This window comes from Mustela erminea, chromosome 3, assembly GCF_009829155.1.
Source record: "Mustela erminea isolate mMusErm1 chromosome 3, mMusErm1.Pri, whole genome shotgun sequence".
NCBI lineage: Eukaryota > Metazoa > Chordata > Mammalia > Carnivora > Mustelidae > Mustela > Mustela erminea.
Genome location: NC_045616.1, coordinates 33,426,984 through 33,670,776, shown reverse-complemented (window position 1 = coordinate 33,670,776; position 243,793 = coordinate 33,426,984). Strand labels below are relative to the sequence as shown.

Genomic DNA, 243,793 nt, shown 5'->3' with positions numbered 1-243,793 from the left:
GATCTGATGGTCCATCACTGGTACTACTGCTGTGATCTGTGCAAAGTCCTTCCTGAAGGAGACTCTCCTTCAGTCAAAGGGCTCTTGGTCTGCGAACTGGTTTAGGTCTGAATACTGCATGAGAGGCTGTGATTGTCCACTCTGCTGACTAAAGTTAGATTTTACCTACCTGGGCTAGAGCTTTTGCTATTATAAATATCAAGCAGTAAAAATTAGGTTGGCTATCTACTTTGTTCCTAGGGCATCTCTGTGGGGTAAGGCATCTGACTGTACATACCTGGTGCCCTTTAAGGCAAATGCACCCACATCGTATTTAGTGCCCAAGTACTGCTTGTCCTCTGCTATTCTCAGGTCCTGTCGCCTCCAGTGAAATACAAAAGTCCATCTTAGTGGTGGCATGCTCTGTAGTCATACATGGCCTACAGAGGGGAACATCCATAGTGATTTTCAAAGACACATGTCTTCCTCTAATTTAGTTCTCAATTTTTCAGTGAAAGGAGTGTCTCTGGGCCTTTGATGGAATGCAGTTGAGGAAGGGTATGCAGGTCGTATATGGTAAATCCAGAATAACATTTCCCTAAATCTTTGGATTCCCCTTTCCACGTGTCTGGGAAACTTGGGCACCTTAAACTAAAAAAATGGGTCCAGGTTTCCATCAATCAACCAAGCGAGCTGTTAGAACCACCTCTAGCTGTGTACGTTGAAACATCTAATTAACACTATAGTAATAAATTTGGCTCAATACTCCATTCTCCATAGTCTAACACCTTTAGAAGCCATTCCCACACATGTTCTCCAGTTCTCTACCTATGCATCAACATAGGTAGAGTATCAACAAGGTAAATTACTTCTTCTGCCTATGTATCAATTTTGGTGTTTATTTCTTCCTTCACCACAGTGTGCACCTATCCCCCAGAAGCATGCTGAGATTTGACCCTAGTTAAGAGTGTAGTGGCAACAGAGGATGATTGTGGTGGGTTGTGAGGAGAATGTGAATTCCCTCTCAAGGCATTATCCCAAGGTGGGGTTGTCAAAAAGTTTTCAAGAAGAGGAAGCCCACCTCCTCAGACACTGGAAGGCAACCTACTGTCATTGGTAAGAGAGGCACAGAATAACTTAATGGTTCAAGATTGCCAGTTTCATCTGGGTCCAACCTATTCTGAGTTTTGAAGCCCTATTATTTAATTATCAATACCAGAACTTTTACTTGAGAAACTTGGCACATCTGTGAATTCAAAGCAAGTTGTAATTCAGTAACCCCAAAATTAAAATTTTGTGTTCAATTTTCAGAAACACCTTTTTTGTTGCTACAATAAGAACCTCTTTTAGAATTGTTATAGAAGCTCTTTGGTTCTCATGCCATAACTTTGATCTGTGCTTGTCATTCCTCTTTGTAGGTATTCAAAGGAACTCAAAAGAATCCATCTCACATCACAGTCCTTATAGTCACCTTACAGCCATAACAGTTAAGTTCCACTGTCACTTGGGCACCGCCCCCCACTCCGGGCACATGCTTCAGCTGGTTCTTCAATCACAATCAGCCACAGGCAACTGATTAATTGGAAGGCCCTGTGTGCCATCAATCACTTGCATCTCATTTCCGTTTGGCAAAGAGTTCAGCACTGAGCTCAGGCCAAAAGCCCAATCAAACCAAATTCCTAACCCCATTTTCCCAAGGCTAGCTCTTGGGGTTACAGGTAAAGCTTAATGAAAATAAAAAGGCTTAAGCAAAAACCATTTTAAACTTTTAAACTATAACAGAGAATTAATGAGAGATTCACTAGTGGGAAGACAACCCTCGAGAATAGACAAATAGCAGTTATAAGGAGCTAACCTTATAACTAGCCCCTGGGCTGGTAACTAGAGTTCCCCAAGAAAGGTCCCCACCTCCTCCAGACTTTATTGGAGAGGGGAAGAGTCCTCTCACAGAATGGCAGAGAAGTAACACCTGCAGAAATATGCCCCGTGGATCTTACTACAAAGCTTGTCTCTAGAGAGCCTGGAAAGATGTTCAGGGGGTAGTGGCTCACCTTAGCGCCTCCACCACAGAAGCACTAGAGTTAGGGATGAAGGGGTAAACTTCTGACCTCCAAGCATTATTGGAGCTTGGCAGTGGAGAAAGCCAGGTACGCTGTAAGGGCCTGCCTACATGGACACCAAAACCAGCAAGAAAATCCCTTTTCTTCCTGTAATGTCTCTTCAGCGCCCTCTACTGACAAAGCTTCAGCGGCTGCGGGCAAAGGAAAACTTAAAAGGGCTCAGATCCATTTTCACCCAGCAGTCAAAAAGGGCAGATTTGGAATAGCGCAGCAATAGAAAATAACCCGCACAAGCACCACTTCTTAGGCTCCACTCAGAGACTCTGTAGCCAGCTGTCGTTTGGCAGTCTCCTTACTCTCAGGTTTCACCAAGAGGTCACCAAAAGCTCCCTGGTTCTCGTGCCATAAAAAGAGGAGTCTGGGCAGAACGCAAAGCCCCGTTCTCCTCTATCTCTACAGCTCCTCACCGAGTTGCCGTCCCAGGCACGCCAGGCCCGGGTCCTCAAGGACAGGAAACCTGGGCAGTGAAAAGGCAGTGGGGAGAAAGCTCAGCCCCTATAGAACCGGGGCTGCTGGCGCCTGAAGGCCTCTGAGAGCCTCACCTCCACCCAGGTTGCCTGCCAGTTCACAAAAGCCGCCTGAGGTCTTCTCTCCGCCTGGGCGCAGGAAGGCGGGCGCGGGGCGGGCCCGATGGACGGCGCACTGCGATTGGGCGCCGGAGGCCCCGCCCCCATCCCGGCGCGTCGAGAGGGGGCGGGGCCAGCCGCCAGTACGGCTTCGGGGCTGCGGGCGCCTATTGACCCAGCAGCCGCCTCGCCGCGGCTGTTTCCTCTTGCTCGTGGCGGGCGGTGTAGAAGCGCCGAGTGGCGCTGGAGAACCGGCGCTTCCTTTCGCAGCTGCCGCCGCCATCTCCGCATTTACGGGGCGGGAAGGAGGGAGGGGACTCGCGGCTGCAGCTGGAGCGGGCTTCTCTCCGGGGACGCTCCTCTCCTTGCTCTCCTTTTCCTCCTCCGCGCGCCGCCGCCGCCCGCCCCCTGCGCCCTCCTCGCGCAGCCCGGGTCCGGGAGGAGAGAGGAAGGGGCGCCAGGGGGCGGGAGAGGACGGCGGGCGGGCGCGCGCTCGGAGGAAACTCCTGCCGTATCCGTTCGTCCCCTCGCCCAGGGTGCACCCCGGCCTGGCCTCGGCGGCGGCGGCAGCGCTGCCGGCTGTAGCAGGAAGGCGTTCTGGCGGGGGCGGTGCCGCGGGGGCGGGTCCGGCCGTCCCGGCGCTAAGTTGTGGGGCCCGGCTCCTCCCGACCCTGTTCCTTTCCCCTAGTCTGTTCGGACCTAGCTCCGTGCTGTCGACCCCAGAGCCGCTGATCCCGCACCTCCTGGGTGAGGGGGACACGCCTGCCCTCGTCGAGAAAACTTTTCCTGCTGACTCGGTCGGGGCGGCGGTGGCAGGAAGTCCGGACAGCGACCTCTTCTCTGCCTGCCTTGCGCACCCTGCCGGGTGCGGGCGCTGAGCTCGAGATCAAGTTTGCGGGGGCCCCTTCCGGGCTGCAGGCGGGTCCCGCCTTAGGAGGGACGCCTGACCCCAGGGAGGGCGGTGGGCCCGGGCGAAGGCTGGGGGCGTGTGGTGGCAGGGGAGGCAAGGTGCGGAGCGCGGTCGGGATCCGCACCCGCAGCCAGAAGCGCAGAGAGCAGGAGCCCGGGAGCAGGGAGCCTCCGGCGGCCGCTTGCAGGAGTCCACAGTCCGCTTCCTTCTTCAGTGAGGACAGTGTCTTGGCCCCGAGTCTATCGAGGAAAAATGAAGTTAAGCCGCCAGTTCACCGTGTTCGGCAGCGCGATCTTCTGTGTGGTGATCTTCTCGCTCTACCTGATGCTGGACCGGGGTCACTTAGACTACCCCAAGAGCCCGCGCCGCGAGGGCTCTTTCCCCCAGGTAAGCACCGGCGTGGGGCTCTGCGAGGGTAGGCGTGGGGGCCCGTAGTTCCTCGCTGCTTCGCGACCTCTCCCTCCTGCCGAGCCTCCGCGCCGGGGCAGGGCGAGGACGAACCGGAGGAGGATCCAAACCTTCTCCAGCCGGGGCTCTGCAGCGTTCGGACGGCGGTGGCCGCGACCCGGGAAGCCTCCTCCTCCCGGGCGGCCGAGTTAACAAAGTGCCGGGCAGCATGCGGAGGCGGGATCGCGCTCAGGGGCAGTGGCCATGTTCCCGCACTCGCATTCGGGCCTGTTGGGATGGTCTCGGGCACCTGCCGGTTGGAAAGCAGCGCCGGGTTACCGCTGTTAGGCAGCCCCTCGGCCCACACTGGGTTAAGCTGCACAGACCCCCCCGAGCGCCCCCAGTCGCGGAAATTGATCAGGCAGACCCTGTCTGGTCTGTTTTTTTCACCCCACTGTCTCTCGAGAAAGAAGCAAAAGTTTATTACGTGTTGCAGACCTCTTAGATGTGAATCTGTAGGGTTGATTTTAGTGTCGTCATTCTTCAGCTATTACATAGGGTTTGTTTGGAGCAGACGTGGGAGCCCAGTAGGGAAGCGCGTGTTATACTCCAGCCGGAAGCTGTGGGGCGCTCAGTCCTGCGCCCAGTGGTCAAATTCTCCAACGAGTTGGGAAACCACCCGTCTTAAGTCTTTATATAAAGTTACTAAAAATAAGCAAACAGACAGTCGGCTGTTTAGAAAGATGCTGTGCCGCGTGTGCGATTCGTTTCAAGTTCTTTGCCCATGACCTGTGCACTTCAGAAATTTTAGTAAAACTGGGTGTTGTATAGTATTCTCTAATGAATGAACCGGCAGAACTCAAAACCGTGACAAGCTGATCTAACAACTACTTGACTCAGACATATTGAACAACTGACGGGGTTTTTCTTTTCTTTTGTGACAATGTACGTGACCAGAGAGTATCCTTGCCATTTGTTCTTGTGATGTATTAAGGCAAAACGCTTGAATTTAATTGAAATTAAAACCACTAACTTCACCAGAATTCTGAAAGTGGGGGAAAAAAAACAAAAAACACCTCTTCGTGGATCCTGTCATCAGTACAGAGCCCTCGAAATATTTTGCAATTGAAAAGTATTAAAAATATTTTAAACGCGTGTCAAAATTAGAAAATACAGTGAGATAAGCACTATGGGATGTCTTTTTAAATCTTGACTTTAGAGTTTGTCCAGTGCGTTCCTGAGATTGAGTAAAAGTTTAAAAATGGGGCTCATGGTTAGGCAGCTGCCTTCGGCTCAGGTCATGATCCCGGCGTCCCGGGATCGAGTCCCACATCGGGCTCCTTGCTCCGCAGGGAGCCTGCTTCTTCCTCTGACTCTGCCTTCCACTCTGTCTGCCTGTGCTCGCTCTCGCTCGCTCTCTCTCTGACAAATAAATAAATAAAATCTTTAAAAAAAAAAAATGGGGCAAACCCTCTGAAGCCATAGGAAAAGGAGTTCTAAGCCCTGCCTAACTTGTATAATTTGGCGGCTAAACTTGCTGTGATTCCCTCCCCCTCCCCATATCACATTTTCAGAATTTTCTTCATTACAAGTAAAAGCATAAAAGCCGATATATTTTACTTAAGCTGTTATCTTGAATAATGTCCTTTGGCTTTGACTTGATGATCACTTGGAAATGATTTATGCAAACATCTGGGGCTGGGGTTCTCTGGCAACCTTGACATTTTACTGTTTCTAAAGAAGTGAGTGACTCATTCAGTTACTGGGAAATCTTAAGCAAAGTTAATTCCAATACTTTAATATCCAGCCTTAGTCCTCCTAAGGGGGCTTAAGTTCTGGATAGAGCAGAATGTGTTTGATGAAAAATGACAGTGGCTGCTGGAAGAGAAGGCTCTTGTCTGTTTTCTGTTTTGTGTGCAAGGGGAGAGGATTTGGAAGGTGGATTTTTTTATGCTCAAAGTTGACATTCTCAGATTTTTAGGACTGGATTTTCGGTTCAGGAAGAAAGCACTTTTTTGCTGATTTAGTTTTGGAAGAAGCACTGAATCCCCAAACAGGTAGATAGAATAAGCACTCTGTAAACCTTTTACATGCCTGACATCAACCTATGTGTCTTACAGGACAAACTCGATCCCCACCACCCAACAGATGAGGAAACTGAGGCACAGAGAGATTAACTTGCCCATGGTCACACAGCTAAAAGCTGAGATTTGAACAGATGGCCCTTGGAGTCTAGGCTTCTAGCCAGTATACTACACTCTTAGTAGTTCTTCACCTACTTTTTAGGTCCCAGTCTGCCTGCAGAAAAGATCTGTTGTGGAAGATAGAGCATGTTGCTCTCTGGTTCCTTAGCTTATGACTTTTTTTTTTTTTTTTTTTTTTTTTTTTAAAGAAGTTTCATTATGAAGCTCTAACGAATGTGCTCCTTTTTCTGAAACATTTAACACTTGAGATTTATACCTCTCCCAGAATGTCTTGTCGCTCACTCTAGAGCTAAACATTGTAATGAAAACCATTATGCTGCACAGCATCCAGCCTTTGAGTCAGTTTTAATTTTTTTCATTACTTCTAAATCCCATGTAAACCTTAATTTGATGAGAACACATAACAAAACTAGCTTGCAATATATTACATTTCTTTGGTCAATCTGAAGCAAGCTAGTTTATCACTATATATTGTTTTTGGTGTCTAGTAGAATGATTTATCTAGAAAGGGATTGATTTTCACTGAATTTTAGTTTAGGATTTAGGATTTTAGTTTCTTTAAGTCAATGTGGAACCTTCAGTAATGTATATGGTCTATCTGGTAAGCAAGATATGTTTTAAAGCCATCCTAGATGGAGAGCAATCTATTTGCTGTTACTCTGGCTTTCGTTCTTTTCCCTTCCTCCTCCAATTCTGTGTCATTCACCAGTTGGCCAGACTCTGGAGTGGCAGTAGGCCCAACTCAAGGTGCTTCCATTTTTCCCACCCTGGAGGAACAGCCTACCTCTGACATGGTCTTTGCAAGTCTTTTCCTTTTGCTCTTTGGGGAATTTCTTTGAGGCTTGGAGGCAACAGGCAGCCTTGTCTGTGTATATTTCTGTGTCTATTTCAGGGTTAATAAATCTCAGCTAGAAAAATTAACAAAAATTACTCTGTAGTTAAGAGGCTGACCAGGGCCTAATTCCCAGAAGATGCTTTGAGGCAATATAAAAATTCGAATAGATGGAAAAGAAAGACATTGTTAAGGTCCTGAAATTCTTCATCATTTCTTATAAGCAGATTTCACAATTTGCTTACTGTCTATATTGTGTGTAATAGATCGCTTATTAATGTCTTCAGTTTGGATCTGGAGAATTAAATTAATAAATCAGATCTTGTATAACAGACAGTTTTTGAATAATTAGTGTAGACTATGACCATAAGGATTAATATTAACTCTTGGAAGTGCCTTCAGAGATTAGAACTCTGATAGAAAATGTATAAGTGAAGTTTAGACTTCCTTGCCCAGATAACAGTTATCAAACAAAAAAGTGAGACTGTCTTTAAGATATTTGATTAAAAGACTTTGGAATGTGGAGACTTTTATGCCTTTTGGATTTTTTTTTTTTTAGAGGCGGGGAGGGGTAGAAGAAGGAGAGACTCTTAAGCAGGCTGTATGCCCAGTGTGGACCCTGATGCTGGGCTTGATCTCACAGCCCCTGAGATCATGACCCAAGCCAAAATCAAGAGATGGTTGCTTAAGGGACTGTGCCACTCAGGCCTTTTGGATTTTAATTTTCATTGTGAATAAACACATACAAAAATATACTTAAATGTTTTACATCTCTAGTACTTTTTAAAGAGTCCATAGTAGATGTTTGATAAAAGTTGATTTTGGTCTTCCAGTTGTTTTTTCTTGCTTTCAGAAATCTGAGAATCCTAAAGATGATATATAGAAAAACATGATCTTCCTTGCTTCTGCATACTCTAGTGCACTCCATAAACTTTTGTCGCTGAGATTTGTGCAGGTATGTGTAAGGGAGTTAGTTTCATTGTAGAGGGTATAATGTTTGAGATCTGCGACTTTGGCAAGTGATGGAACTTTAACAGCGGTGGCAAGTAGGCACTGAAGGAAGAATGCGAGAACATAGAAGCATCTGGAGAGGCTGGTCTACACCACCACCTCTTTTGGTCAGTCAGCAATTCTGCTGGACCTCCTTGCCCAGCATAAGCTCACTTCCTGTACAATAGCTGTGACAAGAGTACATCCATGCATTTAGTCTGAAGGCTTAAGTTTATTATTTTTTTAATTGAATTGAATTTGTTGTTCCCAGATCAGCACCGCTCTCAGGGACTAAACAAAATACTTTTGTTTGGGAGATGTTGCAATCCTAATTATCTGAAGGGCATTTTCTCTCTGACTCATTAATTAGCATTAAAGGGTATCTGCACTGTGGACACATTGACTAAAATCACCACTTTTTTGGTGGTTTTTACTTTAAGTCAGCTTTTGTATTTTGTGATAGCTGTTAAAACTTTGGCCTTTTTTGACAGACTGGAGTTAAGTGTTGAGATTTTTCCTAGTAGTAGTAGTTCAGTAGCAGCTACTTATCCCTTGCTTCAGTTTTCATTTTTTTAGCTCAGTGGTCTTAGTTTTTCCTTGTTGTTCCCTCTCTTCCAGAGAGATCTTTAAGAAAATGTGAGGATATTCAAAAGCTTGGGATAGGATCACTGGTTGCTGGATTGTAAAGGCCTTACCTATGCTTTTGTCCTGTTCTGTCTTGGTGGTCAAGTTCCAGGTCGCATCAGCTTTTACAGTACACACAGCACTGAAGAGAGGAGGAAGAACTCCTAAAGAGTGGATTTTGTTTCTTTTTACAGTTGTGATTAGCGCGTTGATCAGGAACATGAAGTTAGACCATTTTGACTAAAATGGGTTTCTGTTTCAGTTGTAAACATCAAGCCAAGCCGCTAATTTTGAGGTTGAAACCATGAGGAGGCTCAAACAAATTTGAGGGTTGATTGTACTGAATGGTGTTTACACTTAGTGTTTGAGAATTGCCAGATTTGCTTTATGATAGTCAGGAAATCATTTGATTTGGATGGACTAAGTCTCCTGAGGTTGAACTGTAACTCTGTCGTGTATATAAAATGTATATATATGTATATATACATATATAAAATGTAATGTTATTTGTGCTTTTATGCAGAAAAACTCATAATTGCTATCTAGGAAATACTTTGTTGAATTTGTAGATCTAACACACCGTTTTCTAAGTAAAAGATCAACTTTGAAGCACTTTAGCTTAAAACTTTAATACTCTACCTTTGCCTCACAAACTCATAGCTATTGATATTTGGGGCTGGATAATTCTTTGGTGTAGGGGCTGTCCTGTGAATTGTGGAATGCTTAGCAGCATCCCAGTATACTACCAAGTATAAACCAGAAACACCTTTCTTCCTTCTCCTGGTTGTAGCAACCAAACAGGTGTACAGACATTGCTAAATCTTTTCTGGCGGGGTGGAAAATAAACCTGCAGTCTAGCCAAAGGCCTATTCTTTATATCCCTGGCTCTGTGTTATATCATTTTGCATTTTAGGAAGGAATGATCAGAAGGCTTAGTTCTAATACTCAAAAGGATAACTAGCATTTTTTGGTGTATCCTTTCTCTGAATGCCTAAAAATGCACTTATGTTTTCAGGATCCTAAATTGCAGTATGTTGGAGAAAATACAAGGGTAGATATTATGTTCATATGTAAATTAAAGAAAAAATAGAGGATTATTATAATGAAATTTCCTTTTTTAAAATTGAATATACTTATTCTGAGAAAAACTTCATGGCTAGGTGATAGTAAATAGATCATCTTTTACTTTTTGCTGGTTGAATTAGAGGTTGAAAGTAGTCCAGGTTTAGTCCCCTTATCTTTTTTTTTTTTTTAAGATTTTATTTATTTATTTGACAGAGATCACAAGTAGGCAGAGAGGCAGGCGGGGCGGCGGGGGAGGAGGCTCTCTGCTGAGCAGGGAGCCTGATGTGGGGCTTGATCCCAGGACCCTGGGATCATGACCTGAGCCAAAGGCAGAGGCTTAACCCACTCAGCCACCCAGGTGCCCCTCAGCCTTAGTATTCTTTTTTTTTTTTTTTTTTTTAATTTTTTATTTTTTATAAACATATATTTTTATCCCCAGGGGTACAGGTCTGTGAATCACCAGGTTTACACACACTGAAGGAAAGAAAGACACACTGATCACTAATACGGTAGTATAAAAGTCATACACAAACATAATTTGAGATGTCTGAAGGTTTCTTAAGTAAGCTTTATTTCTGTTAATGCTGATGATTCGAGTTCCTGCATTTTGTATTCCTTCTTGAGAAAAAGCAGGAGCAGAAACTGAAAAATAAAGTGGATGGAGATTTCCTTCTTGTTTAATTCATTTTGTTTTAAATAGCCTTTTTTAAAGAAAGGATGGTGGAAGTGGCGTAGGAAAAGAATGAAGTTCTTGGCAGATGTTCTCCTTCCTTTTTTTGTCCCCAAGTTCTCTGGTCTTGAACTCTGCCTAAGTCAGCTAACTGTGAGCCAAATCTGGCCCACCACCTGTTCTTTTGGGGCCACATGCTAAGAATGGTTCTTGTTTTCAAATAGTTAAATATTTCATGACTTGGCCACACTCGTTTCTCTACAAATCGTCTCTGGCTGCTTCTATACCATAAGAGTTGAGCAGAACTGAGTAGTTGCCACAGAAACTCTCTGGCCCACAAAGCCTAAAATATTTGCTGTCTGGCCCTTGACTGAAAAAGTTTGTCAGTCCCAGATTTAAACTGTATTTCTCTATTATTAACATTAGAGGCAAATAGTGTGGTTAGATCCGTTGAAGCAGAGGTGTGTATTGAAAACAAAATTCTTGTCACCTGGTTATTAGATAAGCATTAGTGAAACTTAGTTTGTGTTTGGAGACTGTGGTTTAAAACTGGTGTTATATCCGTGTTTCATAGATTTCCCAGGTACCCTTGGGGAACCTCTGTGCTGGAGCATGGACATGCTTGACATGTTTAATTTGTTTCCCTTCTATCACCTGCAGGCTTCTCACTACAAGACTGCTGTGGGATGGAGGGTTCTGGGGCATGAACAGTGCAAAATTGATCCATAGTCTCAAGATCAAAAACCATAGCTTTATTGTATTTGGGATTGGCTGTAATTCACAGATGGGCTGAATTCTGAGCCTAATTGGACAGCTTGGGTTAGGATTGCGGAGGGAGAGCCCGTGTCCATCAGAATGGAAGGTGGCAGTCCTCTCTGGGACCCTGAAGGCTACTCAGCTTGGAGGCGGAGAACCACCAGGATGTCTGCAGGGGCACTGGACTGCTAGTCTTCAAAGAGTAATACATTCTTGCTAATTTTGATACTTCTTCATGCTTCTTGAAGGTTATGTGCGACTTTCTTCTCTCCTTTTGGCACAGGCCACCACCCCCATTTATGTTCTCAGAGATTTCACTATCATCATTCAATTGCAGTACACTTAGTCCCAACAAAAATGAGTTTAATGAGTCTCATTGAGTAGTATTGCAATTTTTAAGCATTGTCTTTCCATTTTTAAATGTATGCATTTCAGCATTTTTCACATGCACGTGGATTTCTCACTGGCTTCATTTGCAGAAGGAAAAAGTCTCTTGCCTCTATGAGTCAAGAGAAACTAAATGTTTTTTCCAAGGGCAGAACAAGCCCCAGATGTAACCTAGTCCCACCGGTGAACCTTATTGTCCTGAATTAGGAGCCTTGAGAGCTGAGGAATTTGCCAGTGATTTTTTTTCTTTTAAATTCATGTTTTCTTCCAGGATTGATTGTGTTTTGTGATGGGGAAAGCTCTCCTTCTGGAGGGTGAGGCTGTACTTTGGGGCTGAAGACAGACTTCGCAGCAATTCACTCCTGTTCTTTCGTATCACAAGTATGAAAAAATGTGGGGATTTGTGGGTCCTGGCCTTTGTGGTGACATTTTTACCGGTGGATCATTAGAAGATGGAAGCCAGAGAATGTGAATTATTCTCAGAATTACTTTCTCCCTAAAAGAGTCCTGATTTTGCATTTTGAGAGTCTATGGAGCTAGTCATTCTCTTAATGATTAGCAGTACCCCTAGAAAAGTCATAATATAAAAAGTCAGATAGAGAATTTTAGAGTAGGGAAGGTCCTTCCAGATCAGATAATTTAGTCTTTGATTTTTCAGAGAAGGACACTGAGACACATAAACCAGGCTTCATCTATTTGCCCTGGGTCCCATAACCAGTCATCGCATACCTGGGGTATGCATCCTGGCCTATAATTCAGTGCTTTCTGTTGTACTTTACTCAGCACATATTTGCGAATTACTTTGCGTTAGGTACTATGGAAATTATGATAGATGTACTAGATAATGTTTCTTGCTTTGCAAGAGCATCTTAGTTATTTGAGGCGGTCATTTGTGAAACTGTCATTTGTGAAACAATTAGAGACAGCTAAGTGTTACTTAATTACTCATTAAAAGAGTTAGAACAGTGCCTGGCACATAGTATGTGTTCAGGAAATGCTAGTTATTGCCAATGAACAGAGATTTATGGAGTAGCCGTCATGTATCAGGAACTGTTGTATGTTCTGGGCATATAAGAGCTAAGAATAAAATAAGAGTCCATGACCTTAATTCTTGGTGTAAGGGCAGAGGCCTTAAGGGAAATTCAATACTAAGTTCTGGTAATGGCCTGGCTTAAGTTGACCAAAGGACCTGGAACCACAACTCGGCTTTTCTGATTGGGTAGGACTTTGTAGGGGGAAAGAACATCTCAGTGTGGAGTTATGAGCTTAAGGCTTGGGTCTTGAAGGAGCCTGGAATCATGAGAAGAGGTGAGGGGATTGGTTTGATTTGGAGTCGTTGGTGCTTGTAGGAAGTGGTTGGGAAGACATTGTAGGTAGTTTGGGATCAGATTGTGAATTGTCCCGCGAGCCAGTCTGGGAAGTTACATGAGTCAGATGATAGTGAACCACTGAAAGTTATTGAGTATGTTAGGAAGCTGCTTAGGAAAAGCCGTGTTGGAGAATTAATTTCATAGAAAATTTTAGACCTGGAAGGGAGCTAAGAGTATTCAATCTAGATTATTCTGGTAGCAGTGTGTAGGAAGACTCAGAAGCAGGAAGGCAGCTGAGAATCTGTTTAAGGTAATACAGACATAAGGCACTAAATCCCTATACCAGTATCGAAATGGCTAGAAACAAGAGGAAGAGGAAAATGTGCAGACATTTTGTGAAAAAGAAGCATCAGGGCTTTCTCACAGATTTTTATAAAGGGTGTGTGGCTTGAATGAAACAATTTTTCCCACCTTTTTCCTTTGGGGCATTTGGAGAATGAGCTAATACCCCTTGCAGAAAGGGATAGTTTGGAAGATAACCTGGTTTGGGGAGCCAACCTCAGGTTCATGTATGATGAGGTGGATGTTAGTAGAATAGCCAAGGGGGCTGCAGTGCCCGAGTGAGAGGTGAGGGAAGGGAGATGCTGATCTTGTAGTCAGCAGCATAGAGTGGATGAGCTCACTCGGGACTGTGCTTTGTGAGAAGAGAGCAGACAGCCAAGGAACATTTCTTATAGCCAAAAGCTATGCTTCTCGTATTAAGATGATTGTGTAGCAGATGCTAATAAAATGAAGCAGCTTGTATTCAAATTGTCAGAAACCAGCTCATTGATCAGCATACCTAAGAAAAGATAAGACCATCATAAAGAAAGATTTCAAAGAAGCATTTCAATAGGAAACTAAAAAAGACCCTTCTCATTTTTGGCCCAAATTATGGAGTGAAATAATTTTTTTCCCCTAGATTATAAGAACAGAAAATAGATTACTCTGTGTGTGTGTGTGTGTGTGTGTGTGTGTGTGAGAGAGAGAGAGAGAGAGATGAAGAGAGATGGATTTATTAAAGATCAAAAGGCAACACTTGAAATAGGGGATTCATAGCTTAAGGTTGTTTTGAAGATCAGACAGATTTCCAAGTACCCCCAAACTACCTCTTGTTGATAGTAAAGAAGAGCCATTCCTTTTTCATTAGGGGCTGACCACACCCTCCTCCCCCCTCAAACTGAAGAGATAAGAACTGTATGGCCCAAGGCCAACTTTTGAAAACTTGTAGGGCCCAATGACAAGAACACTTGAAATGCAGGATATTTCTTAAAACTTTAAGGGAAAAGATTTAACAAATAATTGTTTAAAATAAAGAAAAAAGACTTAAAAAGAACCTGAGAAATTTTGTATTCTTAACTTATCTTGATAGCTGATTGTATGATACTTAGAAATCTGTTTTTATTATATTTTAACATATCCTACTGTTCCTTACTGTTACATTTGTTGCTTCTGTGGTGTTTTACCATGCCCCACCTTGCCCTTGTAGATTGAATGGTTCAGATGGACTTTTAGGAAGTCTGTAGGAAGGCTTTGTAAAACTATAGAATATTTGCTGCTTGAAATGAGACGTTAGGAAATTCAGAATTTATAATAATTCAGATGAGGCTTGCCTAGACACTTTTCTCATGTCTGCAGGGAACAGAATGGGCTTATTCAGAAAATGATTAGTATAAATAAGATTGGAGGCAGGCTGTTTATATATTTAAAACAACACTGTCTTCAGAGGGCTCCCCAAAACTTTTCTGTATGAAAAACTGTCTTACACATGTCAGTTGCATTTATTTTAATAGACTAACACTGTTCAGGTTGATTTGCTTTTTCCACTACCAACAGTTGTACTCTTTTTACATTAACGTATTTCTGAAAGTTACTTGGGTAAACTTATGTAGATGGAACTTTTATCATCAGATCCTAAAATACAATGTATGTCATTCATCCGTGCAGAATAAAATTAGGTGGCATAAATAGTACATAATAACAACCCTTGTGCCTAAAGGTAGGCATATCTTAAAAAATGTAAGACAGATTAACAACATAGATCAGCAGTCATTGACCAGATGACATAAGACAGCATGACCCTAGTTCTCTGGGAATTGTTGCCCTCTGAAAGCATATCCTAAGAACATTCATGCATGTTCTTGGGTGGGATACACTGTTGACATAGGTGTTGACATATGTTGACATAACTTTTGGCTATAAGAAATGTTCCTATGTATAAGTGCTATGTATAAGAATAGAAGTACATTAAAAATATGTTGTAGAAGTAAAATTAGTGTGGTTTTCAAAAAAATAATTGCCAAAAAAAAAAATCTAAAGAAAGGAATTGTTCCACAGAACAGTTTGGGAAGTGCTGAATTAAAGAATTTTATTAGTCAACACCTAATTTGCTTAGCACCACTTAATTGCAGTTATTAAATGTATTTGAAAGTTATAAAGCTGCACTGTATGAAAATATGTTATAATCGAAACATGTTGTACTTACAAGCCCTTGTTACAATAATCGTTTTAAAAAAGATAGCTGTTTTGTGGCATCTCACTTTATACACAGTAGTGTGGTATCTGAAATGTGGCCTTGGCTGGAGGTGGTTTCTGTACAACTGCATGGAGGTGGTGTGGGTGGGGGCCTTATGGTTCTAACCTCCATTTACATCTGGAAACCCTTGGGTGGAGACGGAGCTGCATCCTGGAGCCTGGACACAGCGCCAGCAACTGGAGTCCTGACCACATTTTTGGAGGGTGGCAAGAGGATGGGGTTCACAAAGGTGGGGGAAACTGAAGTGGCCTGTTACTCTAGGTCAGGGCTGGGAGGCACAGTGATTCAGGGGCAATGTCTGAGTCCTGGGGGTCCCCTCCTGGGGCAAGGCATGGTGAGCCTGAAGTCCTAGCTCTTCCCTTCACTGTCACTTGGCACTCTCGTATACCTGCGCCCGAGTAGGTTCTGCTAATGTCCTACGTAGGCAGGTGTGAGATTGATGAGTAACGATTTGCCAAGGCAAAGCCCACCGCTCCTGTGTTTTGGCAAGGTGTTACATAATTAAGTGCTCTTTGTGCTCATATGGTGAGTACATTTATTTCTTTGAATGGGCCAGTGGAAGCACAAAGGCAATAATACCTTGGAAGAGATTCAGGCATGATAAGCTTCAGGTCTGGAAAACACCATTAAAAGGTCATTTGTCACTGTGGTTTGTGGCTTGTTAAAACTGTAGTATTACATACACGACTGTGGCCACAGCCTCAGGTCACACTCTTTCTGGCCTCAGCACCGCACATCTTAAGAGGTGGGGTGGTCATTGAGGGGTTTCTTGTCATTTTATGAAACCAGAATGCCTTCCTGTTAGGTGCCTGCAATCTGACTGAATATAAATAGCAGGATTCTTCTGTGTAGTTGAATAGCGGCTGACTGACTTGGAGCTACTGCAGGAACGGTGACACCCCTGCTGGAAAAACAGACTCTCTTTTACCAAATCACTGTTTTTATATTTAGCTTTAATACTGTGGTTCTTAACCGAGGATGTGTGAGAATTGCCTGGTGAGCCTTTTACAATTATTAAAGGCAGATCTGGGCACTCTCTATAGGTGATCCCCATTTGTCACCACTGCTTTAAATTCCTATTTGTACTGACCACTCAAATATAGATTCTTCTGACTCGGAGACTTCGTGTCTACTTCACGCCGCCGTTGAGCTGTCTCATAGTTCCAGAATAGAACCTTTGCCCCTCCCTCTGCTCCTTTCCCGGGGCTCGCTCCTGATTACCCTAAAATACCCCCCATCTTCTTCCCACTTGCCTCAGTAAAACAAACAAACAAACAAAAAAACACAACAGCTATTTTTCTTCTTTCTCTGTACCTCCCTAGCTCATCTGTCTTGTCACAGCCTTTTGCTTTCCTCCACCGCCTAGATCCAAGCCACCGCGGCATTGACTCCCGATTGCCCCACCATATTGCCCCACCATAGCTCCAGAGTAACCTTAACACACTTTTTGCTCACTGACCCTAAAATGGTCCAAGATGAAGATGTTGATGTGTCTTTCTTGGAAAAATATTTTTAACTATTAAGTCTTTCTCTACCTCCTTTGGTCAAAGATAGGTGTAGAGCCTCGTGAGACCAAAACATGCCCCCCGGGAGATAGGCTGTAGAGTCACATGCACTCACCTCTCATTGCTCCATTGCAGGGGCTCTCAGCTGCGGAGGCTCACAGCTCTCCAACTCTCTGATGGGAATTTGGACGGACTTCCTCTAAGAGGACCAGCCAGGGGAAACTTTATTTATACAGGGTCAGCTCTTTACTGGCTATGTTAGTTTCCTGTTGTTGCTCTTGCAAAGCACACGGAGTGGCTTAAAACAGAAAAATCTATGTCTTCCAGTTTTGAGGATTTGAAGTTTGAAATGGGTCTTACTGGACTGAACTCAAGATGTTGGCATGGCTGCCTCTCTTCCAGAGACTTTAGGGGAGAATCTGTTGCCTCATCTTTTCCATCTTCTAGAAGCTACCTACATTCCTTGGTTCCAAGCCTCCTCCAGCATGGCATCACTCTGACTTCCTCTTCCTTCTTTGTATCTCCTCTGCTTCTAATTCCCATCTCCCATTTTTCCCCCATAAGGACCCACATGATTACATTGGCCTGTCAATATTTTAGGACAGTCTCCCCATCTCAGAATCCTTAAGTTAACCACATCAGCAAAGTCCCTTTTGCCATGTAAAGTCACAGAGTCACAGGTTTCAGGGATTAGAACCTGAACATCACTGGGATGGCTATCCTTCTGCCTATAACACCAGACACTCTTTAAACTCATTTGTATGTGCTCACTAATTGAACACTCATAACCACCCTGTGGGTGAGTTATTACTCATTATCCTCATTTTACAGATGAGGAAACAGGCACGGGAAAGTTATATAGTTTGCCCAGAGATTCACTGGGGTAGTGGAGCTGTAATTCATAATTGGCTTGGCTTCATTTTTTATCTTATTTTATTTTCCAGCTTTATTGAGATATAATTGATGTAGAACACTGTATTACGTTTAAGTTGTACAATGTGTTGATTTGATACAATCATATATTACAAAATGGTTATTACCATGGTGTTAGCTAATACCTCCATCATGTCACATAATTACCATTTCTTTGTTATGATGAGAACATTTAAGATTTACTCTCTTAGCAACTTTAAGTATGTAATACAGTATTGACTATAATCATCATGCTATACAGTGGATTCCCAGAACTGATTCATCTTATGATTGAAAGGGGTTTCTGTTTTTTTGTTTTTTTTAAATAACTGTAAGTTTATACCCTTTCATCAACAACTCTCTGTTTCCCCTTCCACGCTCTACCATTCTACTGTGTTTCTTTGACTTCAACTCTTTTGGATTCCTCATGTAAGTGATACCATACAGCATGTGACTTTTTCTGTCTGACTTATTTCACTTAGTGTATCCTCAAGGTCCATCTATGTTGTCATAAATGAAAGTTTTCTTTTTTATGGCTGAATAGTTTTCAAGTGTGTGTGTATACATATACTTTCATAGACTATCTCTTTCCATCCCTTCACTTTGGATTTATGTGTGTCCTCAAACCTGAAGTGAGTCTGTTATGGACAGCATACAGTTAGGTCTTGTTTGATTTTTTTTTTTTTTTGTTTTTTTTTAATAAATCTATGCAGCCACTCTTTGCCGTTTGGGTAGAGAATTCAGTCCATTTACATTTAAAGTAATTATTGATAGGTAGAAACTTTAGTCATTTTATTGATTGTCTTTTTTGTAGTTCCCATGTTCCTTTCTTCCTCTTGCTGCCTTCCTTTGTGACTTGGTGATTTTCCATAGTGGTATGCTTTGATTATTATCTCCTCATCTTGTGTGCATCTGCTATAGTTTTCTGCTTTGTGGTTACCATGACACTTACATAGACATTTTATAGATATATATTTTATGGTAACAAATTTGATCACATACAAGAACTTTACCCTTTTATTATTTTACCCTCCCTTTTATGTTTTTGATTTCACAGCTCATCTTTTTCTGTTGTGTATCCATTAACAAATATTGTAGCTGTAGTTATTTTTAATACTCTTGTCCTTTAACCATTTTATTGTACAATTAAATGGCTGACACTCCACCATATTGAAGTATTATTTTGGGTTTGACTGTATGCTTAACTTTTACCAGTAGGTTTTATATTTTCATAGGCTTTCATGTTACTAACTAGTGTGTTTTATTTTAGCTTGAACTATTTTTTGCATTCCTTATAAGGCAGGTGCTGTGGTGATGAATTCCACCTTAGCCTTTGTTTGGGGAAATCTGTACCTCTTTTTCATTTCTAAAGGTCAACTTTGTTAGATGGTATATTTTTGGTTGGCATTTCTCTTCTTTCAGTACTTTGAATGTATCATCTCACTATCTCCTGCCCTATAAAGTTTCTGCTAAGAAATCTACCAATAGTCTAATGGAGGTTCCTTTTTTCCCCTCTCACAGCTTTTAAGATTCTCTTTGACTTTTGACACTTTTATTATAATGTGTCTTGGAGAGGATCTCTTTAAGATGATTTGGTATGGTGACCTCTTGGTTCCATGAACCTGAATATCCATATCTCTTCATATTGGGGAAGTTCTCAGCCATTGTTTCTTTAATTAAGCTTTTCTGCCTCCTTTTTTTCTGTCCTTGAATTCTAATAATTTGCAGATTGCTTATTAGTCTTTTGTTGGTATCTCACAGATGATGTATGCTTTCTTCACTCTTTTTCATTCCTTTTTCATTTTTCTTCCTTTGATTGGATAATTTCAATTGATCTTTCTTAGAGCTCACTTACTCTTTCTTCTGCTTGGTCAAGTCTTAAAGCTTTTTGTTGACATCAGTTCAATCACTGTTTCCTTCAACTCCAAAATTTGTTTGGTTCTTATTTATGTTTTCCATCTCTTTGTTGAACTTCTCATTTTGTTCTTGTATTGTTTTCCTGATATTATTAAATTTTTATCTATATTCTCTTGTAACTCTGAACATCTTTAAGAACATTATTTTAAATTATTTGTTGGGAGATAGCTATATTTCCATTTTGGAAAGGTTTACTATATTCTTTTGGTAGTCACGTTTTCCTGAGTTTTAGTGATCCCTGTAACTTTGCACAGGTGTTTATGCTTTTGAAGAAGAAGTCACCTCTTCCAGACTTTATGGACTGACTTTGGCAAGAGAAGCCTTTTAGCTGTGTGGGAGAGGGGACATTGGAGCATGCTAGTGAACCCAGAATGCCCCCAGATCTAGCACCTGTGACTCCAGCTCTAGTGGTATAGGGCACCAAGTTCAGGGACATGTGGTAACATCCCTTTTAAGGTGGCATGATGTCTCTTTGGCTTAGATTGCTGGGGTCCACAGCTTTAACAACTGCGTGATCCTTGCCAAATGCTCCAGGGTGTCAGCGGTGTCTGCAAGGGCTGCTTGTGTCCTCACTGGCACCTCCAGACCTAGTGACAGGGGCTAGGGAAGATAGCAGTGGTGGCCAAAGCTGGTTGTGTGTACCTGCTGAGCTGTAGAGACCTGTGCAGTGGCAGAGGCTTGTTGCACACATGCATGTAGTGGTGGGATCCAAAGCAGGCAGCAAAGCTGGGGCCAACAGTGAGTGCCCTGGTAGTTGCAGGGGCCCAGGTGGTTGATGGGTACTACCATGACTGCTCAGTCTCACCACAGGCACACAGCAGTGGAGTCTGGCAGTGGAGGTCAAGCTAGGGATGGGCTGTGCACAGCTGGAGTGTCTGATGCCAGAAGAGGATGATGGTGCAGACTAGTGACCGAAGACGGGACCTCATCCATGTTCACAAGTAGCTGTGGAGGCTCTGGCTATCAGCTTGCTCTCCTATTTTTGCAGTCTCCTCCTGAATGTGTGCAGGCAGTGGAGGCTGGTGACAAGTGTCAGATTGGCAGCATGTATGTGCATAGCTGGAGGGGTTAACTCCATGGCAGTGGGGATCAGCCATGTGGGTCTGGGCTGGAGTCTTGCACTTTAGCAGCCACAGAGGCCCTAGCTGGCTGCTGGTGTGGTTCCTAAGTTCCAGAGGGGCTTGGTGGGGAGAGAGCAGGAGGGCGACAGGTGGGTGGCATTAGCAAATGCCAATACAAGGGTTGTGAAAACTGGTAAAATCTGCAGGGATTCCATGGCAGCTGTGCTGGCTTTTGGTTCCTTCGGTGGTGAAAGCTGGGTTTGTCTGTAGAGCAGGTCACTATGAACCATTCTTGTTCATGCTATGTGGCTCCTATTGGTATCCCCTGCTTTTCTTCCTTGTTCCTAGTTGTCTCTCTGTGTCTCTTTGGGTGGTTGGTGCTCCCAGTGGCTGGGGGACCTGTTTGATCCTGCTCTTCTTTCTTAGCAAGAGGAACTCTTTCTGGGGGGGAGCTCCCTCTTGTCATTGAGCATTGCTGCCCTGGGGGATAGGATGATGCGGGCAAAATGAAGCAGTCTTTTTTTTTTTTTTTTTTTCCTGTATGGTTATTTTCAGATTTTTTGTTCCACTCTGTTTTAAAGTTTTATAAGTAGACTCCAGAGCTGCTCCACAGCAGTTTTTGTTCATAGATAGCTGTTTCATTGTTCATCTTTGTGGGAGGATGGAGGCTGGGGTCTCCCATGCTGCCATTGATGACATTACTCTTGGCTTAACTTTAGAGTCTGTTCTTATCACAGTTGTTATGCCCTGAAAAGTTGTACCATTCAAAGTGATTTTAGGGGCTCTGGGGTGGCTCAGTTGGTTAAGTGTCTGCCTTCAGCCCAGGTCATGATCCTGGGGTCCTGGGATAGAACCCCACATCAGGCTCCCTGCTCAGTGGGGAGTCTGCTTCTCCATCTTCCTCTGCCCTTCCCCCTGCTTCTGTTCTCTCTCTCTCTCTCTCAAATAGGTAAATAAAATCTTAAAAAAAAAAAAAAACCCAAAACAAAGTGATTTTAGAAAGCCATAGTTTTGTTCCAACAACAGCAGAAGTAATGTCTTCTTGAATGCCTATTTGGTAGCAGGCTCTGTGCTAAGTTCTTTGCAGCCATTCCAAGCAATATGTGTTAGCACTGCATTTTTCTTATAAAGGAAACTGAGGTCCAGGAAAGTTAAGTAACTTCCCCAAGGTCACAGTGTTACTAAGTGCCAAACTGAAGATTAGAACCCACATCGTCTGACCCAGAGCTCTAGTGCTTAACCGTTCATCTAAACTGCCTTTATCTTTATCTGGTAAAAGGAGTTATTAAAACTAAAGATAATCATTATTTGCTTTTACTAAAAATAAAAATGTGGTGAGGTATAATATCCTAAAGCGTGAAATAGAGGAATCTGGTACAAGGATAATTAGGAGAATTAATATCCAGTTAAGCAGATTATCAAAGGGTGCAGGTTTGTGATTTATGTCACCCTCTAGGGTAGTTTAGGGGTGATTTGCCAAATGGCTTATCTAAAGTATTTCGCTGACATGCATGAGGTTGGAGGTGTAGGTCCCAAACCTGGCTGATCACCAGAGTCACCTGTGGAGCATAAACATTGCAGTTTCTGGGACCCTTCCCAAAGGATCCGGGGTGGATCCCCGGGATTTGTAATTCTTTTTCAAGATTTATTTATTGGAGAGAGAGAGAGAGAGAGAGAGAGAGAGCGCACATGCACACATGCAGGGAAAGGGGCAGAGGGAAAGAATCTTCAAGCAGACGCCCCTGCTGAGCATGGAGCTCTACTGCGGCCCAGCCCCATCTCACAACCCTGGGATAATGACCTGAGCTGAAACCAAGAATCTGATGCTTAACCTAATGGGCCACTTAGGGGTCCCTGGGATCTGTAGTTTTGAGCAGCCTTTCCGATGCTTCTGATGGTTACTCTTAGAGCCTTTTACCCATTTACATCGGTACACTGTGGGCACATTTTAGGACAGAATCCATGTCCAAAAAGATATTGATGTACGGCATGATTTACTGAATCTTACAAAATCTGACAAGCGGGAAAAGAAAGCATGAATGACAGGTGGTATGGAGCTGGAGTTTCAGACATACATATACACACATATGTATTGCAGTAAAATTTTGTTTCTTTCGAATCCCACCATTGGTGATTATATTATAAATAATATTTTCTCTATCATTCTCTTAACTAGAAACTTGATTTCATTGAGTGAAGATCTTTTACCACTACTGTGGTAGGAAGAATTCTTTCTTTTGGTTCTTTACCAAACCCTCTTCATCCCCCGTATTAGTTGAAATTAGAGCCCAGTGAGCTATGATCACTGATAGTAGTGAACGTTGAAACTTTTGGTTGGACTGTAGAGTCCATAATCTTTGCCTACCCTCAAAGAGGAGCCACATAGTCTACCCTACTCACAAGGTCATGATTGTCAATCTGTGGCCAAACATAGCTCAATTTCTATATCATTTCCCTCTCAGTCAGTGAAGATCACCCTATAATTTAGGACTTTCTTTCTCATTCTTATCTACTTTTTGGGTCACAGTGAAGATTTTTGTGAATTTTTTTTCTTAAAAAAAATTGTTAGACTGTTTTATTTTTATTCATATTATTTTTGGTGTAAGCTGTGTGCCAAAAAATGGCATTTAATACTGCCTTGTCTTAGGAAAAAATGTTACTTTTTTTTTCTTTCTTCACTCTGCTATAAATATTTGTAATTCTTTTGTGCATCAGGCATTGTGCTAGGCATCAGGGTACAGTGGTGAATAAAACAGCTGTGGTGACTGTTCTCAATTTAGAGATTTACTTAGTGATGAAAATGGGGGAACAATATATGAATAAATAGGTAAAAAATGTAATAAGGCTGGGGAAGAAGCAGGAAATAGAGAAAAACACAAGAAGGCCTATTTTAAATAGGACGGCTGGGGAAGCCTGTGCTGAGGGAACATTTCAGGTGAGATTTGAAGGACTGTGTAAAGGGAGAATGTGTATGGAGGTCCTGAGGTGGGTTGAGGAGGACCTGGCTGACAACTGAGCTGAGATCAGGGTGAAGCTACATTGGGGGAAGGATAGATAGATGCAGGTGTTTACTGATTGTAGTAGAAGTGCAGTTAGAAACTACCACTGGATTGTTAGAAGGGTAACGCAGCTGCTCAGGGCATGGTTGAAGGATATAAGCCTTGCACTGGGGAATTAGTTAAGAGGCTGCTGTGTACTAGGCAGGAGAGGTTGCTGGAGTCTTGAATTAGTGTGGTTGCAGCTGAGAGGGAGAGACAGAGAATGATTCCACAAGTATTTTAGAAGTAGTAAGGAAAGAGCTTGCAGATAAGTTAGATGTATGAACAGGGTGGGGAAGGAGGAAGAATCCGTTATTCCACCAAGATTTTGGGAGTGACCGACTAGATGGGGATTAGTGCTACTCCCTGAAAATTTGAGGATTGTAGAAGGCATTTTTGGGGAGCGTATCTTTTGGACACAAGTTTGAAACCCAAGTCGAGGAGTGGAATAGTTGTTTGGCTCGATGAGTTTGTTTTTCAGAGAAGAGGCTTCAGCTGGAGATAGAAATAGAGATGAGACACCAGTACAAAAAAATGGAATTAAAATCATGGAGTTGATGAGATAACTTAAGACGTATAGAGAAGGCAGAGAGCTCAGGTGTTAACCTTGAGGCAGGCACTCTGTCATTTAGATGCTAGGGGGAGAAGGAGACTGATAAACAGGAGGCAGGAGGAACCCCAAGAGCATGCTGGTCTGCGAGTTAGTGAAGAAAATGTTGCCAGGAGGAAGAAATGGTCTAGTGTGCTGATGCTTCTTGAGATGATGAGTAAGGGGAGGGGAGTGTATGCTTATCATGGCTGACAACATGGAAGCCTTTGGGGACTTTGCAGGGGCAGTTTTGGTAGAGCAGTGGGCAGATGCTGATTGGACTGGGCAGTTGAGGGAATAGGAGTTTAGAAGGAAGGGGAGGGGTGATTAGTATAGACTCTTCATACTCTATGTATGGAATCGTGGGGCTAAGGAAAACACTGGAGTTTGATTTGGTGTTTTGGATAGGATATCATGTTAAGTTGAACCATAGGAACTCGGTAAATTTTACTATGTTTGGCTTGAGAGAATGGCAGATTTCATATTGCTTGACCTGAGGTTACATGTTCCACAATTGAGAATGAGTTACATTTTTAAAAAGGGAGCTTGATGAAGCAGTGTTGAGAGAGTTTTAACCAAAAGAATACCAGCCTTTGAGCTATTGAGAGAGTTGGGTTTGGAGCTCACCAGTCAAGTGTTGGCCTTTGAAGTGGGGAAGGGGAAGGCACACATTTTTTTTCCACTGTAACAGGAAGGAAGATGCTGATGTGCAGATTCGGCCGAGCTTGAGTGATCACGGTGATGCCAATTCCGGCAGCTAGTGCTTACCTGGGGCAAATAATTATGTAATAAGCTTTCAGATTTAGCTGTAGGTGTACATTGATTGATTTTGCTCATAGGACTGAGTGGGTACTGATCCTGTTTTGCCTTGTACGAGGCTCTAAATTTTCTCTCTTAACAGTCATTCGGATTAGTGATTTTTTTGCTCAATTTTTCTCTTTCATCAAAAGCGAAGTAAATCAGATATCATGACCTTCTTCTCCACTCCTCAGCAGTGCAACATCATGGCCTCCCTATAGAACTGATTAGCAAATCAAAGAGTAAAACGGTTTTCTCACAAGTGATTTTCTTACCCTACAGTAAATTTTCTTTTTCAGTATTACTATCAGTATTCCTTGACTTGTCAGTGTAATTGAAACATTATCTATGATTTCTGTTCCTTTAATGCAGACTACAAGCACATCCTTTTAAGGCCATACTACTCTTCTCTGTTGTATATACAAAATTTGTTTATGAGGTGCATGTGTTTCAAGGATTTCAGCCATTTGGGGGGAGACTTTGTGGCACCACATAATATAGTTTATAAAAAATGATTTTCATTAGATTATTCTGCTGACATATCCCCAGGCCACAATTTTCTCCACGGTCTTACTAATTTGGTACAGAATTCCAGGTACTGATCATTAATTGTATCTCTAAAGCTACAATGAGATAAAAATTTGTCTTTGGTGCCTGCAGGGTTATTTTTCACGAAACATCTACCTCTTGTAATGTTTATTTTGAGTAATACTCTCATCCATGGGTTATGGGGCTAGGGCCATTGTAAGAATATTCCCAGATGGAGCCCTCTTCTTTCTCAGTGTGTGCTTATTGAACTACCTGTAGGCAGCTTTGCTGTATGCATGGCTCCAAAATGATCATTTCCTGAAAGTACAGAAAGGTCTGGAGAAGTGCAGGCACCCTATATTAATTTATACACTGCTAGTTTATTGGAGGATGAAATATGTAGTATTTAAAAGCTCTAGGGTGCTGATATTTTAGACTAAGTTTTATTGTGCGGAGGAAGGTAGCTTTACTAGAGGCAGGACAAGTCATCATGTTCTAATTCTGCTTGGAATCAGAGGAACTTGATTTACTGTTGTTACCTGCTGTGGTAGAAATTGCAAACATCGCTTGTATCTTCAGGATTGGAAATATTCAACAGAACACATCAGGTTTCAAAAAGCTGTAGTCTCCGTGTTTTGAAAATAAGCGAAGAAAAGTTTTTCCCCTTATTTCAGATGGTCTTTGATAGCACGTCTGTTTTGGAAGATCTGTATGGATTAGTTAGGAAAATCTGTATGGACTCTCACGTATTTTGAGCTTCTTTGGGTGAGCTTTGGGTTATGCCAAGGGGACTGTCTTTGGCCTTTCTGCTGAGAATTGCTCAACCAGCATCGATGTCTGCTGATAAAGAAGGGTTTGTACTATGATAGTGCTCACTAGCTTTGCTGACCCGAAGTCTCCATGGTTCACCCAGCTTCTCTTTGAGCCCTGAACTGGTGTTGCACTGATCCATCCTGTTTCCTTTGCTTTGCCATTTTTAGTCATGAACTGATACATTTTCTCCCTCTTGCTTTTCACTAGAGGAAATGGGGCTTATCTTACAGGATGAGTTCTGTGTTAAAACCTTGCACTTCCGGCTTCTATATAATAGACTGATGAACAGGCTTCAGAGTTCTACCTCTTGGAGACATAGCACGCTATCCCAGAGGAGACAGTTGGCTTATAGGACTACAGTTTTGACATATAGAGCTATTTCTGTCACATGTCTCTAAGTAGGGTAGGGGAGCATCTTTCAGGCATGTGAAGGCTATCTTAATGTTTCTTGTCTCAGGATTTGGATATTTGTCCCCATGGTCATCTTTTCTTCCACCTCCCTCCTCCCCACAAAGATAATGTGCTGTTGACTTGCTTCTAATTTTGGATATTTCTTTTCTCATTCCAAAATATTTTCTCTAGTCCCTTCAGACTTCTGTCATTTTCACACAGTTTGCTCCAGTGGCCTTCCCTTGGTAGACACCAGTCTGCTGACTTGTCCCCTCCCCTTGTTGAACTGGCCTCTAACCCGGAAGTAGAATCATTTTTTCTCCTGGCTTCCCTATCACAAAGTTAGCAGCTGTTCATAACAGGCTAAAGAAGAATATAAACACCCGTAACCAGTTTTTACCATCTTGATTATGGTCTTTCATATTTTTTTCAAAAAGGATGGTATCAAATTATAATTATTCTGTGCATGCTTTTTAAGCGTTTTCTCCATTGTACCTCCTGATATACCTTCCCATATATTTCTGTTTTTAAGGAATTTATATTTCTAAATTTTTGTGACTGAAAGCATTTCCATGATATAGATGTACCATTTGACCAGTTCTTTACCTTTGGACATTTAAATGTTTTCTCTTTTCCCTTCCTCTTTCTTACTGTCCTCCTGTTATTTCCTTCTTCCTTTTTTCTGACTTCCTGTTCTTTACTGGTGATAGAACTTTTGTTTTTGGGTGTCCAGAGTTATTTGCTCACTGTGTGTGTTGTTATTTTATTAAACCCCAGTGTGGACTTTTTGGGTAGGCTGTTTCTGGTGACAGTGTCACTTTCTTTGTTTAGGTACAGACCCATATCTTATGTATATCTGTCTTCCCAGCATGTAGCATTATGCCTGGTACAGTGGGTATTCACTAAAGATTTATTGTGGAGTTCCAGAAATATAAAGGCCATGGGACAAATATTTAAGTATCTACCATATATTTAAGGCCCAAGATATAGGCGTGAAGAAGACAAAGATTGTCCTTGCTCTCATAAGCTGAAATATTATTCTCTACAATAAGGTTTATGTTATAAAGATGACAAACCTCTTAAAGAAATGTGAGGATCAATGAAAAAACCTTAAATTCAGGGTGCTGGGTGACTCATTTGGCTAAGTGTCTGCCTTCGGCCCACGTTGTGATCCCGGGGTCCTGGGATCAAGACCCACATCAGGGCCCCTGCTCAGTGGGGAGCCTGCTTCTCCCTCTGCCCCTCCTCCTCCACTTGTGCTCTGTCTCTCATTTTTTTCTCTCAAATAAATAAAATATATATTTTTTAAAGATTTTATTTATTTATTTGACAGACAGAGATCACAAGTAGGCAGAGAGGCAGGCAGAGAGAGAGGAGGAAGCAGGCTCCCTGCTGAGCAGAGAGCCTGATGCGGGGCTCGATCCCAGGACCCTGGGATCATGACCTGAGCTGAAGGCAGAGGCTTTAACCCACTGAGCTACCCAGGTGCCCCTCAAATAAATAAAATCTTTAAAAAAGAAAAATAAAAACAATAAAAAACCTTAAGTCACACAATGTGGGAAAAGCAGTCTACATGACCTCTAGCGTGGTTACTTTTCATGCATATGGCTAATTTGAGTTGATTAATTGATCTTCCTGTAGATGATATTTCTTATTTAGGATTGTCCGCTAGGGTTACTACAATGGAATGATTTTTTTCGGGTTCATACTTTTTGACCCTTTCAAGTAGCAGAATCAGTTAACTGAAATTTAAAATTTCATACCTGAACATAATATGTTGTACTTAGCTATTATAGAGAACTCAACAGTCTTTTAGGACTGGGTTTGGGGCAATAGGAAATAAATCCCCAAATATTTTTGGTCTCTCTGTTGCACATTTTAAAACACGATTAAACAAAGATTGCAGCCATGGAGATTTTCTGCTGTAAATTGGTGTTTCAACACAGCCAGCTGTTCATGCTTTTTGTGATCCCACTTACAAAAGTGGAAAGTAAAGGGTGAGTAGCTGCCCTCTTGGGCAGGCACATAATTTAAAAAAAAAAATGTGTGTGCCTCAGCAGAGCTATATTAGAGTTTCATATAGCTGCCTTTTTCTTTTTTATTGTAGGGCCAGCTCTCAATGTTGCAAGAAAAAATAGACCATTTGGAACGTTTGCTAGCTGAGAATAATGAGATCATCTCAAATATTAGAGACTCGGTCATCAATTTGAGTGAGTCTGTGGAGGATGGTCCAAAAAGTTCACAAGGCAATTTCAGCCAAGGTGCTGGCTCACCTCTTCTGCCATCAAAACAATTGTCCCTTGTAGTGGACCCCGAAGACTGTTCATTCTCTTTGCAGAGTGGAAGTCAGAATTCAGATGTGCAGGTAATGTATGCATTTGTTAATTATCATTGGGTTTTTCTTGCTTTTATTTCTTTTTTGATCTGGTGTCTGTTTTAACTTAGTAAGTTACTTAAACTCTCTGGATTTCAGTTTCTGTTTTTGTAAAGTAAATTGATTAATCACATGATCATTAAAGTTCTTTTTAGTGATAAAATTCTATAATTCTGTGCTTCCCCCATTTTTTTTTATTATTTTATGCTTTATGATTATGACCTTCTTGTATGCTTCTTAGGTCTTATGTGATCTAGTAGATGAAGACCTTTAGAGGTTTAAATTTGTCTAAAGAGATTCTCTTATCTTCCTATAAAGAATATAGGAAAAGCTCTATTCTTAACTATATATCTTACACATTATAGGTTTCACACAGTGTAGGGTTAGATACCTTCTGGTGAATATCTCTTTGTGAGAGAGGGAAGGGAAATATTCTAGAGCTGTGCTGTTCAGTGTGAAAGTTATTATCCACATGTGGCTGCTGAGCACTTGAAATGTGGCTAGTTTGAATTGAGATGTGCTCTAATGTTAAAGACTTACTGTGAAAACAAATGCAAGATTCTTTGTTTCATTTTATATATATGTGGAGATAATATTATAAATATATTGGTTTAAGTAAATTTGTCTTAAAATAATTTCACTTATTTCATTTTACTAGGAAATTTAAAATTAAGGATTTTGGCTTGAATTCTGTTTTTCTTGGATAGCACCTTTCTAGACAGTAGAGGAGTTATAATCTAGGATAAAAAAGGACTTCTTCTTTTCTTAAATTTAAGGTCAAATGTGCTCTGTTCTGCCAGTTAGCACAGAGCTGTGTTTAACTTGTACCTTAGACCTGCAGCTGGAATTGGGTGACAGGTCCATAAGGAGCAAATATGTTACAGTTGGACAACATGGGTTGGCTCTGGCCTCCCTTCAGAGTAGATGTTTCCACTAACTTCTGGGGACAGAGAACGTGAGGATCTTGAAGTCATGACTCACAGGCCAACAGCTGGGACAGAGTTGGCCAGGCCTCATGCTTATAATCTTATCAACTAGTGTGTGACCAGGTTCACACACTATCAGGATTCTGTGTTGTGAAGGTATGTCTGTTTTTGTGAGTCTTGGCCTTGTATAGATTTTAAATAAGTACCTTTTAAAGGAAAACAACAAAAAAGGAGGGGGCTGTTAAATCTGGGCTGGACAGAAACACCTGTGCTGCTGAACAACCCCAGAATGTGGGCAAAGCGAGGCAGTGTGGGACAGGGCAAGCTGCAGGGCTAGGAAAAGAAGGAATAACAGAGACTGCTAACACATCCTCCTTTCCAGCTGGTTCCCAAAGAGTTATCGACTGTTCCTTGGGAGCATTTTATTTTATTTATTAAATAAATTCATACATTGTGAAGTGAGATGTTGTTGCCTTAAAATTCTTTGTATTCATTTCTTACATAATGGCTTGGTATCTTTAAATTTTTTTGTGGCCTGCTTAAATATTTTATAATATATAATAATTTTACATAATTTAAATGTTATCAAAGACATTTGCGTTCTTTGTCCCATTTAGTATTATAGAGGGGATGAAAAATCTAAGTTTTTAGGTTTCTTTTTTTTCCTTCAATATTTTTTCCTTTGTATCCAAAGAGGTTATTACCTAGGACTATTACATTGGAAATGTAGGCAACATTTGAACATTTAACAATTTCCATTTTCACATGATTATGCCTCATTGACTCAGTTGTAGTTTTATTTTTAGAATGAAGATAGTAAATAATATTTGCTAAGAGAAGGAATAGCTGTAGATGCATTTCCATTCAGATACAGATTTTAAAATATATGTGATTAATTGTAAAAAAAGGACAACTCGAAATAAAAAAAATAATTATCGATATTGTGTGTGAAAATCCTGAAATATTTGGTCATAATTGCATTTCATGAGAAATTTTTTCTTTGCTAAAATAAAAAAAGAGATTTTTTTTTCTTTGCTGTTTAGTTCCTATCAATTTCTATTAGATTGTATTAGAAGTCAAGCAGGGCAAGAAGTAATTGAATGAACTTATTTTTCATAAGAAGCAGATGGGGGAGGGGCTTATTTATCAGAATAGTTAAGTAACAGTAACATTTTAAGAATTTGAATGGTAATTAAATGTTTTCTGCCTTAAACTCTTCAGTTAATGTACATAGAAATAACTTTATCTGGTAAAATACATACAGGGTCAACACTGAAGAGCTCTGAGCAAATATTTTCCAACATTAAGTTCAAATTAAAAATGGTAATGCATGGTTAAACTTACTCTTTTTTTCCCCTTTATTTTGTCTTTTGTATTTTTAGATGTTGGATGTTTACAGTCTAATTCCTTTTGACAATCCAGATGGTGGAGTTTGGAAACAAGGATTTGACATTAGCTATTTATTTAATGAATGGGACTCTAAGCCCCTTCAAGTCTTTGTGGTGCCTCATTCCCATAATGACCCAGGTAAAATTTGCACTTCAAAAAAACTACAGGTTATTAAGCCGCTGTACACACAGAGTATTTTAATGAGAATCTGGTAGATCCAATTTCTCAAATGTTTGAGACATTATTTGTTGACTTATTACAGTAACAGATTTCTTTTATATATCATTGTATTTTGAGTTTTTATTTTTATCAATTTTTGTGCCATTCCTGGATAGTACTTGTACAGTGTAAAATGGTAATAAGCACAAGAAGATATTTGTTCTGGTAATGAAAAGTTGCACTCACTTAAAGTGCTGATGTTCATTATAGTTACGTCTTATAAAATACTGCATGGGAGAATTACTTCATGTTCATAAACTCTGCACTAAAAAAGGCAGAATTCTTGTGGGAAGGTTAGAATCTTTAAAATGGAAAAACAGTGTGAAGTGGTTAAGAGTCTTGGTCAGGTGGACCTGAGTGTGGAGTCCCAAGCCCCTGGTGTGAGACAACTTTAGGCAAGTTACTGAATATGAAAGTAAGTATTTTTTCCCCAGTAGAATCAGGATAAAGTACCTACTTCATTGGATGAGATGTAGAAGCATGACGCATGGCTCCAGGAACTGCTGTCATTATCATTTTTGTTATTATTTCATATGACAGCTTTTGTTATTTATTGGGGCTGGAGACTTTTTCCACCAACGTAAGGGAAAATCGCTAAAATTACAATGGGAAACATGATTCAGTGTAAGTAAATACGTCATGAATTTGGTTGCCGGACTTTTGGGGGCATATACTTCGAAAGACTTCCTTTGAGGACTGACTTAACGCTTCTGTTTGTTATTTTTCTCAATTTCTCCATTTCATCATTACTCATCTAGTATCATCTACTCACCATTATTCATCTAGTACTTTGAAGGCTTTTTCTTTACTCCCAACATTCATTTGTCCCTGACTTATATCCCTTCACATTGGTTTATTGGCATATGTTCCTTTTTGTTTCTAAGACAGTAGAATTTGTTACTTTAGGTCTGGACCCATGATTTGGTAAAGTTGTATGTGTATGTTTGTGCATACACATGTGTGCTGCTTTTGAATGTGAAAGGTACTTGGAGACAGTTTGGATGCTGAAATGTTTGAATTTCCATAAAACTTCAATATATAGCATGCACGGAGGTATAAAATATGTACAATCAGTATTTTTCTGGAATTTGTAGTGAGCACATGTCATACTTCTGACTTTGGTTTCTCTGTCCTTGGACTTAATATCTTTATCTTTTCTTAGAATTGCCTATCAGTCTTATTAACCATTCCTCTTAAATGTTTTGTGTCATATTCTTCCTTAGTATTAGCCATTCCCTTCAAATCCAAACTCCAATGGCTGGGCATCATGGAAAGACTGCAGGGATCTAGAACCAGGCAGAATGAGGCAGGCATCCTGGCTTTGCTGTATACTGGCCCCAAGTCCTTTGGGCCTGATTGTCTGTCAAATGTAGATCGTATGGGTAGAATAGTATCTTCAAGTGATAATTAGTTATCAAGTACATACAAATGGTGATCACATGTGGTTAAAATTCCTTTTGCTATTTACTTGTATGCCAGATTGAAGAGTATATCTGCATTTAGGGTATGTGTACTAAAAAATAGATCTTTGTTTATATCTAGACTTACAGTGAGGTGAGGTGCTCACATAGTACACATGGGATCTGAGTTTGCCTGTAGAACTACAGATGATTTTCTCTGTAAATCTCATTCACTCTGAAATACCCCTTATTGAGTGTAATAATGGAAGAGCCCCTCTAGTATTTAAACTGTTCTCTCCTTTCTTCTCTGCTGGCTATACACAGTTTAGTTCTTGTCACTTAATTAGGTGTGTGATGGGATTCCACTATGTCCAGTTTCTTATAAATACACTTGGCAGTATGTCTTGCAGGTTCTCGTGTGAACCCATTTCTCCTCCCTCTGAGATTTTCTAAAGACTTTTATTATCTCCTCCCTTTTTATGCCATCCTCAATTTCCACCAATCTCATTTTTTGTAATTCTATAACACGCACACTAAACTATAGTAATAAAAATTTGTAGTTTACCAGGCAGTGTGCCAAATGTTTTATGAACATGGAATGCTCACCATAACCCTTGAAGGTGAGTGCCATTATTCATGACTAAGCCGTCACCAGCTCGTCAAGCTTCCGGGACCAGTAAGTGGCACCAAGGAATTCCTCGTTAGTTTCCCTGGATCTCCCACCCGAGTACACTTGAAAGACAGAGAATATGTGCCTCCCGTCATTGCCTAGCACCACATTTGGCATATAATAATCACTAAATATAGACAAGGCCTTCTCGACCTGTCTCTGTGCCCTTCTGAAGCTACTTGAACTTCATACACTTTGCCCTGTTTGCACACAGTCTAAGATCATCAACACTTAGAGCATTTCTGCTTTGTCTCCTCACTCGAGTGTAAGCTCAGTGAGGGCTGAGACTTTGTCTTATAACCAGCATGTCGCTAACGCCCAGAAGAGTAAGCAGCACATGGTACTGACTTACTTGGTTAAATAAGCTAATGAACCAGGGAATGTGGCTCTGCAGTCTAAGATGAAACATTGGACCTTGACATACATTTTTCTTTAGTTTCCTTCCCTCCATCTCTTTTTCCTGTTATCCTATTTCTCTTCCTTAAAAAAAATATATATTTAAAATGTTCTTTGGAATTTTAAATACAAACGGCAGATGATATGAAGCTCTTCAAGGGCAGGGATTGCCTGTGCCTTTGAGATTTTGTGTCTTGGCATTCCAGCAGTAGTTTGTGTGTTGTTCCCTGGGGAGACTGTCCAGTCAGTGGTCCTCACTGCTATTGGTGACTCTGTCTGTTGGTATCTTAGCAACCACAGTTGAGTCTTTTTGTCTTAGTAAAAGATGTTAATGACCCTTACCCTGAGGCCCTTCACCACTTGAGGGATAAATAATGGCCAGACACAGACCTTTTAAAGCGAAAGCGATTTCTGCTATTAAGCAAAGTGCTAGAGAACAGAACCCGCTGGCTTTTCTTCATAATTTTCATTGCTCCTTCACCAAAGTAGAGTTGAGGTAAACTAAATTATTCTGTGAAGAACTAAATGAATGATTCGAATCATGAAGAAACCCCTCTTTCAGTGGAAGAAAAGAGATAAGTGTGTGCACAAACATTCCGAGTCAAAATGTGACTTCGTAATGGGAAATCTTCGTATAATACTCCTAAATGAATGTGCAGTTAGGCGGTTTACTTTCTAAATGAGATTTAGAGAGATTTGTTTGCATTTTCTGCAGCAACAGTTTAAAACAAACTTTAGCTCTGTGGCTTGTTTCGTCGATGGAGTTTTGTCTGTTGGGGATAGGAGTGTTTGAGACAGACTTTTAAAAGACTCCTCTATTGCGTTCCCTAACTTTAAGATTACGTTGCTGTGTTTTTATATATGTTGGTATTTTTCTTTTTGGATGAAGTTCTGATATCTCACAAGACAGATAAATTTCAAATTATGTTTGTATTTTAATTCCTGATCATGCCTTCTTCCAGTCCATGAGGACATGTAACAATTGTCATACAGTATTTTATGTGGCTTACATGAGTTAAAACAAAATTGGAAAGGAATTGTTAAGTAAATGCTGATAACTTTGTCCTGTTACGCTTTTGAAAAGTTTTGAATCATAGACCATGAAATTAAATGTTAGTTGATTGATACATGTTCATGTTATATTTAATAAGCTGATTAAAACACAATTACAGCCCCTTTGTATCTGCAATCTTAATTCTTTCCTTCCCACTACTTAAACTGCTGAAATATTTAGTTAATTTTCCTTCAAAGAAATCACAGTGTGTAGAGAGCAGATAAGGTATACTAAATGGAAAGTTGGACAGCATATTGTTAGTTAAGCAATTTGTAAAATGAACATTAGAAAATAATCCCCCATGTGGTATGACTCCAAATAGGAGAGAGACCTAGGCACAGGAGCCACAGTGGAAAATCATTTTATTTTGCACATTTACAATTCTTCTAGAGTTTTTGTTGATTCAAATGAGTGAGTAGGATTTTTCACTTTTGTTTTGAAAATTAAGAAAACAGTTTTGCTTTTAGCATTATATGATAATTTGAAATGTGTTTATGTGCCCTTCTTCTTCTTTTTTCTTTTTAAAGATTTATTTATTTATTTTAGAGAGAGAGAAAGCAGGGGAGAGTCTCCCTACTGAGCATTCTCCCTACTGAGTGCAGATCCAGACGTGGGGCTCAATCTCATGACCCCAAGATCACGACCTGAGCCAAAATCAAGAGTCACCTTTAACCGTCTGAGCTACTCAGGTGCCCCTATGTGCCCTTATTCTTAAAAAACGAGAAAGACCAAAAACGTGAGGCAGTCACAGAATTAAGTTATTGGAAAGGTTTTTCTGTTCATATATTGTTCAGCACAGTCAGAAGAAAAGAGTTCCGGGCAGCCCTAGTTAGGGATCGCACAGGTGGGTGAAAACAGGGGAGACTTGCAAGTCCTGCTGCCAAAGGAACCTGCAGAGTGGAAGGAGGAGGTGGTCAGGAGAGGGGAGGTTTGTTCGTGGGCACAGTTTGGGGGGCACTTTGTTCTGTTCAGTAATTGAGGGTTAAACTGAGTTCTTGGTTTTGACTACTGTGATGGGAAATTTGAGTTTCTGGAGCTAAAGATAGTATGGAGGAGAACCGAGTAAGGGCTGATAGTCATTGCCTGTCTTGTATTAGGGGAGTGTCAAGTGTGTGTTGCTTCATGTAATCCATTCTGCAACCCTCAAAACTAGTAAATTAAACCCTATTTACCAGGTGAGGACAGTGAGGCTAAAGTAGGTATACTAATGTCTTTGACATCCATCAGTTATAAATTGGCACAGGGTGGCCACTTAAAGCTCAGATTTGCCTGATTCTGAGATCTCTGTTCTTTCTCTTTACTAGGCTGCTTCTCCAGATACTTTCTTTAGTTGATTTTCTTGCTTTATGGGGATTAACTAATTTGGCACATTTATCTGAAACTTGGGTTGTTAATAGAGTTGCGAGATTTTTTTTTTATTTTTTTAGATTTTATTTATTTATTTTAGAGAGTGCTCAAGCAAGGGAGTGGCAGAAGGAGAGAGACTCCCCGCTGAGCATGGACCCTGACTCCGGGCTTGATCTCAGGAGACTGAGATGACCTGAGTTGAAACCAAGAGTCAGGTGCTCAACCGACTGAGCCACCCAGGAGCTCTTTGGGTTGCCAGATTTAACTTAAAAAAAAAAAAAAAGTAAGTTAAGCTTACATTTCCAATAAACAATAATTTTTTTAGTGTATTATGTGTTCCGAATATCATATGGAACACATAGTAAATATTTGTTCATTATTTATCTGAAATTCAAATTTAACTTGGCATCCTATATTTTATCTGGCAATCTTAATTAAGAAAATGTTGGCATTAAGAGTTAAATGTTTACACAGCTCTTTAGAATTATTTTTTTAAGCAATCTCTAGAATTGGTATATTGAGGTTCTTTTTCAGAGGGAAAAGGCTGATTGTTGTGGCTCTGACTGCATTCCCTAGGAGCACATAGATCAAGTAGTACCTAGAGATGTGGTAGTCATCAAACAGGTCCTCATTCTCCCAGTTTGGTTACTTTTGTCTGTCTTTCAAGTCTGGGTCTTCAGAGCTCACCAATGCGCCAGTTATACAAATAATTGCTAGTACTTACGGGAATTTTCTGTGTTTCAGGCCCTGTTCTATACACATATTAAATCCAGTTCTGCTCTCAGCAACTTTATGGCAAAAGTCCAGTTATTACCCTTATTTCACAGATGAGAAAACTGAGGCAGAAGAGTCCAAGTAATGTGTTGGTGGTAGGGCTGGGCTTGAACCCAAGCTGTCCAGCTCCGGACTCAGGACTTGGAAACATTTAATATTGACTCTTGAAGGTAATACTTATGAAACCACAGGCAGAGCTTCTAAGGAGAAGATCTTTTAAATGTTTCCACGTCAGATATCATCTACTGTAGTATGATTAATCATATAAAACATTTTATAACTAGCTCGCAGAAGTAGACCCCTCACTGCACTGTTTCCCATCCTTTTCCCTTCTGGTCTATCCTTATTAAAATGGATGTCCCTGTCCTCAAATAGTACTTAGTACATGAGATGGTGAGTGGTTTTCCTCATTGCTGCATATTTTACAATTAGCAAGTCATTTAGAAGTAGTATTTTCCAGCTTTTAAATGGTTTCTTTTAGAAACTGATAATTTGCCCTGTATTTGCCTGATTGTAAGGCTAACTAGCCTCATATACTCAGAGTAACTTCTTGAAGGAAGTCACTTTTACTTTTGCTTCTAAAGATGTCTCTCATATTATAGACACCTTTCATTTTTTTCAAACCACTAAGCTCTGTTTGGGGAGGACATATTAGGGCCTGGCGTGTCCTGTGAACTGATGCTCGTGGATGGAGTCCTTAACAAGGGAGGGAAGTGACTTTAGCCCAGATTTAGAAATTTTTGTGGTGGTTGATCTCATAATGCAGGAGTCAAATATTGAGGTACACAGGTCTTTTAAAGGGCATTTCGAAAAGCAATATAGTAAGGAGTCACAATTGGGCATTATACATACAGCTGTAGGATGAACAAAACCCCAGCTTTCCTAACAGTAATGCAAACGGCTCCCGTGGTGTGGGATAGAATTTCCAGTGAGGACATCTTACATGGGTTCAAAAAGTGCTGTATCTCAAACAACTTAGTGGAAGTGAAGCTGATATGCTTTGAAAACTATTAGATGACACTGAATCACCTGGAAAAAAGGTGAGGTGATTCTGGAAACCCGAGTTCAGAAGCATATACAGGATTCAGCAGGCCTCTAGGTTTTGAAAGACTCACAGGTCTCTGGAAAACCTCAATTTCATCCTCGAGTCTCTCTCTCCTCCCTCTCGGGAGCGTCTGTCAGCATATTCTCTTGATTTTGCTTCCTTGGCCTCATGAGTGTTTTCACGAGAATTTTTGCAGGGGCCTCGTTTCCTGTTTGTTTTTTACTTTACCACCTTCCTTCATGTATAGTCTATAGTATATGTAATATACTATATATGTATATAGAGTATATATAGTGTATATGAGTATACATCTTGTATATTCATTTTTGAAAGCACAGATCAAAACACCCTAACTTCCTTTCTCCTAAATTTTCAGCAAGATTCAAGAACGGTTTAGAGGATTTTCAGTGATCTGACCCCCACTTCTATTTTTATTTCTCTCCATACTCCCACTGTGTAAGCTTCCATATAGCCGTACCCGCCTGCCTTCTGCTCCCTGAAATTGACACAGACCTTTGTAGCTTAGTGTCTTTTCCATATGCTCTGCCTTCTATTTGGGAACTACCACCTTTTTCCTCTAGCCAGATGATGACTATTCTAAGAATCTCTTCTGTCCTTATGGTAGTAATTCACCACTTCTTTATTCCCATAGCATTTTGTTCATATTTTCACTGGAATCTCTTTTTACTGACTAACTTTATTGCTTTGCCTTCTGAGAGGTTTGAATGTGTTTGAATGAATAATCTGGAACAGGACATTGATTTAAGCTCTTTCACAGTCTGTTGGGTTGAGGGAGGGGGGAGACAGGCTTAACTTGTAATAGAAAGGTTGGAATTAAAATTAACCATTAGATTTGATTAAAACAGATACAATAATACCAACTAAGATGGTATGTGATGCCTTAAGTGTAAGACTGGCTATTGCAGTCAGCTGTGGAAGGGTTTAACAAGTGATGAAAGAAACCTGTTGATCGTATGTTGGTAGACAATAACATAATTCCTGAATTAAAGAAGCTTTCCTATTTTATGAATATTTGTACTTATTTTTAAATCTGCGAATATCCTGTTAAAACAGAAGTAATCTGAAGCTTCAGTTGTAGTTTTTGTGTGTTTATTATCTGGCTATAATTATTTTTGACTCAAAATTTCTCATGTGTTCTTAACAGTTGGTACCTATTTAACTTTGTGTAGAATAAATATAGTTATTAAAAAAATCATCAGGCAGTTAAAATCACAATAGTGTAGCACTGATTTGAGAGGCATGCCCTCTTTGGGTTGTGTGTTTTAAATCATCTTAGGGCTGACATAGCTTTTTCTAAATATAAAATACAGCCTCAAAAGACAATGGCCAGAGATTATTAGGTTAGCATCAGAACGGACAATGAATGCGTTAGAGCTAATTGTGTATGTGTGCTGTGTCTTTTCCTTTTGGTTTCATTTCTAGTTGGAGGAATAAACTTACATCTATACTTCATATACCTTCCCCTCGCCCCCATCCTTTCAGCCATACATTTCATTCATCTATCACATACTTACTGAATTCTTGACAGTGGAAGCTTCATACCAGGTGCCAGCTTCATGAGAATTGACTGCTTTGAAGTTCAGGTTATAGGTTCTTAAATTTGTAGGAATTGGGGCAGAAATACCTGGAGGCCCTCAGACCCTTTGTATAAACATTTAAAAGTCATAAATCACATTGATACGTTGCTAAATAAAAATAGGTCTTTTTTTTTTCTCCTGCCTTGAGAAACAGAACCGTTATCAGGAAGGCCGGGCGTGGGTTGAGATGCATCAGGCTCCAGTTCTCCACTGGAATGTGTTGGTGTGTGTGGAAAGAGCCAGCCTCTGGTAGCCCAGTTCCATCTCCCAGAAATGGCCCTGTCCTAAACCTGCCCTCCTTTGCTTGCACACACCCCAGGACTCTTCCCATACCTCTGCAAACTGCATCTGCCCTGCCCATTGCTCAGGCTAGGGAGGTTACCTCCTGTAGGCTTCTGTCCTATTGAAGGCCCTTGGTGGGCTCTAGAAACTGTCTTGGGGCCATTTGAGCACAGATTTCTGGGCCCTGGTACTAGAGAGGGCAGGCCAGGGCAGGCTCTGTGTGGGGAGGTTCTTTGCTTTGGGAATTTACTGTGTGAAAGGAGTGTGGTCAGAGGAAGAATGGAACGAGCCCTCAAGTGTCCAGGGCTCAGGAAGGGATCCCCTTGCCCAGGTCTTAAATGGGTGCTGTGTATGCCCTTGAACCAGATGAAACTGAGTGTTCCTTCTGAGGATGAGAGCCCCACAAAAAGTCTTTGGGCTTTGAAGCTAGATCAAGAGTCAAATTTTAAAAAATTGTGTTTTGTCAGTGAACAGCTACGAGATGTTTAATTGTCCATACGCATTAAAAATAAGCAGTAGAGTTGTCAACTTTACTAGGTTTTATATTTTAGAACTTTTTTTATGATAAAATAGTGATAGCGAATTTGGAGTTATGCCTGCCTTATAGAACTTCTAATTATGTATTCTTCGTTTCAGATATTTCCCCACTTACTAAAAAATGGTGATTAGCTGTTTTATGGGTTAGAGTGTTGTTAGAGGGGAAAAAGAGGAAATGGAAAGGTATTCTTCGTGCTATTCTAGCCCCGGTTCAATTTCCAAGTGTATTCAAGGGAAAGAAAAAGGCTGTGAATTGACCACTTAAGTAAATCAGTTTGCTACTGAATGTCCTAAGATTATTAAATCCAGAGGTAGGAATATAATTTTATGTCACAGAAAATCGTCCCATACAACTTTTCATAAAATACTATCTTTCTGATTGGTCTCATGTTAATATACAATTGTAGTTTTACAGTAATTGAGGAAAAGAAAGAGCCAATTCAGTATAGAGGGAATACTTGATTACTCTATTGTATAAGAGCAATAAAAGCTAATTTACTGTTATATTACTCAATATTGAAAGCTGCAAGAGGCTATCTTTTAGTTCATTCTTCATTAATTGTGCTGTATTGTAGTGATATTAGTATCTATTATAGATGAGTTTTATGGAAGGCTTTTAAGTTGACATCTCTGAGCATGTATTTTGGCTCACGTGAATATCTTTGACATATTTTCTGTGTGATTGTTGAAGGGCAAATGAAGTGTTGAAGGCAAAATGGATTAATCAGTCACTGTGATTTCTTTATGAAAACTGTGATAAACTATTCTTTGAAAGGGTCTTAGCTAATAACAAATTATAACCCATGAAAACACGTAATTGTGCTTAAAAAAGAAAAAAAAGCCTGTTACTTTTTCATCTTCATAAAGACGATTTCTTCTAAATTTCCTTTCTATGCTAGATTACCAGAGTTTTATTATTAAATTAATTTTGGAGTTCTTCTGTTGTTCATAGTTCTTTTCTTTTATTGAGTTAATAGCCAAATAATTAGGGCTTAGCTTTGACCCTTGTTGAAATTCAGGTCAAAGTTATGTGTGATGTCTTAAAGACAGTAATTTTCACAGAGACATTTCAAGAATTTACATGGTCCTTACTGCACCTGTATAGTAATACTGTGGTACAGAAGTAGATGTTACTTACATACATGTGATTTTAGCTGAGTCTTGCAATATGTAGGTAGATATGTGTTAAATTAAATATTACGATGGTACTTGGTAAAATAAATTCTCTCCACATCGTAATCTTTGTTTTTTGGATGGTAACAACACTGATTTGTCCTAGGGCTAAGTTAGTTTGCAGGGGCTGCCATCCCAAAGTACTACAGACTGGGTGGCTTAAGTGACAGAAAATGATTTCCTTACGGTTCTGGTAGCTGGAAGCTGGAAGTCCAAAATCAAGGTGTTGGCAATGTTGGTTTCTTCCGAAGGCCTTCTTGTATTGGTTTGCAGATAGCACTCTGTCTTTGTCTGGTCTTTCCTCTGTGTGTATCTGTGTCCTAATTGCTTTTTCTTATAAAGACACATTGAATTAGGACCCACCCTCATGACCTTATTATACATGAATCACCTCTTGAAAGACCCTTTCTCCAGACACAGTTGCATTCTGAGGTATGGAGGTTTAGGACTTCAACATAGGAATTTTGAGGGGACACAATTCATCCCATAACAGGGCCATAGAATGAATTCTTTGTAAACCAAAGTTTTGGGTCACCAATATGTTTAAGATGTAGAACAGCTGATTTAAATGTTTTAAATAAATGTGTACTCTTCAAAATTTAGATGTTAGAAATATCTTTTATTTCTTCTTTTACCCGTTTTGATTGTAGAGATGGGGAAGGGGCAATTAAAGACTGAATAAGATGAAAAAATAATAATAACTAGTATTTATCAAGTCCTGTGTTATATCCTGGGCTCAGGTCTGAGCACTTGATTTTTTTTTTTTTTTTTTTTTTTGCCTTAGATGTTGACATGGTGGGCTCAGCAGTGAGTTAGAGCATTCTAGGGGTAGGTTGGATATTCTTTCCTTGTCTTTGGGAATCCAGATGTGGATCTTGGCTTTGTGCTCTGGGGCAGGAATCCAGGTTTGTATCTCAGCCAAGCAAAATGGAATTCTTTGCAAACCACTATTTAGTGAGCTATCTTTGAATTTTCTCTATGTACAAGCTTTTTGTTTGAACATAGAAAAGTTGAATTATCCACGTAGTATTTCTTTGGTGACTTTAAAAGTACTTAAAAGTGTCCTAGATCAAGAAAGTCCTATAAAGAATATTTTACACTGCATTCAAACCTGCACTTTGTACATGCTCACTAAATAACTATGCATTGAATGAATAGATTTTAGTTAAAAGGGAGAAATATAGTCATAGTGGCAGTGCCCTTTTCAGAAGCTCATTGTCAAAATCGTTGTATTGTCTTACCTGTCCTAGCAGATTTTAATATTTTTCCAGCCAATATAGTATATTTTAGATAGTAATTATAGACAAAAAGAACTAACCCATTGACCCCTTAATATTTTAGTCATCCCACATGTTTGAGGTTTGGAAAAAATAAAGAAGTCATTTAGCCTGGATGTATAGAAACTCCTACCTCTGTAAGATTTGAGAGATAAGAGGTTGTTCTCTGAAGGGTCTCTTTGGCCAGTAGACAGCTAGGCATGATTTTGCCTCATCCGCTCATCATGTTGCTTTGATGCTCTGACAGGCAGGGCCATGCTTGGATGTATGGGTCTTGTTAAAAATGTTTCTTCATAGTAATGGGGCACCTGGGGGCTTAGCCAGTTAAGTGTCTGCCTTTGACTCAGGTCATGCTCCCAGGGTCCTGGGGTCAAGCCCCACATCGGGCTTCCTGTTCTGCAGGGAATCTGCTTCTCTCTCTGCCTGCCGCTTCCCCTGCTTGTGGTCTCTTCTCTCTCTCTCTGGCAAATAAATAAAATCTTATAAATTGATGTTTCTTTATAGTGAAATTGCAAATATCTTTAGATAAAATTTCCAGGATATTTGAGAAAAGTCCAAGAACTAAGTCCTCAATATCTGCAATTTTCTTTTGAAAAAGACCTGACGTACATGTATACACTTGTGGTGTTTGATTAGTGTCAGTTTGTGCTTCCAAAAAATGGAATAATTTACAGCCTTTGGAAACTAATGCCCGTTCTTGGCAGAATTCTACTTCTCTGTATTCATAATAGAGCTCTTAATTACCTTACTACTTTGCTTCTGGCTTTTAGATACAGTTTATTCTTGTGATTTTCTTTTTCTTGATTTAAAATGGGTAGGAAATTTCAGATGTCATATGAAAAGATACAGTTTTCATCCCATATTATGAGTAGTACCAGCTTGTTAATTAATGCTGTTCAGATTTTTAAAATTAAAGCAAATTCCTTAAATTAGAGATAGGTATAAGTAATTGAATTTGATACCATAATTATTAAGCATAAATAAATACTTTTTGTCCTCAGGTCGTTTTCTCATTTTTCCCTCATTTCTATCTGAATTTGCAGTTTTCAGAGTATTCTTGTCATCAGTGACTTTTTGAGTTTTGTGTCCGTTGAAATGGAATTTCACCACTTGAAACATTTCTGAAATTTTTAAATGTGTCTTCATATGAATGAAATATCTAAGGGCTTCCAAAGGTGATGCAATGGAATGTGACTCAGTTGAAATCAGACATATGAATCAGACCTTTGTTGTATATTTGTGTCTTGATTTAGGTTGGTTGAAGACTTTTGATGACTACTTTAGAGAGATGACTCAGTATATTTTTAATAACATGGTCATCAAGCTGAAAGAAGACTCACGGAGAAAATTTATGTGGTCTGAGATTTCTTACCTTTCAAAGTGGTGGGATACTATAGATAAGCCGAAGAAGGATGCTATTAAAAGGTTTGTTTTAAAACTGTTTTTTGGTTTTTGTTTTCTTTGTGTTTTTGTTTTTGTTTTTGCAATTTGGTAATATTAAACATTAATTATACACTGAAGTGTTGAATTTTTAGAAGGTAAAAATTCCTAGCCTTATTATCTGAAACTTAAAATATTTCTTCACATCCTTTTTTCCTTGTTTCTGGTTCATCTCTGAAAAAGTGACTTGAAACTTTGCTATTGAAATCCTGTGTTCCACCTTTGTCCCAGAAATTGAATTACTAGGTCAAAGGGGCTCAATATTTTAAACGGCTTTTGAAGCTTATAATCAAAGTGACCCCTGGGAAGATTGTTTCAGAGTATTCTTCTGTCTTCCATATAGAATTGTACCAATGTCTCTGCCTAGTTGGCTTCCAATATAATTTTTTTTTTAAACTTTGACCAATTTGGTGGTTGAAATATTTTAATTTCAATTTTTGATTACTGATAATGTTGCATATTTTCTCATATATACAGGCTAAGTGTTTTGTATACTTTTTCTTACCCATTTGTAAGTTTATATGCATGTACATCAACCCTTATTTTCCCTCAAGTTATTTTCTTACTTATTAGTAAGTTTGATATACAGACTTAAAAATTCTTATGTAATTGAACATATTAATCTGTTTTCTTAATGCTTTACGTTCCCAATCTAAAGATCAAATGAACAGTCCTTTCCCCTCACCCAGTTTAATTTATCATTCAGTTTTTAAAATGCTGAAATTTATCTTTTTAATGTGGTATGATGGGAGATTCTGTTCCCCATGTCTTCCTCCCCTCTGTTCCCACGAGGTTAAGGATTATCATGGCCTGAACTGCTTTCTTTTATTTATTTAATATCACATATATAGCACTTACTGTTTTAGTGGCTGTTCTGAGCACTTCACAAATGATAACTGATAATCCTCTCAGCAGTCTGTGAAGTAGGTACAATGACTGTCCTCGTTTCACAGATAAAGACACTGGTCGTCTGGGGTCACCCAGCTGGGACGCTCCTGGCTGGTGTGCCATCCAGGCAGCCTGTCCAGCCCCACAGGCCATTCCCTCCCATGCTGTGCTCTGCTGCTGCCCTAAGATGTAAATTGTCCATTTTTTCCCCTACTGATTTGAAGTGCCGGTCTTTATTGTATTTAAATATGCATTGATTTCTGGGTTTTCTGACCTTTCTCATGGACTTTTCTGCTTGATTCTAATTGTTGGGGCTTTAAGATCTGTTTTATTAACAGACAGTTTAAATCTCCCCTTGTCTTTCTTTACTGAAAAATTCCTTTAATGAATGACCTCTTAATTTTCCCAAAGAACTTTGAAATTAATTTGTTAAATTCTTCCTACCGTATCAGAAAAGAAAAGGATTTTGATGGAAGTTGACACAAACATTTAAAGATAATATGGGGAGAATTTGTTTTCCATCATTATCCATCCGATCTTTTTTTTTTTTCTTCTTGACAGGGCACAGCATTCATAAATTTTGCTAGTGACACACACACACACACACACACACACACACACACACACGAGATGTGAACATAATAAAGATGCTGGTAGAGTTTTACATATGTTAGGTGGTTAGAAATACGCAAATGCTACAATAAAAGACCTGAGATTTGCTTGTAGACCTGGGTGTCAAAAGGGGTACAGATTGTGAGTTAGTGCAAAGTAGTAGAAAGTGGGTTATCTGAAACTTGACACAAAGTTTTTTGGCATATGTGGATGGTCATGAACACAGGCAGTGAACTGAGGTAGCTGGTAGACCTTGGAGGCACATGTGTACGTGTGTGTGTGTGTATATGTGTGTCTTATGTGTCCCTTTGTGGCTGATTCAGCTGGGTGCAGTTTTCTGCCTTCTTTTATTTTTTCTCAGGGACAAAATTTCACTTAAGCAATACAAAATTTGCTCCCTGATATAGTCATTCACTTTGGAGTAAATTTTTGTTTTTGAAGCAAGCATTTATAGCAGAAGTGACTGTACGTATTTTTGTCCCTGTTCCCCTGTTGACTTCCTTTTATTTTTAGGGATTTTATTATTTTTTAAATTCAGTACATAAGGATTCATGCCCGGTCTTTGCTTATTAGCTCATTCTGTCGTTCATTCTGCATCTGTTTCTTGAACATCTACAATAGGGCTATAAGGTTTGGACCCTCTTGGGCTGAGTATTTCTTTTTTTGATCATAAATTTTAACTCTCACCATTAACAAATAATTATCTTTTCTCTTTTTAATAACTAAAATTACTATTACTACCACTCACTTGTAGTTTGTTGGGGTTTGCCTGATCTCTACTGTCCTTTTTACATTAAAGAGAATTCATTTAGAACAGCTGTTCAAATGGCTGAGCCCTGGAACCAGGCTACCTGGGTTCAAATTCTGACAACTCCCATCTACTATGTGAACTTTGGGCAAATTACCTAATCTCTCTGTGCCTCGTTTTTTTTTTTTTTTCGTTTGTGAAGTGGGGGTAATATTGGGATATATTTTATTTGGTTTTTATGAGGATTGAATGAATACAAATCTTAGCCCAATGCCTGGTGTATTTGAAGTCCTTAATAAATATTAAAAGCTCTTGTTATTTCAACTTTTGTCACTTTGAGCCTTACTCTTGGACACTCAATATAGATTTTAGTTCCGAAGTCATCAGGAGAGTCTTCATCTTTTATTTATTTTATTTTTTTAATGATTTTATTTATTTGACACAGAGAGAGAGAGAGAGATCATAAGTAGGCAGAGAGAGGGGGGGAAGCAGCTCCCTGCTGAGCAGAGAGCCTGATATGAGGCTAGATCCCAGGACCCTGGGATCATGACCTGAGCCAAACACAGAGGCTTAACCCACTGAGCCACCCAGGCTCCCTGCGTCTTCATCTTTTAATAAAAGAATTTAACTATAAAATATATGCTTTCTTTCTTAAAAAAAGCTTTTTAATGTATTGCTTCAGTGAAGATAACCTTCCCCTCCACCTCCCCGCTCAGACATTTTTAGGATTTTTAAAATTTTATCCATAAAGTTCTAAATTTTGACCACGTATCTAGGTATAACTTGTTATTAAATTTTCCGTCTGTCAGTTCAAGCATATCTTTGGCTAATGTGTTCTGCTTTTACTATGTACTGTTTTTATTTTCTTTGGAGATTGAATTTTCTAGTTATTGAGTCTCTCCTTTGCACATGCATTTTTTATTTCTTTGTTATATTTACTGTGTTTGGGAGATTCTTCTTAAGGGCTCTTTTTCTCCCCCACCTCAGATTCAGTTCTCTGGGATATGAAACATGTTCTTTTCTGCCTTTGAATGCGTGGTTTTAACTGTTTTTGTTTGCTTGTTTTTTAGCCCTCAGTTCTGCATTCTTTATGTAGCACCCTATAAGTCCAAGTATTTTTCCCCCTTTTTATTTATCCTTGAACAATAACAGATGGATATATACCTGGAATTTGTCCCAAAACAGAGAGTGAAACTGACCTCAATTCCTTCCTGTTCTAACTAAATACTCTGTTTCCTTGTTATGGGTGTTAGTTAATATGGACTGGCCAGAGGCCGTTCCCCCGATTTCCTTTTGGGAAATGGTCTCTCAGCCACCTCAGATCCTCCATCTTCCTGCCTCAGGTCAGACAGGCCAGCTATGGCCTGAGCTCAGCTAATCTGTATATTACTACCTAGCATTGTGAGTCATTAGTAAGCATCTGAGTGAAATGAGGGTGGACAGATGGAAGCAGGAGAGGCAGACGTAGAGGAAGGTTGTAGGTCATCCCTCACAGTCCTGGTACATTCACAAGACTCTTCCTGTCCTGGTCCCTGTGATTCCTGTAGCATACCCTCTCATTTTCTTCCAGCCCTTCATTAAGCCTGGACTTGCCATCCTCCGTTCTGTGTGCCCAGCAGAGTCTCCCAGTGCCTTTTCTCTCCAAAGTTGGCAGGTGTTGTTGGCAAACAAGAAAGCTAGCTGATGTATGTCCCCTCAGTTCCTTTGTTGGAGAGCTGGATTCTGAAAGACTGCATGATCATCAGAGACCCAGCAGCTGGAGAAGATGTCCCTGTCCTGAATAGGAGTGGCCGAGGGGAAGAGAGGAGCTGGACTATGGGAAGATGGAGAGATTTATGAAGTGTTTGCTCTCTGCTGGGTGAGGCTGCAGAGGCCAGGATTAGCTTTCTCCACTCAGTTCTTTGTTTTGTGACAAGTATGCCAAATAAGAGCTTTGGCCTGTCTGAAGGTCCTGCTTCACTAGAGTATAGGAAAGAGTCTAGCTACCTCTGTAGGAAACTGGGCTTGCTGCCTGCTGCTTTTTGTAAAGTGAGGCCATGCTTGATTCCTCCCAGCATGGCTGCGTTAGGAGCCGCCTTCTGTGGCAAGTAAGGACCTTGGGGTGGAGCAACTTCTCTGTAGGATGGGACTCGCCAAGAGCCCTCAGGTTGAAGTATGGAGATAGTGATTAGTGTCTCAAGATTCAGCTTTGCTTCAGTGAAGTATCCATATGAAGTATGGAGATAGTGATTAGTGTCTCAAGATACAGCTTTGCTTCAGTCCTTGGACCTCCAGATGAGGGGCTGTTGCCCAAATCTCTCCGAGTCCTTTCTTTTTATGATCTGTGACTCCATGTTGATTGTTCTTATAGGGCAATGGCAAGTCAGTACTTGAATAGTTTTAGTTTCATCTGTGCAGTATCTGCCAGAAATGCCACCAATTTATGGCATGAGGATAGTTTCCTCCTCCTTAGTCTAGCTTGTTGCATGTCTCTCTCTTTCTACACTGTTAGCCATTTTACTTAGGTTGAGTTGTATGAAATTGCCAGTATTTCACCATTTAGGGAGTCAACCTAGGATTAAGGATAGAAAATGGTAAGATGTTGGGAGTGGGAATGCAAATTAGAATGTAATGCTAATTCATTGTCTTAAACTTTTTTGACAGATGCTATTTTGGCAATAGGAAATATTCTGGAATATAGGCCTAAACTTGATGATACCATTTTGCTTGAAGAAAATACTGTTTTTGTTTATTTGTTCTTTTAGGTTTTTTTAAAGTTTTTATTTATTTGAGAGAGAGACAGAGACAACACAAGTGGAGGGAGGGGCAGAGGGAGAGGGACAAGCAGATCCCCCCTGCTGAGAGGAAACCTGACATGGGGCTCAATCCCAGGACCCCGAGATCATCTGAACCAAAGTCAGATAATTAACCAACTGAGCCACCCAGGTGCCCCGAAGAAAACATTGTTTTATGGCAACATTAGGGCAAATGAGTTTTGTTTCTGATCAAGCTTTGTCAAACTTTTCTCCCTTCTTGGTATAATCATTCACTTTTTTTCACTTATTACATTTATCTATGGAACTAGGGTGATAGCATATTTTCCCCTACTTAATTAAACATTACATTCTTAGCTTGCCTAAATACATGTTTTGGAGAAAAGTTAATAGATGTATAGGTGTGCTCTCAGGATTTAAAATTCTGAGCTTGTACTAAGTGGTGTTACTGATAGAATTTTTTTTTGACTGCTAGTATAATGCTCATGCAATGGCTTATTTTTTCCTTTTTGAAGATGAGTCTATGGATTATATGTCTGTACCTAAATTTGCAAGCTAGCTGTTGCAGAACAGAACCTGTTAATTCCAGCAGAGTTCCATGTAAGCTTTTATTGTCCCTGAAGAATACCAATTGATTGTGGGAACTTAACAGAAACATAACTCAAATGATCCCCATAATCTATTCTAGCAGTGACTTGTTTGATTCTCACCCCCTGTGGCAGCAGTATTCAGCTCTATACCTTTTTAAAAATGAGAACCTAGTTAACTAAAGGGAGATCCATGCAACATCTAGCTTTTTTATTTTTACTTTTTGTGATTCAAAGTAATTTAATCAATTATAGTCATGGTGCCTACTTGTAACACATATCCAGTAGATTTAAAAGAAACTGCCTCCCATTAAATAATCAGCACATTTTCTGTCTATGCTTGTTTTATTTTTGAAAATGACTAGGATGTTAACATACTTTTTAGGCTTCATATTTGAATATTTTCCGGCTAAATGCAGTTAAATACTGCATGATGTTTATAATACATCAAAATGTGAATCCTTATTCAGAACCAAACAGCTGAAACATTAGCCTTAGCATTTCCTTGACTAGCGCCCAGCATATTACATGCTTATTTTCCTCTAGGCTCTGAGACACTGAGACAGGTTTTTAACAGTGCATGTGCTCTTGCTGTTGAGACTGGTGTTCAGTGAAGAAGCCCAATGAGTTGTTGGAATCTAGAACAGTTTATGTGTTCACCGAAGTCTTGACCAGCTTCCATGTGGACATTTTGGTATGAAATAAGGCTTCACATGTGTGTGGGGAGGAAAGGTATCAAAGTGAATGGTTATTGACATTACAAGCTAATGAAAATATTTATCTTCACCACATTGCTGGGTTTCATTGCTTTGCCAAGAATGCAAAGTCTTTTTTTTTTTTTTTTAAAGATTATTTATTTGAGAGAGACTGTATGCATGAGAGAGAGCACTAGCTGGGGGGTGTGGGTAGGAGCAGGGAGGGAGGAGAAGCAGACTCCCCGCTGAGCAGGGAGCCCAATGCAGGAGTCAATCCCAGGACCCCCGGATCTGAACTGAACCGAAGGCAGACTCTTAACTAACTGAGCCACCCAGGCATCCCAAGAATGGAAAATTTTTTATCTTTCTACCAATCCCTTCTATCTTTTTTCCTAGGTTTATATTTAAGTGAACCTTGTACTATTTTCCTAACTATCTGTTTGCTTATTGAAATCAGACAAATGTTTGAGATCACCTTCTTAAATAATACAAATCCAAACTTATTGATGTACATTTCAAGTATGACTATAAAAATGTACCTTTAAAGTTCTCATACAGGTTAATTTATTATACATTTTATACAGGTCAAATTTTACGGTATTTGACCGAAGGCTGCTGTAAAATTTGCAGAGCAATGAGAAGTTACAGTGTGTCTTGTGATGTTCAGAGTAAACTGCAGATTTGGATTGATTTTAGAGCCTAAAGATACATAGCATTTCATCAAAGGAATCAAAGCAATTCACCGGTGTCTAAAATAATTTGGGTTCTAAGTTGAAGCAGCCCCGAATGAGTATTTGAAAAAGTATAAGGTCCTCCCCCAGCTCCTCCATTCCCAGTTCAGTTCCTGGGAGGCAGCTTTTGTAACTTCTGCCTAGCCCTCAGTCATTTCAGCTGCCTGCTTCTGTTTACATTGTGGATTCTGGCAAAAGCCCTGAGGGACTTCTCTGATGCTCTGCCCTCTGGATGTTTCCTTGCCCCCCCTAAAGGCTTTCTTTGCAGCGTCAACCCTGACCACTCTACTGTCCTTGAAATTCTTTCCTCTTTTGTCTTCTGTGACCCAGAGCTCTTTCTCTCCTGTGTCTCTCCCTGCACTGCTGAGCATTCCTTTTTCATCCCCTCAGTTTCCTCCTCTGCTCACTTCCTCCACATCCCTTTCTCGCCCGTGGGGTCATACCTTTTGCTTCTTCTCTTCATCCTGCAGGCACATCCACCCTGTTGTTGTAATTACTAGGTGTCTGGACTGTTTCCAGATCTAAAGCTCCAACCTCAACGTTTTTTTTCCCTGTTTAGTGGTAATAGTAACAGCTAACACTTCCTATGTGCTTAACGTATACCAGGCACGGTGTAAGCTCTTACGTGAATTTATTCAGTCCATCCTATAGCTTTCTTACGAGTTAAGATGAGAGTTAAGTTTCCTTATGAGGAAACTGAGGTAGGGGTGTAAAGAAACAACCCTAGGATCCTCCGGCTAATAAGTAGGACAGGAGAGCCAGGCAGCCTTGTCCCAGAACCAGTGTTGTTAAGCATTGTGTGTTCTGTCTTTCCATCTGCCCGTTCAGGCCACATCCAGTCAGTCCCCTCAGCCTTGTTAGTTACGCCTTTTTAAGTATTTTCTGTGCTCTGAACCCCAGCTCCATCCCCATTACTCTTTGTTTCCTGCTGTTATGAAAACCTCCAGCTGGTCTTCCTGTTTCTAGCTCTGTCTGTGAAATGGAGGTGTCCTCCATTTCTCCAGCAGAGTTAGGATTCTAATATATCATTCTGTCCATGTCATTTCTTGGCTTTAAAATGCTTCATTGACGCTTCAGTGTCAAAAGGTACAGACCCATCTCTTTTGTCTGGCACACACTGGCTCTTGCTCTGATACCTCCCTCCTTGTCCACCCTTACCTCTGATCACTTCCTGCCTCCCATTCTACTCTTAGCCCTGCTGAGCCACAGGCGGTGTCCTCAAACTCATGCTATTTCTTGTTTAGGACTTTGGCCATGAGTTGAAGCTTAGATTTTTTTTTTTTTTTCCCTTTTGTGCACTGGATAATCTCAGTCTTACTCATTTTTCAAGACTCAGCTGAAAGATTATCTGATTTCCAAAGACTTCCCTTATTTACTCCACATCATTTATTCAACAACATTTACTGTGGTAGGTTCCAGGGATATAGGAGGTGAGTAAGACAGGCCTGATTCCTGTCTTCAAGGCAGAACAGGGAAGACATGTAATTAAACATAGTATCACAATGAAGTGTTTCCTTCTATGGAAGTAAGAAGGGTGTCTTCGAAGGCTTCCTAAAGCAGGTGGTATTCAGGCTGAAACCTGAAGGGGGTTTAGAGTTATCCAGCGAGGTAGGGGTGGAGAAGGAATTCCAGGTTATGAGAGGAGAATTGTGATTATGGGCCAGGGATTAGCAAGAGCTTGGCATGTTCAGACACCTGGAAGAAGTTTATGAGGCTGCAGCAGTGGAGGAATGTGTGTTTGCTCAGGCTTGTTAATGTCTGGTCATCAAGGAGATACAAATTAAAACTACTACAGGTTCTACCTCAGACCCTTTAGAATGGCTAAAATCACAGATCATGACAGCACCAAGAGTTGACAAGAATGTGCAGCAACTGGAACTCTCATGTTGCTAGTGGGAAAGAAAAATGGGACAGTTGCTTTTTGAAAAGCCCCCAGAGTTTTCCAAAGTAAAACATACATAATGAGACCTAGGAGCCACCTGCTAGGAATTTACCTAAGAGAAATGAAAACATGCTCACAGAAAGACTTGTTTAAACCTTTTCATAGCAGAGTCTTTCATGGTAATTTCAAACTGGAAACAGTTCAAATGTCCATCCACGAGATAATAGATGAACGAATGTAGCATATTCATGCAGTGGAATACTGCCGAAGTCTAAGAGTAGCTAAACTTATCTGTTATGGTAGAATGAAGAAGTAAGAATGTCTTTCTTTTTTGGACCAGTTGAAGCAGGAAATGATTAGAAGGGGGCATGAAGGAACTCTCTGAATTAATGGAAAAATTTCTTATCTTTTTTTTTGGTAGTGATTACAGGGATGTAAACACTTGTCAAAACTGATCAAACCAAACGTGTGTTGTGTGTTATCTCAATTAAAAGTCATTTTAAAAATACAATACAGCCAGGAACACGATGATAGTCTGTTTATTAACATGAAAAGGGAGCATTGGTATAGAAATAAGTAAAATAAGTTGGTTAAAAACTGTGCCTATCATAAACCCCTTATGCATTTATAGCAAGATGGTAGATTTTTAAATTTTATTCTTTAATCTCGTATATTTTCTGATTCATTATGAATGAGCATTTTATTAATTTGTTTTGGAAAATGAGAAAATGAAGTAATATTCATTTATACAGTGAAATTATTTAAAGACTATCTTTTTTTTGTTTATTTCTTTAGTTTTGTTTAAATTCCAGTTACTTAACATACACTGTTATATTAGCTTCAGCTGTACAATGTAGTGGTTCAAACACTTACATGCAATGCTCAGTGCTCATCACAAAGTGTCCTCCTTAGGGGCGCCTGGGTGGCTCAGTGGGTTTAGGCCTCTGCATTTCAGCTCGGGTCATGGTCTCAGGTCCTGGGATCGAGCCTTGCATTGGGCTCTCTGCTCAGCGGGGAGCCTGCTTCCTCCTCTCTCTCTGCCTGCTTCTCTGCTTACTTGTGATCTCTGTCTGTCAAGTAAATAAATAAATCTTCAAAAAAAAAAAAAAATTAAAAAAGAAGTGTCCTCCTTAATCCCCATCACTATTTTGCCCATCCCTCCACCAACACCCATCTGGTAGCCATAAGTTTTATGCTCTATAGTTAAGAGTCTCTTTCTTGGTTGTTCCTCTTTCTTTCCTCCATGATCATTTGGGTTTTTTTTTGTGTCTTAAATTCCACATATGAGTGAGATCATGTGGTATTTGTCTTTCTCTGAGTTACTTCGCTTAGGATAATACACTCTGGCTCCATTTACATCATTGCAGATGGCAAGATTTCATTCTTTTATATGGCTGGGTAATATTCCATTATTTATATGTGTATATATAAATATATATACATATACATATACGTGTGTGTGTGCCACACACACACACACATACTTATATAATATATGGCATCTTTAGCCATTCATCAGTCAATGGACATTTAGGGTCTTTACATAATTTGGCTGTTGTTGATAATACTGCTGTAAACTTTGGGGTACAGGTATCCCTTAAAATAAGTATTTTTGTAACCTTTTGTTAGGATAGTTCTATTTTAACTTTTTGAAGATACTCCATACTCTTTTTCAGAATGGCTACACCAGTTTGTATAAAGAATATCCTTCTATTAAAGGTTTATAGAAATGGGGGCATCTGTGTGGCTCAGGTAATTGTCTGCCTTTGGCTTGTTTATGATCCCCTGGATCATGAGCCCTGTGTCAGGCTTCCTACCCAGCGGGGAGTCTGCTTCTCCCTCTACCTCTGCTGCTTACCCTCTGCTTGTGTTCTCTCTCTCCTGTTAAAGAAATAAAATCTTGAAGAAGAAGAAAAAACTTTACAGAAATGATTAATCGGAGGGTACCTGAGTGGCTCATTGGTTTAAACGTCTGCCTTCAGCTCAGGTCATGATCCCAGGGTACTGGCGTGGAGCCCTGTGTCAGGCTCTCTGCTCAGAGCGGAGTCTGTTTCTCCTCTCCCTCTGCCCTTTTCCCTGCTCATGCTCTTTCCTGCTCTCTCTTTCTCTCTTTTGCTCTCTCTTTCACATAAATAAAATCTTAAAAAAAAACTGATTGAGTTATCTAATATGGGAATACTCTTAAATAACATTTTTATACTATAGCTATATTAGTTTCAATGCTATGAGACATTAGTGTATAATACTTATTGTTTGGAAAAAATTTTTTGTTTAATTAATGTTTTAATGTAAGTCCAAGTATGTAAAGATATAAAGGTACACAGTGAAGGGTAAGAGATGAACCACTCCTGTCTCCTTGTCATCTGTTTTCTTCCACAGGACACAGTTGCTGTGAACCTCTTCTATTATAGATACACAGGAAAACATACATACATAGACCTGTGTGCAAATACATGTGTATTATGAAAATGATAGCATGCCATGTTCATTGTTCTTAATTTTTTTTTAGTGACTCTACTTTTTTATTATAAAAATACTCATAACATAAAACTTAGCATCTTACTGATTTTATTTGTACCATTTGGTAACATTAAGTACATTCACGTTGCTGTGTAGTCATAACTGTCATCTGTCTCCAGAACTTTTTCATGATCTCAAACTGTGACTGTACCTGTTAAACAATAACTTGCCATTCACTTTCACTGCCCCTGGCATCCACCATTCTTTCTGTTTCTGTAAGTTGAACTACTCTAAGAACCTCATATAAATGGAATCATTCAGTATGTGTCTTACTGTGTCTGGCTTTGATTTGACTTAGCATAAAGTCTTCAGGGTTTATGCATGTTGAAGATGAATCCATGTGTCAGAATTCCCTTTTTAAGGCTGAATAATGATACTTTATTGCATGAATATACCACATTTTACTTATCCATTCATCCATCATTGGTCATTTGGGTTGTTTCTACCTTTTGGCTATTGTGACATAATATTGCTGTGAACATGGGTGTTTCATGTATCTGTTCAAGTCCCTGCTTTTAATTCTTTGTGTATATACCCAGAAGTGGAAATTGCTGGATCATGTAGTAATTCTATGTTTGAATTTTTGCAGAACCCCCATGTTTTCCACAGCAACTGTACCACTTTACATTGCCATCCACAGTGTGCAAGGTTTCCAATAGCTCCACATCCTCAACACCTATTTGCTGTTTTTTTTTTTTTTAAGTATAATTTCCATCCTAATGGGTATTGTACCATGCTTTTTAATCTTAGTGTATCTTGGAGAACCTTTCAGGAAAGAAGAGCCCTTCTTTTTAAAGACAGTATAAAAAGCTTTTTTTTGACTGTTCCCAGTGGGTGACCATGTAGTTTTATTTCTGATCTTTTGTGAATGCATGGAATGTGTCTTTATATTTAGTGTGTATAATGCTTCTGTTTATTTTTATACTTTATTTTCTGACTTAATTTGAATGAACATGTATAAAGTGCGTATATATTTTACAATTTGATAGTTACTGCCAGCAATATGTACCAATACCAATTTCCATACACCTTTGACCTCATAGTATATTACACAACTTTTTTGATCTTTCCAATATAGTTTAAGTGCAATTGACATCTCTTTGAAGTTTTAATTTTCATTTCCTTATGAGTAAGACTAAATATCTTTTCATTTTTGGGAGGCAGTCATTTCTGAAATATATGCTGCATATTCTTTGTTCACTTGTCTTTTGAGTTATTGGTACCCTTTTCTAATAGGAGCCCTGGAGTGTTAAATGGTGTGCAAACTAGGTGTGACTCTCGCCCTCATGGGGCTTCCAGTCCATGGAGGGAGAAAGACTGTAAACATACAGTGTGTAATTAAATTTTGTGATAAATGCTATGAGAGGAAAATTTTGGGTTATATGAAAGATAACAATTTAGGTGGCTGGGCTTTGGATGAGATGTGGTGGCTAGGAGAGGCTCCCGATGGATCCCTAAGAGCCAGTGAGGCAAGCGTTGGGGTGGGAGGGAAATATGCCAGGCAGAGAGGACAGCGAAATGAAGGGAGTATGGCTGGAATGAAGTAAGGAAGGAATGATAAGAGAGAACACATTTGCCATCTGTCCCTCATGTTCTAAATCTTTATACATAAATTTTTTTAAGATTTCATTTATTTATTTTAGAGAGAGAGAGAGAGAGAGAACGTGTGAGCAGGGGGAGGGACATATGGAGGGGGAGAGAGAGAATCTCTAGCAGATTCTGCAGTGAACCCAGAGCCTGACATGGGTCTCCATCTCAATAGCCTGACATGGGTCTCGATCTCATGACCCTGAGAGCATGACCTGAGCTGAAACCAAGTGTCAGATGCTCAGCCAACTGTGCCACCCAGGCGCCCCCTTGTGTACTATATCTTCTAAGACAGGTGTCAACAATATTCAAAAATACATGATGGATTTCCCCAATTAGTATTATATGAGAAGTCTTAAAGCGGATTTTATTGTTGTTCTCCTATATTAGTTCCCAAGAAAGGCATATGAATAGGCACATGATAAGCAAATGTTTTTAGGCTATTAATTGATTCGTTGGGAACCTCCATCTTTTTGAATTTTCCACTTAGCTAAATTTTTATTTAAGAATGAATCCCTGTACATCATCTTGTTTTATTTCATATTTCCCCAGATGTATGATTACAAATTCAACTCATTTTCTCATGTGAAATTAATTTGTGATTCTTTGAAGCTTGCTAAATGATGCATTTTTTACTATTGAGTTATCTGTAACAATTTCGCCATTAGGGAAAAAAGCTCTTTGAGTCTGTCTTTCTATGTGTGACCAAGTTCCAAATGTGTGATAAGTCTACATAGGGGAAAAAGTGACACTCACAGAAAATGATTTGCAGTTCCATGTGCTCGGCAAGTACATTCATAAGTGTAAAATCTGCATCTTAGGCAAATCGAGCTGTGACAGATATGCTCAGCCTAATTTTGATCAGTTATTTTGTTAAGCTTTTTATACCAAATTCCTCGGCAGTGAAATAGTAGAAACAGAAATGTGCCATGCTGTTACCAGTAGTTACAAGTCAACCATTTAAAAACGTGAAACAGGAGTGTTGTTAATTTTGAAAGTTCATGCCTGGTTTCCTATTTTCTGTATGTATATATTCTTTTCTTTCCCTCCGTTTCCTTGCTTTTTCACTTCTGCTTCTAGATCTCATGTTTGTTCGGAAATATGAAGGAAAATGTACACGCAAAAAGTTTGCCAGAAGCCAGTCTCTTTGGCAGAAACCAAGCAACACATTCTATGGAGTGGGCATGTCTTTTCTGATTTTGTATTCCTCTGGGCCAGAGAAAGAGCTCAGTTGTTTCTTGTTGAGCACTGAGTGCATGGAAATTGGAAGCACCTGTATTTGTTCTAAGTGACTTTTTCCATAGCTATAGGTACTTCCCATTGCTTGATTAAAAAGAATTAAAGTCTCAAATATAGAGTTGCAGTCTCTCTTAATTTTATTTTCATCATGTTGCTAACAGTGGCAATTTTAAATAATTGTACTTTTTTGTAGACTACCATAGCTTTTCTGTTATTACTTAGAAATATTTTTCTAAGTCTTTCCTGAGGTGGTGTTTCTCTAGACTGGCAGTCCTACTTTTTGTACAGTTGCTGTGTTTCTCAATCATCTGGTTAATGTTTTACTCGTATTTCTTTAGACCTTTTTGTTTTTCTGTCATTCACGAATACTTGCATAGAATACAGGCTTCTACGTGGGAATTCTGTAACTTTCTCTCTTCTGCCGTTGCTGTGTATGGGTTTTTTGTTGGGTTTTGGTTTTGGTGAGCATTTTTGCCTAACCCAGTGAATATTTCATATCTGACCAACCATCCTGCCTCTAAGAATCTTCCAGTTTATCATCTGGTTTTCACCATTCTTTTGTATAGACTAGGAAAACCAGACAGTCTAGTGGAATAGGAGCACTTACCAACCTGAGGGTTTGGCCAGATGTCTCAGTCACTGTTACATTGCTTCGTATTTCATTTCATGATGTCTACTTCTTCTTCTTCCTTTTTTTTTTTTTTCCCCTTTTGGTTTTTCTTCTGCTTGATTAGAGACACTGTCCTAAGAAAAGCTAAAACCTGTGTCTTTTCTGGCCTGCGACTGTGACATCATTGATGCTTGTTGTGACCTGTTCATGCAGTTTTCCTTAAAAAATGTATCCTTATTGGGGGTGCCTGGGTGGCTCAGAGGGTTAAGCTTCTGCTTTCAGCGCAGGTTATGATCTCAGGGTCCTGGGATCGAGCCCCGCATTGGGCTCTCTGCTCAGTGAGAGTCTGCTTCTTCCTCTTTCTCTCTCTGCCTACCTCTCTGCCTGCCTCTCTGCCTGCCTCTCTGCCTACTTGTGATCTCTGTCTATCAAATAAATAAATAAAATCTTTAAAAAAAAATGTATCCTTATTAAAGCTGATATTCTATTGGAGATGCTCTTTCAAAGTATCAGTCTTTTTGTATGACATAACTTGTATGACATAACTTGGCTTTCTTATGAGTTTGCTTTAAATCCCTCTGATTGAAGCTTTTATAATTAAAACTGTATCCTGTTCTTTTCCACTAACATAATTTGCTACTTTAATAGTATAAATACTTTAAAAATTTGTTTCTCTGCCTTATATTCTGACCCACTGATATGTCTTTTTCTGAGTAGGTCACAGTTACATGGTAGCTTTTTAACTATAAAAGTTCCTTTTTCCAAGGGGGAGTATAGGTTGCACCTCATTACTGTTTTCTAGAATGTACCAGGCTATTTTCTCAGATTTATTCTTTTTATCTTTAACATTTCTTATTGCCTCTGTTTCCTTCTATATTTTCTTCTGCTTTGTCCTCGACTCTGCTTTTGATTGTTTTCTCCTTATGCCCTAGCTTTTCTGTTTCCTCTGTGTTTTAGTCCCCTCAAGCTTAATTTTCATTTCGGCCTCTTTTCCTGAACTTTTCTTCTTCAGTTAGCTCCTTTGGGATGTCTCACCATCCTATCAAACAGCTTATCCAAATTTATATTTATGACCACAGAGTGACCTTCATTCTCACCTCCCCTGTTGTGTGTCACACTATGGTGCTGTTAGACACCAGGAATTAACACCCAAACCATATGTGCTTTAGTCCATTCTTTTATTGCCTGTCGTTGCCCAATTCCCATTGATGATTTTTCGTGAGACACATCTTCTCTCTCCCTCCTCTTCCATATTTCCTACATCTTTAATTTTCTTTTTTTTTTCTTAAGATTTTATTTATTTTTGTGTGTGTGAGAGAGAGAGAGAGAGAGCAAGCAAGAGTGGGGAGAGAGGGGCAGAGAGAGAAGCAGGCTTCCCCGTGATCAGGGAACCTGATTTGGGATTCAGTTCCAGGACCCCAAGATCATGACCAGAGCCAAAGGCAGATCCTTAACCAGTTGACTGAGCCACCCAAGCACCCCACCACTTTCATATTCTGGGTCATACCACCTCACACCTAGATCATTCACACTCCTTTACACCTGGCCGCTTGCTGTCCAGTTTATTTAGCATGTGTCTGTGAGATTCATGTAATCCCAAACTGCCTGTAGATACTGACTTTGAGCCGAGAGTCTTGTTCAGTCATTCCTCATTTATCTCACAACTATCAGAGTGCCCCTGACAGGCCACATACAATTCTCAGTGCCGGGTGTGTGTGAGTGAGCGAAACAGCAGGTGCTAGTCCGTGCTCTCTGGGAGCTTACATTATGCTCTCTTGGTGGCTGGGGTGGCGGGGAGGGCATGGAAACTAACAAGGTAATTCTGGTTGGTGATAAATGCTATTGTGTGAGATAAATGCTATTGCATGGTGGTATGGTGGGAGGATTGATTTAAGTTAGGTGCACGGGGAGACTTCTCTGGGTAGGTTTTATTTGAGCTGAGACATGAGGATACCTGGCACCAGTCAGTTTGGGAAAAATAGGAGAGAAGAGAGTAAGTAGGTAAAAATATTCTGGAAAACATTTTAATGCGTGGGAGGCTTGTCATGCCTTCCAAAATTAAGTGACAAGTTGATCTTTAAGATAACCATTGTGTTTGAATAAGAAGTCAGTACGGATTACAGTCATCTATGGCATAATGGGGAGGGGAGAAAGTCTAGGTATACAAATGGACCTGGGGACACTAGTTGCTGTATATAGTAGGTGTGATTCTTTTCTCAACTGTTTTTTGGAGCCCATTCATGCCGTGGAACAGGGATCATGTAGCAAAATAAAACTGAAATGAAAAATTCCATCATTGGCGTGATTTTTTTTTATTTTAATTTTTTGATTTCTTAATCTATAATTTCTATTTTCTGTTTAGAAGCAGCAAAGACTTTGTTTTGACCAATTTATTTCTGAATTTTTTCTGAAAGATCTATTTACTGGAATGCTAAGATAAGAAGCCAGGTTTCTATATTTGATGGCCAGAGTTTAAATCCCAAATTGGTCCTGACATCTCAGGCTTCTAGGTACTGGCCATAAGACATAAGTGCTGGGTCTGGGCCGAGGCCTCCACAGTGCAGCTAAATCTGGCAATCACCAGAAAGATGTGAGGGAAAATTGACTGGAAGTAGTTTGGCTGTAAGAATAGGACAAAATAACCTTGGATTTAGTTGTGTTCTTAAAGAATTGAATTTTTTTTGAGATTTCCAGCATGCATATCAGAAGTTCTTGATTTGGGTCTATGAGAATCTAAGGTTTGGCTGGACATTTGGGTTTTTGTAGACACTGTAATGATGTTAGCCATCATAATTCCATGTAAAATTATGTTAGTTGGTGATTCCCATGGCAATGCAGATTAAATTAACATTTAAAAATTTTATACAAGGCATTATTCATTTTTAAAGTTAGTGTCCATTATCCACTCTGTCATGGATTATATGATTATGCATATATTTGAATAAATGAGATGTCGTATTAATGTAGTGGATTCTGTTATAGGTTTTAGAGGAAAATGTTTATCTTTTATGCTTCTGGGCTACTTTGACTAAATGTGGCTTGGTACTTGGCTGTTGGGGGTAGGTATCCAGTGATGTGTACCCTTATTAGAGCTGCTTTTTTATCTGAAATTCTACACTATTTTTCAAACCATCTTACTGCAAACTGACAAATCTATGGCATTGAAGGTGTTTGCTTAAATTCTCAACTTCTATACTTCCTTGGACACTTCTTCACATTTTTAATAGTCTATGATTTTGTTTTTTTGGAGGAAAGGATCTTGTAACAATTCAGTTGTTCTAGGGCTTGAAATCTAGTTACCTTGATAGTATTATGGCAAAGGAGTACCCAATGGACAAGAAATGGTAATGTTAGAGTTTTTCAATCAATAATGTAAAATAAACTATATAGACGCATTTTTTTTTTAAAGATTTTATTTATTTGACAGACAGTGATCACAAGTAGGCAGAAAGGCAGGCACAGAGGGAGGGAAGCAGGCTCCCTGCTGAGCAGAGAGCCTGATGCAGGGCTCAATCCCAGGACCCTGGGACCATGACCTGAGCCGAAAACAGAGGCTTTAACCCACTGAGCCACCCAGGCGCCCCTATATAGACACATTTTAACTGAATCTGGAGCAAAGTGCTTTATAATGTTTTCTGTACTCCCGGAGGCATGTTATCTACTGGCTTTACCTTTATTATTATTACTTTTGTGTAGTTTTCATGATTAACTCACCATTGTCAGAAGGACTAAAATAAATATTGGTTTTTCAATATAGGTATATTGAAACAAGTATCATGCTTAAAATGACAGCCCTCCAATAAACATTCAGCATATACTGCAAGGAAAGCACTTTGCTAGGTGCTTTGTAAGATTCAGAAATAAATCAGATGTGTCTCCTAATCTCAGGATCTTTAGAGTTGTCTGGGAGATCAACCTTATGAAAAGGAATTTCCAAAGTCACCTGCAGTGACTTTGCCTAGGAAAGGATGGGGGGAGGGGTCACTGCACACACTTTCCTAAAGATGTTTTATCACTAGGGCCCCAACGTTGAAATTTATTCCCTGGTTTAAAAAAATTTTTTAAGTAACTCATATAAATACTGGTTATACTTGCTTGATGGCTGTCCCTAATGTTTGCACTATTTTGAATCTTTTATTTAAACTTTTCTTATATATGTTACTATTAAATATTATTTTCTCTCTAGTTTGCTACAGAATGGTCAATTTGAAATTGTGACAGGTGGCTGGGTTATGCCTGATGAAGCTGCTGCACATTATTTTGCCTTAATTGACCAACTAATTGAAGGACATCAGTGGCTGGAAAAAAATCTAGGTATGTATTGATGTCTTTCTCCTTCATTTGGACTACTTTGGGTAATTAATTTTGGGGAACGTGAGATTGAGGCTCTGTTTTATTTTTTTTAAAAACCAATTTTCCCTCTATTTTTTATCCTTCATTAATTTATGATGTCTCTTCAATCATAAGCTAACTTACATAAATATAATATGGTCACTTTCTGGGCCATCTACTTTGTAATCTATTATTTTATGTACTCTTCTTATTAATTTTAGAATAATTTTTTTCTAATGGTATCCCATTGGGATTTTAATTTTATATTAAAACTATTGGTTAGAAGAGGCAAAACCTAATTTACTTGCTAAGAAAAAGAAGAACTAAAGAAAGTTATTAGTTTTGTCATTGAGAATTCCAGAGGTATGGTAGGTTCAGGTAAGGTTGGATCCAGGGGACTCAAATTATGTTGTGTGGACACTGTCTCTTTTGGCTCTACCTGCTTATTTGCTTATTTATTTGTGAGAGGGAGGGTCGGGGAGGAGCAGAGGGAGAAGGAAAGAGAGAACCTGAAGCAGTCTCCATGCCCAGCACAGAGCCCTACATGGGTCTTGATCTCACTACCCTGAGATCATAACCTGAGCAGAAATCAAGAATCGGACGCTCACCCGACTGAGCCACCTGGGCACTGCTTGGCTCTGCTTATTCTGCATGGCTTTAGTCTTCTCCTGGTTCTCTTCACATGCTAAGATGGCCATAGACAACTAGGATTCTCATCTTCCCAGTCTAATCAGTAGAAGTTTTTCTTAATACCTTATCTAATTGCCTCACTTCGAATTAAGTGTATAACTCTGAGCCATGGGGGAGAGGGGTTTGTGGAATGCACGGTCAGCTCCACTGGAACCATGTGAATAGGTCCTCCCTGAGAAAGAAGGATCTTGTTACCCCAAGATGTGGGGAAGGGGCTACTGCACTGATAAAAATCAGGTGTTCGCTACAACTTGTAAGAGCATGGGGCTCATTTAAATCTTTGCAATGTCTAATATTTGCATCTTGCAGTGTGGTATGTAATTCTTTTCAAATATTTCATATCTTAGTATAGTTTTATAGCATTTAGGAAATCCAAGTCCCCAGACACTAACCAAGCGCAAAGCTTCCAAGCAAGACCTTTGTAAAGATAGTACTTTCAGACCTCCTGTGTTATCTCTTTTCTGTACAGATATGATACCTGCATCTTATTCTGATAATAACAACAATCATACCAATGATATGGCAAAAGAAAAAAATAAAGCAAATATATTAATAGTAAATCTGGTGGAGGAGTTTATGGGAGTTCTTCATATTATTCTTACACCTTTTCTTTTAAGTTGAATTATTCCAAAATATAAGGAATGAATAGGGGTGGCAGTGAGTTAATCTCTAACAAAAAATGGAAATGCCAAGAAATAAGTTCAATAAAAAACATGTATACTTACCACACTGATACTATGGAATTTGTTCACTATGTTTCAACTGTATAAAAACAATGTAGTTTATGCTAATCACAGATGCTACTGTGATTGTGTATTGAGTTCGTTTCCTTCTGGAAGTCCAGAATCTTAGTATGTACTGCTAGCCTGAGGGTGTCTCCATGACCAGCCCATAGTAAATACCCTGAACATGGAGTCTCTCGGGGCCTTCCTTGGTTGACAGCATTTCACTCTTGTCAGTTGTTTCGATTGTTGTCAAAACATGGAGGAATTGAACCCATCCCGTGTGACTCCATAGGGAAGGACTCTTAGAAGCTTGTGCTTGGTTTCCCAGGGACACTGTGCCCGCCTGCGCCCCGCCCCCGTGCCTTTTCCCTTTGTGGATTTTTGCATTGTATCCTTTCACTATAATAAATCACAGCTGTGAGCAGGACTGTATACTGAGTCTTAATAGGTCACTAGATGGGGGAGGCAGACTTAGGGACCCCCTACACAGTGCCACTTTTCTTAAATACTTAGCTATTTTCTAAACCACGAATGTTTTCTTTATAAACCTCAGTTTGGGGGATTTTTTTTTTTCCTTTACGTTTAGCTTTTATTGACATATAGTTAAATGCAGTGTAACATGTAAATCTTAACTATGGAGTTCAAGTTTTGGGGAAAATATACCCAATGAGCCACTTTTTCATCACCCCAGAAAGTTCCCTCATCCTCCTCAAGTCTCCTGCAGCCAGCTGCTCCCTGATTTCTATCACTGTAGATTATTTTTGCTTATTTCAGAACTTCATATATGTGAACTCTTGGGACCTGGCGGCCTTTGCTCAGCATAAATTTTCTTCTTACAATTTTATTGTCTCCTGTATCCTAAAATGTACGCACTTAAAGTGTATAGTTCAGTAGTTTTGAGTATGTTCACAGAGTTGTGCAACCATTACCACCACCTATTTTTAGAACATTTTCAACATTCCCCCAAAAGAAATCTCTTAACCATTAATAGTCACACTTCTAATTGCCTGCAACCTTTCCTGCCCTAAGCCCATGCCACTACTGCCTTTTTTTTAAAAGATGTGTTCATTTATTTTAGAGACCGGGAGAGTGTGGGGGGCAGGGAGGAAGAGCTGAGGGAGACAGAGAATCCAAGAGTCCGCACTGACTGCGGAGCTCAACAGGGCCTGAGCCGAAATTACGTTTGACCCTTAATGGACTGAGTCATCCAGGAGCCCTCTCATCTGCCTTTTGTATGTATGGATTTGACTTTTCTGGACATTGCAGATACACAGAATCCTATAGTAAGGCCTTTGTAACGGACTTCTTTTACTTGGCATGATGTTTTCAAGTTCATTCATATTGTAGCATGCATCAGTGCTCCATTCATTTTTATAGCTGAATAATATTATTTTGTTTGGAAAGACCACATTTGTTTCTCCTTTTTTCACTTGATGGACATTTAGAGTGTTCCCTTTTTGGCTACTGTGTATATGCTGCTATACACACTTCTGTAAGTTTTTTGTTTTTGTTCTTTCTTTTTTTTTTTTTTACCTAACAAATCCTTTTTTTTTTTTTAATTTAAATTCAGTTTAATTAACATACAGCAGATTAATAGTTTCTGGGGTAGAATTTAGTGATTCATGAGTTGCATATAACACTAAGTGCTCATCATTTCATCACCCAGTTCCTTAATGCCCATCACCCAGTTACCCCATCTCCACTTCCCACAGTTATGTACGTTTTTGTGAGGACGTAGGTTTACATTTCTTTTGGGTGTATACCTAGCTAGGAATGGGATTGCTGGGCCACATGGTAGCTCTGTGCTTAGCATTTCAAGGGGGCCTAGTTGTTTTCCAAAATGGCTGTACCATTCTACATCCCCTCCAGCAACGTATGAGGTTTCTAATTCCTTCACGTGTGCAACAACATTTGTTACTGTATTTTTCATTTTCACTATGCTACTGTGTATGAAATGGTCCCTCATGATGGCTTTGATCTGCATTTTCCTGAAGACTAATGATATTTAGCATTATTCTTGTGTGTATTGGCTGTTTGCATATCTTCTTTGGAGAAATGCCTGTGCAAATTATTTGCCTATTTTTATAATTGGATTCATTGTCCTTTTATTGTTGACTTATAAGAGTTCTTTATATATTCTTGATACAGGTTTCTTGTCAGACAAGGATTTGCAAATTATTTTTTTCCATTCTGTACGTTGTTTTTCAGTTTCATGAAGGTGTCCTCTGATGCATATGTTTTGATTTTCATGAAGTCCTGTTTAGTTTTTCTTTCATCACTTGTTTTTATGATGTCACAGCCAAGAAACAGTTATCTCACTTAAGGTCATAAGAATTTACTCTGTGGTTTATACCTAGGAATTTTATGGTTTTAGCTCTTACATTTAGATGATGAACACTTTTGAGACTATGAATTACCTTTTTTGTAGCTTTGGCTGCATTTTATAAATTCATGCTCTGTTTTGTTTTCTAAGCAGCTTAGAACAACATGTTATTTTGGATGCTTTATTTTTATATTTGGTCATGGAATCTTTTTAAAATTATTCAGTTTTTTGTTAATTTCTGCTTTTGCAAACTCTATTATGCAAATATCATTATAAATTTTTTAAAGTTTGAATTATTAAGGTTGTCTTTGGGCCCACATATCCATTTTTTTTAACTGTTACCTGACTTCTGTTATGCTTTCATAGTAACTGTACTTGGAATAATCCAGTTGTGCCAATTATATTATTCAGATAACTCATGTTGTAATTTTTAAGTCTATTAGGTTTGACAAAAATCAAGTGGTATATTTATTCTTTTTAATGACTATTTCTTATCATTTTTCCTAACAATTTTTAGTTTTACATATTTTGATAATCTTAATCTTGCTCAATGGCACAAAATTTTTTTCATGACCTTTCCTGGTATTGGCAGACATGCCCATTATAAAACTTTGGCCTTTTTTTTTTTTTTTTTTAATGCTGCGCTTTTCCCTAAATTTGCCCCATTCCCCCTTTTGAAACAATACTTGCCATACCAAGGAAAACCCTAGCAGGGTACCTTTCTAGGTCTCATCTCATTTCATGTCAGAGTTTTAAAAAATACGGTTTACATTCTTTCTTTTCTCTATTGTTGCCTCCCAGGGACTCTTTCAAGTCCACTGCAGCTAGGTTGCTGCTCCTAATGTGTCAAGTGAGTTTGATATGGAAAACATCCCTGACTATGCTAGAATCTGACATCACTGTAGAATTTGATGGTGATTCTTATTCTCACTTCTAAGCTAAATCCACCCCTTGTATTTGGGACTTTGCAATCCTTTATTATAACTTTTTTTTTTGAAGATTTTATTTATTTATTGTTCAGGGAGAGACAGAGAACGCACAAGTGGGGGGAGCAACAGGGAGAGGGAGAAGCAGACTCCCTGCTGGACAAAGAGATTGATGCAGGACTCAGTCCCAGAACCCCAGGGTCGTGACCTGAGCCGAAGGCAGACGCTTAACTGACTGAGTCATCCAAGTGTCTCTATAATTTAATTTGGATATAATTTCAATCTTATAAAAAGTTGCATGACAGCTGGGAAGGGCTCTTTCATATGTCTCTACTTGATTTATATCCTTTTTTTTTTTAGCCATTTGACAGTAAAGTTGGAGGCATCTTCCTTTATCTTCCAGTCTTTCCTGGTGTATTTTCTAAGAAATAAGGACATTTTCTATATAACCAGAAGAAAGTTACCAAATCCAGAATGGTGGTGGTGATATAATACTATAATATAATTCATAGGTTATATTCAAATTGTCTCAATAGCATTTTTTTTCTTTTTAATGAAAGGTGCTTCTTTTTTCAAGTCCAGGATCCAACCATGGTCATGTGTTGAATTTAGTTATCACATCTCTTCCATCTCCTTTAATTTGGAATAGCTCCTCGGCCTTTTTTTTTTTTTTTTTTTTTTTTTTAATTTCTTGATCTTGATATTTTGAGGAGTGCAAACATTTGTTGTAGAAAGTCTTTTATTTGAGTGTGTCCATTTCCATGTGATTAGCTTCAGGTTATTTTCCTTCCTCCTTTCTTTTGTAACCTAAACCTAAACTAGTCTACCACTTTTGCTGGAAGATCACTGCAGTGGATGTCCTGCTGGCCTCAGTGCACTCTGCTTTAATCCTGGTGCTGCTAGACTTGGTCAGTTGCTTAATTTGTGTCTGTTAAGTTTTCTTTGCTGTACTATCACATTTTCTTCTTTAATTCTTAACTTATTTGTGGGAGACACGTTGAGATTAGGTAAATATCCTTTTCCTCATCAGACTTGCATGTTGTAGTTTTAGGATCCATTGATGATTTTCTAACTTTGTCATTCTTCTATAATTATTAGTTGAATTCTGTTGAAAGGAATACCTTCCCTTTTTATTTCCTTTATTTCCTATTTCTTTTTTTTTTTTTATTTTCTTTTATTTGGGGCTCATGGATCTCATGGCTTCTTACTTTATTCAGTGGGTTATAATCCAATACTATCATTGTTTATTTTGATACCCCAGTTGTCACACATTTGGATAGTGAAGGTCCACAGGCTGTCTCCCGAGTTATTTTAATATGTTCCCATGATGCTTAGACCATTTCTTTACTTTATGCTCTAAGTATAATTTCCAGGCTTACTTGTATTTTCCTATCACCATCCTGGAATGAGCATTTCCTAAGGTTATTTTTAATAGAGCATAGTGTCATATCTAGAAGCTAAGGTGTACTCATTGGTCCTGGGGTGTTACTGCATCTAGGCCCTTCCTAGGACAGAGCTAGAAAATGGGTGTGGGTGTGTGTTTCTTAAAAAAACTTAAGTTAGTGCTGATGCCTCCTATTTCAATTCAGTGTTCTAAGTACATTCTGCTCTCCCACATTTACATATTTGATGGTTCCTTAACAGTGGGAAACCTGGCTCCCTTGTCTTAATTTGCCCAATCTTGGAATACAGGAGAAGTAGTTCCAGAATTGTTAAACATACCACCACAAAAACGCAAAAATACTAAATTGAGTTCAAGGTTTCTTTAGGTTTAGAGGTGAATTGCATATGTGAAATACAAAAATATGTGGTTGGTTCTTTGAGTTTTGACACATATTCTTGGTCCTACTGAGAGTTCTGACTTTTTCTCGCCGGTCTTCTCCGTGGGCTTCCCAGCCCTGTGTTCATCTTCAGATTGTTCCACAGAGTTCTGAGTATCCTGAATAAATAAAAGATCAGATTTGTATAATGCTGGATAACTAGTTTCTTTCCTCAATCCCAATCATTACATTTATTATGTTTATTTTTTATACTGTACCCTGTGTGAAATTGAGCTGTATCTTTAGTCTGTGGCTCTCATAATTGCTGTGAGTCAGTTGTGAAAAATTCCATTAATCCTTTCTGGGTAGAGAGAAAGTACCAGCATTATATTATGTTACAATTATATTTCATCAAGATTTAATGAAATGTGGTAATTATTTTGGCCAGTGCTGCTATTATATAAAAAGATGATTCAGAGCTGTTGTGAGGTATGAAAGACAGCCTGAAAATTCCTTAACGTTGTGATTGAGGGTACAGGTTGAAATATGTTAGCTTACTTTCTTTATTACATAGCAGCAGTTGCTGGGTTATCCAACTCAAAGGAAAACAAGACTGTGAGGTCTTAGAAGGCGGAAGGTTAGGTCCTGTTTGTTTCTCTAGCTCCATTAAATGGCAGTAGCTTTCTAATACCTACAAGATGGCAGAGTGCCTCTTTCAGCACCAACTGATTAACCTCTAGCGCCATTCCTCTGCTTGGGAAGACACGGTGGCAGGATCCTCCCAGCTGGGAGCCCTGCTGGGAGTATATGCTAAGAGGTAATGCTGGGGAGATGCTTCGTCCCCAAACCCAGAATACTGTAGAACTCTGAATGGTCTGAATGGATTGTTACTTCTTTTCATTTCATTAGCAATTAAAAAATAACACTTATTTTCTTTATCAACAGGAGTGAAACCTCGGTCCGGTTGGTCTATTGATCCTTTTGGACATTCACCAACGATGGCTTATCTCCTCAAACGTGCTGGATTTTCTCACATGCTTATTCAGAGAGTTCATTATGCAATTAAAAAACATTTTGCATTGCATAAAACGCTGGAATTTTTTTGGAGACAGAGTTGGGGTATGTGGGGTGTGATGAAAGTGGAAGATCTCACTTGACCTAGATGTTCCTTCATAAGGGTTATGAACTTCTGCTTTTACGGGTTTTATTCAGAGTGTCTGTCTTGAGAATGAGGTTGCTTCTGGATACACATTCTTACAATTTTTTCCCCAGTGTATTTGTGTTAAGATTCTCTTAATAAGTGCTGAGGCTATTTATCTATAGAACACTGTGGCTTCTTTTTCATGCCTTAAGGAGGTAAAGAAATGTAAACAATCGGTCTTTTGCAAATAATGCTTTTACTTATGTTTTGAAAAGGACGTGTTTTACAAGAAAGTTGAACGTGTGTTAGAACTTATGTCCAGTCATTTATTTCACATTCAGCCTATGTTTTCTCCTTTTGGCTTTCCTCTCTCTGCATCTAGTAAGAATTGCTTTTTAAAACCTTAATCCTGTCGTCCTGGAACAGCCCTCCCTCCTATTACCTGTCCTGCTTGTTTTCACGCTGTATTCTGTGGGTACACAGGTATTCCCAAGGTCATACTTCTACAGCTCTCAGCTGTGGGGTGGGGAGGAGACAAGATTTAGGCTTCTTGAGAGGTTTTTGCCTTTCCCAACCCACATTTAATTCAGAATACTCTATTACTTCTTTTTCTTTACTGAGTTCTTATGATGGGCCATGCATTGTATTGTATGCCTTACACCTGCTCTCATCACTAGATCGTTATCCTTTAACTTTGGTTCTCTTATTATCCCTTTCAAATGCGAAGAAATGGATGCTTAGAGCTGTGAAACCATTTGCCAAAAGTCATACAGGTAGTAGGTACAATCCAGCTTTGTGTAGTTCAGAAGCCCAGGCTTTAAGCCCCTGGCATTCACTGCCATCCTGGTACTGAGATCTCAGTAAGATTTCATCTGCAAAAAGGATTTCATTGCTAAAACAATGTTCAGAATGACTGCATTGCATCATACTTGCTTTCTTATGTAAGTTATGTTCCCCCTGTAAGTGTTTTCAAAAATCATTTGTAAATCTAGACGGTAACTTTGTTATACATACTGCTGTTTTTTCAGTAAGGAAAGAAATTAACTGTATAATTTTTATTCTGGGAATTAAAACCTGTAGGGAAAACAAGAACTCGTAGGAGGTTATATTCTGTATAGTTTTGATCAAATGCAAAAGAGCATATTAATTTCTTTAAAAAAAAAAAGGATTTTTAATGTGAAGAGGCCCTACTTACAGTATTGCCCACATTCAAATTGCCCATAAATATCAATCAGCAAGAAATTACTAAGTACTTTATGTACTGAACACCATGCTTGGAAGAAATAAAGAAACTTCTTTGCCCTATCAGGAAATTACAGTCTTAGTATGATAAAAGACAAGACCAACTGGCAGCAGATAAACTGAGATGTGCAAATGAGCTGCTAAATAGTACAGGTGCGGCAAAGGAGTGGGGCTGTCGAGTGTGTCTTTGATCTATAGGAGAAGGCAAGAAAAGTTGCCACCCAAGGCCTCTGTGCAGATAGCAAACACTAGTGACCAGCATCTATGATGTCACACTCGAGTGTGATTCAGTGAAGCAACTGACAGCACAGAAATATACAAATTAGAATAGCTTTAAAATTTGGAAAAGAGCTGGTAATTACTTTAACTAAATGGAGTATGAGATAGAACTGGAATATTTTAGCACTTACCAGATAGATTTTGAACATGTTGCTTCAAAATATGTTTTGGAACTCATTTGAGCTTCTTTTGTGTGTTCTGGTTCTTAATGAAGCAGTTATTTTCATTTTTTCAAACGTGCGTGTTGTCTTTTTTTTTTTCGTTGTTGTTGTTGTGTCTGTCTTTGTCATAAAAGCAGTACATAACCCACTGCTGAAAAGTAGAAATCCACACTTAAATAAGGGGAGAGTGGTATTTACAGATCAGGAGACGACAAAGGTAAACAATTGTTAACCCTTGTTTAGCTTTCCATCACTGGGTGGTAGGCTTCTGACCTCTCAAGGGCGGTGATAAGGATACTTGCTGGCATTGAGGATTTAATTAAAGACAGTTCTACATCAGGAACCAGTGCTCACTTTCTGTATATTTTTTGTTTGCCTTGTTTTTGTTCTTGTTTTTTTTTTTTGTTTGTTTGTTCTTTGGTTTAAGAAGTACTTTCCCTTGTCCTGTGTTGCTTTCTTGGTGACAAGTCCCAGTGGCTCTTCATTGGTGAACATCGGGGAGACTGTGAACTCCTCTAGTGGCCCTTTCTTCTTCTCACAGCAAGAAAGAGATAGGAATTTGCCCGGCATTTCATAAGCCTCCCTACCTCCCTCCTTTCTTCCCTTTATTCTCTTCCTCTGTTCTTCTCTCCTTTCCTCTGCAGCCAGTGTCATGGTCTTTCTCAGTGGGTCCCATAACTGCTATGGGGGCAGATGTGGCAAGGAGCTGGCAGCCCATATGGGATGGACACAGCCCATAATTTTGGATGAGCCAGTGATTAAGTTTTGCTTCTGTTCGGTTTGTATCTTTCCAGGCCAGCAGATGCTGGTCCGTGTTGGGTCTCTGCTCAGTTGAGATAGAGGAGGTAGAGACTGAGATGTGAGTCTCTTCCTTTAGGCTGGTGGTCGTTAAATGCGGCTGGGGCTTATGTACGAGTAGTAGTCAAGTAGGTTGTGGATTTAGGGTGGAGCTTGCATTATATATGTAGAAAGTACTGGCAGTTTGATCAGTTTTGGGAAAACACGGTTTATAAATCCAGGTTTTGTCTGTTGGCTCTTTATTTTAGATCTGGGATCTGGCACAGATATTTTTTGCCACATGATGCCCTTCTACAGCTATGACATCCCTCATACGTGCGGACCTGATCCTAAAATATGCTGCCAGTTTGATTTTAAACGGCTTCCCGGAGGCAGATTCGGTTGTCCCTGGGGAGTCCCCCCAGAAACAATACATCTTGGAAATGTCCAAAAGAGGTATGAGAATATGCATTTCGTAAAGACAGCCTCTCGAACAAAGCAGCAGCTCTGCTGCTCTTTGCTAAAGGGTTCAGTGGCCAACGTCATCCACGCTCAAGGTAGTTATTCAACCAGATCTAAAGCAACTTAAAAATGCCAGAGCTTTGACTGTGCCTTTTATGTGTTATAACTTAATGGAAAATGAACAACAGTTGATCAATATACAATGGAGAACCTATAACACTCTGTTATTACCCTTTCCTTTGCTCTCATTATAAAAGCCTTCTGCTGCGTTTCATTGATCTCACATACTTTCGTTGATAATAAAACTTCTGGTCTCTATTGTATACATTAGTAAGAAAAGCAACCCAACTGCAAAAACACGTTTATTGAAATGGAACACATAAAGAGTATAATTATCTGTTCTTTTAATACAATTTCAATATTAGTGGATGCTGCCCAGCTCTGATGAATACACTCTTTCGATCTTTCTCATATTTTTGACTCACAGACCATTTTTAATTAGGAATATTGATACTTAAAGATCTTTTCTTAAATAAAAAAAGAATGAATCACTTTTTAAAGAAGAAAATTCTGTTCATGATGGAGGCATCTCATTATACCAAGTTACCTATACTTCTCATTTGTGTGCTTTTAAAGTTTAATTTCTTCACTTAAAATTACTGGTGTATAATGCCTTTAAATAAAACATTGTGTTGCAATATAAACCACTCACCTCTGGCAGAAAGATGATACAGGCTTTTATTTTATTTTTATTTTTTAGATCGATTGTGTTATTTATTATCCACATGAGGAGATTTTTGAGAGTTAGAGGGGGAACGATAAACAATTAAGCTAGGATGACAGCTATAAATTCTGCAAACCACAAGTTTCATTAACTCTATTTTTAAGACCCTAGAATTTCTGGTTTCTGAAAACCTACTCTGCCTGGTTTCTTATACATGTTATCCTTAAAAAATTTTCAGTAACATGATGGTAACACAAATGTAGGCATATTTTTAAACTCCTCATATTGTGTACATTAATTGTATAACAATAATTATGTGGGTTTTGGTTGTTTGTGTTTTTTTTTGCCATTTGTAAGTTTGATGGTTTCTGGGAACTCCACGTTCATGTGAGTTGCTAAGAAGCAGCCAGGCATTCTACCTTCCACAGGAGGGTTAAAATGGGCAGGGGTGAGGTAGGTCAGTAGTTACCAAGCATGGCTGCCCAACTCACCCAGGGAGCTTTCGAAAAATCTCCAGCCCAACAAAATGAGAATATGGTACTCACATAACCACACCCCACGTGGTTGCGAAGCACAATGATAAAGCCTTTTAGATAGAGTAAAATCTTTGCAGTAAGCACTGTCAAGTCTATTTATTTTAAAATTTGCTTTTTAAAAACTGTGTGTGGAAGGAGAAGGTGAATTGAGTCTCTGCCTTGAGTCAGTCCTTGAGCCATAAAACACTCCATTGTGAGCCTCCCCCTGTAGCACACACAAAAGTATCTTAACATGGCAGACTTCTTGAAGCCATACAGCCCTTCTAGTAAAATCTGACTTTCATAGTTATTTTGAAAAACTGTCCAAGATTAGGGATCAGCCTGGTTTCATTTTATTGGTTCCTACTGCAATAAAGATGGATGAGGAAAGTGAGCAGCATGCTTTCTGGGGTTAGGTTAGTTAGAGAGAGGAGAATAATCCAGTGTATTATGTGGCAAAAGGTAGAAAGTTGGGCAGCATAAGCTGTTGTGTAGCTCAGGGGGTCAGAGATAGGGAAGTCCTTTGAAGGTAAACAGATGCTTCAGTTGGGAACTCCCAGTGCACCAAAGACCTTGTGAGGCTCCTCCTTTTCTTCCTTGGGTGCTGCTAAGAGTACCTGTTTAAAGTGCATTATTGGGGAAAAAAGCTATTTTGTGTAATCCTTTTGCTGTGTCCCATCTGACACTTCAAAGATTGCCCCCCAGGAACAGACCTTGTGCTCAGTCACTTCCAGTGAACCTGCAAGTGGTTTCCAGGCACCTGGAGGCATGGAGATGAAAGAGTCTATTTAATACTTATGTAGATTTTTTAAAAAACTTCTTATAAGTCTTGAAATCTTAACTCTACTGGTTACTTTACATTCCAGACATCACCTTCCTTTTTACTTTGTGATGAATGGAGATCAAAACCATGCATTCCAGCCTAGTGGCACTTGATTTTTAATACCCTAAAGAAAATGAAATTTAACTATAATTTACAGGTTCCTCTACTTCACAAATAAAGAATTACCATTCTTTATCAAGTTGAGTGTTTGTTCTCATACAGTATATTTTACATATAATGGTGATTTACATGTCACATGATATAGGATATTCTAGGGAATTTTTTTCTTTTTTCTTGGTTCTAGTTAAGTTGACTTTTGTAACCTGGTAGAAATAAAGAGCAGATTGCTGCTACACCTCTTCAAATGTGATATTGGTCAATTCATTTGGCATTAGTGTACCATAGATTTTGTGAATATCCACTCTCTACCAGGTAGTATAGATTGGTCTCTTGGCTTTGTCAGTGTTGACACCTTCTTGCAGGAGCTTGGGAATTAGGACAGATGCTGAATGGAAAAGTCACATTTAATGTTTGTGATTTCTTTCCTCTTATGTGTCTTATGCATATACACACAAGATATGATGTATCTAGTAGTAAACCTCGGCATTCACTTAAATGATCACTTATCCTTTTCTATGCTGGTTGCCTAGGGGGATCTGATTGAGTATACTTTTATCCATGATTTCTATGTTCAGTTTACTCTCTCATTTATTTTTCTCTTATTTATCTTTCTATTTGATTAGTTTCATTAGACATGTGTTTTTAAATTATAAATAATAATCCAAAGTTATTTTTGATAAGTGTGGAATATTAGTAAAATATTAGCAACAATTGAGTACTCTACCGAATGCTAATCTCAGAAAACTATGGTATATCAGAACAGTATGGTTATATTTTACTCACCAAGTTATTGAATTTTGCTAATAATTTAATATTGCAAGGCAGTTTCAGAGACCATCAGTATAAAAAGATCATGTGAGATTCTAAATTTAAATGTTTTTAATTCTATAAAATACTTCTTTCCATTATTGATGTTCTTTGAGTTTCTTTCATAAGTTTTTATATCGTGAATTGGAACTTCTCAATAGCCCTTGACATGAAAATTGGAATACTGGGTAAAAAGCACATTAGTCATCACTAATTTCTTAAGCGTGGCATTACATAGAGAACTACTGTGAGTTCATCTGCTTATTTAATTTCATTTTTGTAAGCCGTTCCTCTTAAATAGTTTGTATTCCTAGACTTGCTCAAATGGTGCCCCGATTCAGCACTCAGCAGTTCAACCCCAAAGGTTTTCTGCAGAATACAAGAATACGAAATATAAAAGCACATCAGCACAGTTAGTATTTAGCTGACCTTTAGACTTGTGGGTTAGATCTGTGGGAGGTAGAAATCAAAAAAGCTAATTCAACTTCAAAGCTTTATCTGTTGATCAGCACTGGGAAGGACACTGTGACAGATACCCAGTTTATTAATGGCAGTGTTAAGTGAGTTGCTTTTCTTCCTTTTGAAGAGGAAATCAGGTTCTGTAATCCGTTTCATTCAAACTATTACTTTTGTTATGTTTAATCAGGCAAGTTTAGATCAAATTAGAGAAAGGGGTCTTAAGTCAAAGCCAGCTTCAAAGTTTATATAGGTGAGAACTCCTTATTGTCTTCTTGGACTGACTTATTTTAAAACACGGACAGTCTGGGATCCAGTGTGTATGGCTGGGCTTCAGGAGGCTATTGATGTTCCCAATTATTATATGCCAAAGTTTGTACATGACTTTAGTTCTCTAAGGATAATCTATTGGAAACTGCAGGGTTTTCCCTCTGGTAAGAATTTATGAGTATATATTTTTTTAAAGATTTTATTTATTTATTTGACAGACAGTGATCACAAGTAGGCAGAGAGGCAGACAGAGAGAGAGGAGGAAGCAGGCTTCCTGCTGAGCAGAGAGCCTGATGCAGGGCTTAATCCCAGGACCCTGGGATCATGACCCGAGCTTAAGGCAGAGGCTTTAACCCACTGAGCCACCCAGGTGCCCCTATGAATATGTTTTTTAAAAGATTTATTTATCCGGGCGCCTGGGTGGCTCAGTGGGTTAAGCCGCTGCCTTCGGCTCAGGTCATGATCTCAGGGTCCTGGGATCGAGTCCTGCATCGGGCTCTCTGCTCAGCAGGGAGCCTGCTTCCTCCTCTCTCTCTCTCTCTCTCTCTCTCTGCCTTCCTCTCTGTCTACTTGTGATTTCTCTCTGTCAAATAAATAAATAAAAAATCTTTAAAAAAAAAAAAAAAGATTTATTTATCCATTTTAGAGAGAAAGAGAGAGAAAGCAGCGGGGAGAGGCAGAGGAAGAGAGAGTCCCAAGTTGACTCTGAGCTGAGTGCAGGACCCAATGCAGAGCTTGATTTCATGACCCTGAGATCACGACCCAAACTAAAACCAAGAGCGTGGATGCTCAACCAACTGTGCCACTCAGGCACCCCAGAATCTAGGAATATTTTAAAGATTTTATTTTTATTTATTTATTTGACAGAAAGTGATCACAAGTAGGCAGAGAGGCAGACAGGAAGAAAGGGGAAGCAGGCTCCCTGCTGAACAGAGAGCCCAATGCGGGGCTTGATCCCAGGACCCTGAGAACATGACCTGAGCTGAAGACAGAGACTTAACCCACTGAGCTGACCAGGTGCCCCAGGAATATTTTAAATGGATAATGAAAATTAGTTAGTAGTTTTTTAAAAATTTGCCTTATAAATCATACTAATCTAGAATATAGGAAGAATATATAACAATTTCTTTTAACATAATACACTTTTTAATGAGTTGCCCTGTTGTCCTTTTCGTAATATTACTCTTATTTTCCCTTTTTCTTTTGTAGGGCTGAGATGCTTCTAGATCAGTACCGAAAAAAGTCAAAACTCTTTCGTACTACAGTTGTCCTGGCCCCACTAGGAGATGATTTTCGCTACTCTGAACGTACAGAATGGGATCATCAGTATAAGAATTATCAGCTGCTTTTTGATTACATGAATTCTCATCCTGAGTATAATGTTAAGGTAATTTGAAAATATTTAATTATACTGTATTTGAAGTCGAGCCTTCATTATTAAATGAGGCTAAAACAGAATAGTCTTTGTTTCTTTGTCCCATCTCCCAATATTTCCTAGTATATGTAGTCCTTATGTAAGAGGGTAGTTCTTAAACAGGAAAATTATCTAGTACTATAGTTGCATTTCTGAAGTTGTCCCTTGCTCCCATTCCTACAGCATTAAAGAGATGTTACTTTTATGTAGTTGTCAATATGTACCTGCTAAGTTGTCGTCTTTATTTTTCAGTGATGTCCTGTTTTTCTACCAGCATTGAAAGTTTGTTTCTCTGTGACAGTTGCATCCTTGTGCTTTAGTAGTGTGACGGGCAGATACAGATGAACATGTCATAAATTTTGCAAATGAATATCTTGTGTCCAGAGAATACACTAGCATTTTTCTTGGTTGAGAAGACTTCCAAAATTAATAATTTGTCTGTAGCTCTTCTTCTTCCCCCACACCCAACCCCCGGGTTGGAAAATTTCGAATGTACTATAAAGTTATGAAAACAACTAAAGTACCCATCCTCTGAATCCTGCTTCCCCATATCCATAGTTCAGCTACCACATTGATCAATTCAAGGTCACTTTCTCTTCAGCTGTGACTCACTGTCCTCTCTCACGCTCTCCTGGGGATTATTTTGGAGGAAATAGTAGTCATTTAGTTTCATCTGTAACCATTTCACTACTTACAAATTATGAGGACTCTATTTAAAAATACAATAATAATGCCATTATTATATCTAAAAAATTAACAATAATTCAATATTATCACGTATCCAGATAGATTCAGGTTTTCCTGATCACATACAGGCAATTTTTTCTTAGCGTATGTCTCATGAGTCAGGATTCAAACTTTCTTAGACCCTATATGAGAAAATTACCCAATGTATTTATTATAGTCACAAACTAATCTATGAGACAGTAGAATATCTATGGAAATACTATAGAAAAGAAGAGATGTTACTGTTTAGGAAGTTAGAAAGCTGATGATAGGCCACATTTTATGTTGGGATAATTCAAGTTTATTAAGTAAATGTAAATAATATCAAATAGTTAAATAAACTTAAATAAAACGCCAAGTGTATTCAAGATACTTAACAACTGAATTTCTGCCAGATTATGAACTCAATGCATCAGGTCTATGTTTAAATTATCTGTTTAATCTCCTCAAAGGTGAAGCTGATACACAAACATTTGCTTAGGGGATGGCATATATAGATGGGGTATTTTATCCCTAAATACATCTTCCTAGTGAATGATTTTGAGATCCACAAAAGGAGCTACCACTGATTTTAAAAAATTAAAGTCCTGATTTTTGTATTTTACCTATTTCCTTCTTTGCCCAATAGGGCAGTTTTTACTCAGGGTTTAGAGGGGACAGGGGTGGGGGAATGGGTTGGCCCAGTGATGGGTATTAAGATGGGCATATATTGCATGGAGCATTGGATGTTATATGTGAACAATGAATCACGGAACAATACATCAAAAATTAATGACGTACTGTATGGTTACTAACGTAACATAATAAAAAATAAAGTTACTTTTTGATTATATGAATTATAAGCATCCCATACATAGGAGATATGCACAAACCAGAAGTGTACAGAGAATTTTTCAAGTTAAAAAACCCCCATGTAACCACCTCCAGCATTTATGGCATCCCAAAAGAGTCCCTTAGATGTCCTTCAAATCATTGCCAAATCTTGCAGAAGTAACCTTATTTTCTCTTTTCTCATCGTGAGTAGTAGTTTTCTTTTGAAATGATCTAAGAAGGGAATCTTAAGTGTGTTCCTTTGTGTCCGCCTTTCTCTGCTCTACTTAGTGTTCGTGAGATTCATCTGTGGTGCGTATAGCAGTATATTCATTTTTTAAAAAGATTTTACTTATTTATTTTAGTGGAGGGGGGAACACGAGCAGGGGGAGGGACAGACGGCGAGGAAAGAGATTCTCAAGCAGACTTTGCGCTGAGTACAGAGCCCAACGTGAAGCTCAGTCTCAGGACCCCATGATCATGACCTGAACCAAGATCGAGAGTCAGATGCTTAACCCACTGAGCCACCCAGGCACCCCATAATATATTCCTTTTTAATACTGTATATTATCTTTAGTTTCCATTTGATATGTCGCAATTTGTCCATTCTATTATTAATGGACATTTGGGTTGTTTCCAGTTTTTGTCTATTACAAATAAAGCCATTTTGAATATTGTGAATGTATTTATATATATGTATGTGAATTTATGTGGGTATAAAATGGGATGGGACTGTTTGATCATTGAGGATGCACGTGTTCAACTTCAGTAGATATTTCCAAATGGCATCCCAAAATAGATGTGCTAGTCCTTGTGCTGCATGACAATTTCAGTTGCTGCTCTTCCTTACTGACATTTTTTATTGTAAGGATTTTTTTTTTAATTTTTTTTTTTATGATTGATGTGATGGTTTTATTTTATATTTCCATGTTGGTTAATGACTTGAACATCTTTTCATAAGTTTATTGCTGTTTGTGAAGTGACTATTTAAAGTTTTTGATGACTTTTCCTTAAGTTGGGTTGTCTTTTTGTACCATTTATAGCTCTTTTATATATTTTGGTTTGAGTCTTTCTTCAGATAAAAGTTATGCAAATACTGTCTCCCACTATGTAAGCCTGTTTCTAAATTTCTTTCTTAAAGCTGTCTTTTAATAAACCTGAATTCTTTGTTTTAGTTAAATCTAAGTTAACAGTATTTTCCTTTATGGTTAATGCTTGTCATGTTCTGCTTAAGAATTTTTGTTTATACTGCATAGTCATGAAAATACACTTTTTATGAAGCTGTCTTCCAGAAGCTTTATTATTTTAACTTCAATATTTAGGTCTGCAATCTCTTTGGAATTGATTTTTTTGTGAATTGTATGAAGATAGGGATCAAGTTCCATTTTGCCCATATGGATATCTACCACCATTTATTGAAAAGACCAGTTTGCCTACTTTACCGCAGCACCATATTTGTCATTAATTATTAGTGAAACTATTTCTGTGGATCTTGTGTAGACTTTATTCAATTTGTCTGTTTGACTAATCTCATATTGTTTTAAATACTGTGGTTTTAGAATGGATATTAATGTCTGATAGCTTAAGTCTTTTAATTTGTTTCCTTCTCAAGATTGCATTCGTTTTCTTTATAGTTCTATATAGGTTTAAGATCAACTTTTAAATTTCTACCCCCCAAAAAGTTGGAATTTTAGTTGGGATTGCATTGAACCAATAGATCAATTTTAGTGCAGTTAACTTTTTTTACAAACATTAGGCCATCCATTATCATGGTATATTCCACATATAAAAATACAGTTGACTTTTGCCTTCTAGCCTTGTACCCAGTAACCTTCATGTAGTCCCTTCTTTTACGGAATTTTTGTCACATGTTTGCTGGTTTGATTACCCTTACATACCTTCAAACAAAAGCTTTTTTTCTTTCTGTGGTTTATATAGTTATATCTGTTCTCTGCAGGATGTTTGACGTTATTTCATCCAAGCCAGAAGCTTCAATTTATGATTATTTTCTTTTGATGAAAAGAAAAACAAAAGCAAGCAATTGAATTTAGATGGCTAAAAAATTGACATTGTACTAGTTAAAATGGTTAGTTTACCATTGGTCATCACTTATTTAACAATTTATGTACTTTTTTCCTCATATGTTATTCTGATAGAGAAATTTGATTATGTTTAAGAATAAGGTTATATTAAAAATATAATTTGTTGCCTTTTAATGTAAAAAAATTTACTTTTTCTGTTATTTGGAATATGTACTTTATTTGAGCTACCAAGAGACTAGAAATTATATATACAGGATATATGTGTGTGTGTGTGTGTGTGTGTGTGTGTATACACACACACACACATACATACAGGATTATATATCAATTCTTTGAGACTGAGTCAAGTTTGTGAGAAGACCAACCAGTCCACCACTTACATAAACTTTGCCCAGGAAATAGCTAAGAAGGAAATATTTTCATCTTGGCTAATACCAAAAATTAATTAAAATATTTTAAAAGGATATACTTTGTTGTTAATATTGACTCTGTGGCATGCCACAGTTCCCTAAAATCTGAAACTGAAGGGGATTTTTGTTATAGAAATTCCTTTTCTATATAGATGAGAAAATGAGGCCCAGGAATTTAGATTGCTGAATGTTTTGTTACTTTTATCAGTATACTTCCCTGAGCTTATCTGTACCCTCTGGGCCTGAAGTTAATGCTGTATTTCTTTGTATTTGTGACCCTCATGATTGTACATACACACTTAATTCTGCTTTTTAGAATGTGTTAGGCGAATAATAAATAACACTTAATTTTTGAGTTACTTACTATTTGCTATTAACTTTTTTTTTTTATTTAAGAGAGAAAGGAGAGCGTATGCTTGGCGGGGTGTGGGGGAATGGGCAGAAGGAGAGACTTTTAAGAAGGCTCCATGCCCAATTCAGAGCCCCATGTAGGGCTCAATCTTATGACCTTGAGATCATGACCTGAGCTGAAATCAAGAGTTAGATGCTTAACTCACTGAGCCATCCAGGCGCCCCTGCTATTAATTTTTCAAATTGCTTCACCTTAGTTAACTTTTTTAATTCTCTGAACATTTTCCGATAGGTACTATAATCATCCCCGTTATAGATGAGGAAACTGAGACCCAAATAGATTAACTTGCCCACGATACATAGTGTTTGGTGAAGCCCAGACAAGACTAGGTAATACTATTGAAAATTGCTTTTCTGTGATATAAACATAAGGATTTAGAAATAATCGTCTATTTTGCTGTTATAAAATGTATTGTGTCATAGGTGCGTGATGATAACTTAGATTTGTCATACTAATAATATCAGTTGTGTTTCCAGCTGAAATTTTGCCTTTGCAATAGAAAAGTGGTAACTAAAACTCAGACCGTTATTTCCCAGTTGTGTTTCAAAGCATTTTACTTAGAAACCTATTAGCTGTAACACAAACACAATATATATAACATGCTCAAAACCACATATTAAGTAAGGGGTAGAGATGGAATTCAAACCCATGCTTTCTGGATCCAGGTTCTGTGCTGTTCTTAGCGACTCTTTTAGAGAACTACTCACTGTTTTTTAATTACTCTTAACTATTTTTCTGCCACATTGAATAAAAATAGCTTTCTGTGTGTGTGTGTGTGTGTGTGTGTGTGGTAAGAAACAGCAAAAACAGCATCTTACCGTTCTTCAAAGAAAAATTCCCTTTTAAATTCTCTGTTTTTCTCTAAAAACACTGCCTTTCAATATCTGTTTACATGGTCTGGTATAATACTTCTTTTTTCCTTTGATTTATGGAATAGCTTGGGCTCATAAAAATGGATTTATGTTCTGGTAATTTAAATCATTGGTCAAAAGACCTTTTCATTTGAGCAGTCAACCGTGCAGTTCTTGTCACTCTTTGTGTTTTACTTCTATTCAATGTTACCTGCTGGTAGAGAAAGTCCATTTTTTTAATGACCTGCTGTTCTTAAAGTCTCCCTCATGAGACCTCAAACTAGGGGCACGGGGAGGCCAGGGGAGTATTTGTGCATATGACATAGGAAAATACTTAACAGTTTACCAAACTGTTATGTAAATGTTTTATTTTTGCTGCTTTCCATCTTTTATTCATCTCTGAGTTATTCTATTCCCTGACCCTTACACAGTTTGAAATTCTGGAGATTTGTAAGGCATTTTCAGACCCACAGATTTGTGTATCTAAGTAGTACTTCTAACCCCTTAAGTGTGTAAGTTTTATTTCATTTTAGTTTGGGACCTGATGCAAGTGAAAGAGTTACTGTGTATTTCTCTTCCTGCACTTGAGTTTTGTACAATCTGAGCTAGATTTTCATCCTAACTTGGAAACACATCTTAAATATTTATTATTAACTTTTCCTTTCAGAGCTAGAAGTAATTTTTGAGGTAGAGAATGAATAATTTAAGTGTCACCTTTTTTTAAAATTAGATACAGTTTGGGACTTTATCAGATTATTTTGATGCACTGGATAAAGAAGATGTAACCATTACGAAGAATAGCCAATCCATGTTCCCTGTTCTAAGTGGAGATTTTTTCACTTACGCTGACCGAGACGATCATTACTGGAGCGGCTACTTTACATCCAGACCCTTTTACAAACGAATGGATAGGATACTGGAATCCCATTTAAGGTACAAAATTTATGTTTATATAGCTACATCAATTATTCACCTCTTTTATGTGATCATAGCCTTTTCATAGAGTTTTGCATAATATACAACATTTATGCAGTATTAGAATGTTTAATGTAATTGTGAAATTTTAATGCAATCAAAGATATGTCTCCAATGCAGAATCAGATTATTACATGGGTTTTTGCTTTGAAAGGAAAAGTAGTTAATGTGATTAGACTTTCTCCTGTATCTTAGGTTTTACATGTTTCTAATTAATTACTGTATTGTTTGCACACTGTGATAATATCCAGTGGCATGGTCATGTGTGTCTGCAGGTCAGTAATCAGGCAAACTAAATTGTTGGAAATGAGCAAAGGTTACAAGGAACAAATAGGGTCTCTCCGTGGCCAAAATGTGGGCCTCAACGTACATAATATAAAACCAATGTATTTTATATGGGGGAAAACTCCAGAGGCTCCCCCTCAGTTCTTATTTATTTGAAACATATTTCTATAGGTGTGATTCTCTGTTTAGAAGAGCAAAACTTGAAAGAGATGAGAACTAATAGCGGCAGAGTGATTGGCTGAGAAAGAACAGCGACAGGGAGAAGGCAAAAAGTCAGCAGAAAACAACAGTGCTCTAAACCAGTGTTGTCCAGTAGAACTTTGAGTCACTGGCCCACAGAACTTTCTGCCGTGGTGGAAATCTTCTGTTTCTGCTTTCTGCACTGTTCAGTATGGTAGCCACTTGCCATGTGTAACTGTTGAGCACTTAATGTGACCAGTGTGGGCTCTTAATTCCCTTTAATTTTAATTGGCTTAAGTATAAATAACCACATGTGGCTAGTAGCTATTATAGTGGGTCTTGTTGCTTTGTAGTAAAGATGAACCACCCCAGGGACTTCGGGGGCTCTTTCTATATGTATGTAGCCTGGGAGGTTAATTCATTTTCGTAAGTTCACTTTCAGCTTAGTTCAGATCATGAATTCATGATGATTAATTTTCATGATGAATCCTAGTATTAAAAATAAAAAGTCAGTGTGATGTGGTGAGTGCTGTGAAGTGTGTAAGCCTGACGAGTCACAGACCTGTACCTCTGGGGCAAATAGTGTATTATATGTTAATAAAAATAATTAATAAAAAAGATAAAAAAATAAAAGGCATGTCATACCTACATTCTTCTAAGTACTGGTAGAAACAGTACATTTTGGAAAACCTTTTTATAAAGATCATGAATTTCTCCAAGAGTTGTACTTTGGTATAGTAGTGTGTTGTTGTTGTTTTAATTTTTATTATTTCTGTGCTATTATCTTTATTTCAAAAGTCTGATCTTTGCCTGTTTTTGGGATATTCACAAATGTGCTGGATGGATACATGTTACTGTATCTATAATAAAATAGTATTTCTATATTATAGAGATTTATGCATTCTTGGCCAGTAGAATATTATCTTTTACGTTATTCTAAATTACTTATGATTAAAAACAGAAAAAGTACTAAGTAATATAGAGATTCTTTTGGACCACTGCATTTTTTTAGTGTCAACTTTTTTTTAGTGACAAAGAGTTATAAATATTGATTCAATCTTACTTTATTGAACGTATTTAAGGTGAAGTACTTAGTGCAAGTAATAATATATTTTGAAAATTTTGCTTTAAAACAACAGAAAGCCATATAATAATTATGAATTTCAAAATGTAATCAACTGATTTGAAAATAAGTTTATCGTTTGATAAAGATATTTCATCTTAATGCTCATTTATAAAACATTTGGATAGGATTGAGGAGTATAAAGAAGAAAATATTTTTTAAATCCCATGTTTATATTTTGGGATATCTGTATGTATATGTACCCTTGCAAAGCCAGGAATATGTGTTTTGGATATAGATGAACATATATATGCAATTTCCTTAATTCACATTTAGTGTTTCTCCTGCCATGAATTTTAGAAGGATTAGAATTTAAAGGCAGAAATTATTTAGTATGCTTTAATTATTTCAAAATGTAAAGGAATTTTTTTTTAAATATTTTACTTATTTATTTGACAGACAGAGATCACAAGTAGGCAGAGAGAGGGGAGAAAGCAGGTTCCCTGTTGAGCAGAGGGCCTGATGTGAGGCTCGATCCCAGGACCCTGGGATCATACCCGAGCTGAAGGCAGGAGGCTTTTACCCTCTGAGCCACCCAGGCACTCCAAGCCATTATCTCTTTTTAAAGACTTCTTTTGAAACCTGCCTTGAACCATACCCTCTGATGAAAAAAATAAAGCATGAAAATGAGAAGTCCACATATTCTTGCTCACAAACTACTCTTAAGCCAAAGTATTTTCTTCTTTAAAATAAACAAGAAACAACAGCATATGTTTTTATCACCTTTCAGTTTATATTGTTCCATTCCCTCCAGTTGTTGAATGTTCTTATTCAGCGTGGAGACTAACCATTGTTACTGAGCTGTCAGGCCATCGCTTTCTGACTCTCCTTCATTGTTAGTCTCCCACTCGCATGACCATTTCTGCGCCATCTCTCCTTTAATGTACATACGTGAGAGTGAATGGCTTTCTGGTGATGAAGTTCCTGGTACGTGTCTGTGTCGATCTTGGAGAGAAGAAAGGACAGAAACCATTATCCACTTCTTACTGCTGGGTGGAGCTATTTTTTTTTTCACTATATTATACATAAGTAAACCTATCTTGCTGCCAGTGGCTACTGGCTTTTTTCCAGGACCATCTGGAACAAGGGCCCTTTTATCAATTTTATCAATTTAGACATGATGTTCTCTGATGATTGATAATTTATATATATATTATAATTGATAACTTATATATATATTAGATAATTTATATATATATATTAGATGGCTATCTTGATGGTTTTATAGGAAGGTTTATTATCAATATCTTTTTTTACAAATTGTGCTAGTCTTGGGTTTTCAAAAAACCGCATTTGAAAATGTATCAGTACCACATATTTAAATAGTAAATGTTTGTGTTGAAATAAGAATTAATGACTGTTTTATGCAATTAGGGCTGCTGAAATTCTTTACTATTTCGCCCTGAAACAAGCTCAGAAATACAAGATAAGTAAATTTCTTTCATCATCCCATTACATGACACTGACAGAAGCCAGAAGAAATTTGGGACTGTTTCAACATCATGATGCTATCACAGGAACTGCAAAAGATTGGGTAGTTGTGGATTATGGTACCAGGTAATATAATTATTAAAAAGTGACTATAAAACAATTTTTTTTAAATTTTGGGTCACAGGCTTATATCTTTGGTGAAGTTGTTAATGTACAACAGACCATATCAATAATGACATCCCTTGTAAGTATTGCTTTAGAAAAACAACATCAGTATTCAAAGCATTTTTCAATAAATATATTGACAATGTGCTTGCTCTCCTAACTTTAATATTATTGCAGTGCATTTCTGCAAATGGAGTAGTAAAACATTATTATAAAGCTGATTCTGTTTTCTCCCAAGTATAGTGTAGTACCAAGGATTTGGTATCAAATAAATCACAGCTATAATCCAAGGTGATGAAGAGCCACACTTAATTGTATAGCAGTTTAATTTCATCCTATTCCATATCCAGTTGTTCTCAGATACACCACCCCCCCCACCCCCCCGCCGCGAGAGACATTGACAAAAAAGAATCAGCCTGGAGGATAGCCAGGAAGTAGAAGAATCTACAAACCTTGACATATATGGATGATATAAGGAATTGGGGTGAGAAGGGTTGGCCTGGGTATTGATATCAAAGCCCTCTTCAACTCTTGGAAGGGCTGTGAGATGAGGGGAGGAGGGAGGGGAAGCTCCGTTATTTTCACATTGCAGAATTGGAAACAGTGAGTACAGGCTTTAGCTCAGAACAGCAGGAGACTTGTCAATAGTGCTTCTCAATAATCAAAAGGCTTACTACCTTTTGTGATAGTGAAATTTCCATCATTATGCCCTAGTTTGGGTAACCATTCATTAGGATCAGTGTAGAGGAGATTCCTATGTTGGGGAATGAGTTTTGACTATTAATTTCGTTACGGTTTAGTTATTATTTTTTCCAGATTTTTTTTTCCTATCAATAATGGTGTACTTTGATAATACTTTAAAATTGTTAAAATATGCTCTGATTTTCTTATAATAGAGATTTAAAAAGTGAATCTCTCTTTTTTTTGAAAGATTTTATTTGACAAAGAGAGATCACAAGTAGGCAGAGGGGGGAAGCAGGCTCCCTGCTGAGAAGAGAGCCTGATGTGGGGCTCGATCCCAAGACTCTGAGATCATGACCTGAGCCGAAGGCAGAGGCTTAACCCTCTGAGCCACCCAGGTGCCCCATAAAGTGAATCCCTTTTTTTTAAATGAATGCTCCCTCCCATATGTGTAAAGTGTATACAGTACATGAAGTCAGCATTACAGATTGATCCATAAAATCGATATCACTAATCATAAGTGTTAATTAAAATTTTAGTTACAGTATTTTGACTGCCTTTCTAGATATTTGAAAAATAAATTCTTGAGGTTTCATTAGCTGACTTGAGTCCTTGAAAATATATTTATGGTGGTATCTTGAATATCTTTTCAGTCTTCTTGTGGCAAATGTATTTGGCACCTGTTGAGGTTGAGCTGGGCTTAAAATGGAAAACACTCATTGGCTGATAATGATAATTGGTTTTTCTCCCAAAGAAGGCATTTTTTAAAGTAAGGTCAGCTCCTCCATTTTTTCCTTTTAACCTGCCTGTCTTCTTGGTTTATTGAGAGTTTAAAAATGAAGCTATACTCAAAAAAGAGTTCCTAAGAGGAAATGAAGAAGTCGTTCTCCTGCACTGTCCGCTTGCTCTCTCTCTGGCTGCCATATTGAAAGGGGCTTGGGTACAGGTCATTGAGTTTTTGCAACCGAACATTTTCTGTCTCATAACCTTTCCAGAAGGCCTGCCATTAGTTCCTCCATATGTTTGGTTTTGCTTTTAGCTTATAACAACATCACGTACAAAATTGCATCTTAGAGAAAAAAAGACAATAATTCTCAAATTGTACTTGACATTTGTAAATTTGCTTTGCGAGCACTTCACACTTCATTGAAAAGTCATACACAATTATCAAGTCATTAGCATAGACATTTTAAGTAGGAAATTTCAAAACACAAGTTAGAGAGTTATAAACAAAGAGGCAGCTAGCATTGTGTGTTCTCTTGTTCTTAGACTGTTGACTGTTTATTCAGATGTTGGCAGAAGTGTCCCTATGAACAAATGTATGAGTTAAGGATTGCATTTGGTTGCTAGTAATAGCAACTTGAAACTGAATAAATCCAGTCCTACTTATTTTTGTGCCATGTGGAAGAAGTCTGCATGTCCCAAGTTCAGGTATAGCAGCTCCACAGTGCCAACAGGAGTGCAGACTCTTCTAGCTTTCTCTTTGGCCATCTAAAGGTGATTCTTAGCGTACTGCTCTCAACGGTAGATTGAATGTTTATATAATTATCACCTATAGAGCAGGAATACATCATGGCTATTTGAAGGTTAATTCTAATCATGGCATGAAAAAATGAATTAGAGTGGGACAGTGTTTGTGATGGATATTCAGCATGGCATGAGATCAGTTACAGAAAGATTTAGAATTCTGCCAATTTCTATATTGTAATTAAGGTAGATAGGAGAAAAAAATGAACAAAGAGTAATTATGAGGGCCCATATGTATGGATTGAATGGTTCACTGACAAAAATGCTAATATCTGCTTTCAACAGTTGTAATGATAACCGAGTAGAAAACTACAATTTCTAAGTGATGGTCCTTGAATAGTTCAGTGATAAAAGAATACAGGCATGTTAGGGTATTAGAAGCTCTGCGGAAGCCCACAATGATGAAATGTTGAAACATTGAAATTTTACTTTCCCAAACTGTGGGAAATTTACTGTGTTTAGTCTTGTTTTGCTTTAAACAAAACGGCTTTATGCATCCTAAGAAAGCATTTGGAGAATACTGTGCCAGTACTTAGTGCTTATCTTGTTTGAAGACTATGCATGTGCCTTTAGGATACAATCATTGATGTGTGACATTCCCTCAGTTTAAGCAGGACTCTTCTGTGCACTGTAATACATATAAGGTTTTAGCTGGTGGAGAACATGACTTTTATTTTTCAGCTTCTGACAGACTAATAAAGTTAGCCATGTAGATAATAAAAATAAATTTAAATCGAAGGGCTTGTTTCTCTAACTGAATTGTATTCATTCATATTATCTTTTAGTCTGGTGAAAACACTTATCACCTAGGAAAATATTTGAATAGACTAAGAAACTTAGTTGGCTGATGGCCTGAATTTACATGCATAAGACTTTAATACTATGTATGTATAATATGTTTGCATAGTTAACTTACTGATTGTGATCACTTATCTTTGAAAGTAATCTCAATGCTCTGCAAAAAAAAAAAACGTTATTTCTCTCTTACACGTTTTCTTGTTGTTGCATGACAACAAAAATGTTCTTAACATGTAGATCCAAAATTGCTTCCTATATTGGGGAAAATAATATAATCACTCTATAAATATAATAGATTCAATGGCTGATTGAAAGCATTTTTAGCTAAGTTTCTCTACAGATTTCTCCAGTGGCTTTACTTGGGGTTACCTGTTCTATAAAGCTTTAAAGAAACAAAATGAAACTTGAAAAAAACTTCAAACGAATTCTTTTCCTATGTGTAGTGCTTCAGCAATAGCTGGTAATATACCAAGATTATGTTCCAGAACTGATCTTGAATAGGTTGATTTATATGTATCTCTTTGGTTCCTCAGACATAAAAATACTGTTAGAATACAGTTAACTGTTTTATTTTATTTATTTATTTTTTTTTACAGATTTATGTATTTATTTATTTATTTGTCAGAGAGAGAGAGAGCAAAAGCAGGGAGAGCAGCAGGCAGAGGGAGAAGCAGGCTTCTTGCTGAGCAGGGAACCAGACGTGGGGCTCAATCCCAGGACCCTGGGATCATGACCTGAGCTGAAGGCAGACGTTTAACCGAATGAGCTACCCCAGGCATCTCACAGTGAACAATTTTAATGACCAAGAAAAGTGAAAAGGATAAAGATAGTTTCATTATCCAGACCTGTGAAAACTTTCTCTTTTTTTGAATAAGTATATGAAACTAAAGTCAACAAAAATTTTTTTTGAATTTTTCAGGCATTTGAGGTTTTTTTGAAGTGTGGATACTGATTGAATTTTCTTGTGAATGACAGTTAATCTCATGCTTTCTTCTGCTGTTTCAGCATTTGTTGAAGAATTTTCTGATGTAAAGGACCAAATCACTTCTTTTATAACAATGCCTTAAAGCATGTGGAGTGATCATGTTGAATATTCTTAGTATTTGGCATGATATTCATAGAAAGTGTCAGTAGTTTGAATAAGTTTTTACATGTTTCAGGTGTGTACAGGAAGTTTTCTATTTTAAATGAATCTTTATTAGTGATATCTTTTGATTAACCTTTTTTCCTAAGGACTTAGTTCTGAGCAAAGAAGAGTCAGTTCGTTAGATGTTCATTATAGGTTTCACTTTGGGAATACAGGGTGAAAGTAATGGTGGCTTAGCCATTATTAAAGAAACTGAAAATATTGTATACAGATATTTGAATTCCTTCTCAGACCAGTAAAATTTTTGGTTCACAGACTCTTCCATTCGTTAACGAATCTGAAGAAGATAATTGGATATTCTGCACTGCTACTTATTTTGAAGGACAAAAACTCATACAACTCTTACTCTTTTGATAACCTCCTAGACATGGTTAGTTGTTGCCTTTTATGTTATCATAAAAATGTATGATTCTTTGAATCTTGGGTTGGAAAAGGGGGTGAGAAGCTGAATGAAAAGAGACGTTGCAAGATAGCAATTTCCTTGTATATGATTTGAAAGGATTTGTATCCTTTTATATTATATATTCGTGTGTTTGTCTTTCCTATAAGTGTATCTTTGTTTGATTTATGGTGTATATTTTGTTCTAACTCAATCTAAACATGAAAAATAATGAGCTTGCTTTGTTACATGGAACATACAGCTTTCAGAACATTATTAAGAGGACATTGTAAGGTAACTGGATGTTATAATTAGTTATTTTTTCTTAGCTTCAATTAGAAGCCCCTTGGTATTGGAAGGAACTTCTGTAAATCCTTCATCTGTTCTTGCCGAACTTCAACTTGAATAATCCTAAAGTCTTCTGGTTTCAGGATGAGTCCATGGAGGGCTGTGGGCAGTGCTCGGATATGTGTAACCGTAGAGGAGCTGTTAAGGAATCAGGAGATTAGCTATTAGCCTCAATCCTCTGTACCTGACTGAAATCCTCTTTACCTGTACTTGAAAAAGTTTCCTGACATCTGTGAGCCCTCATTCATTTTTCTGTAAGGTGGGATGATACCTGCCTTGGTTTGTATCATTGTTAGGATCAGAGGGGCCAATAAAACAGAGCATACTCTGAAAGGAAGAATATACTCTTCAGCAGCAAGGAACATCAGTTGAAAAAACAATTGATTGCAAACCTCTTTAGACTTCCACGTGGCAACACAGATGTTTCAAAATTGTAACGTTTTATCATTAGAGTCTGTTGTGAACTATACATGTTGAAATTTTACAGTCATTAGAACTCACACATCTGGAATCAGAGATGATAATTCAGTATTTTCATATACTGATGCTTGCAATCGAATTATGGTTACACATTTTCATATTAAAGTGAAAAATCCTATAAATGAACATACATTGCTTAAGGATATAAAACCTGTAATACAAAGGTAAAATAAGAAACTTTTTGCATTAACTTTAGTACTTTGATTTGCTTGGTTCCTAACTGGACTCTAGTAGTCCCTGGAACATACGCCATACTGAAGTCTAAAGACACACCCATAAAAATGCACACATGCAAGAATTACTTATTTTGAACTTTGATGGAACTGATGTAGCTAGAAGGAGGATTTTTTTCCATCCTTTTTAGGATTTTTCTAAGTACTATACATAACGGATTTTGAAACTTAAATTTTAAAAGTAAAATAAAAATTTTTGTTTATTTTTATAGGATTTGAAACAAAACTCACAAAGTTCTCTACCACAGAAAACTATAATAACGCTGAGTGCAGAGCCAAGGTAAATAATAATTTCTCATAAACTTTTGCAACTGTTCTGATGACTTTTTTGCTTTCCATGATTCTTTTCTTTAGCCAGGATGTACTTTGAGGAGGTGTTTTATTTAATGAATTTGTTAATTAAAATTTTTTTGAAGATACGGATTTTTCTCCCATGAGTGTCATGCTCAGTGTTAATAGCTAACACAGTGTTTGGTACATTGATTGTTGAATGAACCATTATAATAATATTTTTTTTACAGATACTTGGTATGAAATGGTAAATGATTTATGAATATGTCCTTTCTTAAATCCTTGTTTACTTACCTTCTTTTCATTAATCCCTTGATCCCATTTTTAAAATGAAGGAAGGAACTTAATTATCAAAGTTTCCTGATACAAATTATATACTAAGTGACTGTCATGGTGATGGTCAGACTGTATCGCTTTAGCATGTGGATTTATGTTAAAGTAAATGGGAAAGATGTTCAGTTAACTTGAAAATGGGGTGACTAATTGGTGGCTGCCTCTGATTATTATAAAGAAATGTTGCATGTTTTTATTGGTAATTATTTAACCAAGTATTCTGTTTTTAATGATGAAATATCACTAGGTCAGTATCCACTGTCCCCAGATACACAGTATATTCTTATATACTATAACTTTTTGCTGTCTAAATGGAGAAATTTAATATGTAGAAATGGTAGGATAAAAGAATAATTGTAAAGGATAATTCATGATTTTAATTAAGTATTCTTTATTAGGATTATTTTAAAATAAGTGGAAGCAAAGTATTACAGAAAATTTACAATCCTTGATAAAATTGACATTTTAGTTATGCATAGAATAAAGCCTTAGTTGGTTCTAAATCTCTTCAGCAAGTAGAGTCTTAAAACGTATACAGCTCATACCTTTGAACAAGAAGACGGGTATTTTTTAGTAACACTAAAGTATCGCTAAAGTGATGGTAAAGAAATCCTGCATTTCTTTTTTTTTAGCCAGAATAAGAAGGGATTAACTGGAAAAGACAGTGTAAGTCTCAACTTTAAAGTCTTGTTGCAGGTTTAACAGCCGTCAGGTTGCCAGGTCATGAGAGAGTAATGATACCCCCATTGCAAAATGTTTTCTTTGTCTCAAATAGTATTTTGATGTAGCTGAGGTTATATGGCTGTTCCTTAAAAATTGTGCCCCTTATAAACTCTGATGTCTGTAAATTTCTTTGGCCTTAGGTATAATCCCCCTTTTCTATTTTGGTGGGGAAAGATCTTTGTTTCTGCTGACTCTAAGACTGTCTTATGCTTGCTGTTAAGTAATTTATGCCCCTCCTACACCTCAGTAGTCTCCCTTTGGGTGTATGGCATGGTGGGGTGGGTGGGATGGAGTTCTAATGGTTTACAAACTCTGTGGCTTTTCTTCTTCCTCTATTGTCCTTGCTTTAGCCAGGAGTAAGTGATAATTTAGCCCTACCTATGAAGGAAGAAAGGAGATCCAGGTGTATTAACTAAGAAGAAATTTATTTTTGAGCTTTAATATTGAGGAGTTTTAATTATAGATAAATGTAAATAGCATTTTTGAGACTTAGTAAAATTATCACTTTCTGATACTTCCTTTTGAACGGTTTGTGTTTAAATAGTGTTCTTCATCTATTACTTCTTCATAGTTCTTTTCTACCAGATGTCAGTGCTACTACTGTTTCCGGAGTTAAGTAAACTGGGGATACTTAAGATTGTCAAATTCTTATTTCTGTCTTTAGTATTTATTTTGTACTTGAGGACCTCATGAATGGAATTACGTGTACTTCTGGTTTTAAAAATCTATGTTTTACTTGTTAGCCGCAAATAATCTGAATGACTGATCTCTCAGTAAAATCAGTGAAGGATGGGGGAATGTCAGTGGCCTTTGAAATGGAAGAATTTGATAGTTTCATTTAGCAGGTACTGAAAGTGAAGTCATTGCCCTTCTTAGTCTTGAAGTTGAAAGTTTCAGAAGTATGGTTGTGAGTTTTTCTCATGTTCTTCATGAGTTCTGTATAGTGATCTAAGGCTTAGCATTATTTGGATGATAAGAATAATTCTTGTTTGAGCAACAGAGTATTAATCTAAATAAACATGCATTCTCAAGTGAGAGAGACATCCTCCTTAGGAGGGTAAAAATTGGTTTTTGGGAAGTTTGAAATAAAAGGATTTTTTAAACATATAAAGCATAAAAATAGTACTAATAGTACAATAACATATACTTTTAAGTGTTGTGTTAAAATTGTATGTGGGGGATGATTAGCAAAAAATGTCTAAAAGAGTCTGTAAGGAGTTATGTGAAAAGTATGAGAAACACTGATCTAAGCTCACACAATTTCAATAATACATGTCACTGAATTTGATCATGCTGTTTGGCAACATTAGTTATAGCTGTAACCTAACATAATTTAGTTTGGGAGTATTTTTTTTTATATTTTTTTAAGATTTTATTTATTTGCCAGAGAGAGAGAGAGTATACACAAGCAGGCAGAGAGGTAGGCAGAGGCAGTGAGAGAAGCAGGCTCCTTGCTGAGCAAGGAGGCCACTGCGGGACTCGATCCTAGGACCCTGGGATCATGACCTGAGCCGAAGTTAGCGGCTTAACAAACTGAGCTACCCAGGCATCCCAGTTTGGGAGTCTTTAAAAAGGAGTCCCTAATCTGCTCATGGGGATGTAGTACATGTCCATGAGCCTAACTGAGTTCCCAGGATTAGATAAGCTCTATGGTATATGCACCCATAGTCTTTATATGGAAAGCAGGTATAATTAGGGGTTAAAAGTTAGGATACCTTGATCGAGTCATCAGTTTTCTAGCTTAAAAGAATCCTTAAATGTACAGAGGTGTTTCTTTTTCTCTAAGGAAACCAATTTTTAAAAACTGTAATACAAAGATTTACAGGATTAGGGACACGGAGGACATAGGGGATGGAAAGTAAACTCCTGAGACAGCCAGAGATTTCAGTCTTCTTTCAGTGTTTAGTACTTCAGACAGGAGGGAAGCAAATATTGCTGCAGCACAAGCGGCCAAGTCATGTGTTTTGAGAACGTGTGAAGGAACTTTTTTTTTTTCAATGTGGAAAATTTTAAATGCCACCGAGTACACAACTAAAATTGCATTGAGATAACTTCTATAAATGTGAAAATTTAATTTTTCAAGTAGAAAAATCTTTTAGTTTGAGAGCAATTTATTCAAACCCATTACGTATTTATCATTATGTGCTTTTAATGTTTAGCAAGGTATTTCTTGGTAAGGGATCTTCTATCTCTTTTGGCTAGGAAAAAGAAGGGATTAACTTGAAATGAAACCATCAACTATGTGGAGACACAAAAGAAGTCATTGTTTTGGAGCCTTGGGTGACTCCAGAGTATCAACCAGATAGTAGAAGTACCCAATTCCAGAGATGTCACTCAGTACCTCCTTTGCCCTGTACTTGTTGAAGGGTTCTCCCTGGATGGCTGCCCAGCAGCTCTAATTTAATTTCCTCTTGTTTTCTCTATGCATGCTTTCTTTTTGTATCCTAATCTTTATTAATAACATTATTCTCTTTCTGGTTGTCTAGGTTCTGAAACCCCAGAACCCACTTTGACTTCTATCTTTTCTTGTTCTTTTAAGTTTCATCAGCTGGAGAGTCTTTTGGATTTTCCCGTCTACTCATCTCTTGACATTCATCGTCTCCTGCCTTCCTATTACTTTCCGGTTTTAAGCCTTTTTTTTTTTTTTTTTAATGTTTTACTTGAACTCCTGCAATGACTTCCTGTTTTTTTGTCTTCAGTTTCCCTCTGCTCCTAATTTATTGCATGTAATTGTCACAGGAATCTGCCCACAGCAGGACGTGAGAAAGTCGCTTGGGTGGAAGCGGCAAGGCTTCTAGGACCTAGTCTCAGAAGTCCTAGAAGGTCTTTCCGCTGCGTTCTTAGTCAGGCGAGTCACTAGGGTCAGCCAAGATTGAAGAGGAGAGAATTATTCTCCGTTACTCGATGTGAGGAGCACCTGCAGAAAGTGAAGAGAATGATAACAGTCGTCTTTGGAGATGGTCTCCCACAGCTCACCCACTGGCCCCTACAATTCTCGCACCTACCATGTGCACAATATTCCTTCTCCTTCCAAGATGCCAAAGTGTCATCCCCTTAATGATACTGGCCCCGAATTTTCACCTAAATCAGGTGCAAAATGACTCAGTCACATGGCTGGGAATTGATGTTTTCTTATTCCTGTCAGTATAATACTTAGTATAGGTTAATTCTGCTAGATTGTAAACTCCTTGACAGCAGGGGTCAAGGAGTTGAAAACTGCTAGGAGTTTAAAAACTGCTTTTACTTATGTCTCCCACCATGCCGTGGAATTACAGTCAGCATATAAGAATAGAATAAAGATTTATTGAAATATAATTAATTACCATTTGAAGAGATTATTAAAGCTCAGACACCAGATATGCAGAGACCTTCTATGTGAAATTGTGGTATCCTGGTATATCTCCTCCCCAAATAGTTCTTTCATCTAGTGTTTGGAGTTTGCGTGCTGGAGAGCTTCTGAATGCACTGAATCCTGCTACAATCAAAACTAAATTAAATAACAATTCAAAGCTTCGAATTTGCTCAACATTTGGACAGCTGCTCATTGGAGATTTTAGAGTTTCATACCATGATACCTGAAAAATTTTAGGTTCCATCTTAGCATCATTGCATTCTTACAGAATTACCTTTGTTGAGGGCTCTGTAGAATGAGTGGGTTCAAAAGATACTCCCAAATATCTAAGTGAGTTGATCGCTTAGATCATCAGATCAGGGTTTTGTTTTTTTTTTTTAGATTTTATTTAAATTGAAGTTAGTTAGCATTATAGTGTATGATTAGTTTCAGAGATAGTATTTAGTGATTCATCAATTGCATGTAACACCCAGTGCTCATTTCATTAAGTGCCCTCCTTAATGCCTGTCACCCAGTTATCCCATCCCCCGACTACCTCCTCTCCAGCAACTCTCAGTTTCTTCCCTGTAGATAAGCATCTCTTGTGGTTTGCCTCCTCCTCTGTTTGTTTGTTTGTTTTTTTAAAGATTTTATTTCTTTACCTGACAGAGGGAGAGATCACAAGCAGGCAGAGAGGCAGGCAGAGAGAGAGGGGGAAGTAGGCTTCCCGCTGAGCAGAGAGCCTGATGCGGGACTCGATCCCAGGATCCTAGGATCATGACCCGAGCCGAAGGCAGAGGCTTTAACCCTCTGAGCCACCCAGTCGCCCCTCCTCCTCTGTTTTTATCTTCTTTTTCCTTCCCTTCCCCTATGTTCATCTGTTTTGCTTTTTAAATTCTAGCTATTAGTGAAATCATATGGTATTTGCCTTTCTCTGAGTGACTTATTTCACTTACCATAATATAGTCTAGTTCCATCCACATTGTTGCAAATGACAAAATTCATTCTTTTTAATGGCTGAGTAATATTCCATGCCCTGTGTATACCACATCTTCTTTATTCATTCATCAGTTGATGGACATTTGGGCTCTTTCCATGTTTTGGCTATTGTGTACATTGCTGTTCAAATCAGTTTTTACACACAAGACTTTCTGTTGTTGCTGACTTAAAGAGTATTTGCCTCATTCTTTATTTTGTGTTTTTAATGTTGTTATCACAAACAGTTCCTCTCACAGTAAATATCTATTGGTGTAATGAAATTCAAGGCTTCCGATCATTTTTTCATCAGTTACCATGTCATCAGTGTATTTTTATACCAAGTCACACTGTATCTAAGAAAGTATCTAATATCCCCACCACTTGTTTAAGCTTATATTTTAAGTGAAGTAACCAAATTCACAGCGGTACAGTTATTGTTTGGAAGTGGAATTTCTAGGGAAATAGAATTCTAACCACTCAGATTCTGGCAATGTTATTTACTACAATATAGATAGACCTGGTAGAAACAGTCAGTTAGAGTTCAAGAACTGAGCTGCATTTCCACTACTTGAATGAAAGTGGTTCTAATCTGAGCACCTAGAGTCTCCTGAGGGCTTTGCATGTCAAGATGCAGCTTTCTTTGTACCTGGGGGTCTTTCTTGGGGGAGATGGAACAGTGTTAGCAGTGACAACTAGTGTAAGAACTGTGCTTATTGCTCACAGATCATAGCGATGTGAGATCATATCTTGTCGTGTACTATAAAACTAGTACAGAAATGTCTTCACAGTAGTTAGCAGAAAAATAAATGTACAGAGTCACAAAGATCTGAGGGCTCCTGTCCTTGATAATGAACGGCTGCATTTTAACACTATCCCAAGGGAATTTAAAGTAATAATAGAATACATGATTTGACTAGGATTTGACACTCTGGACCCTCTGCCGGTTCTGTTACTATGAGAGCAGCTGAAATGTCCTTTCCGTTTAAAGTTACTTTAGAACTTTTCTTTTAATGGGGGAATTGTTAACTGACAGTACTGGAGACTCTTAAAAATAAAACTGAGTTCTAGTCTAGTATAGGTCTGTCTGGATATTAATAGCATAGTCTATTTAAGAATTAATGCTCATTACTGGATTTGAAGGAGGAGTTCCTAAACTCTCCTCTGAGATGCTCTTCTGTTTAAGTATTTATTGCTTGTGAAAGGTATTTGTGTATTTTCATTGATGTTGCATCTGAGTTACATTTTATTAACTTTGACTTTTCCGAGATAGACATTGACCAGTTCACCAATTATCCAGAAACACATTTCAGCCTGTGTGTAATGTGGGATATTTTTAGAAAGGGTGTCCGACCCTCTGCTATTCTGAGTAGAATATAGTACGTTACTTTAAGTAACCAAAAACTTCCTAGGGAGTTAGAGATACCATCAACATGATATATTAGTTAATTTTATATTAGAACTAGTTTAAGAGCCTTCGTGTCTGGGATTGCAACATCAGATAATCATATTTGGTGTTTGCTATTCTAAATCTGTCATTCGCAGTCTTGTCTTTTGCCTGATTTTTTTTTCAGGGAAATATAAAGTTCTCTGGGGGAGCGAATAGGAGAAAAGGCCCTACCTTTCCCACAACAGTCTCTCTACCCTTAACATTTCTATTTATTTTATGATATCAGAAATGACGAGTATTAATTCCTGAAATACTGTTTCAACCTTACATTGACTTAGACGAATAACACCTATTATGTGGAAAAACAAAAACGTTGACACTTTGATTTTATGTGATGGCAGACGAGGGACTCTGAGACTGACTCTCTCAATTTCCTATTAAAACTCATGAAAACCAACTAGATGATGAACAAACAGAGGAACACCAAACCTTGGTTTGACAGTCACCCTATTGCCACAATTTAAGATACCCACAAACTATAAAGTTGATCGACCGGACTGGAAAATACAATTACTCACTGGCCAGTAGTAAACAGTTAGAAATAAAAACTACATTGCAGGTCTCTAGAAGGAAGTATGGAAATTGATTCTTTTTCCTTTTTATAATGTCTACCCCCAAAGTTTTGAAATTTGTGTACTTTACCAACTAGAACAGAGAATGAATATTCTAATACAGGGCTGTGGCTACTTTTTGAGGCTGTTAAGGAGATAAAGTAGCTCTTGTTTACATTCTCTCCTCCTAAGATTTCTGTTAACCAATCTCCATTTAATAGGCCAACGAGATCAGCTGATTGTCTCCATTCCCTTTCTGTGCCCATGATAACCTGACCTTGTTCCTAATAGGCCACTAGCTAAGGAAATGGGCACAATTTCCTTTGTCTTGTCTTTCAGTTGAATGGTATGATTATCATGAAACAATTGTTTATTCCCAGATCAGTTGTTCTTATTACAGGATTTGATTAATTTTTACTGAACTGATGAATTATACAAAAAGATTGTGTTTTTTAAGCGAAGTTGGGTGCTTTGGAAATTTTCAATAAATGTGAGTCACTGGTGAGATGCCTATAAAAAAAATTGGGACGAAATCATAAAGCTGTAGAAGCAGTCTGTACTTGGATTGCTTAAGATTTTTTCAAGTGTTGAAGTTCTTGGGCTGCTTTAGGAAACCCTAACCTAGAAACCATACATGATTAATCACATGCATGGTTATGCAGAAAATATGACACAGGACTCCAGTTAGTGGTCCCATAGTTAAAACAGAAGCTTTGCTCTTTCATTAGTAGATTACGAAATGTTATATATGTAAGTATATTCGAGACATATATGAAAATATGAATTATTAAGTCATATGTGTGTAACTTAAAACTGTCCTACATAATTTTACTTTAAAGTCAACTTTATCTCTTTCAGTTAATTGGTCTATTGCCAGCCTTAATTACATTGATAAAAGGGCTTCCATTGTATCTGTATTTTACAGCCAATTTGGAAACTGAATCTGACAGAAATAAAATAAGCAGAAACAAGTGGGGAACTGATGGTCGAGTAGAGTAGAGCATTGACCTAGGGAGGTGCTGTTCAAGGAAATTGCTATTGACAGTGGCACGGGCCAGAAGGATACCATGATAGTCTTTGCTGAAGAAAGAATCCCTCCATTTGTTCACCAGAGCTGGCATAAAATAATGGATGTATAGGCATAGTCACCTTGGATGGTGGCCTTTGGGAACTTGTGCACTCAGGTTGTCTGTATGCATGTGGACTTATATTCCTTACTATATATTTTATATGTTATATAACTTACTCACTGTTCTCCATCACTGCATTTTCTTCCCCTGCTTTAGGCATTATTAACAGAGTGGTTATTTAATTTATTTATTTCTTGCTGTCTGTCACCCTTGTTATAATATAAGCTCCATGATGGCAGGGAACTACCTTGCTTTTGAATTCCCTGGCAAATACTTGCTTTTGAATCCCTCGCCAAGTAACTTGTCAAATAAACTAACTCTAGGTAAGAGAGGGACCTTAATCCCAAAATAAAGACCAAGAGTACCTTTAGCATATCCAAGGTCTGGATGTGTGCTTCTATGAGGGTAAGTAAAGGGGAAGTTACCCCAGCAAACCTTTGCAAAGGCTCTACAGAATGACAGAAAATGGCGGTACAAGAAGTCTCAGAAGAACAGTTTTACCTTTTAAAATGATTTATTTACAGAGACCAGGAAAACATTACAAAAAAGCCTCTTTGGAGTTCTCAAAAAGTCTGAGTCATGATCTCTAAGAAATCTGAAACGGAAAGCAAAGAGCCGAGATGAAAAAATGTGAGAAGATAACAGGGGAGCGACAGAAGGGAAAGTTATTGGTGGGGGCACAACAAGAGAGCATCTTCCCGAGCGATACTGAAGAGTGAGGCTGCCATTGTGAAAGAGTGTCCAGTGACATGAAAGAAGACCCATGTGATGCTTTGCAAGAATGCAGAGAAAAGGAAGAGGAGTGGAAACAACGGGTGAGAAGACAATAGGTATGGAGGACAAGATTTTAACAAAAGACAAGAGATTTTCTTCAGCAAAAAAAAATGGAGCAGAGGCAATGATCAAAGATAGACTTGATGAAAAGTTTTCTGAGCCGAGAAGGTCTGGCTTTGTAGATAAAAGGGTTATGTTCTGGATGATATAAGTGAAAAGAAGGTCACTCCTGCTATGTGTTGGTAACTTAGTCCAATTAAAAGGAAAGGGGCATATTTTAGAAGTACCCAAGCAGAAAGATAGATACTGTATAATATGGAACAAAAGTTAAACAGACTTAGAGTTCTTCTCTGTAACAAGTAAACTATAGAGTTTTTAAATCATTTTTATATCACAGTTATATGTGAAAGCAACAACAACAAAAAGACATTTTCAAATATTAAAACACTTAAAAAGTGTACTATGGGTACTCTACTTTTTAAAAATTTTCGTGATAAAACCAACTCAGAGGACTAATACTTGAACCAAAAGTAAGAAGACATTGAAAATAATGAGACATCGTGAAATGCAAATCATGACTGGAAATTTGGTTACCAGAACTGAAGCTAGATATGTACTGTAGAAAAAGCTATAGGACTGTAGATCTGTAGCTTCAGATTAGGTTAACATCTGAAAGAGGTAGAGAGTCAAGAGCCTATAAGAGATCTTAAATAAGTAATTGTTTTGCCTCAGGAAGATTTAAAAGATAAAAGCTCCTGGTGAGAGTGATATTTCCTACTCCATTGCCTTCATTTATTGTCAGTGTACTGTTGACTCACCACATACATATTTCTTCTGAGAAAAGTTTGCCAGGGTTTGCCCACAGGCCAGATGGATAGCTCCATCAGGATGGTCCACTTGTACCTTCTTCTCAGCGTGTATAACACTGAACTCCTGGGGCACCTGGGTGGCTCAGTGGATTTTGTGTCTGCCTTTGGCTCAGTTCATGATCCTGGGGTCCTGGGATTAAGCCCCTTCTGAGGCTCCCGGCTCAGCAGGGAACCCACTTCTCCCACTCCGGCTCCCCCTGCTTGTGGGCACGCATGCACTCACTTGCTCTCTCTGTCAAATAAATAAAATCTTTTTAAAAAAATTTTTAAATTAAAAATAAAACTGGACTCCTGCTCTCTACTCAAATATTCTGTGGTCCTGAGTTCCTTAATAAAACTTCAGCATCGTCATCCAGTTACCTGGGCCTCAGCTTTAGAGTTTCTCATTAGTGTCCCCTTTCAATCTCAAAGGTGTACTCATTTGGACCATAAATTGCAGATATCTTGATCATCTTTGTCTCTTTTCTTTCACTTTCACCTTGTATCCAAACAAATACTAGGTCTTTATATTCTGCTTTCTAAATGTATCACACTTCTCCTTAGCTTCAGTACCAGTGCCCTACTTGAAGTTGCTACTGTCTCTCCCCTGGGTGATGTGATGGTGACAGGGGTCCCTCCCTCATGCATTTGTTGGAGGAATTAAATAAGGTTACGTATATGAATTTAATTAGTATAGAGTCTGGTACTTAGTAGGCATTTAACAGATAACTAACAATGATGGTACAACTCAAAACTCTTCTTTTCTCTGTTGCCCTAAGGATAAATTCACAGAGTCTTTAACTTGAATTATGTGTCTGCATTTTGGTTTCTCTAGCATCATCTTTCACATCACCCCAGCCTGCACTGTGTGCTTTAGCCCTTCAACTATCAATTCTCTTAACATACCATGTTCTCTTAGTTCTAGACCTTTGCTGCCTGGAGACAAAACAAATCCCCCTCCCACCACATCCCAAATCATATACAACACACACACACACACACACACACACACACAATTTGCCTGATTGGTTCCTGGTTATCTTTTGGGATTCAGCTTAAATATTGCATTATCTGAAAACTTTTTCCAGTATCCTTGAGTCAGACTAGGTGTCACTCTTGTATGTTCTCATGGGACTGTGCATTTAACCACTATTGTCCCATATAGCACATATATAACATTCCTCCGAAGAAGCTTGCGATAAACCCTGTGAAGGCACAGGCTGGGTCTTATTCATCACTCTTACATGACACCTAACAATCTGTCTAGAAAGTAACCTAGTAATAAGTGTTCAAATTAGGCATTGCACTGGAAGAAATCTATCCTGCAGAAGTAGTGCTGTGTAGAGATGAAGAGAACTGTGGGCAAAATCTGTCTCTCAGCTTTATCATCTGAACAAATTCTTGAAAAGACTTAAATGTTCAACAGTAACCATCAAGGAATTGGTCGGATACACTGTGTTCAGAAAATTTTTATAAAGTTTAAAAAGATGCCCACATTAGCATGTATTTTTTAATAAAGACCATAAGATTGGTAAATTCTGAGGTTTTAGCTCAAGTTTTTATACAATCTGCCTTTCACACTCCACAGAGAAAATACAGACTCACCTGAATTAAAGAAGTTATAAATGATTAAGTGAAATAAGGAAGAAGTACTTGGTATACAGGAGCTGTCTGCTGATTGATCATTAAAAATTGTGCTAGAGAAGGTGACAGTTATGAGAAGTTACGTGTAGTAATTGAGAGGCAGTTAGGGACAGATTTAAAACTAAACGCTCTGAGGAAAAAGTACCTTTGTAGTGATCGATCTTTATGGGAAAATTTTTGCTTTAGGAGAGTCATCTTATATTCACTGTTAACTTCTTTTAAGATCAATAGGAGTTTTGGGTACTTGAGTATAATTTGTTGTGGGTATAGTATTTCATTTCAGATTACATTCAACTGCACATAACAAAAAGCATGCTACATAAGCTTCCCAAGAAAGCAAATTATTTTTCTTAGGTACAAGTTTCAAAGTAGTAGGTAGTCTAGGACTTGTGATTTGTTCCATGAGGTTGTGAAAGGACCAGGTCCCTTTTAGCTCTCAGCTCGGCATTAGCCTGTGGTAGTTTTCATGGTCTCAAGATTGTGCCTGATTCTCTAGAAGTTGCATTGTATTCCAGCCAGGAAGGGGTAAGAGGAGCAAAGGATGAGAATTATGCCACTTGAGTCTTTGACTTTTATTAGAAGCTCCACTTGCTGATCTAATTATATTTCAGTGGCCGGGACTATGTCACGTGGCCACATTAAGTATGGAGAATCAAGGGCTTTTAAGCTAGGATTATTGTCTTCCTGAGTTTTTGTCAGGAAAGGAGAATATGAGAATGGCTATTGAGTAGGCAACTAGTATTATCTGCTCACTGGGTTCATTAACTAGATGACTCAGGCCAGCTACCATATTTTCTGATCATTGACGACTCTTCCCTGCGCTCTTCCGCTCGGACTGGAGTTGTATTCTGTGCACTGTAGAAACAGGTCTGCACTGAATAAATCAGTCCTGGGTGCTAGAAGCTTCTGAAAATTTTGTTTTCAAGACTCTCCTACCAGTTTGGTAGAAAAATCGTATCTAACACGATTATTAAAAAAACAGCTTTTCCATTTATTCCAAAACCAAGATATAATTAGATATTGCAAGAGTAAGAATTGGGAGAGAGATAAAGTAGAAGCATATATGTCCTGTTGGGATTTGGGGTATACACATATTAAGAAAATATAATATTCTTGAACATTTGTTTCTTGGTGGCCTATTTAGGATCATGTTAAAAGATACTTGTTCCTTGGTTCAGAGAGTCAGCCATTTAATGACAGATTTATTTTGTATTCCTGCCTTTGTAGCACTGTCCTGGGATATAGTCATGTTTTCCTTCCCCTTTGATTTCTTATTTTTGTTTTTTTTGTTTTCTTTCTTTCTTTCTTTCTTGCTCAGCACCTGCATAGATAGGGTGTCTTCTTAAAGTAGTCTATGACTTCGACTGCTTATATTGCTTACCTTTAAATAAAACCCTCAATCCTTTACCTGAAATCTTTTGTGAATTCAGAATTTTTAATTTTTAAGAACATAATATGCATATATGGCATATTACATAAATCTTTCAGTCTGGGACAGGGCTCATTAAATAATTTAAAATTTCTGGATATTTAGAACAAGTGGAATAAATAATTATATGCGGTTTCATGTCAGTTCAGTTTAGGTTTTGCCACCAAATGAGTTTTGAAAAAACATGATTTTCAGAGTTTTTCAGGTAGAGATTGTAGATCTATATAATAAAGGTTTGGAAGAATTATGAGGTAATTAGTTTAAGGTAATTATTAGCAAATTCCCTAATAAAGAGACAGTATGGGAGAAAGCACTATAACTCTTCTGACTGGCATTGGATTGCTATTAGCATCATGCTTAAGTACCTCGAATTTTCTTTGTCCTGATTCCCATCCCTTCCAAAAATTGAAAACTGTCTGTCTTTCAAGAAATTTTTGCAAGTCAAGTGGTGCTGTCTCTTCACCCCCTGCACCACATTCAGGAAGCACAGAGGTATTTAAGTGCTAACTTTTCTTCTTTCTAAGAGTCCTTTCCTTGACTCTGCTTGCCTACTAGTGCTCTAACTTGAGCGTACAGTATGCTTCCTCATTATCAGAATTAAAAAAAGAATTCTTATTCTTTTCTTGCACCTCCTGAAGTAATACTTTTTATAACTTTGCATTAGGCATTTTAAAGTTTATGACAGGCATCTTTAAACAATATAACTGTATATTAATTCTTTATACATTTTTACCGTCATTTAGAGATTTGAAGAAACTATTTATCAGTAGGCTACCATCATTCTCACATCTTGATTTCTAAAAGATTTACAATGTAGATGGCGTTTGTCTCCTTAGTCCTTCCAGGGCATGGTACCTTAAATCATTCTTTTCATCAATTTTATGTGAACTTGAAAAGAATTTTCCTTCCGAGGCCCTTAATTAGTCTGCTGTGATTTTGTTTCTAGGTACAAAAGTCTTTTAGATTTTATTAGCTTTAGATTTTATCTGTGGAAGTGGCTGAACAGACTGCATTGAAAATGATAGTTTTAAGTTTTATTTCTTCAGAAGCAATGGTAAAGAAGTTATGCGTTCAGTGAACACCTGCTAAATTGCCTGGTTAGTCTGTGTTTTAATTGCCTCTCTATTGTTTATACTTTAAATCAAACTTTCTTAACTAGCTATGTGGTTCTAGTTTATTGTCAGATTATTACACAGTGAATTAAGTTTATACAAGGCGTTGTAGTTGTGTGGTTTGTCTAATGAAATTATTTTTTATTTTTTTAAATTTAATTTAATTAATTTATTTGACACAGAGAGAGAGATCACAAATAGGCAGAGAGAGAGAGTGGGGAGCATACTCCACGCTGAGCAGAGAGCCTGATGTGGGGCTCGATCCCAGGACCCTGAGATCATGACCTGAGCCAAAGGCAGAGGCTTAACCCACTGAGCCACCCAAGTGCCCCTGTCTAATGAAAGTAAAGCGATTTTGTTTGTCACTTCCAACCTCTTACAGTTCCCTTACCAAGGATCATAATTAGGGGAGTGCAGAAGATGGACAGGAAAAATATGTGCCCTCTATCTGTTGGATCGAGATTTTTTTTATTGCCTTACAACGTGAAGGCAGAGTTAGCACGGGGACTATCAACTGTAATCTGGGAAGGATTATAGTAGTTTCCACTTAAACTATTTGGAAATGCATAACTTCATAGAACCTAAGAAAAACTCCAGAAAGGAGATGAGATAGTGTCAAAGGAAAGCTGACGTTGGTTTGGTGTATCTGCCAGATGTTGCAAATCTTGAATGATTCTCTTCTCTTACTGCTGTAGTGCTACAGGTGCTCCCCCCGTGTGTTGGGAGTTATATAATGCACTATGAAAGAGAGAAAGTAAATATCCGCAATACCAGTAATTTTTTAAAGTGTTGGGTTTGGGGGAAGTGATGATTAAATGACAGTCTTTAGTTGTTGTTTTGTTCTGTTTTGTTTTTTTCTGGTTTCTTGCGCACTCAGTCCTCTGTTCTCTCTCTTCTTTCCTCCCCGTGTCCATCATGTCTTCTGAAATTGCTGAGATAGAGCTGATTAATAACTCAAAGCAGTTCACAGCATAGACTGAAGTGATATGGCATATTTCAAAGTCTTCCATTCTTCTGAACCAGATTTTTTTTCCTTCTAAATGCAGATTAATAAAGCGTGCACTACAAGAGGAACAAGGAAAAGGATTTTAGTGAAGGTATCCTGATCCTGAAAAAGTCAGGAAGGGCTTCAAGCCCATCTTGGACTTCAGAACACTTCACAACTTTGTGGTAAAAGAAAAATTTTAAATAGAGCCTTTGGACTTATTTATTTCATCCTTATTTGGAGAGCAGCATTATTTTATTATTTTATTTTATTTTAGGCAAATATTGTATGTGAAATTAGGCTACTTTTCAAAGTAAAGCATACCTGGGTTTTAGGTTTTTTTGTAGGTACTGAATATATACTCTAAGTATTATAGGTAGTTGGATGGCTTGTGTGTTTTTCTTCGAAACGTGTTCTTGATCCCTTGTGACATTGTGTTTGCCTTCACTGTGAGTGATGTTTTCTCTAGTGTTTTGTATCTTCTTCAGTCGGTTCATTGGATTGTAGAGGAGAATGTCTTTCCCAGGACCAATATTGTGTCTAAAAGTGTTTTGAAAATAGAAAGTGGTTTGTGTTTTGTTGTTTCCATATTTTTACTTCTTATATAATGGCTCACTTGCATGGAGAGATACAGCACCCATAAAAAATTGTTATTGTTGTTTTTTTCTTTTCACCTGAAAAACCTCACAGAGGCTAGATTTCTGTTGTTGACAAAGATGTACAAAGTGACTACAAACGTATTTGCCGTGTCTGTCTTTAGTAACAAAACAACTTTATTTTACTGCATTAACTTTTAAGGTCTTCTTATTCATGAAAATCAGCCTGTTTATGTACTACGTGTTCCTCCAAAGTTACAGCATTATAGTTATTGGAGAAATGAAATGTTCTCCCGGTAGATGAAAATTACATTTTGATTGAACATCATTTCTTATGCAGTCACCCATAAATATAATGCCTTCTGCTGTCTTTTTAGAAAATGGCTACAGATGTGATTTCTGAATTGACAAGAAAATAGAACATCTTAATGTTTTAGGTAAAACAGATGGTATTTTTGTTTTAGGCAAAACTCCCTCATAGTGAAAGCGACTTAATTGGTGACAAGACTCTTGGGGTCAGCCAACTTATATACAGCTTTCATATCTGTTTCTTATTATTGCTTTAATACCAAAGGTTTTAGAATAGTTGGAAAGGAGTATTTATTCTCGTTACTGCTATTTTCTCTTAGGCCCTGGAAATAGATGTAAGATTTTTCAGGCCTGTTTTATTTACAAAAGTTGTGAAATTGCATGTTGTTTCTACTTTGGTTATATTTTGGCTTTTAGAAGTGCATTCCCCATTCCTGAAATATGTAGTTGTACTTTTTGACGGTTAACACCTTATAATAGTATTGAATTGCAGCTATAAAGAGTATTTGCAGCAATAAATTCTGGTAACGTTTATATACTAACTCTTTCGTTTCCATACATTGAGCTTTCAGCAGATTTCATGATCGGGTGCCTAAAAAGAGCACAGTATTGTGAAAGGAGCTCTGAGCTGAGAGTCGGGCTCAGTCTAGTCCCACCTCTGGCACTAACCATTTTTTGGAAACCTAATTTCATTTACTGCACATGCTGGGAGAGAGTGGCCTGAAGTACATGATTCCTTGAGTTGCATCTAGCCTCCGTTGGTTTTCTTGTCTGTTAAAACCATAAATTGCTATAAAGCATACATTTGGATAAACGCTAAGGAAGGAAGTTTTTGAGTAGAAAACTCAACTGTGGAAATTAAGCAAGCTTGTCCAATAACTGGGACATAGGAAACTATTTTCGAAAATACCACCACGATTGCAAAATGAAGACTTATTACAGTAATTCCCTTCCTATCACCTCTTAGAAAAAGTTAGTTAGAACTTACTGAAAGAATAGCTTGTGTTATCATTATAGCAGTTCAGGAAGGTAGTCCCAATTTCATCTCAAAGAAACTCCTTTAAACCACAGTGTAGCCATTGGAGGTGATTAGAAGGTTTCCTAGTGAAGACTCTTTACTGGGGTGGGCACAGAGCCCTCTGATGAACCCCAGACCAAGAACCTTGGGGACGTGGGGACTCTGATGGGACTCTGAGTGCTGCAGATGGCGCGTCTTCTAGCACATACACCTTGAGTGTCTCCCCCAGAAAGGTGCCTTGAAGCCTGACTGCTTTAATGTAAATCCTGGCTCTGCACTTGAGTGGCTCTGCAACCGTGAGCAGGATATGGAACCACTCTACACATCTGTAAAATAGGCATGATTCTGGGACGTCATAAGTTAGTTAGGAAACTGAATGGAGTTAATCCAAGTGACGTACAGACTGAATGCTAGACAGTGTTCTAAAGGCCAATTAAGTGCAGCTGTTGGTGTAATTGGTATTATTGTTAGTGTTTTTACCATTATATCTGAAAATCTCCCTCCCACCTGCCAAGTCAAATTTACTGTATTAAAAATAGCAAAATTATTTCTTTATATAAAGTGCTATTTGTGAATTACTGCTTTGTCTCTTAGTATTATAAACAAGCATAATTCTCTACTCAGTAATATTTTCTAACAGACAGCATTCCAGAATGTGCACTTAAACAATCACATACTTTTCATCTAAATGAAGATCTTTGATTAGAAATATTTTGTAGATTCCTTAGATTTGAGGTAGAAGGTATTCTCAGAAATTAAATCCTTAGTTGACAATAGCAATTTTAGGCCCCGCTATCATGTTGTTTCATGAAGGCAGCTTCTTGTTTGGATTCAAGCTCATATGCAGTGCACTTGTACACTTTGCTTCTGAATCTTGTCGTTGGACAAATGACTGTTGATAGAATGGTAGGTTCATAATATTTTTGTCCCATGAATTTTAAGAATTTTATTTCTCCTAAATGTAGGGGAAAATGGTGAAATACTGTGTTAGGAAGATCAGGTAACATTTATGTCCTCCTATATTCAAATACAGACCTAATTTTTATTGCAGAGAAAAAGAGTGTTCTTTTCCTTAGTGTTCAATTTTTTTTGCCTCTTAGATGAGACCATATTTGCTATTTAATCAACTGGAGGCTTTCAAAAAGCATCATTTTTTTATTTTTCCCCTTACAAATATAAATTCTATTATCTGGTAATTGCAGAGAAGCAAGACTGTTACTGTACATTTTCCAGAGAAGTTTTTATAGGGAAACAGTTAAATATTTGCCTGTATAAGAAGGCCTCTATTTTTATAAAAATGGAAAGGTTTTTAAACTGGGAGGCCTTGGAACTTCTATGAAAAATCTTGTGTATGTGTGCATTTCTCCAGTGAATGCAGTCTGTATGAGATACTCAAAGTTAGAAAATAAACAGAATTTTAAAAGGCTAGGAATAACCACCTTATTCACTGTAAGGGCCTATCAGTCATTTGCTTTTCACAAAGTACAGGTTCAGGAATTTCCTTGTTTTCTTCGTAGTGTTTTCTGGGAGCACCTGCACTGAGACACTGGGTTTGGGGCACATCAGACCTGGCCATCAGTAGATGAGGAAGTGAGAAGGCACCCTCCCTGGAAGAGAGGGTCAGAGAGCTGGATACACTTCCTTTCAGTCTTTGCTTGGGCCCAGTTCCAAGGACCCCAAGTTTTTCCTTATTGATCTTTGCCCATCCCCACTCTGCCCTCCTTTCCAGCCCTCAAGATTTTCTTTTACGTGTTTGATGGTAAAAAGTCTCAGTCTTGGTGATATGAAACCACAGCTTAGCCCTCATTTTCAAGAGGAATAGTATAACCTGATGCATTAGTTTCCTCTTGCTGGTTTAACCAATTACCACAAACTTAGCCTCTTAAAAAAGCACGCTTTTATTGTTTTTACAATGTTGAAGATCAGAAGTCCAAAGTCAGTTTTATAGGCCTAACCAGGTGTTGGCAGGGCTGGTTCCTTCTGGAGGCTCTGAAGGGAGAGTCTGTTTCTTTGCCTTCTTCATCTTCTAGAGGCCACCTGCATTCCTTGGCCTGTGGTCTCTTCCCTGGGTATTCCAGCCTCGTGGTTCTGTTGTCACATGGCCTTCTTGTCAGTTGGACCTCCTTATATCTCTTTTATAAAGACTCCTGTGATTATATTGGGCTCTGCTGGACAATCCAGGAAATCTCACCATCCCAAGATCTTTAATTTAATCGTATTTGCAAAGTCTTTTGCCATATAAGTTACTCATAGGTTCTGGGGATTAGGATGTGGACAGTTTATGGGAGGGTGGGGAGATTGTGGTAAATTTTTCTGTCTACCATACCTGGAAACCTAATTTTTATATCCAGTGGATAAGTAGATTCTGAGTTTAGAATAATTAAGAAGCATCAAGATAAAGCTGTGTAGATGTTCCTCAAGCACCTCAAGTTCAAGAAGTCTAAACCTGAATTTTTCACCATCTTGAAACTTCCTCCCACTACACATCCTTAGGTGTTTGATCCTGGTTAATGGTTCTACTACCATGTCTGTCCCCCTCTAACTGGAAACCAGGAGTTGCAGAAGATTTAATTTTCTCTGGTTTTACTCAGCCTTTTCCAAGGAATCCAAAAAATCTACTGATAAGATATCTGCCTGAGATATCTTCCTTCTTTTTGTGTTTCTACCACTCCTGTAACTTAGGTTTTCACCTTTCCTGCCTGGGCTATTATAGCTAGCTATTTGCTTGGTCTTCTGCTTTTAATTCTAACTCCTTAAATTCTTCCTCTAGCTAGCAACTAGAAATATCTGTTGAAACGGAATATGACCATGTTAAGCTTTCTAGTCACTCCGTATAACTTATATAATTGGGTCTGTTTTCCTTGTAATGATTTAAAGACACCCATTCCTCATTGTGACTTGAGATTTAACTCCCTTTCTAGCTCGTATCTTGGCATTTTAGAGATTCACTTTACTGTGTAGATTTTAGTGGTATTGGCTGGTTTGTGTGTCCTGAAAATAGCATCCTTTTTCTTGTATCTGTGCTTCTATTCTCACAGTCCCACTACGTAGACCGTATTTCCCTACACTGCTTTACCTGGCTATCCCTCCCCTGCCCCACTTTTTAAAAGTTGCTTATTTTCCTTGTTGTCATATTTTCCCGGTTACTTTAAAAATACGTACTTTTTATGGAATAGGGTTTTACATCCAGAAGTATTAAAGAGTAGTTGCAGAATATTCACTCTTAATACCAGAATCTATAGAGGAAGTACCCTGTTAATTGTTTACCTTCTCTTCTGCTCAGTGTATTCTGTTGTTAAATATATCTGCAGAATTCTTTATTTGAACTATTTCTCCTTTGAGAATTCATTCTGTTTAATTTTAATGTATTCAGTTTCTGTGGTGAAATTGTTCACCCTTTTACCTACTTTATTCATATTTTTTTTCTTTCCTTAGAAATATGAATCATTATTTTAAAGTCTTACCAGTTAAACTCCAGTATCTGGATCATGTGGAGTTCTAATTCTTAATGTATTTTTCTCCTTGGTGTTTAGTCATGTGGCTCTGTCTTTGCGGATGTCTCAAAATTTCATATTAAGTTGTAGACGTTGTGTATGAAATTCATGTAGTCTCCAGAAAATATCTTCTTCTGGAAAGCAGTCTTCCTCTAATCTAGCACTTTGCTCAACTGAGGCTAATTCATGTCTTGTTCTCTAGCTCTCCAAGTTTTCAGCTAATAGTCTTTCATATTCTGTGGGCCCTCCTCCCTGGTAGGTTCTGAAATGTCATGAGGGGGCATCTGTGTGGCTCAGTGGGTTCAGTGTCTGGCTCTTGGTTTCGGCTCAGGTTATGCTCTCAGGAATGGAGCCCCATGTTGGCCTTTGCTCTCAGAGGGGTGTCAGCTTGAAATTCTCTCTCCCTCTCCTTCTGCCACTTCTTGCCCCCACCACTCTGTCTGTCTCTCTCTCTAAAATAAATAAACCAATCTTTAAATAAAATAAAATGTCATGAGATGTCTCTGGCCTAATTTTCATTAGCTTTCTGTTTAGGGTTTAAACTTCCCTTTCTGTGCAGCAGCCTAGTGTTTGACATGTGTACTGATGAGAAAGCTACATGTATACTTGAAGCTTCCTGGGTCCTCACCAAATGCTTTTCAGCCTTTTGCTCCCATAAGACCCTCCTCTGGGCTTTGCATGGAACTCAGCTGTTCTTGTTCTGAGAATTGGCATGCCCCAGGGTAAAACTGGCTAGAGAAGAAAGCTCACTTCTCTGAAATTCTTTTTTTTTTTAAAAGATTTTATCTATTTATTTGTCAGAGAGATAGAGTACAGGCAGGCAGAGGGAGAAGCAGGCTCCCCCTGGAGCAAGGAGCCCAATGTGGGACTCGATCCCAGGACTCTGGGATCATGACCCCCAGGCATCCCATTCTCTGAAGTTCTTTACACCCCTCAGCAGTTTTCTCTGTTGCCTTCAGATGATTGCTGCGTCTATCTGGGTTTTCTAGCTGGTGAGTAGAGGTGAGAGCTCCTGCCTGTCAGCATCTCCATCTCTCTGAGATCTATGTCTCCTAGAAGCTGAAGCAGCATTTCTTTTTCAACTTCAGTTTGATAGTTGAAAAACGTTCAGTTTGTCTACTTGGGTGTTTATGTTTCTATTGATTTGTAAGAACATTTTACAGATTTCCCAAATTTTCTTTTCTTTTCTTTTTTTTTTTTTTAATTTATTCTTGAACCTTACTTTTAAGATAGAAAATGTGTAAGCTTTTGTTATCAATTCCACTAAGCTTTCACTTTGCTATTTTTTTACTCTTCCAGTTAGGGAGACCCTTTGTGCCACAGAGGACGTATTTATTTTTTCTACTAATCTTATATCATTTTTTATGCTTCTACATTTTTCAATCTAGACCAGTGTTGGCATATTGTCTGAAAGTGCCTGTTTAACCATTTGTCTTGCCCATCTATTATTATCATGATAGAATTATTTTGCTCCTTCTCCCAACAAAAGGATTTCAGTGTGATTTTGATTAGCATTGCATAAGATTCATGAATTAATTTTGGGATAGTTGGGGTTTTTGGGCAGTCTTTTTTGTTTTTCTCTCCTAGGAAAGTATGTCTCTTCATTTATTCATTTTTATGTCTCCCAATAAAATATTATCATCTTCCTTATATACCATCATTTTGTGTAAAATTAATTTCCTATTTTGAATACTGTCCTGATTCTTAATCATCCTGCCACCTTTTTGTGTGTGTCAGAATGTTCTGTGCATACCTTTGTCGTGTTACCTACCCTATATATTGAACTTAACAGTTTCCGTCTCTCTCTCCTCCTAGATTATAGGTACTTCCACGACAGGAACTATGTAATCACATTCATAAGTTGATAACTTCACATTTTAGGAAGGATACCTCCTTCCTTCTCTCTGTCCTTTTTTTCTTTTTAAATTATTCATACACCATGTGGTTACTTTCTACATGGGCGTATTGTATGCACCTGAGCATTGATCTCCCCCCTTCCATGTTACCCTAACTCTTGTTTCAAGGAATCTTTGTTATCATATACATAGTTTGGTTAATTTCTCTCATTTAGATTTTTATATACCTTACACAGAAAAGCATTTAAGGTGGTTCAGTGACCTGGGTTAATTAAAACATTCACTCCACTGCCCAGTGTGATTCAGGTACCAGAGTCCTTGGTCAGGACGCCAGGAGGATTTTGTAAGGAAAAGGAGAGATTTAATTGCTATTGAGATTCTACTTTGTGTCAGGTCTGAGCTATGTGATTTTCCAAGCATTTTATCATTTAACCCCAATAAGAGTCTTGTCTCCTGATTTTATAGATGAGGATATTAAGGCTTAGAGAAATGAAATACCTTGCCAAAAGCCTCTTAAATTCTAAGGCCCATGGTGGGGTTTTAAAAGCTTGAAGGTGTTTGATTCCAGAACCCAGGAATCACAGAACTCTGTGATTTTTGAGACCTGCCATGTCTCAAAATGGCTTTTTGTTTTTAGTACCTTGATTGTTTTCTCCCTAACGACGAACATGGTAAGAATTGTGTTTTAAACCGGGTAAACTAGGTGGACTATATCAGAAAGACTTCAAGTCTAGAAACTGAAATTTTTATAAACATATAAATCTATATATTTCCACAATCAGAAAATTCTTTAAGTTTGCTACTTTTCTTGCAGATTATGCTCCACTAATGAGACTACTTAGGGGAGATGAATACATTCTTATTTGAAATGAATTTTTTACAATGCTGTCACTGATTAAGAATCAGACACACTGAGATCTAGTCTGCTTTATTCTTAACTTTATCTGTGATCTTGGATCTGTCATTTCTCCTGTCTTTGAAAAGGGGCTAATTGTGTAGCTTGTTGACCTTAAAAGCATTTTTTTGTGGAAGTAAAATAACTGAAATGAAAATGATCTGCTAAAATCATAAAGCCCCATACTAGTAGGCATTATTTATAAATGAAACATTCTCTTAGTGGGATTTTTCTGCATTACTCATTTATCAACTATTTATTGAATGTTATTCTGTGTCAGGTACTATACTAGGCACATGAAGTTACAATGATTTTTCATATAACCTAGTGTTTGCTTACTTGATATTAAACTGCACTTAAAGGAGATTTGCAGATACTTCTCATTTTTATCTCCCTTGCACAGTCATAAATACATGTAATGCTTTTTAAATGTTTTCCTTGAATGTTGCTTTGCTTACCTCATATCGTGAGGTCATAAGATGAGCTCCTTAGTATATATTGCAAGATTTTTTTGCTCCACTGTTCCAGTTTATAAGTTTTCTTTTACAAATATAATATATTGAAATGCAAATAGCTTTCTGTGCATCCTGAACTTTCCAAAGAAAGAGGCTCCTTGGGGATCTTTGGCATCAGTGAGGAGAGAAAATTCTTCACATGTAAATTTGGAACTACGGAAATCTCCACAGGAAACCCCAGTTGTCAAAAAGGTGCTTATAAGCTTGACCTGTGAATAAAAGGGTTAAGAAGATGGCTAAGGGAGTAAAGTCAGGTTCAGAGTCTTGTTGTGCCACTTTCTGCTGGGAGTCTTGCTTGCATACCTATCCTCAGTTTCCTACCTGTCCAGTGGGAAAGATGAAAGGCTGTGCATTATAAGTTGACTCTACAGGCCACCGAGGGCTGGGCCGCGCAGACAGGAAGCATGCTAAGTGGTAACTCCAAGGTCACTCTGACCACGAGGCATACCCCTGCTCTGCCCTTCATTCAGTCCTAGAAGGAAGCCCACTTGCTCATAGACTCTCGTTCATAGTCAGCACCGATTGGATTTGCCTTAAAGACAGAGTGCCACAGTTGTCTTTTTTAACATGACATGAATCACTTCTACAAAGGGGTGAGGGAATTCTAAATAGACTCGTCCTCGATAGAGTCTTCAAGGACAGAAGAACCACATTTACAATGGAATTCTGGTTCTTCCATAAAATGATTTCCAATTTGATATGAGTATGTAGATGTCCTTTCATTTTTCTCTCAGAGTAGATCATTATCTGTCATCTAATTTGATGGACAGGTCACATATGAATGCTTTTGCCTTTGTGAGGTGAGGGTTGTTCCTTGTACACAGAGAATTGAGATCATTGCTATAAGCCCCAAGTTAATGGGGCCTACTGTCATGACGAGAGCGAGGAGTCTGGACGTGATCTGGAGATAGATGACCCAGAAAGTGGGGAAAATCAAGGGGGCAAAGTCCAGAGCTTCCTATATAGTCACTTACAAGATGAAATAGAAATCTACTATCCCCATTTTTAGGTTATAACTATTGCTCTCATCTTCTTTAGTGTGAACCAGATATTATTAATTTCTAATAACTGGGTTTGATATTTAGGATATTGAAACCCGTTGATTTCATTCACAGCAGATGGGTTGAAATGGACTCCTATTTAAGGATATTGGCAGAATAACAATTGTTTGACTACCAAACATGATAATAAAACCGAAACTTTAGTTAATTTTTGATTGTGTACTTATTTCTGAAGGAAAATATTTCATATGTGATTATACTTTCTCTGTACTCTACTTATAGTGTGTGTATGTCAGGTGAATTTATGCTGTGGTGCATTTGAAGAACCTGGTGTGAATCTCTAATTATGTTAAAAAAATGATTTTCTTAGTGCAGCGTTATACTCATTATATACTCTACACATTTAGTTTTTGAATAGATTCCTGGCATGATAATTACATAATCATTCAGTACAGTAGAAACATCATTATGGTCACATACTAATTAGCTACTAAAATGAAACAAAACAGAAACTAGTTCATAGTTTATTTTTAAAAGTGACTTAATATTGTACAAAACCAAATGTATGGTTAAAATTATTATTTGCTTTAAGTGTGAATCTTTTCCACCCTATGGGCCATGGGACAGAACCAGTGTTCTGAATGCTTATTACCTAATTGATTGATTGGGAACGTGTTACATTTCATTACCAGAGCCTTACAACAAGCCAGGTGTAGTGGAGAATCCAACCAACCTACCGGTAGGAGTTCTAGGCTCAGTACCTGGGTGTGCCTTAGGGTTTCTGCTGGCCCGAGGCTTCCAACCATGTCTTAAAGTTCTTCACATAATACCTCTAAGCCTCTGGGAACATGAGGTTCAGCAGTAAATCACTCATTTCGGGGATGCTGGCTTGAACATCTTTGGTGCTGAGGATAGGTGATCCTCAACTGTTTTTCTTTCCCAGTGCACATTAGGAACATAATATTGTCTTGCTGGTAACAATGAATCCTGGTAGTTGAGATTCTCCAGGAGGGTTTGTGACAGGACAAGTCAAGTGAAACATAAGCTCTGATAGAGGGCAGTGGGAGGGTGCCAGAAGGTTGGCAGACCCTTCAGGTAAGTCTGTTAAGCATTGCCCTCACTATCCTTTTGAATTGCTTCTGTGGATAAAATAGGGTTTTGCCTAGTACATCAAGGCTTCAGTGTTCTTTGTAAATATGTTTTTGACTGCATGGCTTTGGCCACTCTTCTCTCGTATACCTCTGGAATCTTGGTGAATAGAAGTGATGTAAGTTAGGTGGTGTGATCCTGATGCATACTATAAGCCATTAGGAGTTAGGGACATTTTTATTGCTGTATTGTTGCTTCTGATATCTCAGAATAATATTTCTATCGTAAGAGCTTCTCCCGATAAATGACTAAGTCAGATATTTTATAGATTTTATGCTACGTTCTCTTTCTTTTCTTTTATGTTTTCCTGTTGTCCCTCACTTTCGTTTTGACCACGGCAGGTATCAATTTTATTTCTTACTCAATTTGCGATGCAATTGAAATACACAGAACATACATAAAAGAGCACGACAAAGCTTTCTAATACACTAAGCAAGCAATGCTAGCTTGTGTCTGCCATCTCTGATGTAGCCACTGTGGGTCAGGGGGTCAGGGGGAGATGGGGTTGCTATCGGACTATTCAGTTCTGTGTTCCTGCAGTTACAAATTTGTATAGGAAACCAAAATATTTCAATCAAGAAAATATTCAGTAATGAATCAGTGAATTATATTATTCAAACTTCCTCTTTGAAATAAATATCTTTTGATTTATTTGAAGATAATATGATTAAAATTGATCATAAAGTAAAATCATAAATCTTTCAAAGACTGTGTATTTCATGATGTCTGCGATATGATGGTCTAGAACACTTATGCTCACAGGCAAAGCCTTGAAACCATGAGGATCTCCAACTAAGAATTCTTTGACTATCAAAGAAATTAAGAGAGGACTTCAGGAAAAATGATGAAGTCCTTGAATATTTTTTACAAATGTAGTTATGTTTAAAATCATTCTATAAAAATTAAATGTGTGAAGAATGTCATAATGTGCTAATATAAAATATTGTTGGAAAAAGTCTGCCAGAAACTCCAGTTCATTCATTTTTTGTTCATTCTAAGAATTGCCTGTAGTTTTAAATATTGTCTAAACTTATTCTGCTGGTTTGTGTTGTCCTTTTCTTAGCTAGGCCCAATCAAATCTTTTTTACCATTGTTTGTTATAAAATTTTAACCCCCTTTTTAAGTGAAGTTACTTCAAATGATCTTTTTTCCAGAACCAACTCTCTTGGGGAATAAGGACCCCATATACATAAAATATATATATGTGTGACTCTGTGTGGATAGCCATACATTTTTGTTGTCTTTTAGTGGTCTGAAATGAATGTCAGGATTTTAATTGAAATGAATTGTGGCTGAAGTACAAATAGGCAATGCATGTGTTTTCTTACTCAGAGAACTTAGGCAGGGACCAAGAAATTAGTTTTATCAAGCTGATTGTTTTAGAAAGGCTAATAAAACCATGTGTTATATAGGTCATTTTCTGGGCCACGGAAATAACTTTATTATAGTTCTATTAATGTCTCTTATTTGTATGTATAACATTTATTCTTAGAAAGTGAATCATTATTTCATTACCGTTTGTACTGTGTGTTATTTGTGATGAAATTGTATGTTCTCCAAAAATTGTACCAGAATGTTCCTTATAAGCTCTCTTCGTGTGTTGACTCTATGACTATCTATGAGCTGAGTCCTTACACATAGTGTAAAAAAAGTAGAAAATTTTTTTTAAGACCTGAATAGTGAAGCAGCTGTTTTTGCAGGTATCTTGTGGTCTGTAACCCTTCAGAACAAGACCGAATCTCAGTGGTCTCCGTGTATGTGAGTTCCCCCACAGCACAAGTGTCTTCTGCTTCTGGAAAGCCTGTGGAAATTCAGATGAGTGCAGTTTGGAATACAGCAAGTACTATTTCACAGACAGCCTATGAGGTAGGTTTTTGCCCTAGATCTTAAAGAAGCATCATTAAAAAAGCATAGCCAGTATGTAGTTTATGTATGTAGCCATGCCCCTCTTGAGCTGTCAGATTGGTGTATGTGAAGTGGTTCAAGTTGTGGATACCAGAGGATTTAACTGACCAGTTATATGACACTAAAGGAAAAGAGATCCTGTGTTTCCTAGAATACTAATATCATTGTTAGTAGGTGTATCATATATTATTACTAGTATGTTATTAGCATGTATATTCCATATCTTTGTAAGTATTGGAACTCTTTCCTGAAGTAATAAAGTCATCATTACTTAAAATATTTTGAATTTTTTAACTCAATTTAGTAAAAATTATGCACATTGAATTTGGGACAAATAACACCTTTTCTATGTAATTTCAGTTACTTTCAGCTTTTCACCGCAGATGATGTGACATACCATAAAGGAAAGACTTCCTAACATTTAGGAAGGTGCTTTTTTCCTGAGATACAACTATAGAAAACCAGGCCTGAAGTAATAGATGGTTTTCTTAAAGTAATATTAAACTAGATCCCTGTGTCACTAGAAAAGTTGAATTTTTGGAGTCCTGAGTGCAAGTTAAACTGTACTTCTGAAGGCAGAACCAATAGCTAGGAACTCTAAATGAGAATTACTTTGCTTGTTAAAAACCATTTCTGGGGTGGTGGGGTTATGGACATTGGGAAGTAGTATGCACTATGGTGAGTGCTGTGAAGTGTGTAAATCTGGCGATTCACAGGATTCCCTGTACCCCTGGGACTAATAATACATTATATGCTAATTAAAAAAAATTTTTAAAAAGCCATTTCTGGCTGCTTTCATAAATTCACAGTCTTCTAGTTAGAAAGGAAAAGAATAATAGAAGTTTGGGTCTCAGATGTCGCAGGAGACCGCCTGTCTAGAAAAGGGAGGAGGAGCTCCTAGAACTACCTTCTGGTAGAGGTCACGTACAACCATGGGTGCATCCTCTGTGCTTTGTGCCTTGTCTGCTGGACCAAGGCATTAGATTTCCTGGATAAATGGAAATGTTGGATAGTCTACCCATAAATTCTCAAAACATCTTTATAGTAGAGTACTCTTTAAAATACGGTGGTTTTTTGTTTGTTTGTTTTTAACAGTCTTTTTTTTTTTTAATTTCTTTTCAGCATAACAGTATTCATTGTTTTTGCACCACACCCAGTGCTCCATGCAATCCCTGCCCTCTCCAATACCCACCACCTGGTTCCTCCAACCTCCCACCCTCCCGCCCCTTCAAAACCCTCGGATTGTTTTTCAGAGTCCATAGTCTCTCACGGTTCACCTCCCCTTCCAATTTGTTTTTGTTTCTACTAGATGTATAAATGCTTTTCTCTGAGTAGATTATATTTCTCTTTTTAAAACTTTCTCATCTGTCTTTTAAAGATCTCTTTCCTAGTGCAGATACCACCACTCGGACTGAAAGTGTATACCATTTTGGAATCAGCAAGTTCAGACCCACATTTAGCTGAGTATGTCCTGCATAATGGTAACGTCAAAGATAAAGGAATTTTCAACATGAAGAATGCAAAAAGTACTGACGAAGATATAATTCTAGAGAACTCCTTTGTTAAACTTCGGTTTGGTCTGTCTGGGCTCATGGAGGTATGTTCTGAATAGTTTTCAAAGTCATGAAAGGCTTATCACTTTTATTAGAATGTGTGCAGATTATGTATGTAAAGAGGGGAAAGTTGATGCAAATAACATGGGAGAAAGAATGGATGAGCTATATGTATCTGATTTTCGGGGTGCACTGTGACCACTTGCTCCTAACAAGTGTGGTCTGTGTGGTGTTGCTCCATGAACTGTTACTGGTCCACAAGATAAGTATAGAAGCTGGTACAGTTGAGAACAGTGTTTGTGGAAACTCTGAAAGCACCACGACACAGTAAGTTTATGCCTGCTGAATCTAATAGTAAAAAATTTGAGTGTATATTTGGTCTATCACTTTAAATTTAATTGTCCTAGTAATTCACTGTTATTGTACTTCACAAAAATACTGGTCTGTGCATACTGGAAATTAAAAAAAAAAAAATGAAAATGTGCTTCTTCAGTACAGAAAGTTTTAGAAGCACTCGTCTACATCTCTTCATTTGTGTGTCTCTCTTCCTGGATGAAATGTGTTCTTTTTGTTTCTGTTGTGAATGTTTTAAATTCAAAGATATAAAAGTATACTTCTAAGTATTAGTTTTGGGTGTTCATCCAAGAATCATGAACATTAGAAGCAGAATGTTAGCTGTTTTCAGTCTGTCTTCAGGTTTGGTTTTTTTTTTTTTTTTTAAATCAACATAAACATAGAACCAGGTGCAACATCATTAAAATCTTAAAAGTGAGTTGCTTTTAAACATCGTTTTTATCCTTAGGAAATGATAAATAAAGAAGATGGTAAACGTCATGAAGTAAAAGTGCAATTTTCATGGTATGGAACCACCAGTAAAAAGGACAAAAGTGGTGCCTACCTCTTCTTACCTGATGGGGAAGCCAAGGTAAGTGCCAATGAGCTGAGCTGTGATTAAGGATTTATTGAAAGAGTAATGAAGAAAAAAATGACGTCATCTCATTATTTGGTCATCTGTTAGGTATAGATGAGTTGGTTCCACTATTATATTTCCTTATTGTCACTTGGCAATTGGTAGTCTTAAGTGTTAGGTAAAAAAAAATAATTTTTCAGGGTTGGAATTCAATAAGATGGTATAATGAACAATGGATCTCCATGGAAAGAAGTCAGATTTGATGGAATTCAGGTGCTGTCATGGTGTTCTATACATATGTGGCATGGCATATAGACAGACACAAATTATCTAGCCAGAGGAGAAAAATAAATTGCCCAGTGAGCCATTTTTTTTTTACTTAACTTTCAACACTTAAAAAACAACAAAAAAAATTTTCCCTCCCTTTGACCGTAAAGGTGTAATATATGCAAATTTTGGCACATTTTTGAAAATGCAGAAGACTGAAGAAAACAACAAAATTTACTAGCTATTCCAAAGGCCGTGCAATCTACTGCCAACATTTTGATATATTTTTTGTTGTCTTGCTATGCATATCCCTTTCTCCCCCATTTTCAAGTTTTGTCTTCTTATATTTACATATTTTTTCATTGTGACAGTGCTCACAATCAGATGGTGTGTTCTTTGAAAACACAATTTTAATATATACTGTTGTGATTAAAGGTCTGAGGATCCAACGTCTAATATGGTGACTATAGTTGATAACACTGTATTAATGGATATGCGGAGGGAGTAGAACTTAAATGTTCTCACACACACACAAATGTATATATATGTGAAAAAAAAAGAATTTCCTGTTGTTGCATATGTAGATTTTCTCCCAATACTTCAGTACTGTGTAGCATTGTGATAAGCTTTCTTTGTACCATCCTTTCTATGCAGTGATGAATATTTCCTGAGAATAACTTTCTAGAGGAGTCATTTTTTGTCAGTGGATGAGGCCTTTAAGACTTGATTCGAGCTATTTCTCTGTCCTATAAAGTGACTGCATAAATATTCGCTCCCACCAGCGTTTTTGAGAGTAGCTCTCTAATACACCACTCCAAGCACTGAGAATCAGCCATATCAAAAGCTTTTCCTATAATAATGGGTGAAAAATATTTTACTGTTAAGATTTTGCGATTATTAGGGAAGATAACCTTCATACTCTCTCCTATATCTTTTGTGAGTTTTCTGTTTAAGTTCTTTGACCATTTTTCTACGGGTACAACTTACGGATCTGTAAGCATTCTTTATATATGGTAAAAATTAATCCTTTTTCCTATAGATAGCAAAGTGTTCCATCAGTGTGTCATTTAATTATTTTATGTTGTTATGGTATTTTTTAAATTTTTGTGTAGTCCGTTCTGTATTTTTTTCTTTAGAACATCTTTGCTCTTCTACTTATATAGGTTTTCTCTACTTCAAGATAAGTTTAATTTTTTCCCCATATTTTGATGTCTAGAGACCTGTCTCCTGCAAAAGTTACTTTTGTTCTACAATTTAGAAAAGCTTGCTAACCAAAATCAAATAATAGATTTTAAAGAATAGCATTGATCACCCTAAGGCGTCTAGTTTTTTGTTCTTTTGATTTTTTAAAATCAGGTAGAAATTAAAGGTAAACTATAGCTCAGAGTAGTCATTCCAGAAAGGGCAGTGGATCCTTATAAGCTGTATTAGTCTGTATTCACTTGGACAGGAATTATGGGGTTTTTTTTTTAATGTGTGTTTTTGTTTTTTAACATTTATATTTATTTATTTGAGTGAGAGAGCCAGAGAGAGGGCACAAGCGAGGGGAGCAACAGAGGGAAAGGGAGAAGCAGACTCCCTGCAGAACAGGGAGCCCAGTGCAGGGCTCAATCCCAGAACCCTGGGATCATGACCTGAGTGGAGGGCAGATGCTCAACTGAGCCACCCAGGTGTCCCAGGAATTTGGTTTTGATTGACTGGGTTTTTTTGTTTGTTTTGTTTTGTTTTGTTTTATTTGTTTATTTGACAGGCAGAGAGGCAGGCAGAGAAAGAGAGAAGAGGAAGCAAGCTCCCCACTGAGCAGAGAGCCTGACGAGGGGCTCAATCCCAGGGCTTTGGGATCACAACCCGAGCCAAAGGCAAAGGCTTTAACCTACTGAGCCACCCAGGCGCCCCATTGATTGCTCTTATACTAAAGGAAAAATGAAAAGTAGCTGTACTTACAGAATATTATTCATGGACAGTTGTGACTAATTTATTTAAAATTATTCTATCTTTAAATAGCTCTAATATTAAATAAAAAGACCAAGAGAATTATCACGTGTTTACAAAGAGAAAATACAAGACTCTCAGGGAGGCAGCTGGGCACATCAGAAGTAGACAAGAGCCCAGAAATCCCCATGCCAGCTCTTGTCTTCTTCCCTTACTTTTTAGCTATATGGTAAAATTAGGTCTAAGAACTTTGTAAACTCTTAACACTTTATGTTAATTTCGGAATATTTTTTCTAGAACTAGAGAGATACATTTGGAAGAAAACTGCACAGTCTGAAAATCTGACACTGCTTAAGTAGTGTCTTACTTACTCGACATGCCATTGTTGAGCCTTTCCAGCCTGTAATGCTTAAGAAAATATAATTCCTTGTAGAAAAAAAAAAGAAAATATAATTCTTCATAAATGCTTTCTATTTGTTTCTGTGTTGCAGAAGTTACATTCTGTTCCTGTTTTTTCTTGACACTAGGTTCAAAATGATGAAACCTAAACCAATGGTTGCCATAGTTTTTTCAAGTTTGTAAATTTGCTTTATATTCAGCTATTTCTTTCTAGTAAAAGGGCAGTGTGTTTTATAGAGTAGTAAACCTAACTGTGATTAAACGGTATCTCTGAATCCTGCTTTCTCTTTGCTTAGATGACTCCCTGTGGTCATCCTTGCCACCTGCCCTGACCCCTGAACATTAGGGGGCCATGGTTAGAATAAATGTTTCCCTGGGAAAATGTCACTCCTGTAGAATGAATGGTATTTCTAATAAATAACATATGGACTATATAGAAGGGTTTTAATTAGAAATTTTTATAGCTGGGAGGAATGTTTGTAGATCATCTAGGCCAGTCACATTGTAAACATTTTTATTTTCTGTTTTCAGCACTTTCTGTCTAATGGAAAACCTTATATTCCATTTTTATAGCATGTGCATATTCTGATACATTGTAAGGTTTTGTTTTCACTTGAAATCGCAAATATCAGGTGTTATGTATTATTTTGGAAATGGTAATAAACATCTCTTGGAAAAGTTAAAAGCTAAAATTTTTTTTTAAAAAATGTCATTTCCTCCTCAGCCTTATGTTTACACAACACTGCCCTTTGTCAGAGTGCAACATGGAAGGTTTTACTCAGACGTGACTTGCTTTTTGGAACATGTTACCCATAGAGTTCGACTGTACAACATACAGGGTAAGAAAACAGAGAAGCATAGTTGTGAAACATGTATACTGGTTCTGGAATTTGTGTGTGTGTCACTTTTAGTAAATTAGCCATTGGTTTTTGAACACGGTATATATATGGTAGTCTTTTCTTAACTTGCCATCATACTCACTGTGTGGTTTAAAAATATACTTAACCTTTTGATAATCAGAAATGGTCAGACATTTAACTCTACATATATAGGTTCTTTCCTTCTGTGTATCACCCGTATCTATCATAATATCTGTCTTGGTCATGAGTTCATTAGTTGGAAGCTTTATTTCTAAGATCTAAAAAGAGGGGTTTTTTTGTTTTGTTTTGCTTTTAATTTTACCAAATGGGAATTCTGTCAAGTATGGCTTTCAGTTAGTGGATCACTGACCACCTCGGGGACATACACACACACGCGCACACCCCCTCCACCCCACGTACAGCCTGTCTTAAATATGGAATATATCACACTAGCAGGTGTTAGTGGAACTTAACTTCTTTTTAAGAAAAACATTAGTTACTAGTTCCTTTTGTTTACATCTCTTTACCTCGGAGAGTATAAAGCCGGGCGATTGTTTGTTGCTTTCCGGATGGGACCGAGCAGCATCTGTATCAAACAAGTTATAGTAAATAGGCTTTTAATCCTCTTAGGGACTTAACCACAGGCAGTGGCTCTTGTCCTTCCTTCAGATTTGGGCGGAGCCCGGGTTCCCAGGTACCCTCAGAGTTGTACATTTATTTTGGTTGGTGTTGAATTCACTGTTTTTAGAATAAAGTACTTTTCCAACCACAGGCCTAATCCTAGTAAGTGGACCACTTACCATGGTCTCAACTCTCTTAGGAAAGGACCTCATAAAAATGCCACGTTAGATTTTTCTTTGCTGTTAGCTAGGCTGCAAAAATTACAAAAGGAAATATTGTTTCCCTGAATCTTTATACCAGTAGATAATAAAGTGTTTGAAAACTAATGATAAAATATATGGTCAGATGCTCCTTGCTTTTTGGGTTTTGTGGGGAAGCAAAGGGTACTGCGCTCAGGGAATGTTCACTTTCCTCCCTGCAAGGAAGCCTGTGCTTCTGAAATAAGCTTTTATTGAGTTTTCTAAAATCTCTAGAAAGTCAGAAATAATATTTTTGACTATCCCTTTCTGCTCTTGCATAAGCCATTGTTCAACGTCTCTGAGAGCTCTAAATTACTCCTTCAGCTATGGCCAAAGCTTTCGTTTTATGGGTAAAAAGTAGCATCGTCACATGATGTGCTTATCTGCTTTTAGATTTGCTTAAAACTGTTGCTTGTAATGGAATATTTCTTCCTTGAGTACAATGGGGCACCCACTTTGGCCCAGACCTGTGTCATCAGCATGGTTTACCGTCATTTTTTGTCAGGTATACTCAGGGAATAGGCTGTGTTGCAGAGTTAACGCTGAAACTACTCGCCGGATAATTCCAACTTCTCAGTCAAGTCTGTTCGCTTAATTGCTTTTGCTTTCGTTTAAATGAGTCTGTCCACCATCACGACAGCCTCAGAGTTTTCTCGGGTTGTCCAGGGGATCTGGAGCTCATCACAGAGACGGTTTCTGTAAATTAGAGGGCCTTCTGCTACTGCTGTGACTATAAGCTTAGTTTGCTGTCATACCCCAGTGGTTGATTTGGAAATTAATAGACTCTGGCTGACTTGCCTCATCCCAGAGAACCAGACCCTAAATGCCTTTATTTTCTCCTCTCTCCTTCTCCCCTACTGAGTAGTCCAAAATGCCCAGTGGCTGGCTAGTAGCCCCTTAGCGTAATCAGGAACCACCAAGATTTAACTGACTCCCAGCCCTCCAAGGTGACCATGCCGGTGGATTAGTGAGTTAAGAAACAGAAGTTGTTCACAACTGGGGCGCTTAGAGTATTAGCATAACAAAAGTAATAATAATAAAGTAAGAATACGGACCCCAGATTGCCTCTAGATGTCACAGTGGGTGGAATAAACAGGCTGAAGCATTTGTATTAGATTTTTGTAGTTTGGAAGCAGAAAGCTTCAGAAGTTGGTGGGAAACGACGTATAATGTGAAGTTAACTCAGAGTGCTTTTCCAGATGAGTTTTACTGTTCTTGCCTGGATTGAACCTGAAACCAGCATATATAACTATTCGAAGTGACATAGCAATTTTTCTTTTTGCACTCTCAAGCCCAGAGCGTTTATATTTTTTGGTGGGTTTTTTTTTTTTCCCCAACATGAAAGCTCTCAGTAGGAGATGGAGATACCAGTTCACCTGAAAGGCTTTCATCCAAACTATACATCCTTCTGTGTTTGTATCTGAACCCCTTTCAATAGATCTCCCTCTTGGGAAAAATAAGGCCTGTTGCGGAGAGAGAGCCTTTTTCTCAGTGGCCTTCCTGACCTCCCTCCATCTGTCATTTTCTTTCACACACCGTTGCATGAAGGCTCAGGTTGTCTGGATCCTGGCTTATTGGGGTTTTAATTCACTAATCAAAACCTAAGAAAGAGATGTGAGGTCTTCAGGGTGTTTGGATGTCGACAAGTTCAAAGTGCCTGAACGGGGTCTGTTTATGCCGTACCAAAGCAGCCGCACTTGCCATACTTGAAAGCTCTTCGGTGTTTTAAACTTTGGCCTCATGTAAACCACGCATCTGGGTGATTGAGCAAAATCCATGGACAGGATGTAGCTTTCCCTCTTAGGTGTTAAAGAAAACATCAGCCAACTTACATGCTTTTGTAGATCGGCTTGTATTTAATATTTCTTAAAAGAACACAAATACCTACTTTCGAATTTAATTTACTAAACTGTCTTTGGATGTATGCTAATTTTGCCCCCTTTAAACTGACCAGATGCAGTTACTGGATGAGTATTAAAGAATAGAGCATGTTTGTTGTTAGTTCCGAATTTATGAGCCAGAAAAAAATGGGGCTTGGGGGAGAGAAACTATTAATATTTTATGATTAGATACTATAATTGTATTAGGTTACTAAACCATTAATTAAACAAAAGATTTTATTACCTCTCAGCAACAGGATAAAGAAACAGGAAGATTTGTGATATGGATTATTTGTCTTTATTGAGAGTCTATATTGAGTGTTTCAAAATCCGTTTACTTGAAATACTCTTTTAAAAAACTAAAGTAATGTGAACCTGATAAAGTATCCTTAAATTCCTCAATCTCTGTTTTAGTTACTCTATGACCATTTTCTCCCCAAAGTAACCTTTGGCCCAAATTAAGCTTTGAGAGAAAACAAAGTCAAGAACAGAGCTCAAATAGCACTTGCCAGATTATAAAAACTGTGTGGTCATCATGGATTTTGCAACAAACTGAATTGGTATGGGTTCAACCAACTTTGATGTTTGTTTGTTTCCCCCCCTTAGTGTTTTATATTTAAGTTTCAGTGTCTTATTTGCATTCTCTCCAGATTCTGAAAATGGTAGGGGTTGCTGTTTAGAGCCCTCTCTTAACATCATTTAAGCTATTAAAAAACACTCTGTGTTTCTTTTCATTATTGTTCAAACATTACATTCAAAGGTTCCTAGAAATATTAAATTAGAGGAAATCTTGTGCTCACTAGCTTTAAAAGCTCTACAAGATCAGAGGGATTTGAGAGATTTCTAATGCAACACAATGTTTTGCCTTCCATCAGGTTAAATAAGAAATCCATTTTGTAGCACCCATAATTTAATGAAATGCCCTTTTGTAACTTTTTTTTTCAAAGATTATATTTCGTTTATAGAAAATAACATTTTTCTGGAGGAAATGGTGGGAGAAGTGAGGATTAGTTTTCTCGTACTATAATCATCTTGTATTTAGTTGAAGCTTTACATGTTCCTAAGGCTGCTTTGACTACTTTAGCTTTTTTTTTGTTAATCTTGGTTTGGAAGATAGAATGTGATATAGGCAGAAGCCCATGTATCCCCTTATGTTATATTTGTTTCTGTGCCATCACAGTAAGTGCATAACTTGCAGTGACATCATGATCAGTAGGTGACATTTCTTAGCTGTGGCTTCATTTGTCTTTGGAGCGGTAATTATTAGACTTTGGTGCCCTAGTTTTCTGACATCAGCAGCTACTTTGAAGAATTAGGTTGCTATGGGTTACCAATGTGTCATGTACATTTTCTCCAGCACAAGGTTCAGGTTCCAGATCAGTTATAATACATATCTTCAAGCTTCTTTTCCCTGGGACTACGTTCTTCTAGGCAGGTGTTTGTGAGTGAATGAGTATGTGTGTAAACCATGTTTCAGCCCTTAGGAGAAATACCTAAATGCAATACTTTTGGCCTATTTTCTGCTGACATATTATGAAAGTACTAAATGTAATGGATCTTGCTAAAAGAAAGCAAGTAGCCTGGAGGTAAAATGTAATGAACTGCCATCAAAAAGTATGGAAGAAAAGACTTTCCTTTGGCAGCTATGACTGAATCATTTCCTTGAGTGGGCACAGTTAGCATTCAAAAAGAGATCGCTTAGTCTTTCTCTGTTTTGAATATGTAATATGATTGGATTCATAACATGACCCTTGACTTTTAGAGAGTCAAAATGAACTTCCTCTGGTTAAATACATAAGAGAATCACATTGGGAATTAGAGATTTGAATCCTTAGTTGCACCTTGAAGCCAACCAGAGTGACCTTGAGTTTGTCCTTAAATTTCTTATGGGCTCAGTTTCTTAAATGGTAGAAAGACTAGATGGCCAATTAGGTGTAACCATTAAGGAGTCTTCACAAAACTTAGTATCACATAAAGTCTCTGTTGTGCTTAACTCCTTGCTCTTAAATTCCATCTTCTAAGGATGCTTGAATCTGGGCCTTCCATCCCTAGAGTCCTCCTACTTGTAAACAAGGTCTCAGAGCTTCACTGAAGTTGTTTTTATTTCCATAAAAAGATTCATGAGGATATTAAAATGGTTTGCAATCAATCTCTCATTTTTTCCCCCCTAGGACTGGATATTAAAATGGTTTGCAATCAATCTCTCATTTTTTCCCCCCTAGGACTACATTCCATATTTAGTTTAAGAGTAAAAGCATTAAGTAAGTTATGGCTAGGCAGACTTAGGTAATTAAAACATTTTTGGAATACCATAATATGTAATTGACTGCTAAGGATTTTTTTTTTCCTTTTAATTGGAACTTTTAAAAATTGAATAAGGAGCTATGGGTTGAATCTGATTATTCCCAACAGACATGAAAGGAAAGGTTATTTTGAGGGACTATAAGCACATGCTGTTTATACAAATTCAGAACTCAGAGGTTATCTTGGGGGCTCTTTGACATCAGCTGCTATCTTGAAGGCATAGCTTCCTAGCAGGGAAACATCATCCCCTACAAATAAGTGTTGTAGTAAACTCAGATGAAGGGCGTAGGGATGGGAAATATAGGGGAAGTATGATGGTTAAGAGCTCAAACTCCAGAGTCAACACACTTGCATGTCATTTTCAGCTCCTGCCCTAGCTCCCGCTGCTTACCATCTAGCTGCTTGATCTTGCACAAGTTATTACCTCTCTGTCCTTGGTTTTGTCATCCTGAAAAAGGTGACAATAAAAGAGTCTACCTCATGGAAGTGTTGGAGGATTAACTGAATTAATGTACATAAAGCCTGGCACATATTAAGTGTTGTTTCTCCTTAAGATGATGTGTAGGCTTTGGGCACCTGGGTGGCTCTGCCTGTTCGGTGTCTGACTCTTGATTTCAGCTCAGGTCTGGATCTTAGGGCTTGTGCGTTCAAGCCCCACACTGGGCTATATGCTGGGTGTGGAGTCTACTTAAAAAAAAAAAAGAGGATGTGGGCCAGATGAATTAGACATAAGTGTTAGAAAAGAGAGTAGCCATTGAGGTTTGGGGGTGTTGGGGAAGATTTGATAAAGGAAGTGGGCTGTTGAGATGCTGTGTCTTAGAGAAATGTCATTTATATAGGCAGAAAGGAGGGAAAGAACATTACAACGCATGAAGTGGGTTTTTTTTTTTTTAAATCAAACTCCTTTGTTCCTATAAGGATTTGGAAAACTATTACATATATTTAAGTTGACATCTATTTTTTATACATTTTAAAAATTGCAAAAGATGTTTTTTCTGGAGTATAATAAATACTGACATTTTAAAATAAGCATATCCAGTGAGTAGCAATTTGATTTTGAAATCACACATTTTTAAAAAGGCCTGAATAAGACCTTTAACAGTCAAACATCTTTATTTTCTCCTTGAACTCGTATTTCCATTCCGCTTCCCACAGAGTTTTATCTTAATATACTATTTTTATGCTTGAGGGTATTGATCAACCTTTCATTATTCTTATGAAACATATATGTATGTGTATATTAATTTAAGTTCAGCAATTCATTCATCCTAAAAGTAAGTGTTAAATTTTTTCTGGATTGAGTTATAAAAATTATTAATAGTATACAGTTGATCAAAACAGTCCCAATGTATTACCATTTTGGTCATTTATTTCATGAGCTTGAATGAAAACCTTTCTCTCAGTGGATGAATCATATATACCCTTTATATTCCACATATGTTCATATATCCATTGGTGAATTATACTTAATGCTAGATTGAGATAGGTTTCAGCATCGATTTTCTTAATTTTTGTTTTTATAAAGGTAAGGCAAAAAAAAAAAAAAAAAAGTTACCGTAAATAAGTAGGTGGGAATGGAAGGAGCTCTATTATAAGAATGTCATTCAGGGACACCTGGGTGGCTCAGTTGGTTAAGCCGCTGCCTTCAGCTCGGGTCATGGTCCCAGGGTCCTGGGATCGAGTCCTGCATCAGGCTCCTTCTTGCATCAGGCTCCTTGCTCGGCAGGAAGCCTGCTTCTCTCGTTGCCTCTGCCTGCCTCTCTGCCTTCTTGTGTGTACTCTCTCTCTCTCGCTCGCTCTCTCTCTGGCAAATAAATAAAATCTCTTTAAAAAAAAAATGTCATTCAGTCCCTTGAACTCCTTGTGAGTTATATTCCATAAATCACAGAATTGTCTATTGTCAAACATGAATTTCAGTCAGTTAATTATAATGCTTTACTGCCTGACAAATTGATTAGATACACCTTCAATTTTGTTGAAAGCAAACAAAAGAAAATCACATGTTTTGGAAAAATATTTGTTACCCAACCATTAAAGTTCAGCCAAACACCAGTACTGCAAATTGTCTCTGTTTAGCATCCACTGAGTTAGGATGAGTGAGAGGTATCCTACTGCTTCTTTTTTGGTAAGTTGAGAGAAGTAATGGTAAAAGTGTGCTTTAAAAAAAAAAGAAAGAAAGAAAGAAAGAAAAAACAAGGAAGAACTGCTTGTCTCCATGGCAAGATCAACTTGAGAAGTAAGAGTACACAGAATCCAGGCTTCCTGCATTAAGCTACCTTGGAAAGGAACGTGTTCAGGAGAGCAGGAAGTAGGCAAGTTCAGAGTGACTGTCAGTCTGAAGGGTATGCAAACAGACCATTGTGATTATTCCATATTCTTCCCTCACTTGTCCTGGACCAGCCCCAGCTTGGAAGGGAACCGAAGGGAACAGAAAAGTTTCAGTGTTGTGAGCTGTTTTATTCTCTTCCCATGGAAATGCTTTCGTTAGACCTTGTCTGTTGGAATACTATGCAGCCTTCAAAAACCCAAATCTTGCCATTTGTAATGGCATGGATGGAATTAGAGGGTATTATGCTAAGTGAAACAATCAGAGAAAGACAATTATCATATGCTCTCTCTGATAGGAGGAATTTGGGGGGGGTGTTCATGGGAGGTGGGGAGCGAAGAAATGAAACAAGGTGGGACCACAGAGGGAGACAAACCATAAGTGACTCTTAATCTCAGGAAACAAACTGAGGATTGCTAAGGGTTGGGAGAGTAGGGATAGGATAGCTGGGTGATGGACACTGGGGAGGGTATTTGCTGTGGTGAGTGCTGTGAATTGTGTAAGCCTGATGATTCACAGACCCATACTCCTGAAACAAATAAATACATTATATGTTAATTTTAAAAAAGTTATTGATGTAGATGTTGCATTCCCATGAAGACAGAGCTTCCAAAATACCTGTTGTTTCTTAAAATCAATACTTAATAGGACCAAAAAAAAAAAAAGAAAAGCTTCCAGTGTTATTGTGTATTTTTTTTTCTATTATTAGGTCTTCAAGTATATTGTGGTTAATTGCTATCATCTTTAATCAAAATTTGCAATCCATGGAATCAAATGCTCTAACTTTGCTATTATGCGTGTACTTTTGTGTCATTGTAAGAATTACCGAAATGAAAAGCCTAAAATTTTGTACACTAGTGCCTCGCTCGTAATAAGTTCATCCCTAAGTTGTAGTAGTTATTTATCTAGTGCTTTAGAAATGAAACAAAGTGGTACATCATCATTTTCTTAAATTCAAGACTTGGAATGAAATTTACTCAAATTTATATTCATGAGAGCAGATGTTAAAATTTTCACTTGTGGAGAAATAATCAATGTGAACATTTACAGACCTGGAAATCAGCAAGTACCTCAGAGGATAAATTAGATCTTACAATGGATAGGCAAGTTGAGTAAGTCAACATGGAGAAAAAGGTCATCCAAATGTGGGAGTTATTACCATTTTTTATTCTTGGTACTTTCAGATGTGAGTACAGTTTTTAAAAATGATAATATTTGCTTTTTTAGAAACATCATCTCCATAATGGCCTACTAAATTTATCATTGTTGCAAGAATTATCCTTAAAGTTTATGTGTTGAATGAAGCAGTGTGTAATTAGTTAATAATTCTACGTGTCAACTCCTGGTTAAGTTGGATAAGTTCACAAAAGCACTGTCATGAAAGTAAACACATAATGTGAAAATTATTTTTTGTATTTTTGATGATTTAAATACAGAACAAAATACTCCCCAAATTGGAGGGGCAATATTTAGACTTAAAATCCGTGGTTTTTCATGACAGCTTTTATTGTCCCTATTGTTATTGTTACCATTGTCCTACTTCTGCAGTGAAGTGATGGCTCAGGCACCCCTCTGCTTAGACATAGATTCAAGAAGAGGGAATGAGGGCAACAGTTATATAATAAGCTTGCATTTTTGCCCAAGAACCTACATTTTTAAGGACACTCACTGAAAACCTTGCTTTGAATCTTAGATGGGTTTTTTGAGGTTTGATTTTATATGATTTCATATCTATTTCAAATTCAGTTAAAAACCTCTTTTAGGTTCTCACCTTCACTTTTCAGTTTCCTAGGTGGGTGTGGCCCAGTTGCTGTTAGGGCACATTGATATAAGGACTTGTCCTAATCATACATTGAGCGGCACTAAGAAGATACGGAAAACTTGCCAGTTGTGGGTCAGGCTCTCTTTTGTTTGCTCTTTCTCCCAAGCTGCTGCCTCTCACTCTGATAACCATTTGAATATGGTGGGCAGTGTCTCGTATACTCCTTGGAAATGTTCTCTTTGCATTTCAAAATTGCTAGAATAAGGTGATTGGGTTGGTGGAGAAAATTGGGCCAACTCTGAGATTCTGCAGGTCAGGCTTGACTTCCGCTGCCCAGATAGGTGTTAAAATGATCTGATGATGAAGTAAGGAGACTGCAAGAAAATGAGGCCTACAGTTCTCTGAAAGCCACCAGCTGCTGCCTGGAGCCATGGCCCCAGGCTTTCCATCTGCATTCCTCAGCCACATCCTCCCTGGACATTTTCATCTACCTCTTCTTTCACACACAAAGGATGTGTCAGAGATACCTTCTAGTTTTTCTTCCCACACAAGAAAGGGTATCCTTCTCAGTTTCATTAAGACTGGTGCTAAGCAACAAAATCAGAAGGTGAAGCCTCCCTCCCTGACCCTTTGCCTATTCAATTTCATCTTTTTCCCTACCTTCCTAAAAAATAATCTTCTTTTAAAAATACTTGAAATAATTTTTGCGTATACAAGTAATATCTATGTATACTTTTTTGAAAAAAATGTCACACATTATAATATATGTATATAATGTAAAATCCCGCTAGAATCTGTCATGGCCCCTATCCACTACTCTAGAGAGGTAATCAGATAACTGTGTGCACACTCGATCACTTGCGTTCTCTCTCTCTCTCTCTCTGTTTCCCTCTCTCTCTCTCTCTCTCGCGTGCGTGCACACACACACTTGCAATGCACACCTGTGTTTGGTTTTAGCATGAAGTTCATCACACTGTACAAATGCTGCATTCACTTCTTGCCTCAGATATCTTTCGTGGCCCCGGGCAGGGAGCTAGCTCATTCATTTGCTACAGAGCATTTATTTGCCTATTGGTGGACATCTCGCCTATTTTCCATGTTTCTACCCTTGGCAGCAGTGCACAGTGAATATGCTTGTGCTTGTGATTAGTGTTCATCTTATGTAGACAAGTGAGATCATAGTGTCTTTAATTAATATATATTACTTTATTGGCTTTAAAGTGACTGTGATAATTTTTTTTTCCAGGATATTTTGTTCTCATAACATTAGGTTATAGAACCTGAGGCTCTGGCACTGTCCATGTAATTTGTCCATAAAAGTCATTTGCTGTTAACTTTAAAAAAAAAAAAAAAAAAAGATTTTGTATTTTTTTTTTTAATAATAGTGGGGTGTTTTTTTAAAGTTTTTATTTATTTATTTGACAGAGAGAGAAATCACAAGTAGGCAGAGAGGCAGGTGGGGCAGGGGGCGGGGGGAGAGCAGGATCCCCGCTGAGCCAAGTGCCTGACGTGGGGCTCCATCCCAGAACCCTGAGATCATATCCTGAGCCGAAGACAGAGGCTTAACCCACTGAGCCACCCAGGCACCCCAAAGATTCTGTATTGTTTTAAAGAAGTTTTGTATTCCAGCAAGCCTGTCCCGTAATTATTTTTTATTATTTTTATTTTTATTCCATTGTCATTTTCTTCATAATTTATTTGGCTCTGTTAAGTAGCACTTGCAGCATATCAGATCCCAGATCAGTACCCTTTTCCTTTCTTAAAAAATAACATGGGAGTCTCCTTTCTACTTAGAGTCACTGCAAAGCTCCTCCAATCCCTGGTCCCAAAGTAACTTCAACATTCTCTAGTGTTCAGTTTGCCAGCGAGGCATGATGGCCAAGGGGCTTAGTGCTGGTTCTGCCAGCCTTGTGATCTGGGGCAAGGAATGTCCTCCTAGGCCTACAGTCAGGATTGAATGAACTACTGTAGTTACTGTACGTAAAGCTATGGCAAGCATATGGTACATAGCAAGGACTTGGTAATTTTTGGCTTATTACTCCACGTAGCTGCTGCCTGTCACTCAGCAAACACTACTATCTGCTCATATTAGGTGCTGGGAGCATAAAGATAAATAAGACATGGTCTCAGTGCTTGAGGAGCTTTCACTCTAGCATGCATATGTTTGCTCAAAATTAAAGTGCTTATTCTCTTATCTTTCTATTTGTTTAAACTCTGTCCGTGGCCTGGTTTGCTTTCCTCCCATGTCAGCTGACTTGGGCATCATGAAGGACAGCCTCTCCCCTCTTAACGCATTCTCTTTAATGGTGATTCAGCACCTGCTGCATTCCCAAAATGATGTTAAAAACTGGAATGCAGAGATGTTGTGTAAGACCATCTGTAAGAAGCTAACAGCCTCTAGGGAGGAAGAAGAAAGTGGGTTCTGCAAGACTCTTTCCATTCTCTATGATGGCTTTCCACCTATGGACTTGCTCCGTTTTTAGTTTGCATTTCCTCTGCTAATAAAGATAAATAGTCTCCATTCTCTCTTTCTCGGGACAGAGTGTGAAGCGTTAGCAGCCAGACGGCACTTACTTCTCTTTCTTTATCAATGACATACCTCACGTCTTTGGACATTGGACGGCTCTTGTTAGGTAGGAGCTGTTTTCTGTCTTAGGACTGAATTAAACCAGAGGGGCTTAGAAATCCCTGGCTGTCCATGCCCAGATGGAACCACTTTGGTAAAAGGACCTTTTGCTGCCACAGAACTGCAAAGATTCTGCAGACCACTGAGACCACTGGGTTCATACCGATGCTTTCCAGGGAGTTGTCCCCTCTTGCCATGAACTTCTTTGGGAATGGCACACCTTAGGGAATTCTTGACCTAGAGTAGGAAAAGGTAGCAGTCCTTCATCTCCCTCACACAGATTCTTCTTTAAAAAGTAATAAATTCCCTTTCCTAACTCAGGGATATCTCCTTGCTTTGATTACCATTACAAGATTTGTTTGGTTTGTTCATAGTAAGTGTATTAAGTTTGATCTTACTTTAAAAGCCTGTCCTGCCATAAAATTTAAATTAATGTCTTGCTGAATTGTGAATGGACACTGAGGCTCCTTTTATTTATTTATTTTCTAAGGTTTTATTTATTTATTTGACAGGGAGAGAGAGATCACAAGTAGGCAGAGAGGCAGTCACAGAGAGAAGAAGGGAAGCAGGCTCCCTGCTGAGCAGAGAGCCTGATGCTTGGCTCTATTCCAGGACCCTGTGATCATGACCTGAGCTAAAGGCAGAGGCTTAACCCATTGAGCCACCCGGGCACCCCTTGAATCTCCTTTTAAAGGAGATGTAAACATTTGTTGCCACAACAGGATCTGAGCATAATACTGAGCTCAAGAAGGATGATTTTCTCAACAGAAATCATTTATTATGGCCGGAGGTAATGTGAAATTACCTACTTTTTCTTGAAACATGTTTTTTTGTAAATGTTTTCTAGAGATACATGACTTGAAATTAACAACACTCTCCTTTGTTAAGACTTTATTTCATTTCATGTATTGTGTTGACCCCTGAGAGAATATCCAGTCTAGAGAGGAGAAAAGGTACGCAGTGCTCAAAACCCTATGAACGCTTCCAGCAGATGAGGTGTTCTCCTGATTGCTCTAGAGGGGACTACATCCCTATTGCTACATTTTGTGTTTTTGGCATCTTTGGTTCATTTATAGAAGCTTGTCTGTTAAAATTCCATATACATTTCATTGGCTTTGAAAAATACTGAGATTGACATCAACCTACTGAAAGATACTTTGCATTGAAAGTAATACATTTCCTAACCAAAGAAGATACCATTGTTCTAGCATCAGTACATGTCACTTTTTTTTTCCCCCTTTTAACTTCCCAGTTGTAGTGAAGCTCTTTGGGTCAGCTATCTGGTAATTGTCATAAAAAAGGTTATATGTATATTTAACTGGACAGAAGTTAGTGGTTCAAACTGACCATAGGGAATAATGGTGCCCTCTTCCTGCACACATGAGGTCACACTGCTCATCTCAGCTTTGTGAACATAGTAAGAAACAAGTCATTGCTGACGGAGGTTGTCAAGTTGGAAGAGTAACATCTCCCAGAAGAGAACTCCTGTGTGAATTTTGAAAATTCTTTTAATAAGGGCTTTTGCCCATTTAGCATTGTCAGTATATTACTCTTTATGTTTTACAATTTCTGGTGTACTTCTCACATAAACCTATAGTGCCTCGGCTAGCTGCATTTTCATGATTTTCCTCAAGTTCCACAGATTCAAACTTCCTTTCCTTAACTCTTTTACCTTCTCTAAGCCCTGGGGATTCTTCTTGGCTCCCAGAAAAAGTTCTCCTTTCTCCCTTCCCCCACTCCCCATTTCTCTTTACATAGCCCTCTTTATCTCAAGAGTGTGCTGGTTAATTGCACACTGTGACAGATTGTGTGTGAGGCACGCTGGGTAACAACTAACAATGGCCAGTACATGTCCAGGGCTCTTAGAACCTTAAAAACCTTCTGCCGTATGAAATAGAATAGAGCCAGTCTTTCTTCTTTTGACTGCTTGCTTTCCTGAATGCTCTTTCGTAGAAGATCCAATATCTCTTCTACACACTCAATCTGTATTAGGAGTGTTGGATTTCTTCCTAACTCCCCTCTCCATCTCTGAAATAGATCCAAGGCTTCACTGAGGACCAGAAGATAGAGTCAGGGTGGCGTGACAGATAGAAATTAGTGAACAGTTTAGGCTTATCCAAAAAAATAAATGCTTGATACATCTGGGACTTCTTCAAGCTGTCCTCTGCTTTATCCAGCAAAGGGCAAAATGAATCACTCCATAACAAGGGGTCCTAAGAGATAACAAACTCAATTAAAATTGATTTAACTTCTGGGGAGTTCTCCAGATTATACTCCACAAATACTAATATGATAATACCCACTTCAGCCATAAATCATCTCATTGGACCTCGTGTCTCTTTTCCTAGATTATAGATCATGGGCAATAATAGACTGCCTCTTGAACCAACAGGGTGTAAATTTCACTGCTTTGGATTTCCAGTGCAGAAGGTGAGTGGTGAAGAAGTAGGCTCCAGTGGTTCTGTCGGGGAAGGACAATACACAGGACAGGTGGCCTCTGAACGCATTTTAACAACCTTTTCTCATTCAATGTCCTCTTTTCCCTCCGAAACTTATTGGAGAATCATTTGCATGTTATATTTCATCTTCATTTATTTCATCCTAACCTCTTCATCCTTCTGTTGAATTCTATGTGCCCTGGAGTAAGCGTTTTCTACCATCTGAGAGTTTAGGGAAAAAAAAAAAAAAGAAAAAAGAAAAAAAAAGGTGAACAGTGGCACAGCTAGCATGAAAAAAGGTGAACAGTGGCACAGCTAGCATGAAAAATGTATGTCACTTTGTTAGTTCCGTACAGTATATTTAAGAAAAGTGGAACAATAAATTTCTATTAACGTATATTCTTTTAAATTTAGGAATAGATGGACAGTCTGTGGAAGTGTCCAATATCGTGGACATCCGAAAAGAACATAACCGTGAGATTGCAATGAGAATTTCTTCTAGCATAAACAGTCAAAACAGATTTTATACTGACCTGAATGGATACCAGGTAATTTTCCTTTAAAATGTCTAAGTAATAGCGGTGTTAGTGTGCAAGTTTTATGTATGGAAATGGGTCAGTTAATTTCACATCCTTCGAAAAATTTGCTTAAGTTTACAAATTATTTCTAAAGGAAGACTGAATTTTAACAGGTACTTATAGGTTCTATATTCAACCAGATTTCCAAAGTTAGAACAAATATTTGAGAGATTGGTTTGTAGAACATCTGATTTACAGATGTATTTTTTTCAAAGGCATTTGCATGTTAAATGCCTTGATACCAAAATATATCTGAATTTGTCTCATAGAAAGGAAACATAATTAGGGACTGATGGAATATATATTTTCCCCTCATAAGGAAACGGTCTGTGCATATTTAATTATTACATATATACTTTTAAATGTGTAATGTAATAATAGGCTCTTTTAAATTTCAGGGAAACTCTTCCTCTCTTTTTATCAATAATGTAAGGGTGTTTACCTTTATGCACACACATATGTGTACATAGACTTAGACAAAGAAATACAAACATGTATCTATTTAGAAATGTGGGTAGGTATGTATTTAATCAAAATGTTCACAAAATAGTTTGAAATGGTAATGAGAAAATTGACTCAAAATTTTTCCAGATTGTCAGCACTCTAATTTAATAGGGCTCTTTTGATTGTTACCTAAATCTCTGTATTCAGAGTATATGTGTGTGACAACATAGCTTTGAAATAATACTATTAAAAACATTAGCATGTTTTTGAGACATTAGCATTTTAGAAAGTTCTGGCTATGAATAGAAATAATTTCACAACAAATGCTTTTACTTTGTCTGATTTTCAACTGGGTTGAGTGGAAGGGATTGTGGTAATTTTCTCTTGTGCAATTTCCTGCAAAGGTTAAATTTAAACCTTTTCCAAAGCATAAAAATTGCATTATACACTTTGAATTTACATGTTAATTCTACCGCAGCTGTTTGGTTTTCAAATGAAGCCATGACTTTATGGTGATTCATTTTTCTTGTGTACAAAAGAAACTCTTTTTCTTAAAATCTTACAGAAGCAATTATTTGTATGTGTGGGTGTATACATGAATGAAAAAAAAAAAACTTAGTAAAAGTGAATAAAAATGTGAATTTTCTTTTCAAGGATCAAGCATTTGAATAAGTAGGGAAATATTATTTCTAAATTTATAAATGTCTAAATTTATAACGTAAATATTTCTGCTTCTAAAATAGGCCATTTTTTTAAGCCTTGGAAAGAGTAGTTCTTGGGCAAAACCAGAAATCTAGACCCACAGGTAGGGAGCATGGCTGGCAGCCCCTTAGTCATGACAGTGTGAATGTGTAAATGCCCTTTGCATTGAGTATACAAGTTAATTTGAATGGAAGGATTAGGACTGGAAAGAAGAAATGGAAAATTCTTTGAAACTGTCTCTTTCTTTCTTTCTTTTTTTTTTTTTTTAAACATTTTACAGTTGTTTCTTCAGTTTCATAATTTCCTGGGCCTGTGATACAAATTACCACAAACTGGGTGGCTTAGAACAGCAGAATTTATTCTGTCACAGTTCTGGACAGCCAAAGTCCAAAATCAAGATGTCTTCAGGGCCACACTCCCTCCAGAGTGTGTAGGGAAATACTCTTCCTTGCCTGTTCTAGCTTCTGGAGGCATCAGGCCATTCTGGGCCCTGTTGGCTTGTAGAGCCATCACTCCACTGTCTGCCTCTGCTGTCACAGAGTCCATGTTGTATTCTCCGTGTGCCTCCATTGTGTGCAGACTTCCCTCTTAGAAGGACTCCAGTCCTTGGATTAGAGCCCACCCTAATCCAGTATACCTTATGTCTGTAGAGATCCTATTTCAAAATAAAATCACATTCACAGATTGTGGGTGACCATGAATTTGGGGTGCTCTATTCGGTACAACCAGTAAGTTGAAGGACACACTGTGGAGTTGTTGTAAAGATTAAAAGATGGTATTTGTGAATACCTAGTACTTTGCCTCGTTATAATGAGCACTCAATACGTGTTAACTATTACATTAACTTTGTATTTCTTTCCTTCTCGAATGTCATGTCATGTCAAACTTGCATGAGCTGAATAGGAGAGACGTCATTTTTATGTGGTGTGAATAAGACACCTGATAACAAAGTCTCTGTTTGATGTTTCCTGCTGTGGTTTGAGGGAGTTTCCTTGACCCTAGCCAGCTTAGTGCATTTTCTGTCAGAAAATAAAATAATGTATTTCATGCATTCACATACGAGACCAAGAAAAATTAAAATATGGAACTATCTACATTGAAACTAAACAGGAAAAGTAAGCACTGAAGAGTCTTTAAATATAAATATGAATTTGATTATTTTAGTGTAACATGTTGGAGAATTCGATGAGGGGATCTGTGGTATTTATTAAAACTGATTCAAGAATTATAAAAGATATTTTTTGAAAGGGGATAGAGAGCTATTATGCTTAACATTCATGACAAAAGCAGTATGTTAGATTTAGATGAGAAATGAATACTTAATACCTTTATAATTTGTTTTATGCAAATATTGGAAAGCTAGAAGACTTTTGTTAAGGATTTTTATTCTGAATTTAAATAGGAATGCCTATTTTAAAAACCTGGATAAGTTCTACCTTTTTTCACTTTAAATTTCTCTAAGATCCTCATTATTTTTTTTATATTGTTTTGAGGAATGTTTTAATTCTTAAATTAGCTCTTCCTTTGAACAAGAAAGGAAGCTATACTCTTTTCTCTTTGGAAGAAAAGTCATCTGTCTGTAGCCAGTACTAATTTTTTAAAGTACATCTGTAAATATCACTTGATTTCTTTTTTTTAAAGTGAACTGTTTGGTCTTTTAGATTCAGCCTAGAATGACAATGAGCAAATTACCTCTTCAAGCAAACGTCTATCCGATGACTACAATGGCCTATATCCAGGATGCCAAACATCGTTTGACATTACTCTCTGCTCAGTCTTTAGGGGTGTCAAGTTTGAAAAGTGGTACGTATTGTTTGGAATCTTTTGGGCTCTTACAAGTTTCATTTTCAAGTGTATAATTTTTCTCTTGGTCATGTGTAATAATTATCATCTTCAGCCAGCCTCCTTCTTTTGAGAACCAGACTATTAGTTAATTTTGGTTTTGTGATAATAACATAAAATAATGTATTTGCTCAATCTTCTGAGGAAGAATGAGGGACCTAAAACCCCACAAAACCATTGCTTCTTAAAGATAATTTATCTCCCCTGATAGCTCATTGTTTGCACAGTCTTCTGCCATTGTTATAATGGAATAGCTGTGGAAATTCTCCAGAAGTAAAAGAAGAGAAGTGGCTGGGAGAAAAGTTAGAGAATTTCAAGAGTTGCGTAAGTTCCCACAAACCTAGGTCCTTCTGAATCGCAGCCTTCTAGGGCACTACCACCTGAAAGGCGAGAGCTGAAATCATACAGCTAGGGGAATAAAGAGGTGACAGACACAATTTCAAGGATTCTGAAAGAAAGAACAAGATGGAAAGATAAGATAAATCATAAACAGATTAATTTTTATAAAATCTTCTCTAGGGAGGCTTATGTCCTTCATAATACATGTTTTTCATTGTCATTTATATGTAGTCAGTTGTTCTTCTTTCTTACATCTTAAGAGTTGCTAAGACAAATGTCTTAAGGAGCCAGACAGATAATAAAGGGGTGCGGGTGCCTGGCTTACCCTTTGCCACAAACCCATTTTTTTTTATTAGGCATATGCATACATTCTGTATGTCCCCCCCCCCCGGCCCCACCCACGAAAAAGCATACTATTCCTCTTTCTTCATGGCTTTCATTACACAAAATCACGAGATGATACTGTAAAGCCATGAATGCCATCACAAAGATAATAATGGCCTCACATCAGGGATGCAGAGGGAGTGGTGGGGCTTTAGCAGGCTGGGGCCCACCACTCCCAGTGTACGACGATGGGGCAGCTGCAGCTCAGTGCCGGACTCTTGTTGCCCTGGGGTAAGGGGCCCCGGGTTGCCAAATTTTTCTGTTGCTGAAGAGTCCAGAAGTCTTGAACTGCTTATGTTTTAATTTTTAAAAAATTAAGTACATTTATAGATTGGACAACTTTACATAAAATTCCTAAATGTGGTTTAGGGGCAGAGGAGCTTTATTTCTCAGCTCGCCTTTATCAAGGGAAGTGATGTAACTGTCTAGTCCATGACTGCTACACTCCTCATGTCTAGTTCCCTACTTAAGGACCCAGCTTTGAGAATTTAAGGCAAGGTTTAAAAATGGGCTCAAGAGTCATACCTGGCGGGACGCCTGGGTGGCTCAGTTGGTTAAGCAGCTGCCTTCGGCTCAGGTCATGATCCCAGGGTCCTGGGATCGAGTCCCACATCGGGCTCCTTGCTCGGCAGGGAGCCTGCTTCTCCCTCTGCCTCTGCCTGCCTCTCTGTCTGCCTGTGCTCACTCGCTCTCTCTCCCTCTGTCTCTGACCAAATAAATAAAATCTTTAAAAAAAAAAAAAAAGAGAGAGTCATACCTGGCCTAGGTGCCCCTGCTAGAGACACTCAAGTACCCTAGCATTTGAGTACCTACAAACATAAGAACAATTTTGAGGACAGCCCAGATTTACTGAGTGTCGCATATTAAGAGGGCTAACATTTGGAGACAGGGAGAGGAGAGAAATTGCCAAGAGACCGATGTACTAATTTGGGTGTGAAATGATCAATGCCTGAGGAGCAAATTCTAGACAGTTAAATGGCTATGGTTCTGGGTGGTTTTTGGATAGGGCTTTTTAATTAATTAATTTATTTATTTTTTAGTTTTTGGGTTTTGTTTTGTTTTGTTTTGTTTTTGAAATTTGTAGTCTCATAGTCTAACTATTGTTTACAACTTAAACTAGAGGAAGTGTGGAATTATTGCATAGAAATGAAAGAAGCAAATATGACCACTTTTTGAGCTGGAGGAGAGAGGATAGTTGATGATACTAATGTAATACCAGGGAGGGAACAGGGTACATGGTGGATGTCTTCAAATCCTGGGGTTTCTTCAGAGAATCCCCAGATACCAAGTAACCCAAATTGTCTTTCAAATCCTACTTAGATTCTACCCATCTGTATTTGTCTTGTTTTTCCATATGTGATGTATGTTTCCTAACGAACCTCATGAACATTTTTAAATTCCAGATGCTGCCACTAAAAACTTCAGAGGACATAATTTTCTCTTCAGATTAATTCTTTTTAGCTCTCACTTAAATTTTGATCTGTCTTGTTTTTAAATTTCATTACCAGATTTTACCAGACATTAATGAAGAAACACAGTCCTATTTTTTACATTTATATTAGCTGCTTTGAGAAAGCCCTTGGTACTGTTTGCTGTACAGATCTGTCTCCGTGGCTTAAATCAGGACCATGCCTAAACTTAAGAGATCCTTACTAGATGTTGGTATTAAATAACCCTGGCCAGTTTGTTTGTTTGTCTGTTTGTTTGTTAGGTCAGATTGAAGTTATCATGGATCGAAGACTGATGCAAGATGATAATCGCGGCCTTGAGCAAGGTGTCCATGATAACAAGGTTACAGCTAATTTATTTCGAATACTACTGGAAAAAAGAAGTGTTGTGAATATGGTAGGAAAAAAAATAACTCGTATGTTCTGATGTTGATTGTTCTTTGCCACCCAAAATTTGACATTATGACTTTCCACTTTTTTTATGACTTAACAGTTCCCGGTATTGAGATATCTTTATACTAGATGTAGCCTATAGTCACAAGAAAGTGAACTTCAGTTACACAGAAGTCAGATTTGCATTTAGGTCATCTTATTTTTTTATTTTTGCTTATTATGCAGATGGAAAATAATGTTAAGGAATCAGTTGGGATGAAATTTTCTGAAATTATTTCGAAAGAAAATAAGAGTTGAATTTAGGAATAGAACCTTGGCCCATTCTTAGGAGATCAAGTTTGATTAGTAAACTTTATTGGAAACCTTTGTGTGCTTATTGTAGTCCTAGACTCCTCACCTGAAAATGGATTTACTTGTCTGTCTTCTTGCTCAGTTTTCATTTCTCAGAACAAACCCCAGCATTCCATTAAACAATCCAGCTAAAGCTCCATTAGACGTCAAGCAACATGACAGTACCCCCCTTCAAGGCCACACCAAAGTCATCATCACCATCCCCCCATCCTTTACTGATTTCCCACCACAGATGACTCTCTACACAGCCCTTTTTTTCCCTCATTCTGCTCTCCTCCTTTCTTCACTGACCCATTTCAGATCTTTTCAGCTCTTCTCAGCTGGCAGCCTCCCCACTGACTTCACATTTGACAGGGCTTTCTGTTCTAGGTATCAACCATCTCCTCCCACGCTTTCCTTCTTCCCTCATGTTGCAGTGGAGACGCCACCCTCCTCCTCCCCTCCCCCTGCCCGGCAGAGCCAGCGTTCCCCTAGGAAACCCTTTCTGCAGGCTTTCAGACACTCTTCCTTGTCTCCTATTAGAAATAAAAACCAAAACAGCCTCCATGCAGACTCCTCCCCTTTTCCCCTGCACTACCATCCTGGCTCCCACACCCGCTTGAGCCAATTTGTGAGAGGTTTATGTTAGTGCTTCCGTGTCACACTCCCTTCATTTTAGTGGTGCTTTAGCCTCCCCCACACACCTTTGCCAGCGTCACCAGATCCTATTGTCTTAGTTCACGTTGCAGCAACATTTGACACTGACCATGTCACTTCTTAGAAGACATTCTGAGCCAGCGCTTCCATGGTACAGTGCACATTTGGTTTCCCTCCTGCCTCCCAAGTGGTTCTTTCTCTATCTCTCCAATGGTTATTGATTCAGCCACTAAATGTCAGAGCTCCCAAGGGTTGGCCTCATGTCTTCTCCTTTTCTCATTATACTTTCTCCCTCTGCAATCTCTCCTACTCCCGTGGCTATGTGACCACCTCTACACGGATGAAATCGGCACAAACATTTCACCTCTAACCTGCAGACCCTACCACTTAGCTGTGTCCTACTGTTCAGACCCGACATATCCATGATTACTCTCATGATCTCTCTCCCCGTCCAAACCTGCTCTTTTCTAGTGTTCCCTCTCTCCGGGACTGGCACCACCTTTCATCCAGTGCCACACATGTAGGAGGGACCTCTCATTGGTACTCTCTTTGGCCTGCCCCTTTCTTAGAACAATAGTCACCATTGCTTGGCTCTCTTATTGCCTAAATATTTCAAATCTATAAGCCCGGTTATTAAGACCGCCCTAACCTAAACATCATGTCTTTCCTGAATCATTCTGCTCTTCTTTTCGTGACATATTTGTTCTCAATCAAGTAGGCAAAGTGATTTATTTTTTCAAGACTCAATCTGACTTCACTGCCCCCTTCAAAACCCCTCAGATATCTTCTCATTGCTCTCCTGATAAAAGCCAAAAACCCTTCCCACGGCCTGAAGAGCCCCCTTCGTGATCTGGGCCCTGCCTGTCCCCCAGGCTCATCTAGCATGACTCACACTATTTCTGCTCTGGGCCCACTGATTTTATTTCAGTCCCAAGTACTCCCCATGCACCCTGCGCCCATGGCACCTTTCCGTGGATATTATTAAAACTACATACATACATGGGCATTTCCCCAGGGAACTATTCAAAGGAGTTAGGTCAAAGCTGCCTTGGTCGACTGCGTTTACTTGAGCAGGCCAGAGCACCGTCTTCAGTGCCTCCTCAGAACTGCGCATCTGTCCTCCGTGCATAGATGTGATTATTTTTGATCATTCTTTCTCTCCTCTTTTGGACCATAACTTCACGAGAGTGGGGGCCATGTTCCTCTGCTTCTAGAATTGTTCCTAACAGAGGAAGCACCCCATTCTTATTGCAGGAATGAGGGAACCGTAACAGCGCCTGATGCCACCACACTTACCCCAGGCCCCGCTTGCTGCCTCGTCACATGAGGCGTGTTCTCTTCCCCCTGCTTGATTCCAGGGACTCGTCTGCTTCATTTTCATGTGCCCCACACGGCTCCTTGCCTGTGGTAGCTATTCTATAAATAAAACACTAGTTGATTGAATGAAATGGCAACAGCTCATTAAAGCCAAGAATTCTTCCAGAATCTAGCATCTTTTAGGAAAAAAAGATTTTAATATCCATTTTTAGATGTCAAGATTTAAACCAGTTCTTGGGACTCGTGGTTTAAATCAATTACTGACAAGATAGCTTAATTTTAGGACTGAAACTGCACAGGAAAATCATTGTCTGAGTGCTGGCAGCTACTATCTTTTTCTCCTCCCGAAAATGTTTCCAGCTTTTATGATTTTTTTTCTCTCTATATAGACACTAATTTGCAAAGCTTCTGTTAACTGTGGCAATAAGCATTTTCATGTCAGATCTATAAAGCTTTCACTTAGAAGTAAAATAATTTGTTTATTCCCATTCAAAAACTCCTTGGATAGTAATTGATTGAAATTTGATCCAATGTTTTTATAATCCTGTGTTGGTTAAATTTTTCTTTTGCTCAACTCTAGATTCTTGGACTTAGATCAATAGTTTCTTTTAAATAAAAAATGAACTAGAGAAGATAAAATACATTTTAATTTCTAGTGACATTGATTAAAAAGACAGTTGATTAAGGAATGTTCCATCTCATATAGCTTAAACTTTCCAAAAAGTACTTTTTTTTTTTTTTTCCAGAAAGTACTTTTATTTTCAACTCAGACTCTCATGTTTAAACCATTGACAGTAGGAAGCAGGGTGATGAGGAGACCCTCTCTATACAAGAAGACATTTTAGCAGGAGGTCTTCAGCCTGCCGGAGCCTCTGGGAGTAATCCGGGTGACTAAGTAGAACTGAGTCCTGTTCTTGAGTGTTCCACAGAGAGAGAGTGAGAACAGGACTGGAGTGATACTTTTGAGATGTGAAGATGTCCAGTCGGTTGCCGTAGCTCTATGAGGTGAACTGTCATCCATGGTAATGACACTCGGGGGTCAACGGAAGTGGAAAATGAGAATTGTCTGTTTGGCATTGACCCTTTAGGTTTTGTTTCCTTGATGCTTACTCCCTTTCCCGTCCCGCCGACTGCTGTATACAGTCGAGGGCGTTGAACCAGGAATTAGAAGTGCTACAAGTGTTCAGGTATTACAGTTGTGTCTTTTGACCTGTGATACCAATTATTTACGTGTAAGGAAAAAGAGCTAGGAGAGATCAGATGAAAAGTTCACATGCTTACAGGGCTCAGAGAAGTGATGGCATGAGGGAGGTTGGTCAGGTTTCAGGGCAAACACTTAAGTAAAGTGACCCCATGTCTGTGATGGGTATGAGGATACATCCCACTGAGAGCTACAACTCAGCTACACTTGAGGGAATGTCAGGGCCCTGTGTGACTTGGATTTCCGGTGTTTTGGGTGAAAAAAATAAAGTTACCTATTGTGGGGAGTTTTTTTTTTATTGTGTTGACAATTTCAACATGAAATCTCCTAGATGTTTTTTTTTTCTTTTTTTGAGAGTTGGCCGAAAAACAGACATTAGTACCATGCAGACCTACCAAAACCTATCTATAGGCAAATTTAGCCCACAGATCACCAGGCTTTACCTCTGCATTAAATGAGGTTTATTTCTAAATCTTACGATTCATTTTATTTTCATTCATTATTTCTTCTGTCTCTGTCTTTTCCTACATCCTTTCCCCTACTGTATTTTTCTCTCATTTATTTATATTACATTTGCTTGTTGATAGATTAAGTTCAAAAAACATTTATCAAGTTCCCACCATGTATCAGGTCATACCAAATAAGCAAAAGTGATTCAAGATATCATCTCTTATTATCTTAGATAATTTATTTAGCAAGTTTTGATGTAGATGAATGGAAACCTTTGATATTTAGGGATCACATAACTTAAGTGGGCTTAATGAAGGACACCATGGAGCCTAGCAAGAGATTCTGACTTATGAAATAAGGGCTGGAACCCAAAGGAGGTCTCAACTTGGTATGGTTTGGAATCAGAATGTGCTGGAAACTCTTTATAATTTCATATAGGCTGAAAGGAAAAAGCTAGACCTGAACAGCTTGAAGCCTTCCAACACACAAGAAACCAAATAATGTTTAGAATAGTATATTAGTTACTGCAAGGCTGGGGAATTCATTTACAGCTTAAACAAACACATAAAATTTCCCATAACAAACATGTATTATCAACTTTGGGTTTATCATAAAAGTTTCAGTTAAAAGATTACCTTTCCAGGAGATTAGTCAAAAAATGATAATTCATCAGCTAAATATCTTGTCAAGCCCCTCATTGCTATAAAAATGTTAAGAAAGTACATGAATCCTGGAACTTCTGTGTGATTTTGTCCCACCCCACCTGGCCAGCTTCCAGCGATGTTGTATGTTCTTGGTGCTTTTATAACTCTGAACTACAACTCTTCCATAGACTTCTCTTCCTTATCCTGCTTAGGACAATAAATGGCACAGTTTTCGAATTCTCAAAGCACTTACATTCATGGCATTGTTTCCTTTGACGAGGCTTATCATTAACATGTTTCTGAGTCTGAATCACTTTCTTAATCCAAAACTTTTTGAAGGGTGAGACTTAGACATTCAGTTCCAAAAAGAAGGTTTCTTGCGCAAGGTTGTCTGGGGCGACGGTTTCCGACCTATGTCCACAGAGCTGTGTCAGACCGACTGAGATTTTGAGATTTGCTTTGGGGGCTAATCTTCGGCTTCCTAGGGCTCATCCCTGGACATTCTGATTAAGTAGATTTGGGTTAGGGTTCAGGGATCCATGTTTAAATCTTCCCAAGCCATTCTTCTGTGTGGTCAGTTTGGGGGCACTGAGAGCCAGGGAAACTGGTGCGGGTCAGGAGGAATGGTACATATGCCCACTACTGTTTGGAAGGTATACAAAATCCATCAAGAAGTAGCCCACCTATTCACTGAAGTGTCCAGGGATTCCTCCAAGGGCAGAGAACAAAGCCAGAGAGCTTTTTCTGAATCTTACTTGACCTAGAACGGACTTAATGCCTTCTGATTCTGATACAGCAGGTGTCTTCTTTTCTGTTGGAATCTTTTATCTTTTATTACTGAAAACTGATTTTGTCAGCAATCCTGACCTAGATTATGAAGCCCTTTGATCTTGGAATACATTTAAAGTTTCCGGTTGAAACTGTTCCCTCAATATTCAACAACATGCATTAAATTTCAGTATTGTTGGTGAATATAATTATCTATGCTTTATTTAATCTTTCTTGTAAAGAAAGAGTGTGGGATGGGTACATATTTTTTTTTTTACAACTCTTTCAGACCTGATATATTTTGTCAGTATCTTAATATTACAGTGTCCCTCTATTGCCTTTAATTTTTTTTTTTTCTCTGTCTCCGTAGTCTGAATTGTAATGACATCTACAGTTCACTGCTGGCAAGATGCCTGTCACTCTTTGCTCAACACCCTCTGTTCAGTGCTAATCTGACATTCTGAATCTTAAGCCCCGTATCTCCTATAAATCCTATCCTTTCACCCAGATAAGTAGCCAAGCCTTTTATTTGAGCTCCATATTACAAAAAGGATGCAAAATCAGAGGATATCAGTGAAATGGACAGTTTCAAAATAAGATACAAAATTAAATTTGTTCCACGTGTCACTGTTGATCAAAAAACCTTTCTACATAAATTATTTTTTTCTCAGTGTTTTTCTGTGTGTGCTCTCTTATACCTTAGGCGTTATTGGTTAAGTTTCTACTTAGTCACTGATTTAATTAATTGAGTGTGTCATCTACCATATGCCTATCCCCAGCCCTGGCAGGCTTATTTAATATCTGAACATGCTGAACCACTTGTCTGAAAGTATATACCATAGCAATGACTAAAGTACTTTTTAAATTCTAGTGAATAATTATGTATGAGGTAAATATGTACTAACTATTGCATAACATAATTTAAACAGTTCCTGTTCAGTGGCTGTGATTTACCAAATTTAACAGATGATCTTGGAATACTCATTGTGCTACTTAAAAACCTTATTTATTTTGAGAGTTTCACCCCCCCCCCCAAAAATCCTATAATTGGGTAACATGTATAGAGAGAGCATAGCTTTGGATCGCCACAAGAATTATGGTCTAGTTGAGTATAAATGAAACCACGAGAATATGCTGGGTAAAACCCAAGGGAGAAGAGATCATATTTGATGGCGTGCAAGATGTGTGAATATCCCAACCTGTCTATTTAAGAATTGTGTGGTAGGTTGAGAAAGAGTTTCCATAAAACATTATACCTTATCCTAAAATGGTTTTTTTGGGAAACATTGTCAGGATTTTTAGTACTAAAACAGTGGAAAAAACATCTTTCTAAACATGAGCTAAGTGGACACTGTTCATTTTCTTATATTGCTTACAGATGAACTTGGTAATCTCTGTGTTGGCTAAGACTGTTAGTTCCAAAATATCATGAAATTAAACATAAACTGCTTATATTTCTTTTCTATTTAAACCCTGTTGGGTAATTCCATTAATATTGTGAAAACTGCAACTATGTCACACTTAAGCATTTCTGTTTTTTCTTGATAGGAAGAAGAAAAGAAGTCGGTCAGTTATCCTTCTCTCGTTAGCCACATAACTTCCTTTTTCCTGAATCATCCTGTCTTCACAATGACAGAAAAGATCCCCGTGCCCACCCTTCAGCTGCTAGGTGAATTCTCTCCGTTACTGTCGTCTTTGCCTTGTGACATTCATCTCGTTAATCTGAGGACAATACAGTCAAAGGTATATCCCAAAATGTATCTATAAAGAATTACTTTTTACAATATATTTGATATAAGGGGATGAGAAGCAGAAAGAAATCCAGCTGACCCTTGAACCGGAGGAGCTGGAATGCACTGGCCGGCTAACCCAGGTTGTTTTCGGTAAACACAGTACAGGACTGAAAATGTATTTTCTCTTCCTTATGATTTTCTGAATAGTTTCTTTTCTCTAGCTTACTTCATTAAAAGAATACAGTGTAACATACATATAACATATAAAATATGTGCTGATCAACTGTCGATATTATCAGTAAGGCTTCCAATCAAGAGGAGGCTATTAGTAGTTATGTTTTGGGAGAGTCAGAGTCCTGTGGATTTTTGACTTGCGGGGAGGGGGGTCATCACCCCTAACCCCCTGCACTGTTCAAGGGTTAACCATACTGTGAATTTTACTATGCTTCAAGGAGCCTTTAAGAGGACTTGACCTTTAGGCAAAATCATTCTACCTTTCATTTGGTTAGGGAATATTATCTTTTTATAGATAAGAAAGCAAACTCTGCCCCCAGGGTCACATAATAGTAGGTGGGAGAACAGGCCTTAAGATCAGCTCTTCTGGCATTTTCCATTCATTTCTCCTTGTTAGCCAGTATTTCTTGAGGAGTTAGAGAATTAAGAAGCATAGCATTTAATTATTTCTCTATCAGAGGACTTGTACACTGATATCTTTCTCCTGAAAGACATCTAGAGATGGGCTAGAGGAAGAGAGGGAAAGGCTTTATTAGATTCGGAATTTTTCTTCAGTTAAGACTGCTTTTGTTTACATGTATGCCAACTTTTAAAAGTCAGAGATTGCATTTGAAAAGAATAAAAATTAGACATTTGACATCATTTTTGTCCTTCGTGGAGCTGTTTTGATACTGTGAATTGACATATGCATGGCTGGAAATAGTAAGTGCTTAGGGATTCTGTAGGGAATGTGATAAATGGCCCAAGTATGAAAAAAAGAGAATGTTCATGTTTGAAGACCACGTAAGAAGAGAAAAATGTTTCCTTTAAGCACAAAGAACTAAAGCGAACCAAAGTAAGGATAAATGCCTGCAAATCTGGACATACAGGGTTTTTAAAACTGTAGTGACCAAGAGAAAGAACTTAGCCCTAACTCTGTAGGAATATCCATACGGCCCGTGATAATGAATACAGGTGAACGCAGGAGGCCTGCATCTATCTGCATGTGTCGGAAGTCTTGTTCGATCATGTGAACAAACCTGCAGGATTTATTTCGTGCCTACTACGTTACAGTTACAGCTAAAGGCACTAGGGATACCGTCATGGGCAAACCCATGACAAACAATAACCCCTGCCTTTCTGAAGCATGGATCCTGATGGGGGGAGAAAAATAAGAAAAAAGAAGAGAGACGTACAATGTGTTAGATGGTGATAAGCGTCAGGGAGGGAAAGCCGGAGGGAAGGATGGCTCTGGAAGTTGACGCAAGTTTGCATGTGGTTGGAGGAGGATCTTGCCTTAAGGGTGTTAATGGAGTAAAAATCCGAGGGAGGTTAGAGAGTAAGAGACCCATGCAGATTTCTGGAGGTAGAGTGCTCCGGGAAGAGTTACAAGCAAGCAGAATGGCCTAAATGTGGGTGCTGTGGTGAGAACAGAAGCTCCGTGGGAGCTGGCCTTTTCTTTGATTCCTTGCATCGTTCTGTTGCCTAGAAGAGCGCTTGCACATAGAAGGGATTCAGCCACAATTTGCTGATTGAGCAAATCTCATGAGTGCTCTTTCTAGGATTCTGCTAGTCTTTTGTGGGTCGACTTTTTGACTCATGGAAAGAACACAGCAGCGATGGATAGCCTCCCTGAGTTTTCCTCTTATTAATTCATGAGCCAGAGGGAACGAGGGGGTAGAGTGGCGGTTACCAAAGACTCCGAGCCTCAGTCTGCTGCCTCTGGGCATGGACGGTAGAGGATGTTAGCAGCCTGTGGATCTGAGGGCTTCTGGGGCACACGGCGGCCGCTGTTCCTTCACCTCGTTTCTAGATGTCTCTCCCATGATTATTTTCCAGAAGCAGATCTAGTTGTCTACAGTCGACGAATGTAGGTCTCACCCACCATAATCCACGGCTGGCACCTGTTTTCCATATCACCTCTTTTTTATGGATACCTGCTTCTTTCATTCTCCCTGCATGTTGCCTAGCTTTCTGTCACCCAAGTCTCATCTCTTCCCAGATTAAAAATCCCGTTGCTACTCAACTGATTCATGCTCTCAAGAATTTGGGCTCTGTGTGGTCTGGCCTTCACTCCCTGTATCCGCTTGGCGTCCCCTTGCTCCTCACGCCCTTCGGGTGGTGGCCCACCTCCACTCCCTGATGGCTGGCCGGGGGCTGACTCAGCTACCTGTTATAAAATGGGGCTGCTCTCAGAGCCACCGCCTCAGGTCTGTGGTGAGAAACACAGAAGCTATTGCTGTGAAGGCCCTTTGGAAACAGAAATGCTTTGTAAACATACATTTGTGTCCTGGTGGGGCTTGTGGTACTGGTCAGCCCAGGGGCAAACCAGGGGTTTAGCAGAGGAAATAGAGAGGAATTTAACAATTGGGCCAGGAAGAATCAAGACTGAAATGTTAATGTTTAACCATAACTAGCATGTTGGCTCATGATCCAAACTCAGTATTTGGGGCTGTTTCACATTATCCTATCAATCAGTGCTGGTTCCTATGTTCGTCTTTGACTCTTAGCACATATTTCTAACAGCTATTTAAAAAGCTCACAAGTAATCCAAGGGGATTGATTTGGCCATTCAAAATTGCTTCTTTAAAGAATTGCTTTCTGTCCCTTAACCTCTGGTAATAGGAAAATAATCATTGAAAGAAGCTGATGTAGGTATTGAATCAAAGAAAGCTTGGTGCTTAAAAAGATGTCAAGTGTAATTTCATGGTTACACTAAAAGAAGACAAAAATGACTTGGAAGAAATCCAGAAGCCAGACCTCAACATTTTGGATTGTGTTCCTATTTTTATGTGCTGCAAGCTCCAAACATACAATCGTGAATTGTTCCTTTGGACGGTGAAAACATTTTTCCCATTGAAATAATGTGAACATGGCTCTCGGCTTCTAAGCAAGACCAGAGCTCTGCATTGGTCTGTGTGTAAGTAAGCATTTTCATAACTGCCACCTCCCAGTGTTTCCACAAAAAACATGTCTGAGAATCCACCCCCCGGACATGAGGGAGTCACATCTCTCTTCCTGCCTCACTGATGGAGGAGGCCTCTGCTTGCCCAGCTCCTGTGCCACATTGTCAGAAGCTTCCTCACGTCCTAAACCTCATGTGGGCAGCCTGACTCCTCAGGGAGAAAGTGGTTATGGGCTCGAGCAACAGTAAGAGGAGCGAGGGGCTGGAGGTGTGCTGACTCATCACGGTGCTTCAGCATTTCCAACTCCCCATCCTCAGAGTCAATGTGTCCGGGTCACGCTGGGGAGATTTTGAAACCGAGACTTCTACAGGTTTCCTGGTCTCTGCAGTTCTGATTGCAGAGGTGTGGGGTGGGGCAACTTAGGAATTAGTAATTTTTTAAAATTCTCATGATTCTAAAAATTACTGTTATCTCCATTTACTTAACTGGGAAAGTAAGAGCTGGAAATTAAATGCCTGAGATAAAATTACGCAGCAATGAATGGCAGAATTAGGGCCCACATGCAGGTTTTCTGAATCTGAGTGCTGGACAGGGCCTCAGAGGGTGGTGGTGGACTTCTTAAGAGTTACTAAATCTGCTCCTCCCAAATCCAGTTTTTCAGGAATTATTCTGTATTGGTAGATGAGTTTATGTTTTTATATAAGCATATCTTGCTCTTATTCTGTATGTTTTTGGAGAAAAACTGATTGCGTGTCATATAGTTGCAGTCAGATGAAATTGGAAGCAAACATCTCTTAAACCGTGTCTCACAGCATTGCCGAGTGCCTCCGTGCAGTCCCGTCTAGCAGTGTAACTGTCAGCCTTCTCCTTCTGTAGTCTCGCCCCCCACTTCGCTTTACCACCTCCTTTTCTTATACTGTCAAAAGCTTGACATATTAAAAAGAGGATTTTATAAAGGTTTGAAAACCGGGAACAGGAGCACCACTGAAGTGGTCGGGAACAGGAATCCCATGCCATCATCAGGAAGGGTATTAATTAAGGGAGAAGGGAGTCTTGGTAGAGAGGATGCTGGGAGAATCTCACAGGGGCACAGATCATCGATCAGAGTTCTGTAGGCTGGAGTGTGATAGGTTCAGCCTGGAATGCAGACATTCCAGGGACCAGAAGGAATTTGATTAAGCCATTTAATTAGGCTTCATGGAGCCATGCTGCCTTGATGTTTTGCACAATGATATGTTGTTCGACCTTTTTCCTCTCCCCCAGATTATTTCCACCACTTTTATGTTCAGATGTATTTTTATTTAATTCACGTATAGATCTGTATCTTTGTATCTGTATCCACCTCTATCTCTGTGTATTACATTTAGCTCTATTCTCTGTGACATTTTATTCTGATTCTGCTTAACCATTTCTTGCAGATAGTTAACTAATCATTTCAACATCAGCATCACTTACTGAACAAGATTTTCTCTCTCCACTTGTTTATACCACCCCCTTTTCTTATAAGAGGCAGTTTAAGGTATTTCTTCATTTTGCCTTTCTTATAAGAATTGATTGGTGCTTTATTAATCTCCCTGGCATCTGGAAAGGTGAAAATTGTGGAGAAAATTTCCTTTGTTGTACGTATCTAAGAACAGCCATTCACCTTACCTGTTCTTTCTGTCATCTTATCTTGTTGATCAAAACAGGATAACTGTTATTGGACATTTTAATGAATACCCTGGAAAATGAATTTCAACTGGTTATTTCCTGTCTCAGGACTTAAAACACTGTGCAATTTTCTCACCTTTCCAGTTGCCAGAATAACACAGAAAGATGGATGTTGGTAAGCATTTTCAAGGAATCTGGGCAGGTTGGAGAAGTTTTTCCACCAGGTGTTTAGCTCTGCCATAATCTATTAGACCTTAGACATTCTTTGAGGAGGGTGGGGACACATTTCTCTTGGAGAATGTAGTCAAAGTTATGGCTTCTCTCTTCCACAGAAAAAAAGTGTGCACCCATAACATTTACTAGTTTCCAGAAGTGTACTTCTCTGTGAAGCTCGCATTATTCATGAGCAAATCAGGTTTCTTTTGGTGTGAGACCAGACCGGCACAGCTTTCTATTCTGAGTTCTCACCCACTTTGGTAAAGGAACACTGGCGTGCTCCTTTGCTTACGAGACCCTGCCATGTGTGTGGATAATTTTCAGCATGGCCTTAAATCCTGCTTAAAATGGGGTGAATGGATGGGTAGGCAGGCTGGCTGGGTGGAAATGACCGCGTCCACGCCTTCCTTTCTGAATTGATGTATATTTTGATAAATTGTGGTTTTAGCACTGCTGGAACTGTGGATTAAATACTCCCTTTTCCTAACCTCAGATCAGAGAGTGAGCTCCTTCCGGTTGTAGGCTTTTCTTCTATTACATTAGAAGCGATCTTTCTCCTTTCCTTCCAGTCCTTAGCCAGGGTGAAGGCAGGAGGGTGAAGCTGTTACTGTCCTGCTGCCTTTGTTTGAGCCCTCGCCTGCACTTACCACCTGGTTCGCTTAGCACACAGCCCCTCATTCTCTCACTTGCCTCATTCACAACATGGCAGTAATAATAGGACCCACCTCAGAGATGTGCTAGGGATTAAATGACTCACTTAGAAGAGTGTCTGGCAGGTAGTAAGCACGGGGTGCTTGACAAATGAAGTTCTTAACAGTCATGAGCAGTGGTGATTGTTACTAAAAATGTAGGCACTTTTTTTTTTAATTGAACGTTGAAGTTTATTCCCAAAGTAAATCTTGATGTCACTTTGACTTGTATTCTTTATATATTTTGGGGGGAGGTGTGGTTTAAGATTTATTTATTTATTTGACAGAGAGAAGGAGATCACAAGTAGGCAGAGAGGCAGGCAGAGAGAGAGGGAAGCAGGCTCCCGGCTGAGCAGAGAGCCCGATGCGGGGCTCAATCCCAGGACCCTGAGATCATGACCTGAGCCGAAGGCAGAGGCTTTAACCCACTGAGCCATCCAGGTGCCCCTCCTTATATATGTTTTTGAAAACTCTGAGAAGTTATTAATAAAGTACCTAAAATTGTCTGCGTGCCAGGCATAATGCTGAGGGTTTTCTTTGTAAAGAGAGCCTTATTTAGCTCTCCCAGCTCTACTGTGAAGGTAGGTGGGCAATATCGCGCTCCCATGTTTCAGAAGAGGACACTCGCCGACCGAGAGATGGTAGGTAGCCTTCTCAGATCATGCAGTCAGTAAATGGCGTGCTAAGGGGTGCAGCCCAGCATGGCTGACTCCAGATCCCCACCCAGAATCTCATACTCCTCTTCTCTGGGAACAAAGGGAAGTGAGAGTGCCGAAAATGTTAGGGAATACTCTGCCTGTTTTTCTCTTGACCACTCAGTCATGACGGGACACTCTTAGAAGGATCCACCCACCATCTGTGGGAAGGATCATGAAGGACTAAGGGTGGATGGGTGATCATTGCTAGTTGACCGTGAGAGGGTATGCTTCGTGACTGGGACGTTCACGTGCACGTAAATGTAATAATGCAAACTTGCATACCACCTCCCCTGTTTCAGAGACTGTTGTGAGAGGAATTGAGTTCTTCTGTGAGAAGTATTCCGTACAGGGTTCCGCACACGGTGAGCGCTCAGAAAGCGTTAGCTGCGGTTACTGTTATCGTCACTGTGGTTGGCACTTGATCCTCCAAGGGGCACTTTGGGAGCCTCACCGAGTTTTCTGAGTTCTGAGAAGTTAAATGACGTATTCACAGACACGCAACTGGCTCATGGTAGAACCAAACCAAACCTTGCCTCCGATCCAGCTTTTTCTAACCTCGATGGCTTCATTCTGCCAGCCAGACCGCCTTCCCTCCACTCCCCCCAGTCGCCAGAGAAACCTCACGGCCCCGCTTAGCCTCAGAGCCGCCGGTTGCTTTATCCAGTGGAAGTTAGTTCCACAGTGGATTCTCCAAGTGCCTTTGGAACACCCGAGTCCTTCTGAGGCGATTCAGCCTTCGCTGTGATCTGAGCTGTTTCACAGACACACTCGATTTGCCACTCACCTTGCACAGTGCTTGGCCCAATGTCAAAGTTGGTAAATTTTCTTCCCTACCCACTTCCCTTGTTTTGTTTTGTTTTTTCCTGAGGTCCGGATAGTACTCATACACTAATGAGTGTGAAAACAGGTCTTTCAGAGTCTGTTTACTCTCCTCGAGTGAACAGCGTCTTTTTGGTGAAGGTATCTGTTTTCTTGCATGCATATTCAAGTTAAATTCACAGTTTCCCTACTTTGAAAAACAGTTTTCTTGGAAATAAAATGACAAGACAGACTTTGAAACTGAAAAACTGCTGCTTTGCCTCAGGTATTTTTGCTTGAAAACTGATACTTTCATGAATATTTAATTTTTAAAAACTTGGACACGATGATTGCTATTTCAGTTGGTGTTCTGGTCCTTACGAAAGCGATGCAGTTTTGGTTTTGAGAGAAAGTGTAACTTTTTTTTCCAGCAGTGAAAATTACTCTTTATGACTTCAATTTCTACTTTTCATATTGTTTAAATCTCTTCTAAAACTAATGGCAAAATTTCAAAGATACTTCCTTTCCTCTTCTTTGTTTTTTTTTTTTTATTGTCACCTCCAGTCTGCTAAAGGCCTCACACGCTCATTATTTCAAGAGCACGTGTGTTGCTGTGTTGCTCTAGTGAATTAAAATGGCCAAATGCTTCCCCCTCTCTCTCTGCCTACCTCTCTACTCACTTGTAATCAATCTCTCTCTCTCTCTCTCTCTCTCTCTGTTAAATAAATAAATAAATAAATAAATAAATAATCTTTAAAAAAAGAAAAGGACGCCTGGGTGGCTCAATGGGTTAAGCCTCTGCCTTCAGCTCAGGTCATGATCCCAAAGTCCTGGGATCAAGCCCCACATCAGGCTCTCTGCTCAGCGGGGAGCCTGCTCCACCCCCCACTCCACACCCCTGCCTGCCTTTCTGCCTGCTTATAATCTTTTTTTTTTCTCTCTCTCTCTGTGTCAAATAAATAAATAAATAAATCTTTAAAAATGGCCAGAGTCTTTGGTTATAATGATAGGGACTTTTAAAAGAGCCTCACAAATAGACCATGTAAGTAGTGAATCCGAATTGTGACTTTGTTATGATTTTGATGCATAATCGTTGACATATAGTTTGGAGGGTCTCTGATTCCTCAGCTACAAAGTTATGACATCATGAAAGAAAAATTGTGAATGAAAAGTTAAGTGAGAGTATTGATTAATTGGTAACTGCTTGGAAAATAGTCACCAGCACTTACTTAATTGATAGATGCCACTGATAGAAATAATAATAGCTAAAATATACCCAGGGCTTCCTCTACTGCAGACACTGGGCTGAGTCCCTATTACACGATTGAATTTCATCTCCATTTTATGGTAAAGGAGAAACCAGGTTTTGCTAAAAGCATCTAAGAAATTGTAGAAGTAGCATCTAGATCCTGAGCTGCCTGACTCCTAGCCAAGGTTTGGATCCATTTGCTACAGCTTCTGTACTAGCACTTTCTGTCTCATAAGCTAAGCCACCATAAATAGTATTTTCAGCGTTTTATGAGACACCACGTCTCCAGGAAGAAGGGAAACCTGCATTAACTCCATTTTGCAGACAGACAAACTGATGCTTAGGTAATCAGTGATTATCCTAAGCCTAAACACTTAGCACATGACAGAATTATCCTTGTTTTTCTCCTGGAGACCTTGTATAGGATACACAAAGGATTTTTTTTTTTTTTTTTACTGTGCTCTTTTCATGCTGTTTTGGGACTTTGTGAAACACATTGAAATTTTATTAGAAATTTTTATCATATGATTTAAACCTGCTATGTTTATCATGTTGGTCCTGTGATGACTCAGAATTCCTTAAATGACTTTTTTCCTCTCCCTTCAAACAAAATCTTAGCAGTACCACTACAAAATACCAGTGTGAAATGTCATAAAGCAGGTTATTCCAGCCAAGAATCTGAGGTGAGGACAGCTTTAAATTGTTGAGGCACATTAAAATCAAATCAGTGATGAGAATGCTGGCAGCTCTTCACCAAAGATGTCTCTATGGCACATTTAAAAATCGTATGCCCTAGTGAGGATGATTAAGAACTCGGACATATGTGTATCTGTGGCCACAGAGGAGAAAAAGGGATCATTGTCATCACAGGTCAGTGCTGAGCACACTCAACTCCTTTGAATAGCTGTATCTTTCTTAATTCATCCAAGGATTCTTAATTTATTTTGCTTATTATTAGAAACATTGCCCCCCTTTAGGAAACATAAAATTTATTAAGAGAATTGTAATTTAAAATACTCAGAGCACTCACGGCATCCTTATTTAAATGGATGCAGGAAATTTTACTGCAAGAAAGTGTATATTGATCCCTGTAGCTGACTTGTCATGTTTAGTATTTTTCTCTTTGCCTGCACGAGAATAGCTTCTGTAACGTGAATTTAAATGATACATCAAGCTAATAAATGTGGTTGGCCTAGCAAGTGATAAGCATAACTAATTCAATTTAAATGTCTTTTATATAAAAATAATGAACCAATGCATTAAAGATTAAAAATGTTAATGCAATTAGCAAAAATTAGCATTCAATAAAGAAGTCTATTTCAGTTTTGAGATGGATGATGTATCATGCAATGTCCAGATAAGGACTAAATTCAGGTACACTTTATTCAGCTGATGTATATGTTAAAAACTAAGTAAATAAAAATTCAGTGCTTTTTTTGCCCCTTTGCAGCGACATGGATTGAACTAGAGGGTATTACGCCAAGCTAAATAAATCAATCAGAGAAAGATAATTATCATATGATCTCACTCATACGTGGAATTTAAGAAACAAAACAGAGGGGATCATAGGGGAAGGGAGGGAAAAGTAAAACAAGACAAAACCAGGGAGGGAGAGAAACTGTAAGAGCCTGTTAATCATAGGAAACAAACTGAGGGTTGCTGGAGGGATGGGGTAACGGGGAAATAGGCATTAAGGAGAGCACATGATGTAATGAGCGCTGAGCATTATATAAGACTGATGAATCGCCAAGCTCTACCTAGACATGAAGCCAATAATTTATCATATGTTAAGTAATTAAATTTAATAAATAAATAAATGCTTTATTTGAAGAAACTTTGATAAAACAGCATGTGGCATGTAGACAAAAGGACACCCAGGTCCTCAGGGACTGTACTGGGAACCAGGGCATGAGGTGACTTAACAAGGAGCCTTAAAACTTAGTGTCACCTGCCTCCTTGTGGGGGGAGGTAGAGGGAATGTAGCAGGTATGACAGTGAATGTGAGACCTGAGGGGAAATGAACGTTCCTGGCATCACTGCTAAGTAAAGTGAGCATTTGTGGTTGGAGGACACTGACTTCAAGACAGTGGAGTATACGGTGGTGTCGCTGTTTGCCTTAATGTCGCTGTGGTGTGTTGGCACTCTGCCCATCTGCAGGTGGACGGCAAGCATTCCGATGAAGCAGCCTTGATCCTCCACAGGAAAGGGTTTGACTGCCGCTTCTCTAGCAGAGACACGGGGCTGCTTTGTTCCACGACCCAGGGAAAGGTGAGCTGAAAAGAGATTTTGCTTGTTGACTTCATGTACTTCGAAATCTTTGTTTTCTGCTAATAATCTGACAGTAAGAAGGTAATGTTTCATTGCCTCTTCACGGACTCATTCCCCTCAGCTGATATAATTAGCTCAAATCTCTCCATCTTAAGAAAGCAACTTTCAGGTTCCTGGGTGGCCCAGTCATTAAGCTTCTGCCTTTGGCTTGGGTCATCCTGGAGTCCTGGGATCTCAAATAAATAAACAAAATCTTACAAAGAAAAAAAAAAAAAAAACTTTCTCCACCTTCAGAAAGAAAGAAAGCAACTTTCTCCCCCTTCAGTCTCTCTTCCTTGTCAGTATTCAAAATCCATGTCTGGAACATGGGCACCTGTGAGGACAACATTCTCCTCCATTCTTAGGCCTTCCATTGCCAACAGACAAAGCACCCTCTTCCCACCCACTCTCTCCATACTTCCTCCTGTCTCACACATGCTCATGTAGGATCCAGATCTGCAAAGTCTCAAAGGGACTAAAGCAGATTCTATAATAACTAAAGTGGGGTGGCAGTAGGAAGTGACAGGAAGCAGTGACATTGTGGCCATTCAGGGAGTTTTACCACAGCCCTGAAGCAGCCTCACTGAGCTCCAGTCAGTTGTTTCCTCAGGGGACACGAGGGTCTGGATCTCTGGTCAAGCCAGATTTGCATGGGAGTCCATGGGGTCCTCAGGCTGACCTGCTGGCTGCCTCATTTTTATGTCTCCTTTGAGCTGGTCTTGCTGATAGTTCCCACAGGCCTTTCCTTGGAAGGAAAAGAATCTCCAGCCTTGTGCCTCTGGCTCTGAGCGGGTTGTGCTCAGAGAAGGCAGTTGAATGGCACACAGGCAGGTCTCTGCTCCATGGGGCAGCTCTTCTCCAAAACCTCACAGATACCCTATAGATCAGACTCCAGTGATTCACTTCCAACCCTACAAATTAGAATGTGCATCGGATATGAAAAGGATAGAAAAGAAAATGTGGTAGGTCAAAATCCTCTTAGGTAGGATAAGCTGCTCCATTTCTTGTATCATGCCCTACATGGAGTTGGTGCTAAGAAAGCACCGATGTTTTTTTTTTTTCTTTTTTTCGTTTTACCTTATTACTGATGATGTGCATATACTTGGTTGTAAGCATTTGTATATAGATGTTGAGGCCTCAAGTCTTAAGGGGATTATAGGATCCAGAGAAACATGGAGTGAAGGTAGTACTTTTCCAGCCCCCTCAACCTTCAAAATGGGAGTCCCTGATACGAGCAGCCTTCCTTGTAGCAGGCCTCTGTCCTTTCTCTCCGCTCTTTGGGCACAAGAAGAACCATGACTGTTAGGTGTTAAGTGTTGAGTATAAGAGGATATGGATGTTTTTAAAGCTTGCTGGGGTATAGATTTTTTTTTCTTTTATTGAAAAAGTGGTCTCGGGGCGCCTGGGTGGTTCAGTGGGTTAAAGCCTCTGCCTTCGGCTCAGGTCATGATCCCAGAGTCCTGGGATTGAGCCCCACATTGGGCTCTCTGTTCCACGGAGAGCCTGCTTCCCCCTCTCTCTCTGTCTGCTCTGCCTACTTGTGATCTCTGTCTGTCAAATAAATAAATTAAAAAATTTTTTATAAGTCAAGCAGAGAGAGTCAATTATCATATGGTTTCACTTATTTGTGGAGCATAATACATACCATGGAGGACAAGGGGTGTTAGAGAGGAGAAGGGAGTTGGGGTAGATTGGAAGGGGAGGTGAACCATGAAGGACTATGGACTCTGAAAAACAATCTGAGGGGTTTGAAGTGGCGGGGGGCGGTGGGAGGTTGGGGGAACCAGGTGGTGGGTATAAAATTCAGAAGAAGAACGTAGAGCGAGCCGTCCTCTCCTGGCTACCCTTCTCCTAGGTGTCCCTCCAAGGACGGTCTGTGTGTCCAAGCACGCTGAGCTGTATCTAATCTCCTTCCCGTCCCCCTTTTGACTTTAAAAGGAAACTAAATACGCTTTTTCATTCTACTGTTTTCTACTCACAAAATATATAGATGTGCCGGTAACCTTTCCTCAAAGTTGACCTAACTGTGCAACTTTTTTGTCGTTTATTTTCCAGATTTTGGTACAGAAGCTTTTTAGCATGTTTACTGTCACAAGTCTCATACCTTCGTCATTATCCTTGATGCATTCACCTCCAGACGCCCGAAATATAAGTGAGATCAACTTGAGTCCCATGGAAATCAGCACGTTCCGAATCCAGTTGAGATGAACCCGGCTTTCAGATTTGGATTGGGAAGCATTGTCTTTTATACACTTCTAGGTTTGACGTGCAATAAGGAAGCACATTATTTTAGCTTCTGGCTACTGTGAGGACATGAATTCTGTGATTGTTAATTTTTTTTTTTTTTTTTAACCAATATAGAAAGAAAAAAAAAAAAAAAGCCATGTGATAGCCATTTTTTTTTTTTTTAAAGTTCCATCCATGAACCACCACCATCAGTATGAATCGATGCAACAGTGAAGGAAGAAATGTCGAAAACAACCTCTCCACAGATTGTATCTCAGGTTAAATGCTAACTAACTATATCTGTGTCAGGGGTTGTGAGGAGATTGCTATAAGTAGTCATGTTGCTGATCCTTCATTAGTTTTACAGAAATACCCGTTTGTACCAAAATGGAATAAAAGGCTGCGGGGTAAAAGCTAACGGCCAAAATGGTTGCAGTCGTTCATACTCATTGGAAAAATTTTGTGTATTGAAATATGTGGAAAAGTGCAATCCATCAGCCCTTACGATACCTGTACATCATTGATCTTCACACCCTTTTCTAATGTACCACTTGACCCCTCCCTTCTCACCCTTTGTAAGTATTTCCAGAAATAGCAGATTTTGAATCATTCAATAGTAGAAAAAGAGGCATATTTTCATGACTTGACAACGTGGGATAGGTGCAATTTATTCCATTGTCACTAAAATAGAAGAAGCAATTCCATAGGTACCATAACCTGTTTTAGGTACCACAAGGTGTCTTTTTACACAGCTCATTTGAATACAGATGTTCGGAGAGGGGTTTTCTATTTTAAAAATAACCATATCAAGATAAATGTGCCTTATTTTTTTATAAGTCTTGTTAAATCTTTTGGTGTCCCATGTGACTGAGGAAGGGGGAGAGGGCGGGGGTGGGGAGGAGGTGGGTACTTTCGATGACACATGACGTGTTATCAGTTTTGCCTGACAATGCTGGTCACGTTCTGATCTGTTTCATTAAATTTGTGGTGATGTTATTCTAAACATTTTGACTATTTGAATGTACGGAGATGTCAGAAAACAAAACAAAGAAGAAAAAATACTGTTAATTAAAATACGCTGCTGCCAAGAAGACTGCAGCTTGAAGCAAGGATTTTGTAACATGCAAAATCCATACACTTGTTCCATTTCGCAGGAGGTAACTCAATGAAAGAATGCTTTAAAAGGGACCCTGTTTTGAAACCCACTTATATGTAGCTCATAATTATATGTAGCTCGTGTTTTATTTTATTGAAGAACACGTGTGTTGAGTGAATTCCAAACTTTTGTACATGCTAACCTCAAAGGGAAGTTCCAAGCCTATGTGCCATTACAATATGTGTGATAAAATTTGTTGGAGATCTTTATTAATGTGCCATTGAAGTTGAAGCAACATTAGAAGCATCTAGAATGTTCAGTTTTAGGATAGAAAGGATTCACTGAGTATGTACACTTTTGAAAATTCTCTGTGTTACCTAATGAATTTAGTATTCTCTGACTTTACACTTCCCTCTTACCTCCTGCCAGTCCAACATCTTTACAGAGAAGTTGAAACCTAATTTCTGTTTCACCATGTAGTCTGATGATCACCTGTTTTGTTTTGTTTTGTTTTTTAATCAAGATGCAGCTCCTAACATTATTGCTAAGTTATGTTAAGTTCATAAACTTTTTTCGCCTTTAATAATTAAGGAAACAATACTAGTGTTGATGAAGATATTATAAGGGAGTAATTTCATGCAATAAACATGTACTGTAAGTTTCCTTCCTCATTTTGGGAGATAAACAACTAAAAGGAAAAGAAAAACCACACTTCCTTTTTGTGGACATCTATAGATGTTAAGATTGCCAGAAGCAAATCCCAGGAATAAGATCAGTATTTTCTTTGCATCTTAAATGTAAAACCTTCCTTTGGGAGTTCACTGTGTTCTGTGGTTAAGTGGGTGTGCTTAATCATTCTGGAAATTCTGATCAGTTGAAATAAAAAATCTTGATGCAATAACAGTGGTTTTGCCACTTCTGGTGTTGGAGATGGATCTGTCCCATGTCAGTTGAGGTCTTAGTGTGTGTTGCCACCAGCTGCTCACAGGTAAAGCAGAAATTCTCTTGAAACCAGCAAGTTTCTGCTTTTTATTTTTAGAATAAATCATCAGGGAAATGAAGAGAGGACGCTTTTGCTTTGGGTTGTGGTCAAGAACTGATTAAATAATTTAGTGTCTCTGGCACACAGTAAAAACCATACACTTCAGTTGTGATCTCGGTGGCATATTTGTTTGCTTAGGTTTTATTATGTTTGTTATTGCAGATGTTCAGTTAAGCAACTAGTTCGTTCCTTTTTGTGATCTTTGTTTTTCTTTTTGAATATTTGAGCTTATACCTGCAGTGTTTGAGAACTTGGCATCCTTGTTTTCTTCAAATACTGATTAAAATAAAATGCTACAAAATGTGTTGTGAAACATTGCAATTACCTTCCCATGTCTTTGTTGTACTTGTGCCGAAATGTTTTCACATTCCTTTGTCTAGAAGAAAATCTTTGCTTTCGTTGTGATTATGTTCCTTATCTTGGAATCAAATAGGTTTTGATATTTTTCTCTTGGAAGATTTTATATCTTTTTGGGAATATGTAATATAAGATCTCTAATAAAAGATGAATCTTACCATGTACATAGTCCTCTAGAGTGCTGCTTCAGACTTATTTGGTCAACAGCGTATATTAATACATTTTGAGGGGTAGGGTGGAATAGTGAGGGGCTGTTTTCTGTTCTTTGAGGAATGAACCACTCCACCTTCTGCCCACTGCTAGCTGGGAAACGTGGTTTTAGAAAGCAAGGGGCAGACGGGGGTGGGGTGGTGAGTTTCTTGTTGGGGTTTGGGGCCATCTTTGAGTTTGGAATCTAGGGTACTTCCCAACAACACGGTACCTGTGGGGCCTTCTGAGCCAATTGGAGGAGCAGATTCTGGTCAGATTCCATATACTGCAGGACAGAAATGAGGCTGAGAAGGTCCTTGGGAACTGATCCAAAAGGTAGAGTGTGTTGGAAGAGTGGGACCTGGAGGAATGCCGCCAGCCTGCTGGCCCCAAGCAGCCCCCAGTGTAGTAGTTTTCAGGAAGTTACTTCAAAAGCCGGGAGGTGGGGGTGGCTGAAGGACAAATACACTGGAGGTTCCTAAGGGTTAGCCAGACAAGTGATACATGCTAATCAGGGAGTTTAGGCTTGTTTTGGGTGACTTAGGAAAGAGGCTAACGATTCATAATATCTATATGCCAAACTGTAAAAACTTGAGAAATATCCATAAACATTTCATTAGCAGATAATGGAAATTGTCTTTGGCTCCATCATATTTCATTATCAGTGTACCAAAAATAATTTGAATATTAAAACTTGTAAAGAAAAACCTAATTAAGGTAAGTATATTTGCATGCCTCCTATGAGTCTGTGTACTGAAACCAAGGAAATGTGATTGGGACTGTCTGGTTGAAGGGGTAGCCAGGAGGGGAGTGGCCAAGAATTAGCAAGGGCCCTGTGCTGCTGTATGTCAGAGCAGAGCACTGATGCCCAGAGAGAGGTTGTAATAGATAAGAATCCCCTCATGGGATACTGACTGAAGCAAAACTAGGAGATTTATTGTTCCCAGCAACGGTCAAGGATAGATAGAGCCCTCCAAATACAGTCAGAGCCAGGTATGAGATGATGTCATCCAGTAACTGTCCTTATCTCCTGTTTTTGCTTTCCTCTCTGTGATTCTCATTCCCAGGCAAGGGCTCCACATTTGAGGGCACAATGGCTGCCAGCAGACCCAGACTCGCTGGGTTGGATAATGAATGAATGAATGAATGAATGAATGAATATATGTTTCCCCCCAGTAAGGGTTGTGAAACAAGAATTAGAATTTTCAGAATTACAATTTTTCCAAATCCTTTACATCTTAATCTGTTCGTGTTATTTTCCCACTCAAAAACCTTCAGGAAGTTCCCTTTACCAGAAATTAAAGTATGGAGGCTTCAAGGTGCATTCCTAATCTCCCTGAAGGATGTGACCTCCTTCTGGAAGATACTATAGCTGCTTAATGAGCAGCTAAGTTGGATACTTAGAACACTAGGCGGACAAAATTCAGTAGAAATACATTGCCAGAAAGAGCCAAATACACAGATTTGAAGGAAGTAGCACACCCAGTTTCAGTTCCAGGAAAGTTCCATAGAAGAGGTAGACTTAAGATAGTTCTTAAAGGATGCATTTGATTGTGTTCCTTGGAAAAGACAGAGTAAGGAAAGATGGTAACAGGAAGCATAGAGAACTAGAAATATTTTCTTCTGCCTGGTGCATCGCCACCCAAATAAAATTTTCTTAATAAGGGCAAGTTCATTATACATGCACTATCCAATAGAGTAGCCACAAACCACCTATAGCTTTTGAACATTTGAAATGTAGTAGTGCAACTAAGGAACTGAGTATCTTATTTTAGCTTACTTACCTTTAAATAGCCACTGTTTTAGCACCAGTCTGTTTAGGACAGTAGTAGGAGATACAACTAAATATACGTCAAGGTCACAGGAGCTAGAATCCTGCTACTGACTGTGGTTCTCAGATGAGAAACTGACAGGACTTGGAAACTGTTTAGAAATGCTGGATCCCAGGCCCCACCTCAGACCTGCTGAGTCACAATCTGCACTTTACAAAGATCCCTAGAGGGTTCACATGCACACTAAATCACTGGCCTAGAACATTCCTCAGGAAGTAATTTCTCTCTGCTCTTACTGAACTTTTCTAAATAGCTCTTGACCATAACTCCTATCCCCTACAATCTCTAGGAAGCATCCCATAATACCTGTCTGGCTGTCCCACCGCCGCCCAATTCCAAGCCACCTTCGTGTACATGCATTCTGCCTTATAACAGCTCTACTTCTGCTCTTGCCCCCTTATGTCTCCTTTTTTCCACACAGAAGCCAGAAAGTAAGATTCGAAAAATACCCTCCCTGTTGAAAATTGTGTGTTTCCCATCATACCGGGAATAACATACAAACTTTCACCATGGTCTAGAAGCCCTGCCTGGATTGGTCCCTGTCCTTCCCTTCACCTCAACTCTGCAAAGGGCGTGCAGGTGTTGAAGAAATCCTTTCCGGACCCAAATCAGCCTTCTCCTCTCCTCTCCCAGGCTCGCTCTTACTGTTGTCCAGGATCCTGATGGGTCTCTCACATGCCAAGATTATTCCTCTTGGGGGCTTTGCACTTGTCCCTTCTGCTTCATACTTGCTCTCAAATCCTTCCCTGGTGCCTAGTTATTCTGGTTTGGTTCAAGTGTCATTTCTCCAGAATCTTCCTTCTAGTCCCGCCTCCACTCCTTCACTGGACATTTTTATGTCACTGCTTCTTTTCTGCTTAAACAAAACCGAACTTGAAATTACGTAGTTTGCCTTCCCCACTAGAATGTAAGCTCCCCCGAAGGCAAGAACCCCAACCGTTTACTCAGCGTCATATCCTCACACGTAGAACAGCAGGTGTTCAGAAAATATTTGCTCAAAAAAATGAATGAAAATATGTTTACCCCCAGTAAGGGTTGTGAAACAAGAATTAGAATTTTCAGAATTACAATTTTTCCAAATCCTTTACATCTTATTCTGTTCGTGTTATTTTCCTGCTCAAAAACTTTCAGGAAGTTCTCATTACCAGAAATTCAAGTATGGAGTTTTCAAGGTGCATTCCTAATGTCCCTGAAGGTTGTGACCTCCTTCTGGAAGATACTATAGTTGCTTAATGAGCAGCCAAGTTCCTTCTGCCTTTTGTGCTAATAAACCCTGATTTTATTCATAATCAGAAACCCATGAGCTTCGGGAGGTGAATTGTTCTTGATCTAAATTAGTCATGAGAATTTTCTTCTCCAAGCACATTGTCACGTGCCAATTGCATTTAGGAATTGGCACGTGACACAATTTTGGCGAATTGACGGTCATGGGAAGTCAGCTGGGGACTCCTGGGGGAGGCTTCCTTCCTCTTCAGAAGTAAACATTACCTTCATGGTAATGTTTAAAGGCAGTATTGGTCTAAGTGTTGGTGCTGGAGCTGCTGCAGCCATTTTTGCAACCCTGCAGTGACAAGCCTGAGGACAAAAGACAACTAGACGACCAAGTAAAAAATGAGTAGAGCCTGGGTCCTTGATGATGTTGAGCAGCTGAATGAACCAACTCCAAACTTCTTGTTACGTAAAACAATACCACTTTGCTATTTAAGCCATTGTGGGCTTAGTGTTTTGCTAGAACGAACTAAAAACAATTAAACTGCTGATTCTCGCCATGGCCTCAGCACTGTGCTTTCTCGGTTAGGTATTTTCCTGAATGGGTGCATGCGTACTTGCACAGCTAAGGCTTGGTCAAAGGTCATAGTCGGTTCTTCAGAACACAGCCCCTTACTTTGTCCCTGCTGCTCCCACCCCCTTGCATATTTTGCTCAATACGTTCAATAAAATTGTGTTTAATTGATTATATTGTGCAGAGATTTTATTTTATTTTATTTTATTTTATTTTATTTTATTTTATTTTATTTTGCAAATGTAAGGTGAGAAGAAGGTTTTTAAAAAATGCAAAGTGAGTTAAGGGTGTGTGTACTAACAACATGCCTGAAGATGGCACAGTCCCTGCGGCACATGTAGTCAGTGTCTCATTCACTTCAAATATGGTATAGGGGCTGGCTCCTGTGTAGCAAGATGAACCTTCCAAATGTCAAATAAAATCTGGAAGGAAGAGGAGAAAATGATCAAGGGGCTGGGGTCGGAGCAATGAATGGGTGGGACTCACTCCTTTGAAGTATGTCAGCTAACGCTTTAAATATTTTAATATTTTTTCCCAATAGATGTATATCATTGAAAGACTATAAATGAATTTCTGAATCTCCAAGCCAGCAAAGGAGGGAAATTGGAAGAGTGCTATTGAAAAGGGCGTATTTTAAGGGCTTTGGATGGAGCCTTGTGTTCTTGGCTCCCATGCTCCATATAGCTTTCCAATTTTTTCATTCACAAGCTTAGCCTTGGGGCTCATTTTCTGGTCCCAAGTACTTGGTATCAATGCTACCAAGTAAGATGTGTCTCTAGGGTCTGGATGTATAAAACTTTTCAGTAAACCAAATGGAGCATTCGTTGGTTGGCTTTCCATGCATGATCTGAAGTATCAGTGAGGCCTTTGTTTTGGTCTGAAACTCCTTCTCTGGAGCAGAAGATCAGAGCATTTGCCTTTCTTGGGTTGGATTTCCTTGCCACACGCAGGACTGAAATCATTTCAGGCTGCCTGTATGGAAGTGAGTTTTCAAGAAAAACAATTTGACTCATTCGTTTATCTTCCTAAATGGATTTTTAAAGTGCAGTTAATAAGATTACTTTGAAGTTAAAATCTATTTTCTTAGGTAAAAATCTACAAATTAATCCTCATTGAATTTATGGGGCTCCCTTTAATAGAGGCTGAAGGTAATCTGTTTTAGATTTTGCACTGAGCTTTCAACAAACATTAACTGAAGTTGTCATTTGGGCAGGATACCTGTGCTAGGCTCCGAGGGAGAAAGATTTTCATAATCTTGCCCTGAGGTCTAGTACAGGAGAGAAGTCCTGTATGGAGTCAAGAAGCCACATGACCAGAGAGCAGGGGAGCCACCTCAGGGCTGGCTATAGGGATGATGGATATTTGGATACAGGGGAAGGAGACTTGGCTTCTGTGTGGAGTAATGCAGGCAGATGGCAGGGAAGTGGGAGGGTCTGAACTGAGCCTGGAAGGATGGAAGTGTATCACCAACTATGTGGTTACATGTGGGAGAGGAGGTGACATGACATCAATGGCACCAAAACAAGGGACCTCAAATCTGGTGGAAGTTCCATGAAGGGAAATCACCGAAAGTTAGACCGAAAGTGTCTTTCCTGAATTTAAAGACCCTCCTTAATCTGTATTTAAGCTTTGGACCCTACAGAAGAGAAGGAGGTGCGGTAGCATGAAAGGAAAGAAATGCATGTGTCATTTTCAGGAAACTTCGATGCAATGTCACATAGTTGCCAAAATTGTGAAGAAAAGGACACCTATATCTCTGAATTTGTGATACTTTTTTTTTTTTTTTTTGTAGCCACATGATACTGGATTAAGGCAATTAGGAAATGTATATTTCTTATATATGAACCTGTTGACTCCAGAGCTCTGTGGCAATGATTCGGTGAAGACTTCCAGTGTCGAATCCAAACTTGGACAGAACAATTTTACAGGGTATTTCATTAGTCCACAGTCAATCTACTTCAGGATTGTCTCTAGGGTTTAATTTGTCAACCATAAATTCAGGAATATTTGTCACCTAGATAAGGGGTTAAAGAATTAATGAGACACATTATTAAATACTTTCAGCTTCAAAAGGATTTAATATTTTAAAGTTTAGACGAACCTTGTCATAATGCAATCTCTGGGGCCTGTGTCATTGAAATGTAATAATGATGAGGTTTTATAACTCAGTAAAACCTGCAGTAGGTGAAAGATGAGCCCACCTCTTCCTGAATCCTATCCTATTTACATGAGGAGAGAAGAGTAAGGCTTTAGCAAAGTTGAAGCCCCAGTTCACAAGCCCTAGGAAAAGGGAGCTCTGTGAAGTACAAAATTTCAAATTAGAAGGAAACACAAGGGGCAGGGTGGCACCAGCAAAAACGACTGGTCTTTGAAACTGTGCACCTGGCTTCCTTAAAATATCTAGAAATAAACAATGAAAGTGAAAGCTGTTCAATATTTTAAAAGAAACTATCGGTTTGAGCACCTGGTGTCGGGGAGCCAGGAGGCGGTAGGAACTCTTGCCAGGGTTCCAAATAGAAGACAAACTGTCTATCTCAGGCATACGGAGCCCTGAGAGCCCAGAGTGTGATGGTACCATCTGTGTGACTGTGGCGATCAGCTACCCGATGATGTTCGTGAAGCCGTCGGGGGCTCAAGGCAGTGGGCACATTTTGGTTTGTCTGGGTGCAAGGGAAAAAGAAAGGATCACGCACTTAATGTTGGTTCTTTTGTTTCTCTTCCTTTTTTGAAAGGTATAGTAAAAAGTAAACTAGTGATAAAACAATAATAGAAAATAATAAATGGGGTGAATGGGTGAAATAGGTAAAGGAGATTAAGAATAGATTTATCATGATGAGCATGGAGTAAAGTATACAATTGTTGAACTACTGATATTGTTCACTTGAAATTAACAGTAGGTTAATTATAGTGAAATTAAAAAAATAAAAGGGGCGCCCGGGTGACTCAGTTGGTTAAGTATCTCCCTTCAGCTCAGGTCATGATCTTGGGGTTCTGGGATTGAGCCCATGTCGGTCTCCTTGCTCAGCAGGGACCTACTTTTCCCTCTCCCTCTGCCTCTACCACCCCCCATGCTCTCTCTCTTTCTCTCTCAAATAAATAAAATCTTTCATAATAATAATTAATAATAATAATAATTGCCAACATTTATTGAGTGTTAAGTGCCAGGCACTGTGAATATATGATATACTTATATCATTGAATCCTTATAACCAACCTATACAGCTAAACTATTATTATACCCATTTTACAGAACAGGAAAGTGAATATTAATGAAACTGAACTTCAATCTTAGTCTTTCTAGGGGCCTGAGAACTACAGTCCACAGGCCAAAGCTAGCCCACTGCCTGTTTTTGTAAATAAAGTTTATTATTTGAACATCATGTTACTGTTTGTTTACATATTTTCCATGGCTGCTCTGTGGCTACAAGGGCAGAGTTGAGCAGTTGTAACAGAAACCATATGGCCCCCAAAGTGGAAAATATTTACTAATGGTCCTTTAGAGAAAGACTAGACCATTTGTTTATCCGACTGTCAAGTCTGCTTGATGTGGAATCCATAAAGTTGTCACTCCAGGGATTATCTTAGTTTTAAGAGAATGGATGGGGCGCCAGCGTGGTTCAGTCAGTTGAGTGAGGGACTCTTGGTTTTGGCTCAGGCCATGATCTCAGGATCATGGGATCGAGCCCTGCATTGGGCTCTGAAATCAGTGTAGAGTCTACTTAAGATTCTCTCTCCCTCTCCCTCCCATGACTTGTGTACTCTCTCTCCCTCTCTCTCAAATAAATAAATATTTATTATTTTTTTTTTTTAAAGAGAGAGAATGGAAAATGTGGTATCAGTAGTGGAAAGAGCACTAGACTGGGAGCCTGTCAAAAAGTGGCCATGGGACCTTGGGAAAGTCCCTCTACCTCCTAAGAAATTTTTTTTCTGATCTACTAATTAAAGCCAAACTGCCAAGTTTCCAAAGTAGAAGGTGTCCTAAACACTTCTTTCTTTTTTTTCTTTTTTAAATATTTTATTTATTTACTTGACAGAGATCACAAGCAGGCAGAAAGGCAGTCAGAGAGGAAGGGAAGCAGGCTCCCTGCTGAGCAAAAAGCCCCAATGCGGAGCCCTGAGATCATGACCTGACCTGAAGGCAGAGGCTTTAACCCACTGAGCTACCCAGGTGCCCCTAAACACTTCTTTTTGATTTGCAAAAAACTATTTAACAGATGAAATAAAATAAAAACTGGTTCTCCATGGCAACACTCACAGCCCTTGCCAAGTTACCTTTTGAAGTCCTATTTCTCCACATTTTGGTTATGGCAACTTTGGGTAAGCTAGATGTTTGGGAATGGAAATAGAATGATCTGTTTGAGGCAAAAATGTATTTTTGTTTTGTTTTCTTTTTGTGAGCACCAGTATTTCCTTCTGAAACAACCTAAGCCTGGAGCTTTCTCTGGAGAGGTAGAAGCCTGTGATTGAAGAATAAGATGAAAAATCCTGAAAGGACGATGTGAAGACCATGGAGTTTTGCCCTATGAATGAGCACTAAAAACGCCTACACAGCGTGGCTTCAGAAGAGTGCAGGTGACCCCTGGAAAGGGAAATTCTTCTGCTGAAGGACTAACACAAGAGATCACTTTAGATCTCAAGGAATCTTAATCTTTGGCCTTCTGTGGTTAAGTCAGTCTTGCTGCAGCTTTGCTCTGAAAGTTTGAGGGAAAGGTCTGCTTAGGAGAATACAGGCTGCCCTTGGGAGAAGCTCCTGAGCTATGCCTTTTGCAAAGAGGATTTGACTGGAAGACTGGTGTTGAGATCTTTATCTTATTCCATGATGCCACACGGTAGTTTGAAATAAGAAACATGCTAGTTTGGTGGTCCTGTCTTGACTCTTTTCTATTTAGGGTTTGAAGATTTGGAGCGGGAACCAGAGGGAGATAATTAAATGTAAGTCTTTGAATTCAACCTCAGTCAAGTTTGAGTCTGAGAGAAGCTATATGAATATTTTAGGAACAGCAAAATGTCAGAACGTCATGTGCATCCTCTGAAAATGAACTTCCATTTGGCTAATATCAGCCTTGGCCTGTTGGGTCTCGGGCTGATAAAACACTGCATGTTCTGAGCTTGCTTTGCATTCACCTCCTCTTATGATGCAATGCCTTCGGGGTAGGTTGAATGGTGGTTCCCCAAAAGATCTGTCTCTGTCCTTATACTGGGAACCTGCCAATGTTACCTCATTTGGGAAAGAAGCCTTTGCAGAAGTACTTAAAGACTTAGAGATGAGATCATCCTGGATTATCTGGGTGGGTCCTAAATCTAATGACAAATACCCTTAATAAGAGCCAGAATAGAAAAAAACAGCGAGGAGGGGGCAAGGTGACCTCACAGGCAGAGACCACAAGTCAAAAAATGCTAGCTGCTACCAGAAGCAGGCAGAAGCCAGGAAGGGTTCTCCCCTGGATCCTCCAGAGGGAGTGTGGCCCTGTGTAAATTTCTGTTGTTTTAAGTCACCTGGTTTGTGGTAATTTTTACAGAAGCCTCAGGAAACTAATAGAGCTCTCAAAACACATGTACCCAGGCCATCCCACTGCCCTCTGGAGAAGGGCATGGCAGGGAGAGGGGCTTCTCCCGTCTCCCTGGGATCCTGTCGGAGAACGAAGGGCTGTGGGATTAGGTTGATTTGTGACAGACATGGTACTGGGCCAAAACAGGTACAAAACGAGACAAGAAAGCCTTTGGTATTTGATTCATTTTGTGTGATGGCCTCCCCACTGGCGGTTCAGAATACATGTTGGACTAAAAATAGGAAGATGTTTTCACTGATTTGCCACCATTTACCACAGAATGTTACTCATCTAGTTCCAATCCATTCAAGTAAAGTCTTTTCAAGATGAAATAGCTGGATACTTGTCAATAATAGAGAATATGAATAATTTTCACTTCTCAGGAACGTCTAATTTTTAGAGCACTTTTAATATGCAGGCCAATTTGCACCCTCTCGTCTCACAATAACTCTGTGAAGCAGGTCAGACAGGTATGATTACGGATCATTCAAAACCGTGCATCTTAACGGTGGAGAGCTAATGACGGAGGCCAGATTGGAAGATTATTTTTCCTGATCCAATACCCTGCTCATCGGCTTACTCTTTAGGGAATAACTGCACTTAACAGAGACTTGGCAAATTGACACCATATTTACCTGGAAATATCCTTGCATGAGATGGGAAAAAAAAAAGTAAAAAGCCTTAAAGAAGAAAAACAGGTTTTTTTCCCCATCACATAACAAAACATACATGTAAACTATAAACATGTGTCCTACATAGAATATGATAAAGATTGCTCTCACATTGGTGCTAAAGAGATAGATCATTCAATAAATAGTAGGGTGTTTATTTGGAGAAAAATAAAATCATGTATCTACCTCAACAGACAAAAATAATTTGCAGATGGAAGATTTATTGCAAAAATTAGGACTATAAATATAGTAGAAGAAATGCAGGAAAATATCTTAAATCATTTGAGGGTAAAGGCCTTTCTATGCATGGTAGGAACTTGAGAGCAAAAAAATATATAGAAAAATTTAATTATAAAATTTAAAAATCATATGGCCAAAGATGCCATTAATATGGTTAAAAGAAAAAGAAAACAAACTTATTCAATACTTTTGGAGCTATTTATTCAAATATGAACCAGACACCGTAGTCGGAGCTGGGAACAAAGACAAGTGCATGTCTGACCTCATGGAGCTTGTGATCCAGTGAGTGACTAACCCACACTGAACAAGTACCTTTGAGTGTAATGAATATTATAACGGTCAAGTCTGGTTGCCATAGGAGAGTATGATGTGGATAAGTATTGACAGACAAGAATGAACACCGCCTATGTATAAAGAATTCATGGAAATCAATGAGAAAAATATTAGTATAGAAATATTAGTATAGCATAGTATAGTATATTTAGTATATACTATACTAAATATTAGTATAGTATAGTATAGTATAGTATAGTACAGAAAAGTTGACAAAGGATATGCAGTGGAAAGTCCCAAATGAGGAAATATACTCCACCAAGAAACATAGGAAAAGATATTTATCTTCATGAATAATCAAATATATGCAAATCAAAAATTGATATAATGTTTTACCTATCAGATTATCAAAGAATAAAGTGAATTACAATAGTTAATGATGAGATGTAGAGGATTGGTCACTCTCGCATACTTCAGGAGGAGTATAAATGGTAGAAAGTCTGATACACATATTAACACAAACTGTCTAAAAATCTATTACCCTGTCTAATATGTTATGGACTGAACATTGCTGTCTTCCCCAAAATTCACATGTTGGAGCCCTAAGCTCACAATGTGATGGTATTTGGAGAGGGGGCCTACAGGAGGTAATTAGTGTTAGAGGGGGTTATGAGGGTGGAACCCCATGGTAGGACTAGTGCCCTCGTGAAAAGAGACACCAAGAGTTTGTTCTCTCTCTCTTCACAGACACACTGTGCAGAAAGGCCATGTGAGGATAGAGAGTACTATAGAGAATTATGTAGCAACTGACAGATTCTTACGTATAGACATGGGTGTATGTCTTAAGATACTTTGTTAAGTGAGAATTATAGTTCAATATGTATGGCATGATCCATTTGTGTAAACAATATATGTAAAGACAGATATATAGAGTTTTATGTAACCATTTACAAAGTGCTAGAGTGTGCCAAGTACTGTGCTCAGCACTTAGCATAATTTATCTCGTTTTCATCCATAGAAGAGCCACAAGTGGTAGGTGGTATTATTATTCCTGTGTTGCAGATGAAATATTGAGGGCTGAGGTTAATTTGCCTAGTCACACAGCTAATAAGTGGCAAATCTGGAATGTGAATTCGTGTTCTTTGCTATTACAACTCTGCGTGAATGTTCAGAAAGGAAAAATACCAATAGTTATGGTTGTAGAATAGAGATGGGAATAGGAATAGGACTACGGATGTCTTTAATTTTTTGCTATTATTTATTGTGTTTACTGGTAACATGCAATTATTGTTAAAAATTCAAAGTTACTTCTGTTTTTGGAAGAAAAAGAATGTATGAGAGCATCTTATGACTTTGCCTATCTATGAAACAACGTTTATAGTCAGTACACTGTTGATTGCTATCACATTAATCCAAAATACACCGAAAGCTGTCATTTGGGATCACTTCTTAATTAATTAAGCTTTTACCAAAAAAAGCCAATTCAGTTTATAAATGAAGGAAAGAAAGCTTTAATATAAATTATTTCTATAAAACTTGCAAGACAAGGAAAACTATAAAAGGTCAAAGCTTAGAGTAACCACCATAGAGTCCCCTAAGTTTTCATTAGTCAAAGGGATACAATTTTCCTGCCAAGTCTTTGAGAGGCATAGTTGTGGCTTGGTGAAAACAGGTTTACAATGGAAATAAATTAGGTTGACTTAACTAAATGATATGGATTTAAATCTTGTCCCTGCCCTTTTACTAGGTAGTGCATTAAGTAACAATTATTTACTTTCTTGAAACCTTGCTTTCTTCATGTTTAAAATGGGGATGTTAGTCCCTAACTTTCTGGGTTTACATACATTAAATTCTCCAGCACATTGCCAACCACTTAGGTGCTTACTAACAGTGGCTATATCTATAGAGATATAATTTAAGCTCTTAAGTAGAGAGTTAAAATCGGTCACCTCAGATTTTTCTGTCCTCTGCTACACTAGTCCAGAAGGAAAGTGGTTTTCTCCCACTCACTAGCAGAAGCCGGCAACAGCACCATCCGGACTGGATGTTCATCACTATGGTAACAACCGTGGTCTCCCTGCTTCCTGCTCAGTGTTTATTCTCCCATTTTTCTCTCTTCTCAGAGCCAGACTCAGCTTCATGGCTCCCACTCAGAAGTCCTTTCAAAACGAATAGACAAATTATAGCAAAGTGAAATTGGACATCATCTCTTGTTCCCTCAAAGTAAGATACTGCTATAGTACTTTTTTTTTTTTTTTTTTGGTAAAAGGAATCTAAATATGGTACTTCCATCTTTGTAACAACACAAGATTACCCCGTTTGATGAAAATATAAGCAGGAGACAAGATTTTTGATACTCACTTGATCCTGATGCGTTTGCTGACTACTCTTTAAAGCCCTAACATAGGAGCATTCCCTTGAAGGGACTGTGAGAGCAAAGATACAGATACAGGAATGCGATCAGTGGATCCACAAAGGTCCTTGTTTGGTTGTCTTCGTTGGAAAAGAAGATTGACACACATGAAGAGTGGGTTGTAAAGCTGAAGTGCTAGTTTGGGGCCATGTTGTCGAAGAGTAGATATCACTACTCTTGTTAGTTTCCCAAAAGAAGTCATCTCTCATTATATCAGTTTCCTCTGTAATGATATCTAGAGTATTGCACTCCCTATGTTTCTGTGATTCTTGCATCTGCAAGAGACCCTAAAGTAGAGAAACTCAACAATATTTGGTCCTAAGTTTACCATCAATGGCCTTAGGGGCAATGCTTATATTTGCATAAAGTATAATCTTCTTAGCTTCCTATTTCTGTGAAGCAATCTACTTAGATTCTTGTTTTCACAGAAAAAATACTTTTGCTTACATTAAACTGGCATTTTTTCATTCCCAGAAGTCATGTGCCTATGTGGCTTGGCACTTATTAAATCAATGGGCTTCATCATTTCAAAGGAGGTTAGAAGAGAGAAGTCATTTCTTGGCCTTCAGTGGGAAAATATAGTTTTAAAAACTCACAGCGAGACCATAGTGTTGAAATCCAGGCTTTGTTGAAAGGGGGAAAAAGTTGTTTAAATTTGCCAAAATTCCTTTTACAAATCAAATGCTGAGCCCCAGGGAATCTGGATCACTGAATTTTATTATAAGTCTTTGTGGAGAGGACCAATATACGCTTTAAGGGTCATTTAAAGGAGGAACAGGAAAAACCCTTCTTATTTCTGAGAGGAGGTGGCTGGGAGGAGAAAGAAGAAATACACATCATTAGACATGAATATCCCAGCAGTCTAGGCCCCTTTGGGGTTGTGTTTTGCTGGATTATGTGGTGGAAACATGTTCCAGAACAGTGGGTTTATCCTAGCATATATTTCAGAGCTTCCCCACAGTTGGCATTACACTACGTCTAACGTGGCGCCAGACAGGATTTTAGAAACGGCTGAGGGAGGTGTCTACGGGGCTGCACATTAGATATCACCCCATTTCTTCATATCCTACCATATGCCTTATCCATGGAAGAGAGGGGAAAGGAAGAAGCAGTGGACCAGGAGAACTCAAGCGTCAGAAAGAAGGCATTACACGTGTGACCCTACAACTAAGGCTGTGACTTCAGCAGGGGGTGCCCACGTGGCATTTGAAGGAACCAGGTGAGGAGAAGCATACCTCAGTGGATGCCCCTATTGTCACATGGGCAGCAGACTAAACAACTGGCAGCACGTCAGAGACCAGCAAGGATCCAGGGGACCATACATGACCCTAAGGACATTTCATTTCTGGTACGTGGTCACACACAAACGTAACTTTTTTTTTTTTTTTAAGATTTTATTTATTTATTTATTTGACAGAGATCACAAGTAGGCTGAGAGGCAGGCAGACAGAGAGAGGGGGAATCAGGCTCCCTGCTGAGCAGAGAGCCCGATGTGGGACTTGATCCCAGGACGCTGGGATCATGACCTGAGCTGAAGGTGGAGGCTTAACCCACTGAGCCACCCAGGCGCCCCACACAAATGTACCTTTACGTCCAGATGCCAAGTTGAGCAAGAAAGAGGGCAGGACGGTACTGAGAAGGAGATCAAATTTTGAACTCTCTAAGACAGAGGCATTTTTAGAGAGCAGATATATAGAGGATCGAGAAAGTTTATTTTTACTCAGTGTGTGTAATTGTGAACACTCTACAACAGCATTCTTAACCCCACAGAGAACTTCTTGGAGGACTTCTGGAGGAGTAAATGTATGTTTAGCCTTAAATAACAGAGAAAAACTAGCCACTCCTAATGGTTGAACTAATGTTATGATAGAATCATAGCATCTCATGATTAAGGGAGATCTTTTATTTTAACCATGTAGTTAACCTGTGCCAGTGAAAAAATGAGCCTACCAACCAGTGTGCAGCCAACAGAATGCTGTGATGTGCCATGAGGACTGGAATCTTTGTTACCCAACCCAGTACCCAGTGAATAAGGATCTCAAATAAAAATAGATGTTATCTGAGCACGTTTGGATTTTGTCAGGCATAGTACATTCTGTGAATGGTCAATAAACATTGAGTAGAAGACAGTTAAGTTGTAAGAGACTTAGAGGTCATGTGTTTTAATGTTTCTCTGGATTCTCTGCATTAGAATCCTCTTAAATGTGCCCAAGTGCAGATTTTTGGATCTTACCTTCTATCTACTGAATCACAAATCTCTAGGGAAGGGCTTGGGGTCTACAGTTTCTAGAGCAAATTTGTTTTATGCCCCTCACGTCACTGATCTACCCAACCCCTCATTTAGCAGCTGAAGAAACTGAGGTGAAAAGTAAATGGGTTGGTCTGGATCATTTCACAGGTTAGTGAAAGAGCCAAAATTCTATCTAATATTGCTTGTTGACAATTCATTCATGCAAGGAGTTAGTTTCTATACACAGTATGGTGAAAAAGGAGGGAGAGATGGTGGGGGTCATTGGATGGGATACACCAGGCTGGTTGATCTTGGTTTATTTAGTTAGTTTTTATTAGCATATAATGTATTATTTGCTTCAGGGGCACAGGTCTGGGAATCATCAGTCAAACACAATTCACAGCATTCAGAATAACACATACTTACCCCAATGTCCATAATTCAGCTACCCTATCCCTCCTCCCCACAACTGCTCAGCAACCCTCAGTTCGTTTCCTGAGATTTAGAGTTTCTTATGGTTTGTCACCCTCCCCGGTCCCATCTTGTTTCATTTTTTCCCTCCCTACCCACCATGAACCCCCCTCCCACCTCTCAAACTCCTCATATCAGAGAGATCAATGATAATTATCTTTTAGTGATTGACTTATTTCACTTAGCATAATACCCTCCAGTTCCATACACATCGTTGCAAATAGCAAGATTTCATTTCATTTCTTGATGGCTGCATAGTATTCCATTGTACATAGATATACCACCTCTTCTTTATCCATTCATCTGTTGAGGGACATCTAGGTTCTTTCCATAGTTTCTCTATTGTGGACATTGCTGCTATAAACATTTAGGTGCATGCCCCTTTGTATCACCACATTTGTATCTCTAGGATAAATACACAGTAGTGCGATTGTTGGGTCGTAGGGTAGCTCTATTTTCAACTTTTTGGGGAACCTCCATGCTGTTTTCCAGAGTGGCTGCACCAGCTTGCATTCCCACCAACAGTGTAGGAGGGTCCCCCTTTCTCCACATCCTTGCCAACCCCTGTCATTTTCTGACTGGTTACTTTTAACCATTCTGACTGGTATGAGGTAATATCTCACTGTGGTTTTGATTTGTGTTTCCCTGATGCCAAGTGATGTTGAGAACTTTTTCATGTGTTTATTGGGCATCTGAATGTCTTCTTTGCAGAAATGGCTGTTCATGTCTTCTGTCCATTTCTTTATTGGATTCTTTGTTCTTTGGGTGTTGAGTTTGACAAGTTCTTTATAGATTTTGGATACTAGCCCTTTATCTGATATGTCATTTGCAAATATCTTCTCCCATTCTATCAGTTGTCTTTTGGTTTTGTTGACTGTTCCCTTTGCTGTGCAAAAGCTTTTTAACCTTGATGAAGTCCCAATAGCTCATTTTTGCACTTACTTCCCTTGCCTTTGGCACTGTTTCTAGAAAGAAGTTCCTGTGGCTGTGGTCAAAGAGGTTGTTGCTTGTATTCCCCTCAAGGATCTGGATGGACTCCTGTCTCACACTGAGGTCTTTCATCCATGTTGAGTCTGTTTTTGTGTGTGGTGTAAGGAAATTATCCAGTTTCATTCTTCGGTATGTGCCTGTCCAATTTTCCCAACACCATTTGTTGAAGAGACTTTTTTCCATTGGGCATTCTTTCCTGCTTTGTCAAAGATTAGTTGACCATAGAGTCAGATTTATTTCTGGGTTCTCTATTCTGTTCCATTGATCTTTGTGTCTGTTTCTGTGCCAGTACCATACTGTCTTGATGATGACAGCTTTGTAATAGACCTTGAAGTCTGGAATTGTGATGCCACCAACTTTGGCTTTCTTTTTCAACATTTCTCTGACTACATGGAGTCTTTTCTGGTTCCATATAAATTTTAGGATTGTTTGTTTCATTTCTTCAAAAAAGTTTATAGTATTTTTATAGGGATTGCATTAAATGTGTAGATTGCTTTAGGTAGCATAGACATTTTCACAATATTTGTTATTCCAATCCATGATCATGGAACATTTTTCCATTTCTTTGTGTCTTCCTCAATTTCTTTCATGAGTACCTTATAGTTTTCTGAGTACAGATTCTTTGCCTCTTTGGTTAGGTTTATTTCTAGGTGTCTTATGGTTTTGGGTGCTATTGTAAATGGATCGACTCCTTAATTTCTTTTTTCTGTATTGCTGTTGGTGTATAGAAATATAACTAATTTCTGTGCATCGATTTTATATCCTGACATGTTACTGAATTCCTGTATGACTTCTAGAAGTTTTGGAGTGGAGTCTTTTGGTTTTCCACATAAAGTATGATATCACCTGCAAAGAGGGAGAGTTTGACTTCTTCTTTGCCAATTCAGATGTCTTTTATTTCTTTTTGTTGTCTGATTGCTGAGGCTAGGACTTCTAGTACTATGTTGAATCGCAGTGGTGATAGCAGATATCCCTGCCATGTTGCTGACCTTAGGGGGAAAGCTCTCAGTTTTTCCCCATGGAGAATGATATTCACTGTGGGATTTTCATATATGGCTTTTATTGAGGTATATACCTCAATCAGAGTTTTGATCAGATCAGAGTTTTGATCAAGAGAAGATGCTGTAATTTGTCAACTGCTTATTCAGCATCTATTGAGAGTATCATATGGTTCTTGTTCTTTTTTGTTATTAATGTATTGTATCACATTGATTGATTTGTGGATGTGGAACCAACCTTGCAGCCCAGGAATGAATCCCACGTGGTCGTGGTGAATAATCCTTTTAATGTACTGTTGCATTCTATTGGCTAGTATTTTGGTGAGAATTTTTACATCTGTGTTCATCAAGGATATTGGTCTGTAATTCTCCTTTTTGATGGGGTCTTTTTCTGGTTTTGGAATCAAGGTAATACTGGCCTCATAAAATGAGTTTGGAAGTTTTCCTTCCATTTCTAGGAACAGTTTCAGGAGAATAGGTATTAATTCTCTTTTTAATGTTTGGAAGAATTCCACTGGGAAGCCATCTGGTCCTGGACTCTTGCTTTTTGGGAGATTTTTTTATGACTACTTCAATCTCCTTACTGGTTATGGGTCTGTTCAGGTTTTCTATTTCTTCCTGGTTCAGTTTTGGTAGTTAAATGTCTCTAGGGATGCATCCATTTCTTCCAGATTTGCTGGTGTATAGTTGCTCATAATATGTTCTTATAATTGTTTGTATTTCTTTGGTGTTGGTTGTAAACTCTCCTTTTTCATTCATGATTTTATTAATTTGGGTCCTTTCTCCTTTCTTTTTGATAAGTCTGGCCAGGGGTTATCAATCTTATTAATTTTTTCAAAGAACAAGCTCCTGGTTTCGTTGATTTGTTTTACTATTCTTTGGGTCTCTATTTCATTGATTTCTGCTCTGATCTTTATTATTTCTCTTCTCCTGCTGGGTTTAGGCTTTCTTTGTTGTTCTTTCTACAGCTCCTTTTGGTGTAGGGTGAGGTTGTGCACTTGAGACCCTTCTTGTTTCTTGAGAAATGTTTTTATTGCTTTATACGTTGCTCTCATGAGCGCATTTTTTGTGTTCCAAGGATTTTGAACAGTTGTGTTTTCATTTGTTTCCACGAATATTTATAAATCTTATTTAGTTTCCTGGTTGACCCATTCATTCTTTAGTAGGATGCTCTTTTGCCTCCATGTATTTGAGTTCTTTCCAACTTTCCTCTTGTGGTTGGCTTCTAGTTTTAAAGCATTGTGTTCTGAAAATATGGAAGGAGTGATCCCAATCTTTTGGTACTGGTTGAGATCTGATTTGTGACCCAGGATATGATCTATTCTGGAGAATAATGTTCCATATGCACTACAGAAGAATGTGTACTCTGTTGCTTTGGGATGGAATGTTCTGAATATGTCTGTGATGTCTATCTGGTCCATTATGTCATTTAAAGCCTTTATTTCCTTGTTGATCTTTATCTTAGATGATCTCTCCATTTTAGTGAGGGAGGTGTTAAAGTCCCCTACTATTATTGTATTATTGTTGATGTGTTTCTTTGATTTTGTTATTAATTGGTTTATATAATTGGCTGCCCCCATGTTAGGGGTATAGATACTTAAAATTGTTAGATCTTTTTGTAGGGCAGACCTTTTAAGATGATATACTGTCCTTCCTCATCCCTTATTATAGTCTTTCACTTAAAAATCTAATTTATCTGATATAAGGGTTGCCATTCCAGCTTTCTTTTGCTGTCCATTAGCATGGTAAATGGTTTTCGACCCCCTCACTTTAAATCTGGAGGTGTATTTGGGTCTAAAATGAGTTTGTTATGGACAGCATATCAATGAGTCTTGTTTTTTTATCCATTCTGTTACCTTGTGTCCTTTGATTGGGAATTTAGCCCATTTACATTCTGGGTAACTTTTGAAAGATATGAATTTAGTGCCATTGTATTTCCTGTAAGGCGACTGTTACTATATATTGTCTCTGTACCTTTCTGACCTGTTGCTTTTAGGCTCTTTCTTTGCTTAGAGGACCCCTTTCAATATTTCCTGTAAGTCTAGTTTGGTGTTTGGAAGTTCTTTTAGTTTTTCTTTGTCCTGGAAGATTTTATCTCTCCTATTTCAAATGACAGCCTAGCTGGATATAGTATTCTTGGGAGCATATTTTTCTCATTTAGTGCTCCGAATATATACTGCCAGTCAGTTTTGGTCTGCCAGGTCTCTGTAGAAAGGTCTGCCACCAATCTAATATTTCTACTATTGTAGGCTACAGACATCTTGTCCAGAGCTGTTTTCAGGATTTTCTCTTTGTCACCAAGACTTGTAAGTTTTACTATTTAATGACAGGGTGTAGACCTATTTTTATTGATTTTGAAAGGGGTTCTCTGTGTCTCCTGGATTTTGATGCTTATTCCCTTTGCCATGTTAGGGAAGTTCTCTGCTATAATTTGGTCCAATATACCTTCTGCCCCCCTCTCTCTTTCTTCTTCTTCTTCTTGGATCCCAATTATTCTAATATTGTTCCATCTTACAGTATCACTTATTTCTCAAATTCTCCCCTCATGGTCCAGTCGTTGTTTGTCTCTCTTTTTCTTATCTTTATTCCCCATCGTTTGGTCTTCTGTATCACTAATTTTCTCTTCTGCCTCATTTATCCTAACAGTAAGAGCCTCCATTTTTATTGTACTTCATTAATAACTTCTTAAATTTCAACTTGGTTAGGTTTTAGTTCTTTTATTTCTCCAGAGAAGGTTTCTCTAGTATCTTCCATGCTTTTTTTGAGCCCATCTAGCACCTCGATAATTGTCATTCTGAACTCTAGTTCTGACATCTTACTGATGTCTATATTGATTATATCCCTAGCCATTTGTACTGCATCTTGTTCCTCCCCCCCCCCCCCCCAGGTGAGTTTTTCCACCTTGACATTTTATCCAGATAAGAATAGATGAATGAGAGAACAAAATACTAAAAGGGTAGCAGAAAAATATACATTAACCAAGTCAGAAGAGACCTGAAACCTTGTGGGGTGGGGGGGAGAAGAAAGGGGGGGAAATATATATATATATGTATATATATATATATATATATTAGACTGGTGAATAAAACAGAACCATACACTTGATTTTGGGTGTATTTTGGTTAGAAGAAAGTGCCTTCCAAAATTTTAAGAAAAGAAAAATATATATGTACAAAAATAAGGGTAAACACAATGAAGGGATGGAATATAACTGAAAGATGAAAATTTTTAAAGCTTCTAAAAAAGGAATTGATAAGATTAGAAGTTTGTTGAAAAAAGAAAAAAGAGAAAGAATATTATCAGGCTGGAGATTACAACAAAGCCATGTGCTAGATTTAGGGTATATTTTTAACTGTTAGAAGAAACTTTATCCCAGAATCTTAAAGAAAGAAAAACCTACATGTATACAAAAAATAAGGTTAAATACAATGAAGGGATAGAATAGGACTATAACAATGAAAAATTTAAAAGACTTTTTAAAAGGTATTGATAAGATAAAATTGTTAAAAATGTTAAAATAGGAAAGAGGAAAATTTTAAAAAATAGAAAAAGAAAAAAATAAAATTAAAAAAATTTAACTTTGAATGACTAAAGAATCATGGGAAAAAAAAGCCATGAATTCTATGTGTTGTACTCCAGTAGCTCTCAAGTTTTAAAGTTCTCATTGATTGGTGAACTTTGTCTTGGCTGGATGTTTTTGTTGATCTTCAGGGGCAGGGGCCTGTTGCTGTGATACTCAAATGTCTTTGCCTAAGGTGGAATTGCACCACCCTTGTCAGGGCAAGACTAAGTAATCTGCTCCAGTTCGCTCTCGGAGCATTTGTTCCCTGAACAGTTTCCATAAAGCTTTGGAGGACAGGAATGAAAATGGCAGCCTCCTTATCTCCTACCTGGAGGAGCCGAGAGCTCAGGGCCCCACTCCTCAGTGCACCCTTAGAGAAAAGTGATCAGTTACTCCCATCTTCCTTATCTCTGGCTGCACTCTGTGCTCACCCAGCCTGTACTGAGTGTTTCTGTCTCTGGCGCTTGGCCATGTTTGGAGTCTCCAAACCCGCAGATTCCTGCCACCCACTCCTGCACCACTGCTCCTGGAGGAGGAAGGAGGGGGTCTCTCTGGATCTGCCACTCGTAGGGTCCCTGCTTGAAGAGCAGCAGCCCAACTCTGCCTTGGATCATGGTTTAAGGTAACCCTGAGCTGAGAGCTCACTCTCTGGCTCTGTCTTTGCAGCCGGCTTCCCCGCTGTGATACCTGGCAGCTCTGCCACACTCAGATGCTCCTGATCTTTCTGTGACCCCGCAGGTCCTGAGACTACACTGTCCCAGCAAGGGCTCTACCCACACCCCCCACCTCCGGCTCAGCCTCTGGAGCAACATCCCTCAGTGGAGCAGACTTCTAAAAGTTCTGATTTTGTGTTCTGCTGCTCTACCGCTTACCAGGAGCCAGCCCCTCCCCTGTGGCCTCTCTTCCTGTATGTGGCCTGGGATTCAGTTCGCTGCATGTCCTACCTCCCAGAAACTGGTTGCTTTTCTGTTCCTAGAATTGCTGTTCTTCTCTTTGATCTCCTGTTGAGTTTGTAGGTGTTCAGAATGGCTTGATAACTATCTAGCTGAATGCCTGGGACCAGACGAAACACAGGTCTCCTACTTCTCCACCATCTTGCGCCTCCTCTGATCTTGATTTATAGTCTCATGATGCTCCTTTTTCTCCCACACTCTACCTCCATGATTCTCCTAAAGCTATTGCTTATATGGTTATAGTTCATGTGAATCTGACTAGGTCATTAAACTCTGTTAGCTAGGAGTTGCATTCTCAGTCCAGTGACATAAAAATTTCGATGATCAGCACATTCCAGTGATGAGATTCTAAAAGAACAGATTCTTACCCAAACCCATACACAACTTTGCTTTGTACTGGGAAGGTGATTTCCTAAATTATATGGGAGGCACAGGTTCACCCAGAATCAAGACTGTCGTCCACCTACAGAGGTCAGTCCTTTCTTATTTGAAAAATACACTGAAGAATGCATGTTCCACGTTAGTATATTGTTTTTATTAAATTTTCCCCAAGAAAGGAGTTTAGGTATTCTGCCCAGAGTTAATTTCTTTTCCTTTCTTTCTTTTTTTTTAAAAGATTTTATTTATTTATTTGACAGAGAGAAAGATCACAAGTAGGCAGAGAGGCAGGCATAGAAAGAGGGGGAAGCAGGCTCCCTGCTGAGCAGAGAGCCTGATGTGAGGCTCGATCCCAGGACCCTGAGATCATGACCCAAGCCTAAGGCAGTGGCTTAACCCACTGAGCCACCCAGGCGCCCCAGTTAATTTATTTTCAAATATATAGTTGCTGTGAGCCATTTGCTATCATCAGAGGCCCCTTTAGTTCCATTCTTCTTCTTCTTCTTCTATTAAAAAGATTTTATTTGTTTGTCAGAGAGAGAGGGCAAAAGCAGGGTAAGCAGCAGGCAGAGGGGCCGATGTGGGACTCCATCTGGGACCTGTGACCTGAGCCAAAGGCAGACGCTTAACCAACTGAGACACCCAGGTGTCCCTAGTTCCATTCTTCTATTGTCCTAAATGCAATGCAGATTTTTGTCTTTATGTCTCCAGCAGATATTCAACCTTGCCTAATTCTTCTCCTCCATGGAATGTTTTCTCATTTCTAGAGTTGTTCTAGGACCTGCTTTCACTTACCTGTTTATATGTTTATGGACATTTTTATGTTATCATTGGCATTGAACAAATGAGAATTTTAAGGGACAGTAATAAAGTCAATGAAATTTTTTTTCTCTTACAACAAATGCAGCAAACCCACCTTAAGGGCTGGCCCAGATGAACTCACACAGCAGGAAATAAAATAGCTTTTTATTTCCAGAGTAGTGTCTGTCAATTCTGCCATGTGGATGTCCATCCAGTCAAAACTAAAAAGTTTATTGAAAGTTATATTATCCCCTCTTCCAGCTTTGACCTGGCAGGGCCCAAGATGAGAAGGTGAGTAGGATGTTATTGGCTCCCTTACTCTGCAAGCTCTTCTCTACCGTCCTCCCTAGCTCTCTGACAAAATAAGAGGGAAGAAGGAGAGGCCAGGACTGGCACTAATCTCTGAGAGACACTTAAAGCTGACTTTGTCCTGGGACATTCTCCTGGGTTCTCTGGGATCATCCATTGCTGGGAATCTCTCATTGACCCTTTCCTCCATGTGGGTACATGCTTTTGCTAATCACTATGGCTTCCTCCCCCTGCCCTCTGGGTATCTTGTTGTGCCTCTCCTTTCTTGAGTGCACTGTCTTCCCAAAACACAGTCCATTTTTCCTTTAGCCACCCTTTAGCACCAAGCCTCAGCCCCATAGTTAACTTGTATATTTCTCAGACACTAGTTTCGTGCTAACCTGGTGTCAGAGATCACACTGAAGCTTCCACCTGTGTTCTGCTTTAAGCCCCCTCACTAGACGTGGAGAAATGACACAGGAGAAAGCAACACTGTCTCCTAACTGGGGTTGGAGAAGGCACAGGGTGTGGGAAGGGATGAGATTCAGCACTGCAGCAAATCTCTCTAAAGAAACTTTTTTTTTTCTCCCAGTGCCTGGGTGGCTCAGTCGGTTAAGCATCTGCCTTTAGCTCAGGTCATGATTCCAGGGTCCTGGGATCAAGCCTCACATCTGGTTCCCTGCTCAGGGGGAGTCTGTTTCTCCCTCTCACTCTGCCTGCTGCTCCCCCTGCTTGTGTTCTCTCTCTCTGTGCCCCACCCCCAAAATAAATAAATAAATAAATAAATAAATAAATAATAAATTCTAAAAAGAAAAATGTTTTTCTCTAATTGCTATTCTCTGGGTATTTAATTTTTTCATCTTCTTTTGAGAAAGGTAAAACTGGATTTGAACCATGTCCATTACAATTCCTGCAGAGGTAGTTCTGTGCATCATTTTGGAATTGGAGGGCAGTTTCCAGCTATTGTCCCAGAGCCCAGACTCAACTGCATTCCATTTTACCTTCCTGTGGTGTTCAGTTGGTGACAAATCTATGCAACTGGGGGTGAGGTGGTAAAGACATAACCTCTGGGGGCTTGTCCACCTCTGGGTTTCCTTATGTTTGGGACCTTCTCCTCCCCTCCTCTACCTCTTAACATCCTCTCCTGTGACGTCAACCCCACAGCACCTATTTTGTACCATTCTTCATCCTTTGATTCTGTGACTCTCTCTGGTTTGATATTTCCTTGGCTGCTATCTCCCCAACCCCAAACCTGAGGATTTTTAGGTTTTGTGCCAACTGACTATTCAACTCAAGGCTCCTATTAAAAGGTAAGAGATATAGCTCTTAGAAAGGAACATTAGGCAAGTTTTTCCAATACCCTGGGCTCTTGGTCCCCCGAGTACTTGTCCTCCAGCCCTTCCACAGAGTCTTGCTCACTTCAACTGAACTCTGCCAACTTTGTGGGCACAGAAAGACCCTCTTGTTTGTTGCCTACATAAGTGGTATAAAGTATTCATGCTGTGAACTCTATGCCAGTGTATTTCAGCTTGTATGTACATATTTTTTCCCAATTCTTTACTTGCAGTCAAAGAACAAACAAAAGCAAACTTAAAAAATGACTTTGGAAAAAAATAAATAAAAATAAAAAATGACTTTGGGAAAACAACAGAAAGCAAACATAGCCATTTTTTTTTCAGACTAAGGGTTTTTTTTTTTTTGAAGTATTTTATTTACTGTTGAAAAGAAACTAATGGAAATAGATTAAAATAATGTAGATGCAGAGCTAGGAAGATATTAAAATCAACACACTGCATTATATTGTTATCAGTGATTTATTTGGCCATATGACAAACATTATAAATGTTTCAACTTTCCTCTAGACCCTAAAAAGAATGCTTCTTGTTCATGTTAGACTAATATACTTTGGAAAATAATTTGAATTTAAGAAGCTAAATATTTAGAACAATTTTGATTAGACTGTATATTAAAGAGGGTTTATATATTCATCATTAGTAATTCCCAATCTAATATTGCCAATGAGGAAACTCTGAACAGCTGCCATCTAGAATTCTAAAATATCACTCGTTGATAAATGTGCAACATAAGCACCATAGCTCAACAAAATGAAGTACAATTTTCTCTTCAGTCAGAGAAAAGAGCAAGTTCAAGATTAGTTATGCATTAAACAGTCCATTTGGGGAGGCTAATTAGAGAGAGAAGACCTTGAAATAGAAGTCATCAGAAAAAGCTAGCAGATGAGTATTTTGGAGACTTAATTTGTCCTTTGTCACAGACAAGAACACCTGTGAAGAGTGCAAGTTGCCCTCATCCAAACTCTGGTTATGAGGTTCAGAAGGCTTTCTAATCCTGGAGAGGAAAAAACAAAGCCAAAGCGAAACAGTGGTAGTTTAGGAGACTGTCTTCAGGGGTACTAGAGCCTTCGGAGTTTAGGTTTCCAAATTGGTACAACAGGCATGCAAATTAAGTGCCCCCAAAAGACATGAGCACAGAATTTGGATTGTTCTCTTTTCCCCGGGACTTCACAAGGACTGAGAATGAAGAGGGCATATGGTGTTAAGACAGCCACAATTTCAACAGGAAATCTAACATGTGAAAAAACTATCTGAGTTCTATGCCATTTAAATGCACGTGGATCAGTGTAATTCTCACTCCTACCATATAACAATGCTCTGAAGCTGCCCCAGTTTATTATCACTTATTATTTTTTTGTAGTATATTAATCACGAACAAGAAAGAAGTAATTTTTGTGTAAGTTGGAATCATATTAGTATCATCAATGTGCGAATTTCCCAGAAAATTTAGATGACATTTTTAAACAAATTTGTGTTAGATGATAAACGCAGAAGGTTTCTCAGTATTTTCGTATAAAAGGGCAAGGAAAAAAATGTTTTGGAGAAAGGTAAGAGTGTTGATTGTCCATTATAAGGGGTTTCTACCAGAATTAGTTATCACTCCCGTGAAATATCTCTGAGCAGACTGTCCTAGGCTTGTCTTTTCTGAAGAATGGACAAAATGCCCACAAGAAAAGACCAGAATCATAAATTAAGAGGGTTTTTTTTTTTCCCCCTTAGAGGCTATTTTCTGAAGAGTTGTCAGCCCAGCCCTGAAGCAAGATGGGCCAGAAGTTCAACTCCTAAACTTTATCAGTGTCAAAAACTCTCAGATGATCTATTAAAATCTAAGGCTGTGTATTCCTCTTCAGAAAAACTATTTTTATTGTAAAAATAAATGAGTTCTGTTCTTCCTGTGCAAGTAACAAAGCTAAAGAAGGTCACTTGTGGTGATTAAATAATGTGGCTTAATGCATGGCTGACCTTGCCCACTCCTCTGAACTCAGGGGAGGCAGTGCTTAAAGGCCAGATTGTTGCTTCTGGGTCATACCAGTCAGTGCTCTTCCCTTTCTCCTCAATCTTCCTCACCTTTGTAGGGGATTGTAGCTTAGTCCCAAGGGGCAAAACATCCTATTGATCTGAGTAGATTACTGTGCATATATGTTTCTTGAAAAAAAGCTCCCAATCTCCTCAGTCTATGATCTCACCCATGTGAATCACCTCATTCATGTTTAATTCCCACAACCAGAGAAAATATTCACACTAACGACAATAAGGCACCTTTATGGATAATTCCAATGGCACCCTGGAATCGTATTGAAGCAGGACCCTGGAGGCCCCAGTGCCTTTAGTTGGAAGATTATGGAGAAGGCAAGTAGAAACCGTGGGGAACACTGGAGGGCCTAGGGCACCAGTTATTTGCCAACTGGTACTGAAGAATTTCAGTATTTTAATCATCAATACAGCTATACCAGTATATGGCATCTGGATAGAGGCCCTGCTCACAGCACTATGAGGTAGAAATTATAATCTCTCCTTCACAGTTGAAGAAACGAAGACGCAGAAGGTTAGGGATTTTCGCTGTGATCTCTCAGCTAGAGGGAGACAGGGAGAAGGGGGAACCTAGAGCACAGCCATGCTGTTAAGACTCTATGTAGCCTCTCCATGAGCCAGGCCGGCATTTACCATCAGCGCCTTAGTGTCAAGTCTGGTGTTAAACCAAGTTTGGTTATGTCCTCCGATGCTCTCTCATTCTGTGAAGTTGACCTGGCTGGAAAAGGCTGCAAGGAGACCAGGGAACTGAGCTTCCACGGAGAACAGGTGGTCACTGTCCTACACCCTCCCTCCAGCAGCTGAAGGAGCCCATGGCTATATTCAGGCTGTGCAAGACCCCGTTCAGTGGCTGTGTTCCCAAATAAGAGATATCAGTTTGATGGGCCATCTTTTCTGAGGTTGCTTTGGGAACAGGAGGCTTAAATACAGTCCTCTTCTATATACTTTTTTCCCTCCTCCGCTTTTCTCTCTGAAGATCAGGGAAATGTATGAAGGAAACGAATTTTCTTTTTTCTTCTTAAAATTTCTTGAAATCCAAGAAATTTTGGTATTGCCTGTTAAATTCACATATATTCCTTGTAGATAATCGAAAAAAATGGAAGGCAGTTTTAAAAAATACTTACGCTCAAAAAAAAAAAAAAACTACTTATGCTCCTATTGCCTGATAATTTATTTATTTACATACATAGTCTTGGAATCATACTTAGCGTTTTAAAGTTGGTTTTTAAATTATCAGTTTTTTTGTTGTTGTTGTTGTTGTTTAATTTTTTTTTATTTTTTTATTTTTAAAGATTTTTATTTATTTATTTGACAGAAAGAGATCACGAGTAGGCAGAGAGGCAGGCAGAGAGAGAGAGAGGAGGAAGCAGGCTCCTGCTGAGCAGAGAGCCTGATGCGGGACTCGATCCCAGGACCCTGAGATCATGACCTGAGCCGAAGGCAGCGGCTTAACCCACTGAGCCACCCAGGCGCCCTAAATTATCCGTTTTTTAAAGGTATTTTTGAAATAGTCTATGAACTCTTCCCCCACTTTCTTACATTATCTTTGACATTTATTTGATTACTTCTTTCCTTTGTGGTCAGACATTAAGGATACATCCAGTGTTTCACTGTTCTGCATGAGGCTCCCTTGAAATCCTGATAACATGACTCTCTGACTCACCACACACTGTTTCTATAGGGAAACAGAGAGAGGAATGTGGAAAGATTTTCCTTAAAGGCCCTTCGTCAGTTTTGTTTTTCTAGTTTGTTATAGCCCTTAACCCACAGTTGTAATCATGTTAGTGCTTGTCTTATTGTTTTCCTTTAACATCTTTTTTAAAAAAAATATTCTATTTATTTGTTTGACAGAGAGAGAGATCACAAGCAGGCAGAGAGGCAGGCGGAGAGAGGGGGAAGTTGGCTCCCTGCTGAGCAGAGAGCCTGATGTGGGGCTCGATCCCAGGACTCTGAGATCATGACCTGAGCCGAAGGCAGCAGCTTAACCCACTGAGTCACCCGGGTGCCCCTCCTTTAACATCTTTATATTAAAGATTTTATGTTTTGAACTAGCATATTTCATATCAAATAATGGCTCCCAGTATATTGTTTACCAATTGAGGTTTTTTTTGTATAGAAAAGTTTTCCATTTTATGACCAATCCATCTCCCTTTTCTATTTTGATTCTTACATTAGTTAATTATTTTTTTTAAGATTTTTTATTCATATATTTGACAGAGAGAGAGAGAGACAGCAAGAGAGGGAACACAAGCAGCGGGAGTGGGAGAGGGAGAAGCAGGCTTTCCGCTGAGCAGGGAGACCGAGGCAGGGCTGGATCTCAGGACTCCAGGATCATGACCCAAGCCGAAGGCTGACACTTAACAGCTTAGCCACCCAGGTGTCCCAATATTGGTTAATTCTTTAAAAGACATTCCAAAAATCTAGATCTGATAAGAATTGAATATATTTTCTTCTCATTTCTTTGAGGCTAATTTTTAACATTTGACTCTTTAAGCCATCAGAAGATTTATTTGATTGAGGTAAAAATCTTTTCTTCAAAATAGTAATGTAGTTATTCCAGCACTGTTTATTAAGTATTCATTCTTTCCCATTAACATATGATACTACAGGGACACCTGGGTGGCCTTTTGTTCAGGTCATAATCCCAGCGTCCGGGGATTGAGTTCTGCATCGGCTCCCTGCTCGGTGGGGAGCCTGCTTCTCCCTTTCCCTCTGCCTCCGGCTCTGCCTGCTTGTACTTCCTCTCACTCTCTCTTTCTGTCAAATAAGTAAATAAAAATTAAAAAAAAAAAAAAGATATGATACTACATTTCTCTTACACTAAATCATCATATATAAATGTGAAATATTATACATACAAACCAAGTATTGGTTTCTGGGCAATTTGTTTTGCCCTATTGATGTACATATATTTCCTTGAAGCAATACATACCACTTGGTTTACTGAAACAAGACTCATACAATTATTATAAAAGAATTACTGTCTATTCTTGAATTTTTATTTTTAAAAACCCCATTTATGTTAAAAGACCTGAAAAATTACTTACAAAGAGATATATGTACATAATTTATTTATGCATCTTCATTACCAAAGGCTTTTGAATATTTTAGACAACTGTGACATAGCATAATAGAATGAAAAAATTAAAAATAAGGTAAATTCAGGGGTCAGGTTCGAATATGAAATGATTGTCCCAAGATAGCAGAGAATAGGCCGTGTATTATCAGCCCTAAGCTTTCTAGTAGTAAGAGCGAAGAAGAAAATGTGACTAGCAAGATTCCAAGGTTAAGTGACAGAAATGATCGGCTGCTCCCCTAACACGAAGACCCAAAGTGATGGCAATCATTTGGGATTACATCTCTATGAGGCCAGTGAGTCCCTCCCTCCCTGTGCTTTTGAGGTGTTTCTGTGTGGCTCTCACAACACTCAGGAGTAGTACTGTAACAATGAAACATGATTTGTTCCCTGCCCCCACCAGGACCTTCCCAAACCCCACCTGTAATCCTCGTCAGTGTTATTGTTGTTGTTGTTTTTAATTTATTTATTGTCAGAGAGAGAGAACACCAGCAGGCAGAGTCGCAGGCAGAGGTGGAGAGAGAAAGCAGGCTCCCTGCTGGACAAGGAGCCTGATGCGGGACTTGATCCCAGGACCCTGGGATCATGACCTGAGCCGAAGGCAGCGGCTTAACCCACTGAGCCACCCAGGCGTCCCTCTTCAGTGTTTTGTTTTGTTTTTTTTTTTCCCACAACCTTTGTGACAGGCATAGTGCTTGGAAGAGTTGAGGGCGTGAAAATTATTTTAAAAATAATAAATAAAAGAAAGAAAAAACGAAGAGAGGGGAAGAAGGAAAGGACCTTGTAATCAACACGGATTATTTGAAGTCAGCACCAACCTGTTTTATTCTTTTCAATGCTGTTACAGATGAAATTGCTTTTCCTAAGCTCCTTTCCAGGTAGTGTGTTATTAACGTATAGAAAGGCAACTGATTTTTATATGCTGCAACTTTATTGTATTTGTTTATTAGTTTTCATATTTTTTGTGATGTCTTTAGGGTTTCTTATATATAAGATTATGCCATTTGCAAATAGGGACACTTTTACTTTTTTCTTTCTGATTTGCATGCTTTTTTTTTTCTCTTTCCTGCCTAATTTCTCTGTCGAGGACTTCCAGGACTGTATGGGATAAAAGTGGCAAGAGCGGGCCTCTATTCATTGTTCTGTGAATTAGTGGAAAAGCTTTCTGGTTTTCACCCTTGAGTATGATGTTAGTTATGGGCTGTTCACGTATGGCTTTTATTATGGTGAGGTACATTTCTTCTATACCTAGTTTATTGAGCATTTTGATCATGAAAGAGAGTTGGATTTTATCAAACACCTTTTCTGCATCTATTGAGATGATCATGTGATTTTTATCCCTCATCCTGTTAATGAAGCAAATCACATTAATTGATTTTCATATGCTGAACCGTCTTTGCATCCTAGGGATAAATACCACTTGGTCATGGTGTATGATCCCTTTAATGTGCTGTTGAATTTGGTTTGCTAGGATTTTATAAGAGGTTTTTTTAATCTATGTTCATCACGGATACTGGCCTGTAGCTCTCTTCTCTTTGGTGTCTTTGTCTGCCTACTCTATTTTTCAGTTCAATTATCTTCAGCAACCTTTTCTGTTTGCTGACATTTTCACTTTGTTCATGCATTGTTCTCCTGACCTCAGTAAGCATCATTATCTTGGTTATTTTGAATCCTCTACTAGGTATATCATAGATCTCATCTGATTACAATCAGTTTCTGGAGATTTATCTTTTTCTTTTGTTGGGGGGCGGGCATGGGCAGGGGCGGGGAGAACATATTTCCCTGTCTGCATTTCATAAAATAGCCACTTCTCCCAATCTTCATGGACTGACCTTGTAAAGGAGAAGACCCTCAGGGGTGCCTGGATGGCTCAGTCAGCTAAGTGTCTGCCTTCTGATCAGGTCATGATCCCGGGGTCCCAGGATTAAGCCCCACATTCAGGCTCCCTGGTCAGCAGGGAGTCTGCTTTTCCCTCTGCGTCTCCCTCCTTCACCCACCTCCACTCATGCTCATGTTCTAACTCTCAAAAATTTAAAAAAAAAAAAAAAAAAACCTAAAAAAAAAAAAATCTAAAAAAAAAAAGAGATGACCCTCAGCAATATGTCCAGTCAGAGATTCTGGAACCTTCTCAAAGCTTTGTGCTTATCCAACCTGTTTTCTTTGTTCTTAGCAGCCCCCAGGCATCCAGTGTATGCCAGGTCCTGTCAGTATGCTGAGACAGAGGAGACTGAAGGCAGCCCCTCAGGCAGCCCCCAGAAAAGCTGGATTGTTGAACACTCCATCCAAAACTCTTTACCTCCCCCAAAAGAAGCTGGGATCTGAGGGGGTTTGCCTGTTTGCTATCTTCTGGGTTGGCAGGAGTGGCTGTGGTGGCGAGCTGTATGCTAGATCAAATCGCCATCTCTCTTCTCTGTGGCCCTAAGGGGCTTGTGTCTGAGGGGACCCATCAGTTCTCTGAGATAGGTGAGAATGAAGCCAGTTCCTCAGGCAGCACTAGGAAAAGTTGGGACATTAGATGTGCGATTGGACTCTCTCCCTCCTCAGGGAGCAACTGGGGTTTACGGCCTGCTCACTCCATGCTGTGCCAGAGGGGAGAGCTATAGCAATTGCCTGCACACCAGTGCAAGCTACCACTTGGTTCTCTGGAACCTCAGGGGACTAGCAACTCTCCGTGAGAGACGCAATACAAGCCAGACCCTTGGGTGGCACTCAGCAGAGTTGGGACCCTGGATGTGTGTTCCAACTCCTTTCCTCCTTAGGGAGAAAGCGGGCACTGGGAGTTCCTTCCTCATCACATGGCTCTGTACCAGAAGAGGGGTTTCTGGAGAGAGAGTGTTTGTTTCCCATACTCGCTTTAATGTGGCTGGATTTTGCACTTGCCAGGGGTGCCGGAAACTTTCCGCTGGTTTCTGGACTTCTCACAAAGGGTATTAAACCATGTGCTGTTGTGAATCACTGTGTCTGTGGAAGAAAGGAGTGTTCAGGGCTTCCTAGCCCACCATTTCCATGATGTGAGGAGAGACCCAGCCTGTCCTTCTCATGTGTCACTGGAACCATCCAGGGTCCCAATTTCAGTTCCCATCACTCAGCTCAGTAGGAATGGGGTTTTAGGCTCTTGGCTCCCTCTCCCCAATCCCAGACCTGACAGTACACTGTATATGCTCATATTAAATGGCACCAGATGATTTTTATTGTCAAAGCTATGGAATTTTAGGGACAGAATCATTTCCAGTTAATAGTGTGACATTAGTAGTTGATAGATTTAGCTTCAGCCTCAGAAACTAAGTCCAGCTCACTCAACTGCCTTCAGCGATGCTATAACTTAGTTCAAAAAGACCGTGTGGAAAGGCGAGCTGCCAGCTGCTTGCTCACTGCTCCTAAGATAAGGGAGGCCCATTCCCTTCGCTTATTCTCTGACCATAATGTGCTCACAGAATCTGTCAGGACTCATTGCTTACAAAAGAAAAGGACTTACCTTAAATCAGCTTAAGCATGAAATGAAACTCAAAGCAACTAACTCATGTAACTTGTGCAGCTAAAATGTCTAAGGAAAGTTGTCTCAGGGCTCAAACCAAACCCTGTCACCAAGCCTCAGTTTCTCTCTTTTTTTTAATCTTGTCACCTCTCAGCTCCATTCTTGTGTGTTGGGATTAATCTTAGGTAGGTCCTCCCCACAGGACTTGAGCAGTTCTCGCTCTGTATCCTACCAACATTATTAACCCCAGAATGGAACGTCCCTTTTCATTTTATTTTCCTGAGTGAGATTCAGTGGTCTGTCTCAGAATCACTCACTCTATCCAGAGGGCTGAAATGCTCTCACATTGTCTATTCCTAGAAATTTAGGCTTGGGGGGCGCCTGGGTGGCTCAGTGGGTTAAAGCCTCTGCCTTCGGCTCAGGTCATGATCCCAGGGTCCTGGGATTGAGCCCCGCGTCGGGCTCTCTGCTCAGCAGGGAGCCTGCTTCCCTTCCTCTCTCTTTCTGCTTGTGATCTCTGTCAAATAAATAAACAAAATCTTAAAAAAAAAAAAAAAGAAATTTAGGATTGGGGTCAGCCCTGGCCCATCTACATGGATGGAGTGTGGGCAAGCGGTGGTTCCCTAAAGCGAAAGAGCGTCATGGAGTTAAAATAGGAAAGAGTGGATGTTGGGCAGATATAACAGTTAATTTTATCTGTCAACTTGAATGGGTCCTGGGGTGCCCATATATTTGGTCAAATTATTTTAGGTGTTTTTGTGAGGGTGCTTGAGATTAACATTTAAATTGATAGACTGAGTAAAGCAAACTGCTCTCCCTAATGTTGGTGGACATCACCCAATCATTGCAGGCCTGAATTTAAAAAGACTGGCCTTCCTCCAAGTGAAAGAATGACCTTTACCCCAATACATTTGACCTAGAACACTGGCTTTTCCTTGCCTTCAGACTCAAACTGAAACATCAGTTCTTTCTGTGTCTTGAGCCTGCTGGCCTTTGGATTGGAAATTATACCACTGGTTCTCCTTTTTCGCAGACCTTCAGACTCAGACTAGAACTACCCCAGAGGCTCTCCTAGGTCTCCAGCTTGCAGCTTACCTGCAGGTCCTGGGACTTGTCAACCTCCATAATAATTGTGAACCAATTCCTTATAATAAGTATCTTTCTTAAAAAAAATGTATTTTATTGAATTATTTGAGAGAAAGAAAGAGAGAGAGAGAGAGAGAGAGCATGAGCAGGGGGAGGGGGAGGGACAGCGGGAGAGCAGGAAGCAGATGAGAACAACTGACGCAGGGCTTGATCCCAGGACCCTGGATCATGACCTGAGCTAAAGGCCGCCACTTAACCAACTGAGCCACTGAGGCGCACCATAATAAACATTTTTATATTTATAGGTATAACCAACTGGTTCTGTGTCTTTGCAGAACCCTGATTAATAGAGCAGGCAAAACAATAGAAACTCTTTACACCCTCCATTTCCTCTCCAACTCTTCTGGTTGTTTTTGTTGTTGTTGGGGAGTGTGTATGTGTGGTGTGTGTGTGTGTGTGTGTGTGTGTGTGTATGTGTGTGTGTGTGTGTGTGTGTGTGTGCGTTTAAGGCCCTGTATTCTATCTACCTGTCCTTTCCTCCCTGTCCCTGAAAAATGTGGGTGGCCTAGTCCAGAGCTTGTCCTTAACGTCTCATTTAAAGTCCTCCCTTGCTTTATTCTCGAAGAACAAGGCATCACCTACTTCATAGTTTCACAGGGCACTGGAGTTCCTCGCATCTGTTCATTCTGTTTCTACACAGACTTCTCTAGCTTCCCTACCTTTAAGGAAGAAAGCACACTTTCTTTCTTTGTGCACCTACTATGTATAAAACCTTGTGTTAAATGTTTTATGTAATAGGGGTAGGAAATACTTGCTTCTTTCTCACCAACAAGGCAAGATTCAGATAATCATTCTTTCCTTCTCCCCTCTGCTAACCTTGTTTTCTTAGTCATCTCTGATGAGGCAGTTCATGATATTTTTAAAAAGTTCTACTTTGCCCCCAACCCTGCTGTTAAGGTAGTAATTTCGGTTCTATGATCAGCTGTAGTAAAGCAGAGTAACATCTAGAAAGAGCAGTGGAATTACCTTGAGTAGCAAGCTAATTAGAGGTAAGCGGTGTGAGAGTTGGTCCCTTAGGGTGATTAGAGCCTGCTGAAGGAGGGTCAAGGCCAGAGGCAGTGCTGTTGTGCCTGAATGGGGAGGGACATCAATTACAAAGGTAGCAGTAAGACCCACCCCCAAAATGTCTGGTTTTCCTTGCAGAAGTCGGTCTCGCAGGCTGCAAACAATTGCAAGGCTCAGGATCAGATCTGGTGCCACCACTGTTCTAATGTGAGATCATGAAGAGTCCACTTCAGCTTTCAGGGTTTGCTTTCCTCTCTGTGACTTGAGGATAATGAGTCCTCAAGGTCGACTTCATGGTTGTGCTAGCTCAGTGTAGTCCCTCAGAGTCCCATGCTTAGAATGGCCCCACACTTGGGTTATTGCTCTGCTGTCACTGTCTTGGAATTCTTAATGACTTTTGAATAAGGGGCCCAAGATTTTCATTTTTCACTAGGCCCTGCAAATTAGCCAGATGGTCCTGTAGGCCAGGTCAGTGGTTCCCTAGGACCCCTAGGTTTCTTCTGTGGAATTCAAGAGACCCAAAACCCTATTAGTTTGAAAGAAATAAGTTAACTGTTAACAAAGCTAAATAGGTCTCTTTGTTGGAGGACATCTCAAAGTCTTCAGTATGTTAATGTGCTTTGTCATTTTCCAGGAAGGGGATATGAAAGTCATTTTTTAAACTTATTTGACTACAAAGCCCCTCCACTTTTTTTTCAAGAAGGATCTCACGGAACAAGTACTACACATAATACATCCTAGGAAATCTTGACCTTGGTGTTTGCATAGGGGGCTGTCATCTCTAGCAACCTTGACTACTTTGATTATAATGAGTCATGTGGGGATGGCTGAGGTTGGGAGTAGGAAATAAAGCTGGAACTAAGGAATGAGGATAATGCTATTTCATGCCCCACCACTCTGTTGCAAGGAAAAGTTATGCTGTTCTAATCTCCCCGGAGTCCATGTAGACCCACCATTTTTCTCCTCTGAATCTTTACTTATGTTGTTTTGTCTTCTTAAATGCCCTTATCCACCTTCCTCTAGTAAATTCTTGTTTCTTTTTCCAAAATACATCTCAAATTTATCTATCTTTGTATCTTCCAGCTTTACCCTTATGTAAAATACTTGTCACAAGTGTACTAATGCTGTTGTCTCCTAGCTCACCTCCCGGCTCCAGCACTTTCTCCACATGGCACTCTGACTTGAATTCTCTTTTCAAAATGCAAGTTAGCCTCATGCCCATGCCCAGCTTAACACCCTTTAGAGATCCTGTTACAGTTAGCAGAAAAACCAGACCCTCTCCTACCACCAAATGCCTGACAAGTGAACCTCACTACTTCTTGAGACTCTACTTAAGCTGGCCTGCCCATTGCTCCCATTCTCCAGTCACAGTGAAATTTTGAGTCTTCCTTGATAATACCCCATTCTTTTTTTTTTCTTTAAAGATTTTATTTATTAATTTGACAGAGAGGAAGATCGCAAGTAGGCAGAGAGATGGGCAGAGAGAGAGGGGAAACAGTCTCCCCGCCGAGCAGAGACCCCTATGTGGGACTTGATCCCAGGACCCTGAGACTATGACCCAAGCCGAAGGCAGTGGCCCAACCCAATGAGCCACCCAGGTGTTGGGCCATTTTTTTTTCTTTTTAGGAACATTTTACTTACTTACTGCTCACTGTATCTTGAACATTCCAACTTCTGCTTTTCAAATGGTTCTTCCTCATTCCCCAGATTGTCACTGAAAATCATTTCCTTGGTAAGACCTTCCTTGACTGCTTTGCCAGAGTAGGTGCCCCCCATCATCAACACCACATACCCCAGTTAGGTTACACAATCAGTGCATACTCTCATTCAATTCTCAGTGTCCATAATAAGTCATAATTAATTAATTTGTTTACTTGTTCATTGTCTAATTTATCACTAGATTGCAGATGCCTTGAAGGCAAGGATTAGGTACCTCTTGTGTCTCCAGTTGTTAGTTTATGCTTAGATGTTCCCTAAATATTTATTGACTGAGTGAGTGACTAAATTATTTCCTAAAGGCCTGTATCAAATGCTAACTCCTTATCTATGGTGTCTTCCCAGACTCAGAAGTGAGTCTCTTGCCTAAATTCCTGTGCTGTTTTAGCTGTACTCCTTAGCATTATTTGTGGGTTTTACTGAGTCTTCCTAGTGGCTCAAGGTCCTAGAGCAGTATCTCAGAGATCTTTTCATACCCCAGCTATCCCCAGCAAAAATAGGTGCTCTGTAAATTCTGATTGAATTTATTTGAATAATTGAAAGAACTTTCAATAAAATAAGCAACTAAAAAAATGTTAGACGGGGGCGCCTGGGTGGCTCAGTGGGTTAAGCCGCTGCCTTCGGCTCAGGTCATGATCTCAGGGTCCTGGGATTGAGCCCCGCATTGGGCTCTCTGCTCGGCAGGGAGCCTGCTTCCTCCTCTCTCTCTCTCTGCCTACTTGTGATCTCTCTCTGTCAAATAAATAAATAAAATCTTAAAAAAAAATGTTAGAGAGGTTTATTTAAAAATAAAACCACAATAAGCACTGGACTCTTTGCCAAAAATGGGCACGCTTCCCAGACGTTTTAGAGGTCTTGGAGGATGGCCTAAACACTGATCTCCACTGATCCAAATCAACTTCATTAAACACTCCCTGGGCCTGTGAGATGGATGGCGTGGGAACCGAGTCCTGACAGGTAGGGAGAAGAGAGCTCCTGCCTCCAGGTGTTCCTGGCCTCAATTAATGGCCCTGCCATGGACGCTTTCAAGGAGGAAACTGCCATGGTCATGAGGACTGAATGGTGCCTTTTTCCAGATCTTTTGCAAGTTCCCTCCACCTGGAGGAAGCCTGCATGTGTGTGCACGGGTGTGATTGCAATGAAGACTTAGGGAAACGGGAAGGTGTCCATTCTGGCCAACACACTCAAATGTGAGAGATCATTTCATCTGTAGAGTAATAATAGATAACTCACGGAGTTTGGGAGTATTAATTACATTAATATATATCTTAACTTCATATGCTTTTAATGAATGGTAAATACAAGTTAAGTTCCTTCCTTTCTCCCTTTCCATTCCAGGTTGAGAGCTCTACCTATGACCTCTAGGGTAGACTGCTTCAGGGTACATAGCTAGAATTTGTGGAAAAGGGGAAGCATAGATATAGATAGATAGATAGATATGTTTATGTATGTGTGTGTGTGTGTGCATATGGCTCATGTACATATGTTAGATAAAGGGAAGTTTCTATTTGCTATGCATTTTGATATAGTAAGTGAACAACAAAATGATGGACAATTAGCATCTGTTACTTTTGCCCTCCCAAGAGAATGTGATTGGAATCTTGGTCTCAAAATGGATGGAGATGAGTTGCTAGACTAATGTTATTCTGTAGAAAGAAAATTTCTACAACTGTAAAGAGGCAAACAAAAGGAAGATTTTCTTACTCAAACCAGGAATAAGAACACATTTAATCTGAGGCAGACTGACAAGCAGCATAGAAAAATCAGAATTTCTTGTTTAAAATTTGCTTAATAGCCAGAGGGAGGAATTTCCACTGGTAGATATGGAAAATTTTCAGGTCGGTCTCCAATATTTATTAAATGAACATGGGAAATGGTTGCTTAAATGAGTACCTATATTGGTTTTCTAGGGCTCCTATAACAAAGGACCACAAACTGGGTGGCTTAAACAACAGATATTTATTGTCTCATTGTTCTGGAGGTCAGAAGTCAGAAATCAAGATGTTGGCAGGCTTGGTTCCTTCTGAGCACTGCAGAGGAGTGATGTGTTCCAGGCCTTTCCCCTTGGTTTGTTGATAGCTGTCTTCTCCTTGTATCTTCACATCATCCTCCCTCTGTATGTATCTGTCTCCATGTTGCCCCTCTTTATAAGGACACTATTCATAGTGGATTAGGGCCCACACTAATATCCTTGTTTTAACTCATTTACCTCTCTCAGGACCCTATCTCCAATTTGGTCACCTTCTGAGGAACTGGGGATTAGGACTTTCATGTAGGAATTTGAGGCGAGAGTAGGAGATACATTTCAATTGAATTTCATAACAATTCTAAAACTTGAAAGTCTCTGCTAAGATGCTATGCTCCTCGCTCAGCAAACGAGCGACCAAGTCATAAGGTAGTCATTATTGTGTCTCTGATGACCAGTTCTGGACACAGATATGGAAAACAGATTACATGGATATAGAACACTTCCAGGAAGAGCTCACTGAAGGTTGAGGAAGTTCTTAAGGCAGTAAGTGTGACATGATGTGAGAGACTCACGTATGGACCAACTGAAGCAAATGCATGAAGGCCCACTGAGGTATGCATCTCCTGGAGGATTTTATTTTATTTTTTTAATTTATTTGATAGAGACCACAAGTAGGCAGACAGGTAGGCAGAGAGGAAGGGAAGCAGGCTCTCTGCTGAGCAAAGAGCCCAATGCGGGGCTCGATCCCAGGACTCTGGGATCATGACCCGAGCCAAAGGCAGAGGTTTCAACCCACTGAGCCACCCAGGCGCCCCTCCTGGAGGATTTTAAATGGCACGTGAACTGGAAAACCATTGTGGGATTTTCTTTTTTGTGTGTGTCTCTTCTATAATTATAAGGTGTGGAAAATTTGTTTCGCTGTTAATGTTAAAAAGGGTGCAGAGTTGCAGTAGGAGATTCTTCCAGAGAAATGGTCATCTGCCCTGACATCCAATACTCTAACAGCAAACACAGCAAAGCGATAGGGAACTAATGTAACAAGTTCCAGAACGTTAATATTTCAGAGCAACCTCCCCAACTATTTGTTTCTTCCCTCCTCCATCCCAGTAACACAGAGGCACAGTGGCATAGGGCCATTTATTAGATGAGGCTATATATAAGATGAAACAATGAAGTTTCTTTGGAGTGGAGACCTATTCAGTCATTGAGGGAAGGCACGGGCTGGTAATGGGAAGAGCATAGGTCCCGCAGGCATTATTAAAGATGGCCGGGCGTTGACACAGCAGGATGTCAAGATGTATTTGGAGAAGGGTTTTAGCCTTCTTTTAGCAAAGAGCAGAACACCTCATATAAAGACAGGCAGAGCCCTCTGAAATCTTTCCTGGAGCTTAACCAATGGATTTGAACACGCTTATAAAAACGACTGCATAAATATTTTTCTTTGCCCATTTCAGCGCATGCTAATCAGAAAGGCTCTTTGAAAACAATATTTTTATCTGTACCTCAGATTCATCCATACCCATTAGCTGCTCAATTAGGCGAAACAAACTTTTAGTTGCATGCCAGGGGCTTAATTTAATTTGCCTGGGATAAGCAGTTGGCTATAACTGTGAAACCCTGTGTTTTTTTTAGAAATTAAACCAGAGTACTGAAGCAAAAAAACTTAAAATACAGTGTGGAAATTGAAGCAGACCATAGTTCATATTGTGTGGCAATGCGAAGCGATTTAGTAAGCAGTATGCAGGTATGTTAGTCACATCCTCCTGACTTGTTCGCTTTCCAGTTACTGCTTGTTCTTTTTGTTGTTTTTCGCTCTAGTCTTGTGGATTCTAAAGCAGAACAACTCAAGTGGCATTAGTTCATGAAGACAAAAGTAGTTTTTTTCCCCCTCTTTTTGATTGTGGCAGGGTGGGTGTGTAGTTCAAGCAAGAACAGAGCGAAATAAAAGTGGTCTTTATAAATTCTTAGCCTAATATAATTTTCTTGGATTCGAAATGTAAATTCTATTGAATTACTTTCCAGCCATCATATAATGTACTTAAGCATTTCTAGACAGTGAGACCCATTTGACTCAAGTGCAAAGAGGGAATAATTTAACTTTGCCAAAAAATGTTCTTTTGTTGATAATCATCAAAACAACATCCATGATACACAATTCTTATAAAAAGGAAGTTAAAAAGTTGATTCTGTATGGCACATAAAAGAAGTATGAGTCACCTTCCTAGAAAAATGGTGGAATACGAGCAAAGCCTATTTCCGTTGCATCTTGTTCACGGACACACATGTGGTGTGGAAAAGCAGGAAGAACCACGGATGGGGCATCAGAGGCTCAGGGTGTGAGTTCTGCTCTGATACTAGTATTAGCTGCCTGACTGCAGGCAAGTCACCGGACTACGATGCCTCAGTCTCCTGATGTGTGAAAAGGTGAAAGGAATGCTATCTGTCTGAGACAGGCCACAGTTTGGTCTTTATCAAAGGAGAAAAAGAGTGTGATGACATATTTCAGGGGGCAGGAAATGGGCACCGGGGAACACAGGTTCAGAGGAATTTGGAAGTGAAAAGCATAAGGGCCAGACGTACTGGTTAATGAGGAGGATGCATAGAAGAAAAGCCTCAAGAAGTGTGAGCGGGGAGGAGCTGGGGAGAGAATAGACAAGACACTGCGTGGAACTCCTTGAGGGAGATAGGTGGCCTCTTCCTGCTTGACTGTCTGTAGTGTGTACCTTCCGCTGAATGTCCCTGCTCTGCAGTTGGGGAGAGAGCGGGATTTAAGAATCCTCATGGAGGGGCGCCTGGGTGGCTCAGTGGGTTAAAGCCTCTGCCTTCAGCTCGGGTCATGGTCCGGGGGTCCTGGGATCGAGCCCCACATTGGGCTCTCTGCTCAGCGGGGAGCCTGCTTCCTCCTCTTTCTCTCTGCCTACCTGTGATCTCTATCTGTCAAATAATAAATAAAATCTTAAAAAAAAAAAAAAAAAGAATCCTTGTGGAGTCAGGGCCAAGGAAGAATCAGGGGGAAAAACTGCACTGTGTTGAGACTGAGTCCCCAGCCAAACCTGGTGGAATGGAACAGTCCATGCAACCACTGACAGCGATGAGGTGATGACTGAAGAGATAGAGGAAAACGGAGAGAAAACCACTGGATCCCAGTCTCGTGAGAGTCTCCTTGCACTGGGTTTATCCAGCAGGGAAAAGGGATAGAGGGAAGCAATTGGCTGATGATCGCTCATTTGTAGATTTACTTGCTTAATTGCCAATGAGGAAGAGAAGCTGCTCACAGGTGAGTTGCCAAAGCGAGTAAACGTGAGTTATGTTAAGAAATTAACAAAAGATGAATTTTAGGCAGCTTTCTGGAAAACACAGTCTGGTGATAAGATCCACTGGACTGTGAAATAGCCTTTCAGCGGAAAGGGGAGGGAGTGCCATCATTTAAGATATTTAAAACAAGACTAGCTAAAGCATCTGCTAGATTCTTATCCAGAAGGGAAAAATCCAGACCTGGCAAGAGATGAACTAGCTGATGTCTGGGAGTTCTCACACCTCTCATTCTTGATGTTGAGAAGTTGTGGTTGAATCGCTGAACATTTTCACAAATGCATTTAAGACTGGGAGCTGTGTGACTCATTAGTCATTGTGGTAATCTCTAGGATTCAGTGCCAGCTGTGGGATTTCAAGCAGATGTGGCAAAACAGTGAAGACCACCTTTCAGATTGATATCCTCTTCGTCTCTCACTCTGGTTCATCCTTGGAAGAATAAAGCATATTTTTAAAGGGCAACTTAGGTAGTGCAGAGATACTAAAAAAAAAAAAAAAAGGAAAATTAAAAATCTGTTTAAGAAAGAAAGCTTCCAACTTCCTAATTTATATTAAGAAGAGGAAAGTTGCAAATGCCAGATTTGAGTACTATAGACTATGCCTTGATCTGACAGTTGTAAGACTGTGCCCAACCCAGAACAATTGTCAACTGCTAATTATGCATTTGAGCATTAGGCCCAGCAAATTGATAATTCTAGACCATCTTCCCTCTGCTGTCTAATATGTTCCTAGTGTGTCCCTTGGCTATTTGGCAGAATGAACTATATCCTTGATAAGATGGTCATTTGAGAGGAAATGCATCTGGAAACACTGGCAGAAGAGAAGAGATAGGAGTGCTCCCTTGGTAAGAGTAACAACCATCTGTCAGTTCTGAGTCTCTGGGCTAGCTAGCTGGGGAAAAGACAGGTGCAGATCAAAGTTGAAAAGACTCATTTTGAATGAATTTGTCAAAAGTTCCCCTTACTTAATTTCCAAAAGATACTAAACCAGTGGCTTTGAACTGGCCTCCTGAGAGCGCAATTCCTTTGTCTACTACTGACATACATGCTGTGTGGAAAAGCAGAAAGAACCAGGGTTGGGGCCTCAGAAGCTCGGAGTGTATGTCCTGGCTCTGATATTTATATTAGCTGTTTGATTTCAGACAAGTTGCTTAACCATATTGTCTCAGTTTCCTGGTGTGTGAAAAGTGAAAAAAAAATCTCTATCTTTCATAGGTAGCCCAAAGGGTTGTTGCTATTAAGGGAGGGAAAAAATGGAAGCAATTAGTATATTTATTCAAAGAAAAGCAACTTAGGTTAGAAAAATGTGTCTTATCAAAGCCAAGTTCTCTATCCATTTAGGAACTGGAGCTTATTCTCTCTCATGTAAACTCCAGCAATTCCTTATTGTCTTAGCCAGTTTGGGATGCTATAGCAAAAATATCATAAACTGGGTGGCTTAAACAGCAGAAACATACTTCTCAGAGTCTGGAGGCTGGGAAGTCCAAGACCAAGGTGTTGGCAGATTCAGTTCCTGCTGAGGGCCATCCTCCTGGTTTACTGATGGTCTCCTTCTTGCTGTATCCCCACATGGCAGAGAGAGCTAATTTCTCTCATATATCTTCTTAAATGGACACTAATCTCATTCATGAGGGCTCCACCCTCGTAACTTAATCACCGCTCAAAGCGCCCACCTCCCTGTCTCTTCACATTAAGAAGGCTTCAACACAGGACTTTTGAGGAGACACAAACATTCAGTCTGTAGCATCTACCATCAATTTTCTTGTCTCTACTGGATAATTCCCACAGGCTTGCCCTTATCATGTTTCTCATCTTAAAACAAACACACGGACAAACAAGTTCTTTGAACCTGAGTTTCATGTCTTCCTCCACCTACTGCCTCTTTCCACTGTTCTCTTGGACAACACAACACTCCAAGAGAGTTGTCTGTACTCTGCTTTCATGATCACTTTTCAGTCCCTTTTTTAACTCATTCTCTTGGGTTTTGTCCTCACTACTCCTTGAAACCATCATGGCAAAGTCATCAGTCACTTCCCTATTACCTAATCTACCAGTTCACCTGACAGCCCTCATCTTTTGTGAACTTTCAGCCTCATTTGACATACATTGTCACTCCTTGTTTTTAAACATACTTCACTTGGCTTCTAACCATCACAAGTGCCTGATAGTCCTTCTATAACCTCAACTACTTCCCAGGCTCCTCTGCTGGTTCCACTTCTTCTTTCTGACCACAGTTCTGGAGTGCTCTAGGGTTCATGCCTCAGATCTCTGTTTTTATATCTGTAGGTGATTGCATCGAGTTCCATGGGTTTCAATATTACGTGTCTCCCGTGTCTAACCTCAGCCCCTCCTCTGAGCTCCAAATCACATCAAGGTGCCTTGCTGGCATCTCCAACATCTAATACATTTCTCAAACTCAGCATGTCCAATAAATCTCCTCAGATATTCAGGTCAAAATTAAAGGAGTAGACATTTAATCTTTTGCTTCCTTCATATGCAGATCATATGCAGAAGCAAATCCTGTCCACTCTTCGATTACATCTCAAATCTAACTACTCCTCAATTTCAAGATGACTATTCTATTGCTTTACCGTCTGCTCTCATTTAGTGCAAAGGCCTCCTAATGGACTGTCTTGCTTCAGGTTGAGACTGCCCCGAATCCAATCTCAATTATCTTTTGGAAACTTAAGTCAGAGCCTGCCACTTCTCATTCAAAATTCTCTAACATATTGCTATCACATAAATGGTAAAATTCAAATTCTTTATCAGGCCAACAAGTCCCATATAACTGGCTTCTATCTACCTCTCTGATCTAATCTCCTACTTCTGTGCCCATTACATAGTCTGTTCAGTTACGTGAGCTTTCTTAGTTCCAGGAACATGCCAGCTTATGTCTTCCACTTGATTCTTGCAGTTTTTCTTCCCTCTGTCTGAAGGGTTTCTTTTAGATCTTTGCAAGAATTTTTATGTAGAATCTTTCCCTGACTGTCTTATCTGAAGTTGTGCTTGATTCCCACTGTCTTACCACAATCCTTCAACCTGATCATATTGTCTTCAAAGGATCTATTAGCTATTAGTATCTGAAGTTATACCTTTTTGGTTATCACTTGCTTTTCTCTGTCTACCCAATAAATGTAAGTTCCCAGTTAAATTTACCATTGGGGACACCTGGGTCGCTCAGTGGGTTAAGCCTCTGCCTTCGGCTCAGGTCATGATCTCAGGGTCCTGGGATCAAACCCTGCATTGGGTTCTCTGCTCAGCAGGGAACCTGCTTCTCCCTCTCTCTCTGCCTGCCTCTCTGCCTACTTGTGGTCTCTCTCTCTCTCTCAGTGTCAAATAAGTAAATAAATAAATAAAATCTTCAAAAAAATAAATTCACCATTGGATCAGTACGTAGAATAAACCTAGCATACAGTAAGTACTCTGCTATGGTATGAATGTTTGTGTCTCCTGTCCACCTGCCCCCCTGGCCACCTCCCACCAAATTCATATGTTGAAATCCTATTCCTCCCAAACTATGTATTGTAGGTAGAGCCTTTGGGAGGAGATTAGGTCATGAGGGTAAAGCCATTATTAATGGAATTAGTGCTTTTGTTTAAGAAATCCCACAGAGTTCCCTCACCCCTTCTACCATGTGAGGACATAAGGAGAAGGTGTTGGTTATGAGCCGGAAAGAGGACCCTCAACAAAATATAGCCATACTCCTTAACCTTGGACTTCCCAGCTCCCAGAGCTATGAGAATGAAATTTCTGTTGTTTATAAGCTACCCATCCTGTGCTGTTTTTTTTTTTTTTAATAGCAGCCTGAACAGATTAAGATGTACTCGATAGTGTGCTCTTTTTTTTTTGCACCTTGTTAATTCACCACATCTTTTACATTTCCTTAAAAATTGTTTTTTTATGTTTGACTTTTGATGCATAAGGAAACCAGGTCTTCTTTACAGAGCCAGAAGATGCCTGTTTATTGGCTAATTCCAGCATGCTATTCTTTATTCTCATTGTTGAGAAGTAGTATTTGTTTAGTGGCTGATTCTTTATAACTCCCATGTTTTTTCTCCTGAAAGACTCCTAGGTATGTCTGTGTATCATAGATCACAAGCAAAATTGACCACTTGTATGCTCTTTGGAATTGGCTTTTTGATGAAACTATAAAAAATCTGGGTTCCTCTTCTTTGGTCATCTTCCTGAAACATAGTTGTGTCAGTATGGGGATGCAGGTTGAAGCAATTAGACTTGAGAATAGAGGAGAGTGAGCTGACAAGAGTAAGCCAGGTTGAGTCTCAGTCCCAGCAGAGAGATGAAAGCAGAACTGAGGGCCTGGTGCATAGACTGATTTGACACCTTGAGGTCTGGTTGCTGGAAGGTGGGAAGCTAGTGAAGGCCAGTTATAAGTCAGGAGAGGAGATCATGGGACTGAGCCAGAGGAGTAGATAGCAGTCTGCAGAAAAGATGACATGGTGGTGAGGAAGAAACAAACTTCCACTCGGGGTGTCCCTCAGATAGCTCTTTCTGGAGCACTAACCGCATGCTTCGTTCAACTTAACTGATCATTTATGAAGACCCCACATCTTTCAAGCTTTGTGATTGGAAGCTGAAAGATCCATTCTATGTCCTCAAAGTGCTCACACTCTGATGTGTTCTTTGTCCTTGATAAACCTATATGCATAACAAATCTTCGTTAAACTAAGTAAATTGGTTTAATTTCAGAAAGATAAAGATAAAGGAAATTGTTGAGATTAGGGGACAAAAGGAAGATTACAAGGAAGAGAGAAGATTTGAGGAGGAAAGGTGCCTCCTTGAAAATAATGGTCTTCCGGGGCACCTGGGTGGTTCAGTAGGTTAAGCCCCTGCCTTCGGCTAAGGTCAGGTTCTCAGGGTCCTGGGATCCAGCCCCACATCGGGCTCTCTGCTCAACAGGGAGCCTGATTCCTCCTCTCTTTCTCCGCCTGCCTCTCTGCATATTTGTGACCTCTGTCTGTCAAATAAATAAATAAAATCTAAAAGAAAAAAAAGAAAAGAATGGTCTTTTTTGGTTTTTCATTATTATTTCAGTATTTATCAAAAGCTTCCTCAGTGTAACTAGTACTTCACTGTCAACAGGGAGAATTTTCCCCTTTTTCTCTTTTGCTCACATCAGCAAAGGAGCATGGATGATGAAATAGGAAATCTGAAATCAGTTAGATAGGCACATTATTTCCAAGTGTCTGAAAAATTTTATACAGGAGAATTTTAAATGTAGGCAAACGTTTATAAATGCTGTTCTTATCTTTTATGCTCTTCTTCTTTTTTTTTTCCCCCTAGGACTCCTTGGAGAAGTTTGCATGACATTCTGTTTGACGTAAAATCAGCATGTGTCCCAAGTAAATCAACAACAGCTGTTTTAAATAGCAGATTGTATCCCAAAATATCATTATGAACCAAGGGAAGAATTGCTTGGATGCTTATGTTTTCAGATTACACTGATGGATCCTAGCATCTGGACATTGTGGCCATGGGTAGACAGAGTTCAAGTTGGCTGAGAGATGGTAAGCTATTTAACAGAAAATGTGACCTTTGGGGGAAATTTCAATGTGATCTCAGGGTTAGACATGCCAGCAAGAAAGGAGCCCAGATACATTCCAAAGAGTCATGCTTCAGTTAGTTGAAGCTTTTACTTGGAATCTTAGGGATTTCTCTGAATGGGCCAGCAAAGCAGTTCAATAACAGATGGTTCCCCAAAACACCCACATCAGTGTTCTAGCAAATATTCAGTACCCTCCTCCCTTCACGAATTTGTTGTATAATATGATGGGCTAATTGTGTTATGCAATGTCACAGAAAAAGTTTCTGTTCTCTGACCTAAAGAATGTTTTAGACTCAGGATAGAACCGGCTCTACCCTCAGTCTTTTGCATTGCCTCCCATTAGCTGGGATTCCTTTGACAATGACTGTGGCACTGCTCTCCGTTTGGATATCAGGCATAACAGTAAGGGCATTTCCACTTCACCTCCTAACAACTGCTTCTTTGAGCAGTATTTTCCCTTTCCACAATACTGCCAAATGCAAGCCTTATCTAATGAAACTGTTCCATGGGGTTACACAACAGCTTCAGACTGTAGGTGGCACATGCATATCCCAGGAGCTTTGGAGCAGACCCAATGCATCCTTCCCATGAGGCAACACTTCTCTGGGGAGCCTCCCTTCTGCTTTATTTTGTAGGCTTGCTAAGTGGCATTACATCAACTTTCACTTCTAAGAGATCCCTCCCTGCCTGAGCAGGCTTGTCCATTGGGCACAATTTTATAAGTCCCTGTGTCATCTCATATCTATTAAGAGGACTACTTTCAAAAAATCAGATAATAACAAGTGTCGGCAGGATTTAGAGAACCCAGAATCCTTGTGTACTACTGATGGCAAGGTCAAAAGGCACAGTTGCTATGGAAAAGAGTATGGTCATCCCTCAAAAAATTAGAAATGGAATTACTATATGATCTAATAATTACATTTCTAGATATTTATCCAAAATAGTTGCAAGCAGGATCTTGAAAAATTATCTGTACACCTATATTAATTGCAACAATATTTACAAAAGCTAAAAAGTAGAGGCAACCCAAGTGTCCATTAATGAATGGATAGATAAATAAAATGTGCTATATGTCTGCAATGGAATATTACTCAGCCTTGAAAAGAAGGGAAATTCTAACATATGCCACAGCATGGATGAACTTCGGGGACATTATACTAAGTGGACTAAGCCAGTCATGAAATAGACAAATATTGTACAAATCCAGGGGAAAGTCATAGTTTAATGGGTATAAAGTTTCAATTTTGCAAGATGAATAGAATTGGGGGAACTAGTTGTACAACAATGTGAATGAGCTTAACACTATTATATATTTAAACATAATTAAGATGATAAATTTTGTGTTATATATATTTTACAATAACCAGAAATTTTAAAAAAAAGATTAAAGAAAAAAAAGCTGAGTGACTAGGCTTAGTATCTCAAAGAACTGCCAGCTTTGACCCAGATTCTCTGTGACATCATACCTGCTATCTTTGGACTGACAACCTTAGAAAGCTGGACTGTTGGCCAGAGATTTTCTACCATTGCTACACATATTCCAGCCTGAGGACAGTCCCTTCCCAAGCCCCCACACTTAGCCATTGGCAGGGCTTTGGGGCCCCTGCTACTCGGGGATGAAGTTTGCTCATATATCCATTGGTCATAAACGTCCAAAGACATTAATAAGAAACATCTATTTCTATCACTTTTATCCAGGTTTTGCCCAATACAAGTAAAAATGTGAGTCCAGAAAGTTCACTGGTCTAACTTGTGTTTTCCCACGAATTTGGTGCCCTTTTATTTGAAATGGTTGGTGTAGTACCTGATGAAACCTGCTGGTCCCGGACCTCTCTTGCCACAGAGAAAATTTATCTGGGGAACAACATGACTTATTTATTTTTGAATATTTTCTGTTTAAAAAAATAGGAAAAAAAGCTTGTTAATTTCAATGCTTCTAGAATGGCTTCCAGTTAGGTCCAAATCATACCCATCCTTTAAGGCTCAGCTCAAATGCCAAAAGATCCTCTGAGTCAGAAGTGCTCAATAACTTCCTCTTCTGAATTCCCTTTGCATTTTATCTGAAACTCTCTTAAGACATTTATACTTTTTATCCTAGGTTATGGTTATGGATATATATCCATATTCCATATAGACTTATGTCATATGGGTTACTATATTGCTGTGTTTCCCACAATGCCTGTCCACGGAAGATGCTTAATATATATTTGCTGAATATAAAATATAGAAATCCTTGGAAAGATTGTGCTAACTCTGCAAAAATAAATAGAAAATGGCAAAATTTCTGGTTCCATAGCTCCTGGGTAGAGCAGATATCTTTGGCCAAGGATAGTGGTCCCTTTCCGGTTCTTCCCACATCACCCTCCCCAGGCAGCTGAGACTCATGGGAAGCCTGACTCCAAGTGTGAAGTTGTTAATGAGACAAAGGCAATGTGATTTTGACCACTCATCCAGGTCAACATGGAATCTAATTAACAAGCGTGGTCTTGACCAATGCGTGAGAATAAGAGTTCACATGCATGCTCACAGAGAGAACTTTCTGAGGAAAAAGGAGTTTCACCAAGTGACAAAAATGGTTATTTCACCAAGAGAAGCAGCCTGGTTGTTATAATGGAGCACAGGCAGAGAAATCTGTTCGGCTTGAGAGACCCAGACTTAACTCTTTCAAGTGAGCAACAAAGGACTCTCCAGCTTTCAAACTACATTTCTTCAGTCTGGAACTCTCTCCTAACTCATGCCCAAGGTCAGAGGAAGGAGGAAGCTACAAATGGAGTTACAGAAAATTTTTTATCAATGCTGCTACTTTTCCCTTGGAGGTTAATCTCTATTCGGAATCCTCTTCACGGAAGAGCTTAGAAAAAATGCAAAATAGAATCAGTGGGAACAGCATCCAAATTGCTCTTTCCCTGGGAAAGAGCTCTTAACAAACCCTTCATGGGACACGCCACTGAGAAAGGCATTCTTGCTCTTCTCCCCTCATAATTAACGGGTTAGGCAGCCATGTTACCCTGTCCTTTTACCTAGATCCTGAAGTTACTTTTAGTGCCTACCAAAAACAGTGAATATGGAGAACACGTCGTTCATGCCTTCTGGTGTACTGTATTTACTGTGTGATCTTGAACAGCCGGGAAGTATATGGATGAGTCTCCAAGACCAGCACCTCATGAGGCCTCTTCTGTGTGGTACGTTTATTTCCCCTTTATTAGCCAACTAAATGCTGCTTATAGGTGCACAATTTTCATTTTTGTTCAGTATATATTTGAGTGTCAGCAAAAAGCCAAGTATAGAATATACATTTCGATAATGTTTGTACCCTTAAGGATGTGCATGGTGAGTGGAAAGTGAAATGATTACTAAAGAAATGCAATGCTTAGGGGCTTAGGGGAAGTACCAGCATCCATTCTAATTCCCTTTCCCTGGAGGAACCATGCAGAAGCCTTCTTTCCCCACAGATGTCCTCCATTCCCACCCACCAGCCCAACCCTTCTTTTGCTCCCACATCAGATGTGCTTACAGACTTGAGGACTGGCTCTAGCTCTTCTGAATTCCTGAACCATATGTTTAAATTCTTTGTTTTGCAAAGTGCTGAGTGGTTCTACCAGAGATAGAGATTCATAGCCAAACTCTACAGTAAGTACTCCCTGCTTCGGTGGGTGAAAATGATGATGTTCAGCGAGACCCAGTGTCATCTGAGAATAAACTAATTGTGTGATACTCACAGAGCTAGAAAGCTGTGTTCAGTTATGTCCTATAATCTAACATGTATGAGATAATCCAAAGTGTCTTGGGGTTTTCTCAGTGGAAAATATAGAGGCTTTGGACCAGATTTATATGGGAACTTCCATTTCCCCCTTATTAATCCTTTCTTCATCAAAATTTGATCTGATTCCTGGGGCACCTGGGTGGCTCAGAGGGTTGAGCCTCTGCCTTCGGCTTGGGTCATGATTCCCAGGGTCCTCGGATCAAGCCCCATGTAGAGCTCTCTGCTCTGCAGGGAGCCTACTTCCCCCTCTCTCTCTGCCTGCCTCTCTGCCTACTTGTGATCTCTCTCTCTGTGTCAAATAAATAAATGAAATATTTTAAAAAATTTGATCTGATTCCTGAAAATAAGATAATAATCCTAGAATGCTCCATTTATTAATTTCTCTTTCAGGTGACATTTTTTTAGCATCTGCTATGTGCAGAAATGGTTCTCCAGACAAACAGAACACATATATGTTAATGTTTAATAAATATACATATGCTTTATAAAAAAAGAATTGTTTTCCCATGATTATGGAGGCTAAGAAATTCCACCGTCTGCTGTCTGCAAACTGGAGATCCAGGAAAACCAGTGGTATAAATTCCAGGCTGAGTCCAAAGGTCTGAGAACCAGGAGCACCTGATAGCCTAAGTCCCAGTCTGAAAAGACAGATGTCTCAGCTCAGCAGTCAGGTAGAGAGAGCAATTCAGCTTCTTTCTGTTTTTTGTTCTATTTGAGTCTTGAGTGGGTTGGTTGATGCCCACCCACTGTGGGGAGGGCAATCTGCTTTACTCAGTCTACCAATTAAAATGCTCATCTATTCTGGAAACAGCTTCACAAACACATCCAGAAATAATATTTAACCAGGTCCCTGGGCCTCTTGTAGCTCAGTCAAGTTGATATATAAAATTAACCATCACAGCAAGTCTCTGCTCTGGATACAAATAAATAAGAGCTGGGTCTTATCTTCAAGGTCCAAAACCATTGAAATCACATCTCCGTTAAAGAGAGCCTCCAGTGGGCTTTGGCCAGCAAGCTCTTGCTCTTGCTCCTTCCCCCTCACCTTGCTTCTCCCTCGGTGTGACAGGCCAGCTTGGAGTGATGTAGGTAAGTTGTGTTCTCAGAATCTTCTGACACTCAACACAAGCTATCTCCTTAGAGGGGAGTGGCCTCCCTGCCTTTGTGTCCCTTAAACGCACACTCATCTCTCCTATCGGAGCTCAACAACTCCTCTTCCATAAAGCCTTCCTTGATTTATCCAGCCAAATTTGGATGTTCCTTCTCCAATATTCTCCTAACACTTTGTACACAGCCTCATAAACTTGCTGAGAAATATGTCTCACCCCCAACCATAAGCTCTTTGACAGCAGAGACCACATATTTTTACCTCTCAATCCCCATCATCCTTCCCAGTGACTTGGGAGGCGTTCCGCAAATGGCAGATGGCGACGGAATAAATAAACAATTAAATGTAGAAAATGATGAATACCGGTAAGTGGCAACTTTTGTTTATTGAGTGGTTCTTCTATGTCAGCCCTTGTACTAAGGTTGTTGTATTTGTCATGTCATTGTCACTTCCCAGGGTACAGATGAGGAAACTGAGCTCGGAGAGATATGTTGTCTTGCCTGGTTTGACACGGCTAGAAGTGATGGAGTCAAATTTGAACTCAGGCCTGTCTGGTTGCTTTTAAATGCCACATGGCATTGTCCTCATGGGGATTGAGCTGACCCACAAAAGTGAGCCTATAATTGAGAACATTGTAGCTCTTTTTAAAAGCAGCAATCAAACCCACGTGTATTATTGCAAAATGTTATCGCACGTGACTTCCGAGTCTGACCTACGGCCTCTGATGATGGTTTTAGGAGGAAACAAAACCCTGGAGCTGAATGAGCAGAGAACAGGCAGTGCCTCTTCTTCAGAAGTCAGGTCACCGAGTAATACACAGTGTTTAATTGATGCCTGATCAAATTCAAATCTCATTTGAATGTGGAAATTAAAGTTCTCTACAGTGAACTCCGAGGGATTTTGTCAACATGAGATAACTCTCTTCCAAGATAATGACTAAATTTAATCTCACATAAGCCTGATAACAGGCAATTCTCTTGACAGCCATGGAGCTGCTAGGCTGGTGTGTGAGTGGTGAGAAGCTGAACAGTGTACGGAAGTCTTGGAGTATGGTATGTGAGGGAAGTCAGGAACAGACAACAGGGCATTTCTAGGAAAAAGAAGGCCTGCATCAAAGAGGCCTGGCTGGGCCTCTTAGAGCCAAGAGCTCTATCAAAGGTACACACAAAGATAGTATTGAGATCTTAGGGGCAATTTTGGATATATTCATTTCTATTTATTTTTCTTTCTTAATGCTGTACTCCTCTTCCCCAGCAATACTGCTCCTGGGAATTGGTTTCTCCTCCTCAGGGTAAAATAAATATATTGTAAGGGCCTATTTAGCCAGAGCGATTCCATCCGGTTAAACAGCGATTTTGTTGTTTATGCAGTAAAACTTAAACTGTCCCTGCTCCCCCTCCCCCAGGGGACTTACTTAAAACAAGTCCCGGAAACTAGTCCCAGGTAACAAAGCCCAAATACAAGGGTAGGTCAGGCCAGGTGGAGGTAGCCAATCAGCGGGGGCGCATACTGTCTCCCTAGCTACCAAGGAGTATGGGCCTTACCCTTTGGGCACATTTTGGGTGCCAATTCTGACCAAGGTGATAGGCTAGATCAAATATCTACTATAGGGTAAATTGTAATTCAATTGGTCACTTATGTGTGACCTAGCAGGACTATGCAGCTTTCTCTGTGTGTTACAATCTCATTGGCCACCTGTGCGTGGCCAGGCCCAGCCACATGGCCTCTGCCCTTAAAAGCTAGTCTGTAAGGCAGAGAGCGGTCGCCTCCTAGCAAGGGGCGGCCCCAGCTGGTTGGTTCGATTCTCCATGCTTGGCGTGAAAATAAAGCTTTGCTTGACCTTTGCTTTGTATCAGTCTCGCTCCTTTGACCATGGACCCAACAATATAATATTTCCTCATTTCATACCCCAATCCAGAAACACTTGGGCCTAAACATACATTGTCTTTATGGCTTGGGGACAGAGAAATTAGCCAATGACTGAAGTTCTAGGTCCTGCTAAATTTATTAAAAAAACAAACAAACAAACAAAACTCCTCTTATTTGGACTCTGCTATGATCTGACATTGAACGGATTTTCTTTATTTCTTTTCCTCCTCAACCGCTGAGAGTGATCAGGGTCTCTGAGGCCTACAAGGGTCCCTGCTCTTTGCTTTCTGGGGCAGATGGAAGGTAGGACGGTTGATAGACCAGGGGCATGCCTCTGTGGGTCATGGAGACCAAGGTGGGGGTAGGGATGCTGTCTTTCTGTTGTATAGAGCTTTTTACCTGTGGGTCTATTCAGCTAGCTTTACTCAGAATTTCTTTTCAAGAACCTCATTTCCTATTTCCCCAACTCTCTCTCAACAGGGCCTGGCCCTCCAAGGTCATTCAAGGTCAAGCAAACAGGCAGAGTCCTTGTGGTCCTTTCCAGTGATTACTGGCCACCTGTGGTCCATCCTTGCAGCTGCGGGAGGCTCATGGTCCTGTTACCATCTCTTGCAGTTGAAAGGAGGCAGATCAGGCCTTTGACTGCCAAGGTGGGAGACCCAGAGCTTCTCCACAGTTGGGACAAAAGAAAGATGCTGCAATTATGGATTGGAAGGCACCACTCTTTGTATCACTGACTCCCTCACTGAGGGAAGAATTACACAGAGATAGACAGCAGGGACATCCATATGGACAAGACTTGCCAGACCTCTGTTGGCTGACCAAGGTCACCTTTTTCTGACCTTTGGAAATGACAGAGTGCTGTGTTCTCTTGACACAGAGTATGCATGGTAAGGGAGTGTGAAACCATGCCCTGGGATGTGTATTGTCACTGTTTTATTTATTTTTCTTTTGAATCAGTCGTGGAATCTGAGAGTGTGCTGAAATGATTTGGGCTTGAGGAGCTTGTGATTACGGAGGGATGCAGTGATAACACAGACATAATAATGGAGAACAAAAGGAAGGAGTTTAAAATATCTGCAAAATTGTGTGGAGGCATCTGAAAGGGCTGTAGGAGGAGACTTGAAGTCTCTCGTAGGTAGGTAGCCAAGACAGGATTTGAGAAAAAAAAGCAACTAGCTTGGTCTTAGAGAATGTGCCAGATTTGAGTAGGGGGAGGGAAGGACATTCTCAGAGCCAAGAACAAAGGGAAGGCTACAGAAGCTTTGGTTCAGTGTTAGAGAAAAGTGGAACAATTCTAAGCCACAGAAGGACAGGCTGTGAGGGTCTTTGACTGGGCACCGAGTTCCTGAGGGCACCCTCGTTCAAGGCAAATCAACTGTGAATCTCCCGCATGTCAAGGGTCCGCTAGGTGACCCCTCAAGGTCACCAAGCAGCCGAGGTGGCAGATTGCTGTGGTGTATCTGTGCAGTCGAAGGCTCAAAGCACGGCTTTCTTAACCACTTTGATTTGCTCCCACTCCTAACCCCTTTGAAGCTTGCCAAAACACAGGTGTGCTTTTGTTTTGATTACAAACTCAGAGAGCGGCTGGTGGGACTTTCAGAATCAGGAGGCTGCTGTTGCTTCCGCAGCTGCTTCTGTCCTTCCAGAGTGGAGGCCTGAGCTGTTGGGGGAGGGGAGCCTTCGGCTTCAGCAGTTTGGGTGGGAGGTGCCTTTTCCACTGTCGCTTCCCACCTCCCTCCCTTTGGAAGCAAAGGCTGCTGGCCCCTTTCAGAGAAGATCGGGAGCTTCCTCCTCGTCACCGGTGGCTCCGCAGTGCCAAGCGCTGACAGGAGGTCACGGCTGCTTTCAGCTAAGCATTAGCCCTAATGGGTTTGGCAGGATTTTAAAATAATCAAAACAAAGCAGGTAAAAAGGTCTGGAGGGGGAGGGATATGGTGACTGCCTGAGCTCAGATCACAGGATCTGCCCTGCAGCCAGGGCCCAGAGCAGCTCCGAGGCCCGATGCCAAGGGTCTGAGCTGAATAGAAATCTGGAGTGGCTTTATCAGAGAAATTAGTCTGTGATTAGAGCTGAAAAGAGTCACGAGTCTTAACTTGTATTTAGCACTCCAAGGATAAGGTGTCCTGTGTGGTACTGAATCATGCCCTCTGGCTCCGGCAGTCTGCAGATGAATGGGGAGGCTTATCAAAGAAGTCGGTGGAGGAAAGATGGGGCGGGCAGGGGAAACCTGTGAGTGGACATGCTTTGGCTTTTTTTGGGGAGGTTTCCTTTCGGACATCAGATCCTAGAATATGTGTTCGAGCTCAGAAAGACACCACTTGGACCAGACTGGGTATTGAGCTCTTCATGAAGTTAGAATAGCGTATAAAAGATCTCAGAAAGAAAGAACAGGCCTTCAAGGTGGTGGAGAGCAAGGGAGTCACCCACCTATCTTTCCTTCTGGCTTTGTGGTAGGAGATTTGTGTTCTAGCCCCGGCGCTGAAGCATGGGGTGACCAGGTGTGACTGCCTGCCCATGGTAGGGACTTGGGCTTGCTTCCCCGTCTCTGACCCCAGGGCAGAACTCAGGGGCACTTCAGGGGATCCACAGGAAGTTGGACTCTGAGGACAACCAGGGAGGGAGGCAGCCAACAGCCATCTCTGGTTTTGCTCCCACTTCTGCCAGAAGCTCTCTCCTTCAGCCTTGGTGCCTGTCTTCTAGCTCAGCATGCTTCTGGCAAGGGCAGAGCGTTGAAAAGATTCTTTCAGAGATAGCAAGAGGATCTGGCTCTGAAATGGGCCAGGCATTGGTCAGGCCAGGCAGTGGGCAGCAGTGGGCCCAGCATGACCCCAGAGTCTGGACTGAGCCCTGCCCTCACTTGGCCAGGGTTCTTCCTCAAAGGCTTTTCTTTGCACACAAACCAGGCAGAATGGTGGACTGAGGCTAAGAAAATGTGGCTCTTGCCTGAAACCAAAGGGAAGAACATGTGGCTAGGCTGAGGCCCAGGGCTGGCCAGGACCAGCCCCTGGAAAATGCTCAGAAAGCAGCACAATTTCTTTCTCTCTTTGTTTCACTCTGAGACATGCCAGGCTCTGGTTCTCCACCTGTTTGTGTTTCTGCTTTATTTTTTTCTCACTGCACCAGGGTTTGCTATTTCTTCAGCATGTCACAGGAGAGGGCCATCTCTTAGCTCCCAATTTTGCAAAACCCTCAGTTCAGCTGAACAGTTGAGCTGGGCCTCTCAGTGCCAATTCTGAAGTCACAGAAAGGAAGCTGATTAGTTTAGATCAAGTCCGTGCAGGCAAAAGGGTTGGGAAAGAGGGATGTGATGATGGCCTCAGTTTGGATCATACTGTATTTCTAGCAACCTAGGGCTAGAGCAGCTCCAAGGCTATGGTCATGGGGTAGGGGGACAAGGGAGAGAGAAAGAGAGGGGTGCTTCTAGAGAAGGTCATAAAATATTATCATGCCTGCCTGGACCCTCATTCTGTAGGACTCAGAGACTTGTATTGGTATGTGTATTTGTGTATTGCGTGTGTGGTCTTATGGTTGGACGCAAACCCCCAAAGTGAAGATAACCAGATAGATAACCACATCAGACAGATAACCAGATAGAGAGGGGAAATTTGGATCCACCTTTTATCTAGATATTTCTTTTTTTTTTGAAGGCACCTCTCTGCTTTATACATCAGTGAAGTTCCTCATTAACATGGCCCTTCTGAATCTAAAGATTTGGTCCCAGATTATGTAATCATCCTCTGTCTTCCCTGGGTAGATAAACTGATATATACTGGGGAGCCTTTTGTGAATTTACATTTCCTTTAATATGCATCGGGCACAGATGGTTACCAGGTTGTCTCCGATCCATAAGTCTTCTTTCATCAAGGGCTGATCAAAATTTAGTGCAAGCAGGTTTAAAGGGACAAGCTTTTAGGCTTGGAAATGTGCATATAAATAAAAATGCTGCTGTAGCGGCTCCATTGTTAATGAAAGAAAAATGATCCATGTCCTCTTCTGGGATAACGGAGTCTCTGAATATATTTATTTCAAGATTTAGGTGCTGGGGGGACTGGCCACAAATCACAGAACAACCATTAATGAGCCTCTGTCCCTACCTGTTAAGCTTATTAACTGCCTGTTACCTACAGTTCTATATCCCACCTGGGGAAACAAAATGGATGCTTTGGCAATACAACGGCTGAAAAATACAGAAGTTAATCAAAAGCACAGGGGGGGCCTGGAAATGCAATCAGAAGACATGTGCTGTGTGAGATTACTGGGGGACCTGCGGGTTCTTGGGAGGAAGCCTCGGACGCTGTCTGATCTGAAATTTAGCTCATGAAACCCACCCCATTCTTAAATCAGTGACTCCTCCGAGGTACATGCAGAGGACGTGAAAGTCACCATCCCTGCCCTCAAGGAATCTGCATGCTAACTGGGTGGGCACTCACCCTGTACTTGAATTAAAGGCATTCTGATGGAAAGCAAGTTCAGGGCAGTTATGCAAAGTCCAAATGAGTAAGGGCTCACGTGATAAAAATAAGAGAGTGTGGTCTCGTGGAACGAGCCCTTAGCTGGGACACAGACTTTGGGTTTTGCTTCGGTTCTACCATATGATAGTGTCTCTGCTATCTATTCATTCTCTCCCAGTCTTGGTTTTCTCACTGATAAAATAAGAACTTGAACTCTGTCATTGCTAAAGAGTATTCATGAAATGCACTTTTACAGGAGTAGGGGCAGAAAATTGCTCAGAGAAAGGGAGAGTTGATTTGAGTGTTTAGCAAAGTGTAGGATTTAACTCAGGGAGAGGAAGGAAGAACCATTCTTAAGCATACTCTTAGGCATGGAGCTTAGCGGTCCTCCTGTGTGTCAATGCAGAGGGTGGGGTGTCATGTAGGAAGGGGCTTGAGTACAGGCTACAGACAGAGATGGGCAGAGCCAGTTACGTGGATGGACTGCGCAGACTTAATGCTGGAGCCTGTGGCTGTGTTCTTTGACCCAGTTTTTAATCCTCCCAGTCGCCTCCCCACTTTAAGGCCAGGTTCTTGCTACCTACAGCTGCAGCAGTCTTTTTTAAGTAATTTGAAGGCAGAGATAAATACTGGAAACTGAAAAGCCTTCACTCTATGATTAATTAAAGGCATCACCTCAAATTTAGAAAATTGTTTAAATAAAGGAAGACACAAAATTGCATCAGTGTGCCTCCATATGTTAATTATGGCTATTTTTCCTTGTTTCTCTACTGCTGCTACAGCCATGTCCCATCTATCACTTGGTTTCAGGCGTCATGATCAATCGACTGTACCATAAACAACATGTTGTACATGTGGCAAATGATAACATTATTTGGCTCGACACAGGGTAAAAAACTCCCACGTTTTCATCCTTCTCGTCTCTCAGAAGAGAAAAGGACAGCCTTGAATTAATTCCTTACTTATAGAGTCAAGCAGACATTTTTTGTGGGCTCTATTGGGGTAGAGAAGGGGGACCCAGCTGCCCCCAGCACTAGAGCCACAAAGATGGCGGCTGTGGAAAGGAAGTCTGTGCTATCCACAGAAGAGCATCTGACATGGAGTAGGCACTCAGTTGCTCTTTGTTAACCAAATCACCACTCCCTGTTTTAGTTTCTCTGTTATTGATGTTCAACTTCAGAGAGAATTTATATTTATCACCAGAAGAGATGTTTTTACCCTTGGAGAAGAGCAAGTCTTTTGTTTGTTGAGAATAAGTCAATATTGAAGATCTCCTAAGGAGGAAGCACTTTACTGGCACCCAGCTCCTCATGGGATTAACCGGTGGTCTTCCATTTCTTTTCTAATACATGATGACTACAGCTTGGGGCACCCTGAATACATGTAGTCAGTTGGCCGTTCGGCACCATGCCTTTGTGCTTCTGCTCCTTCCGTTAGCTGTGTGGCTGTGTGCTTACAAGAGCCAATTGTGTTTGCTTCTGAACCTCTTCTATCTAGTTGTCTTTAGATATGTACTTGTAGGATTTAAATATTACATAAACTGATGGTACCTTTAAGGAAAGAGAGTTTTCTTGATGGAAAATACATTGATTGCTTTGGAAGAATTCAAGAAAGTCAAGTGCTTTTAAAGTCTATGTGAAATTAGTGGGCGAGATACCTGTAAATGATTGAAAAGAAGTAAACATCTAGGAGGAAGACACTTTCAACTTTAAAGAAACTAAATCTGGAAATAATTGGTGTTGTACGGGTTGTGTGAGTGTGCTTGATGCAAGAAAGACAATGTGCAACTCTAATTGGCAAGCACCCACTCAAAGAAAGTACACATAAAGTTTCAAGGGAACAGAGATATTTAAGCCATTAGGTATGCTTTTTGAAAATGTTTTCTGCCTTCCTAAACTTTATTCCAACAATTTTTTCTGATTGGTAGGCACATAAGAGTTCTACTAAAAAGAAAAAAAAAAAAAGAATAAATTCAAAAATATTAAGGCCACACAAAATCAGCAGTCTATGTTTCGTGAAAGCCCAGTAATTGGCAACCATACCCTTGGAGACTGCACCAATATGGGATCTTAGCCAAGCACCCCCAAGTGAAATGTGACCTGAACCAGTGGCCTTTCATGGAAGGAGTTGGTGCTATCAGTAACAAATCCATTTTGCAATCACCTTGTTGTCTTATACATATCTCTTGCTCTCTTGTTCTCTATTATGTAATGTTTTACACAAATTATTTGGAAAAGTTTTCCAAGTTAATAGAAAAATATAATGTCATGAACTTTATATGCCTTTTGCCTAAATTCACAAGTGTTAACATTTTGCAATCATTGCTTTGTTTTGCTCTTTCTGCAGAGCTTCCTACCACACTTCTACTGCTTCTCCCCCTTTCCTCTTTCTCCTCTTCTTCCTTCTTCTTATGAAACTTGCTAAAGGGTTTGAGATGCCATGATGTTGACCCCTGAATACTTCTGTATGTGTTTCTTAAAAACAAAAATATTATTTTACTTACTCATCATGTAATGATCAGATTAAGGAAACTTAACATTGATATAATATTCCCTAATATACAGTTCATATGTAGACCTCATCTTAATCACATCTCCTTTTTTAAAAAATTAAAAAAAAAATTCACTTGAGAGAGAGAGTTCGAGCAGGGGGAAAGGCAGAGAGAGAGGGAGAGGGAGAGAATCCTCAAACAGACTCCCCACTGAGTGTGGAGCCCCACATGGGTCTTAATCTCACGACCCATGAGATCATGACCTGAGCTGAAATCACCAGTCAGGTGCTTCATTGACTGAGCTACACAGGTGCCCCTCAATCACATCTTTTATATCATGTTTTCTTGGTCCATGATCAAATCTAAGATCACTCATTCTACTCACTGGTCACTTTTTGTCTGGAATAGTTCCTCAGCCTTTAGTTTTCTCTCACGGTCTTGATATTCTGAAAGAGTACCTAGACAGTTGTTTTGTAAAATGCTCCTTAATTTGTTTTTCTGACTTTTTGGCAGGAATACTACATAAGTAATATTATGTCCATCCTAATGCAACATACCAGGAGGCACAGGATGTCAGTTTGTCTCATTATTGGTGATGCTAGCTTGGATTGTGTGGTCATGGGTTATCCACTGTATAGTTACCTCTTTTTCTTTTTAATTAGTATTTGGAAACTGTGTAAGTACCCTGTTTCCCATCAAACATTTACCCAACTGTTTTATCATCTTATGATAATTCTCGTGAGTCAGTTATTACTAATGGTTGACGAATGTTATACCTGTTTCTACCTCACCACTTTTAAATAGAGAAATCCAAGTACTTGCTAAAATTGGAGGTGAGGTTGGAGAAAAACAACATGGATTACTTCTTCACCCTGCAGCAGGCCAGTGAAGCAAAAATGTATTCCTTTAGCCACTTCCTGTGCCCACAAGTTGCATTCTAGATTCTTGGGCATGTTATATCCTTGGATATAACATATCCATATATGTATGGCTACGGATATAACATAATTTCCTCCTTCCTTGGGCAAACCCTACAGTTTGTCAGTACTTTTAATCCCTTTGCTCACCATTCCTAATGTTTCTGCATTTCCTGTGTTCAGCCTCAAAAACATGCAGGATCAGTCATTTCTTGTTCAACCCATCCAGTTTTTTGTTTGAATGGAGTAAGTAGGGGGAAAACATACCTATAAAAGCACCATATCATGAGGATAAAGGAAAGGAGAGGAGAAGACCCTCAAATATCTGTCCTCAGTAAAATAACTAAAAAACACAACTGGATGTTTTGCATGATGAAGGTGAATGTCCTCAGAGCATGGCTATGGTTACTTTTGATTACCTTCTTTTTTCTTAAAATATTTTATTTATTTATATGACAGAGGTGGGGGGGAACACAAGCAGGGGGAGTGAGAGAGGGAGAAGCAGGCTGAGCAGGGAGCCCGCCTCAGGGCTCGATCCCAGGACCCCGAGACTATGACCCCAGCCGAAGAAAGACACTTAACAACTGACCCACCCAGGCACCCCTTTAATTTCCTTCTTTTTTAAAAAAAAGATTTTATTTATTTGTCAGAGAGAGAGGGAGAGAGAGCGAGCACAGGCACACAGAATGGCAGGCAGTGGCAGAGGGAGAAGCAGGCTCCTTGCCGAGCAAGGAGTCCGATGAGGGACTTGATCCCAGGACGCTGGGATCATGACCTGAGCCAAAGGCAGCTGCTTAACCAGCTGAGCCACTCAGGCGTCCCTAGATTACCTTTTTATGCTAACTAAATCTACTGTCTACTCCTTGACTTACTTCTTTGCTTCATTTAATGCCTATATGTCTTAGTGCTTGGGTATCTCATTCACATCTCACAATATCCATATATCATAGGTACTACTGTCAGAGTCTCCATTTCACACAAGAGAAACCAGACTCTGGTTGGCCTAAGATCATGGAGCTGATAACTGAGGCAGTTTATTACCTGAGGCTGCTCCTTTTGCCACCCTGTTTCCTGAGAAGTGAGAAAACTAGGTGGCATAAAGCTCATGTACATAAGTACGGAATTACCTTCTGGCCCTCTAGCTAGAGTTTACTGACTACATTTTGCACAAAATTATGCTTTGCTATGTAATCATCTTGGTGATATGGTTCCCTCCTGACGAGTGGCAACTCTTCTCAAATCATGGTTGATTCTTAGGAGAAATAACAATGGCCACACTGACAGATGGCAGATGGACAGCTGGAAAGTTCCCAAATGGTCCACTACAGAACAACTGTAGTGAACAGCCTGACACACCCAACCCTTGAGACGACAGCTTAGAGCAGTGAGAGATGCTCAGATACAGATAAAACTGAAAAAAGAAGAAAATCACGCCTTGTGTTCCATTCATCTCTTTTGACAAAAGAATTTACTTTTGTGAATCTGCTCCTACACTAATAAGAACAAGGTATGGTGGTCTGGGGAAAAAAATCACCCCATCAGAGCTGCAAAATGAGGAAGCAGGATTCACTGTTCTCTAAAAGATCCCCTCCAGTTTCATGAATCTAAACATGAATTGTTATTGTAATCACCTAGTTCTAGAATATCAATAATTTCTTTGTTTGTGTGACACATAAACATGACCCACACTGAAGTTAATCCTAATGTTCAAACCACAGTAAAATTCTTTAAGATAGTGCTCTCCTAATTGCTTCCTGGAGCAGACACTTTAGGTGAATAAACTCTCCCAAGACTAGGAAGAACACGGACATCATTACCATATTCAGAAGACAAATGTATCACCTCATGAAAATGTTAATGGGCAGCACTAATTGGAAGCAGAGGTCAGGCTGGGAGTTCCCTGTAGATGCTGCGAGCTCCCAGAGGACTCGGGCAGAAATAAAGCCCATCATTCCAGGCCTGGGAAAGGGAGTGTTTTAAGCCCCTTAGACTTCCTGATCTTTTCCTTCCCTTTGCCCTGTGTCTGCCTTTGTTCTTAGCTTCCTCCTCCTCCCTGCCTCCCCCTCTTCTCTTTAGTAGCATATTCCTCCTCTCTGCTGTACATTTCTGGCATGAATGTTAAAGATCAGTGATGCAAAGGAAAGAGAACAAAACCAGGAGAAGTGTTGTCTTCAGAAGAAGCAATAATGAGACATTAACCTGAAAATTACTTGAGTGGACTGGAACATCGAATATGGGGCATATCGTACATGAGGATTCCCCTTCCCCATGTCTCTGTCTTGCTGTTGTCTTTCCTTTGAGCGGCCAGTTCACAATAGGGGGAAAAAAATGACAAGCAAAAAAGATCCGGGGTTAATTTCAGCTCTATCCTTGTTTTTACTTCTTTTGTTCCCACTTGAAAATTATGCTGTCCTACTGTATTTTACTTATTTTTGCTAGCTGTGTCACACTCTTTCCACAATAAGAGGGAGTCAAACAACAAGCATGTACAATCTGTCCAATTGTGAAAAACAATCAATGTGTTTCTATTATTCATAATGATAATCAACACTTACATAGTATGTACCACTTGCCAGGCACTGTTTTATCCTTTTTTCTTTTTTTTTAAGATTTTATTTATTTTTTGACAGACAGAGATCACAAGCAGGCAGAGAGGCAGGCAGAGAGAGAGAGGAGGGAAGCAGGCTCCCCGCTGAGCAGAGAGCCTGATGTGGGGCTCAATCCCAGGACCCTGAGATCATGACCTGAGACGAAGGCAGAGGCCTTAACCCACTGAGCCACCCAGGCACCCCTGTTTTATCTTTTTATATACATGTTGACTCGCTTAATTCTCCAACGCTCCCATGAGTTCAGCCCCAGTATTGCCCCCCCTCCACATTTTGAGGAGAAAGAAATTCAAACCTAGAGCCATATTCCAAGTCGATTCTGCAAGGTCACACGCTTGAGAAGTGATAGAGCCATGACTTGAAATCATATATTCTGAGTCCAGATACCAGGCTTTTGACCTCTGTGTGATGTTGCCTCCTTTGGTGCAGCTTCCATAAGTGAGATGAGTGAAAACATGAATGAACCCATTGGGGCTGAGTGAACTAATCTGGACCAACTATTCTGAAGGTCGGACTCTACACAGCCACTCGTCAGGGGCTGTTAATACATGTAGATTTAAATACAACCCAATTGATTTCCAAAGCCCCCAGAGATCTAACTAGAGATTCCAACTTTGACAAGGGTTTTTTTGTTTGATTTGGCAAGAATTTTCTGTTGGTCTCTTCTGGTCATTTTAAATTCTTATAAGAAATAAGCTTCTCTGAAACCTCTTCTTAGGCATTTTGAATGTCTCATCTTCCTCTTCCTTATCTCTATGGCTGTCCCTTGTCATACCTGCAGCTTTTTCTATCTGACCGCAAATAGTTTATTTGCCTCTGAAGCAGTGCCAAAGAGACTGTTTCAGCCTGAAACCTCATTTGGCTCTTTTGCTAGAGAGCAAAGCTTGCCTGGCACAGAGGCCCTCATCAGTGGGGGCTGGTGGCTCCCATGTCCCTTTTAGGAATGGGGATGGAAGGGTTTCCTTGAGATGTCCATCCACTTCAAAGCTGAACTGTATTGCTTATGTTTGTGGATATTGTTCTCCCTTGAAGTAGAATTTTAGCTAATTCCAGGTCTTCTGATGTTCTGATGGTTATTTCCTGATACAAGGAAAGAGAGACAAATTTTCCTTAGAACGTCATCCATTGGCATGGCCCTCCCCTCGGTCCCAGTCACTAGAGCCAGCAGTGGGTTTCAGATGTTTTTCAGTCTGCCCACAGTGCTTTTAGCTAAGGATGACAGAGAGAAGGGACCGCATAAAAATGTTGTGTTTGTTCACGCCGTTTGTACAAAAGGATACATTTGTTAGCTCGTAACCTTAACCAAGAAATAGCTTTAGGAACCAGGGATCGGCATGATTAGTGGAAGCCCACTCTTCCATTTGGAAATCACGAAAAGTCCATTTCAGATTTTCTGTTTTTTAATGATATCCCAACGACGTGGCTTCCTTTCCTGCATGATCGCTGTGAGGGGCTGTTCCGGTAGAACTACCGCTGCCCATGTTCTCTGAGGGATGGTTGTTCAGGACACAAGTATGACTCCGTGAAGTGAATTCCATTCCGCCACTGATGTTTTATTTATTCATCAGGTTGTGACACTGTCCTTATGCCATGGTTATGTGTAGGATGGCCCTTAGGAGGCCCTTGACTATGTTTTATGCCTTTCCCACCGTAGTGAGGAAAATTATTCCAGGTTTTCCTTGGCTAGTCCAAATTTATGCCTGCTGTCTCAGGCTTATTATGAAAAATATTCTTTTCCCTCTAAAAGCTGTCCCAATTTGGATGGTAAATGATATGAGTATACGGTTTCTAGGAAACCCAGAAAAATATCCTATGGAAAAACCATAGAATTGAAAAATTAGCCTTAGAACTGCACAGCTTCTTTGAAACCCTGGATTTTCCATGGCTGATGGGACAATTTAAATCTCTCTGAGCCCTTGTTTCTACATCCAGAGAACAGGAATTATAGCACCTCATCGAGTTTTTGTGAGAATTCACTGGGTCAATATATTTATGAAAACACTCAGACGCATGCATGACACCCAAAAAGGAGTTACAACAACGATTGTTTAAAGACACAGTTTTTTACCTGAGGTGAGGGTAGGTCTGGATTGTACCAGGCTGTGGTTTAAAGGAAGTTTTAAGATGGAAATAGGGCGGGGAATTAAGTGAAAGAAGAAAGCTAGAAGGTAAGAGAGGAAATGAATCAGAAGTAATTCTACTGTAAGATACAAGAATGCTGATTTTAAACATAGCATGGAAATTGTTTCCACTCAGGGCTCCGTAATAACTGCCCACAGACTCTCCAGGGCATGTTGGAGGTTTCTCCATGTATTTCATGTCTGAAGATTTTGATGCTTTTCTGTGCTTCAGCCCCTCTCTCACGTTCTTCTGAAGCAAGCTTGCTTCCTCTGAGGACACGGCATTTCTGTAGAAAGACATGTAAGGGTTCTGAGACTTGAGTTTCCAATAAAAGAAAAACATTAATCTGAAAACAGAAGAAGCCTGATCACCATGCTAGGGAGACCAAGAGAAAAGGTGATCCAGACACAGCCATTTCTAGGCAGTTGGTTTTAGCTGGTTAAACATAAATTACAATAAGTACAGTGACAGGCATCCTGTGTCTGCAAGATGTAAAGGTCTAGACACAACCAGGTTCTACTTTTTTCTGTCTCTATGTATGACCCATTGATTGCTTCACTAGGAATAAAGATAACTGCCCAAGAAGTGAAAGCCTTCAACATGTCTATACTTAATCGTCTCACCATCAATGTAGTACAGGTTTATTATAGGAAATATATCTGCCTTCCTACCATTCATGGGCAACCACTGTTTTGACGTATTTTATTTGGTCATATTTCTACAATTTTGTATTCATTTTTTTTCTTTTTGCTCACATTATGTTATAATGTTACTGTGTTGCAATTCCACTGGATTAATTGTCCAAAGCTTACATAATTATTCTCCAAATATTAGAGTTCATTTGTTTCAGATTTATGAATTATACCTCTTTGTGTACAAATCCTTGTCTGCATCTGGAATTATTCCTTTAGGATAAAAATTAAGGAAGGGGAAGTATAGGGACCAAGGTATGAATCTTTTTCAAGTTCTTCAGGTATACTGAGAAGCTGAGAAGCTATTTTAAAATACTGCTCAGTTCACAACTAATTTAACGTTCTTCTCAAAATCATTTTAATGATATGTAGTAGGCATGAAGCATAATCATTGTAATTAATCTTTACAGCACTCTGTAACGTAACACTAGTCAAACCAGCATATAGGTTAATCTAGATATCAATATGAGGATTCTGATTTCTCCTATACTTAATACTGATGATATGCAGTATTGAATACTAGAATAATAGAGGATGGTTCTGTCACTCTTATGGTTTCTCATGGTCTGATGTTTTTCTGGGAGTCCTGATGGCACCTTTTCTTGTTCATCTGTGTATTCAAATTATTTTAAAAGCCAAGCTGGCAGCAGGTAGGGAGGAAGGGCAGACATTTCTTCCTTTAGAAACAGCTTAAGAAGTCACGGGTGGGCTACGACTTTGGTATTTGCAACATGTTTCGACACAAATTGTGGAAAAGATGTTTAGTTTTAAAAAGAAGGATTTTTGTATTCTGTTAGTTTCTGTGGATGAGCATTGTAAAAATTGGGCAGAAATCTTGGAATGGATTTTCATAAGTGGGTGTTCAGTCTCTGTAGTTCCTTTGTGTCTCCTTGAGGGGAAAACTCGAGTCCAAAATGACAGCCTCCAGCTCTGTGGCTCTCTCGGAACTTATTGGCAAGAGAGAAACCTCTCCCCTGAAGAAGAGAATAGCTCTCTTCTTTCTTTGCTTTTTTCCTTCTCTGGGCAAGAGAGAAGAATTCCTCAGAACCAAGGTCAGTTCTCGGACTCGGATCACGATGCCACGTCTGAGAGCAAGGGTTCCACTGGGCTCAGGCCCCGTGCTATGACTCAGTGGTACATGGTCAGTGGGGTGACTGCCAACTGACTTTCTTTGGGAAATCTTGCATTCAAAGTTTCTACTCTCTTGCACAGTGAGAGAAGAGTGCTAGCTCAAGTTCAGGCAATTTTGGTCAAGATGGATGTGTTTAGAGTTGATTTTGGCATAGTATTTTTACAAGCATTGTATACTTTTTTTCTGGCTTAAACATTCTCAGTATCATCAATAATTATTCTGATAGAGTAGCTTTTAGAACTTTGCCTCTGGTCAGCCTCCTCCACAAGACCACCAAACTCATTGACTCATCTAGAATCCTTCTTGAAATACTTTTTTTGAAGCACTGTATCTATGTTAACAAAATCCTTTGTGCATCATCTAGTGTCACTAGCCCATATTTTAATAGTGCAATATATTCATTTGACCAGGAAACTACTATTGAGACAGGCCAAAGTTAAATCTCCCCCCCCCCCCCCAACACACACACATCATACCTTTGGCTTCTCATAGACCTGTTGTCTGTTATGGCCTTGGGAGTTACTGCCAGTGCAAACTCAAGCCTCTTTATTCTGATCTTGTAGAAAATTTTCTATTTATTTGGCTACAAGACTTTCCATCTCTATCAATTCAAAGGCATCTAGTTTAAGGCCATAGTATCATACTCTGTACCTAGAAGGTGTTTCATAAATGCCTGCGAACATTCAGTTCTTCCTGAAGTTGTCAGTGAAGAAATCTGTTTTCTCTCTCATCTCCCTACTTGCATTAACGCAACACTAGAATGAGTCTCTAATGGTCCTAGTGCCACATTTTTAGAGAAAGGAGAAAAGGGAAAAGAAGGGAGTCAAGGATGCATTGCCCTCCTCAATAATACAGGTTTTCTCTTCTGTGGGTAGGTTATTATTTAGAAACCGTGGGCTCCAGTATCTTTCCTATAGCAAACAGAAACAACATAGGGTAAATCAGGATGATTAGTATGCAAAGGGCTGATTCTGGGATATTCACTATAGCTTGTCCTTTCAATGTGTCTTCTTTTGACATCTTCACCCTGGGTATCCTGGCAACAGAGCACTTCACAAAAAACAAAAGTCCCATAGACACTGTTTGCTGAATTCCATCAGAATAATAAAAAGACTGTTTTATTGAAGCATTTGCTGAAGACAGTAATTTAGAAAAATAGCAAGACTGCAGCTAAATGTACTTGATTCAAAAGTGACTGACACTGAAGGAAACCTCAGTCCACGGATGGTGTCTTTGGGTCATATAATTTCTCAACCATCTGTGGGAAGACAGGAGAGTGAAAAAGAGATGATTTATGGGCTAAGATGGGAAGTAAACCGACATGAATGTGAGAAATCCCTAAAAGGGCTTCAGTGTATAATGCGGGGCACCTGTCCCCACACAAGCCAGGGAGGTGTCTTCCCAGCTTGTGTGAATAACCTTAGAAAAGTCCTCTGTCGGCTGCCCCGGGGGAGCCTTCCCATCCCCAGCGCCCCATCTGCTCTATGCTAGAGTCGTCAGCTGGCTACTTAGGACGGCACACGGACTCTTTCCAGGCCTTTGGGGATCCACTCACCTTAGCAAGACATTTGGAACTTCTGATCCATTTAGTGCTGTGATAATGCTATCAGTGATTCCCTCTGGGCCTTAACAGGTTAATTAAAGCACCTCCTTCAGACTCTAGCTATCTCCTCGCTTAGACACTGGGGAGAGGAGGTAGCAGTGCAGGAGTGGATGGCTAATATGCTCTGACTCCTATTTTTTTCAAACTTGTCCTTACAGTTCCATACCTTGCGACCAAAGGCTTCCTGCATTGGTGCGGGGACTGTCTGCTCTTCTCCCGAGGCGAAATGAGGATATGCTATCCTACCCCAAGGTTCTTTGTCTTTGTTGAACAGAACTCAGAACTCACAAGGGAGGAGCTTAGGGACTAGAAGTTTAAGGTCCTCAAAGAATTGCATCCAAGCAGGCTGTGGAGTGAAGGCAGGCTTCGGGCCAGTCTGTCCAGCCCAAGAGGTCCCTCCTCGTGCTGGCTCTCTCACCATGCCCTTTCCCATCTTTAGCTGATGGCTCTCTTGTGCTGTGAGAGCCTGAATCCCACCTTCACCCCTCTCCCGGGCCATGACTGATGGGACCAGGATCAGACCCCTGGCCCCATCTGTCTGGTCAGCGTCTCTCACCTGGGAATTTGGAAATGGAATTCAGCCATACTTGTCAGTTGAGCAGTGTTTTGACCTGAGGACATTTGTACTTGGAGGGCCAACTCACGTTAGCATGCGAGAGCAGACAGAAATGACAGCCACATAGCACAGCTAGATGAGGGGACATGAAGAGAGGGAGGGAGAGAGAGAGAGAGAGAGAGAGAGAGAGATGGTGGGTAGAGGGAAACAGAAGGAGGGGAAAGGAGTGCGAGAGAGGAAAAACTGTCCTGGATCTTGGCCTCTTTCTAGGTGTAAGTTCCAGTTTCTTCTGGGGTTCAATTCTACTTGTTTCTCTTGGGTGGTCTGCAAGACTTACACCAGAGACCTGATTTGGTCTAAGCTAATTTGAGTGGGTTGAGCTTAATTATAATTAAAAAAAAAAAAAAGGGCATAACCAAGACAACTGATGAAAGCAAGCTTCAGGACTAGAACCCAGGCCTTCTTTTCCCAGGAGATCC

The 243,793-nt window shown here is 39.4% G+C and overlaps 1 protein-coding gene across 2 annotated transcripts; it reads left to right on the top strand.

Moving 5' to 3' along the window:
* Positions 1 to 2,839: 2,839 nt before the first annotated feature.
* On the top strand, positions 2,840 to 171,901 carry MAN2A1 (mannosidase alpha class 2A member 1). Of its 2 annotated transcripts, XM_032335580.1 has the most exons (22): positions 2,841 to 3,962; positions 29,034 to 29,291; positions 31,609 to 31,753; positions 44,641 to 44,812; positions 63,866 to 63,993; positions 71,381 to 71,554; positions 74,305 to 74,491; positions 79,422 to 79,599; positions 85,608 to 85,810; positions 88,815 to 88,997; positions 93,445 to 93,559; positions 94,842 to 94,909; positions 122,739 to 122,904; positions 124,322 to 124,540; positions 125,299 to 125,421; positions 128,729 to 128,843; positions 143,475 to 143,608; positions 146,446 to 146,587; positions 149,061 to 149,194; positions 156,106 to 156,300; positions 166,867 to 166,977; positions 169,072 to 171,901. In XM_032335580.1, exons 1-22 carry the CDS (start codon positions 3,828 to 3,830, stop codon positions 169,222 to 169,224), a joined length of 3,438 nt encoding a protein of 1,145 aa, XP_032191471.1. In that variant the 5' UTR covers positions 2,841 to 3,827; the 3' UTR covers positions 169,225 to 171,901. The 2 variants fall into 2 exon arrangements, with proteins under 2 accessions (XP_032191472.1, XP_032191471.1); XM_032335581.1 differs by lacking the exon at positions 156,106 to 156,300 and having other exon boundaries at positions 2,840 to 3,962.
* Positions 171,902 to 243,793: the final 71,892 nt, after the last annotated feature.

What these genes read in the sequence shown, in the direction of transcription:
- MAN2A1 (XM_032335580.1), top strand. Translation starts at nt 3,828, where the DNA reads ATGAAGTTAAGCCGCCAGTTCACCGTGTTCGGCAGCGCGATCTTCTGT. An exon ending in ACGCTGAGTGCAGAGCCAAG is followed by an intron (nt 94,910 to 122,738) that starts GTAAATAATAAT and finishes CTGTTTTTGCAG; the next exon opens with GTATCTTGTGGTCTGTAACC. An exon ending in CTGACCTGAATGGATACCAG is followed by an intron (nt 143,609 to 146,445) that starts GTAATTTTCCTT and finishes TTGGTCTTTTAG; the next exon opens with ATTCAGCCTAGAATGACAAT.